At 39.2% G+C, this 288,358-nt stretch overlaps 5 protein-coding genes across 20 annotated transcripts; 3 read left to right on the forward strand and 2 right to left on the reverse strand.

Moving 5' to 3' along the window:
• Nucleotides 1–3,014: 3,014 nt before the first annotated feature.
• Nucleotides 3,015–10,266, reverse strand: RPS7 (ribosomal protein S7). The gene is made up of 7 exons (XM_075145120.1): nucleotides 10,062–10,266; nucleotides 9,364–9,445; nucleotides 8,960–9,031; nucleotides 7,236–7,379; nucleotides 5,608–5,672; nucleotides 3,766–3,916; nucleotides 3,015–3,130 (listed from the first exon to the last, which is right to left on the reverse strand). Exons 2-7 carry the CDS (start codon nucleotides 9,436–9,438, stop codon nucleotides 3,053–3,055), a joined length of 585 nt encoding a protein of 194 aa, XP_075001221.1. The 5' UTR covers nucleotides 9,439–9,445; nucleotides 10,062–10,266; the 3' UTR covers nucleotides 3,015–3,052.
• A 6,289-nt stretch (nucleotides 10,267–16,555) lies between these two features.
• On the forward strand, nucleotides 16,556–25,542 carry RNASEH1 (ribonuclease H1). 3 transcript variants are annotated; one of them, XM_075145136.1, is made up of 9 exons: nucleotides 16,556–16,721; nucleotides 16,805–16,929; nucleotides 17,512–17,706; nucleotides 18,296–18,395; nucleotides 18,870–18,924; nucleotides 20,063–20,147; nucleotides 20,605–20,649; nucleotides 22,834–22,958; nucleotides 25,078–25,542. In XM_075145136.1, exons 1-9 carry the CDS (start codon nucleotides 16,612–16,614, stop codon nucleotides 25,162–25,164), a joined length of 927 nt encoding a protein of 308 aa, XP_075001237.1. In that variant the 5' UTR covers nucleotides 16,556–16,611; the 3' UTR covers nucleotides 25,165–25,542. The 3 variants fall into 3 exon arrangements, with proteins under 3 accessions (XP_075001237.1, XP_075001238.1, XP_075001239.1); XM_075145137.1 differs by lacking the exon at nucleotides 20,605–20,649; XM_075145138.1 differs by lacking the exons at nucleotides 16,556–16,721; nucleotides 16,805–16,929 and adding an exon at nucleotides 17,042–17,230.
• Nucleotides 25,543–26,760: 1,218 nt separating this feature from the next.
• ADI1 (acireductone dioxygenase 1) lies at nucleotides 26,761–40,340 on the forward strand. Of its 2 annotated transcripts, none has more exons than XM_075145141.1 (4): nucleotides 26,761–28,171; nucleotides 28,657–28,776; nucleotides 31,203–31,382; nucleotides 35,883–40,340. In XM_075145141.1, exons 1-4 carry the CDS (start codon nucleotides 27,866–27,868, stop codon nucleotides 35,892–35,894), a joined length of 618 nt encoding a protein of 205 aa, XP_075001242.1. In that variant the 5' UTR covers nucleotides 26,761–27,865; the 3' UTR covers nucleotides 35,895–40,340. The 2 variants fall into 2 exon arrangements, with proteins under 2 accessions (XP_075001242.1, XP_075001241.1); XM_075145140.1 differs by lacking the exon at nucleotides 35,883–40,340 and adding an exon at nucleotides 33,129–34,628.
• A 3,323-nt stretch (nucleotides 40,341–43,663) lies between these two features.
• Nucleotides 43,664–101,471, reverse strand: TRAPPC12 (trafficking protein particle complex subunit 12). 4 transcript variants are annotated; one of them, XM_075145122.1, is made up of 12 exons: nucleotides 101,386–101,470; nucleotides 99,440–100,656; nucleotides 94,688–94,804; nucleotides 85,297–85,410; nucleotides 84,297–84,435; nucleotides 72,307–72,419; nucleotides 64,256–64,328; nucleotides 60,470–60,543; nucleotides 51,797–51,895; nucleotides 46,328–46,428; nucleotides 45,439–45,526; nucleotides 43,664–44,007 (listed from the first exon to the last, which is right to left on the reverse strand). In XM_075145122.1, exons 2-12 carry the CDS (start codon nucleotides 100,649–100,651, stop codon nucleotides 43,765–43,767), a joined length of 2,373 nt encoding a protein of 790 aa, XP_075001223.1. In that variant the 5' UTR covers nucleotides 100,652–100,656; nucleotides 101,386–101,470; the 3' UTR covers nucleotides 43,664–43,764. The 4 variants fall into 4 exon arrangements, with proteins under 4 accessions (XP_075001223.1, XP_075001227.1, XP_075001224.1 ...); XM_075145126.1 differs by lacking the exon at nucleotides 45,439–45,526; XM_075145123.1 differs by lacking the exons at nucleotides 45,439–45,526; nucleotides 46,328–46,428.
• A 5-nt stretch (nucleotides 101,472–101,476) lies between these two features.
• EIPR1 (EARP complex and GARP complex interacting protein 1) lies at nucleotides 101,477–198,374 on the forward strand. Of its 10 annotated transcripts, none has more exons than XM_075145128.1 (13): nucleotides 101,531–101,620; nucleotides 110,310–110,406; nucleotides 110,970–111,024; nucleotides 114,418–114,501; nucleotides 120,701–120,833; nucleotides 138,106–138,195; nucleotides 147,604–147,760; nucleotides 170,579–170,678; nucleotides 180,900–181,036; nucleotides 184,426–184,593; nucleotides 185,866–186,033; nucleotides 197,034–197,253; nucleotides 198,104–198,374. In XM_075145128.1, exons 2-12 carry the CDS (start codon nucleotides 110,402–110,404, stop codon nucleotides 197,206–197,208), a joined length of 1,272 nt encoding a protein of 423 aa, XP_075001229.1. In that variant the 5' UTR covers nucleotides 101,531–101,620; nucleotides 110,310–110,401; the 3' UTR covers nucleotides 197,209–197,253; nucleotides 198,104–198,374. The 10 variants fall into 10 exon arrangements, 9 of the variants coding, with proteins under 9 accessions (XP_075001231.1, XP_075001233.1, XP_075001229.1 ...); XM_075145129.1 differs by having other exon boundaries at nucleotides 198,186–198,374; XR_012672893.1 differs by having other exon boundaries at nucleotides 101,529–101,620; nucleotides 185,866–186,142; nucleotides 197,034–198,374.
• Nucleotides 198,375–288,358: the final 89,984 nt, after the last annotated feature.

Below are 288,358 nucleotides of genomic sequence, written 5' to 3' on the forward strand. Positions count from 1 at the left end.
TAACACATCTACACACCTTTTCAAAGGGAAATCAACAGGGAGCAGCTTTCCTCACAGACAAAAATACTTGAAGACATTTGTGAAAGGATTCATACGGAATAAACAATGAAAGCTCTAATATCAGGTGCAAGTCTCAAGAGCACCTAACAGATGTAAAGCCCTTGCTTCTTATTTTGGGCTACTACAGGAAAGAACTGGTCTTTTTATGCTCTTCAGTATGTGACTGTGTCTCCACATTGACACTACCCATGTACTACTGCTGCACGGACTCTTGGTGCAGAATGCCCCATCGCTTTTTTGCACAGACCAGATGATAAACTCCTGAGAAACCACGCATTCAGAGTTCAACTGCACCAGCGCATGAAAGGTACAGGACAAGTCTAGCATCATCTCATACGGAGTCTGTTTAGGTTAAGGTAACATTTGACACCAGTATTCCTGGAGCCTCATTAGCACTTGACCAGATGGCATCAACTGACTTTCCAGATTGCAGGCATTCACTTGATACGCTTGTCAAGGGACAGAGGGAATTGTCTGCCTCTATCACTGACACTAACACACAAGGGAGTCCGTGAATAAAGGTAAACCAGGACTAAAGTCTTTTGCAAAGCACACAGCTGGTATTTTTATGCCACAAAAATCCACCTTTACTTGCAGCTCAGTTGATGTAAGAACCATAAATGGCTTTGACAGCATTATCCTTTCACTCAAAGAATTTGCTTATGGGGCCATCATGGGCCTTTGCATTTCATATAGTTCAAAGGGCTTGCAACAAGAGCCAAGAAAAATCTATAGCCAGCTGGCAATGCCTGGGAACATTTGCAATCTTCACATTCAGTTTACTAGATTCCTCCTCCCCCGCTTGCCCCCTCCCAGTGCTTCAAAACTAGAAATGCTACTGACATTTTTATTACTATGAAGAGATCCAACCTGAGTTACATTTCACCATGAAACGGCAAATGCTGTCTACTGGAGCCTGCTCTCTGAGCATTACCTCTTCTTGCAGATGTTACAGAGCCCCAGCAGACTCACCAACCTCTAACTAAAGGTAGTTAACATCTGGTAAGTTTCCAAATACTCCCCAGACTACTGCTTCCAACTCACACCAGCAAGTATCTATTTGCACAGGCTACCATCTGTGATTGTTGCAGCAGGAAGCTTAGTAACATGTCCGACTTGAGACTAGAATTATTTTGGGGGAACTGGGGTGGTGGTGTTTCCAACCTGAATAATACCCATTTTAACAATGAAAACTTGAATTTTACAGTTCTGGCACTCCTTCTGCTGTAAGATCTTTTGTGATTACTCTCCACGCAAGCAGCCAGGATTTGGGGTTCTTATATACCTACAACTCCCCTCCTCTAATTCTAAGGGAAGTTGATGAATTCACTTCTGCTGAATAATCTAAGATGAACAATAAATAGTCGAGGAATAAACAAGGAATAAAGTTGTACTCCAGAGACAGAAGTTTGAAAAGGAGAGAGAAATAGGCCTGAAGGTAAGCCAACTTCTTCAAAGATACAGCCTGCTTTTTTGTACAAACATTCAAGCCTTGTCAGTAAGTAGCAGGAAATTAACTACTAATTGCAACAGGGCACATGCATTTTACTTGTTCTCTTTGCATTGTCTGCACCAAAAGTAACAGCATACTGCTATCTGTCCTGCCCTACTAAACAGAAGTTATGGCATGACTTAAAAAGCTTCACTTTTTCAATGCAAAAGCAATGAGAAACTTGCTTTAACCTTTTAGTTCTTCACAACTGAAGAAGAGGTATCAAATGGGAAGCAAACAAAACCACAGTAAATGGGAAAAGGAAGTAAAGGTGCAAGGACCCTCAATAAGTGGCACTTGTCCTCCATCTACGCTCAGGTAGGAAGATTCAAGTTATTAAGGGCTCCTGGTACACAGGCTGTGACCTACTTAGCTCTCCACCTGATACGTTGTCTCCATAATTACATGTCTTTTACTGTATTAAGCACTTACTCCTCAGTAACAGAATAGCCTGTTCAGTACAGTGAAGTACTAAATTCATATAAATTACTCGGAACATTTACATGCCCAACTCTATGCTCCCTCCTGAGCTGGAAAAAAAAGAGTTACTTGCTGAAAGTGTTTCTAAACATAGATAGCCAAGTCAAAAATCGAGTGTTTTCAGGACACTATCATGCAGCCTTTGGCTGCTGTGATATAGCTAGTCCTTCCCCACCTCTCCTCGTATCACCAAGCATGTACTGAACTAAGATAAAACACCATCTAAAAAACCCCAAATATTCCAGCAATCATTGCTTCACCCTGGCATACCTATCTCTGCCTTCAGTTATTAACCATGAGGAAGGTTACCCCAACACTGATATATAGACATACATACTGCTAATATATGGAGATACAAAAATCCATAATTTCTGAAAGCAAGATCAATGCCTAAAAAAACTAGTTTGTGTCCAGCAAGGTAGTCAAGCACTCAGAAGGGAAAATGTCTCCCCATTTCATGCTGATAAAGGTGAGAAACTGCAGGACCTGCTTTTAGGTAAGAACTGGTATGTAATTTTGCCACTTAAAGAGCAAGGAAGTTGCCTCAAATTTAAACCGTACCTCTCCCAATGTATTTCCCAAAAATTCAAACTCCTTTTTCAGATGTTATTGCTCCATGTTTCAGAGGTCACACCACCTGCTATGTAGACTTCTTCCAGTGTCAGGAACATATAGGTCTCCAACTGGTATTCTTGTGTGCACAACTCGGGAGTTCCACTACTCTACAGTAATTCTCCACATTCTCCCCAAAAGGTGAGTCCCAACATATTTCAGTTTATTTTTCTATGCAGACTCTGGACTCTTTTGTCCAGAGTTGTGCTGAGACAGCGCCAAGATCAACCTAAGAGGGCTTCCGTTAAAATGCTGGTGACTTAATACTTTGATACACAAACGTCACTCATCCAGACAGTAGAGAAGTCCCATGAACCCGTTAATCCCTACCTACGTTTATGGAATTCAAAATTTAAATGAAATTACTCTGTTATATGAACAGTTGTTTATTCAGCCATTTTTTGCACTTTACAGCTGGAATTCTGGAAATTCAAACACCACATCTTTGCCTGTGAGCTTCTTGTAGACACCAGAAAATGTTTCCACCTGTAAAGACAAACAATCTTGTTTATACACGCTGTAAGAAAGTAAAATCTATGTTAACATACTTTAGGTACTACACTATTTCCCTTCACTCTGAAGTGAACTCTCAGGCTGATTATTTTCTTCTAGATTAAGGTAGCTGAGTATTTACACAGAAGACATGTTTTCTGGAGAGTATTTGGAACCTCTTTCATTTGCAACCATAGGAGACCCAGAGAGTTGAGCTGTCCCCACAGAAAAAACCTAAGCAAAGTGATGGGGGACTTCAGGCTGTACCAAACACATCTGTTTGAGGTCAAAACTAAGTGCTTCACTTAAAACAAACAACCAAAACCAAACCAAAACGAACAAAAAAAAAACCAAACCAACCAAACAAAAAAAAAACCCCACAAAACAGTCTGTTCCCATGAGGGAACCAATATAGCTACTTTACAATCCAGGGGTTTGGGCAAATTCAGCTAGAGCTTTAGTTCAAAACTGTCTTGCCTCACCTTCAGCATCTTACTCCACATACAAACAGAAGCATCTCCATTGCCACAAGCCAAAAGGCAGTCTTTTGCTATCTCACATAAGCAGACTCTTAGCTACGTCAGAATGCCACCCCATCCTACATGAGAAAGTAAAGTTTTTTCATTTACCTTGTGTTCAACATTGTTCTGTTGTGCTTTGTCCAAATGGACTTTTATGAGCCTGCTGCCGTCCAGTTTTACGCGGATTCTCTTGCCCACGATTTCACTTGGGAAGACCAGGTCTTCAAGAATGGCATCGTGCACTGCAGTAAGCGTGCGGCTGAAATGCCACATTGGTATCATTAAAACATGTCCTCTTGCCAAATTATCCAGTTTGCCAAGGCTTAAACCTTTCACAGCATGCTTTAGCTGAAAATTCAGTGGTGGTGGTGGTGGGTTTTTTTTAATGCTGCAGTGTGACAATACCACACCTTTTCACAGGTCATGCAAAAATAAAAGCTAAATTCTACACTGAGTGCAGAAACTTAATGACTGCATGAGGGGAAAAGTCAGTTAGCCAGGTTTCTGACCTTTTAGATCACATGGTGCTTTGGAGCAACAGCCCTGAAATGTTCTTTTATTTCTACACATTTAAGGAAGATTTTATTTAATTCAGAACCAAGTTGTCCCATCAGCAATTTTGCCAGAGACACTCACTGGAAGAATTTAAGTGTGCAAGTATAAATAGAGTATGTTCATAGGAGATCTAGTTTTGAAAACACTGGTTTCTTCATCTGCCTGAACACCAATGTATTACAGGAAAAGTCTAGCTGGTAAGTTTAGTCCATGCTTAGAAGATTGTTTCATGTCTACATTTGTGTTCTTGAACTGTCTGGAAGTGAGCCAAAATGACAAAAATTAATCCAGGTTATTTTGTGTATGAGTCTAGATGACTACTAAGATTTCCAGCTTCCCTACCTGCGGTTTCAAGGCAGTATCTTTAGTAACTAAGACCCGTGTCTACAGCAACATTTCAAACTTGCAAAGATTGGGATAGCTAGGGGAGACAAACATCAATCACATTTCTATGCTTTGCAATATACATATCAGTTTTACACCCCTACTAGCCTGATCTAGTCTCAGGCTGAGAAAGGGACACCCTCCTTTCCCCGTGCTGAAAGTGGCAGCATGCTAATCACATACAGAGATGCCAAACTCTCTAGCCACTGTGCAATACTAGTTTTAATATAATACAGACAGAGTCCTCGAAAGGCAGGACTGCAGCTAGATGAGTACTATGAAACTGTACTTTTAAAATCCACACCTGAAGATTTCAAAATACAATACAGGTATAATACTGGGGCTGGGAGAAGTTACAGGAACATGCCACATGTCAAAGAGGACAAACTTTAAAAACATGGACTATATAATAATATAGTAAGATAGAGAACAGTATAGAAGAGGCACTGACATCCACATAGACATAGTAATATTGCATATCGAGCAATAAAGAGACTAGATGAGAGCAGAGAGGCCATTTAACACAAATGACTATACTACTGCTGTTAAATTCATACACAGAGGGACTACTCATACCTACACCCCTCCTCAGCCACTCTCTCCCTCATTGCATCCCTTCAGTGTGCCAGCCCTGCCTTCTGTACAGTCTAACATGTGATGTGGATGCTGCTCTTCCTACAGCTTAAAAAAAAAAAAATTCTTGTCAGCACACTGTGGTAACAGAGACAGCAGGTTGGGGTTTCTTAAATCAGTATTGCTGGCTAAAAGTTGGCTACAGCTGTAGCTGGAAATACAAATGGAGTTTTAAGAAATGCAACACAGTGCCCAAAGACAAGCTTTTTACTGTACTCTTTAGCAGTCAAATGGCAGATACTATTTCAAGCAGTAAGAGAAAGGACAAGACCACCCAATCACTCGAATGACTTCTCAAAAACTCAACTAAACATTACTTGACTGAACTACCAAGTTACAAAAGAAGACTCTCATATTGAATCAATATTATCTACTTACCTCCTGGGACGCTTTTGCTTGTTTTTTGTGCGGCTTTTTCTTGTTGGCTTGGGCAGAATCCTTCTCTGTTAAGGAAGAAAAAAAAAAAAAAGGCATTTCTCAGTATCTAGTGTTTACAATCAACTTTAAAAAAAAAAGCCCCACACACAAAACAAAACAAAAAACCAACACATGCACTACTTTTTTTTTTTCCCCACCAGAAATAGATGCATGAAACACTGAAAAGGGAGACTTAAGTACGCCCAAAGCTACACCAGCACCAGAACCTGATACTATTTGCAGAAGCTGAAGTATCGGTATTGCTTTATTTCTCATCTACTGACCTACTTGGTGCACTGAAATAAAAGGTAGTTTACTGTGTCATATTAGCAATCTGAAGACACTTCTTTGGGAACAGAAATCGTAAAGAATTTTACAATTTCTGTTAGATTGAACCTCTGGTGCAAAGCAGAGTAGTAAGCTATCTCAGTCCCACAGACAGCTACGTGACATCTGAGATCAAAACGCTAGTTTGAATAATGAGATGTATTACGCAATCCAGATCAAACCCTAACTTAATGTAATCTGTTCCAAAAGCAGTATCTAAAGGTATTTATACCAGCTTGGATCAGTACAACTTATTTTCTACTTCCCTATCTGCAAGGGTAGATGTTTTAAAACATTGAGTTTTAGATGCAGTTGTAGCCACCTGCAGTATTTTCTACCAACACATCATAGCTTCTCCACCACTGTATTCATGATGGGGTTACTGTAATCCAAACTGGGTTGCGTCATATTCAAAAGTAACAAAATTTCACCTACAGCAAAAGAACTGCACACATTCCCTTCTAAAATACGGACTACTAAACTGACAGGGAATTCTCAAGCACTTAGTTTAAGTGAGCCAGAGGCACTTCACTGAAAGAAGTCTTCTTGGCCACATAAAGATACAGGGTAATGTGCTCCGGCTCTTAAAAATACATTATGAAGAATTTTTGTTAAAAAGAGCTTCAATCTAACAAGTAACCATCCACTCTGCAGACAGATCTCCAGAGTTTGTCCACGCCTTAGTACTGCCCAGAGAACCCTCTAACACCTTTTCATGGCTTAGCTCCTTCCATAAATTCAGAATTTGAGTCAGTTTTTTTCTTCCTCTCCTCCTAACTTGAATTTTAAGTGCTTAGATTATGTAAGTGTAGTAAAGCTCCTACTAATATTTGCTCCCTTTTACTTTCAAGCTTTGCTTCTCAAACTTCTGAAGGAGTAAGAGAGGCCAGAACAAGAAAGTTATATCCTCCTCCAAAAAGCTTCACATCTCACCAAGTTTACATAGCCTTGGCTGCTAGCTGAAATCATTTTAGCTTACATCCACAGAAGGACATTCATTACATTTCCTGCTGGTACAAAAATATGCGTTATATCTTTGTTACCTTGCATGGACAAGACAAGAAGGGTTGTGCAGCATTGGAACAGGTTATCCAGAGAGGCTGTGGAATCTCCATCCTTGGATGTTTTCAAGACTCAGCTAGACAAAACCATGGCTGACCTGATCTAATGTTGGCAATAGTGCCACTTCATGCACGAGGCTAGACTGCATGACCTCCAGGCATCCCTTCAAATCAACATTTTTATGATTCTAAGTGTTTTACCTGAGCAATGAAAACCACATGCTTTCCACTGAATTTCTTCTCCAGCTCACGAACTAGCCGCACCTGAATCTTCTGGAAGGATTTCAGCTGAGGAACTGGTACAAAGATAATGATGGCTTTTCTGCCACCACCCACTTCAATTTCCTGAAACAGAAGTACAAAGTAAACATTATCCAGGGGTCGAGAAGCAATGTTTGGTTTGATCATGAATCCTCTAAACACAGATATTTGACAGTCTTGCTTACAACTTTGGAAAAAAAAAGAGCGTCAGAGAGCAGTACCTGTTTTAATGCACTTAAGAGAAAGCATTAAACAGAAAAACCTCTGTCAGAGCACTTGTTTTGCTGTAAAGGAGTGATTGGGCAATAAATCCCACCACTCCTTTCAGAGTCCCATCCTCTGAATAGCAAAGCTCATCCTTTCTGCAGGATGGGACTCAGATGCTAGAATTCTAACTATACTGAATGCTTATCACATCTGCAGTGCTACTTACATGCTGACACAAAGTTTAAAAAAATATTTGCCTCTAATGCAGACTCTAAACAAAGTTCACAATAAAAAAATCTCTTATTTTTGAGCTACTACTACGTGGAAATCATCCTATGCCCACCACTTGCCAAGGCCTGCATCACTACTCAAACAGAACATTTCCTTCCCCTCCAAACGCCAGCAGGTTTACATCACACCAACATGGATTACTTTTCCCCCAGTTTGTTTCTCCCGCAGTTGATCAAAACCGAAGATGTTTGTATAGTCTTACAAGGCGCTTCTCCCGTGAACCTAACCGCAGGGACATCCTCATTCTCCAACAGAACAGAAAGCTGAATTGTTTTTCACCAGCTACGTTCCCACATGAGCTAACTCAGACACCCACAAGAGATTTCTCACAAATAAAACCAAGTAGCTAAGTAAACAACAAAGACATTTTTAAAAACTCCTCATTGAGGACAGTACGCATTGCTGTACTTCAGCAGCAAAGCGGTTCTTCTGAAGGCCCCTGAACTCATATACCAAGCCAACTTCTGCATTCCCAGATTCTTTAACTTAACTCTAAGCAGTCATGCATCTCTGTCTGTATTGGTGGGCCTGAGCAAGAACCGGAAAGCAACCTACTTAAGTTTTTCGTTGCAGCAACCAGCTGAAGTTCCATCCAGCCTCCAAGGCTGACAAATTCTAACACTAATTTTCTTCTTCCTTTTCTTCCTTAAGGTTTCAGTTGCCTTTATAAACTAAAACTAAAATTTACAAACAGGCTAACCTACGTGATCAAGTCAGTCTATTACACCGATCCACATCCTATTTATTATTTGGTACATAAAAGAGGATTTACAACCAACCGATTTTACAAAGAGTATTACAGTTTACATTCCTGACAAAGATTCTGCAATCCTACATTGCCAGCCAATATCCACACAAAGTCAGTTTCAGACCTCAAGCCCAGTTTGCAGAGACAGAAAGTAGAACTACCATTTTTAAACGTTTATTTAACACACCAAACTGCTATTTGAGTTTTTACAACGACTTTCCAGACAAGTTCCTAAAAAAATGACTGCTACAAAATCCTATGTGTAAACAGCAAACACCACAACAGCATATAGCAAAACAATCACAGGCCGTAAGAAACAGCTAAAGACATCATTCACCTAGTACCTTAACGTTTGCAAAAATTAAACACACACAGAGCAAGTCACCAAGCAATTCTTTGAGGAGAAAGTCTAGCCTACCTTAGCTGCTGTGATGTTCAACTCCCGCAGCTGAGCCTTTAAGTCAGAGTTCATTTCCAACTCCAGCAGAGCCTAGGAAAGTGAAGTTGCAGAAGAATCCATTACATACAGTTCAATTCATAAGAACTCTTGAGACCAAAGTCTGTCCACAGTGCCAGAGAGCAGTTATATGCTTTTCACCACAGTCAGAATCAAAGATTTAACGTCCTGTAAGTCACGCTGACAGATGCAACAAGTTCAATTGGTGGGAACACAGGCTGACTGCCCCAGTTCCTAAGTAAAACTAGGAAAGAGTACACATGTAGACATCATCACCCTCGAAGTTTAAGCTCTAGACAACTGTCACAACACTGTCTCCACAACTTGCAGTCGGTTACCAAGCAGCGGAAGGAAAAGAGACGTACCTGGGATATACCAGACTCGAACTCATCTGGCTTCTCGCCATTAGGCTTCACAATCTTTGCGCTAGAGCTGAACATGGCCTTTCTGCAAAAGAACACCTCAGTGGTCACCAGGAACATGTCTTCTGCCACAAACACAGCAAGACTCTGCAATCCGGCTACTCAGCCACACGCTTCAAAGCGAAGCCAGAGCGCGCCCCACGGGCCACGCCAGCCCCAGCGCGTCGCTCCAGGGATGCCGACCACAACACGGGACAACCGTCCCGGGGAAGGAGGGGCCTGCTCCCCTCGGCGCCCCGCCTGTGCGCTACGGCGCCGGCAGCCGCGAGGCCCCAGGAGCCCCGGGGAGGCTGCCCGGCCGCTCACGGAGCCCCACGTGCCGCCGGGCGGGCAGTCCTTCCCGGCTGGCGGGGCTCCGCGCCCGGCTCCAGCCCCCTCCTCCCGCCCGGCGGCCTACTGCCCCGCCGCAGCGGCCTCCCTCGGGGCGCCGCCGGGGGAGGGCGGAGGAAAACCCCGCCGGCTCCCCTCCCCCAGCACCGGGCGCCCCGGCGACCATCGAGCCTCGGGCAGGCGGTAATCGGAGGCATCCCCACCGCGGGCCTGCCGCGGGGAGCGCCGCTCCGCGCCCGGCTCCGTATTGCGGCGGCGGCGGGGGAAAAGCCGTCGCCGCCACCGCGGCCCGCGCAGGGCCCGGCACCCACCTCTCTCCGCGCCGGCCTAGGAAAAGGGAGAGCTCTCGCGAGCGCGGCTCAGATCGCGGCCCGGGAAGACGCTCGCCCCGCCCACGCAGGGGTGAAGCCAGACCAGGAAGAAGGGCAGGACGGATACCCGCCTGCGCCGCCAGCCAACGGCGGCTTCCGCCAGAGCGAAGCCCCAGCGGACGCTTAGAGTCCTGGCGCGGCGCCCGCGGATGAAGTCATCACTAGCGGCTGGGCGCCGCGCCGCGGGGAGGGGGCAGAAGGCGCGGCGTCGCACATGCGCTTTAGAAACAGAGCGGGGGAGCGGGCGGGCTGTTTGCTCTCTTCCCGGTCTCGCCTCTCCGCGTTAATTTAGCGGCCGGGCGTTCACCGCGGCGTTCAGCCTTTCGAGGCAGAAGAGGGCTGCTGGAGCCGTCCTGGCGCGCGGCCAGCCCTGACCCGCGGGAGGGCATCGCGCCGGAGGGGCGGCAGGCAGCGGAGCGGGCGGCAGCCGGGCGGACGGGCAGTCGCGTCCCAGCTGACATCCGTGCCTGGGCTGGGTTCGTGTCCCTCTGCAAGCGTCACCTCCCGGTTGCTTCTGAGACGGTGTCGCAGCGATCAGAGTTACCTAACTGTCATTAGGCTAGGAATAACGCACTGTGCTGGTTTTGGCTGGGATGGAGTTAATTTTCTTCAGCATAGCTGGTATGGGGCTGTGTGTTGGATTTGTGCTGGGAACAGTGCTGGTAATACAGGGATGTTTCCGTTACCGCTGAGCAGTGCTTACACAGAGTCAAGGCCTTTTCTGCTCCTCACCCCACCCCACCAGTGAGTGGGCTGGGGGTGCACAAGGAGTTGGGAGGGGACACAGCTGGGACAGCTGACCCCAACTGACCAAAGGGATATTCCATACCATATGACGTCATGCTCAGCATATAAAGCTGGGGGAAGAAGAAGGAAGGGGGGGATGTTCGGAGTGATGGCGTTTGTCTTCCCAAGTCACCGTTACGCGTGATGGAGCCCTGCTTTCCTGGAGATGGCTGAACACTTGCCTGCCGATTGGAAGTAGTGAATGAATTCCGTGTTTTGCTTTGTTGCATGCACAGCTTTTGCTTTACTTATTAAACTGTCTTTATCTTAACCCACGAGTTTTCTCATTATTACTCTTAGGATTTTCTTCCCCATCCCACTTGGGAGGGAGTGAGCGAGCGGCTGTGTGGGGCTTAGTTGCCAGCTGGGGTTAAACCATGACACACACGAGTCTTCAGCTGTGTTCAGGTACTAACTCAAGGTATGGGAGTCCTGGACGCTACGCATTCTCTCGTCACTGGAAGCACTTTTTATTATATATTGTGTTATTATCTAACAAAGAAGGCACTATTAACACTTCAGCTGCACGCTGATTAAAAGAACAAGCTGCACTCTAGTTTCAAAAGAAGTGACTTGCATGTTGATGCAGGTGAAAGTGGCTGGCTGTGCATCTAAAGTGGAGCTAAAAACAAAAAATCCCCACCTTGACATTTCCCTGTTGGCTAATTTAGAGAGGTTCCCTGCTCAAGGGAAAGTCCCACTCAGGCAGGTGAGCAGCTCTTGGCACACACTGTCCAGAGAGGTTAGATGCAGGAATGCGGTTCAGAGCACTGCTTCTGTGCTCAGATGCCCTGAATAACCCTAAGAGCAGCACACCTTAGCTTTTAATACCACATTCACTATTACTATGTAATAATGTGTGTAAAGTCTGTTACTTAAAAAAAAAAAATCCAGTAGTGGAGTAATAAGCTCCCGTTGTAAACAAAAAACTGACAAGGACACTGCCACCCCCAACCTAAACAACCTTAGCATCTGCATAAGGCAGCCCGTCATGTTTTCTAACATTTGTGGGTTTTTTGCTAAATTTATGATAGCCAGAAAAGCAGATTGTTCAGTTCCCATTTTTCTCCCAAGTCACCCTTTCCTTGCATGAATTCAACGAATGGGAAAAACTGCCCAGCTCATATTGATGGCCAGGATTAGTATTTACAGAGATTTGAAATTATCTAAACAACAGTGATGAGGATCTGATTGAAGAGTAATAAAAGAAAGATAACAAGTAATCATCTCAGCAGTCCAGTAGTCCATATTCAGTTTATACTGTGAAATCCTTTACGAGAGGGAGAAAGAATAGGTGGTGTGCAGATGGATCAAAATTGGACTGTTGAGAGCGCTAATGAAGAAATAAAGATGCAATGTTATTATCTATAGCTTCCCATCTCCACGCTATTAGCGCTACTGAGTAGACCGGGATGCTACATAAGAGCTATGAGAGAAGAAGGTGTAGAGAGATGTTTCCTTTCTGACGCCGACTGTGCATTAGGGGAAGGATGTAGAGTGTTGAGATCTATGTGGGCTTTACCCAATTGATAATGCCTGGTATCCAAAGCACCTGACAGGTTTTCAAGAATCAGTGAGGACATGTGATCTTTAAAAGAAGTTATGTTATTACAAAGTAATATAATTAATAAGGTTATTACGCCGTGCAGACTCAGAATGGGCAGGGTGAAGAAGTGGAAAGAGTAAATTAGCCAGGTGTGTTACAAAAGTATCCCAACAGCAACAGGACGAGGTCTCATGATGCTATGAATAACATGATTTAATAGAATAAGTGGAAGAAACAGAGACAGAAGGTAAGACTTGTCAGGGTCATAGCTAATTCTAGAATCAGAAGCAAAACTGAGTCTATTACTAGTTCACTTCTCTGAAAGCGGCTTGTATAACCACACCAAAGTTTCAAAGCTCATGGGTAGGCTGTTCCTCTAAGGGTCAACTGAAAATTGCGATGATGCCAGGGGATTACTACTTTGCAGCTTCACTGACAGTTTTACACTGAAGTACAGGCAAGTTTTTTGCTCTGCAAGATCTCAATTCTGAGAATGAAGATAAAACACCTCCTTTTCCTGTCTTATATTTTTAATCAAGGTAATGGGATGGCAATATAACTTACACTTGCAGGATATGCTAGATAAAGTGACTACCTAGTCACCTACCTACCTAAAAGCTCAGTTTTAAATTGGAAACACTTGATCCAGGTCACATCAAATTTTGCTTTGAAAGCTTATGTGAGGAACCACATTATGGTTAAACATGTTTCAAGCTAAAATATTTATCAAAGAAGATGAAAATGCTTAGCTAATGTGTACATTACATGCATTAATGTGGGACAAAGTAATCAGCTAACATTTACAGTGAGTTTAAGTAAAAATGTTCTACAGACACATGCCCTTACTTAAGTGATGAGTGTATTTTTTATATCCATATATAAAGTCCTTTTTTTTCTGCAGACTGTCTGTTATAAATACAAAAATGGCTGCCAAGAAAATATGTTAATAAATTAATAAACAAGTTTTGGTTCTAGTGGGAGGGAAAAACACAGGACCCCTTATAAGCTGAATAAGGGGGACAGTAAGACGTGGCTGAATTTATAGTGCAATGTGTTGAGAGGAATGATTATTATCAGGCCATGGCTCAATGACATTCAACATAGTGCCACCATGTTTCCACCAAAACAGGGGGACTTGCTCTCCTCTCTTTTCCCTTAGCCGCTCATTCCCAATACCTTAGCTGTGGTAGCACAAGCGCTCGTGCAAGCTTTGATTTGGCAAAAATTGGCTAGATTTGTATATCTGATCATCTTATTCTACGGTGGCTACACAGGGTTACCGTGTGTAACTGTGGCATTGATTACAAGTGCTAAATCATTTATGAAACCTACTTGAATCCACAAGTATATTTACATTTACAATATCCACATATATATTTACATTATTCTGTATTCAGATGAGGAGAGCCTTTGTGACTGGACCCTTCAGCTTTGCAGGTGGGGACTAAATGGTTCAATTCTTGGTGAGTCTTCGCGCTCATTTCACAAAACTGTGAGTTACAGAGCCTGAAACGTCCTCTCTGCCCCAGGCTGACGGAAAAAACCCACAAATCCACTAGTGCTACCGCAACTAGAGAGCAATAACCATGAAGCAAACACAGGTATCGCTTAGCCTAGCGGTGCTAAATGCCACAGTAAAAATGCCAGCTGTCACATGAGGAAGGGGATCAAACTCTCCTGCCACTGCAGCACAACAGCAAGGAAAAATCAGCAATGGAGACACAGCGGTAAAGGTAAGGCAGGCTGATCATATGCAGCCTCAGTTTTACCAACTGGGAGAAAAAGCAATGGAAGTAATGTGTATGCTACTCAGTGGATTTCAAAAATCTCTTTTTTTTTTGGTTTGAATCTGAGCTTTGCATGTTGGTCATGACAGCAGGAGAGTTACTGTTCAGTCCTTGTATGTAAATTGGATGTATGAAGATGTTCAACCAGAGAATTAATGAGTGTAACAGAAGGTCTTTTCTTTCCCCATCACTTACTGCTCGTTGCTCCTTTAGTATGTGTTGCCGAAAGAAGACTACAAGTAATATAAATGTGTAAACCTGTAAGGAATAAGAAATCCATCTGCTATAGAAAACCATAATTAAAAGAAAAGCTAACTAACAGCAATAAAATAAAAATATCACAGGCAGGAACTAGTGAAAAGCCCGAGAGTCTCAGTGGAAACCTTTACAGAGATAATGTAAATAATCTTGATCTGAGAAAATCAGACATAAGCATTTTGTAAGAAAGAGTAATATGAAGTCTCGTGAATATGTTAGAAGAAGCAAGAAAAACGCAGTAATTATATTCTGATACAGCTCTGACCAAATTGTTTCTGTATTCCACCAAGGCCTGTCAAATGCATAAGCTCTTTGTTTTTTAGGTTTTTTTGAAGAGAGGTCTTTAAAGAGATCATCCAACTGATACGCACAGTAATGTTGAACCCATTTGCTGTTTTTGCAATGGAAGGCAAAATTAATGTCAGTGTTTCACATTCCTGGCATTTTACTAGGCCACCCTTGTAAATCTGAATACGACGCTCTACGGCTCTGGCGTCTTGAGGTAGGCTTTGTCGCAATACATGCGTATTAGAGCTTCAAGGGAAATCCAGCAGCTGAAAACACAGCAGCGTACGTATGTTGGGCTGTTCTGGAGGCAGTCGTACCCGTGCCCCCGTCTTCTGTACTTAGATCTCATCAGAAGCTCAGCTGAGGCCCATACCCATACCCAGACTGAATTCGGCCCATACCCAGACCTCCTGGCTTTGGTCTCCAAGTACATGACACTCCCGATCCGAGGGTACGTGACAGCAGGGTGCCGCTGGCAACAGTTTGAGCTTTAACCCCCTTGGATAAGGTGGTTCTGGTTCCTTCAGAGGCCATCACGGAAGGGGGCTCAGCTGGAACGCGCTTATCAGGAGCCCTTGATTTAAACAGCAGGATGAGAACCAGTTCAATGACCTTCTTCAGCTCTAGACTTTTCGACGTACCAAATATGTTGAGGCTTGTGCCATCGTCCCCTGACAATCCTTCCTCGGGTGCTTGTCACGCCAAGAAGGGCCGCCGGGGGCTGTGCAGCAGGCTGCAGGGTACGTTCGCTCCCGGCTGGGACACCACTCGTTTTAATGAATCGTTAGGGACCAAGCGGCGCCGGAGCTGATGCAGGGCCGGGACCGTTGTGCGGGCTGCCGGGCGAGAACCTCAGCTGAGGCACCGGTGAGATTTCATCTTGTCCTGGTTTTGGCTGGGATGGAGTTGATTTTCTTCCTATTAAGTGGTATAGTGCTGTGTTTTGGATGTAGTGTGAGAATAATGTTGATGACACACTGATGTTTTGGTTGTTGCTAGGTAATGTTTACGCTAGTCAAGGACTTTTCATCTTCCCATGCCCTGCCAGATGTGCAGGGGGCTGGGAGGGAGCGTGGCCAGGACGGCTGGCCCAGCTGGCCGATGGGCTATTCCATACCATATGACATCATGCTCAGCATATAAGGCTGGGGGAAGAAGAAGGAGGGGGGGCATTCGGGGTGGTGGCGTTTGTCTTCCCAGGTGACTGTTGCGCGTGGTGGAGCCCTGCTTTCCTGGGGATAGCTGGGCACCTGCCTGCCGATGGGGGGTGGTGGGTGGGTTCCTTGTTTTGCTTTGCTTGTGTGCGCGGCTTTTGCTTTGCCTATTGGGCTGTCTTTGTCTCAGCCCACGAGTTTTTCTCACTTTTGCCCTTCTGATTCTCTCCCCCATCCCACCCGGCGGGGGGGTGAGCGAGCGGCTGTGTGGTGTTTGGCTGCCGGCTGGGGTTAAACCACGACACATCCATCTTTTAATAACTGGGGCTTTCAGAACGAGGAGCTTGTGTAAACTGCTGTGCTCTCACACATCTCGTGCCCTCTCCTCAAACAGAACCTGGTTTAGGTGGATTTTAAAATACAATTATTACCGGAGGGAAACAAAACCAAACCCCGAGGCCTGGGCTCGTCCAGTAATTTTGGCCTCTCTCGCGGCCCGTAGGCAAGCCCTCAGCGCGCCCTCCCCTCCGTTACCTCTCTTGCCGCCACGCATGCGCAGGACGGGGCTGGCGGTGAGGGGGCGGGCGCAGGAGCGGCGGAGGCAGCGGCGGGGTGTGGTGGCCGGGGCGGGGGCCGCGGGGCGGGGGCGCGGATGGCGGCGGGGCTGCGCCATGTTGCGGTGGCTCGTGGCGGTGCTCAGTCACTCCTGTTTTGTCTCCAAGGGCGACAGCATGTTCTACGCGGTGCGCAAGGGCCGGCGGACCGGCGTCTACCGCACCTGGTAAGGGCCGCGGCCGGGGCCGCGGCGGGAACCGCCGGCGGGCCGGCCCCGGGCCAGCCTCACCTCCGCCCCCTGTGTTGCAGGGCGGAGTGTCAGGAGCAGGTGAACAAGTTCCCCTCCGCCAGCTTCAAGAAGTTCGCCACCGAGAAGGACGCCTGGGCCTTCGTGCGCGCCGGCCTTCCGGGGCAGCAGCAGCCCGAGCCGGCAGGTAGCTCGTCCTCCCCTCGCCTCGCACCTCACCTCCGTCCGGGCGGGAGGGGAGGGCGGCCCGCCGGGGAAGGGGGGGAGGGAGGCGGTGCCGCGCCGCGCCGCGCCGCGCCGCGCACTGGCACAGGCCGCCTGGCTTCTGCGTGGCGTCTGTGTAAACAGTGCGGCTTCGGGCTAAACGTGGGTAGCGGCTTCTGTTTATCCTCCGGTGGACGTCTCGTAGCTGGCGGAATGCCGCGGCGGTAAGGGCAGCGGTGGCCCTGCCCTCCGCACGCAGCGGTGGATGTGCCTGCGCAATGAAAGTATGTCTGTAGGTGCTCGGAGAACATTGCTTGTACCTCGTCCGTTTTAAGGGCTGTTACGTGTGTGTCCCCACTTCAGTTTGATCTAGGATCAAGAATGACTGGTGTATACTGTAGTATTTTTTGCATAATAGCTTGGGATGGTGTCAGTTAACAGACTAACATTGCTAATAGGTGATAAAAACTCTTGTCTTTAGAAGCAGTCGTTTCAAATGCAATTTGATTTCGTATATAGCTGAACTTTTCCTCTCCCTTCTTTTTTTTTTTTTTTTTTTTGATAGGGGCACACTGTCCTCCACTTGTAACACAGGAAAATGGTAGCCAGAGAGAGGAACCAGAAATAAACATCTTGTGTTGCAATACATGCAAAAGGCCATATGAACAGTCTACAAACGAAGAACACATTGCAAAGCGTGTAAAACACGATGAAGTATACTCAGCACCAACAGTCAGTGAAGATAAATTTTCATATATGGGTGAAGTCTTTCATTATTCCTGTAATTCTTTTCAGTTCTTTGCACTTTTTCATAAGTAACAAGTGTAATTAGAAAACTTTTAGGAAGGTTTGTGTATGGCAGCATCAGCGTAACATTGTTTCTTTTTTAAATGGAAATGTGAGCCATGATCTGTTTATTCACATTGTCTTTCAGTGTAATTTTAGTTGGCTTTAACTGGCATCAACATGTAGTTTAATCTGATTGTTACAGGTGTGATTTTATGTTGTCTGGATTACAGGCTATATTTAAATATACAGATGTAGCTGGGCAGTTTTAAAGTTGACTGAAGGAGGCAGGAACTGTAGTGAGGTAGTGAGAATATGGAACTTGGGGCAGAGGTGCTTCTTAAGGCTGACTAATTTGACACCAGTTGAGGGTGTGAAGCTGCAGTGGGATTTCTGGTATTCTGCACTACTGATTTACATGGCTTCTGTAGTTAACTTTTTGAAGGGCTCTCTGGGGAGGGAAGTTTTGGGGATTAATCTGCTGGCACACATTTCTTTTTGCTTAAAGAATTGACGTCCTTGAAGGAGTGCTTGAACTTCTGCTTTTGGTAATTCTTTTGTAGGTGACTTTGCAGTTGTTTATACAGATGGTTGTTGCTCAGGTAATGGACGTAATAGGGCACGTGCTGGAATCGGTGTCTACTGGGGACCAGGCCACCCTTTGTAAGTAGCTGGATGGATTTTTTTATTTTTTAAACATATTACTGTTTGTTTTGTGTGTAATGTACAATACCAGCCTCCTTTTGAATATGAAACCCTGCTGTTGAGACTTATAATGACAGTGCTATGAGACTAGAGAGTTACTGAGGGGAAAAGAGAAATCAGTTTCTCTGGGAGATAAGAATGTGGGGAAAATCAACTGGAAATAATATTTTTAGGGGCTGAAGCTATAATTCAAGTGATACAGAAAGTTTTAAAATACGTGTAGGTGTGCACAGAAGACAACAAATGCAGTTGCATATTGATGGCAATAGTGCAGGTTGTACTATGCAGGTGGAAGTTAGAGCTAGAATATCTATCCTCCTCCTTTATAAAAAGGAAAGTAGCTGTCTTGTACTTATTTCTCTAATGTGTAGTTATTATACACCATACTGAATATTTTGGTTAACTAATCTACTCTTCGTTCCTTGGACACAGAAATACCAGTGAAAGACTTCCTGGACGGCAGACTAATCAAAGAGCAGAAATACATGTAAGTAGTAAATACCCTAAAATGCTTCTGCACGTTAGACCGCAGTAACACACTCATGACTTTCAACTCTGGCCTTCAGAAACCAGTTACAGAACTGTGAGGGAAGTACACAAAATATGACTCGAAACAAATCGTTCTCTTCAAGTTTTATTGATCTTTGTTGGTTTTGAACAAGGTAACTCACCTTGAGAATTCCCAAATATCGTCAGGCCAAGCATTTCAAACAGCCTTGCATTAGGAAAGCCTAGTTCTCAAATCTGTGTAGTATCCTTTGCATTTTTAATGTGTATATATCAGACCTTGGGGTGAGGGCTGCTGACTAGCAGTTAAGAGGAGAATCAGCTTCTTATTGTAATAAGATCAGAGTATCGTATTCCTTAGATAAATATAACAAACAATTCTAGGCTCTTAGGAATAACTTCTGTTACTTCTGAAGTAAACTTCTGTTGGCAACAGCAGATTTAGTCTTCCCTTCTCGCCTCATCTTAATTCTGGTACTGTTGCTATCCTGCACTGTGTGTTTGGTGATGAACTGAAATGGGGAATTGATCTGCTTAAAAACTACAGGATGTTCATTTTAGTGAGGGACAAGCAGAGGTGATGGTGGTGTGCCAGGAGTCAAACTTGTCACTAAAGAGCTTTTCAGCTCTACATCCAGACCCAGCCACTTCTCCCTCTTATTATATTTCATAGCACCAAAAAAAAAAACAAAAAAACAAAAAAAACCCCCCAAAAACCCCCACCCTTTTAAGGGTTCCAGACTGTTGGAACTGGTATGAATCCTTCCTCCTCAAAGTTGTGGAGAAAATGCCTAAAACTTGGCATGTAGTTGATAGAGGCTTTGGTTAGAAAATTGGGCAGAGAGCTACTCCTTCAGTACAGAGTTGAACATAGAATGTTTTTGGGTTTTTTTGCCAGTGAAACTTAAGCGTCTCCCTGTTTGCCTGATTCATTAAGTGGTTGTCTGCATGCGTAATTCTGGGAACCTCTGCTCTAAAGCATGTTGATACTCACTGATGGAGAGATTACAGTAATATTCTTTGTAGTTCTGTTTTAGCATCAGGTACTTTGCTGGTATTTTAATTGCGTGTGTTCAAAATCCTGTTCTGAACTGTGGTTCTATTGAAATGTTCTTAAGGCAGCCTGCAAAGCAATAGAGCAAGCAAAGAGTCAAAACATCAAGAAATTAATTATCTACACTGATAGCAAGTTCACTATTAACGGTAAGTTAATGATTTTAACTTTGCCGATTCTTAAAGACACACTGCATGCTATTTCATTACATAAGGTCCACAGAAAATACTGAGTCCTGGGGAGAGGGATATAAGGAAGAGAATGCATAACTTATTTCAATACTCATGACTGCTTGGTGAAAAACTTCAGAATATTAAAGGGATCACCTGCTAGCTGCATGAAATACAAGCAGAGACAAACTGCCTGTTAAGTAAAGGCTGACAGGAGTAACTACAGGGGATTTTTGTCTTAAGGCATTCAGTATGACACAAAGTCTAGAAAAAAAATGTTGTCCATATATACTTTGTTAAGGATGTGCTCAGGAAAGTACTTGGAAGTTGGTGTAGTAACCATGTAGGTTTTTTGTTTTGTTTTGGTTGGATTGGAGAGGCTGTCTTAATACACACATGTGAAGTGCATTTAAGTCTCCTTGCTTTTTACATGTAGGCTACACTTCCAAGCTTTCAGGCTACACTAGAAGACTAGCCACAGGTAATATGTGCTCAGAGTATGTATTTAAAGTTTCATCTTCATCCAGTAAGACTTAATTTCTGAATAAAACTTCTTCCTCTTTCCCTGAGATCTTTAGATTTTACTTCGTGATAATTTGAAACTGCATAAGTATTTTTTTTTTTCTTTGTGTTTCACACTTTTACAAAGGGAGTACATGTATTTGCTGTTTCCAGATCACTTTGGAGGTTTTTTTTGGTTTTGTGTTTGTTTGTTTTTAATAACATTAAACAAAAACTTACTGGAACTTCTGATTGAAAATTAAATGTTGTGCTTTCACACTTTGGGGTTTTTTTGGGGGGAGGGGAGAGGGGAATGTGAGTATCTTGTTCTTAGCATAACTTCCTATACTTGAGTGCTAACACTGAAAGTAATTATCTGTTCCATTGCTTGTTATTAATGAAGAAAATAAATGGTGTGTATGTTAAAAATCTGTATATCTTTTCCTCCAAATAAGTCATTCTGCTTTCCAAAAGCACCCCCACCCCGATTTCTGGAAGTAGAGGAGTACAACAGAAGAGCATCAGTTTTTTCCTTTTTCAGGTGCTCATGTTTAGAAGTAAAGCAAAATTTACCTTGAAAAATTCTGATGTCACCTTGAGTATCAATACCCTAGAAAGGGCAAAAAACTACTGAGTAGGAACCTGCTATTTGAGGAAGGAGTTGCTGGAGCTATCACTTGCTGCTTGTTTTAAATTCTGTTAGATGCAAGCATGTGCATGAAAGAGGTTCTGTCCAGAAGTGAAAAGTGTCAAGGACTTTTGCTCTGTCCTCCTGATTCTAGTTCATAAGTTGAGGAAGGGACAGTAAATGTTAAGAAACAACTTAAAGGAATTTTCCATTGCTTCTCCCTAAGGATCATCTCATAAATCTCTATTTGAGTAGCTTATTTTCCCCAAAATATTTAGGTTAGCATTTCCTATAGGAGCAGAATGTGTATATGTGTGCGGGGGTTGTTTGTTTTGGGTTTTTGGTTGGTTGGTTTTTTTTTTCCCCTTGGTGTTGGTGGGTTTTTTAGTCTCTGCTAGGAGCATTCTGAAAAAGGGAAGAGTAAAAGGAAGAGTCTCCTCTTCAGGACTGGGTGTTGCGTGCTGATCAATAGAATCCAAGTGCATAATTTGTTGCAAGAAGCAAGTTGTTAGAAGCATCAAGGAGCAAAGAAACATCTTCGCAATTCTTTGCTTTGTGGGAGAAAAGTCTATACCATCTTGTCTGTGAAACTGGTGTTACAAAGGAGGAAAACTTGCTGTGTCGGATAAAATTCTGCTAAACTTAGGTGTGAGACTTAAGTATGAGGGAGGAAAACAAGAATCTTTAGGTGCAATGTCTTAGTCTCTTTGTTTTTGCCTGCAGTTTGCTCTTGCATTTTGGGTCACTGAGGTGCAGGTTCCACTCTTGTTTAATCAAAGTTATTATATAAATGTGTCTAGGAGTTATTTTTTAAAATACCAGAGAAGAAGGCTTGCGGTTAAGTACAAATGGATGTGGATTGGTTTTTAGGAGATTTTGTGTGCAAGATTAGCGATTCTCTATTTGGTTCAGGTCTGTTTGTCATGAAAGCAGGAAGGATGTCTTACATTGTCAAGACCAGCAAAGATATTTAAAAAAAAAAAAAAATCAATCAATCCTTATTTAAGGAGTAATATAGTAAATTTTCTGGCCAGCAAGGGATGGCCAGAATGTTCAGTCTTGTTCTGTAGAAATCTGCTTATGTGGTCCTTCTCTGAAGGATTGTGTTTAATGTGCAGAAGCCATAAGACAGGTGGCCATCTGTTTTTGCTCTATGCATCCTCAATTTAGTGTCTCCCCTCAATTTCTCAAAACAAGTTGTATATTTGTTCTAGCTTACTGTACCATCAAGCAAATCCTTAGCTTCAGTTTATTGAAGTTCATGTCGTAATTTTGTGTGTAATGCATATATAAGATTGTAGTCTTTAAATTAAATACCTGTTTGCGAAAACATGGTCAGGTAATTCAATTAATAATGGAAAAATAAAATCCTGAAAGATGGTAGGAGAGAACCAAACAAGAATATCTTCGATCTCCAATGTCTTTACCTGAGACTTTGTTACGGAGTTAATGTCTTGTTAAAAGGCTGTTTTGCTCCATCTTGATCCTTGCTGGCTTCTTTAATAGCATTTTTATGGTAATGCTCCCTTTGCATAGGTATTACGAGCTGGGTTGACAACTGGAAAACAAATGGCTGGAGAACAAGTTCAGGAGGAAGTGTAATAAATAAAGAAGATTTTGAAAGACTTGATAATCTATCAAAAGGCATAGAAATTCAGTGGGTAAGCATCTCATTTCTTATTCTTAATGACATCTTAAACATGCTTCTTGTAAAAACTTACAAGTATGACCATAACTGAGAATTTTATAGAGCATAATATTGTACATCCGTAAGTAAAACCATAATTTATTTAAAGCGAATAAGCAACATAACCTAGGCTCTTGGAACTGGTATTTCAGTTATTAAAATGCATGTTTATATTTGTTTTCTGTCTCTTGTTACTACTTAGAAAATGCCTGCAATAATTATTTTTAGTTTGTTAGTACTGTTAGTAGATGAAATTGCTGTTCTTGGAAATCTAAGCTTAAAACATAACTGTCTCTTTTTGAGTCATAGCTGAATTTCTGGGTTTGCTTTTCCAAACTCTTAAGATGCTGGTTCGTTGGTGTAACTCAATCACATGAGTGTCTTTAAACTGGGAAAACTAAGAACATATAACACCAAATAAACTAAATCTGATTTTCTGTACCTTAACTGTGTTTTTTCCAAGAAAACTGGGCACAGAAAGGTCTTTAAAATACCCATTTTTAAGTTTTAAATTGTTTCGCTTTCCAGTAAAGAAGTAAAACAACTATACAGGTATTCCTGGTAAAATGTATTTTTCTGTAACCTCTAACATCAGTGCTAAACATTGTATCTTCCCTTCCCTCCTTCTAAATTTTACTCTAATTGTGGTATAAGATTCTAGAAATAAATCTCTGTGCCATTGACTTCGTGGCTACTAATGGCATATTTATTGGGCTTCTGTCTTTACTCTACAGAAAACAGGATGACGTAGATCTTTAGTGTGCACTTTTTCTATGGGAAATCTATTGCAGATATTCTTCCATTCATGTTGTTCTGTGTTCCAAAGTCGGCGACTCCAATTTAAAGGCTGACTAGATTTTATGTAACTACTCCTATTGTCTATTGATGAAAAGAAAGTGTAAAAATTTAACACTAAGACCAAAGTTCAGTTGTCCTTAGAGTATTTTGCATAATTAAAAAAAAAAATTGTTGCTTTATGCACACTTCTTACACCTGAATCTCTTAAACTTGGGAGGATTTTTATTTCAGGAGGAGCAATGTATGCATACACTTTAGTACAGTCATCTGCCTGCTGAGGTGTGGGGTCCTCCACGGGCTGCACATATCTGCTCCACCGTTAGCCTCTGTGGGCTTCAGGGGGACAGCCTGCCTCACCATGGTCTTCACCACGGGCTGCAGGGGAATCTGCTCTGGTGCCTGGAGCATCTCCTCCCCCTCCTTCTTCACTGACCTTGGTGCCTGCAGAGTTGTTTCTCTCACATATTCTCACTCCTTTCTCCAGCTGCTGTGCAGCATTTTTACCCTTTCTTAAAAATGTTATCACAGAGGAACCACCAGCTTTGCTGATGGGCTCAGCTGTGTCCTGCAGTGGGTCCATTTTGGAGCCGACTGGAACTGACTCTCTCCAATGCAGGGACAGCCCCTGGTGTCTTCTCAGAGAGGCCACCCCATGTAAACCTAGTATCATCTCGCACACGCTTCATGCTTGTCCCCTCTCAGATCTTGTCAAATAGCAAGCTTGATTTTCTTCCTCTCCTTCCTCCCCCACACTCCTCCACCTTTACTTCTGACAAGGGTGGGCTTAGGGTTGAAAGTGTTTTCGGTTCCTAATTGAAGGATGGACAGTTAAGACATCTGAAAATTGAGAGATTCTTTTCATACCCTGTTTCTGTATCCTAAGGGAGTGCTGTAACCACCAAGGCTGTTAGTGGTATAGAGGTCCTTGACCTTCTGGGAAAAGATAAACTTGGTTTAAGCACTGAATGCAGATAGGTTTTTCTTTCTTCTCTGAAAGTGGGAATTTTGAGTTGGAGCTGTTGTCTGCATTTCTTAAAGGCTAGGTGAGGTGGTCCTTATCCAGTTCACTACTTCCCATAAGGATGATTTTCACAATTTGGCAAGACTTTCCTAGAGAAAGGGAGATTATGAACATTCCTGGGAAGAACACATAAGGACTAAATGTGAGGAGAGGGCCTCTAAGGAGGTGCTACTGTACTACAAATAAAAGGGTGTTGCGTGATCAAATTTCATGTATGTACTTTTTTTCTTGTATTTCTTGCGTATCTAATGCTCCCATACTTTTGTCCTAACAGATGCATATTCCCGGTCATGCTGGCTTCCAAGGAAATGAAGAAGCTGATAGACTAGCAAGAGAAGGAGCTAGTAAGCAAAAGTCCTGACGTACTGGGACTAGACACTGTTGTAGTGGGAGGAAAAGGACTAATATCACAGTGACAACTTGAACTGCTGTAATTGTTTCAGAGTTGAACTTTGAACTGTACTTCTTTCTGGCCTGAAGTGTTAAACATATACCAACTTCAAAAAAAACGTACTTTCTTCTATAGCATTTGTTTTACAATCGAGTCAATATTTAGTTGATCACATAGAGTGTTTGCTTTTTCTCCATCTTACTGAAGGGCCGCGGTCAGTGTTTTTAGCTGTCTTGTAGACTTCTGAATTCACCGTAAAGACAGAACTTCTGAAGAAGTAATATTAAATCTTTATCCTAAGTGTTCTGTATTTTCCTCTTAGTGAAATAAATTAATTTTTTGTACAGAGGTATGTATTAACAGCCCAAAATAGTTGGGGACGGGGAGACTTTGGGGTTCGTTGGTTTGGTAAGAGGTCAGTGACCTTAACACGGAGATGTCCGTTAACATGCTTTGGCATTCTGCTACTATCAATAACCATTCTACAGATGGGCTTGTAGTACTCGCCTGTGTCTCACGGTATCATCAGTTACAACATCTGTAGATTGCTTTATAATGTTACTTACTTTGCAAGGTAGCATGAACAAACTAAAAAGCCAGGTCACAAGAAAACTTGAAAAATGAATTTTTACTGTTCTCCTCTCTCTAGCTGCTTGATATCTAAGCTTTTTGTTTCTGGCTTCCTGTTTCCGTTAAGTAATTTTTTATGCATACTGGTTCTCATTAGCAGTGTTAGTTCCTCTTCAGTGTTGTCCTGAAGGTAGTAATTGGCCATTTTATCTGAAATGGAACTCGAAGATGATCAGCTTCTCCAGATTTTCCAGATGACAAGTGTTTGACTTCATTTTTTTCCTCTCAATGATGAGATTAATGGAATGGCTAATGTGCACTTGAATTGGAGAGTAATTACCAGTAATCAACATAGTTTTATTTTCTATGCATCTGTACCGGAAGAGCAAACAGGTTTGATATGTTATCTTTGTCAACTTCTTTGTAAGGTACCTTCATACCATTGAATAGTAGGGCTTAAGCTAGGAGTCACTGAATTTTTTTTTTGTATTTGTTAATTGCTATACAGAATGGTAGAGCTGCTGAAGCTTGATTTCTTAATAGTTCTCATGTATTATAATATCTTAACTGAGGCAACATATGAGCTCTTACGTATTCACATGAATTGTGATAGAATGAGGAAACTGGCTAGCTAGTAGTTAATAGATGAGTGAGGGTTTTTTATTTGTTTTCTCTCACGCAAAACTGCACAGTAAAGCTCATCTAGGGGTAAGGTAGTGCACTGATTAGATTTTCCCCTCTGCTTCTTTTGTATATATGCACACAGTTGTCCATCTGTTTGTTTATTTTAGAACTTTGACATGAAGAAAAACACCCCATCATCAATGATCAGATCTCTAGTTGAGGCAGAACAGTGTGACAAACAACGTACTGAAGAGGTGGCATCTAATAGTCTGCCTATCATACATCACTTAAACATGTAGATCCTATTTACTGTATGGAAATCTGTGTTTTTGAAGCAGCAGCTTTGGAAAAAAAGTGTAGATAATGGTGGGTAAATCATAACATCAGTGTAATACTGAATTTAAGCAACTTTACTGCCTGAATCTAATAGGTTGATTATAATAGGAAATAATTTTATGTTGATTTTATACCACTGTTTTATCATTCTTACTCTGGAAATTCAGAACAAAAGAAAGCTGAGAGGAAAGTTACAAGATTAAGGCTGATTAAAGGATGGAAAGCAAATAATACTTCTCAACAGGACTTAACAAGGGACTCAAGGACCCACAGAGGATGTTGCAGTTCAAGTCATTCTTTTCAGGGAACTGAAACTTCAGGAGGGTATTGGCATTTAGCAGCCATGACATCCAGTGGATAGGCATTGAACTTCTGGCTCGATTTGTATGTGCTTATAAAAATGTGGATGATACCAGCATTAGACCAGCTTACTTGTAATGTTATGGGACTTGCAATTAACTTTTATCCAGAATCGATAACCAGTAGTGCGTATACATTGAATAATATACATTAAAGGGATCTGGTAACATTTCTAAGAATCTGAGAAATAGCGGTTAAGGTAAGACATTTCTGGTAAGTATAAAACTCTCTTTTGGGGAAGAAAAACATTTAAGGAGGGATTGTTTCATTTTTAATTATTTCTCCGTCCTTACATCGTGTTTAGCTGGCTGTTGGTTTATTTACTGTATAGAATCATAGAACCCTATAGAATCGCAGAACCGTGGAGGCTGGAGGGAGTGCTGGAGTGCGCCTTGTCCACCCCAGTGCAAGCAGGTCACCCAGAGCAGGTCACTTGGGATGTATCTCCATAGATGGAGACAACATAAGCTTTCTGGGCAGCATGTCTTACCACTCTTCTTTTTTCTTTTTTTTCTTTTTTTTTTCCCCTAATTTATTTTTTGTTTCTCTGTACTGTGGGGTTGCAGTGCAGGTCTTTGAGGCTGAGACTTAGCAGTGAATTCAGTCAGAGCATCACTGCCAGGGCAGACTAGATGTAAACAACAGTTGCTGTTGAAGTCAGGCGTGGTGTGTGCTGTAACCAGCGCCTTACGCGAGAGGGCTTGTGCCCCTTACCCTGGCAGATCTCCTTCGGGGAGACCTCTCATCACCTGTGCCGTTGAGCCTAAAGCTGTACACTAAAATGAAAGCCGGGGCTGCTACACAGTACACCCTGTTCAGCGTATTTGGAGTTGCAAATCGTGCTGCTTTAAGGCGCTCCCCACAGGCTGGCAGTGCGGGGCCTCGGAGGCCCCGGCCTTTCCAGCCCCGCCGGGGCGGGCTGCTCCCGCCCAGCCCGGCCCAGCGGAGCGGAGCGCCCGGCGGCGGGATGGTGGAGGCCTGGTACATGGACGAGTCCCGGGAGGACCAGCGGGCGCCCCACCGCCTGCGGCCCAACCGCGCCGTCAGCCTGGAGCAGCTGCGCCGCCTCGGCGTCGCCTACCGCAAAGTAAACCGGGAGGGAGCCGCCACGGGCGGCCGGCGCTGCGGCGGGCCTAGCTGCTCGGCAGGGCCCGGCGCTGGCGGGGGCCGTGCGGGGCCTCGGAGGGCCTGGCGGCGGCGGCGTCTCAGGCCTGCCGCGGCACCCGCCGGGCCGGGGAGCCCTGAGGGGCTGTGGCAGACCGGGGGCGGCGCTGGGGCAGGGAGCGTGGCAGCCGGTACCGGCCATGTCCGTGCCTGCCGGCGCTGCCCAGCCCGGGGAGGGGAGGCAGCAGGAGGGGCCCAGGCGGTGTCTGTGCGGGAGTGGGCTGGGTGCAGGTAAACCTGCCGATGTTGGCACGTCTTGTGTACCTATGGCTACCTTAGCTACCCCCGGAACGACCTGTCCCTCCACTGACACTCCTGGCAACTCGGGTTTTTCCACGTTAGTGTCCTGAATTGCATCTTAAACAATTGTGTCTGAATGCTTTTTTTTTTCCCTTGCGTATTTTTTAGTTGGATGCTGATAACTATGAGACTGATCCATGTCTGAAAGAGATTCGGAGAGCAGAAAATTATTCTTGGATGGATATAGTAACCATACATAAAGACAAGCTTCCAAATTATGAGGAAAAGGTATGCGAGTCTGCTTTCAGTGAGGATTTGCACGCTGAGTCTACCGCTAGAGCTTGCAGCCGGCTTCCTAACACCTGCACACCCTGAGCAGGGGCGCAGAGATGAGGTTTCCAGGTGTAAAAATACATCCTATACTGAAGTCCTTGACATTAAAAAAGCAGTTTTGATATTATTTTAAAAATAGCATAGTCCTTTTGCTTCTGTAGGTTGCCTTCAAAGGTTTTAAGGATAGCTTCCATGATTGTGTCATTTCAAAACTGATTCCTACCAGCAGAGCACCACCAATGTCGACCTGTCCTCAGAGAGCCTCCCTGGGATGACGGCAGGTGGTTGCCAGCTGGGCATGGACTTTGAAGGCTGTAACATCCTAATGGCTGCTTGCAAAATACATCTTTTCAAAGTGAATGTTAACCTTACGGAATCGGAGGGATACATTCTCCGTACAAGATTTTTTTACCTTCGGAAACTGATACCTTGGCTATTTAATAACAGCTGAATGTGAATGGTGCCAGGCTCTCAGATGAGCCTCCCAGGAGGAGCTTTCTCCTCCTGGCCTCCAGGTGCTGGTGTGCTGCTCTGACCTGAGGACAGCAATCCAGTGGCGCTTCCATATTTTCATTAAATTGCCATTTACCATAGAATCATAGAATCATTAAGGTTGGAAAAGACCTCTAAGATCATCAAGTCCAACCGTCAACCCAACACACCATGTCCACTAAACCATGTCCCTAAGCGCCACATCTACACGTCTTTTAAATACTTCCAGGGATGGTGACTCCACCACTTCCCTGGGCAGCCTGTTCCAAGGCCTGACCACTCTTTCAGTAAAGAAATTTCTCCCAATGTCCAATCTAAACCTCCCTTGGCGCAACTTGAGGCCATTTCCTCTCGTCCTATCGCTAGTTACTTGGGAGAAGAGACCAACACCCACCTCGCTACAACCTCCTTTCAGGTAGTTGTAGCGCGTGATGAGGTCTCCCCTCAGCCTCCTCTTCTCCAGGCTAAACAACCCCAGTTCCCTCAGCCGCTCCTCACAAGACTTGTGCTCCAGGCCCTTCACCAGCTTCGTTGCCCTCCTCTGGACATGCTCCAGCACCTCCATGTCCTTCTTGTAGTGAGGGGCCCAAAACTGAACACAGGATTCGAGGTGCGGCCTCACCAGTGCCGAGTACAGGGACACGATCACCTCCCTGCTCCTGCTGGCCACACTATTTCTGATACAGGCCAGGATGCCGTTGGCCTTCCTGGCCACCTGGGCACACTGCCGGCTCATGTTCAGCCGGCTGTCAACCAGCACCCCCAGGGTCCTTTTCCTCTGGGCAGCTTTCCAGCCACTCTTCCCCAAGCCTGTAGCGTTGCCTGGGGTTGTTGTGGCCAAAGTGCAGGACGTGGCACTTGGCCTTGTTGAACCTCATACAGTTGGCCTTGGCCCATCGATCCAGCCTGTCCAGGTCCCTCTGCAGAGCCTTCCTACCCTCGAGCAGATATGTTTTAAGCCCATTGTGTTATACTGGTTTTAAATTGATGAGAAGGTGAATTAGTTAGTAACTCAGGTTGCCTGGGTAAGCTCTACCTGACACAAAGATGGGCTGTTATTGGCAGGGCATATGGACTTTTGCTCATTTTGCCATGCTGGATCAATACTGGCTCAGGGACACCTGCACTAGTGTGGCAAAACAGCATCCAGGCCTGAGCAGGTGATAGTACCTGGCATTGTACTGCTCTCTGTGCACTAATCCGCTTAGGTCCCTGTTAATTGAGCTTTTAAAGCATGTTTTGTTCTGTGCTGTGAAATGTACAAAGAATTCACCATTCCGGAAAAAACGAGAATGTTGCTGCTGCTGCCTGGGAGAGAGCCCAGAGCTGGGGCTCACTGTGTGGGGTCAGGTGTGACATGCTGTTTACATCAGATTGCTGTAAATTGCCCATGTTTGGCAATAACTGCATTTTCTCATACAGTTGTTGTAGCCTGTGGGGCTAATTCAACTCAACACCACTGTAAAAGAAGGGGGACAATCTGTAGCTCTGTTTTATTTTTTGCGTGTCAGGACAAAAAAGGCACAAAATGATCAAACTGAACAACCGCAAGTACCAAATCGTGTGGTGGGAAGCTTTACCCGCCTCTCTCTCAAATGGATATAAGCATTACTGTTATTCAGAGACTGGTCATGTACAGCTATAGCTGCTGTTTCTTGTCTGAGAAATTCCTGTCTTCCAAAGGAAATGTAGTAGCCTACTTAAATGTGTCCTGAGACAGGGTCTGGCTGGCTGGATTGGCCATTTTAACTATGTTGGTCTCATCTGTTAGTTAAATCACTGCACAGTTACGCTTTGAAAGCCTTTGTCTGCTCTGCCACATGTTTCTACCAGTTTTCTTTGCAGTTTTTGTGTGTTCAGTATTTTTAAGAGATACTTGCTATTCCTAGATAAAAACATTTTATGAAGAACATTTACACCTAGACGATGAAATTCGCTACATCTTAGATGGATCTGGCTATTTTGATGTTCGAGACAAGGATGACAAATGGATCCGGATTTCCATGGAAAAAGGAGACATGATAACCCTCCCTGCCGGCATATATCACCGATTTACACTGGATGAGAACGTATGTTGTTATAGTTTACTGTAAATTTTGATGACAAATCCATGCAAGTATATATCACATTAGTAACTACATGCCCTGAGACTTGCAGTTCATTAGCAAAGCATATTAAATATGAAGTAGGAATATGAAAAATACTAAATAATTCAGAGCATCTGAACCTTTCATCTCCAGGTCACAAATCCAGCTTCCTTCCGTGAGCTGTAACTGCAAGTCATTGCCATGTGATATCCGTAGCATATCTTATGTGACAGCGGTGTGAGAGCCAAGCCCTGCGGCTTCCTTCCCACAATTGCCCCTGCTGTCAGTTGAGGTGGAGATGGTGTAGATAGATCCTTCTGTGTTGCCTTGTTGTGTATCTTTGTGGGGATAGACAGAGCATATCTGTGTCCAGCATTGGCATTTTTCATGAGTGCTAAATTCACCTTCAGGGCAAGAAGGATTTAAGGGTCCAGAGCCACTACTTGCAGCTAGCATGTGCTAGACTGGATGCTGGCTTCACAGTAGGTGACCTGCTTTCGGAGCGTATTTTTGGCAACGGGATTGTGAGATTGGCACATGTAGTCCTATCTGTGCGCCTTTCCTGTGGGCTTTTATAAATATGTTTGTAATCTCAGCATTACCCCTGGAAAATGGGGAAATGTGTGCTGTCTCCGGTGTGGCAAAATCCCCTCTCTGGCGTAGTCACGAGAATGGTATAATTTTGAATCAGCTGTCCAGATAGCAGTTATCATATATATAAAAAAGGGATATGCTACTTTGGTGAAAAACCTGAATTTGCATGTCTGCATCTTGAGACCCACAGTGAATCAGCTACAATTGCTAGTTTAAGGCTTTTTCTTTACATAGACAAAATGTCAGGGGTTATGGGTTGAATCTGCAAGAAGTCTTAAATGTTTGTCCACTTCAGGAACTTTAGTCCAGAAGTGCCATCTTCAAAGTAAATTCTTTAGGTACTTCTAGAACCTTGCATTTTGCAGCTAAGTTCTTTAGGTACCTAACTTTATCCTTGATGTTGCTGAGCACCTGGGTGCAAGATAAGCACTTAGCAGTGTTTACAAAATAGGTAGGGTCTAAACCTGTAGTGTAATGGACAGAAGAGGAGAGGAGAGTTCCCCATAACTCAGTGGTTGGAGCACTTCTGCAGGATGTAAAATCCCGTTTTCTGCTGCCACAGCTGTACCTCGCACCTGGCATACTTCTGGTTAGCTGGTGGCAGGGGCTGTTCCTTTTCCTTTTGGAATCTGGGGACTTTTCACTTGGCATAGCATTTTTTTTGGCTAGTTTATGCACTCCCCATTCAGCTTTTATGGCTGTCACTTTGAAGCCTCTGGTATTCCTCAGTCATTGTGTAGCCATCTTGGGTATTCTGATCGCTGCTGTTTAACTAAGCAAGTAGGATTTAGACACTGCATTGCTCAGTATTGTGGATCCACTGCAAAATGATTTGCATAAGACAGGATTTTTTTGGTTTCTTTGAAACAGGGAGAAGCACTGTCTCTGCCCCGACCTGGAGGCGCTGGTTGTGACACAATATGTCACTGCATAGGTGCAAAATCTCCCACTGCAGTAGCTGGGAGCAGGAACAGCAGCATAGTGGTACAATTTTCTGGAGCACATGAAGCTTTCAGTCCATCTTGAAATGGTTTCAAAAATTGCTCCAGAACCGCAAATGAAACCATTAGCTTCAGAATTAAGATCCTATGGAAAGGAGCTCTTAAATCACTGTGACTTCCTGTTCTTTGACAGAATTATGTGAAGGCAATGAGGCTATTCGTTGGAGAACCCGTCTGGACAGCATACAACAGGCCAGCTGATGATTTTCCTGCTCGGAAACAGTATATGAAGTTTTTGGCTGAAGAAGCACAGTAATGGTGTCTGAGACCTGACAGGTGGAACAGTCTGAAGCCCTGTCAGAATAAATGTGACTGGTAGCTTTTCACTGATTACACTTCTTCTATTTACATATGCATTTAGAATCACAGAATCATAGAAAAATTTAGGTTGAAAGGTCATTTGGAGGTCATCTAGTCCAACCCCCTATGAAGTACCGTACCAGGTCAACTTCACAGCTAGACCAACTTCCTCAAGACCTTGAGGTTTGGAAGCCTCCTGTGGTGGAGGTTCCACAGCCTGTCTGGGTGCCCATTCCAGCACTTAGCTGCTCTTGTGGGCAAGCATTTATTCTTCATGGCCAAATCCCTGGTCGCAGCTTGCAATTGTTGTCTCTTGCCCTTTCATTGAGTGCCTGAGAAGAGTCTCACTCTGTCTTCTCCACAGTTCCTTCTGTAGTGGGAAACTGTACTTAGGTCTCCTCTCAGCCTTCTCTTCTCCAGGCTAGACAAAGCAGTGTCCTTAGCTGGGCTTTCTGCACCCCAAGTTGTTAAGGAAGTTGTTCAACACATTTTGCCCTAGTTTGACTGCTGAGGAATGTCATGTGTAACCACCTGACAGTTAGACTTGAACCGCTCATTGTTTTGGGCCTGATGGCCCAGAATTTTTTCACCCACCTTATAGTTCCTGTTCTCAGTCTGGCTACAAGGCTACTGTGGGACACGCTGTTGAAAGCCTTGCTGTGGTCAAGGTGAGTGACATCCGCTGTTTCCCCTCTGCCACAGATCCAGTCGTTGCCTCCTAGTTGGCAGTCAGGATGGTCAGGCAGAATGTGCCCCTGGTAAATTGGCGTTGACTGGTTGTTCCCTGTCACCTGGTAGTTCATGTGCCTGGAACGGCTTCCATAATGGCTTATTCTGTAATTTTCCTGGGGACTGAAGTGAGGCTGACCAGCCTGTAGTTCTCCAGATCCTCTTTCTCACCTTTTTGAAGGTGGCAGTATCATTTACCTTTTTCCGGTCAAAAAGGTTTTTCTGATCTCTGTGACCTTTCAAAGATGCCAGTAGCCTTGCAGTGACATTAGCTAGTTGCATTTACAGTTGCTCAGGAATCCATTTTCTAACCTTTTTTTCCTTGATATTTCTGGCAGGTAGAATTGGGAGAGGTGGGCTACATTAATATTCATTCTGCTCTGAATCCATGCTAATGAACTACGTAGGATTCTGGTTTTAATTAAAGAAAATAAACCCTGCTTCATTCTTGTCTAAAAATGTTCATAAGATAAATTTGCATAATCGGCATTTTAGCATGCACCTTTCCAGGTTCTGCCCTGGTACATAAAGCTGTGGTTTTCTCTCAGTAAAATGTAGCAATTTGCTCTTATGAGTTATTAATAAAATTACTTTGACTTGGGTATGTTTGGGGGTTTGTTTGTTTGTTTCTTGTGCTGACATTAAGGACACATTGCACAACTGTAATTGTTGATCAGCTTTTATTCCTTGTGCTGCTACTGACTTGTTCTAACACAGGACAAATCATTAACTCTGTGCCTCAGTTTCTTTAGCTGTGAGATGGAGAAGAGTAGACTTAGACATGCTGATCCAGTTTTCAGTAAATGCCTTGCGGTTATGCAGGACATGCAGCTCCTTAGCAATGGGCATCGAAGCATTTTGGTATGAATTTGCTCTTTATAATGACTAATTATATCAGCTAGGCAGATGTACTGCTTTCTCCAACTCTTAATGGACGAAGAGCAGGGCATGGGCTCCGCATTGATTGCAGCTTGTGTGCTGATTTCAGCTAGATAAAATGCAAACTCCCGTCTTACAGTTTCCTGAATAAACACAACTGTAGAAAGAAGATGAAAGTTGGGCTTACGTGAATTTTCCTAAGATAGCAGACGGTAGGTAATTGATCTTTCCCACTGTTCTTTCTTATGGGTATGTGACACAGCCCTTCTTCGGGAGGCAATAATGTTTTCCTCATTTTGTAGCAGCATTACTTTTACCCATTTCTAGGTGCTTTATTTCTTTAAAAGTGTTTCTGAAAACAAAGTTGCAATTTTGAAGTGAAACTGCACTAGCTTTTATCTTAAAAGTTGGAAAAGGTGAGTAAAAAAGGCGTGTATTTCCTGCCTTAGGGTCTTGGGTCGCAAGCGGGATGAGATACCAGTGGAGGCTCAATTTGTGGGCGGGGGTGCAGGCACAACCCGTGCTTGCAAAATGCAAGCACGCGGCACTCCATTCGGCCTGTACTGGCTTTTGTGCAGTGGTTGAAAAATCAGTGCTACTAACAAATGCAAAGTTTAACTATAGTTAGACACACACCATTGGGGAGGCTTGCATGGATGCTGTGCTGTGCCGTGTCATGTGTCTCACCGGTTCAGGGATTTGTGTGTCACTTGCCTGAAAGCAGCACTTGAGTGTCCTCTTGTACAGCACACTGGGGCATCCTGGTCCCAGTATAAACTTTGGGGATTTTTTGAAGTACAGCTGCAGGAATAAATGACAGTTACTGCCTGTGGCAAGTCTTATTTCTTTGACTTCTATGCCACAGAAAAGTGTGTTTCCAAATGTAAAGTAAAATGACTGCTTTCTTCTCAGGTATCAGTTCCTGGTATCCAATCTAATTCATCCTCCTTCTGTTTTTCTTTTTTTCTTTTTTTAACAGAAGTCAACATGAGACTGTTCATTCCTCCTATAGGGCTCACCATTTTGATCTCTCCCTCTGCAAAAGGAGCAGCGGAGGCAGCGGTGTGGGCTTTCAGGAACCCCATTTACAGCACAGCCATCCCATAACAGACTGGGGGAGTGACTGGGAAGAGAGAGCAGGTAACACACCCTCCTCAGGAGAGATTTACAGTTCAGAGGCAGTGATGAGGGATGGACAGTAAAGCGGCTGCCTGCAGCGATGGCTTTCAACAGCTCGCTGATGTAGGATGTGACCTGGGAAGCAGGACTGAACCACCTTGTTTTGTTGCCTCTCTGGAGGAATATATACATGCGGTACAGCTCCCATCTCCTGGCTGTCAAGAATAACACACGATCACACCGCTGACAATCGTTCATCATTTTCATAGCACAATGCATTCTGCTGCCGAGAGGTGGCGGGGGCTGTGGGGGTCTTACTGTCAATGCTTTTGAGTCCATGCCCTTTAGTGCTGTAGGTGTCTTTGAAAGGGTGAAAGCTTTGCTCTCCAAAAGTGTTTTTTGTCAGCCAGGAAAAAAGCAATTTGGGGCTGGTATAAAGATTCTACACCTGTGAAGAGATTGCATAGGAGATTACACTGGGAGGAAACAGCTGGGCAGAAAAAATGTTAATATTAATAGAAAGCACTCCAGAGAGTGGAGAGGAGGGAGGGAGAACATACTGTTCCTTCAGATGAAAAATGCAGTTTATTTTCATGGTGATTTTTTGTTTGTTTTTTTTTTTCTTCTTTTTTTTTTCCCCCCACATACCACATATCTAAAAGTGCAAAGTCAAATCGATTTTTAGTCCAAAAACATGAGTCTGTTTTACTGCAGCTAGTGGAAAATCTCAGTGCATTGATGTAGTATGAAAATTTATGTAAGTGGTTCCAGCAACATCGCATTGGCAACATTAACTCAGGCAAGGGGAATATTTCAACTCCTCCAAGATTAGAGTTTAAAAAAAAGGTAGGAGAAATGGTACTGAATTGAGGGGTTTGAAGGTAGCTTTTTTTGGTACCTACATATTATTTTCTGCTTTAATCCAAACTTTTCCAAACTGGTGTGTATCTCCGTTTCTCATGACCAGCTTGAGAGAGCAGTAGCCTTGTTTTCTGCAAGTAAACTATAAGAAAGCTGTGGATGGTCAGTGGGCTTTTTAATAAATCAGGTGGGCAACCAGATGGCTGCAAAATCTGTGATGCTGCCCTCCCTTGTTATGTGTCCTGGGGCAAATGTCCTTGGCTGGATATCTTAATGCAAAGTCATTTCAGATCCAGTTAGTAGTTAACTAGTGCCATCCACACCAGGCACTTAGGGGAGCCTACAAACGGGTGAAGGTAAATGCTGACGGTGAGGGGTGTCTCGCCCTGGGCTGCCAAGAGCAGGGGCTGTGCTGCTTCCCAGCAGCTGCAGGAGATGGTAGCTGCCTGTCCTGGTTGCTGAACTTGACAGGAATGAAATCTTTGTGCACTCAGAGCATCAGGTTCTACTGGCAGAAGAGGCACTCTCCTGCCTGGTTTCTGACTCCAGGATTTAGCTTGAACTAGGAACTTACAAGAAGGGACGGTTTCCTGACAAAGGCAATCATTTAATACCAGCCGGCAGATGCTACTGCACATAAAGACTGAGGTGGCAGCCGAGCACTGCTTTGAAGAATATCCTTAGTAGCCAAATCATGGATTTAGATATTGGCCAGACAGAGGCTGTGGACCTGACCTGTGCTGTGCTCGAAAATTACCTCATCTGTTTGGGTGTCTTCCCTGTGAAAACGATAGAAATTCTCAGGTTCCCTTCCCTCTCCCCAAAATAGGGTCACTGCCAGTTGGCTTCTATTTCCTGAAGCCAAATAAGCATATCAACTCCTTGGGGGATGAATTAGTGTTACAATTTAAATATTCCTGGCTCAAAGATCCAGATTTGATCCGATTTGCTGCATTTATCGTGACTTTACAGTTTGAGTCCCAAAAGTGTGTTTGCAATAATGTGCTCTGCTATACCTGCAATTTGAAAGATGTATTTTTTATGCGAATGAGTCACTAGCTTTCATTTTGTATTAATCGTATAAATACCCAGATAAGACAAGAAGCAAAATTACGAAAACCAAAATGCTTGGGGAAAGATTCAGCAGTGAAAGGGCTGTGGATCTCTTTCAGTGCTGGCTTCCCCCACTGCAGTTCTCTCTGGCATACCTGCGCTAATTTTGAAGAGTGCTCCTCTGTTTCATTGCCTTCTATGCTGCTTCTCAGGGTACCGATTAATAACTTGTGCCTGTCAATGAGCCGCATCGGCTCCTAGAAAATTGGGCTGGGTATGCTCCGTGCCTCTGTGGTGCTCCGGGATTGCCTTTGTTCGCGGACATGGCCCTGAGCAGCCAAGCCGAGCTCTAGGCTGTGGTTTCCCCTGTGATCGCAGGCATTTGACCCTGGAGAATTTGATTTGGGTCCACCCTCAGGCTTATTTTTTTTTCCAAATGATTCAGGCAACTTAAAGCTGACCCGCTGTTGGTGTGGAAGAGGGAAGCTGTTCTTGGTGATGCTGTAGCAAGGGGACACAAAGCGGTGGCTGGGTTACGCACAGGCTGCTACCGCAGTCCCGGGCTGGGCTGGGGCTCAATCCTGCTGCCTGCCACTGGAGTGTGTGCCAGCAACTGAAATACTTGCTCACACCCTCCACTGCAAGTAGTGGGGTTTTTTTATAAACAGCTCTAGTAATTCTATTCTGCAGCTTTTTATTCAGTAGTTTCAGTTTAGCGCTGACAGTTTTGACAATTTTTCAAAGCCAGAGAGGAACCTTCTCCCTCCCTTCTCTGCCTTAAGCAAGTAATATCCCATTTTTTCTCTCTTTGTGGGCAAATTACAAGCCATTGTTGCTGGCTTTCAGATGGATTCATTTTAATTACTCTCATACATAATAAACATCTGCAAATGACTGCACAAAGCTAGGACAGGATCAGGTGTTGATCCAGAACAGCTTGGATAAAGTGGCACCTGGGTCTTCCTCCCTATCCGCACCTTTCTGTCCCTCCATGACACCAGGATTGTGACCATCTCGCACACCCCTTGAAAATGAGAATCTCTAAATTTGTAATTCCCAAGCTGACTAGAAGAACTAAGCAGGAAAGCAGCTTTCCACTGTCGTTGCCTGCAAGTTAGTGCTGGAGCTTGTTTGCATTCAGCGCTACTGAGCTGCTAAAAACTCTGTGCGGGTTCTGTCAATGTAAAGTACTTCACTGGTAAAATACATTTTTCCCCCAATGTTTTATTAAGTGGGTAGAAGGCATGGTGGAAGGGTGTATGGCATCTTCCTTTGAGCTTGTATGATAGGTATGAGCTAATGGATAAAATCCACTTTGTTCTAACATCTTTAGTTTCCCTGGCCTTTGCTCAGGACAGTCCAGAGAGGCTGACTCTGGCTGCTGTGGTTGTACCTATTTGGAATAAATTTAATTCTATATTTGATGCTTCAGTCCTGTTTTCACACATTTCTTATTGCAAGTTGGAGCAGGGAGGGAATGTATGTTTCTCACTACAGTTAAATACGACTGGAGATGGGCGTACCATACATCTTGCAATCTTCTTTTGGACGGCTACAATGCATGCAGTTGATTAAGTGCATCAGCTGATACACAAATAGGACAGACATAACTTAGCTATGCATGCAGACTATACCCTGCTTATTCCCCTCTCCAATTTGATTTGCGAGACACCTGCAGCAAAGGCTTCAGAAAAGGATTGTCTCTCTACCACTTCTTAGACCACTGTAGTGCAGAAAACCTGGCAGCCTACCCAGGTGGGGTGGTTATTCCCAGCATATCTTGTGGTGAAAGCCTCAGGATGAAGATGAACCTGAAGAGGGTGTTTGCTGGCTTGGTGAGTTTTTCCACCGGATCAGTGAGCTCATCCAGCTTGTGCACGAGTGCTCTTGCTGACATGAAGGGTGGGGTAGGTGGAGGAACAATCATCCTTTCCAGTACACTGGCTGAAGTCCACTGTGGAGTCTCAGGCACGTCTGCACATCCTTCTGGGGAACATTTAACGAGTCCAGTCCAAAAACTGAGGCACCAGGAAAATGTAAATGACCAGCTGGTTAGGGGATGCCATTATCACCTGAACTGCAGTTAGGTACTAGAATAGCAGATAGATGCCTAAGTCCTTTTGAGGATCAGGGTCTCTGTGCATAATGCAATTATCTGAATGTCTGAAGTGCAGCTTCTTTGCTCCTCTTTTAGTAAGAGGGAATTTAAATGCAAAACTTCTGTTAAGACACATTAAGTTTTAAGACGAATACAACAATCAGCTCATTCAGGCTATACTTTCCACAGCTTTTCTCACTTAGCCAGATGACACATGCATGCTGTGTTTTAGAACTGAGCTCTGCCCTCATTTACACCAGGAACCCTCATTAAATTCAGCTGAATTCATTGAATTTAACAGGATTGGCTGGTGTAATTAATGTTTTGAGGGCAAATTTTGTCCTTAACTTTAATGCTTTAACACCATATACAGCATTCAGATGTGTAACTGGCTGAATATAGGAAAACACTTAACTCGTATATATGTTAAATCCAAACTGTAAAGTGACATTGACACTCTTTCTTGCATTTTATAAACTGTTAACAATTTGCATACATCCAGCAGTGGTAATATGCCTATGCATTTAAATTTTAATTATTCTGCAAGTCTACCAGGATGTCACTTGTTTAATGGCTCACTGAGCTTAGAGGTCACCCAGTCCAAGTCTCCTCTACTGGCATTTTTATCTGAGTAAAAGCTTCTACTAATAAGAACACAGCAAACATACTGCACTGAGACCTGTGTAGTAATACATATGAATTAGAAATTAGAGAAACTTGGAGAACAGGGGATTATGTTTTCAGAGTATTTTTTTTAATGGTTATTTGACTCTGACTGGGATCATAAATTTTTATTCTCTGCCGATCAGAACCCAGGCTGTCTTTTACATGTGCAGTGAGTATAAGGCACTACTGAATCAAGAAAGGAAGCATTTTACTGTAAAGATTGTAAAGAGGCAAGTGGCTTCAACATGCTAGATGATGGTGGATCATGCTACTTTCACTTAGGATTGGAAAAGACAGATCAACCTTCCTGACAGCATAGACTATAGTATAACAATATAACGTGACACCTGACCTTCAGCTAAATGCATGGGAATCTCTGTTAGAGGATATTAATTTACATATAATTGTAAAATTTTTTAACTGTAATTACAGAATTACAGAATGGTTTGGGCTGGAAGGGACCGTTGAAGAGCATCTAGTCCAACCCCCCTGCTGTGAGCAGGGACATCTTCTGCTAGATCAGGTTGCTCAAAGCCCCGTCCAACCTGACCTTGAACACTTCCAATGATGGGGCATCCACAGCTTTTCAGGGCAACCCATTCCAGTGTCTCACCACCCCCTCTGTACATAATTTCTTTCTTATGTCCAATCTAAATCTACCCTCTTTCAGTTTAAAACTGTTACCCCTCATCCTGTCACTACATGTCCTGGTAAATTGTTCAGTGTTCTCAAAGTCTTTGAGAACAACGGTGGTTACATACCAGGATTTCTTTCTATCTCCTAAGAAACCCGATGCCCAAGAAAAGTGACCTATGCTGGAGAAAACATACTACTGAAATTACTTATACCGAGTAGATGAGTAACATACTGGATCAGATTAATAGTTGTGACAAACTGAAAACTACACTGATTTCAACTCAGTTATGACGACGTAAACTGAGAATTTGTCCAATTACTGTTAAACCTTGTCTAAAATCATAGCAATATTTAGAACAAATGTAAAACCTCACAGAGAGTAATGCAAAAGTAACTACTTTTATTTCACTGTATTTTAATAGTCACTAAAGATATGTAAACGGTGCTCAAACCCAACTGAAACAGGTGGTGCTGAATCTTTCATTTTTGAGGTTAGCAGTGGTACCTTAGCACAAGTCTACCCAGGTGCTGCGCAGATCCAGCTGTGGAACCTAGAGGCCAAGCCAGAAACAAATACCAACTGATTTAATTTTTTTTCAGTTGATTGGTACATAACTAGCCATTGTTTCAGTGTACAAGTATGATCTGTAAAACATATATATTCTGTAAAAATGGAACAAATGCTCTCTTTGTATGAAAAAAGCTGTAGGCTTACATCTTTTGAGGTGACTGGTGATTTTTAGGCATCCTCATTTTTTTTGCATGTCTACCTTGCAGCAGTTTTCAAACAACCTGATTTTTGAGGACAACTGTTTGGCCCCTATACAGTTATCTCCAGTTGGACAAGCATAAAAATGAGTTATTACTTAAAAATACAAAAGTGGGGGTATTTAAAGGCGGTGAGAATTAAAGGATGGATGTGGTATAAAAAAATGTAACCAATACAGTTACAGAATTGTCCCATGGCAGTGATTTATGACAGGAAGCTATTCCAATTGCTAAACATTAAATCTCAAAACAAAAAAAGAAACAATAAACAGATGTATATATTGTATTCATGTACAAGGAATGGGAGTATCTGGATTGAATCTTTACAAGACAGATGGAGAAATGTGGGCAGAGACGTGAAATACACCGATACCACAGTGGTACTGTGATTCCAAAAACCTGTGTTCCAAGGGATGCCAAAATCGCTGTATGCTGATACTGTGGCATCAATAACTGCTTTGTGCCCTGCTCTGCATCACCCCATTTGCTTCCACTCTGTGTGGCCTAGCCCTTGGATACCTCTGCCTCAGTCTCTCCATCCTTTTCCCTGGGAAATACTTTCTACAGTGTTTTCACCTGTAATGGGAAAGGAGAGGAACTGAGCTGAAATGGGTTGTGTTTCCGTGCTGCCTAACTGGCAGTGCTCCTTTTCTACCCAGCAGAATGTCGATGCCTGTCTACACTGAGAGGAATCTACAGGCTCTAGGGTAGGCATGAGTAAGACAGCTGAAGTATCATAAGCGCTGAAATACACATGCCCAAGTTAAGCGGTTCTTAGGACAACCTCGTGGCACTTGCTGGTGACATCCAAGTAGAGATGTTGGCCAGAGAGTGGGAGAGAGGAAAAAAGTATTGAAGCAAGCATTACTTTGGGAATAGAGAAATCCTCCCACCCATAGCTTTCCAGAATCCAAATGCTTTAATGGTATCACAAAACCAAGGAAGTATAGGGAGATCATTTAGTATCATTCAGATGATATAGTTCCTCATACTGTGCGAAAATCGTACTGTGGGGGACTCCCTCACATACCGTCTGGACATGGTCCTGGGCAACCTGCTTTAGGTGGCCTGGCCTGATTGGGGTGTTGGACCAGATGATCTCCAGCGGTCCCTTCCAACCTCAACGATGCTGTGATTCTGGTGGTTATCAAGTGACCTCCTTTGAGAGCAGTGGACATACAAAGTATAATACTCAGTAGTTTGATGGGGGCAAAACGAGCCACACACAGTAGAAGCAAGTGAAGAGAAGTGCATTCAGAATTTCATTTCTATAATACACATACTGATATTCTGTCAGTATGTGTTAGCTGATGAAATGAGCTCATGTGATTTGCTCACTAATTACTGAAAAACTGTAACAGTCACCAAGACAATATAAGGTCAAATTCTCTTTTTCTTATAAAAAGAATCTGAGTAACTGACTGTCTATCATCTATACAGTACACCGTAATGAAGAATAACTAAACAGTAACAGACTTGTAGGGATGAAGCTGGCTCTAGGTCAGCACAAAGTCTTCACAATGATAGGATTGTTAGAGACCACAGATTTTGCCACTGAATATTCATAATTGAATAGATTTTATTTCACATTTACACATTAGCAAGAGTATATACAATTTAAAAAAATCAGCCTTGCTGGAAAAGATTAGTTGGAAATGATCTATCCTAACTTGAGACACTGAGTATTAAAGCTATCGCCCTCTTTGATAGCTACAGCCTCTAAAAGTGCCTGCTTCTTCTGCATACTGCGAGATGACTCCAGTTCATACATAGTTGTCAAGTTGAAGAGAACACTCTCATGTAGGTAGTGTTTAGGGTCCTGCTGAACCATTCCTTCCAACTGCCGGAGGGAATCCTTCAGTTTTCCCAGATAAAGAAGACAAACAGCGGCATTGTTATTAGCCTAGAGAAAAATATATTGTAAATAAATAAGTAAGCGCGCGCGCACGTGTATATATATGTATGTATGTATTTACAAGTAATGAGAGAGAAGGGAAAAAAGTCTAGCACCTGGGGTTACAACAGATTTACTATGTGCTAAGAATTACTAGTGTGTGTGTCTGTGTGCGTGGCGCGCGCAAGTAACTAAAATACATTATCAATCATACAATCCAATCCTTTTCTTCTTGTTATTCTCAAGATTTATCCCGTGCCAGTAGGACCTGCTGACTTCTAAAAGCTGATACTCTAAAAGATAGAGCCTAAACCGAAATGTAAATAATATAGGACATTAGTCAGTTAATTTTGAAAGTCAACTGAAACAGATTTCAGAAGCTATATGAGCCTCTGCATGCTGTCATTTCCATAGTTTTTTTTTTTTTAATGACTTCACTATACCTTCAGAAGTGTTCTTCTCTCTGGCTTACATATAGGAGATCCACATAAGCAAGAGGAAGAAATTATCTTATCATAAAGGCATCTACAGCTGACTTCAAGTACGTTCAGCAGATAGGGCAGCCTAAATACATCATAAATGATCAGGTTCCATTTTCTTTTCCACACAAAACAGGTTTTATGAGTTACTGAAAGATTCCAACAGTACAAAGTCATATAACATGTTTAGCAGCAGAAAGTTTCACACTTTCTGAAAACTGCAGATAAAGGAAGAACATAGACTTTTTAAAACAATTGTTTTTCTCTCCCCTCAGAAAACCTTACTGATCTCGTGCGATATATAATACATACTATTTTACAGCCTGCAAAATGATGCAATTCATGTGCTGCTTAAACTCAGTCCCCTCAGTCTTTAAATGGCCTTGGATCAGGCTGCTGGGGGTAAGCTGTCTCAGTTCTTAGGAACACTCTCATATGACCGTGCACTGAAAGCTGCCAAATGTACAAAACCCAAAAGTAAATAAACAGCTCTTCTTTGATCTCCTCTTGTGATGGAAATCCAAGGCTCTGATATGCAATGTGTTAAAAATGTCATGTTTACAATTACAATATCCCTTCAATGTTGTGTGAAATCAAGTTAATCTTACATATGTTGGCAGCTGCCATTTCTTTTTCTGACATGCATGTCTACACTAAAAACAGTGAATGCAAAAAAAAAGTGCATTTGCAAAGATCCCATAAAACATAATGTTTTGGAAAGTCTACATGCATGCCTAAGTATATTCATGCCCCTTCTGAACCAGTCTGAAGACTGGTTCTTCATTTCCCATCCCATTTTGTATCCTATCCTTATGTATGCTAAAAACCCTTTGGCACACATGCCACATCCAATTTTTCTATAAAGCTCTGAGTATACTCTGGGTACTAATTAAATCCACGCAAGAGGCATTACGAGAATAATTTAGGTGTGCATTATAAATGTAGCAATTTGGAGATTTACCACAGCATTTGATGAGTCAATCCTTAAAATTTCTGTGAAAAATCGATGAGCTTCTGCAAAATTATTCTGGCCAAGGTGGAGAAATGCTCTAGAAAGTAAGTGACATAGGAATGAGTTCTCCTCAAAAACCCAGGGTGATAATATATTTTAAAAAGAATGGACACCATTTTTTATTTTTCCTATTATAGATGTGAGAGTTTCTGCCATTTGCTCTTCATGGTGTAATTACAACCAGCAAGGAGACACTGATTTACAGACAAATGGAATGACAATTTGGATCATGTGGCTGTTATATATTCTGCCTACCAAAGCAACAGTCTTCATTGTGTTTTTATTAATTTAAACGCAGATACTCTCTTCCTGGAATTATTTCCCTTCATGAAATTAGCCATGCTATATAATTTTCAGAGCACTTTTGAATAGTATTTTCTAAATACATTAAGCCAATGTGCTAACCATTCCAACTGAGCCGCCCATCATGCAGCTCGATTTACTACAATGTATTCCAGCATTCTTTGAAACTACCAGGCGGTAGCTTTACTAGCAGATCTGACTGTAGGATAAGGGCCCAAAATAGCTTCTCCTCTCCTAAGAGTTATTTATGCAAATGTATATTGAAAAAGCAGAGTGAAAATATGCAACGCCTGGAAGAATGAGAAAAAGCTTTGTAAAATCAACTGAAGGATCACAATTTCAATCCAGGATAATATGACTGTACTGAGTAATACAGATCTCCTGGGTCTATATGCCATTCAGTCTCACTTATGACAGATGTAGTTACATAAAAGAGAGAAAGAGAATGGGATTGTCTCAAGGGTAGTTTAATGCTCACAATGCATACTTTGCAAAACTGTATTTTGAAGTTTCATTTAGCTATTAAATTATCTACCTGTTCATTAAAACCATAATTTGGCTCTGTAGTCCATCCAATTTGTGAGTCACTTTCTCAACGTCTTGAAAGTATTTTTCTGCAGTTTTTATGTCTCCAATCTAGACAATGAAATCATAAGAAAGTTACCACAATAAGAAGAAAAGAAGTCCACCCTGATTATATCTTTTACAAAGGATAAGAACATGAAAACATATCAAAGTCCATTATCTAATTAATTGGTACCAAGCTGACTGGGTAACGTCTGTTATCAAACAAGGTATTTGAAGAGCCATGTTAAGATCATGAAAAGAACCCCAAAAGCATGCGCAGTTTTATCTAAGGCAGCGTTTCTCAGCTGTGGGTTGTGGAGCATTCATGGACTATATGGCAGGGGTGGCCCACCTCCTCATTTGGCTCTTTTGTTGTAACTGACTCCAGAGTTTGTAAAATTAGCTGAAAATCAGAAAAGGTCAGAATTACTTCCAGTAAGACTGGGTGTTACTCTGCAGGAAGACAGACACTGCCCACAGGCAGAAGCTGTCAACAGGTGGGAGAACTGGAATACAGTAGCCTGGTAACTAGCATAGGACCTATATATGGTCAACCCACAGCTTATGGGTGATAGCCAGGGACCACAGGATGACTTCAGTGCATCAAACCGAAACGTGTCAGAAAACAACCCCAATGCAGTGGGTCACTGAGGTATCAGGGAGACAGTCTCTTTGCAGATTGAAAAATAGTGGTGAGTGAATTGTGCAGGCTGGAGGAATGAGGGATTTGAAAGCTGGCATAAAGAGGAACAGATTTTATGGGAGGGGGGACGGGGAAGGGGATTCCTAGAAAGGAAGGGGTATTTCACCTAAGGGTATGTCACATATATCGCTATCTGAGATGGAAATAAAGAAATTCTTTGAAGAAGGCCCTTTTGGTAAATAAGTTAGCAATGCACGTTTCATAGAAGCATACACTCATACTTTTGGTAAGGTTTCACAATATAGTGTCTAATTTTGGGCTGGAGGGATGGAAGGAGAAGAAAACTTACTATTGGGTAAAATAAATCTATCAAAGGGAGGGAAAACAAACTAGTTCAGGAGCCATAAAGCCATGGAAACCAGGCAGCCCTCAGGTGGGGAGCTTCAGAGGGCCCTCAAGAGATCACATTTTTGTTCAAGAACAGGACCAACATTACCGAAAATTTTTGTGACATGTGTTGAAGTCTCCTTACAGCTCTCAGATGGTGACTATTACACAGCCTCCCTAGGAAACTTATTCCAGAATTCTTACATACCCTTAGAATTACAAAATACACTCTAAGTCTATCTTGCCGCACTTTTTACCCCAACTGTTTGTCCTACCCATAGTGGTCAGGAAGAATAGTACAATTCCTCTTTTTTGACAGCCTTTTACATACTTGAAAATTTTTATTCCACTTTCTATGTTTCTTCTTCTAGAATAAGAATCAATTTTCAAGCAAATCAGTGTTCACCCCTTTCTCATAGATAATGCTTTCTGGATTCTCTGATCATTCTTGCTGTTCTTCTCCGAACTCTCTCCTGTCACTTCACATCCTCCCTGAGTGCTGATCTCCAACCGATCTCTTACCAGCAGTGAGAATGGAAGAATTACTTTATGTTTCACATGTGAATATGAAGTTTGCTTTTATGCCACAGTATTTTGGAAGTCCGATTTGTTTACCCATGTGTAGTTTGCTTACCCTTAGCCTAATTCCTTCCTACAGAACAGTAGCTCGTTAGTTGTTTCCCATTTTGTATTTGTGTATTATTCCCAGTCTTTGGTAATATCTTGCCTTTGCTGTTTGAATCACAGCCAATTTAACATTTCAGTTTCTCAACTTGACAAGATTATTTTGCATTCTGATCTTGCCGTTCATAGTGTCTGTACCACTCCCAGCTTGGTACATTTTACAAGCATGTTTCAAATTTCATTGTACAAGCACCTAACTGAAAAATAAAAACCCTGAAGGGATCCTTGTGGAAAAGATCATCTAGCAAGTCCTTCTAGTCTTCCAGTGAATGACTCTCCCAGTACACTTTTCAGACACAGCAAACATCCACTTTAAGGTTTCATCTAAATTTCTTCCCAATTTGCTTATGGGATTATCGTAGTGGCAGTATCCAAAGCCCTACTAACATCAGCTGTATAACTGGTACTGCTTTACCTCTAACCACAAGACCTCTCCCTTGACAACATAAAGAAATTACTATTCTTTACATTTAGGGGATGATTCAATTGCACTCAAAGATGCAACTGTCCATTTACCAAAGTATTTATGGAATACCTATTAATACTCCAGCTAATTAAATTTCTCCCAGATATTACATAACTGGACTCAAACAAAACAAACACTATTAATTCTAAAAACTTATACATTCAGTTATAATGACAAAGATACAATTTATTTCCATAAATAAAGGTGTAAACCACCAAGAAAATAGTTACTTTTAACTAAAGAATAATGTGGGCACAAGTGTAAATGAATCCGTCCTTGAATATTTTTAGCCTGGAAATTAGAAGGAAGCCCCTAACCACGAGAATAATCCATTTCTAAAGCAAACTACCAGTTTGCTCCATTGGGAGCTTGATGAGTCCAAATCTAATATGCTTTGAGATTAATCACACCTTATTTGTGATCATGAAGGATCTCATTTCTTAGTAGCATCTTGTATCTTCTCAGCAAACATGCCAAACTTAATTCTCATTTTTCCCACTGAGGGGAAACAGTTTACAATTTTTTTTTTGGCAGAACATTTAAAAGAAATAATTAGTTTTAATTAGTCATTAAAATGTTAAATATTTAAAGTGGTCTTCATCACTTAATTTTATTTATCTTAGTTCAGAAAACATGACTTCAGTATCTAATAATAATTAGCCCTTCGAATAAAAATGAAAATTCCTCTGTTAACCTCAAATAATCTTATCCTCTAACAAGGGGCCTCCAATATACTATGCGTTTAAGTTTGTTGTTTGTCTGGAAACCAAGATTATTTTTCTGAAGTACTCCTAGGATTTATTTATTGCTTTTAACTCTGTTTTGCAGCAATCTATTGCAAAGGGTAAGGTCAGGCAGCTTTCCACTTTCTAAATTCTTTAATGTAGTTATTTAAATGGCAATTTTGGATAGGTCAGCCAGCAAGCAGAGTCTATTAGCAACACACAATAATATTCTAGAGACTAAAATGTATTCATTGTTTCCCCATTTCATATGAATTTCTGTTTTACAGGTCAGGTGATTGCTGACAGAATTACAGTGCTTCTGAAAATTTCTCTGTGATAGCCTCTGTCTTTTCTTGCATTCTCCGTATCTCTCATCCTCATTTCCCACTTACGTGAAGGCAACAGTAAAGGCCGTACATCAGATCTAGGCCTCTTTATGCCCCCCTACATGTGAAGAAAAAGACGACATGGTATCTTAAACTAGTAAGCTCAATTTAATTAAGAAAAAAAAACAAACCGCCCCACACGAAGTAAGGTTTTATATGTTGAAAAAGGTTACCTTTTTTTTCTGTTTAACTCCTGAACTTACACTTTGTTCTACATTATTGGTTTGTTTCATATGTGTGATGTCTATTGTCAAACAGTATCTGTGACTGATAAGCAGCTAAAATCTGGCTCCCTTGTGCCTCTCTTGGATAATGTTCAAACAGTCTGAGGTTATTTGGGCACCACTAGCTGTTTTTGAGAAGCTGTGACATTTGAATATGAGAAAATTGCTTTCCCATTTTACCTGCAAGAGGTTTATTTTTTTCACAGAGTGCCTCATCAACAGTGTACACATACCGCACAGTGGTCTTTCCAAAATGATGGTGCCCAGCCCTGCAACATGTTTCTCTTTCTTTGATTTGATCTTCTTGGTTTTGTTTACCTGCACACTGATTATTTCTCTTAATACATCAAAATCTTGCATATATTGCAACAGTACCCTCCAGACAGAGCTGAAGATTTTGTCACAAAAAAAAAGACAACGTGCCAAACAATAAAAATTTACCTCCTTGAGGTGCTAAAAGAAAGGAAAACATTTGAATTTAGAAGCGATGGTTTTTATTAACTACTATCTAGGATCACATGAAAATATCAAGGGCTCCTCATACTCCCTTTTGCTACGTCCAGTTCTGACAGTAAAACCACTAAATACTACAGGCCTGTTGTCACAGCCAACGCTGCGGTGGCCAATGACCTCAGATGACTCTGCACGGAGCCTGCGAACACCGCTTTTGAAATTGGGTGGACGTAATTCTTTCCAAAGTTAGGAGATGCTTTCCTCCCGAGGCTGAAAATTTTTCTATAGCAAACCAAGCTACTGACAGACTGGAGAGTGTGACGCTAGGGCAGACACTCTTGTCAGCAAGGCAGTACCAGTAACGTACCCAGTCAGACCAGAACTATTAATAACTTGTATTTCCAATAGTATTATGCATATTTACAGTACCACTCTTTAATATACATAATTACTAGGTTGCCTATTTAGGTAATAATTAATGCACACAGCCAATATCATAAAATTGCTCTATAGTGATGGAGATCCACTTTAAATCAAAGACTTTTAAAGACAAACACGTCTACCGCACTGTGAAAACATGTTCCTGCTGAGAACCGAAAATCCGTAACTGAGTTTGAATGACATTCTATGATTTCAAGCAAACAATATTAATGATTTAATTATCTATCAAGAGTAAATTATTCCATTTCAATATAATTTTATAACACAAATGCCACAAATAAGATTGTTTGTAATCAGTTGACAACTCAAAATAGATTTATAATAAATAATAAAAGGAAGTAGATAAAAAAGGAAAAGTTTGAAATATCAGTATCAGAAATATGAAAGAACTGCAAAGAACTTGTGAGATACTAAAAATTAAAACAATCAGATACTATTATTTAGATGCATCATTTTCCGATAAACAAAAAAGTACTACTGTACTTACATCTTTTTTTACTTATTATGGTAAATATACATAGTTACATGGAAATCTATTATACTTGTGCAGTCCTGTTTTTTCTTTTAATGTGCCCTCCCCTGTCTTCTCAGGGATATAACCTGGACAAAAGAAGGAAACTCAAATTTTTTCTAGATGAAGATGGCAGTTATACAGTGTGACTGAGAGCTGCATGCAGTTTCAGGCAGTGAGAAATGAGATTTTTAGTGAAATTCTGGCTCATTGAAGTCAGTGGGAGCTTTAGCATTAGTTTTAGGGAAAGCAGAATGTTACTCTGATTAAATTATATAATTATGTAATTTTCTACAGCATGTTCTTTGTTCGCTAATGTACATGCATGTACTTTTAATATTATAGGTGCTTTATATTTCCTAACTTTATCTAATATCATGTGGTAGAAGTTTTTTTTGTTTTGACCGCAATTTGATACATGCCCTATACAAATAACTATATTTTTAAATGCAACAATTATTCACTACATAATTGTCAACAGCAACATTACCTAGCAGATTTAGAATAAAATGCATACCTGAAGGAAAATCCTTCCAATTCCACTCAACAGCTGAGGCTCTTGTTGTGGGTAATATTTGATGACGGTGTGATAAGCATCTACAGCAAGCACATAGTCCTAAGGGGTGAAAAGCACACGACCAGACATTTAAGGTCAGCATTCTTCAACCTTTATGTTGCCTTCTTTTCAAAGACATATTCAAACAGAATTAAAGTAATTGCAACTTGTCAGCAAGGCAGAATTTCTACCTATCACGGTAGGCACTAGGAGCTGACTATATTGGTGTTTTCTCAGTTACACTGGAACTGCATACAAACGCGATCTTCCTTTTTTTTTTTCCCCCCAACTGGATTATATTCTGCTTGTAGCTAAATGCCAAGAACAAAAAATCTGAACATTTACTCTTCAGCTTAGATTATGAGTTAGGATGAAAGTCAAAAGCCTTCTGTGTGACTGGGGTATACATACTAGAGAAGTGTCTCATGTTTCAAATATATGTATAATTTACATGGTTTAACAAACTACATTCCAAAGCTTTGGGAACTACTTGTGAGCATGCTCTTAACTTGTGAAAAAATATAATGTGTCAGAAGCTGCAATTCATGCACATTTTCAGATGACAAACTAGCACTACCGCCAAGGGAAACAAGACCTTTTCTATCCCTCCACCCTCCACCTTGTTCCCTTCTACCATACTGTGTAAAAGAAAAATGAGCAGTTAATCTAAATAGAAAACTGATTTGGGCTAAAAGTAAGTGAGGGGTGGGCTGGTTCTGAACTCCAGGAAGCTTTGCAAGTGACCCCGCACACACGCGCCTGCACAAAGACCATGCCGGCAAGTGGCAGCTCCAAGATCTAATTGCTCAAGATGCAGTACAACCATACCTCCAGCCAATGACCAGTTACAAAGGATTAAACAAAATGACGGTCCCATTTCCCCCAAGAGAGAAGTACCCATGTGACTGGTTACTGCAGTCCAGCTGCTTCATGGTTAAACCACAGTAATTCAATGACCTAGGCAGTAAATGACGTTTAGAGCCTGGCTACATGCCTTTGGCAGGCATACACAAGAAACTCTGCATGTGCTCTACGCTGACTGGAAGACACGTAGCAGGTGCATTCATGGGGCACAGGGCTGCACTAGCCTCAGCTACAGCTTCTTGGAGCAATCCAGAGCAGAGGCAGAGAAAGCCTGCATTTCCTTAGAGGAGCCAGACATACGCAAAGAGAGAAGACTCTCTGTGATGTACTAATTTGGTGACTCCTGACAGTCCTGCCCTTCAACTTAATAGAAGAATTTGTAGTGGGTGTTAGGAAGCATCTTTCAAAACTGCACAGACATCTTGGGATACTCTCTATCCTACCATTTTTCTTGGTCAAATTACAGCACTCATTTAACTTGTCCCTAATGTGATCACAGCTACTGGTAAAGGTACTTTTTCTTCATCTCCTGCTTAGTGTGAGGAGGCAATGTGCCCCAGGTATAATGAATTTCTTTTCCTGAGGTCGCACTTACAACGACTGAACCCTACTTGACCCGTGCACCAGGTCACCATTTGGAACATGCTAATTGTTTCATACACACAAAAAATCAAGAGAAGTCTTTGGAGTCTTGATTTGTATATTAATATTAGAAGCTGACTTAAACAGCCCAGGAGGCACTCTGCAGGACCTTTCTTTTGCAAACAACTTGCATATTGTGGATATAATGATTAATTCTGAACAGTTAATTATTAACATTTAGAGTTTATTCCAGTTCTAGTGTGCCATGCTTATTATTGATAATGGAAAGAGTTCAGAGCAAAGACAACAGGCCACATACACAAAAATATATTTATTTAAATTCTGCTTTATTTAGCACTTGGAAATCAAATATGATGAAATTTATGCTACCAAAATTTTTCATAAATTTATGACTTAGGAAAAACTCAGTTTTCACTGTAACAGCTCTCACTAAAGAAATTCATTGATCACGGAGTCCCACTGTGTTAGGCAGGCATAAAAAACTTGGAAGGGACCCCCTGAACCAGCTCCTCAGAGGAACCCCAGCCATGCTTGTATTAGCTATTAATACAAGTAAGAGCGTCATTTATAAATTCTGAAGGATTGTCTATGACTGAACTTTATCCCTTTAAGCATAAAATATGCTCATTGGAGAAATAATTTTATTATATCAAATTCTAGCTTTTGTGCTCAATGTCTTCCATTCTGTAGTCTAAAGCTGCCCCTTGCCCTGCGCTCAGTCTCATGCACGCTCTAAGGCTTAGGCTACACAACGAAGATGCGCAGCACAACCACGAGGGATGGGGGCTTTACAGTCACATCCCCAAACTGATGTACAAACAACTCCCAGGAGAGCATGCAGTTAAGCTGATAGAAAAATGCTTCTGTCAGCTTAGTTTACAGCTTAGCATGATTTGACTGCAGAAAAGGCTCGGCCAGAAGAAGCTGCACGAGGGGGCACTGTTTGCGCAATTATAACACCACAGGCTCCCTAGTGTAGGTAGTAGCCAGCCTTGGTAGGAATAAGCAGCCAAGTAATGTCTTGGAGGGCCACGCTGCGGGGGCTTCATGGACTTGGCCTAGACAGGCAAACCCACCCCCCTCCCCTTTTGCATTCCCTACCAAGTGACTGTACATCACCGTATGCGTTATGAATAGGAGTACATAAACATTCACACCTCCTAAAATGTGAGAGTAGAGGTGAAGCATTAAGAGTCTATGCACTGTATTCATGGATATGGCACCCTGTTTCCATATGATGGCACAGCTCATAGCATCTTGGTCCTGCTTGACCAACCTGATCTCCTTCTATGACCAGGTGACCCGCCTAGTGGATGAGGGAAAGGCAGTGGATGTGGTCTACCTGGACTTCAGTAAAGCCTTTGACACTGTCTCCCACAGCATTCTCCTAGAGAAGCTGGCGGCTCACGGCCTAGACAGGTACACTCTTTGCTGGGTAAAAAACTGGCTGGACGGCCGAGCCCAGAGAGTTGTGGTCAATGGAGTGAAATCCAGTTGGCGGCCGGTCACGAGCGGTGTTCCCCAGGGCTCAGTTTTGGAGCTGGTCCTGTTCAATATCTTTATCAATGATCAGGATGAGGGGATCGAGTGCTCCCTCAGTAAGTTTGCAGACGACACCAAGCTGGGCGGGAGTGTTGATCTGCTGGAGGGTAGGAAGGCTCTGCAGAGGGACCTGGACAGGCTGGATCGATGGGCCGAGGCCAACTGTATGAGGTTCAACAAGGCCAAGTGCCGGGTCCTGCACTTCGGCCACAACAACCCCAGGCAACGCTACAGGCTTGGGGAAGAGTGGCTGGAAAGCTGCCTGGAGGAAAAGGACCTGGGGGTGCTGATTGACAGCCGGCTGAACATGAGCCGGCAGTGTGACCAGGTGGCCAAGAAGGCCAACGGCATCCCGGCCTGTATCAGAAATAGTGTGGCCAGCAGGAGCAGGGAGGTGATCGTGCCCCTGTACTCGGCACTGGTGAGGCCGCACCTCGAATCCTGTGTTCAGTTTTGGGCCCCTCACTACAAGAAGGACATGGAGGTGCTGGAGCGTGTCCAGAGGAGGGCAACGAAGCTGGTGAAGGGCCTGGAGCACAAGCCTTATGAGGAGCGGCTGAGGGAACTGGGGTTGTTTAGCCTGGAGAAGAGGAGGCTGAGGGGAGACCTCATCGCGCTCTACAGCTACCTGAAAGGAGGTTGCGAGGTGGGTGTTGGTCTCTTCTGCCAAGTAACTAGCGACAGGACGAGAGCAAATGGCCTCAAGTTGCGCCAAGGGAGGTTTAGGCTGGACATTAGGAGAAATTTCTTTACTGAAAGAGTGGTCAGGCATTGGAACAGGCTGCCCAGGGAAGTGGTTGAGTCACCATCCCTGGAAGTATTTAAAAGACGTGTAGATGAGGTGCTTAGGGACATGGTGTAGTGGGTATGGTGGTGTTGGGTTGACAGTTGGACTCGATGATCTTAGAGGTCTTTTCCAACCTTAATAATTCTATGATTCTATGATCTGTGCTTATCGACCACGTGCCTCGCTGTACCTATCACAGGAATGGGACCCATTTCCTTCAGGCGATGACAAGACACTAAGTTATACATGTCCAAAGCCATCCCTGAGCATAGGCAAGGATGGCCCCAGGATGAAACTGTAAAACATTATCACAATATCGAGGCTCGCTTCTAAATACAACCTCATTTTGTGGTTACTCCAGGATTGCACAGTGAGTTTTATATGCATGTACTCTTCCCCCCACACTATCATGGAAGCAGCAGTAGATTTCTAGAGTATCCTACATGTGTTCACATGATCATGTAGAATGACACTATTCCATGGTAAGTTATAAAAACATCTTATGTCACAGTTCGTTCTGAAGGAGCATTTTGTAAAGGAGGTGAGATTTGATCTCATTTACTAAAGAGTTCGTTTTCATTCCCAGCTTTGCTAATGTGACATGGTACAAGAAAAATTGTCTGAGAGAATCATAGACACCGTCCCAGAGGAGCAAAGTCTTGGTTGATACAAGTTGTGGTTGTAAGGAGTAAGACATATTAGGTACTGCCAGTAAAAAACCCAACGACTACAGCTTGTGCTCTTAAAGACTTAAAGGTGGGGCTGATGTATTGTCATGATCTTTAATTTCTAAAGATTGCGAGCCTTCAGATTTTCCACACCTTCATAAAAAAATCCCAAAAGAAGCACTGAAGTTACACAGTTCAGGATATGAATGAGAATTGGCCTACTGTTTCATAATTCAAAATATCTTTTACTATGAAAATTTGGAGCTAACATTAAATATACTCGTCCAAAATACTTCTAGTAAGCTGTTGCATCTACTTGCACAAAAATGGCAAGTGGGGTTTGTTTTTCCTTTGATGCACTGCAATATAACTGTATTTCCCTTCGTAGTCACTGCATTATACGTTTTCATTTCCCTCCCCCACCACTTAAAATATTAATTATAAGATATTTAGAAATAAGCATAAATGACTATGATGTGTAGAATGCTGAGAGTAGGTTCAATAAACCATAGACTAAAAATCAGCTTTAGTCATACAAAGCGTATAGCTCATAAATACTGTATTTTGGGAAGAGAGGACAGGGATACCTTATCTTTCCTCTCTATCTAGTGCACTTGTGGAAGGGTTATGAAACCAGAGATTCACAGTGTTACGAATCCAAAGAGCAGTACTGCAGCACAGTTAGGCAAAAGACATGATGATTCATGCAGTCTTTCTCCTTTAAATCATAGAGGAACCAAAGTCCTTAGGCATCAGTCCCTTGCGTCATTAGTACAAGCTGTTACCTCCTTCTTTGTACAGTTTTAATTGTATTAGAACCAAATCAAAATCAATTCTAATGCTTTTGTTTTTACGAAGGGCAAGTTCTACAAAAGCTAAGACAACACTGAAAAAAATCCTAAAAGTGCAAAATGTGCCTTTAATTAGAGTGCATTTATGATATATATGGAAAGTACTTAAGTGTTTATTCCTCAGAGAGGTAAAAGTCTGGTAAGATAATGTCAAAAGTGATTTTAGCTCAGATGAAAAGAACTTAAAAAGTTTTCAAGACACTTCCATGGTGATTTAGTAAAATGACAGACGTTTTGCAATTAGATTGTTGAAATGAAGCAATGCACATCATCAGTTGCATTTTAAATGAATACTCCCTCAGGCTGCTATGTTCAAGGTACGCTTTCATAGTGACTTAAGCCCACAGTTCTTGTAAATGGAAGTCTACAGTGACACATGTTACGTGGTCTCCCCTTCCCTTCCTACTGTATTTCTACCTCCTCCCTTAAGTTGCCCCTTGTTCACATGAAACGCGAAAAGCCAATTCAGTTGATATGAATTGAGACCCACCATTTCTTTGGTTTTGTCAACTCGGTTAAGTCCAATAGTGGTGCACAGAAGGAAGCTAGAATACATTTAAGAAAGGTTGTACAAAAAAAAAAGGGGATGAACAGGAAAAGAGCATGTAGTAAGACTGCCTTAAACTAGGATCGAACTGGATCATCGGTCACACAGATAAAGGGACCCAGCAGGCAGAATTCAGTACCTAGGAAAGACGGTCCCAGGGTAAAGGAAACGTGTGATTAATTTCCTGTTCCACTACAGGTTTCCTGCGCAAGTCTGGGTGAATCACTTCTTCGCACCTAACTCACTACCTCCAAAACAATATACCCCTCCATCTCAATAATTTAATGAGATGTTTAGCTATGAAACTAATGAGGCCATATTTAAAAAGACAAAAAATCATTGTGCTACAGAAACAGAATTCCTTGAGTCAGATAAGTAATGCGGAAGAGAGATGACATGAAATAAACCTAATTAGAGCTGAGGATAATTGAAGTAGATTTAAATAGTTATAGGCCCAACATCTAATCAATGTCTTTTTTTTTATTTTCTAGAGTCAATCCTGACAAGATTTTTCCCAATTAAATACTAGTGAAGTTCTTTAGCCAAAGAGAGAGGTTAGTAAAAATAAGATAATAAATTTTTCTTTTTTTATACCAATGTCACATAGCTTTACTTTAATAAATGATTATTATTAATCTACTAATAGTACAAGCTATTCCATTCACCTAATAGTACTTGGGGATCAAATATGACCATATTGCAATATTGTAAATGTTCACTAGATGGCAATAAATGGCACTGACTTGGAGAATGAAATCAGTTTTTTTTTTTTAAATTACATACACTTGAAATACTTGAATAAAAATAAATGCAGTTTTTAAAGTATATTACACAACAGCAAAAAATTTATGAATATATGGAATTGTTCAATATAATTGTTCACAGAGAATTAAGAAAAGTGTATTTAAAAATGATTTGAAGAAATAGTTTCATACTGAATACTCTAGAAGGTAGAGAAGATTATAGCATTGCTGCATGTTAGAATGGTCTTAAAAATTATTAGATTTATAAATAACCAATATAATTCTCTCACAGAGGATCTGTCACATAAGCAGAAAAACTAACTTCATGTACTACTCTGGTTTTAACTGCAACATGACTATGTTTGAAAAATCTTTCTCAAAAACTCTCTACTCCTCCATATAGGGATATTTCTGAAAACCGAGAGACTCACAATTACTCCATAACCAATGCACTGAAATGCAAATTTCAGATGGAAGTAATTATGCATTAACATGCAGTTGTGGGTAATCTGGAAGTTACTGTGGAACAATAAATTTGTAACTCAACAGCTGTGAGATAGGCCCTAAATACAATTGGTCTTAAGAAGTATCTAAGCTGCAGTATTTCTGAAGTACCATTTTCAAAAAGGTGATAATCGGTATTCACAAATATATTTCTATTATTGGAAGAAAATAGCACTAACAAGACCAAATCAGAAGGTCAGAACTGTGCATGCATATGGATTTGTGTGTACACAAGAAGAAAAACACTGAAAGTGTTAAAAACAATTCACAGTCAAAAGTAAAGTGAACTTCTTGAAAAAACATATTACCAGCATTTTCTTATTTATATATTCTACTTTGTTTGAGATGGCAACTTGTGCTTTTCTCCACTTGCTTTTTGACAAAGAAAGTTCCTTAAAAACTGAACTTATGTCGAGTACCTACTTCAAAACACAAACGCTTACTAATTCTTAAAAATACCTCATGATTTAATGGACAATTATTTCTATTCAAGACAGAAATGTTCAGATCGCAATATCATTATGAATACAAATTTCTGTTTTCCCTAATTCTCATAAAAAGGATATTCCATTTCATGTAAAGTAGTATTTGGATAACTGGATCTTAACTAAAAAATGCATGCTTTTTGAGGTATTGTAATACTAAGAATGGAACCCCATTTGGGAAGTAGCTTAGTAAACATCAGAGGGTCAGCTTTGGCATGACCTTGGGCAATCAAAGAACAGGGAACCAGGAGTGCAAATCTTGGCCTCTGAAGAGTATACTGCTGGCAGCTCTGCTCTGAGGCTGTTGCTGCTAATTGATTTGTGAAGTACAGTTAAGCTCAGGATAACAGCAGTTTGTTGCAAGCTCAGAATGGCGATATCCCTGTTTCCCTGACCATGAAGTAAACGTCAGAAATTGTTTTATTTCTACTTCCTGAATACAAGAAGCTAAAACTGTCGCACCAAATGGAGTAGGATTGCTTAAAAAAGTAAGGGGGAAACAAGGGGGAAAAAACCCAACAGTGGAAGACAGTTATTTCTGCTTCTATTCCTTCCTCCTCCCCCCCTACCCACTAGTGAGGATTTAACTTGAAAGAAGGTATCTTACAATTGAGGATGTATTTAGATGTTCCGGATCTTCATTATATACAAAGGATACAACATTATTAATGCTCACAAATAGAGCAACATTCCTAGCGCGCAGTTTGAAAAAGACAGAGCACATAATTGCTTTTAATTACAGCATTTAGTTAAGTGTTTTGAAAAATTCAATTTAAAAATGCAAATTCTGTATTGTTATTGCATATTCTCCAGGATGATTTGGGGAGAAGTAAGTACAGATATGTTCCCAAAGAACATTACTGCAAATGGTTATCTATTAAATAAGACATTATTGAGTCTAATTAATTCTTCACTAAGCAAAACCTCCATGTACAGTCAGGTAGTCTTCCCTTATCTATGCACCAGTAATTCTCTTGCACTTTCTCTGACATTCTACTCTGGAATATACGGTACCTCTGCAGTTGCTGCCACCCACGTACCTTCATCATTAGCAGACAGTTTGCCATGGAGTACATCACCCGGCCCAGACGTGACCTCCACAGCTGAACAGAGGCTGCAAAATAAGAGCAGCTTGTGAATTTGCACAAATAAATTAGAGGTTCTTTCTTGCCATCAATTATTGGTCCTATGAATTACGATTTTGAAAGATCCCCCTCGTTAACACCACTGGGTTTTAGCCTAGAATTTTTCATTCTCAGCCATGCTGCACTATCAGACAGAAAATTCTGCATCTCTCCGAGGGAATTTATAAGCGGCTCTAGGGACCGTACACGATGCAACAACGCAGAGCAATAGACAGCCACACAGCTTTGAGCTCAAGCCAAATATTAAACGCTAGAAGAAGCCACGCATTTTCCAATATCAGAACAAAAGGTGCATAAAAAGATTCAAGTGATAATGAGCACCAGTTTTAAAACATGTAATCTACAGCATTAAATGTGATAAACTCAAAAATCAAACATCGCTAAAATGTCATTTCAGAGCCAAAACATGCAGGGTGAGAACTGTCTGAGTCTGGGACTGTTTGTGCTTGCCTCTGGCTTAGAGATATGCTGGAAAAATCTGCCAAGCCTGTCTGCTTTCCCCATGCTCCTGGAGCTTGCAGGCATTAAAAGCTGCAGCAGCAGATTTCTCTTTCTTGCTTTGCAGACAGACTCCTGACGTTGTAAGAGAATGGTTCACATAGATCCTTATTTTTCTCCTGTGATACCGTACCATAAATCAATGCTAGAAATATGCCTCTAATCCTCAAAAATAAACATTAGGAGTATTAATTTAGTACATTTGGAAAATAAATGTATCTCAGTCAATCAGCTGTCAAGGTCACTGTAACGATTTGAGAAAGGGGGAGGAAAGGGAGAAGAGGCTATTTCAATGAGATTGTGATAACTGAGACCACTTATTTATATCAGTAATGCAGTCTGATGAAAGCACGGCAGGTCACATAGATAATTCTTTCAGTGCACATAAATGCCATTACAAATAAGAAGAGAGCTTGGTGAAATGTCTACTCTCCTTCCTAAAAAGAAAAACTCCTTCAATCCTCTCCAACAACAAAACCAAACCAACAACCCATAAATATTCCCAAATTATCTTTGTCAAAAGAGGGGCATAATGTGGGATCCAAGACTGAACCCCGTATTTCACCCACCATATCTTAAAATCATTCATTACTCCTAGCTTTTGTTTTAGAAACTCCCCCTTGCCACACATCCCTACTGCTATTAATGGAGAGGATGATGTAAACCATGAGCAAATATTTTATGATACTTTCTGTATTTCTTTCTTTGTGGGTGTCTGTAAAACCTGGACATAATTAAATAACTCTCCTTTATTATTTCACTTATGTTAATCTCTCCTTTTCGCATGTCCTCATAGTTTGGTAACCATGTTCAGCTTTTTAGGACTTAGGTGACAACAAATTAGATGTTGATTCCTGCAGTAGAGACATCTAGGTTTCCTGTTAACAATCCAATAGCACCAGCTACGGTTCTCAAAAAGGACTGCAAAGCAGACAGACCAGATGTGTTCAGTTTGTGCTATAAGCTGAACAGGAACCTGATCGGGAAATTGCGTAGCCCTGTGGGATGAAGCTTCTTAGCACTGGCAGAAAGGAGTTAAAGAAAACCTGCAAAGCAGTAAACAAAACTGAAAAGCCAACAGCTGATCACTGTATGTTACTGAAATGCCTGAAACCCACTCTGCAGGTCCATGCAGCCATGCTTCCACTCTAAACATTTGTTTTTCCTTGTTATTTATCAAGGACTCCATACTCCACACTGCAACTTACAGAATGCCTTACCAGGCAAGTGGTGCAATGCTAAACCTCTCTGCCTGTTGAAAAACTGGCAAATGAGGTGCTCTGTTCCAGACTAGATGAGATGTACATGATAAGTCGATCGGTGTGGCACCTTCTTACACCAGCAATAAGGAATTACATGCTAAGCATAATCCCCATAATGAATTAAGCCTGTCTTCACATAAAGTTAATAAGGTTTGCTTCAGCTAGTCTCACATGAAGAAAACCAAACCCATTATCAGCCTCCTGCAGTTCCAAATGCAGAAAAAAAGCAGACAGGGAGCAGACCTGGCTGACCTCCACAGACAATAGCAGTCAACAGTCTCTGCAAAGGTCCCATAGGCTTTTTGGCAGTCTTAAACCTACAGGCAGCTGCACAGTAGACATGCGAAGATCTCTCCAAATTTTCAGCAGCCTTGTCCCTTGGTAACTACTAGCTGCTGCTTTTCTCACTATGCCTCCTCCTGAGCTCATCTCAGCTCTAAAGCAGCAGCAGAGAGGAAAAGCAAGAAGCCAGAAACTCACGAGTGAGGCAGTCTGCAGGACACAGGATTATGACACAGCTAGGAAAAAGTCCTTGTATCTTAAAGGGGAATCAGTGTCTTGGTTTTAAAGGGGTAAAAAGGAAAAGAATGTGTCGATAGTAAGGACAAAAATGAGGGTAGAAAGACAATAACAGGGGAAAGTAGGTAGGAGAACAGAGGCAAGAAGAAAAGTAGATACACGGAGAGAAGAACGGAAACTCCTGGAGCGCTGTGGATAAATCTTCAATATCAGATTATTTCTCTTTTTCCTAACCCTTTTGAGAAGAGTAGTAAATGTATTCATTTGACTATATTTGCAAATGCCTTTATGATATATGCTGCTCACATGTGTGTTCACTTTTTTAGGGCATACCTAGATGGTGTATTAAGTCAAGTACAATAACACATTAAAGCTGCTTCACATCCAGTCAATTTGAAGACCAGGCAGAAGAGTTCAGACAGGTGTACACCCTTCCATATAGACATTGTTTTAGGGAATTGTTTATAATAATTTTTTAACTCTGCTAACAACACTCCTCGGCCTCTTCCTATCTCAGAGGCAGACTTTTACTTCCCACAGGCTCTAGGTGAATGTTATCCTAGAAAGAGGTTGGTAAGATTTCCTCAGTCTATTAGCTAAAGCTGAAAGGTTTTTGTTTTCTTGGTATGATGTTTTTAACTTGCTAGGCACCATGAGTGGTTCATATAATCCATAAGAATGCCTAAAATGTCACCTCTTGTCCAATTCTTAAGTGCACTCAAATGACCTCATTAGTATAAATACCATTAAAAACCAACAAGATGCTTGGCAACTAATTTATCCTGATGGCCCTTATTTATGCAGTCATGTATCCTACACTACTGAAGTTAAACAACTAAGATAGAAGGAACAGGAAAAAAAACATAATTGCATATAAAATCATGCAAATGACGATATAAATTAATATCATCTAAATCTTATTCTAAAAAGTGACCTAGGTATTTCAGGAGTCTAAGTACCATGCAGCTACAGTGAGACTCAGCCACCTATGTAGCAGCATCCTAGGCCAGTGTAGCCTTTGTATGATGGCAGTTCGATCTAAAGAAATTTAGTGGATTTCATACATGAGGAGCCAGTCAGCCAAGGCTTAGGATGAAACATCCATCTAGCTGCAACAGCAATACACTTATATATTCATCACTAAAGGATAGCAGTCATGTTCTTTGTTTCTTCTAAGTAGGAAAAAAATTGATTTAGTGCATCAGTTTGATCAAGGGCAAAACTGTGAAATTAATTCCAGCAAATAAAAGTACAAGGTGTATGATTTCAGAGGCTGAGTAGGCTATGAGATTACAAAAATACTGGTTTAACAACTCTGGGGCAGTCTTGTGAAAACTTCTGACATACTTAGGCAAGCGATAAAAACACACTGCCTGTGAAAAAATGTTTAAAGAATACCTACCTTGTCTGTTCTCCTGTGTAATGTTAGTCATACTTCCATCTTCAGCTAAGCCTTGTTCCAAATTTTCTAATATCTGTAGTAAATTTTTTAAAGTAACCAACATGAGTTGAAACAGCACTATATATTAAATGCAAATTATCTACAATTGACAGTCTATATGAAAACCAGTTCAGGCAGGAATGCTTCACCTAGGTACAGTTCAAAATTACTGATTATTACCATAGCTAGATCAATTGGACAAAGCAAGAAAGCCATTGTACAGTAGAAGGATGTTGGAGTTCAGGTTTATGATACTTACAGAACATTAAATGTCAGCACACTCTCGGGACCTACACATTTTGTTAAGCAAAACATGAAATATGCTTCACCAGAGAATGAATGTTAATGACCACAAAGAAAGTCAAACTGATTTTTCATAGAAAGCCACTGCCTCTGGACTCCCCCACCCTAAGATTGGGCTCCGGTTTTATCCTTTTGTCCTTAATGAAGTATTCCTCTTAGTTCTTACTGCAATTTCCTTCTCAAAGTTTGGGGTTTATTGCTTCTTTTTTTTATTTATTATAGATTTTAAGTCATGTAAATTGTTGAGTGAATGAAACATTTGTTGTATTACTGGAAGAATGAAAATGTATAATTAATGAAGCTTGTGTCTTAAGCACTTCTAAAATATGTATGTAAGGTTGCGTCTGAAATGCAAGTCAACTTTTCTTTTTCTAATCCCATTACAGGTTCTCCAAATTTGTTTTCTTATTCCCACAGATTACCCTATTCTTCCTGTTATAGATTTGTAACTTTGGTCGTAGAACACTGCTTGAGATTTCCTTCAAAAAACCATTACGGCCACTTGCTCTTTAATCAGCTGCTGTGGTTAGCCAATTAGAGAAATACAAGGCGCTTCCTCTTCCGCGGGCTGAGTGCACTTCTGAACACAGAGCTCTCAGCTTCTGTCAGTATAAGAAGAATTATTTTTTTTCCTACACCAGCAAAGCATTTGAATTGTGCTCAGTGCTTTGTAAGCAAACACTTAAAACAACACAGCAAATCCTCCAAAGCAAAGACAGGTAGAATTAATCTGGCCTCAGACAGTATGCTGGTGCCTTCTACAGTCAATGAAGAGCAATCGGTTCCTCCAGGAAGCATGTTCATGCCACCTACTTTAGGCATCCTAAGGTGGAAGGAATTGCCCTAAGTACTGGGGCCGGTCCTGTTCAATATCTTTATCAATGATCTGGATGAGGGGATCGAGTGCTCCCTCAGTAAGTTTACAGACGACACCAAGCTGGGCGGGAGTGTTGATCTGCTGGAGGGTAGGAAGGCTCTGCAGAGGGACCTGGACAGGCTGGATCGATGGGCTGAGGCCAACTGTATGAGGTTCAACAAGGCCAAGTGCCGGGTCCTGCACTTCGGCCACAACAACCCCAGGCAACCCTACAGGCTTGGGGAAGAGTGGCTGGAAAGCTGCCTAGAGGAAAAGGACCTGGGGGTGCTGGTTGACAGCCGGCTAACATGAGCCGGCAGTGTGCCCAGGTGGCCAAGGCGGCCAACGGCATCCTGGCCTGTATCAGAAGTAGTGTGGCCAGCAGGAGTAAGGAGGTGATCGTGCCCCTGTACTCGGCGCTGGTGAGGCCGCACCTCGACTCCTGTGTTCAGTTTTGGGCCCCTCACTACAAGAAGGACATGGAGGTGCTGGAGCGCGTCCAGAGAAGGGCAACGAAGCTGGTGAAGGGCCTGGAGCACAAGCCTTATGAGGAGCGGCTGAGGGAACTGGGACTGTTTAGCCTGGAGAAGAGGAGGCTGAGGGGAGACCTCATCGCGCTCTACAACTACCTGAAAGGAGGCTGTAGCGAGGTGGGTGTTGGTCTCTTCTGCCAAGTAACAAAGCGATAGGACGAGAGGAAATGGCCTCAAGTTGCGCCAAGGGAGGTTTAGGCTGGACATTAGGAGAAATTTCTTTACTGAAAGAGTGGTCAGGCCTTGGAACAGGCTGCCCAGGGAATTGGTTGAGTCACCATCCCTGGAAGTATTTAAAAGACGTGTAGATGAGGCACTTAGGGACATGGTGTAGTGGGTATGGTGGTGTTGGGTTGATGGTTGGACTCGATGATCTTAGAGGTTTTTTCCAACCTTAATGATTCTATGATTCTATGATTCTATGTTAGATCGGATATTAGGAAAAATTTCTTTACTGAAAGACTGGTCAAGCCTTGGACAGGCTGCCCAGGGAAGTGGTTGAGTCACCATCCCTGGAAGTATTTAAAAAACGTGTAGATGTGGCGCTCAGGGACATGGTTTAGTGAGCATGGTGGTGTTGGGTTGCCGGTTGGACTGGATGATCTTAGCGGTCTTTTCCAACCTTTATGATTCTATGATTCTATTCTATGTGCTCCCTGGGCAGCCAGCACTCTCATGCTGCTCAGTGGGCCCGCAAAACTGACCAGATACCAATCTCTTTTCACAGACTAGAGTGAAGGCTTGAATTTAGGTGCCATAAATTTTGCTACAAGGAACTTAAGAGCAAGGAGAGACATATGATGAAATGACTGCAGTTACCACATGCCAGCTGAGCCAGGGTAATTTTCCTGATAAGAACTGTTAGCCCATGACAAATACAAGGTAATATGATTTAGTGTAAAACTTGCTCACAGAGGGCTAGGCTAAGTTGTCTAACCTCAAACTCTGAGAGGTTATGAGCATATACCAGTAGATACTGCAGCTTAGTTGACAGGTGGCAATTTATGAGACTGCAGTGGCATGCCTACGAGACTGAATCTCAATCCCACTTTTGAAAGCAGTGTGACCACTTAGCAATCCCTTAGAAACCAAAGTATCACATTTAAATGTTAAATGCCCAGTGTATAATGAGGCACCTTGTCAGAGGAAAAAACCAAACTGTTCTCTCCCAGAAACACCTTACCGTCTATTTTCTGTCCCGCCTAAAAAACATGATCTTTCTCTTCCCCTGGAAAACATCTAGTGATCACTTCTCATTCTCAATAAGGCTGAGTTCTTACTCTTGAAATGGTTTAAACACAAGGTGCCTTCATCAATGAGACATGCTGTCTTGTTTAAAAAGACAACGTGTTTGTTTGACAAAGCCCTTCTCTGAAAACATGTTCACTAACATTATCAAAAAAGAAAGAACTAGATATTAGCATACAATTAGAGTATTACATTAACTATTCTGTGACATTACTTGGGGATATCTAGCCATCACCTCAAGCTCAATGTAATTAAAACAGAACTCGGTGCTGATTTGAAGCTAATTGTTTTATTCCCTAGGTTTATCTCCTTTTGCCCTTCTTAAGTATAGGAACATCATCTGCAGTTTTTCAGTATTTGGGCACTTCCCCAGTTTTTCAAGAATTGTTTAATAATAACATTAATGATTCAGGTAGTTCCTCAGTGTAAGCTATCTGGGTTAGCTGACATGAAATGTTTAATTTTAGCAAATCCCCTCACCCCACTTTTCTACAGATGGTAAACTGTTTATTCTAGCAATATCACATGGGATAGCTCTAAACATCGTTTCCATTATAAAGAGAAATATGATTGAACACTTCCACCATTTACTTAAACATCAGTTTTACGTATGAACTATGCTTTTTCTTGTTTTGAATATTTATAAATGCACACTCATTAGTTTCACTGGCTAGTATTACTTCACTGAGTCTTCTGTTTCATTCCCTATCAATCGCCTGTATACTGTGATTACTAACCCTTGCATACCACCATTTGCATTCCTAGTTTCCTATCCTTACGTATCTCTCTTTACTACTTTATTTCTTCTTCCACAACTTTTCACCAGCATTAGCTTCTTACTCAAAATAACCTTTTTTGGTGCTTCTGGAATTGTGGCTTTTTGTGTACTCAGACTGGTGCAGGATCATCATCATTTCTACAAACTCATCAAACAAAGCATCAAGACAAATATCTCCTAGACTGAAGTAACGTATGAGAAACAGAATACCTATGTAACCCTACTAATTGAGCCAGAACTGGAACAAAAACCAAAACCAATCAGTAGCTAAGAGACTGAAAAGTTCATCAATTTGGAAGTAAAACAGAAGACCAGGAGATATGAGGAGCGTGTATGGAAGGGCCAAGGAGGAACATAACTACTCATGAAGGAGAGTGGTGGAACTATAGAGGGAGTGGCTGATGGACAAACGGCACAAAGTATTTTTGAAAAGTTTTGCAGAGGTAACACTTGCAGAGGCTTTTCTAGAAAGCAAAACTGTTAACCCACTTGCCACTGCTCCACCCACCTGATAGAAGAGCCCAGTACAGCTCTGCCACTTGAAGGATTAGGGTTAAAAAGCAAAATACGCTGCACTGTAAGATGTGTGCACTTCCAGGAGCTCTCCCTCAATCAGCTAGGAAGCTTAGGTACAAACAAGGGAGGAGTTTAGTTTAAGCCTGACTGTTGTTCTTCTCACATTTGGGTCTCCAGGTAGGTATTTATTAGCCTGTCCTGAATATTATTAGCACTAAAGTGATCACGCCTATGTTTTTAAATGAATACTTTAAAAGAACAAACACTTTTGTGATTTAAATTACTATTGTTACTTTTACCGCTTGGCTGTTTGGAGACCATTTATTTCAAGGCGGACTTATAAGGGCAACAACCCGTTGAGGCAATTCATGTTGGGAAGACCAGCAATAACACAGAGACAGTAACAATTTCACCAAATTCCTCACCCAACCTATAATAGGCATTTAGCACTACAGATTATTTCTTTCCCAAATGTTGTACCTATAGACAGAGATGTAAAATTTGCAGGAATACTGGAAAAGTTAAAAAAAAAACATTATTGCCTATACAGGGGAAACGAAAATCATGGTTTTGCACTCAAGCTCCTATCCTGCTTCAGGTACCAGAAATACGTAGGTAGAAGGGGACTAAAGACACCGAATTACCAAAATAGTGACAAAGCAAATATGGTTAGATTTTTAAGTAGAATGGATAATCCAAAGTTGACAAGTATCTGTAGAATGCATACAACAAAAAGGAAGAGGAAATTCAGCAGGTTAAAAGGAGGTATCAGACAGGAAAAAACACAGTTACATTAAGAAAGAGAAACAAAATAGGAAGACAAATTTTCTTATGATAAGAATGCATTAGCATTAGCCTGGAATAGCCTCCCAGGGGATGTGGCCTCAGCTCCATAGGCTAGCTCATTAAAAACTAGAAAACAACCTTGCGTTGCAGAGGGACAGACTAGGTGAGCTAATAGGTCTTTTCTCCTAGCTTTTATGACTCCAAGATCATCTCATTTACATAATGACTATTCGTACGCCCTTCTGTAAATACGGATGACCAAAGATTATTTTTCCGCTTTTTAAAATAGAGAAAAAAAACACTAGAGGCTCTTGGTTGAAAGCTCCCCAATTAATTCTGTTATAACCCAAATGGTTCCCAAGTGTCATATACAAATACTAAGACTAATGAGTGTACATCCTGTATGTCATCCTGTATGCCATTTTCTTGGTTATGCCATGGGTTTTCATAAGTATTATGCACTTTATTCTTGAACGTTCCAGGTGAGATCGAGATTATTAGACTAACAGCATTCTATACAAAAAATTAAAACATGTATCTAAATAATGTTTTTTGTCAGCCAACCCTGACTTCAAATGGTTAAATTATCGCCAATTTACAACTGTCTTTAAAAAACATATCTATATTTACAAACTGTCCTTTTTCACACTCTTGTTTTACAGTTGTCTTTGAATTGCTCCAAAAGACAAGGTATTTAATTGAACGCAAACAAATGAAGTAATCTGCAATGAGGTGTCTAGAATAATTAATCAGAAATATTCCCTTGAGAAGGATGGTATGTTTTATTTGTTCATTTGTAGTTTTCTGTGTACTGTACTTTAAAAAGGAACATCCATCAGCACAGACAATGGCCTGTCCGGGCTACTGTATCCTGGCTCTAGTGGAAGCTGTCAGAAGAAAAGGGAGATCATTCTCTTTCTGACCGCGATTGAACATACTAACCCAAGAGAAACTTTGCCAATTCAGACACAGAAAGGCAGAGTGAAAGAGAGGGCAATCTGCAAACCAGCAGCAAGTGCAGAGAATGGGGGACTCCTCAGAAGAGCTAGAAGATGCACAACCAGCCTCAGAGAAGCTTTCGCCAAGGGCACAAAGGATCACACAGGATTTGTAGTGACCTAAGCCACTAGAGGCTGATGGAGTGAGTAAACAGACTTGTTCTTCAATAAATTAACGGGCAGGGAAATATGTGTATTTTAACTTGTAAATCTCCTTTATTTCTATTTCATCTTCTCCAGCAGAAGTTTCCCTTATTTAAACAAATAATCAGCCTGGTTCATATTCAAACAAAATCTTGCATTATAGTTTAAAAGCTTCCTTGGTACACTGGGTATGCTTTAAGAATATCACTTTAAGGAACAGAATGCAGGCAGAGCCACCTCAAGGTTGTAGATGACTTAAAGGTCTTGTAAAGGAGGGGAGTTAATTTCCTTTTCTTTCATTCCTCTGTTGACCAATAATCTTTAATCTGTGGAGAATCATGGCTGATCACACTGTAACTGAGATACGGCCATTTCAGTAAAGTTAGCCAGATGGCTGATGAATGCCCTGCTCAGCAGTCACTTTCTCGTTCACATTCATACAATTTTCTCTCTCCGTTACAAGATAAAGGAACTTAGAAACTAGTTAAGTTTTTGGAATCAAGTGGCACCTTTATGACTGAAGGGAGACAACACTGCACTTAGTATCAGATCGCAGAAAAACAAGATATGAAACAGCTGATCTGCTGCAGACCGGGGAGGCAAATGTCAGCAGAAACACTGTGAAATCCTGCAACAGAGGAGTACGACATTTCCTAGAAGAAAAAAAATTGAGGAGGACTGTTTATGAAGGAAAAGGCTGGAGAGAACAGTCTGCCAGTAATACTATTAGATGAGATGGTCATGAACAGTTAAAAGCATTGATGAAGTGCTAAAAAGTAGCACTTCTTGGCCAAATTAGGTATATATCTCAACTGTTTCCAAATCAATTCTTTCCAAATCTGTAACAAATGCCACATTAATCTCTTCTTACCTAAACCTTTCATCTTTTTCCCTCATAATACAAAGAACTGGGTTTTTTTACTGTAGACATTTGGTTATCCTAGTCACTACTCTGCTAGAAGCAAATTGATTTTATATACATAAGGCCATTATAGCTATACAATTAGCAATTATCAAATCCTTTCACTTCTGTTATCCAAGTTACTTTCAGGAGTAAATATAGGAAACTTGCAAGGAATACTGAAAATAAAAATTAATCACATGTATTTATCACATATACAGTTCTGAACTTTCAAGTGTCACAGATAAAACAATAATGCTGCATTTCTTCTAGAGCTTACCACATTTTAACTGTTGCATGAGACTACTTGGGAAAGATTTCTGTTAAAAACATTTAAGGATGAATGCTTAGCAGTCAGGGTGTCGGATTTAGTGGATAAGGTTACTGCTCACACCACCATCACTCCAATTTCAGCACTGACAAATCCCGTATTATAATTTAGGCCATAATTTTGTATTGTAGCACTTGACAAAACAAAACAAAAACCCCAAAACAAACTCAGCAGGTTGCATTTATATTCCCAAATGACCATTGTTTCCAAAACCTGCTATTCAGACTCTTTCTGAAGGATCAAGACTATTTTTGAAGGATCAAGATCATTAACAACTGTGTTTTGAGCTAGCTGGACGCAGCTGAGTGAGGGAAGAAAGCTCTCCTACTTGCCCTTAAACACATCTGCTTACTGTCCTTCGTGTCTTGTCTGGTAAAAGCACGAAAGCAAGAGATCTATGTTGTCCACTGTTCTACTCATTTTAGTCAGAGCTACCTCAGAGGAGAGAAGGGTGTATCCTAAAATGGAAGAGGCACTTAATTACTTCTTTTAGTGAGTTCCTTATATGTATCAAGATGGAGTAAAAAGTGTCATCACTGAAACTTCATGTTCCTTATTAGGACAGTAAAATACATTTCTTAAACATTACGAAATGTTAGTGCATAGAGAAGCTGTTACCTTGGCGCAGACTATCTTCATACTATGCAGTCTGTCAAGTGATTCCTGAGGATTACCTAGGTACTGAGGAAGTTCGGCATGTAAAATCCGCATGGAGAAAGGAACCATGGAACCTAGAAACATAATTAATTTTATTAAAAATGTTTGCTATAATGATCAGTTTGTGATCTGCGTACATTACACAAGGTATTTCTCACTAGTGTATATAACAAAAAGTCCCTTTTACCTTCATATCCTTTTCTTCTCCTGATGAAAGATGTGAAAGATGAGAAAAAAGCAAACTTTTTCTCACCTATAACATGTAATGTATCGTAAAATGTTTTAAATTGGTAAACACATATGTAACCATAATCAAGAAGGCAAGAAAAAGGTGCACCTAATTCAAATTTTCAAAAACAAGTTGTGCACGGAAGTACAATGTTTCATTAAAGATTTTTATAAACTAATTAAAATGAAGGATTTTAAAAAAATGGAAGTTTACTCAAGTTGCAGCTACATTACTCCTAACGTTTAATAATTATGCATATTTTACAATCAATGTAGAAGAAATAATATGAAATTATTTGCCTTAAAAGCATGCTTGCAAAAAAGTTATATAACCAGAGCATGCAAAAACCATTTCTATGTAATCCTTTTCCAAATAAACAGAAAGTTGATATGAAGGGCTCCTATATTACAGAAAAAAAAAAAAAGAGAACAGAAAACCAACATGAGTTAAAAGAAATAAAAAATAAAAATGGTATAATGATGAACAAAAATAATAATACTATAATAGACACATTAAATCTAAAAATATATCAAGTTCTCTGGGAAATTAAAATATATTACGAAGTATTTTGTTTCTTTTTTCTATTAATATCCACAGGTTTGTGTAAAGGTCCAAGTCCATTATGCTAAGCAGAGACCATTCCATCGCTCTAAAGATGACTTTTAGCCCGAGTTTTACTTCATTAATATTAGCTCTTCCACAAAGAGTGACTAAATGACTCTATACTGAGAGACTGATTCTTCATTAAGATGGTGTATTTTGTGTATTTTCTGGTTTATTGAAAACATCAAAGAATAGGGAAAGAATTTTAAGCAACATTTGGGAAGAAACAGAAATTTCTTCCTTTTCATATTAGTTTACTTTCGTCTTTATTATTATTATTATTATTATTATTATTATTATTATTATTATAATATTTACCAAAGACCCAATATCCTCTAAGTTTATGAGCATCCTGGCTGACTTCAAGGGCAGTTTCAGGAGCTTTAGGGAATCCCAGTGTGTGTAACATCTTGCTTTCAGAAAACTGCATATCCTGATAGGCAGACAATAATATTGAACATAAACTAAATGCTATTTTTAAAATCAAATCAGAGCTAGCATAATGGGGAAATAGCCCTTGCAAAAGACCATGCTACAGTTCTAATATTTTAATATAATACATTTGCTTACTAAGACATATTGTAAGGTGATTTCCCTATCAAGTCAGCTCTTGCCTCATATTTTCTCAAAAATAGGACTCAGGTTTTTGCACCTGTTCTTAACAGGTTTGTATGTCAAAGAGGTAAATGCTATATACAATGAGTCATTGCCTCTAGACATTTTTTTAAAGGTTGACAAAATTTTAATCACAAAACTCACTAATTATGACCTTCAGAGTAAGCCACTTATATCAACATAAATTCTCTTTTGCCAATGCTAACTATTCCCCATGGCTTCCGTGACTGCTGTGTTCCCGTAACGGATGTACACAGTTTCATGAATCGTCATATGTGGAATAGAGATTAAGAAATAGAATTTCAAAAGCAGTTTTGTTTAAGAGAAGTGTAACAGGTTATTCAACCAGTAACAAAAGATGTGAAATATTTTATGTATGTATCCTGACTAGTACCTAGCATGACACAAGTGAAGATACACAGTCAGAGTGGGGGGGGTGAACAAGAAGGAAAAGGAAGGCGAAAATAATTTAAGAGTAAATTCCATGCCAGACTACCACAGAAAAATTGCTTTGTAGACACGTTGCAAACTTAAGAATCTGCACTGCAAACCTATGGAAGCAAACGTGACCTGCAGCTGGTCACCTCTCCGGTGACCAGGTTCTAACTCCACCACCCAACGGTAATCCTGCCAAAAAGAGCAGTACCTAAAACTAGCTAGTTTGGTACTGTTCTTTTGGAGAAAGTAGTCTTAATTTACTGCTAATACATGAACCATGCACCTACTGCTGCACTCAACAGGATTTCTGAGGCAAAGATAAAAAAAGGAAAAGTTTTGTTCATCAGTAAAGCTTTGGAAAATCTGAGATATAAAACAAAAGGAATCTAAAGTTTTAGCAACATTTTTGGCTAATGACTGTTCTAGCATTTTCAACTCTGAACAAGTTTGTACCATTACATTCTCTTGTAAAATGCAGCAAAAGGTCAACTCAATAAATACTCATACAGAAAACCTGAATTGGTAAGAGAACAGCTCAACATACACATAGACGGGTATTTAATGGAGCGCAGATGAAATGTCTCACGTTACCCATTTTTATAAAATGTATATAATGTTTTGTAAAACACTTTTTGGGATTGCATATTTTGTAAAGTATTGATCTTATCTATTGCTGAATGAAGCCACGCTATTATGATCCATGCAGGGGAAAGGAATAACCCATTACTAATCTACATCATCAGAAGTGGTGTCAGAGGATGTCAGAATGATGAATGTGACTCCAGGCCAACTTAGACTCCATAAGAATCTGATTTATTTCCTATCACAACTAAGACCTCAGTTGAAATAGGCATTCAGAACTATATTACTTCAAAATGTACTTTATTAATGTATTATTTCTCAACCACTTAGTATTTCCTTCATAGCATGTGACCAAAAAGCATTCCAGTGTGATCCTTGGTAGGTATGTCAAGTGTGATGACAGATCTCTCAAACAAAACCAGAAGGAAGCTGGCCCACAGTGTAAGGGTAGTCAGTGTAATGACTTTTCAAACCAGAATTTATATTACTATTTCACACAGGAGGATCTAAAACTCTAGCATGTTTCTTCTCTTTCTTTTTGAAACTCATGACATAACTAGTATCCTGCAAGAAATTTTACTGTAAGCATCCAGAGAATTTCTGTTACTTAATGCTTATTAAACAGGCTGCTAACTTCATTTAAAATCTCAAAAACCCAACCATTTCTGCCCTCTTTCTCAGTTTCCTTGTAATCCTTCTGAATAGCAGAAGATTTTTTTTTTTTTTTGAAGAAAGCACAAAACTGTTTGCGTGCTCTCACACAAGTGTGGTAACTGGGGAAAACAGAAGAGAAAAGAAATGAGCTTTTACCACTGGTAAGGCTGTCTTACCACTCCATGTAAACAGTATTTTGTAACTTCAAGTCAAATCAGATACGCAAATTGCTCATAAAAAACCTGCAGCACTTATCCAAGCTACTCATTCAAACATATTCCTTAAATACTCTATTTATAAAAAAGAAACTCTGAGATTTTTGGTGAAGTACATTTTCCCAGATATGTTCATAGAATCATAGAATCTGTTCCTGTCTGCAAGTAAGCTTCTTTTTAGTTAAATGATGAGAGGTAAGGATAATATATCTAATTCAGTTCCTACATTAATAAACTGATTTTCTGGTTAAAAAAAGTGACCATAAATTCATGTTAGATTTGGTACAGCTTTCAATGAGTGCTACTTATATAAAGTGCTAATATGATTTACATACACTTCTCAGGAAGAAATACATGGCAGTAATAGAAAATGCATGTGAAGAGATCTGTTCGCCAAAATAATTCTGTAACTCATGGTTAACAGTTGTGTAAAAACTGACAACAGCCCCCCCCCCCGCCAGAGTTCTCTATTACTGTATTGTCTCCAGTATCCAAAATCTGAATCTATAATTTTCTCAATCTAAGAAAATGGAAAAATCATCTTTGAACTTGTCTGAAATAAAAATGTCAAGAAAGAGCCTTAGAGAAGCAACAGCAAGTTACTACAAATCTTTTCACAGGGTGGATGGTTATGAACCTTTGTTCTCACAGGATTCAGCAAGGTGACCTGTGTGCATGCCATGGTGGAAGAGAACATTGTGAGCATAATGGGTTTCAAATGCAGCCCAGCAGAGCTTCATGGGGTGAACAGGAGATGAAAAAGCCAAAGGCAAACTGTAATTGATTCTTGTGAATCTTCATCAAAGCCACATCAGTTCACTGATAAAAAGGTAAAAAGCAAAAATTAAGAAAATCATAGAAAGTGCTGACTTGGAACAGTTAACTCTGAGCTCACTAAGAATTCTGGTCTAAAAAACAGGACGTGGAGTTGTTCTACGACATCATTAGATCATGTTGCATCAAGGCTCATAATTCAGCCTTCTTCTGCTAAAAGAACAACAGTGCGGAGGAGGAGCCCATTCTTGTTGTTAAAAAAATATACAACAGAAAAAGAAACTGGACACAAATCTACAAAAACACAGTTTCCATTCTGTCTTGCAAGACACAGAAATTGAGCCTTCTGATAAGCATTCCCTAACATTTTAATATGAAGATGGTGACAAATGAAAAAGAGTTGAGACCTAAAAAAGGTGTGTCTGAGATTTTAGAAAACACTGTAATTTTCATTTTACATTGTCTAGGTTAACAAGAAAACAACTGGGAAGAGGTAAATGACATTTGTTGATGACTCTAGTAGATCAATAATAATAGTGTTATGAAGGTCTGAAAGGCAGGTTGTAGAATTCAGAGTACAAAATTGAATTAAAAAGCAGATTAACAGCAGGGAAAAAAACTACACTTGCCTCAATAAACACAGTTACATTGGGGAAAAAACAAAAACAAGAAAGTAATTAATACTAAGCGGTAACAGAAATACATGTGCTTGTTAGATTAAGAATGACATTGTATTGTCTGAAAGTTTTCAGCTACTTGCTTACTGTTAGGCCACATATTTAAGGCACACAGCGTATCACACATTTCTTTGTAATAGGTTCCTATACAAGTGGGCATATATATTCTGTGATATCCCACTAGGGATAACAGAATTTTATATAAAATAAAATGGATCGTGGCATGTGCTACCTTTTGCAAAACTATTTGGAATTTTATGTCTTTTATGTCTTCTATTATTTTACTCAGTACTGAATTTAACAAGGCAACATGTCAAGGAAATATTCAAAACAAGCAGCATATCCTGTAATTAAAATGTTTACTTAAGAGCACAGGAGAATGGATTTTGCTCTCTACTTCATGCTTCAGATTTCTAAAGAAGTAATGCCCTCTTACACAGCAAAACCACATCAAAATAAGCCTAAACAATTTCAACAAAAGGCAATACCCTGCAGTTATTGCTATGTATTGAAATTTTATTTTTAAGTTAAATAAGTCTTCCTCTAGCTTGATGTTTTACAGTTGACCTCTGTTGCTCCTCTTCAAGGGTTTCATAATTTTATCTATAAAAAATTCATAATGGTTTAATTTCAAGACAATTCTTTTCTTAGCTATCACTTCTAAATACAGTAGAGAATTTTTTTCAAAGAATATGACTTTTGATTGTCACTTTGGCATGAATTAATCTCATTCATATATATATTATCAGCATACAAAAGGCAAAACTAAGAAGTGAAAAAAGGTCTGCTGAAAGGAAAATGGATACACCAAAAGCATGGGAACAGATGGAATAAATAGTAAGATCAGGTAGAATTTTCTAAGACCACAGATTTCAATTTCTATTTCTTTATGAACAGCTGCACATTTTCATAACTGTCATAACATAAACATCACCTCATGCCAATCAAATTCAAACTGTAGCCCTCATCTGCAACCCTTTTAGAGTAGAAAATTGAGGTTTCCAATGGCTAGCCATTTTATCTTCATATTTTCTTGTTGCAAAATCAGTAACCAGAAAAGCTTTCTGATCTGCCTTCTACAGCTCATTCAAGAAATCTTAAATACCAAAAGCAGCAGTAGGTCAAATTATCATCTACTGAAAGCATAAAGTGGGATCTTATGACAGTAAAAAAACAAAACAAAGCAACAAACCCTTCCTTCACTGAGTAAAAGAGAAATACAGAAAATTCAGTTTCATAAAGATATTCTGCTTCATACATATGTATACACACAGAGATGTATATCCATGAATGTATACGCACACACACACTTTTACATACTTCTACAACAGCATATTTGTACAATTTATAAGGGGATTTTTAAAAGTGATGATGTAGTAACTTTGAATCCTAGTCTCACTGACTGTCAATTAAAAAGTACACTGAAAAAATCCAGATTCAACAGACTAGTTACCAAGCTTTTGCTTACTACTTTCATTCCAGAGAGACTGAAGAGAGATAGGAGCCTACAAACCACTTAAAGAAAATGTTTTGAAAATTTTATTTGAAATTGCATGTTTTCATATGCGTCACAATTTAAGTGCACGTGACCCAAGAATACAGATATTCTGACTTAAGTTCTGGTTTTGAAAGGTTTCAAAAATACTTTTTGAGTAATCTGGAGTTGTTATTTGCACTGAAGCAAGGAAAACATAAGAGAAAGAATGCAGAAAAACCCTGCAACAATTGCTCTACCACAAAGGGATCACCATAAATCTTACCTACTGACAACTGTAGTAAGGCAGAATTTACAAATGAGTTACTTGCTCACTTTTAAGAAATACTATATAAAGCTGGTACTGTCCACAATGAGACTACATAGCCTTGGGAAAGAAAGCACAATTAAATATTTTAGCAGCACTCTACCCCCTTAAAGTTATACATACATTTCTTAACTAAAATATCTATATTATTTTAGCAAAATTTGCATTTGCAAGTCTGACTACTCTGAAAAGCCAACTGGAACCACAACACGCGAGTGGTATTTATTCAAGTCGTATTAGCTGATTTCATAGGTAGAAGGTGGCTCTGAAGCAACAGAACAGATAACGAATTTAAAGAGACAATAGAGAGATGTACATAGTACTGTACATAAACTAATAGGCAAACCAGTTCCTCTAGAGGCTTTAATATGTTTTTTACTGTCAACATGAGCTTGAATGAAGAAGTCTTCCGAGCAACTGCCAAGACTGAAGCAGTCTGACATGGGAGTGCAAGTTCAGGCACAGCAGTATTTGTGGTAACATATGAGAAAACCAATACCACATATAACAATGACTGGAGTCTTTTTTTTCTTCTGTTTTCCTGCAAAATTTATTAACAGATAGGAGTACTCTATATGCTACAATTTCTTTAGTCTGTGCATTTCTTCTTTTGTCCCTGTTTTTACCTCGATTACTTCTTTTTGCCTCCCCACCCACCATAATTATTTTTCTTTTTTCTCCACACCACTTCCCATTCTGCTACAGTTCTCCCACTAACCAAAAGTTGATGAGGATGAAAAAAAACCAGGCATTTCATTTATAGCATCATCCAAAACCATGCTGAGAAAAAACAAAAGGAAGCTTTAGCAAGGCTGCCTCCTACTAGCATAGACAAGTAGGAGAGAAGAGAAGAAGAAAGGAAGACAGTAAACTCAAAATGGCCAAATGTCACTGTAGAGGCATCACTATGTTTACTGTGAAAGCCTATAGGAGATAATTTCCCCAATACATGCCTGTCCTTCCTTATGGTATAGTCTGACATCCAGAAGCAGGACCAAGCTTCAGAGAGCAGGCAGACCTTGGAGCTGTACACAGTCCTCTGCACTACACACAGTCCAGGTGTCTGTGAAATGCCTTCTGCAGGTATTAGAGAAAAATTCTGGATGACTGTTTTCACAGTAAGCGCAGTGTCTCTGCGTCGACAGACATATGACAAGTTTCCTATTACATCTTCTGCTCTTTTATAAGCTTTTTAAATGTAATAATAATAATTTATTACATTTCACCTTAGACATCAGCACCGAAAACTTGTTTAAAACATGGGTTTGAACGACAGTTCTAGACTACGTATGATAGGATTCCTTTAAGGAGATCTGGATTTCAAAACTGAATAAAATAAACAAATTAAGAGCACTGCTTAAGTAAATAAGGACACATAGAAAATGAAATCTCACACAGCCAACTATTTTTTGTATCAATTTTTTCATATGTTTCTGCTAAAACTTCTAGCTACAGTGGATATTAGTAAAGTCAGAAAAGTAGTATAGACCTAGTGAAATATGCTAAAACAATAGTTGAGTGATGTCTAGACTCACACTACTTTGAGAGAAATATATGTATTTTATATATACATAATATATATTTTTTTTAAACTGTCGCTATCGATCTGAAAGTATCAGCCTATTGCAGCACATACTAGTGTATCCTTATGGTCACAACACAGCCACACCTTAAAAAAAAAATTGTGCTAGAATTAGTAACAGAGTTAATGGGAAGGTGTACAGTATGAAATCAGTTTCTAGAACACATACAACTAAATTTTTAAGAATATGTTCCTTATTTAGGCACTTTCCACCAGACAACAGAACACTGATTTCATGTTAGAGGAATACAGATGATGCTGTATCATCACAAGGAGAATGAAAAGGAGAAAGGAAAACAACACACCCCTATACATATAAACCTCTGGTCAGGGGAAGAGAAGTCCTATTTTTACCTGTGCACAGTTTTTTTTTTTCTTCGTAATTCAAAATAAATTCTTCTCAATTATTGTAGTTTTAGAACACTGATTTTGATAGCATTAACTTTTCTGTAACTTACTGGTCTATTTAGCAGAAACAAGACCAAATTATCTCATAAAAGAATGAAATAGCATTTTAATGTTCCATTTTAATTGTTGGCTCTCACTCTTTCAGAAACACATAGGCATTACCAATGGAAAGGATATCTCAGGTTAGCGAATCTATCATCTGAGACACTTGATGAAGTATCATGAGGAACACAGAAACAAACGATATGGATAGAAGTGGGTCAGACTGTGTAAATATAAAGACAAAACCCTAAAAAAAAAATATATCCTGAAATCCATTAGTCACGACAATGATCACAAAAATTCAGCCTTATATACCCCACAGAGTACAATGGAGATGTGCAGGAAGCAGTCTGGAACAGAGTGCCTGACCTAAGTACCTACCTATTACAAAACAAAACAATTATATATAAAATCAGACTTTTCAGCTTCTCTCCACAGATTAATTTAGAAGAAATAAACTCGTAACTGAAAAATTTTAACATTTTGTTAGAAAATGAGAATGGTTTGCTCTTTGCCCTGTATCAAACAGGAAAGATCAAAGAGTGACTTGACTAATTTCACTGGCTGATCCAAGGATCCCAGCACATTCCACCCCCCGGGATGGTGCACACCTACAGGCAATGGACATGATGGAAGAAAGAGACTTAGAAACCAGGAAGGGAAGATTTCAGAAAGATTAGATCTTACAGCCATGATGAAGACAACAGTAATGGGATCCATACACAGCATGGCTGCAAATGCTATACAAAATCTCAGGATGAAACAGAGATTAGTAGCATTGCTGAAAGGGAAAGAGCTTTGGGAGAGCTTCAGAGGAAAATTAAGAGGACCGTATTGGCCATGTTAAGTTAAATTAATGGAAAAATCATCTTCCACTCCTCATACATTTACTTGGAATTTAAATTCTTTGAGGTATATTACTCAAAGATTAATGGATGAGGGACTATGCTCACTGCTGTAAGAAGCTCAGGTATATAAAATTTCCTTACTTCAAGCATAGAAAACACAGAAAACTTTCTAATTTATTATATTTCTTATTATGAATATTTTGAATACAAAGAAATGATGCAAAATATTATATGTATTACAATTAATGTGTAAATTATTTATACCTATACTCTCATTTCCTAAATTGATTTTTAAGTGCTTACTCCATTTATATACCATGAATCAAAATTAAAATGTTGAAACAAAACTCTTCCTTTTATGCTTGTTACACCACAAAATAATATGTAAAATTACCAAACAGCAGTGGATTGTGGATTCATACTAATACATTTCAATCAAAGTATATGAATGATTTATATCTATTTTATTATTTAAATTATCTGGTTAACAATGCATGTATATCAGATTTCTTCATCCATAATCCAGCACTGCATAGTTTAATGCTAGCCAGAAGAGAATTGCTTGCTCTCTCCTACATCCCTCCAAATAGCATCCCCCTCTCTCCTCAAAACTACGTAAGTAAGGTTCGATAGCTGTTCCCACATCTTAATCACATTGTATTTATATGAGATATGCACAACCAGCAGGTCAGCTCCATCCAACCTTTATCTTATTTTCCTTACAGATGATCAGATTTCGGTCCTGGTTTGAATGTTCAACTGTTAAAAATGAACTGAGGCACATAAACACGAAATAGAGTATTCTCCTTAGGTTCACCTTTTTACCATAGGTACCTTCATACTTTGTATGAAATAGCTGCAGTGGTTGAGTGGTTGCTACAAAAACAGTTTGGATCCAAAGTTCAGTCACAGGACAGGTGTCTGCAACAGCTGGCCAGAGTGTCCAGAACTCTGTGGCACGAGGACTGAAATGCCTCAAATATTGACATGACCTGCAAGAATTCTTTTCTTAGGCAAAATAACTTATTTTTAATACTGAAAAAAGAGGTGGAAACATACATACGGCCTGGGCAAGACTACTTCTCCTGTGCAGCACTGCATCATGTGCAAAGCTGCCAAAATATAACCAGATCCAAAGAGCTGTCCATCCTGATGACCAAAACCTCTCTCTTAAAAATAACACGGTTCCTTCTCAGTGCATTGACTATATTCAAGGAAAAACATGAAATTTTTGCCTGTGATTGCCTGAAAGATGCTGAGTAAGGTCAGAGGGACTTGTTCATTGGTCTTGCTGGGTACAACTGATCCTTTGCATCACTAAACAGACGAAACAATCTTCTGCAAAAGATCCTGAACTTTGTTGACACCAACTTCCCTTCCTCAGGAACCTCAAAATCTCCATATCTTTTTAGCTTTCCTCATTGAGACTACCAGCATCTTATGTAAAGCGGACTATATTTTGTCAGAGAGTGGCGCTGCCTATTACAACTGTTACTTACAAGCCTTTTATTACACATTGTGGTTCAAGTATGAAAGCCAAAGAACAGTAAGATCACTCAACAGTGTACTTGCATTAGAGAGTTATTTATTTCTAAATAACAGATTTAGAAAAAATACAATTTCAAAATAGCCTGAACAGGAGTGAAATTGCTCTTAAAAATAGCAATTTTTCAAATCCAGACTCCTGGAGGACTAAAATATCCTGGGTAATGGAACTATTTGGTTAACCTAGGGGCTATTGGGAGCAGTGGGAAATACCGCATTTATAACTCAAGATAAACCGCTTATAAAGAACTGAGGCTGGTGGTGTCTGTTTTCCTCTTCAACAATGTGATACACAGTATATTACGAATTTTTATTTAGTTTCAATTACTAAGCAAATAATATTGCATTTAACCAGTATTTTTTTTATTACGGAATATTATCAAATTTGTTCTAATTTTTTTTTTTTTAAAATCCTAGAAACCAGGAAACCTACCTGCATATAATACCTGCATTAGGATGTGTGCATGGACATGCGAGTGTTAAAAATAGCATATTGATAGTATCTGGATGAACTTAAGAGGAAAAGCTTATAGATTTTGTTTCCACAAACTCTCTCATCACCTTTCACAGCCTGTTTCTGGCTAAAATGAACTATTAAAGTTTGGTTTTTTTTAATTTCAATACCCTAGAACTAAACTACTTTATTATATTTCTTGTTAAAAACATTCCTCTTTCAAATCAATGCTGTATCAGCATCATGAAATACATTGCCTACCTATATTGTGATGGAATAGTTTTACCCCTTATTGTTACTCCTTATCGCTGCCTCCATAATGCAAACAATACTTTAACATAGTAGTTAATCATGTTCTTCTGGGAGAAAAAAAAAAGAAATAATCCAAAATTCGCTAATGCTTTAGAATTAAAAAAAATTGAATCAATTGTTTTATAATGACTGGTAAAAAATAAAAAGCATTTCATAAAACAAGTATCTTACCTTTTCGTCCGGGGTATACATGAGGGTAATATTCATAATAAAGATCAGGCTGGTCTAAATTTCCAAATGGTTCAAATTCCATTTCTGCATTTTGGAATAGATTCAGTTTTACCAGCAGTGCTAGTCTCACAAACCACAGCTAAAAATTAATACATATTAAAAAAAAAGGTAAGGTCTGTTATTAGCTTCAATCACAAGCCACATCCAAATACAATTTCAACTTCCTAAGTTTTTCTGCTAAAGTTGAGTAAAAAGTTTCTATGTTATTTACTGAAAAGAATCAGGATTTATATTTACATGCTTTTTCACAGAATACTTTTCATAAGAGCATTAAAACAAAACACAGAGGACTGATTGTTTGTAAAGATATTGAGATTTTGAAGATGAAGTTTAAAAGCTAGCCTGCTTCAAAATTAGAACATCTCTCTTTAAATTGAGTTAGCATGTAAGAATTATCAATCTGATTTTTAATTGTTTTTCTAATTTTATGCAATTTTTAAAATCTGTTATGATTTTGGTGAAATTCCGTTAGCTTTATAGTTATTACGGCCAGAGGGCCAGAACCATGACTTGTCATCTGGTCATATTTTGTTCAGTAAAACCCTTGTAATGTTTCATGAACCTTTACTAATTTGGGTTCTTATTTTCTTATCAACATGAAACATACTTCTAACGTTTGACATCTTACTACAAAGTTCACAATCTAGATAGTGTCCATGAACTTTTACACAGTCTTCCAAGATAGCAAAACATATTCCTTTTTACTAGTGTGATTATCTTTAAAAACATACAATCAAGATAGAATTTTACTTAAAAAAAAAAAAATTGTTTTAAATGAAGACCTACTTTACATAAGCAAACAGGAAAAGTGACTTGCTACAATGCTTTAATAAGCTGAGTTTTTAGGTAACAATTAGGAAAAGAAGTTTGATCACATTAAAAAAAATGCCACTGTGAATATTGTTGGAAAAAAGTGACAAGGGTGTGTCTTTAAACATACCTGTAAAGAATCTGTTGTATGGCTAGTAGGTAGTCCACTTTTTTTATAGCCTTGACCATGTGCAGTTAGAAGCCGCCCACACAAGTCAACTGCTGCCCTCCAGTTTTTACTGCTCTGGGAAGAAGAAAAGAGTAAGGGGCAAAATCATAAAGTCCCTAAAATGCACAACTGCTTATTTTGCCTGAAGCAGTTACATGTATCCATCAGTAATAATGACAAGGTCAGGAGGGCTGGCCAGCGAGAAGCAGAATGTCGTTTGTCAAAGCTGCACATCTAATTAGGCAAAAAGTGAAATCAAGCATGAGAGAGAGTTAATATTATCAGATCACTAAAACAAAAGAATATACAACACCATATGGGATTCTAAACTTAAAAACTATATCATGTTTGCTAATACACCTAAATATACTATTACATTCACAATTTTGTTCTGTTCAAAAGCAGAAAAAAATTGCCAGCCATATTTCAATAATCACATCCAAAATACTCCACTGATGTAAAGTATTTAACGCCTATTCCTACCTCACCGACTTCAGTATTTCAGATTATAACCCCTAGTGCAGTTCATTTAATGAAAACAGTCTTTCCTAACATTGCCCAGAACACAGAATTCCTATCAATTAAGAACAAAGGACAAGGAACAACACAATGCATAAAATGATAAATTCAGAACAATAAAAATTGTTTCACCTATAAAATGTAAACGTTTGAATTTCCGTTGCATGGCTAACTTCAAAATATTCTTATATATATACTTTTATTCTTAAAACAAAATAATTCCTAGTTAGACAAGTCAAACTGTCTTGTCACACTGTTGTCCTATTAATGCTTCTGCCTTGCATATGCTAATGCAGCCACGTAAATACCTAACGCTACCAAAAACTTAAGACACAGACTAATGCTTCACAGGTTTTAAGCTATCATACTTTTCTACCATACAAAAGAGTTTTTCAAGAGACATGTATCCAGCAGGTCATTATAAAACAAATACATCTTGTTCCTGAAAGTAATCTTTTTTCAAATAGTTTCTTAAATACATAAAAAAATAATAAATGTAATAGAAAACTGGCATGTTGTCTGGTGACATGTAAAGGAATAGAATATATTTATATCGGTGCTTGCAAAGTTCAAGTACTCACCTTGAATTGGTATTTTATTAAATTCTCTCCAATTAAAACATGTCAATACAGCAAACAGTTACGCAGAAAAACTACTAGTAACAGCTGAAGCGCTTTCATACTCTCTGGCCCGTTTTGCAGCCATATAGTTCAAGGGGCCACTATAGAGATCACCATGCACTGACCACCTCATCTCTCGCCCCTGCATTGTCAAATCCCAGACAGATAAAAATTTGAGTTCCACCGGAAATCCAGAAGTCAGCTGATAGCAAGACCACGAAGCGACATAGCAGCTTCTGAGACGTCTACGCTTTTATGGAAGAGCAGGAATTGATAATGCATTTATAACATCCTTCAACATATATCTGTATCAACTTAGAAAAGCAGAAAGACACTGATGTGGATTACCTGAAATTTATTCCTCTTCTGCAGAGACAAATTAATTTCTTATTATCCTTAGAACAGAAGAAGACACAGACTCTAAAACTGTTCAGCTTTTCTTCCCAAGTAAGAGTTAGGATCCAAAAATAATAATGGAACATTTATGACAAACTTAGGTGTTACAATTTTTAAAATTCTGTTTCAGGCACGGACAAGAAATACTTTTTCTTTATAGAACAAGACAGGAGAAGCAAGTCTGACCACCATCGTAAAAACAGTCTTTGCTGGAAAATGAAACATAATATTCACCATGATTTCAAAATTAGAGTTGCCTGCTGGTCATGGAGCATAATTCTCTGTGTAAGCTTAATAGAAGGCTGCTGTCAGTATAACTTAATTTGAAATTAGTAGAACACATTGTTGTCTCTGGCAAATTGTACCAGACTTACAGTTGCCAGAGTTGCCAGCCCACCAGAAATCTTTATCCAGTTATTTCAAACAGCCCTCAAAACCTTGCAGGTCAGTCACTTTCACATTTCCTGTGGCCTATAGCCACACAGTCCTTACAACCCAGGTCCCTTGCTCCTGAAAGAAATAGGGATGAATTTTGTTTGTAAGTCATAAGTAGAGGCTCAAAGCAAATATGGATACTACAGCTTCAGATATAGCATCAAAAATACTGAAGAATATTCTCAAAGAGTAAAAAAATTATTCTATGATGATCAGGACATAATTCTCCAGCAGCAATTGTGTGAAAACATTATTTTCTCCTAGAGAAAATACCATCAACTAAATATTATAGCCAAATTGTTCACTAATACAGTATCAGCCTGGCGGAAGAGAACTTCTCTCCACACATGACACGAGCAAATCTTTTTTTCACAAAAAATATGGACCTGTTGTTCTTTTAATGAAAGCCACCAGCTTGTATGATTTCTGTGCTTTTTACACACTACTAGTCCAGATGTCTAACTTGTGAAGGGATTTTTTGGGTCCATATAACATAAACAAAAATTAAAAAAAGAAACACAAAACATTTCAGTACTGACTGCTGTACACATACCAAAGCTAGGACAAGCAGATTAGCCACGCAATAGACAATGCGACTGCATTATTCCTTGCAGAACCTCTCTCTTCTTTGCAAAATCAGAAGAGGTCCTTGGGGACATTTACATAGAGATGGGGGAATTGCACAGTAAAATAGGTTTCAAATAAAAAGGATTTATTTTTTTCTTTAAGACAGACAGAACTAGCCCAATAATTTTTTATCTTTTCATTGAACTTCTTAAGTTGTCTGAGATTTGAATAAAATGACTCTAGGTTCAAATAAAAAAAGTAGACAGTAGTGCCAGGATTTTGTCAGGCTATTGCCCCGTAGAGGTAGGAACTAGAAGTTTTATGGAGCTTGAGGTGACAGACTTGTGTGTTACAGAGCGCTCCCCCCTCCCCCTGCCCTTTTTTTTTTCTCTCCTTAATGAGAGCTTACCTTGCACACAAATCTGACATGCCTTTTTTGGAACAAATACAGTATGTTTATTATCTTACTGCATCTTTTGATCACACCTCCAACCTAACCAAATACTGTATCTGCAGCTTTAAGAGATAAAAATAACAGTGTAACTCTCAACTCTTCCTTTTACTGACTTACATTCCACCATTTTCAAAATAAGAACCCAACTAAGGCTATCATGATCCCCTTTTATTAAAAGCACTAAAAGGAAACAGCCTAAAAACCAGCTGAAATGGAGTCAAAAATATGAGTTATAAATTCTGATAAATACACATCTAAAGATCTGGTAACGCTTCTAGTCCATTTGGTCAAAGTTAAAAGTAACTAAGATATTCTGTACATCCCAATGCCTTCAATAAGCCCATTTTCTACAAAGAGGGATGAAGGAATAGGATGCAGGGTAGAAAATCATTCCAGTGACTAAAACTAGAATGTTATTGGTTCAAATACAAGAATAGCACTGAAGATGTTATATTTTTTAGATTGAGAAATGAGGAAAACTTCCAAGTAAGTAAAATGACCCAATAAAAGTCAAAACTGTAGTCTGTCTGGAAGAATATTTTTTACATTTGTTCCTTTTCTAATAAAGTGTCACAAGAATTTTAATTATCAGAGTTTTCATTATATCTGAAAGACTGTGTTTTCATTCTATTACGCAGATATTCTCTGATCTGGACTGAAAAAAATACTACTGAATAGCTGAATACCACTGTCTCACATGCATAACTGTTCCTTGGAAGTCTCCTTGTGCAGATCAATTTTCCTTGATCTTTTAATTACGGTTGAACAAAGATTTTAGACATATGATTGCAGAAGTGTTCATATTTCTCCTTTGTATACAATACTGTACATCGTTTTCCTGAATGAAAGCAGTGAAGCTCAGGTGATGCAACAAATATGGCTAATACCCAGGTAGAATTCTTCTGTCAAGCAGAGAGTCATGTAGATTGGACATCTACAGAAAACATGTTCAATGAAAAGGGAACTCACCTCATACACAAAGAGAATTTATAACATTATTCAGTCTCCCAGGAAAATAATTTTGACTCAGAGATAAGTCAGTGAAATTTTATCCAATAAACTGATGCTTTTTAGTATAGAAATGCAACCTCCCCCACAAGCCCCCAATTACTGTTTGTCCCATCTTCTCTCAAATCAGCTACAAAAATGCTAGAAGTTGCTCACTGATTTAGAAATAAAGGAACACAGCCCTCCCCATATCTTTAAGGATAATTTCTAACTTATTAAAGTGAGTATGTATGCCATACCACTGTATCCAAGTTTGTTATATTTGAAAATATACGTAAGAGCACAACATCGATCACGTGCAAAAGTAACAGTATATGATTTTTTTTTTAAATAGACTCAAAGGGAGTCATTAACTCTACATGTAACACCATTAAAGTGATTAAAATGTCCTCCTCCACTAGCTGACATTCTTCTCCCCTGTAAATTACATTGGTAGAGCACTTTCACATCAGTTAAGAAAATGTAGTTAGTAACCCCTTCCTGGTCTAGTAGCTTGAAGAAATGATTGCATACTTAGAGCAAACTTTGTGTATTTATAGTGGCAAGATACAGTAGTTGTTTTTTAGGTATGACAACTATCAAAGACATAATTTTCCTATGGCTGCAAACACCTTAAAACTCAAAATATCAGAAAGGTCTCTAGTAAGAAATACTGTGCTATTTGTTCAAATGAGGGTAAACAATTAACCTAAAATATGGAATAACAGGAACTAACATAATTGCAGTTTGCACCTTGTATGTATAATTTTTATTTGCTGCTGTAAAACAAAGCAATGCTGTGAAGACAAGCTCTTGCTTACATTTATTTGCTCTAGAGGTAAATGCATGTTCCTATACCAGATTAATAAAACTTTTCAGAAACTGAAAACTCAGATGTTCTGTCTTCAGTTGAAAAATAGCCACACTTAGCCTCTACAGATGTGTAACTCTATTTACAAGTTATCACCTCAATGATAAGCACATAGATTTATAGAATTACTTTGCTGGACTGCTCCAGCACTCCTATATCTCTTAAAAGCCTCAAAGTTGTAAAACTAGTTCAACTGCACAACCTCCCCACCATTACCCTACCAGTAAAGCATTTCCAATTCATTGTTACCCATTCCACAGCAGAAATTTAAAATGTGAAAGTACAGTTGTTCAATAAACCAACTATCCATCTTTGGGTTACTGGTACAAATCTCACTCAAATCAACTAGAGACCAAATTCATGCTGAACAAACAATTTTGTTAGCTTTAACACTCTGAGTTCAGTTCCTGGTGAACAACTATTTGTCTGAGAAATGACACTGCTGTCGGTGGTCTCATCAGAAAAGGTACACCTTTGGAAGTTCAGCTTACTAGCTTCTTGATAACATTTATTTTCTGGAAACTAACTGTAGGAAACTTTTGCAGACTGTTTGCACTATGATCCCCCAAAAAGGACTTCAGTCTCTGACATTCTTTGCTGCAAGCACTAAGTTCATCTTACCCACAGAACTGTCTTTTAACTTGTACAAGTAAATGCTTTTTACTGGAACCTTTATAAGGAAGGTGAGAAGTTACTACTCAAGGATGTACACCAGAATCTATAAAAATTAAGATATTCTTTTGTGACCCTGGTGAACAGAGCTGGTATCTGCATTTGCAGATGTAATCTAGGAAGTATTGCCAATATATGTAAGGACCACATCATTAAACAGGGATCGGATGATTTACGATATCAGAATAATAAAAAAGGTAAAACACAATCATTAACATGGAAAGTTATGTAACTTATAATATAACGCATTGAGTTCTAGACAGTGATAATAAAAAGATGTCAGCTTCAATTGGAAGAGATTCTGAGAAGCGCTCCTAGGATGATTACGAAGACATCCATGATGAGATGACTGTAAGAGTTATTTCTGCCTTTAAAAAGAAAATCTGAGAAGTGGAAATATCACTGCTGTCTACCCCTATAAAGTATCAGGAGAGAGAAAGCAAATATTGAGAAGAGAAAATGACTTAAAAAGCAAAATGAGATCATGTCATGGTTTAACCCCAGCTGGCAAGTAAGCACCGCACAGCCGCTCGCTCACTTTCCCCCTGTCCCCAGTGGGATGGGGGAGAGAATTGGAGGGTAAAAGTGAGAACTCTTATGGGTTGAGATAAGAACAGTTTAATAATTTAAATAAAATATAATAAATAATATAATAAATAATAATGTAATATATAATATTATATAAATTTTATTATAGAATAATCTATTATATATTATTGTTGTAGTAGTAGTAGTAGTAATGAAAAAGAAAATAACAAAAAGAGAGAGATAAAATTCAGGAAAAGCAGGTGATGCAACCACTCACCACCTGCCAACCATCGCGCACCCAGCCCCCGAGCTGCAATCGCTGCCCCTCAGCTAACTCACCCCAGCTTATATACTGGGCATGACCTTATATGGTATGGAATATCCCTTTGGCCAGTTTGGGCAAGCTGTCCTGGCTATGCTCCCTCCCAGCTTCTTGAGCACCTCCTTGCTGGCAGAGCATGGGAAGCTGAAAAGCCCTTGACTTTGTATAAACACTGCTCAGAAACAACTAAAACATCAGTGTGTTACCACATTATTCTCATGCTAAATCCAAAACACAGCACTATCCCAGCTACTAGGAAGAAAATTTACTCTATCCTAGCTGAAACCAGGACAGAACAAAACACTTAAACTATTGTAAACAACTTTATCTTTGATTAGAAAAAAGATTTTGAGAGAGGATTGATTAGAATTCCTTCGATCAACCACTACAGGAATGAAGTTCTAGAAGAGCCTTTGAAAATAGTAGCAATGTATCTGTATTTGTTAAAACAGCCAAATAAGCTAACAGAAGCAATTGTGTGGTAGAATAGAGGAGCTCCAGAATTGCAGCTGAAGACCTATGGTATGAAGATTTGGGATACTGATGAGCCATTTAGCGTGCTTTTCCCATTCATACAGGATTAAAGCAGTAACCAGATACAAATGAAGCATTTTTCTCTGGAGCAGTCAGGCTTGGAATACTGCTTTTTTTTTTTTTCCCCCCTTTCCTTCCCTTCCCATAATAAGATGGAGTTGACCCAAGATCATCTGAGAATTTTAACCTAACAAATTTCTTCATAACAGGACTTAACATTCACTTCTGGTTTCAGCTGCCACTGGTGCCTTCCTACAGGATGTGATAGTTCTTGAGACTTTTAGATGGAATCACAGATTTACACATCTAAATTTAGATATGATCAGTAAGTGTACTGATGAGATCTCTTTTGACTTAAGAGTTCAGACATCAGCTCATATGAAAACACCTAAATAACAGGTATCAGTCTGAAGCTGAAGTCTATCCTAATTCTATGCCTTTCTCTTCTGTACTGTGGACCCCTTTGAAATAGACTCTTTTACGTGGCTGTCCATTGCTGCAAGGGATTGAATTGGGTGACTGAAATGATCTCATTAATTCTAATTAATTAATTAATTAGTTCACATGGATACCAAACAAACAGCTAAAGAAAAAAATCTTAACTTTATGGAAACTGCATAGCAATATTCCTAACTTTCACCAGTTTTTATCCAGATGTTAATGAAAATATTCCCTGTAAGTGGCTCTTTCCATGAAAAGATATACTCACTGAACATATTTGGTCAGGAATTCACTCAAAGAAAGTAAAATTGGTGGTTGGTAACAGAGCACTATTATATGTCATTCTGACGTGCTGTGTATGTAAAATGCACACATCTTTTTAATTAAAATCATCAAGCATGGGATTTTAACGTTTCTAAGTCTGAAATACCTTTTACCTTTAAGACTGTTGCCGATCAGAAATAAATTTTCCACATTAAGAATTTCAGAAAAAACAGCAATGCTTGCAAGGAAAAAAAAAAACCAACCAAACTAATTCTTATCATAAAAAGAAACAGAGTTCTGCAAACAAAACTGAGAAATAGTTATATTGCATACTCAAGAATAACCAACAGCTAATGATTGGAAGCCTTGAAAACTGAAGAACATCCCGATTTCTGGCTGAATGGCTGCAATTTTACCAAAACTAAGACAAGTTTTTTAAGAAAAAAAAAAAATCTGCTACAGGTAGCAAAAAATCTGACAGCTGCAGATTGCCTCCTTACCCTCCCTGCTTTGATCCTAAAAGCATTAACACTGCTTTTCTGGAGCTTAAGAGCACACTCAAAGCTAAAACAGTATCAGCAGCAGCACGGTATTAAAGGTACAAGATGGTCTGCATCTTGTCCATTTTGCATGGACACAGCTACTAAGCCAAATAGAAAAAGATTTCCCATACGTCAAAACTCCTCTTCTGGAAGAGGGAAAGGAAGTGCGGAAAAAGGCTTTTCCTACAAAGCACTGATGGAGACAAGATTTCTTAATAAGATTTCTTTTTTACCCCTACAAACTCAAGTTAAGCAAAACATTGAGACGAATAGAAAAATATCTATCTCCAGGATGGAGATCATAATCTGTTTTTTCAGGTTTAACTTCAAAAATTACCTTTGAATTCCTTTAACAACACTTGAGGAGACCAACTAGAGTTTTCCTAACATGACAAAAGGTCTCTTCTGGAGCTTTACATGTAATGTAACACAATTAAATTAAAAGACGTTAAATACTAAATACAGACTGTCCTAACACTTAGAATTCCTCACTGCTTTTCCTCAGTAATTTTTCATCCATTATTTCAAAAATAAAATAAGCCTAAAATATTTTGACATTTCAACAAATTAAGTAAGGCTCAGTCATGTAATAGTAATGAGTTTCATAGAGGAGCACAATAGTTGAAAGAAGACGACAAGATTCACAAGGCTGCTAGATGCAACTATTTCCAGGTCCGAAATATTTACATTAAGGAAAGGATTTTAACTTAGAGAAAATTAAGCTTTCATTTGGAATTAATTTAGTTTCGTTTTCCTGCACTGAAATAAAAAATTAAAGCATTGAAATTATCACATCAGCTTTGCTTACCATTTACAACAACTGGTATGTCTTAACTTTTGTAAAACACTAAGGTGAAAACATAAATAATACATATGCAGATAAACAAAAAAGCCACTAAAATCTGTTTTGCAACCATTTACATTACATGAAAATTAACAGCTGATAAAATTCACAGTAACTTAAAATAACCTTTTTTCTAACTTTTGCACATAAAAAAAAATGTTTACTACGTCATTTAAAGCCCAATATTTAAAACCCAGTGTCATTCCCACTAAAAACTACTGGACCTTGGCTAGTACCTTTGCAGAATCATGAACAGACAGGGTTTTTTTCATTTCTCCTCACAGTCAGTGGCTCCCAAATATCTTGAAGGAAGCATGATATTTAACATATATTGAATTATGAAGATTGTTACTTACAATTAGCTGTTTCAAGCCTACAAATGACTGTTCTACAGAGTTCGCGTTTAAAACTTGTCTCTTCACTGCAGCTTGCTCCCCCAAGAAGCGAAGCATTAAGTCTTTTACTGCATCTCCCTTGGTGTTCGTGGAATAGAAAAAGAAGAAACATAATAAGACATTTTTAAACATTATTTTAGCAAAATAAAATGTTGAATTAAAGCTGAGCAACATAGTTTTTTCCCTTTGAGAAATGCTTGTTTTCCAGTACTTTTTGTGTGAAATGAATATAAATGCATATATATTTACAGCATTTTAATGAAAACTTCTAGATTTACTCCACATTATTTGCTATATTCTTTTTTTCAATGTTTAGGTTTCCATTAGCATAGTAACATTCAGGCTTATTTGCTTCTCATATTATTATCATTCAAAGATCTTACAAAATACTCTTCAAAGATCTTACAAAACACAGTAAGTTTTATGGGTTTTTATAATGGACATTAATGTTGAAAGGCGCAATCTACTGACCGAAGATAAACATGCACGTGATCAGGTAGCCTTAAGTATCGACTCAACATAAACTTTGAGAGATCATAACAACAAGTAAACAGCAACCCTTCAACGAGTATTCTTAATTCCAAAAGAATTAACTGCAGGAATCAGTCAGAGAAATTGGGTTATCTGAGCTCAGTAATTTGAAGACTTGAGACTAGTTGAGACATAGACATTTGAAACAGATTTCTAAAGTTAGACAAGATTAATTCTACATTTTACGGCATGGAGCAGCTAAGACGAAGAGTGTCCAAATCCAGGTTCTATTTGTAACTTTGCTACAATAAACTGAGTAACTCTGTACCGAGTTATTGAGGCACCCTCTGTGCCTCAATTTCCCCTTCTAATCTTTGATCAGCTATCGATTTCTGTGCCTTCCCGTCTGTTGGCTGACATCCTTGTGGTTCTGTGTACTCAAGATCTTCAAAAGGTAATAAAGAAATCCAAGCTTAACATCAAGCAGCTACTGAAAAACTGTGAAACACACACTGACAGATATTGAAAACTGTGCTACTACTGTCTGCACACCCTTCAGGTACCACGCGTGCCAATACAGAGCGCAGGACAGGATGCAGGGGAGGGTCCTCGTTGCTGGGACTGTACACATTACTGTATGCAAGAGAATCACCTATGGTGTCAGAAGTCATCATGTGCCAAAAGCAGGTACAGAAATTATTTCTGTAAGATTTTTGCCAATCTTATGTTTTTATGCATTTGTAATCTAGAAGAGCAAACATCTGAAAAGAAGGAAAATTATCAGCAATATATTGACAATATAGTTATATTTTTGTTTTTAAACAGAAAGCAATTTATAACCCACATTCAGCCTTGTAAAGATCTGTCTGGTTCACCATACTGTCGGTGAATAGCAGATGTTCACAGACACAGCATAAAAAACAGAATAAGCTCATACTGGTCTTTCCCGACTTAAAGCAGCCAGAACTTTACGGTCCACCTGTGCCAGGGGACATATTTGCCTACCATTTTTAAACACTCACTGATAGACATACCTCCCATGACATTTGTCTTGCTCATTTTTCGGTCTGTTTTTCTCAACAAAAGTACATCTGAGGGCAATGAATTCTACAACTTAAGAACAGTTACATGGGCTGCAGAACAGTAACTCTCTTTGTAATGCTTATTACTCAACAGTTCCTTTGCTATAAAACCCAGCAAATCATAATCCTCTATTTACTTAATTCTTTCATGATTTTTCGATCATTATTGCTCTTGTAAGTTAAGAGTTCTCTTCCTTTTAGCTACCACTCACAAGAGAGAACCTCTGCACTCGTCACCATCCCTCCTCTCTCTCCGACTTGTTTTAATTTCATTGTATCTTTTCAGATCTGTGTTAACTAGAATAGTAGGCAATATTTAAAATGTTAAAGCAGAAAGTGACTATGCAAAAATGTAAGCATACAAAGGAATGTTTGCAAAAATCCCTCTAAAGGAATATGAAAACATTCACTTGAAGAACTGAGGCAGGAAGTTGCTAGCACGGAGAGCAGAAAGCAAGCCACAAAGCCTTTTGCCTAAAAAAAGGTGAGCTGCATAAAACACAGTAAAGCTTAGCTATGATAAAGATAATTGGTATTAACCGTCTGCACTTTCCCCATGGACAGTGATGGGAAATATGTTTGTGTTTTCTGTCTAGTTTCCTGAGGAATGAGACTGCAACTACTGTTGCACTACATGGAAAATTTTTACCTCTAATGCTGTCACCTATCCTATGAATAAACCAGATTTCCATCTTTCGGACAGAAGAGTCTGAAGGATTAAGAAAAGATAGTGTGTGCAAAATGACATAAATACAAAAGAATTTTTAATCCCCCCCAACAGTACTTTGGAGGAGGAAACATTACAAAAGAATGTAATGAAACAAAGGACACCATGACAGCAGACAATAACTGATGAAGAAAGGCATAATGGAAAGAGCATAAAAAGCAGTACTCCAACTTGTTCCTGCACTCAGAAAGTACAGGTTCAGATAATCTATACCATATGCAACATAAGATAGTTTAAAAAATGTTTCTTGAATGATCAGCAAAAAGTAGCACGCAGCTGAAATCGAGGACATCGAGTATTTTTCTTGGTGTGGGTGATTTACCCACTTAACTTTTAAGACAACACACTTGTAACAAGAACAAACACTCTCTGAGTGAGCAGGGGAAAAAAAAGTACTGAGCTCTTCAGTATAGGTCATACAAAATTTCAGTACTTCCCTGAAGCACACTTACAGCTCACTGTAAATGCACTTTTCAACCAACTTCTTTGTCAACTGCATGCAGCCTGGTTTAACATTTTGCATTAACATTCAGCATTAGCAAACTATTCATACCAAAGCTTTAATGAACATTGTTGGAAGCTCATTTAACATTGAAAACATGCCTCCCACAATGTTTCAGTTGACATTTCAAGTACTTTACAATTATAGTTTCAGTTAAATACACAATTTGCACTACTAGAAGTGTATGGAACAATGATACCAAACTAGGGGATGTCAGGTCAGTCAAGGCGCACACTCAGGCCACTGAAAAGCAGTAAGTGGAAGTGAGGAAAGTTGTATAAATACAAAGCACTTCAAAACTTGTCCCTGATGACATGCCTGTGTGACTGCTTATAAATTATAACCAATGAAGAAAGCAGCAGGAATCCCCTTTAATTCCACTGATGATTTTACATCAGGTCTTACTGTAGAAACACATTACAGGCCACATTGCCATAACATCTTATTTTCAATAATGTACTAAATGGCAGATCTGCTATATGCATGTGCCCAGATTCAGGGAATCATCAGCACAAAGTAACCTTTAATCCTTGACTGGACTGAGGAAGGTGAGAGAGAACGCTTGTAAAAAAGGAGGCCCGCAATAAGGAGGACCTCATCCTTGGGGCCTGCGGAAGGGATCATTCCTGCTGTCCATTCCATTAGCTGTCAGGAGAGAAATACTACACGCTCTAGAATTACTCATCAAGGTCTAAGGGATTTTTTGGGGAAGATGGGAAGGACCCTTCCATTTTTTTGGAACAAGTGGAGGAGGAGTAGCTTCCTATTACAGTGTTTTCTTTCACGCTAATTACTGGGCTCTGTGACAACAAACAAATGTTTTAAGATAAGGCTAACCCAAGAAGTAGCAGCCACATGGCATATGTCTAAAACTGGTCATTTGTTGCTTGTTACAGAAACCTAAGATTTGTCAGATAATTCCGCTACAAATCTGGACGTGATTCACTCCAGAAAATTTTCTGATAGTTCCTGCAGACTGGGAAGTTACTGCAGACTGCTCTCCGCCTGTATTTGACTATTGACTGATCATCTTTGTTAGGCTACAATTAAGGATTAAAGTACTCAAAACCTCAACACCATCTTTCTACACAACAATTCTATTATCCAGATACATAGCTATGAAAGAGTAGGATTAGCCTATATCGAGAAAAAAATTCCATTACGATAGTTTGCCTTGGCTGAGCAGCCAGGGTAAAATTGCTTCAAGAGAAATACTGAATAGATCCGAGTGCAATTTCTCAAATTCTGAAAAAACATTTCATGCCTTCTCACTAGTTGGGAACTGTGATAGAAGAGAAGGAAATCGGTTTCCACTACTATGTTTTTCCCTTCATAATCTCATCTGGAGTTTTCCCTTTAATTTTGGGGTTAACCCTTCCCAGTAGCTTGCTCCAGTACTCAATCTTTCCTACAGGTTATACCTTTCCACTGCTTAGGGAAGATACAAATGATGTGATTTCAGTCAGTGTTAACATTATTGAGAGCACTGTGAACATCACTGAAAAATGTTATTTCCCACTTGGTTGCAACAGTGAATTCCACAAGAAAACAAAGCTGTCTGCTTTCAGACTTTGTAGTACAGCACAATGATTTTGTATATATTCCAAATGCGAGCATTACCTTACTAACTAGGAGGACAAGAAGCAAACTACTTAAAAATATAACCAGCTTTGGATTCTACGGAAACTGTCAACACTGGTTTTCAACATACCCAACAGATTTCACTATGAATAAATCAGATCTGGTTTTAGCCCCTTCATGAGGGGTATGAGTAGGCAGTGACATTAAATTTTCTAGCAAGTATTGAAGTAATACACACAAGGTGACCATCAGCAACAATATGAAGCACTATGATACACAGATTATTGGACAGCTCTTACACAATATTTCTAAAGATAATCATACACTAAGATACAATAATAGACTCTTACCTGGATATTATCAAATTTTAATCCAGGCATGGTGAGATTCTCTTTATCTATGAACACGGTGCTGTATTGTTGTGTGGCAACTGAAATTAGAACATTTCTGGTTTCCTCACTAGGAAGCCATGCATCATTTCTTCTATCTAGTTCACTCATATTTAAGGCTGTGGCAAATGGGTCATCACTGCCAGCAAAAACAGCTTGGATTTGTGAGAAGGGCTTGGGGGATTGAGTTATTTCTAGAGATGATGGAGGACCACCTGCTTCAGGTCTGCCATTTCGCACAGAGAAAGTAGGGTTAGATGAAGTACAAGAATTGTCTCCACCATTAGCAAGAGAGGACATTTGTTCTGGAACTGAAGAGCTTGCATTGGGATTACTAACAGAAATAAAACTGGATGTGGTAAATGAATCAAAAAAATCAGAAGCTAAAGTATTAGTGTTAATGGTATCGCCAAAGAATTTGCTTAGACTAGGACTTGGTTGAACCACCTGTGGATTAGACTTCACTGGAGTTTCAATTATACTACTAAAACTGGGAGATTTTACCATCTGAGGCTCAAAACCATCAGGTAGGAACAACTGTGGCTGGGTATTAACACTGTTTGCTTGGCTGAAGATGGTACACACAGGAATAGGCTCAGCCTCAGAAGATGGTTTGCTAGTACTGGGTGATGATATCTGATCCTCAGGTTTGCTTTCATCAATATTATTTGGTTTTGTTTCAACAGGCACGTTGTTTCCCAACTTTGGTTCCTCCTTCACTGCTTCCTGAATTGATTCTTCCTTTAAAGATGCCTGATCATCTGTTCCAATCTCAGAAATGTCTTTCGGTGTTTCTTCATGTTCAGTTTCACTCTCGTTACTTATAAACTCTTCTTTATCCACTTCTGCTTGTGTTTTTTTATTATCTTTAGCTTCCATTTGTTCTACAATCTCCTGGAGACAACCAAGTTCACCTGTGTCATCTTCACTGTTGTTTGGAGAATCTGAAATAATGACACTCTCCATCATTTGTTCATTAAGTTTATCTACAAAATGATTTGAATCTTCTGATACAGTTACGTTTCCTTCAGACTCAAATTCATCTCCACCAAGATCAATGGTTTCTTCATGAAAGAGAATTTCTTCCTGAGTTTTCTGTTGAACTATGCCTCCGCTGTCATCTTCATCTGAGGTGCCCTTCACATCTTTAGTATTACTTTCATTATTCTCCATGGTAGCTGAAAAGGGAAAAATCCCCACCAAAACAAGTATTAGTTTTATTACTCAGGTATTGCTCAGGTGCCACCCTGAAACTCCTAAGTATCATAGAAATACTGAAATTCTCGCTTTAAAAACATAGTAATTTCACTACTTGACATCTTCCACGTAACAGCTACCCACAGAATAAATTAATTCTGAAAAAGGCTTTCTCTTTATCCTTTTTGCAAATCGCAAAAATATTGGGATTAAAGAGTAAATGCCTCCCACTAAACACAGACAAAACGGTATTTGCTTTTCTGCTCGCAAAGACTAGCTCGGTCCCCGTTTAAGAAAAGGAAAGGGTGGGTTCGATCGCAACGCAGTCACGCTGTCACCAGCGCAGGCTGCCGAGCCGGGGGCCGGCCGCGCAGAAGAAGCGCCCGGCGGCAGCCGCGCAGGGTGCGGAGCGGCAGCGCTGCTTCCGTGCCCCCCGCGGCCCCAGCCGCCGCCCGCCCCGCAGCCGCGGCCCCGGGCTCCCGGGATCGGCCCTGCCTCCAGCGCCACCGCGGGGTCCCTCCAGCCCTGACCGCCGCGCTGCGAGGGTGGGCGCGGCCTCCCCCACAGCCTCCGCCCGGCGCAGCCCGGGGGGGGGCCCGCCGCCCTCCTTCGGGGCCGCAGCCGCAAGGCTGCCTCAGCACCCGCCCACCCGCGCGACCCTCGGCCGGCGCAAGAGCCGCGCAGCACGCCCTCGCCTCCCGTCGCCTCACCTCCGCGCCGCGACGGCGACAACCCCCCTCCGCCACCGCGCCAAGCGCCGCTCCCCACCGCGCCTGCGCCGCTAGCCAGGCCGGGCGGCAGTGCGCATGCGCAAACGCACCTCCCGGAAGCGGTGAGCAACGGGCAGCGCCGAGGGCCAGAAAGGGCGGCGGGCAGCGGGGTGTGCTGTGCTGCGGGGCCGCGATGGAGGACGATGCGCCGGTGATTTACGGGCTGGAGTTCCAGGTGGGCGCTGCGGGAGACTGAAGGAGAGCTGGCAGGTGTCGGTCCTACCTCCGGGAAGGCGGTGGCTGCGGGGCCGAGTGTGTGTGGTGGGGCAGGGGAGCTCCGGGAGGGGCTGTGGGGCCCGCTCACGGGGAGACCGGCGTCCCCTCAGCCGGTACCGGTGGCACCACTGGCTTTTGGCGGTCCTTGGCACGTGCCCGACGCGTTGGGGTTTTTAAAGGTGGCTGAGCACGGGGCAGGAGTCGGTCCCGGCTCCAAAACTCGCCGTTTCCAGGGCAGGTGCGGTGGTGCGGGTGCAGGGGCCGAGGGCAGGGGTTGTTTCCCTCATGGTCGTGCGCAGCCTGGCTGGTGGGGCTCCTGCTCTGTCACTGGTCCCTGGCCCACCCCCGGAGAAGTCTTTGTCTTGCTTTGGGGCGGTAGGAAAATACCGGCAGTCTCAAAGAGATTCTTGTAGTTGTTTCTTCCTTTTCAGAAATTAAAAAAAAAAAAAAAAAAGCTTTTGTGAGGGGAAAGCATGAAACTGTTTCTGATAAGTTGCAAATTTTAGTTGGTTATATCCAACTGTAAAGCTACGTGATGTTTGTGGGATCTCTCGCTGTGGGTTCCGCGTCTGTGCACTTGTCCCATAGGACAAAGCTGTCCATCTGTTGGTGCTTATGGCTGTAAGGAAATGGGACTGTTGTTGGACTGTCTGACTTAGGAACTTACTGATCATCTTCACAGAGGAGCACAGGTCTCGCATTTAATAAAGTTTCTACAAGTTCTGGGAAAATAAACAGCTAGGTAGCTGGGTGGGTGAGAGGGACCCTAATTTATGGTTCTTCCCCACAATAAGGGTTTTACTCAGCTGTTACGTGTTCTCTTTGGCAACAGCTGGCTTATCATCATTGCCATTATAGCAGTAATAGGCAATTCACAGAGCAATGTTTTCGTTCTACAGCGGATGTAGAAATAGAAATATGTACACATGCACTTTTTTTTTCTGGCACCTTTACCAAAGTGCTCGTGGAAAATAATATATGTAAAGTAATATTTGGGTGTCCTGCCTACTCAGTTGTGTGCTCTGTAATCCTGACTATACCAATGGATCTCCTTAGCAAATTGTATATTTGTTTGGTTTTCCTCTTGTATAGGAGCTAGTGTGTAGTATTCAACTGTACTAAATGTTAAATCTACTGAAGTCTGATAATATGCTATCATTTTGTGATTGGCTAGAGATGGCTGTAACTCCTACTGCAAAATTAATAAAACTTAAACTTATACTTAAATCTTTTTTGCAGAATAGAATATATATCCTGTACTTAATAAAATTCATAGCTTCTTTCTAGTAGGTCATATATAATATGTCTTTCAGAAATTTTGGAAAGCTAACCTGTGTGTTGTCTGGGACCCCCATGGACTTGTGCCCCCCCACCTCCCCAAATCATACATCTCCCTCCTATGGACCTCTTTTCTTCTGCAAAGTATATAATAGGGCTATCTGGTGGGAGGATAAAGCAAAAGGGCTAAGAGAGTGGCTGCAATCGAAGGAAATTACAGTTAATACAGATCATTTAGAGAGAAGGTGAGGAAGGAAAAGATGAAGGTTCTATTTCTGATCTCCATTAACTGCTAGTGTGGCTTTAAAACAAAGCGTATCTCTGTGCTTTCTGAAAAAGGCTCTGATGGAGAGACTTAAACCTAAAACTGGCATGTTTTTTCCAACTTGCATCTCCAGGTCTAATAAGAAAGACTATTATTCTTTTTAGGCCTGTTTTTTTCTGTGTTGCTAGATAATCATGGCTAGCTGCATCATCACAACTACAGGTTCTTTCCAGTGGTGTCAGAAGCACTGTGACTGAAAGCATCTTTTCAGACGAATTTTTCATCCCTGTTTAAAGAATTTTGTTGTTGTTTCTTATGTTTGGTTGGTGGTTTTTTTTTTTGTTATTTCCAAGCTTTACTTCAGCTCTATGACAAGCTTATTCAAAGTTGAGATTTTAAATTATGAAGTATTAAAAAGAAGGAGGGATCTTCTTACTCTTGTTATGAATAAAAATTATGTCACAAAACCATGACATCTAGAAGCTACAAGAGGGATTGCAGACTAAGCAGCTACATGTGGCTCCAGCAATCAATAAAAATCTGTCTTTGGCCACTGCCAGAGAAAATGTAGTTGTGCAGATATGCTTTTCATCTGATCCAATGCGGCCAGGTTCATAAGAAAATAAAACTGATTGCTCCTACGGTGCTATCTGTCAACAAACTTTAAACTATTTTTGCATGATTTATGTTCATTTTTGTGTGTAAAATGTGTTTTGATGTATCGGCATAGGTAAGGTAACTGTGAACAAACACACATTTCTTTTTTGAATCCAGTTTTCATCGAAAAAAGTCTTAGCGGACCAGGGAAGTCTTACTTAGAAGAACCACATTACTCACAGTTCTGACACTGAGAATGGACTGAGAAATGGAGAATGGAAATTAAAGATACAAATCCTGAGCCCGTATACAACTGTGTATAATTACTTAGCATGTGTAACTACTGTGCAAAAAGTTTTACCAAATAACAGTGAGAATAGTTTTTGGTTTTGTGGTTGACTTTTTTTTTTTTTCCTGGGGTGGAGGGGGAAGCTAAACATCTAACAGCAAAACAAGATAAAAACTAGTGATGAATTCAGTGTTATGTATCTTTAGTTAAATTTTTGACCTAATTAGTTCCCCCTGACTTACTAGACGGCTGCAACTCCTTCTTTTTGTGCTGTTTATAACATTTATATAACCCAAAAAATATTGTTCCCCAGCATGGGTTTTTTGTCTCTTCAGTGTGTCTGTGAGCTATATGAACATTGTACATACAAAGTAACAGTGAGTTTTAGGGTGTGTGAATCTTTTTGTGACTTTTTTTTTTTAAAGACAATATCCCACCGTAGTTGCTCCGATCATCCAACTGTAGTGAAAATGAGAAAATTACAGAGGAATGGGTGGTGAGTGAAAATGTGAGATGCTGGCTTGAATTGAGGACCGAGTGGTGTGATTGTGGATCATGATGATGAATACGGGACAACAGCAGTAGCTGCAGAACATTTCAATATGGAAAGGTTGGCCTTCTAAAAGGAACCTTGGTAGACTTCACCAATATCCTGAATTATGAGAATGTGGTAAATAGGGTCTCAAGGGTATTGCTAAGTGCTATTTTTTGTCAGTGAAATTATATGCTGCTTGCTTGTCCAGTGTAAGGTTCACCTATGTTTACTGTCTAACCTGGAGTACCCGGTATGTTTACCCTGTGTTGAATAGGCTTCCTCTTCGGGGATTTTCCCCATCCTATTCTTTGAGTGTTTAAACAGTGATGTTTTGAGTAGGTGTATAAGCACTACTGAAAGTCTCAAAATACTGTATTTGCCTTAGTTTAAGGTTGACTGGATGATGCTTATACCCCTGGAACTGAGCTGTGTGGAGGGGTGCTTTCCTGGATAGGTATTCGGCTCAGTTGCAATTCCAAATGTGGTTCTTGGGGGAACAGCCTACATCTCGCTTGTTTAAAAGTGTCCAGAAACTAGCCAGCATCATGAGGGGAGGGAGAAGGAACATTGCTTGTGCCAAAGTGTGATAATTATGGAGCATGTGTTTGTCACGTTTAATGGATTTTGGGGATACCACAATACCAAGCTGAATTTCGGCATGCCAGATACTCCTATTGCATGTTGCATGTCAAAAGTACATAGACTTGCAAGGGAGAAGCATAACGAGCAGGCGGGAAGGACGGTAGAAAGCCTGCTGGCTGACCACAGGGCAACTCCAGCTGCACCCTGAGATGGGGTCTGGCTGAAGCAGGCTTAAAAAAAGTGCACTACTGCTTTGTCAGAGTTTGTGTGCTGCATTGTGGTCCTGTCGTGCTTCTTGAATAAGCAATACTTGGCCCATATTGTATTGTCAGTTAGTTGTTAACAGGTTTTATGAATCTGAGCAGAGACTATTGATTTTTAGAACTTTCTTGTCTGTTTGCAGGAGTAAGGTGAAACTTAATTTCCCTAAAGCCAAATGTGACTTCTTAGAATAAGAATCTTAAAGCAGTGCAAAATACCAACTGAAATAGATTGGTCACAGATCTCTTACAATGTATGTATGTGTATAATATCAGTATGTATTAAGAATAGCTCAAGTCACGTGCCTTTGATGGAGTGGAAGGCAGGTGTAGATTTAGTAGAAGGAGAAGGGGGACTTTCTAGGAAGGTGTGTGTCACTTGTGCAGAATCCAGGGAAACCTGTGCTGCCTCTCAGGCTTTGCTGTGCTCCCAGTATGTGAGGGGAGCAGGTGCGGAGCCTATAGCTCCTATTGGCAGTGGAGTTCTCTTCCCTGGGAGAGCTTTTGTGGTCTCTTGTGGGATGGTAGAGAATGGCCTTAACAGAATGTAGATAATTTTGATGTAGCTTTGGCAATGTCTTTGGAGGATTTATTTTGAAAATGGAATCAGTTCAAGAAACTGCATGCTAATGTCTTAGTGAAATTCCTAGTTTTTGTCTCAGTCCTCTTTCTTTTTTAAGATTACTTGCCTCATAAGTGCCAATCCTGTATATTTTAATCTAGGCTGAGTGTGTATTCTCTCACTTGTTTTCCTATCAGCCTCACTCTTCAGGACCCTTCTTGAGGGCAGCATTTCAGGGGCAGCATTGGTAGAACTTGTTGTGGAACTTCAATATAACATACTGTTAGGTTTAAAGTTTTAGTAGGGGGAAAAAAGTAGGTAAGTGGCAAAACTGTCTTAACTAATCCCCCAAAGATCTTCATAATGCATGAAGTGGATCAGGTGGAAACTACTTTTTTTAGGACCCTCAAGCAATTAGCAGGATCTTGGTAATATTAGATATGGTACAGGCTAATGACAATATAAAGATACAGTTATGTGAACTTGAAGGAACTATTAAAAGATGATTGTTACCATTATAGTTCATGATAAATGAACAGTGATTGTGTGAAAGCGGGATTTCTAAGGATGATTGTGCTATGTAAGGCTTTGTGTGAGGGTTGCTTTTGTTGCTGTGAGAGTTTACAGAATCTGTCAGCCTTTCGAATAGGGTCAGTGCACTAAATACGTCAGTGGTGGGAATTCTTGTGTTGCGAAAGACTTGGAGAAAGCAGCTGTCTGAGAGCGCTAAAGGTCATGTGTGCTGCCAGCCTCTTCACTGATAGAGCCACTGCAGCTTACCACAGTCGATGATAGACTGTCTCCTACTGTGGTGGGGAAACAAGGCTGTCCTACCTAGGTAAAGTCAAAGTGTACCTACTTGAAAATTGAAATTATGCCAGAAGGCAGAAATAATACTTATGACATTATCAGCCTAGGGTTTCTCGGGGCAGGGGGGGAACTTGTATCTTGTCTCCAGAATGAGGCATCAGCAAAGCCAGCCCTCTCCCCCTTCCCTTCTCTGCTCCTACTCTCCCAAGTAGCAGTGTATTATTTCTGGTTTTGATCATAAGCAGATGGTCAAATAACTTTAAATTCAGATTTGGGGACTGCAAGCCAAATACTGTGTCATTTACATTTTGTACTGCTTGTTAGTACAGATTGATTGTATGAATTTCAAATGATACATGGGCTGCAGAAATTCTTTTGATTGTATTACACTTAATGCAAATATTCAAATGTTGGGGTCAGTGTATGTTTTCTTGTTTGCTGATACCAAACCAGTGCAATGCATCAGCAAGACAAAATATGTGTTGAAGTAGTACTGGACCTTTTTTCTTTGCCCATTAATGCCCTAAATAGTAACAGTCTAATTAAAAAGGTAATTTTGTGTATTTGGCTGGTATTTCAAAAGGCGTGGGGAAGGGGAAGTTTCAGGAGAACTTATGAACAGCGTAGAGATTCAGTGCATTACGGTTCCATAAAGCACTTACTTTAAACCAACCTTCTTATCTTTTTGAGGTTTGTCATTGTGTTCCTCTGGATCATCTCTTGCTGTTGTCAAGGACCCTTCTCTCTGCAGGCTCTGTTCTATTTCTTTCTCTCAGAGGTTTTTATTATTTTGCAGGTGCCCTAAATTGTCATGGTAAGGTCATCACACTGAGCTTGGTGTAGTGATGGACATGATGCCCAGCCTCCAGTTAGTCTTTTCTGCATTCTGGCACAATGACTGCTGTTTCTTCTGCTTTATCTTTATGCTGCTGTTTGTCATGCTTGTATTCTAGGTTTTTGCATGCCCTTTGCATTGCATAAATAAATGTCTATTTTTGCAGTGAATTTGCAGTTAAGTCTTTGTCCTCCTTTTCCTTTACATGTGATGCATTTCAGGACCTGTTTCTAAGACAAGGGAGCAACTAGCTTATGTGGTGTCAAAGCTGTGTCTTAATTCAGTGTGTGCCTGTTATTCTTTTGACCATAATTACTATGTACGCAGTAGGATCTGTTAAGCATGTGTGCCTGAGAGGAATAACATTTCAGGGACTGGGTTTCTTCTGATGAGTATATCTGTGAGTTTTTTGTGGTTTTGGTTGGGTTTTTTTGTTTGGGTGGTTTTTTTTTTTTTTGAGTAGGATTTTGCTCAAGTCTTTGCTCAAGCCTGCCTTTGTTTCCTTAGAGTTTGTGGCAGTTTTTTTCTTGGGTTAACTTTTCCCTGATGTGTAGCTGTACCTGTTTCACCATCATTGGATAAAAAAATTTGGTCATATTCCTTGTTATTTTTCTTTCTTGTCTCATGGAAACCAGACTACATAGTTGGTTACCTAACCTATGAACTTCTGGGAACATCCTGCTAGCTTCCTGAGAGTCAGGTTTTGTCGGGTTTCTTGTTTTCTTTGCCTACGTGATAATACGTGATGTTAATTAATATGTCTCAGCTTTTTGCTTTCGGTCTCAAACATGTTTTGCTATATCTTCATCAGGCAATTTGGTGGCCTCCTGCATATTAACAGGATCTCTGTCCTTTGCCCACAGTGTGCTCACCAAAACCTGATTCACAAAGGTGCATGACTGGTTCCAAACTTTCAGTCCTTTCTTCCATGAATCATTTTCACAGGTGTTCTTATAAACTGGTAGCCAGTTTATGATAGGTGATACGCTATTCCTTTCATTTTTATTTGCCCACAAATTGGCAATATTAATCTGGCCTTATTTCAGATGGATGTAGCAAGGCTTTCTTCATATTGGTGTAAATTTGGTCTTCTAAAAATATATTGGAATAAGTCTCTAGAGCCTTCATGTGAACTCTTTCAAACTCTTCAGTAATTCCTTCTTGATATCAATATCAACCCTTTTTATTTTTTTTTTAAACTCATTTTATATTACTTTTTCTCTTCCCAGATGAGTATCCTTTCTACACCTTGTCAGGGAGATGTATCTACACCTTTGTCTTTGATAAGGGCAATGCAGTCTAGCATGAGTCTGTTAATTGCCAATTTTATTTATAGGCTTACTAGATATCAGAATCTCCAGCAGTTTTGGGATCTGATACTCTCTTTTCTGTTGTGGATTAGCAAATTACTCAATTCTGTGGCACAGATTCAACTAAGAGCATAAAGGGATGTTAAGCTTTCAATAGTGGAGTTACCTCTCTGAAGTAAACATCAGGGTTATGTCAGTACTGTTTCTGCTCAAACCACTGTAGTCAAACAAGTGCACTGTAGAAGTAAGGTGTACTTATCCAGTGGGTGCATAACTGACTGTGTTGGAGATAGAGACAGAAATCTGTTATTATGTCAGCTCCTGTCAAAAGGAGCTATCAGCTCTGCTGATGAAAATAATTGTGCAAATTGCGTCACCAGCTCAGATTACTTTGCAAGAGTTTCATAGGATCGCAAACTAATGTGAGTTTGAAGGGATCTCTGGAGGTCATCTATTTCAACCCCCTTCTCAAAGTAGATTCAATAGATGAGGTTGTTTAGAGGCCTTGTCCAGCTGAGTTTTGATTATTTTCATGGTTGATGAATTCCACAATATTTGTGAGCATCCTGCTCCAGTGTTTGACTACCCTCACTGTGAATTTTTTTCCTAATGCCTAGTCTGAATTTTCCTACAGTATGTAGGAAATGTATGTTCACTGCCTCTCATCACATTGCTATGTGCCTCAAAGAAGAGTCTTTTTCTATACCCTCCCTTTAGATAGTTTAAACTAATCCACTGATTTTTTTGTTTGTTTGTTTGTTTTTGTTGTTTCTTTTTTCAAGTACACAAAGGACTCCCCCATGTTTCACTTTAATGGGTGAGGGTTAGAATGATAACTGATTGGGAAAGGGCAGTAACTGCTACTGAAGCAGTTAAAGTAGTCTGCAAAGATCCAATTTTGGGACAAAAAATACCCCAAACCCCTAGATTTCACGTCAGTGAAGGAAATTTAAGCCCAGAATGTCTAACCTCACAAGCGATGCAGTCTAAGAATGAGTGTGGACACCTAAGCAGCAGTGCATAGTCATGTTTCCATATGTCTAATTAATCCCTCAATGCGTATAGTAAAGGAAGGACTTGTCTTCTGGCAAGGGGTAGGCGATGTTTGCTTTCTAGTTACATGTGCACTAGCTACAGTTTCCATGATAGGAGTAGGAGCAGGATTAAAAGTTTTCTATATCATTCATTGTTTACATATTTGCTTATGGGGAGGTGGTGTGAAATCTTAAATCTGAGATATTTCGTCTCCAGTGGGAAATGCTAACACAGGATTTCGATCATGTATAAAACTAAAAAAAAAATTGTTTTTTTGTTTTCTTTTCTAGTAAAACCTCCTACACTCAGCTTTAAGTGATTCATTACCACCCCCACCCCTCTCTTCGATCTCTGTTCCTTCAAGGTAGTGGTGGTCTTCACTATGGGGTTAGTTTTACTCTCTTTCTGCTGTGGTAGAAGTATAGCATGTTCAAAGTTCATGCACAATTTGTGGTTCTGCTACTAAAAGCATGGGAACTGTACTGTCTTGGGAACAGATGATGCATTATGAAAGCTTTTTTAATTTTTATTTTTGCATGCATGCATATGGTTATTCATCTGCAGGTATGTAATTTATGGTGCTCTAAAGTACTTCAGGATGCAATAAATGAAGATGCCAGTTTATCACGTTTGCTTGACTAGATTCTGTCTCCCTGACCCATATTGAAATTCAGTGTGACCATCACTATAGGCTATTCAGTTTTGTATTTCTGTTTAAGTATGAATTCACACCTTCTTTTAAAAAGTTTAAAAAAAAGAGTATTTGAGTTTTAACTGTACTATAGCAGGCCACAATGGTCTCTTAAAAAAAAAAAAGTCATCTCTTTTGAATATGGCATGTGGAACCTAGTATTTCTCGTTAACACATTAAATAATGTATTTAAGTATTTGAGTACCTGCGATATTCCTTACACTGGAGTCCTAAGGTATTTTTTTCCTCTCCTTTCTAGCTCAGCCTTAATTTTTCTCCAAATGGATTTTGTCACCTTGAAAGATTTCGTGTGGGTAAGAGTGTCTAGTCCTATGATATTTAGAGTACTAGTCAGGAATGCCTTTGGAGCATGGTGATGCTGTTTCCTGCATCTCTGCAACGGTTGCTCAGCCATAGAGATTTTTTTTTTCCCCCCTGAAAACATGGGGATGAATTGATAATTGTTACATTCCTTTGGTTTTATGTTCTATGATTGTGTGCAACCCTTAATTTAGTGGAATAGATGAGAATTAGGGAGGCTACAGACTACTATGCAGAATAAATACATAGACTTTGAAAAGCCTCTAAGGGAGGGATGGTTTGTTCAGATTACTTGGCAGACTTGTATGGCATTGAGAAGTCTTTGGTGTTTACTTTCCAAAGGCAGGATATCCTTTGTGTTAGCTGAGTGGAATTTTGACTGTATATATATAAACTTCCTTCTAGACTGTTAAAATATTTGGTCAATCACAATCAAGTTGCCTCCGTATCACCCCTGTTTTCTACATCTTTACCTGCTTTAAACCATGCACATTTCCTCATAGAACTGTTGGTGAGTATGGAATTTGGACATGTAACCAAAACGTTCTTTGTGGTTCATGATGTTTTCATCTTTGCTTGCTAGTAATTTTTTCCTAGTCTTAGGCCTTCTTTAAAAATGAAATGATCTAATTACATATGTTGTTGCATTGTCTAGAAGCATCAGTTAAGTGGGGCTTTGCTGTGACAGTGTGTGTAAGGACAACTTGTTTTCTCACTGTTTGCATCTTTCAGATGTGTGTTCTGGCTATTTTCTATGCATCACGGCAATTTTTTTAGTAAATAAGACTTTAATATCTTAGGTAGTAAACTCTTTTCGGGGTTATATGCAGTTTAGTGTTCTATGGATGCTGACTTTTTATAAAAATAATAAGCTCTATTTGTTTAGATTAATTGATATTCATTATACTATGGTTTTTGTTTATTTTCTATCTAGTAGCTGCAGTCATGAGGCAGGATGCTTTTGTGAAAGATATTATTTGCAACCTGTTCTGACAGGTTACAGTACAAGATGACAAACTTAAGGCACTCTTCTTGATCTTGACAGCACTCCAAATTCAGTTATCTTGTTCATCACAAGGGTTACTCAGTGTCTTCATCATCTGTTGAAATAACTTCTGTTTCTCTAAAAGTAACTCAAAGTAGATAAAATTAGACATATCTTTGTGCAGGAGACAACTGAAAGTCCATTGTACTGTTATTTCTATTATGAATCAGATCTTCCTGATTTATGAATGCTTGATGAGTTTGAACCTTGTATTCTATGGATGTTGTAGTCTTTTATGACAGAGAATAAACAACAGTGGGTTTCTTGTTGTGAAATGTGCTTAAATATTTTTCTCAGGCCTTTGATTTTCTTTTTTCTGCAAAATGGGAAATAATTTTAAAATATTTTGAAGAAAGGATAGAGAAGCTGATGATGTAAATGTCACCATGTATTGACATAATTTTATTTTGGGCACTTTGTGTCTAATCTGATGCATTTTAGAAAGCACCATGATAAGACCTACTCGAAAGGCTTTAAAGGGGGTGAAAACCCCCTTTATACCTTTATTTTATTGAAGATCCTGGAGGTTTCTTCTTCTGTTTGACTTATAGAAACAACAGAAGATTGCTTGATTGAAAGAGATACATAGCTGCTGGCTTATTTCTAGTGTTTTCTTCAAAATAATTGAAAACAGATCTGAAATGAAAAGGAGTTCTTGCCAAAGATCTGCAAATATAAATTCCATTCAAGACAAAACAAAAGCTTTTCTGCAATCTTCTTGGTGAATGTTAGTTGTTTCTGTCAATCAGAAACACTGTCTAGGCTTGTAGGTAAGCGCTGCATAAATAGGAGAGTACAAACAAATCGGTACGGATTCGTACTGATCTCTCATCTGCATTTGAGTATGTTTTGAACACAAACCACTTACTGAATCATGTTCTCTATGCTTTTTTTTCTATATAAATGTTACGCTACTAGCCTGTACTTACTAAGCTTATTGCATTTTTTAACTTTTCATGCTCAATCTTAAGCAAAATATTACACTGCCTAAATCACACGTTTCAGATGCAAGATAGAAGTATCTGCTCTGTAGGAGTTACGGGCTTATTCTGAAAAATGAGTTGGTTCTTATTGTTACTGCCAGACAAGGGCTTGGATTGCTTTGCCTTATTTAAGAAAAATCAAATCTCTTAAAGTTGCTATTCTAGAATTAAATTGTTCTAAATTTATATATATGATATAATGTATTTCAAATATTCCCTTCCAAGCTTCTAGGCATCTTTGTGATATTAATTTAAAAATAAATTTTGAACAGGACTATATTGAAGCTAAATGTTCCTGAATCCAGAATGTAACCATTAGCTAGCTGCACGAGGGGATAGCAGTAGGAAGGGCCATTCAACAGTTACCTGAATCCTTCTAAAGTATTTGCTTGCAATACAGGCTTTAGTATCTGAAGAGATCTGAAGTATTGTATGCCAAATTGGATGTGAATTGTAAAGGTTTGTTTTTCTGTTTCGACAAAAAAATTCATATTGAGCAATATTATTAGGGTATCTTTTACATGGAAAGTAGTGGATATTCCTCACAATTTACTTACGGTTGCTAAACGTGCCTTTGAGTGTTAGTTTACCTCCCATTTACTCAAGATTAGCTACGAGAGTCTCTACTAATAACTAGTGCAAACTAGCAATTGTAGTTTTAGTTCAAGCTATGCTTTATTTCTCAGTGTCTCCTATGACCCTTAACTGTTTTGTTTTGCTTCTTCCAAGACTATGGTTGGTGCAAGTTGAAAAAGCAAGGCAGAGAGTCTAGCATTCTCATTAACAATAATACAACAAAATAATAAGATTATGACAAAATTTCGATAGGTAAATAACAAATTATTTTTCCTATCATTCAGACAATTTTTATCTCTAGTGGCCTGGAGTGGAAAAGAAGGGATTTGGTTTTTAACTTTCTTCTAAACTTGGTGGTTAATGGTGAGAAAAAGAATTCATTTTTATGCAGGCATCTTCGGTCTGAATGGTTTGAAAACTTCTGAGAGAACAGTCTGTTTCTTGGGTGTTGTAGCTAATGTATTTAAGAATTGTCCACTCTGGATTTTTTTCAGTTGATAAAGGAGAATTAGTTTAGAAGAACTGTTATGATATTTAATATTAATCATTGTTATAATGAAGGCCAGATAATGTATTTAGCACCTGTATGTTCCATGCACCTCAAAGATGTGAGAAACTGCACAAAAAATGTAGTAACCAAAATAGACATAAAGGGCAGGAAAGTCTCCAGATTGTAAAAATGTGATGCTTAAAATGATAATTGATATGTAAGCTTCAAGATTTTTGCTGAAATTAAGGTATTGTATTAATTGGGCTTTTCTAATGCCTTTCTTCCTCTCTAGGCACGAGCTTTAACACCTCAGACAGCAGAAACGGATGCAATAAGATTCTTGGTTGGAACACAGTCTCTTAGATATGATAATCAGGTAATTTTTCTGTCAAATGTCAGTTGTAATTTTTTTCCTCTTTTTTTTTAACATTCTTCCAATATCATTCCTCCTCCTTTCTCCCCCCTGTTGAATTTGAACGTTAAGTGATAGTCAAGTTGAAGACTTTTGTGAGTAGAATGTAAAGATACTGGTAAGAAATGTAGGTGAATGAAAGCTGTGTGTATTTTCTGAAAATTAAATTACTCTTCTAAATTGTATGACTAAATCAGATTGGTTTAGTAAAGGAACTGCCATATTTTTGTTAATTTGAATCTATAGATTCTCTGGAGCTATCTTTAAACCACAGAAGAGAGGCAAAGTAAAACAAAAGTCTTTAAGCCTTGATTGCCTCTAATGGTACTCCTGGTACATGCACAGTTCTGTGCATGTGAAGCTTCATAAACTGTGTATTTCATTATTAATTATTGTCCTTTCTAATCATAAGTTTAACAAAAATTTAAACGAAAATTTGAGTGACTTTCATGGCTCAATTTCTATTGGGCTGTTTCTTCTGCAGTTAAGAGTACAATACTTCTAATTGTACAGCAATTTTAATTTTTGTGACTAAATTTCAGTAAATGCCTTCATATTGAAAGAAGATCTTGAGGCCAGAAGAATTAGAAACCTGTGCAGGTGGCCAAGCTTTGGTAGTAGGGGAGCTGCAGTGGTGGCCTCTGTGAGAAGGGGCCGGGGTTGCCCGTGCCGGACATGGCTGGTTGCAGTGAATCCACCGCAGCACACAGCTGAGCCAGTCAGCGTGGTGGCACCTCTTTGAAAACACTTAAGAAAGGGGAGGAAATGCTGGATGGAAAGAGCAGAAGGGAACAAAGACTGAGAAACAGTGGAGGAAACGGCAGAGGTAAGACCAAGATCAGGAGGAGCAGAAGGTGCTCCATAGTGGAGCAGATATCCACTGCAGCCTGTGGAGCACCTGTGCCGGAGCAGGTGGATGTTCCTGAAAGAACCATGGCCCATGAAGACCCCACGTTGGAACAGAGGAAAAGAGTGAGATGGAAAGAGCATCAGAGAGAAAACGCTATGTACTGACCATAACCACCACTGCCCCACGCCCCCCTGTACCGCTTGAAGGGGGTTAGAGGAGTCTGGAGTGAAGTTAAGCTTGGGAAAGGGGGGAGAGAGGGTACTGATTTAAGGTTTGTCTTTTTCTTTCCCACTACCCAAATTACTAATTACATTTTTATTTTAATGGGCAATAAATGGATTAATTTACCCAAGTCAAGTCTGTTTTGCCCGCAACAGTAATTAGTAAGCTATCTCCCTGTCTTTAGCTTGGCCCATGAGCTTCTCATTTCTATTCTTCCTATTTTCTCCCCTGTCCTGCTTGGGGCGAGCAAGTGGCTGGGTGGGAGTCTGGCTGTTAGCCAAGGCTGACATCCACCACAGAAGCTCCTAGAATGGAGACAGTCACCCACTTTTCTGAAACTGGTCTGTAATGGACTGTACAAAATGAACTTGGAACCATAGCTCTGGGAGATGTGAGCTGTCAATTTCCAGGTTTTAAGTTTGTTACTCGATGATAATACTGGATGAGGCTCAAGGAAAAAAATACTCAAAGGCATAAGGGGGATGGAATATTCAGGTTTTTTACATTTCAGGTAATACTTGTGAGACCAATAACAAAAGAAGTGGTAGGACAAACTTAGTTAAAAATAAATACGCAAAATTATGGTTTTGATTGTGCTGTCTCAGATGGTCTTCAGACATTTGGTTATAATGTGATTTTCTACTGTGGTTTCTACGTGGTTTTTTACTTCTTAGTTCCACAAAATTGTAGTTGGAGAACGATTCTCACTTATCAGTTGATATCCAGCAGATCTTCAGTAATTTAAATGTTCTGATTTAGATAAGTTGAGTGGGCGTATACTACGTATTTTAGAAATATCTCTATATACACATAGTTCAACTTTATTGAGTATACTTTTCTTTTTCCAATGAATAACATCAATAATGGTAATGCAGGACACTTCCTAGGTTATTAACAAATGTTTGGGGGTTATTGGTCTTTAGCTGTGCCTCAGGCCATCAGCTCCTCTCAGCTAGTTACTAATCCCCAAGAAGTGCCTTAGGCCTCAAGTCATTATTGCTTAATTCAGCACTAGGTTCTCTAGATTTGCTTAAAAACTTCTTTAGTTACCTAACCTAACTTACGAGCTGGCTTGCAACTTCTAGTGCTTGGCCAAGTGCTGCACAGTGAGAGGTTTCTTAGGCAGCACCATCATGCACAGAATATTTCTTCCCTTCTGGTCATGGACAGGTGTAGTGCAAATAAAAAAGCAGCAGTTGTACAGCTGGCATGGTAACTCCTGCCTCATTGAGGTTTATTGCTGTATGAAGCAATTTAGGCATTCATAGGAGATCTGGTGAGAATATTTTGCTACTAACACTGGTATTTCAAAGCAAAGGAAAATGTTTATCAGATTTTATATTCTGTCAATATTTGAGATTAACACAATATATAACTAATACTTTGAGTATTACACACTTAAGTGTGTAGTACTTGGCATTTGGTCCTCATAACTTGCTGGAAATTGTTTAAGTAGTTCTTTTTGATGCAAGATCTGTGTTCTACACAGTGTAGTTCTAGAACTTTTGTCCTCAGTACTTTCATTGTTGCTAAACTCTGGCTTTTTATATTGTTCTTAGCATTTACTGTATGCTTTGGAAGCATATAAAGGAAGTATACATCACTTACTCTTTTCTGACCACTCTTATTCTCAGAAGTCTCTGAGTTATTTTCAGTCTTGTGTTTTAGAACCTAAAATACTTATGTTCATGGGTTACCTTAATGCATGGCGTTACATAGTCAGAAAGCAGGGCATTGGCCAAACTAGAACAGTTCCCCAGTCTCCAGCCTCTTCTGCCCATCAGTGCCTGATGAAAGAAAATCAATTACAGAGATTGCATAATGGAAGAAAAAAAGATATTTTGTATTGAAATTGGTTAGTTTCAGTCTCTCTTCCTTAGTAATTTCCTTAGCAATTAGTAATTCCTCCAGATTTTGAGGAGAACTAATTAATTATTTGTTCTCATTCAAATCTCACTACTTTCTCCTCAATACTTAGACTTGTGTTCAGTGGGAATTTTTCCCAGTGTAATTAGAGCGGATTAGTAACTCATTTGGGTAGTTACCGGTAATAAAACCAGTCACTTCTCAGAGGTGTTTTCCACAAGGATCATGTTCCACAAGAGCTATGATTACACGTATCATTAACCATTACACTACAGTCATATTGAAAGTTCTCTGTGTGGTCTTAGCTTACTTACACTTACTGTTTTCTATATCCTCACCTATGGTGTCCATATGCTGCAGTAACTAATCCATGGTAAAGTTCATTTCTACACTCCATCAAGAAAAGTTAGAAAGATCATCATTCAAGAACTGAAGGATAACTCCCCATAGAACTGAAGTTTGTTCGTTCCGTCAGACAGTTGTTATAGGTGAATATTTCCTTCTGCAAAATTTTGTCTTCATGTCATCACACTGGTACAGTATTTGGTACTAGTACATTTTCTATGAAAATTCTTTTGTCCTTAGTATTTAGCAAAGTCACTATTCCTTATGATAAATACAACTTATTGTGTATTCAAATCAGCATGATTAAGAAGATCATTAGCAGAAAAACATTGGAGGAACTTTTGCAGTTCTTTCTGTTAAGCTGATCAACCTTTTCTGGTAGACTGTGTTGTTTGGCATAGCTGTGAAAGATGTAATTTTTCAACTCAAAAGGGTATAAACAATACTCTTGCATAAGAATTAAATTTCATATTTCCTAAAAGTCTCAGTCTGGACCTTTAATCGGTTAGCTGTGTATTCCAGCAGAGTTTCTAGCTATCCATGATGTCAGCTGAAGCAGAAACGTAACAGCAGAGGATAAATTGGTTATTTATGCCTTCAAAGGGCTTCAGATGGGGTAAAGAGCATTCCTTTAGTTTATGTGCTGAGTGACCCTCTTACCTGCTTAGTGTGGGTAGAGAATGTGTAGTAAATGGGATTTAGATTTGTGGTTCACTTTCAGGGTCTTGGGTTGAGCTGCCAAAGGCGATTCCAGGGAGTCCAATGGAAGGTTGCCTTCCCCCACTGTTCTTTTGGGTTTTTTTGGTTTTTTTTGTTTTGGTTTGGTTTTTTTTTGGAGATAGCAATGCACATTTAGCAGATGTGATTGTGCTTACATGGGAAACTAAAATAACTTTTAATTTTTAAGCTACAAGAGATCTTCATATATTTCACACTCTTTCTCTGTTAAATACCTGATGCAGTAAATTTCAGAGATCCCCTTCTCTCTGTTGTGCTAAAGCCAATTATCAGTATTTTGTTGTGTAAAAATAACAACAGGAGTTACTCTTCTTTCCATGAGTCTGTTGAAAATGTTTTACCTTAGAGTTGTGAATATGTTGCTATTCTTTACCTTCCAGTTCTGTGCTTGTAAAGTAGCTGTTTGACTTGTCAACAGTTTGAGTTGTAAGTTTATTCAAAACATCAAAATGTATCCGATTAGAGCCGCATAGAAGGCTGAATAGATGATGTCTTTCAATTTTTATTTAAAAAGAAACCAAAAAAACCAAGGGATGAAGTTAAACTGATCTTTAATGATTAAATGAGCAAGAGTTTTCTGTATGGACAGGTCTTGAATTGGGATACAGGGGATAGATCAGAGGGGATGTACAGAAAGCCAAAATAAAGTGAAACGATAAGCCTAAGTGACGTTACTCTGGAGAGTTTTGAAAGGCAGGTGGGTTGCTCTTTAATTTGCACAGGAAGATGGTTATGCGGTTGGGTGGAGTAGATGGATAGTGTCCTGATTCCTGAGATGGGTAGTGTCCTGATTCTTGGGTAGAAGCCTTCTAGGTTCAGGGCAACAAATGAAGTCTGAAAGGACAACGTACTAATCAACGCAGAGGTGCTTATATGCCTTGGATGAGAGTGGAAGAACAATACGGGGGATGAGGGTCCAGCATTATATTTGAAGGAGGAGTTGCTGATGACAGTGTTTGGAAGAGAAGGAAGAAGGTAGCATGTAAACTCAGCCCTTTAAAAAAAATAATGTGTAATATTGCCAATTTAAACTAAGTTGAGACCTATTTAGCAGCTTCTGTATTTTAAGGAAATTTTCTGTAATACTGTGTAGCTAAGATTTTTGCAGTGATTCAGTAGTTAATTCAGTAGACTGAATTCGATCATTATGATAGGATGTCTCTTGGGTTGTTTTTCTCTTCATTGTTCACCCAACTTTTCTAATGAATTTTTAATGAGGATACAGTTCTCTAAAAATTGTGGGTCTTCTACAATTTATTTGTTCGCTGTTGAGCTTAGTGGAATTAGTCCCATGAGTGAAGTTACTTGTGTATGTTGTGCCAGGCTAGAATCTTTCTCAATTTCTTCTATTTCTGAGGCAACTATAGAAAAACAACTAACTAAAAATAGGGCAGAAAAACATAATAACATAAACCTATTTTAAAAACAAAAACAAAAAAAAACCCGAAAAACAACAAAAAAAAACACCCCAAAACCTGCAACAAACAAAAATCAAAATCACAAAAAGCAAACCTAGCTGTATGTCTTTTAAAAGTCTTATCTATATATTTAAACAGTATTGGTTTTCTTCATCTTTCAGTTCAAGTTTTATTTTTCCATATAGTATAAAAAATATTACAGATTTATATATTGTACAGATACATGATTGCTGAAGTGAACTCTCAAAAGGTTTCATACTGAGTTTACAGTATTTGTTTCAAATGAGAATCCTTTGCCCCTCTCCGCTTCTTTCTTCATAGAATGTTTGAATTTGATTATTTGGATACAGAATTGGTGCAGACATTTAAATTAAGGATTGTAATGTTGTTATTTCTGTTTATTGCTATAAAAAGTGTTGAATTGCAATACAAGTGGCTTATTTACTATTAGCCATAAAATGAAAAATCACCTTCAAGCTTTAACTTGCAAAATTGAGAAGAATAAACATGGTATTTCCTCAAAACAGGGAAACTGTTTGTGTTTTTCTAGAAAATTATATCCTGCATCAAATCAATGATATACTAAATTGTTAGTATAACAATTAATTAAAATAGATATCAGTTATAAAATTCTCATTAAATTGTTCTGTGCAGTCATCGTGTATAATTAAGACCCACAGGAAAACATTTGAAACCCTAATGTTCTCTTTTATTGTATTTGCAGATTCACATCATAGATTTTGATGATGAAAATAACATTATAAACAAAAATGTTCTTCTTCATCAAGTGGGTGAAATTTGGCACATTAGTACCAGTCCTGCAGATAAAGGTGTACTCGCAACCTGTTACAATAAAAGTAAGTCCTTTCTAACCGTGTTAAACTTGTTTAAGTGTCTTGGTGTTTTTGAATGTGCAAAGATTGAACATCTAGCTGTGTGTAAACACTTTAAATTGGAGTTATCAACATAGGCTTTTTTCAAAAAATCTGCTGTACCTTTACCTATACCTCATTTGTCTCATATCTGTAGGTCATCTTGTTCAGATCTACTTTTGCATTCACGTCAAGGAAAAAAGCAAAATAAAAGTATTGCTTGCCTGATTAATGCAAAGTATGGCAAATAAAATATATTCCTGTTATTTTAGGCTTCATTCTTTTTATTGTTTTATATATTTGTTTTTGAAGGTGGAAGTAAATGTCTTTCAAAATAGCATCAAGCTCTATTTAAAATTGCAGGTGAAGTTTGTATATAATGTCATATGTTTAATGCAGATATGCCCACAGAGAACTATAAATTCTTATCTAAATATCTCATCAGAAACAGTAGGAATGCTCCTTGTGTAACCTAACACTAAGTGCACAGCTGTTGAGATTAAGGATCTCTGTGCATTTCCTAGGTGAGGCAGGTGTGAAGATTTTTCTGTCATGAGGCTTGAAAAATCCACTTGCATCACTTGGGGAAAGGAGTACTTTTTCTCTCGGACAAGCAAGAAATCTGTGCTGTCAATTGGAATAAATATTATTTCATCTAGTAAATATTAGTCCATTCTTTCATGGAAATACAGTCCAAGAATATAGGAATAAGGTAGTGAGTTTCAGACTTTGTGCATCTGTGGACAGCTGTAGAGATGTGAATTCCTGCTGCTTGACCTTGTGGCTATGTTAGAGAGAAGGTTCCAGGATTGCTCTGTTCTCCTGGTTCTTTTGGATTGAAATAAAAGTGCTAAAATTTGAATTTCTTTCACAAATCTTATGTGAGTCTTTTAAAGACAATTACAGAAGATAAGTAATGAAGAGCTTTTTCTAAACTGAAAATAATTGTGGGTATTTTGACTAAAAGAGAACACTGAAATGGTATTGGCCTGTTCTTTGATTACTTTTTACTTTCTGGTTGACTTACTGGACACAACTTCCTCACCTCGCCAGTGATCCAGGGAGAAAATGAGAAAGTGGTAATCAGGCCTGAAATTCTAGTCGTCTTAGTAATTTTCTGGCTAGTTTCAGAGCAGAATCTGAGAAAGTTCTCTGAAATCTCCTTTAAAGAAAAACCAAAGCAAGTTTCTAAGTTTCTTTCTCTAGCCTTTCTGAGTTGATTGCTTCTTTTTTTCCTTAAAGAATATTGTGCTGGATGGAATAGTGTGAAACATTTTAAAGAATTTACCTCTTTTTCCCTACATAACTGAACAGCCAAGGGATATGAGATAGCCTATCAAGTCCAGTATTTCACGTATGTAATGTACCATTTAATGTTAACCAGTCTTAATTTATTAAATTTGTATCTATATTTGAGCTCAAGAGTTGTTCTAGAAAGTATGGTGAAAACAAATGATTTTTATACTCTTTTCTCAAAAAGGTCTATATTTAAGTTTTATGTTCCTTATAGCAATTCCTTATAGCAATTCCTTATAGCAATTCCTTATAGCAATTCCTTATAGCAATTCCTTATAGCAATGTGCATATTAACTGAAAATCCTCTTTGGGAGAGAGCGTACTGAGATTGCTAGAGTTGAGCTTCTATCCGAACACTCTAAATTTCAGTGAGACTTCTGATTTCCATTATTGGACCTATTAATTCATATACATGTTTTGTATTCTAGCTTCTTTGTGTTCTAGGTTTAGTTTACTTTACCCAGTTTCCGAACATTAAGCTTTGTTGTTTGTACTTCATGCATCTTCATTTAGAATCATCAGCCATAAACTTTCTGCAGAAAACAAGATCTGATTCTTAAATGATTATTGATGACTAAATAGCAATGTATAGAACAGAAAGCACACAGCATAGGGCTTAAATAATAAGGAATACGGGGTTTAGCAGACAACTTATTTAAAATAGTAATGCAACCAAATTAAGCAATTGAAACCTTTAAAAGGCTTTTATGTATTGCATTTGTTTTGTTATTTTAAAAAGACTCTTAACTATTTTCCTTGTTGAAGTACCAGTCAAATGAGATGATGCTTTCAGGAAGTCATAAGTATTGTGACCATCTCTTGTGTCTGAGCCCAGTATTTCTGGCAAATCTTGACTGTTGTTGAAACTGGGAGATTGAAGAAATGTGATGTGTGTCCATTATTAATAGCTATTTTTTAAAGTTGCTTAAATAAGTGGTGAAATATGGCACTGAAGAAAAGTGGAATCGTGTACATTTTGCATTTCATAGCTCATTGAAGTAAGCTAATGGAATAAGGTGAAGCACTCATGAAAAAGCTTTGAAATTTCCTCTTTTATATTGGGAGAGAGATTGAGTTTTCTTTTACTTTCTCACACTTATAGATAGTTAGCATAACCAAGGCATCAATAAGGTCTTATGTTACTTCATGAAAAAAAGATGTAGTAGGTGCAAATAGAATAGCACTTTTTCACAGCTCTCCTGTTCTTTGTTTTTTGTCTAAGAGGAAAAGTATGCCTTTCATATAGGAAGTTTGGTGAGTATAATAATGGTTGAACTGAAAGAGTAATACTGTGTACCTACTTTGAAGAGAGATTTTGAGTCTTGATTAACTTTTTAAAAACATTTTGCAGCTCGTGATACAGAAAAATATTGATTCCTGAATAATTTGTTTGTTTTAGTGTTTCAGTCATCTGGACTTGCAGTTCTTCAGACAGCAGATTAATTCTTTTTCTAGAGCTGAGTTATGCAAGATACAAGATTTCTTTTTAAACATGCTTTGCCCAGATTTTAGCTGCTCTTCCTCTTTTTTAATCATACCATATTTTTAAAATGCAGTGCAAAATCTTTCTGCAGTATCCAGTTGTTATCATCCCCTGTAATATTATGGAGATGTTCGAACTCTTTTTTTTTTTTACTTAATTAACTACTTGATATTTAATACTACTGCTTCAAAACATCACAGACAACACTAGCAGTCTTGCTGTATGTTTTGAAATACAAGGGATCTGATGTTATTTGCTTCTCTTTTCACTTGTAGGGATAAAACTTAGCAAAATAGTGTAATACGCAAAGCTTTTTGTTAATTTCTGCTGAGTGCTAAGAATTGCATGGGGGAAACCGATACTCGTATTCAGCTGGTAACATTAGGTTATTTGTGGGGTCAAGAATCAAATGGAAAGTTGTAAGCTCTCTGTGTGTTTGAGAAGGATGCTGATATAATAATGTTTGGAAGTTTTTACTGTTCTGGTTGAGAGAGGCCTTGAATTGATGTAATGGGGCTCTTAAAAGCTGAAAGGTCCTCTTGGATGGTGAAGTTCCTATGTTTGTTTTTTCTGTTCTCTTTTTCTTTTTTTTTTTTTTCTTCAAAGAAGGCATTTTAGCTACTTCTAAGCATGATGGTGGTGGGATTTTAGAGATCTGAAGCTTTTTTTGTGTATGTGGATATCTATACATGTTTTTTTTTTTTTTTTCTCCCCTGATGTATATACAGCATCTGCTTCCGAACTCATAGTTATGAGGCTTTTTTCCCCTGAATCACACAGGTAGGAAACCTCCTTCAAAAGGAGTGACACTAAAATAGAAATAATCTGCCCCTGTCACTCTCTGGGGGTTTTACAAATTTTTTTTTTTTCTTTTTTTTCCCCTGCTTCGTGGATATGTGAAATCTTTTTACTTGTCCTTAACACATATAACACATGAAAAAGGCATAAGGAGGTAGAACTTCAAATGTAGATTATTACTTTACTCTTCACTAGGTGTGCCAATAATAATAATAATGTGAAAAACCTTGACATAATAGCTAGGCTTCCGTGTCAGTGAAAATTAATTTCCTTGTTGTCCATTAGATTTTTTTTTTTTAAGTGCTGACTTCTGATAAATTCAGGGGTAAACTTGAAAGTGACAACAATTCAGTCATCATTTTGACATGAGCTTTTATTTTTGAGAAACTCTAGGCAAGATCTGTCGAAAGTGCCAAATACAACATATTTCAACAATTGGAGACAAACTGTCCACTCTTACTTTTGGCAGACATGTAAGATAAGAATTACTGCCCTTTTACGTAAAGCCCATCGGAATATTTACTATTTACTGGCATATTGATTCTGCAAGCTCTTTAAATTCTTATGCTTTCAAGAAAAGTAACTTCCTTAAAAAGTAAAATAAGGTGGCTTAGATAACTTTCTTGTTCTGAAGAAGTCGTAGAGAAATTTAAATCCTTGCTGAATGTGCAGTTTGGGAACTATGTTTTCTAAACAATTAATAAAGTTAATTTAAATGCTGCTCTGTGTTCTTTTGTTCAAGATACTTTACTAGGGTATTGTTATATAAGTAGGTTGAAAAAGGAAAAAGTGTTCCTTTCTCTCAAGTCAAAACCCAAAAAAACTCATTTTCTTGTTAGCATCAGTATTTACTACTTTGATTTCTAATTTTGACATTGCATCATTAATAAAGCCTTGTATCTTTTTATTCTGGATAGTGGTATTAACTAGAATACTACCAGTTCCAATAGCATTGGAACAAATACGTCTTTAGATATTAACCAGAAATTCATTTTCTAGGCCATTTTGTCTTAATATAAAGACAAAACTGTGCTACTATATCTCCACCCCTCCCCATGCACACACATTAAAAATACTGTTTTAGAAAAATCCTGTAATTGCAAGGGGAAAACTTATTCTACTCAGTTTCTGCCTCGATTATAGTGGTCCCCCCTCCCACCAATGATGGATGTATCACTCAGGGAATTTTACCTATTACTACTGATGTTATAGGAAGATTATTTTATTATCAAGTGATAGGCTTACTATTTATGTGTAATCTTGCCTAACTTTCAGCAGAGATCAGAAATTGACTTCTGATAAATTCAGAAGTATAGTATAGTACTTGCCTATATTACACATTTCTAACGTACTCAGCCATATTGTATGCTAGAAATGTGTTAAGACCATTCCTGTGTAACTTGCACTGCTAATAAACAAGATGTGTAGTTGGTTGATCTAGTAATTGATCAGAGGTGATGTTTTTCTGCCTTTTGTCATTTGCCACCTTTGCCATTAAAAATTGCTTGTCTCGTATTCAAATGGTAGTCCAGATGCAGCCAAAGCATGATAAAACATTAAAATCAATTTAGTAACAGGTAATGTTTTTTAAGTTTATTTTTGCATTTCTGTTTTAATAAATAAATATGATTTCCTAGGGTTTTTAAACAAACTTTATAGGGGTGGAGGGGGAGATAACAGCATAGCAACCTGTGAATCTAGTGGCTTTCCTATGTTTTAGAAACATAATTGGATCCTTCAGATCCATGATTTAAAATAAATAACACATGACACATAAGCTACCTACTTTAGGCAGTTATTACACTGAAAGGTAACTTCTTTTTTTTTTTTGCAAATGTGTTTGGCAGCTATTTGGTATTATGAGCATTGTAAGAATTAAGAATGCTGTATTTTATCCCAGATTTCTGGGATACTGAAGGGAGAAAAGTGCATAAATGTGTGAAGAAGCTAGGTATAAGAGGAGAAAAAAGGATTAAAATATTAATATCTTGGGGATTGGGTAAGAATGCTTTGTAAAATTAATACTTGAGATATCTAGATGAATTTATGCATTGTTAGTCAGTTTTGTGACATACTGATGCATCATTTTTCCCCTCTATTGTGGCAAGTCAACTGAATTAAAATAGGGTGTGGTTTTTTTTCTTGAACAGGATAAGATTGCTACTGACAGCTTTAAAGTAGGTAAGAATTAAGGGGAAAAATGAGTTTGGTAGTCTTCTAGCTTTAGAAGTTAAATTAGATCGTTAAAGTTCAGTATGATACAGATTAGGTTTCCAAAAAAAAGCTAAAAGGATGAATTTTGAGAGAAGGGTACAATGTAAAGAGGGGTTTGGGTGATAATAAAGGTGGCAATAAGCTAGAGTGCTACAGTTGCATTTTAATTGGCTAATGCTTAATCTCTGAAAAGTTGCACGGGCTTATTTGCCTCTGATATTTATTAATATCTTAAAGTTATGTTCAACAAAGCAGAAATCAAATAATTTGCTTCACAGTGACCCAGAAATAAAAAGGAAAATGATGTATTTAGTGGCAAATCCCTGTCAGAACAATTCTAGGAACTTTACACCTTCCTTCCTTTTTTGCTGTTCTGACTAGCTGTAGACAATTGACTATTCATTTTTTAATTTCTTTAAAATGTGACAGGAGTGACACTTTTAAAAACGTGAATAAGAAAAGTGACAAAGTAATTAAGGAGATTATAGCATCTTAGTAGAAATGCACGTTGAAATATTAGAAAAGAATAATGATGGGGTGGGGTGAGGGTCAAGAATGTACCCTCCAAGTAATGATATAAACCAATGAGAATACTGGTACACTAAATATAATAATAAGTTTAAAAATGAAGATAAATTAGTCTTCAAATGTGCCAAGAAATTGGTAGCCATCCAAGAGCTCTATTCACCTGCTAAGGGGAAAGTCATTTCACATGTGTATCACTATTTAAAGTTTGAAAGAAGCCTTGCCTTTACTGTTCAAAAGAGCATCCTAGCCTACACTAGGATAAATGTTTCGTTGTGATGAGGTGAAATGCCAAAAACCTGTAGATCACACCAGAGCAGAGTCGCTTGGGAACCAGAGCAATGAAAACCTGACAAAGCCCTAGATGCCACTGGAGTACGTCCGGTATGTGGTCTCGGTATTGCTGAAGTTTCAGACTATAGGAAGGGAAATAGGAAAGCTATTTGAATGGACTTCCGGGGCAGGGAGAAATACCAACGGACTAGAGTGTGTCTAATACAATTTTGTATGTAAAGTAGGTGATGAAAGCCTCAGATATGGGGTTGGCTGAAAAAACGGGATCCCTGGGTTAAGATGAAGCTAACTTCATCTTAACCCAGGGAATACTTGGAAATATGTTGATTCCTGAATGATGCCCTCTTTGTCAGTCCAGTTTATTCTACACTGTCATCAGATGTTTGAAAAATGTACCAATTAGATGGATGCGCAAGGGTGGGTACAGGTTGTATGTGGGTTTTGTGAGTGTGTGTGTCTTGCATATGCTTTGTTTCATATAGAACTTCATTTTAATCTGCTCTCCTGTTTATACATTCTTCCCCTTCTGTCACCTGCCATTTTAGGATACTGTTAAAATGGAGGTGGACTATTTCCTAAGGACTTAGAAAGTGCTGTAGAAAGTAAATGTCAGCTACATCATTAAAGGAAAAGGGAATGCAGAGGAATTTTTCTGTAGGCCATTTGAAGAGTTTTGCAGCCGTGCCAGTTTTGCCAGCAATGGATGGTTCCTTCCTGAATGGCTTGGGTGCCGTCTCTGCACAGCAGAATATTTGGTAAAGGGGGTGAATGCTCATGATGGTGTGTTTGGGGAAAACTACCTTTCTAAAAGAATAATTTTGATAAATATAAAGGGAACTCTTAGTGCAATTGTTTCTACTTATATTGAGGTTTTGCAAAGAATAAACTTTAGTTATATCCTATAAGCTAGAATAAAAACTCAGATTTATGCAGAGCAATGCATAAATCCATTGCTCTGTTCTCATCTACTTAGAATGTCAGTGAGAAACTAGTGGTTTGTTTAAATTTTGATACTATGTAATGGCTAGTTACTTGGGTAGTTACTGCCTTCTGATATATGTTCTACAGATGCCTGGAAGAGATGGTAAAACTGTTTGAGAAGTCAAGGAGGTAAGGCAAACTGGTGGGTTTACATGAAGTGATGGGAACACATAGGGGAGGAAATAAAGAAATGATCCAGCCTAAGAGTTCCGCATTGGTGGAAAATACAGTTTGCCGGCTGAACCTCTTAATTGGATCTAGGTAGCTATCTCCATTACTGTAAAGTGAGTCTTGAGGAATGATTAAAAGCAGCTACTTTGGTGTTTCTCCTGCACGCAGGTGAAGGATATATTTTGGGGTACAAAAGTAGATGACCATATCTCAGGAGCATACTGTAGGCAATACCAACTGTCACACTTCTGATAGGAAAATGCTTGCTGAAAGACAAGGTGAAGGAGTGAAGGAAATAATAAAATTGGAGAAATAAGGAAATCCTGAAGGAAGGACATCTCAAAAGTAAATAAGGGATATGTCACTTAAAGGACAACTGTATGGCTGCAACCATTTGTGAGAAAGCAAGAAGGTACAAAGTGATATGCAGCCTTTGGTCAATCTATTCTGTGGAAGGCTGCAGAAATGTTAGCGAAGATATGGCCCTTAGGTGTTAGCATTTTGTAGTTTTCTGTACCATTTAGTGTCTGTCAGTGGAAAAATCTATTATTGTGACTAAATATCTGCCTGTTCTGTTTTTCTTGATTAGTGGTTTCTATTTTGCATTTTCTTTCCTTTTTACCTATGGCAACTCCCTCTGCTTTCCTGAGACCTTATGTTGTTCTCCTTTCCATGCTATCTACTGAAATGATCAGTGAAATAATTTGTTGATTCTGAAATTGTTGAGTCTGACTTTTAGCTTTGATGCTGTTATAAGACGAACAGCAGTCTGGAGACTTCAACTTCTCCTTTTACTGTTTCAAACTGTGCTGTCAAACTAAACAAGATGTTTATGCTGATTGTTTATGCAATTGTGAATTGGGTTGCAAGAGCTTTTTTTCATCCACAAGAGTACCTTTACATAATTGAAAACTTGAAAATTAGAATGTGACATAATGGGCCACAAAAAATAACAGCATTAAAGTCTGATGTTTGGAATGATTTACTTTAATGATGTCAAGCAGGGTGGGAGCAGGTGTGGAAAGTGTGTGTGCATGAGCTATATCAACACTGAAAATTATTTAAGAACAAAACAACCCTTACCTGCTAGGTTGTGAGGGGTAAAACCTGCTGACTGTAAGAATCTTAACATTGAATAATCAGTTTTTGATATCAGACAGCTGGCTGCTCTTCGTTTTACTGATTGCATCAGTATTGCTATAATGATAACTTTTGCTGGAAGCTGTAACCCGTAGAGTAAAATAAATAGTCTCAGGATACTAGACTGAGATTGTATATATAGACTGATATACATTCCAGTAACTTGAACAAAGCCATGGCAGCATTGACCTAGGGACTGACTTGCAATAATGCACACTGTTGCATAGGATGCTTCCTGTGCAGTTTTGCTGTGGGCCACCCAGGTCTTTCAGGCAATGATGCCCAGAGGTAATCCAAGAACATTATGAGCAGTTTGAGTTTAGCCTCCTTCTTTCAACTTACTCTGTAAAAAAAATTGAGCTTAGCTGTGCTAGCTGGCCTCAGGGCTGGAGAACTGTACCTGACTCTATTTTAAGTGAATTGCCAAAAAATAAAATATCTGTCATGGTTCTCTATTGCAGGTTGTTATAAAATACAGAAATGGTTTGTTTTGGAGACTGTGTTGCAGGGAAACATGCAAGTATTTCAGAAATTAGACAAAAGTCATGATAAAGATATGTAAGAAATAAATTAAGGTATGAAGATATGGTCAAGAATTTCTGTTCTGCAGATCTCAATGGTATAGTGGTTCTGTTGTGCAGTTTATTCCACAAAATTGAGAGAAATAATTTTAGAGATAATTTGGTCCTTCTAGAGAAGAGGGTATTTTGGAACAGAGTTGTCCTTTTTGTATAGCATTATACAGTGCGTAGTGCTATGAGGTGGTTGTGTTGTGACTAGGATTGCTAGGCATTGTGCAGGTATGTCTTAAAGAATGCTGATGAATTAAAAAGAAAGCTTCACACTTCTCAATTTGAAGTCAATGTTTAATTACTGGGTATTAGGTGCACACATTCATTGAGGCAAGATATTTGTCTAACAATAATAATTGTCTAATTATCTTGGAGGTCTTGCTTCTGAAAAAGGTACTTTTTTCAAGCTGCTTTGAGATGCCAGATTCTGAATTAGATGGTGGACCAGAGCTCTGTGCCAGCATGGTCATTTCTGAGTTTATAGAAAGGTTCCAAGTAATCTGAGGTTTAAGAAATGTTCATGCCTTGACCAATTAAAGGGGAGTAATTTGAACTCTTAAATATAAATGTCAATAAATTATATAGAATATACTGAAGAATTGTTTTGGGAGTTGCTTGTGATTCTTTTACCCACACTTTTCATAATTGAATGATCTTCCGCACAACTTTGAGAGAAATTGTTCTGTTCTTTTCTTTTCTTTTTTTTTAAAAAAAAAAAAACCAAACAGCTGACATCTCTTGTTCTTGATGACATTGAGACCATAGGCAGTCCTGAGGAAAGATGCTGGTGTCATGTCCTGTCTGGTACTTCTGGTACACTGTCATCCCTGAAGTGTGTGAACTCAGTCTTATCAATGACAATTAAAAAATGACAGCTATTTTGAAGGAAGGCAGTTTTTCACAGAATGCTTTATCCAGTGCTGCTTGGGGAAGAACGCTCATTGGTTACTCCTCTTAAGGTTTTTTTCTTAAAAATTCCTGTGGGAACAGAGGATGAAAGACATTGTGTACAAGTACACATGGAAATACAGGGACAAAAAGATGTGAATTTGTGTTCTCGATAGATTTGGTTTTTTTTAAGCTGACAGTCACAGATCTTTAAAACATTAGGAAGAATACTTGCCACCATGTTCTTTGGGTATCTTTTGTAGTAGTTCATGAAGGAATTACTTAAATCATGTATAAAGAAAAGCATTAGCAGGAAAATCAGCCCTAAAATGTTGAAATGTCCATTAATATCTGACTCCTGTCAATTGCTGCTGGAAATGCACCATCAGGTGAAGGCAAAACGAACATTTAAATAGTTTAACTTGTATGTTCTACCTGAAACTATGCTTATTGCTGTACTAATACGACTAACATAACTGTCTGGTTGCAGAGTACAGACAAATTTAAAATTGTTTTATCCTAATGGTATATCAACATATCTTACCAAGCATTTGCCTAGGACTTTTATTCCTAGCTTTCCCTGTCTTGTATTTGTAATATTTGTTCTAGCTGTATTTGTTATCATTTACTGATAAAAAGTAATACCTTTTGAAACATTTTTATTTCTGAATTTGCATAAGATCAGTTTATTCCTATGGAGCTCTAGAAGTGTATTAAAAGTTTTATTTATTACATTCTTATTACCAATTTTAGCAGTTTAAACAACCAAAAAGCATTACTGATTTTAAATTCTGTTTTCTGACTTGTGAAATAAAATTGCTTACAGCCAAGAAAATGGCTTCCCAAGAAGGCATAAGCCCTGATTCTCTAAGGCCTAGGGTTTTGATAAATTCAACACTGTGAATAACAGTTCTTTCAAACTTGGTGCATCTTGGTTATATTCCAGTTTCGCAGATGTGAAGCAAATTACTTCAGCTATTTTGAAATTTTTAAAAAAAAATATGAAGTAGGCAAGCTATATGATAATTTTTAATTCATTTGTACTTTGAGCAGTATACATGCATGCTTACTGAAATGAAAATTTATTACATACTATTGCAGATTCTTAGGCAGACTTGCTACATTAATAAGCATCTGTTGTACTGATGGTATTGGTACATGCCATTGTATCTGTTCTGACTCGTATTTGTTGCTAATGAAACTAGAGATTGCTTTCAAAGGAGTGAAATGTGATTGCAGTCCGTCAATTGCAGAACTGTTTAAAATCTAAAACAGCTGTCAGTGAAGGTCTCTCTTGTATATTTATAAATGCAAAAATTTTGAAAATCAGTTTGTGAAAGGAAAAGGAGGGTCATCAGTGTTTGTGGGGTTTTATTTTTCTTCCATTCCCTTCATAAAAGCAAGCAAACCAAATCCTATTATTTGCTCATATCCTTTAAACGTTTCATCCTCTTAAATCAGATCTTCTTGTCTTGATGACTAGATAACCAGTGAAACTGGCATCCCAGGATGCGTGTGCTGATGAAGGAAGGGCTATTGATCAGTTTGTTTTCAGACTTCCATTTTTATTGAGCAGCTATTTAGCTTCAAAGACTAAGAAAAACTTGGAGGAAAAACTTTTAAATAAAGTACACTTTTCCATAAAAATTTGCACTTTACAGTGCATGGGCAATATTCTCCATCTCGTGCTCCTCCATAATAATGGGATTATTTGTAGTTCACCTGAATGTAGTAATAAGATTACTTGAACTGTTGGGAAAAGTAAGAATGTCTTTGGTGCTGTAAATTAATCCATGTGTGTGTTTCATTCCCTGTCTGTGCTTGCTTTTGTTTTGAAATATGGCTCATTTAAGAATTGGTGATCATAAAACCTAGTACTAATTCCCATCCATTTCTGCTTTGGGGGTTAAGAGAAGCAGATGAAGGGCTGCTGAGATATCATTTCTACTTATCTCCAAAATAGATCAGGAGGAAAGGGAACCTAGTTATCCTGATTTGATTTTTCAGGATAACCTTTGCTTGTATAGAATCAAAAATTTTCTTGGACATAACTATCAGTTCTAGTGGAAAACCTACAGAGGTGGGGGAAAAAAAAGGAATGACACAAGCATCTCTTGTTTGGTAGTGTGAACTATTTTTGGTATGGAGAGGATTGGTGAGATGCAGCAAGGCATTTTACCTTCATACTGCTATTTCTGTGAAAGTTAACTTAAAGTATGTAAGAACCACCTTTACCTTTTCCTTCCAAATGGAATAGTGCCAACCTGTTGATCAGACCAATGATTGGTTCATCTGTACCAGTATCGTGCCTCCTACAGCAGCAACAGGAGATCCTATGTAGAACAGCATAGACTGGTTTATAGACAGGTCTCTAATCCCTTTTTGAACTAGTTGAGACTGCCTTCTGCCCCAAGCTTTTGTAACATCAATTTTCAGTCCGCTATTCACTGGCCAAACTCCCCACCCTTTCTTTTTAAACTTATCTTGTACTATTTCAGTGAGAGCCACATAGTTCTAAGATTGCAAGATTTGGCCTATAACAGCAATTCTTTCACCTTGCCACTGCTTTTCTCTTTCTGTAAACTTAGGTCATGTTCTTCCCAAGGTGTTTTCCTTCCAAATGAAATAGTCCCAATCTGGTGAACATCTAATAAGACAGTTGTTCCATTGTCTTCATTTATGTTGCCCTTCTCCAACTCTGCTATGCCCTTCTTTAGATGCAAACACCAGAATTGCACTCTAGATTTGAGATTAGGGCATATAAAGTTTTTATGGGGCTGTGGAACTAATTTATTCTTAGTGCCCTTTGTAAGTATGCCCAATGTTTGCTGGCTTCTGTAGCTACTGCTGCACATTACGTCAAGAGAACTGTCAGTCTTGACACAAAGACCTTTTTTCTGAGTTATAACTACCACTTCTGAGTGCAGAATCATGTCGGCATGGCTTATATTATTTTTCTCTACATGTATTAACTAACTTTTGTATACAGAGAAGCTCATCTGTCACTTTTTTGACCACCGAGTTTTCTGGGGTCCTTCAGTTGTTCTCACCTTTGGCATGGCATGGAATTACCTGAAAGTGTCAACTCCTGTAAGACTAGGAGTTGACACTGTGACACTAACACTATTTGGGGAGCTCACGGTGGAAGGCCTCTTCAGTTTTTAACTTTAGCCTTTCAGATAAATCCTTGGTTTAAATCCATGGAATAAAGCTAGATGAATTCCTCTCACTAGGAGGAGGAAGAATGAAATTTGAAAGCAAAATCTCTATCAAGTGTAACAACATTGAGATTTTTTTAAGTCAGGTTGTTACCACTGCACAAAAATAGATTCTATGTGTAAAGTGAGTGACTAACGAAAGCAACACTCTTAAAAGTTGGTTAAAAACCTTTCCTAGACCATTTAGAAATTAAATACTTGAAAAATAATGTTCTGTGTTGCTGTCGTCTTGTGTGTTTATGCTTGCCCCTGCTTCTCTTAAGAATTCAGTTTCTTATTCAAATCCATTGAAATATGTGTGGAAACCGATTTATTTTCCCAGTGCAAACGTGTTTTTCAACTCCTACAAGAACAGGTTCTGCACTTCCATTACGTGCAGGGACATACAAAGCCACCAGAGGGCAAAAGAAAGTGCAGATGGAGAAGGCTGTTACCTGCAACTTTACACATGCAGGCAGGCACGTGTGCAAACATGTCTTGTGTTTCTGTTTTCTTTTTCCAAATAAGATAGGTGCCACTGTGCAGCAGTTATGAAGACTCAATATAAATGGCTTGGGTTTGTAGATCCAGAATATACAGACATACAACACAAAACTGCTGTTTAATTTTGATGAAAAGGAAAATAAAGTTTGCATTTAAAATCCATTAATTCAAAACATTAAATCTGCTATGAGTTATGACTGGCTGGTGCATTGCACTTATCACACGGTAAACTTGTGTATCAAAAAAAACTTCCTGCAGAGAAAATTCATCAGTAAGGGTATTGGAAATAATGCTGTTGGTGATGCTCTCAGCTGCTTAGCATTGAAGACAGCAGGTGACACTGACTTCACTGGGTTCACTTTCCTTTGCTGTAGTGAAAACACTCCATTTAGGGAAATCATTGGCACAGCCATGTGATATGCTACAGTCATTAAAATGGGGAGGGAAGTTGAATGCATCTCTAAATATTCTTCAGTGCTCTTCTCAGCAGGACTGGCAAGATGTACTGAAGAAAGTTTATTCCCATAGTTTGAGGGAAGAGGTAAATGTGCTTGCTGTTCTCCTAGTGTTCTTTGTAGTTTGTACCTGTTGTTTTTCTAGGAAATCTAGCTGTTATATGTAACTTGCAGTGTTCCTTTCTAAGTACTCTTCAGTAAGGTTTTAAGTTAAATGGTTGACTATCTGATCCAGATGATGGAAAACCACTACAGAAGTGGTGAAGGGCTTGAGAAATTGTTCCATGTTAATTGCTGTTCAAGTTTGAAGGCCTCTATGCATAGATGTATATTGAGTTCAGTCCAAATGACAGGTAACATAGCTGTATTATCTTAGTCTACACTACAATCTTATTCGTATGCAAGACTGCTGTAGGAGTCAAGCTCAGTAGTGTCTCAGCCAGTGTGTAAGAGCAGATAGGGAAAAGTGTAAGAACTGGGGGAGCGTATATAATTAACTTGAAGCATAAATGCTTGTTATCCCTTGATTTAGGATTTCATCTTTATTTGACAACCGTAATCAGGATAATTGTAACGTTTGTGCTATGAAGCAAAATAGAACTAATGTCAGAAAGAAGAGGGAGGAGAGAAAATGTCTGAAATTGAAGTATTACAGAGTGGTCATGATATTGAAAAGAGTGCTTCTAAAATACAGAAAGTGGATAAAATGCTTCTGAATTAGGACTGTCGCTGGGAGAGAATCTGTTGAATTATCAGGCTGCTCTATCCTTCAGCGTTAGAAGGTTTCATTCTCCTCTCCCCCCCCCCCTTTTTTTTTGAGATTAGAACAAGAAAACCCGTTTTTCTTCTCCAGTTTCAAATAGTGTTTTAACTCAAAATTTTCAAATATTGAACTGAATTAGCATAATAAACTCAAAGAAATTGTGTTCTTTCTCCATCTCCAGTCAGTGCTATTGTTGCACTAAATAACGTCTCGCAGATACACATAAGACCTTATAGTACGTGTTTAGGCATTCTTGTCCAACTAGCTTGTTAAATAAGTGAAATTTGGAAACTTGCTTTTCTCTGGTTTGTATTAGACTTCAGAATTATTCACAAATCACGCAAGTGAAACCAAGAATACTGTGCAAGTTCCTTCCAGTAAACATTAAGACATTTTGCTACTTCAGATTTTTCGCATGCATTTTCTGTGGCCCTCTTTCTACCATGGAAAGATAGCCTGCTTTAGCTTCCCCATATCCCATCTTTCTTGGAAAGCTGGAGAGGCTGAAGGAGAGTCATTTGCTTGATAGACTCTTAAGAGAATGCTAAAGGCTTTTTTTTTATTATTTTTTTTTTATTATTTTTTCTTCTCCTGCTGACTTATATCAACACCACAATTCAAGTCTTAACCATGTCTTAAATATTTAGCCAATTGATAATTTTTTGACAAAGTAACAAATCTGGAGTTCAGTCTAATCCTCTGATAACACTAAATCTGTAGTGTATTCTATTCTCTACAGTGCTTATGTGAAAACATGTTAAAATGTTTTGAAGACTATTATAATTTGAGTTTTTTTTCCCGTAATTTTTAGGTGATAGTGTAAAACCTTAATTCTCTCAACTTGTGTGAGTGTTTTTTAAAAGGAAACTGTTCTCCAGCTAGTCAGCCCCCAGTGTGTACTGGAGCATGAGGTTATTCCTCTCCAGGTGCAAGACCTTGCGTTTCACTTTGAACTTCATGAGGTTTCTGTTGGTCCATTTCTCCAGTCTGTTGCAGTCCATCTGAGGCTCCCTGAGGTCATTAATGAAAATGGCAGACAGTATTGGCCCCACTGTCAGAACCTGGGATACACCTCATGCCACTGATCGCAACCCTTTGGGAATGGCAGTTCAGCCACTCTTCAACCCCCCATGTTGTCCACTTATATGTAGCGTGTACTTCATCAGCTTGTCTGTGAGGATGTTATGGGAGACTGAACCAAAGGCTTGTTAAAGTGAAGATAAACAACATCAACTACTCTCCCCATGTTTACCGAACCTTTATTTTCAATTTAATTTTCCTTGCAGAATGCAGTCATATTGGTCAGGAATGATGTCCCCTTCATAAATCCGTGCTGAGTACTCCCAGTCACCTTATGTTTGGAAATGTTTTCTAGGTTCACTTGATCTATGACCTTCCTAGGGACTGAGAGGAGGATGTAGATGGCTTCTTGTCCATCTTAAAGATAGGAATGACATTTACTTTCTTAAAGTCCTCAGGAGCCTCTCCCCATCACTATGACCTTTCAAAGATAATTGAAAGTGGCCTCATAATTACATTGGCCAGCTTTCTCAGCTCTTGTGGGTGCATCCACCCAGGTCCCATTTGTTTAAATACTCCCTAACTTGATGTTTCTCGATGGAGGGTGAGTCTTTATTGCTCCAGACTTTCCCACTGGTCTTGGGGACCTGGGATCCCTGAATACCAAGGGTAGTAAAAACCAGACAGAAGAAAACATTCAGTACTTTGGACTTTTCTGTGTTCTCTGCCATCGGGTCCCTTGCCCCATTCAACAATGGGCCCACACTTTCTCTGGTCTTCCCTTTGCCACTGATATATCTTCTTGTTGACCATTGTCTCTTGCCATATTCAACTCCAGATGAGCTTTGGCTTCCTCATCACGTTCCTGTGTGATGAGATACTGTTTCTATAGTCCTCCCAAGTCACCTGTCCCTTCGTTCACCTCTTGTACAGTTTCTTTTTATGTTTTAGTTTAGCCAGGAACTCCTTGTTCACCTATGCAAGCCTCCTGCCACTCTGTTTCACTTCCTACTCATCTGGATGGACCATTCTTGAGCTTGGAGGAGGTAAATCTTGAAAATCAACCCACTCCCCTGGATCCCTTTTTCTCTTCAGGATTTTCTTCCATGGGATTCTTCGAAGCTGATCCCTGATGAGGCCAAAGTGCTCTTCTTAAGCCCAGGGTGATGTGTGGTTCTGCTATTTGCCTTGTTCCTTCATGTCAGAGAATAAGATGAACTCCTCCATCTCATAGTCTTTGTAGCCCGGGCTTCTCTCAACCTTCACTTAGTGCATTGCTGTCATCTAGCCCTACTTAACTGACAGCTGCCATGACTTTGTTGGTGATGGAAGCGAGTGCCTCCATGAGACTCCTGCTTTCTCTTTGCGCTTTTTTTCTGTGTAAAAGTATCAATGTTGATAATAGTGTTCAGCTTCACTAGCCTTAGTGATGATGGAAACCAACATGTAAATATGGTTCATTGGTTTTTATTGATGTATTGTGCTGCTCTCCTCAGCACAGGGTTAAATCTCACAATGTTTTTTATGTGGCCAGCTGATACTTGCTGCTTGTATGGCCCCCACTGTTGCAGTTATGGTGTACTGGTGGTAACAATAGCAGGAAGATTATCGCAAGCAAACAAAAGCATGCAGTTAGTGCTAATTTCTCTATTCTTCTCTACTCTGTTAAAATACCTAGAGAGATATATCTGAGGTATCAAACAAGCCATAAGTCATTGTTGTGAGACTTTCGAGATCTGGTCACATGAAGTGTCAGAAAGAAAGCATGCCTGTTTGTGCTGCTGAGCAGCTTTTACAGTGTTGCAGCCAAATTCTGTCTGAAGAGCAAAGTTCAGCTCATCAGTATAGTGGTGGTTGCAGTTCTTCACTTGGGCTGTCCCCATATGGCAGAGTTCCAGACATGCAGTCCGTAAATTTTGAGCTCCCTCGAATAGATATATATCTGCAGAGCATATCCCCCAAAAAAGGTATGTGCTGGAACATTGTCTCAAATCATCTCTGGATATCATAAGAAACACCAGACTATAAAAAAGTGCAATTTATGCCATCTCCAATTTTTCAGCCTGCAGACTGCCTGCTTTCGGCAGATTCTGTCTCCCATTTCCATACAAAACAGACGGGGTTTACCTGTCTCCATGTCATACCCCACGCCTTCACACACTCTTAGATCATTCTCTCTGCATTACTGTTCAGCATGTGAGTTTTTTAAAACCTCCTTAGACATCTGTATATACAATGCAAACATAGGAGCCGTTGTCTAGAGACCTAAGCCTTATCTGTGTTGTATTGGTGTGCAGTAAATGTGAATTTATGGTCACCTGTTACCTGCATGCTAACAAGAAAGCTGCTGTTTACGCAGTGCTTTCCACATGTTGGAGGAATGAGACAACAGCTAAGTATGGAAGATGTCCTGTGTATGAATATGTCTCGACTGTTGCAGTACCTGTTTTTCCACTAATTATTTCTACTTTCAGCTCCACTTGAAAACGTACTTCTATTAGGATACAGAGTGAGCTGCTGTGTTATGTTTCTGCCCTGTTTCCGTGTTTGTTTTTCAAAAATCAAAGGCTGTCTTTTGGTAGCTAAAAAGTGCATCTAAGTGATGGAAAGAAAAATTAAACTGCTTACAACTCTTTATTCCTACATATATCTCATCCCATGTATTTCAGAAAAATGTAAAATGAAAGACTACACAAAAGCACAAAAGATTAAATTCTTGTGTTGGTTTTCCCCCTCTTCTTTTGCCTGTGAAGGACATGATGTCGAATAAATGGAATACAGTTTATCTTTTTATGAATTGACTAAAAAGACTACAAGGCTATTCTTTTAAAAAGGATGAGTACTTGAATCATTTTGGGGTTTATTTCTTAGTTTATTAAACTAGGAGAAGGATGTTTACATTCATTAATAAGGAAGAGTGGTAACTGTTTGTCAATGGTAAGAAGGAGGCTTCTGAACACTAGCTGCTTGTTCCTGTCATACCGAGAGCATTAATGGGCGCCAGCTGGGCTGTAGCTATAGCAGCTTCACCACTTCAGCCTTGCACAGCAAGAGCTGCTGTGGCAATGCTGCAGAAGGGCCTCCTGTGCAGATTTAGGAAGTATACACTTCAGTTGTTGTTCCCTGGGCAACAGAATAACTGCAGCCAGCTGGCTTTGCACCACCTGAGCTGATCAAAGAGCAAACCCTGTCAGGCACTGATACTTCAGCTCCTCCAGCTTCAGTGTGAATGTCTGCAGGCAGTGATGTAGGAAGCATTGTCATTCGGGTTTCAAGGTTAAACACAGGGGAATGAAGTAGAATGACAGTAGAAAGTAAAATGAAAACATCATTCCTGTAGATACTACCATCTGATGTGTATAGCTATTGATTATAGAAAATTAATTTTAAAATACTGAATTACTAACATACATATAAAATGTGTTTTGAAATGATTCAAAACGAGAACAGGAGACTAGCAATAACTGGCTTGAATATATTCCTTTGGGAGAAGGAAAAACAATAAAAGGTGATTTATCATATGTGTTTAGTTAAGAAAGACAATAAGGAATGACTGAACACAAAGATTAAAATGCTTTGTAAAATGATATAATTAGGGAGGACTGAGCATGTTGGCTCATGTGGACCTCTATAATTGGGATCAAAATCCACTTGAGTCTGTTGGATGAGGGTGGGAGGGCAGATGGTAGTATTTCTTGTATGTCCATTTAACTCTATTCTTACACTTTTTCCTTTATATTATGGCACCACCTACTTATCGCTTTGCTTAAGAGGGGGTTTAACTTCTTAAAATCCTGTTTTAAGCTTTGTTGTCAAATAATGAAGATTGATACTGTTTTTAATCACTCCTCTTAAAGTAAGTTTCTCCTTTATTTTTTCTAATGTCTCTATTTACTGCCTGTAAAAGATACTGACTTCACTTTTAGAGAAATGACTCCAGTGGGTGAACTGGTGTCAGGCAGAATGTGGATAAGTGATAGTACTTACTGACTTATCAAGTTCTGGGTGTGCCTTCAATCCACACCTGAAAGAGGAAGGCAAACGGAGCTGATGGGTTTCTGCATGTACTCAGACCTCTTCTTTGCTGAAGCTGCAGAGTATTGATTAGCATCCACACTTCTGACGAAGTTCTTCTTTCTTTTTTTATATTCCATATATTCATTTTGGTTTTCTATTTCATATTTGTTTTAGTAATACTTGACTGATGGAAGTGTCTCCAAAGTAGTTTTTGGTGGTTTTTTGTTTTTGTTTTTTGTTAGAACTCAAACCATCAAGCTTTTAAGTAGAATACTTTCTTTCTCTAGTTTCCTTCCAAAAACACATAGTTGGGGAGGGAGAATTTCAGTCAAGGGATTCAGTGTGAGAAAACAATGAAATTACTGGGTTGTTTTCAATTTGAAAATCACTTGCAGCTCCAACATAACAAGTATGGCTTTTTGTTCTCAATAATGTAAAATCAAATAGAGATCTAAGTGAGAACACTTACTCTCTGCAGTGACAAACTAGACCACGTCTTTCTTGTGCATCGATTCTGATTTATTGTATTGGTCATCCCGATATCAATTGGTTTCTTAGTATGTTTACTGGGGTTGCATGTTATATCCTTTTTAAAGCTGTTATTTATTAAAGAGAATAAACTGTGTCTTTCAAGAAGTCTGTATAAACAGATTTTTATGACACCTGATGTTCAGTTGAATTCTTTGTAGTTTTGCAGTCTGTGGCATTTTCTGAAGGAATCTTTATAATAATTCTGAATGGCTTAAAAATTTTAGGTTCTCTCTAAATCTGGAGATGTGAAAGAGCTCACTTCTTTCATTATGTAAGTCTTTAACTGTAAGAATTGCTGAAGCAAAATCAAGGGTTGTGTGAAGTGCACAGACAAACCCTTCTGGCTTAAAAATCTGCAAATTCATTAAAATTTGTAATTTTCCACAAGGGCAGGAATGACTTTCAGTATCCTGAACAAATGTATTGCATCTGGAATCAGCAGTTTGTGTTCTTATATCCACATTTTTCTTCTTGCATCTAGTTCTGAAATGATGGTATAGTTGTTAAGGAATGTATGCTAGCTACTGCATTTCAGCAGCAACAGTACAGTGACTTGATCTGTTGTGTGTGACATAACACTGTAAAGGAGTAACGAGTACTTGTACTTAATGTTACATACGTGTTTCTTTTCAAACTCTCATTAATAACTTCCTGTTATGTTTACCTTTCAGGTAGATTTTTTTTCTCCCCAGATTTATTTCTTTTTCAGTGGCTATAACTGTAAGTTGGAGCAACTCTCCAAGGGGAACAGTGTTTGGAAGAAGATAAATGGGATGTTTCACCTGTCCACAACTTCTACTTTTTTTCTGTGTTGAAACAGCTGGTAGTGGAAAGCTGAAAATTGTCACGGAAATAGCCCTCATTGAGAAGCCCTTTTGAGTGCTGCAGTGAAAATTGGTATTGATTTGACCAAGTTGTGACCCTTTGCAAATTGCATGCTCTGCATGCAGAGGGTTTTCTCACTTGCTCGACTTGTAAAGTAGGCATCTAAAGACGGCCTCGTGCTCTGTAGCCATGGCTATCTCTCTTAGGCTTTGGCTGAACTTGCCAAAGTTTGTTTCCTGTGGTTGGTTACTGCACCCTCATTGCTGCCAGCATCATGTGTAGTTGCTTCTTAACTCAGTGTTGTCAAAATGTGGGATTATTTGCTTATTCCTTGAATTCTGGTTTGCTTGTTTCTAAGCCTGGATCATTTCAACAGAAACAGGTAGATGAAACTGTGTACAGTCACTCTAGCAGATGGTATCCTCTGCCCAGGAGATAGTATTGATGAACTTGGAGAAACAGTGCTTAACAGGGGGTTGTTGCAGTTAGAACAGTACATCTAGCTCCATCCTTAGCTATACCTAGCAAAAGGTATACTAAAGATGCACGATGAATTAGACAAGGGATTTCTCTTGAATGAGGAGGAACAAATGTGACAAAGATAAAACAGTTCATTGTCTTAATTCTTGGACCATTCTATGTGAATAATGCTTTAGGAATACAGTGGGATTCCCTTCTGCAAACATTTCACTTGTTCTCTATGAAAGTGTAACTTACAGGTTCACAAGTTCAATAGTGCTTAGTTAAACCCACTAACGTTTTTCTTAATACGCTCAGTGATAAGACTACAACAGAAACTAGCTTAACCTTATCCATTCTCTTCTGCATTGGTGCTGTTACATAAAGAAAAATTCTGGTTTCAATATGAGGTAGGGATGGAAAAATGGTTTCCAACTATGTAAACAGCTTCAAGGAAGGTGTAGAAGCATGACTTAAATAGACACTATGTGTTTTGCTTGTTTTTCTTTCATTTAGAGAATAACTGGCATTGTCATTTAAATACTACATTCTTATTAGTCTCTTAACATTTTTAAGAAGTAATACAAGAGGTTGTAGATAAAAACACTCTCATTTTGTATGTATATATGCAGTAGGGTGATGTGAAGATAGTAAAAGAGGGAAAAATCTGGAGTTTCTCTTTGCCTCTAGGTATTCTAGGTAAGCTATGGCACTACAGAGGTGGTAGTGAAATTACTTAGTAATACCGGGTTTTTAAATTTTAATATGATCACTTGGGAAATAAGGCTATATGGGTAATTCCACAAATACTGTATACTGTAGCGAGCTTGTCATACAGCCATGAGAAGCTTGTTGTAGGACTTGGATTTCTATGCAATGAGAGTTATCTTGTGTTTATGGGTTCCTGTAGGTTTGTTGCTAATGTTTTTTTGATTAAGAGGAATCATGACCCACAAAAAAGCTCCACTTCCTCTGTCATAACGGAGTGACACTTTCACTCAGCACTAGTGTTTGCCCTTTCTTTTACCAGGGAGAAAATGGTATCTTTTTTAAAGTTCCTTATATAAAGGGAAATTAAGCCTTGCTTAAGGCCAGCCATATCTAAAATTACTTCTATGGGAGGCCGTGGCAATTCCATTTTGGTTTCACACATCTGGGAATTAATAAAGTGTCAGAACTGTAGATAAGTACATAAAAAGTGCAAGGAGAAATTAATAGTGCTCTGAATGAAGTCTCTGCTCTACAGATTTCAGCCATGTATCTAATTCCAGAATTTGTTCAAAGTTTAAAATTAGAATCTGAGGATTTGCAATGCACATACAGTTTTTCATGATGGATTGTCATTCAGCAGCTGGAAAGCAATCTGTCATTTTCCACAAGCATCTTCAAACCCAGCTAAAAGCAGAGGATAATGTCTATGCCGAGTGTTGAGGGGTTTTGTGTGTATTGGCTTTTAGCATTGTGCCTTTCTGATGCACCATGAATTTTATCCTTCACCACTAGTCCTGATGAAGTGAAACAGGCATGGAATGGCACAGAATTCTGCATGTGAAATTCTGCACCAACCTGCACTTCAGACCCTTTTACTGTTACCAGTTGTTTACAGGAATATCTATGTTATAAGAGGAAGCGGAGGTAATAAGCTTATGATGGTAATGTGACAGAAACTTTTAGTAAATACCAAAATTAATGTAATCAATGTAGTCATGAGAAGGAAGTAAAATTTTTCTATTTATACTGAAAAGAAGTGACAGCTACATCACTGAGTCTTTCTTAATGTTAATTAAAAATAGATAGGTTTTTTTATTTCTATTTCTGTAAACATGGACAGAAGAAAATAACAACTAATTGCACTATTTGAGAAAGAAGGAATGACTACTGTGCTGTTGGGATCCCTAGTAAGTTTGATAGGTATCATTAATTTTAGAATTGTATTTTAAAGATACGTGCTAATATACAAGTCTTAGAGCAATAATTGCCTAATATACTGCATAATAACAGCCATTAATACAAAAATTTACTGTGGTGAAATTACATTTCAAAAAAATAAGCTTCTCTTGCGTTCTGGAAGAGCAAATGGTATCTGATACACATCATATCATCAGAGCAGCTGAACAGCTTTCCAGAGAGGACACTATATGCTGGGCTCCAAGGAATGGCATAGATAGGTCTGCAAAATGTGGAAATCTGATAAACTTGTTTTCACTGCTCAAGCAAACCTCTTCTGCCTGGAGTATCAAGGTACATTTCAATCTTACTCCTTAGCAGCATCTGTAGTAATAATTTGAAAACAAATATAAAATCTATGTAGAATTGCTGCACACATTAAAAATTCAAGCAGATTAATTTCATTGGTGGCTTTTGACAATTTTCAAAACAGCAAAGAGTTATAGGAGCCTGGGTCATATCAAGTTTCAGGGGGATTTATATATATATATGGTTTGGGGTTTTTTTTTCTTTCTTTCTTCTTTGACCTCCTTCAATATTCAAACCAGTGCTTGTTTTGGGGTTTTCAGTCTGGAAATCTGATTATACAAGAAACTAAATATTTTTAAAAAGCTGTTTTTTAAAAAAGTTATTCATAGGAAAACACATCAGAATTTCAAAATGTTCCAGTTTTAAGAAGTTAAAGGCTGTCTTATTTCAAGGCTGTCTTAAGACTCATGGTGCTGTGCTGAGAGGAAAGATGGTTTGAGAAACATGTAGTTTGTTTTCCATGATTTGTTTTTGTGGTTCTCTGCATTGATCTTGATGATAGTGGAAAAGCTAACGCTTTATATGCATGGTGCAAGATCTTTCAGTAATTATAATCTACCAGGAACTTCTCTGTGGTGTTCTTTAATGTTCTGTCACATATTGAGTATCGAGGCGAAGCATTCGATACATCTCACCTTCTTGAACTATATTGCACTTCCAGTTTAGGTTACTTATTATTTGTATGGTGTACAATGCATGCTGTGCATTGATTTGCCCTTTGCTAAAGAAAGGTAGCCATCTGCTGCCGCTTCCTCCTCTTCGTTCAGTGGCACATGGATTTAGAGTACAGGATTTGCCTCAAATGATTTGGAAATAGCTGTTTAGTTAGCATGCACTACAATTAGTAAAAGTTCAATTATGTGTTAATAAATAAGGCATTATCCGTCATCTTTAGATGTACTGTTTTCAACTTCTATACGCCAGATTACTGTAGAACAGTTAAGTGCATCATACGTATATTTTATATTTAGTACAATCTATCAAATAACCAGTGCTTATGTGTTCTGAATTCTGTGCTTGAATTTAAAGTCCTCTTCCTACCTCTGTCTGCTCCTCACAGAAATGGCCTTTTTCTCTTATTGGTTTGACCTAACTACCTATTGTTTTTATTTCATATGGCTACCTTTTAAACATGCTTTTTAAGCATTTTGGGCTTATTTACTATGTATCACTATGTATCAATTGCTTTTTGTCCTATTCTCTGTTGTTTGGGTGCCTTTTTTGCCAGATTGGCAACCTTTATAATAGAGACTTTTTCCCCCCTTCTTAATGTCATTTTAGCCTAAGAAGGCCTTTTTCGGAGTTACCATCCTTCTTCTTGAAAACATTTTCATTACAATTGTTCCTGTTTTCCTTTCCACTGATGTAAGTTGGTCATGTCTGCTCATGACTCTGTAGTCAGACACTCTGCACTAAAATCACCTAAAATGTACTTGGAGACAGAACTGTGAGAAAGAGGCATGCGAAATGACCTCAGAACAGAAAACATGTCGTTCATTGCTGCTTATCCTCTGGACTTCTCGTTTAAGACACCCTCCAGCAGGTATTCGCTCCCCCTCCTTTCCCTAACATCACTGTGGCTGGTTTCTTTGTCCTGCTGTAGTGGATCATACTGACCTATTTGTCTTCTGTGAACCCTGGACCAGCGACTGGAACAACGTGAACATATGCAATGCTGCTCTGGTCTCCTCCCATTTTGCACCGCTACAAATTGCTATATTGGGTGATGGGCAATGCCATGTGTACATAGACCATATGGTATTTTCTCTTCAATCTACAGTTGGCTTGTTCATCATGCATTGTAATATTTTTTTATATACGTCTAAGTTCAGTTTGTCTTTTGGAAGCTGCTTTTATTTGCTAGAATTAGAGGAGTGTACTTACATGGAAAACTTAATTTTGCAATAAACAGTTACTGGTATTAAAGGATATGACATAATGCTATAGATTCAGCTGAAGATAGCCTTTAGAAGGAAAATGTTAAAACGATGTCTAAATCCTTTATTGTTAAGGAGTCGAGCAATGTAACTTGTGGGTCGTTTTCATTAACGTCAATATGGGGAATGAAGCTTGGAAACCTTGCCTCCCAAAGAGTTATGTTTTCATGAGCACTGAATTTTGCCTTTAAATAGGGAGAAGCACATTAAATGCGCCCTAATTATGAGTTTTGCAGCAACTTGACTGCTAACTTGAGGTCTGTGTCTGTTTCCACATTCTGCATTCTTTGAATTCATCTTGGTATAATATTTTTAAATATTTTAAACAGCAGATGTGCATTGCTTATAGATTTGTGTAAATGTTGATGCACTGTATACAAAATATGTCTCCCATACAATGATCTGTTGACATTATTCTCTGTTGCTTAGCTTCAGACAGTAAAGTCATGACATGTGCTGCTGTTTGGAGGATGCCGAAGGAATTGGAATCAGGCAGTCATGAATCCCCTGATGATTCATCAAGCAACACTCAAACCCTGGAGCTCCTCTGTCACCTTGACAACACAGCCCATGGCAATATGGCCTGGTAGGATTCTGCATATTTTATACTCCTAGAAAAAGCCTAAAGGGTAGACCTGTGCTGTTAGTTTTGTGCAGATTTATATTGTAGAAGCTATGCTATACACTTTAAAACTATTCCATCTTTAAAAAAAAAAAAAGGTACAAATTGGATTTTTAGTCCCAGATGTTGCATAGATTAAAAACATTCATTATAGTCCTGCAAACACATATGGAGTAACAGCCTGTGTACTGTTTTAATGTGTTTCTCCCCACCTGCCCCCATCTAAAACCTTTGTTGCACAAAGGTATAATACTTAGCATTTCAATCTTTTTATGGAATATAAATTTGATGTTGCACTTCGGTCTTTGTTTTTCGGTCTTCACTCAACTGATTTGGCATAAGTGCAAGTAATATATTGTTTGTTAAGGATAAGAATTCATTATATTATATGGAGCCTGTTTAACTACTCTTTTCTGTTGCCTAAGAAAAGACAAGGAGGGTATTACAGAGGTTTGTTTCCCTTTCCTTTCTGTTATGTAAAAGAAAGTTAAATTTGTCAGTTGTGTATTTGCAAGTTCTTTGCTTTATGGGTATATATATGACATGTTCCCACTGCTTCCTGAACAGATGCAGGGCGAAGAAATGTTAATACACTCAGTCCATATTTTACCAGCTACAGTGTTGTTTGACATAATTTTGGGACCACCTGACCATCTTCCACTGGCAGGAAAAGTTGAAACCATAAGAATATGGTCTGCTGTAGTCCCAGGAATGTCTGTCTGTCAGGAAAAATATGGAGTAGGAGGTGATCATGCAAGTTGTACAGTCCCTTTCACAGTTATCAGAGAATTTTAAGAAAAAAATATGGAATAACACGGCAGGTTTTTGTAAATAAAATGTGACAACTCTGAACTGAAACCGAAAAAGGATAATGCAACATCAGTGTCGGATATTGCTGTAAGTGTCTTACATGAGAGTGGAAAGGGCCTCTTTGGTTTCTGTATTCAGACATCTGCTGTGTAAGGTATCCATCATAATCTCATTATACTTAAATATATTCTAGTAGGAGTAATTTTAAATTATATCAAAAGGGAACAATACTTACAATCACTCTCAGTTTCTTTTCAAAATCTGGCCACATAAAAATTTCTATTCATTAGCTAGCTAGTAAAAAAAAAAAGTAGACTTTAGAAGTGATAGTTAACTCAGTTGATTTTTAATTATCTCGTACATTGTACCGTAAGTTTTAAACATCTATTTCTAGCCACTGATTTCTAGTCTGAGCCTTGTAGATTAAATTTCAACTAAAAAAAAAAGTAAACAGAAGGTAATATTTATTAGGTGGTTCTTGGATAAGATTGGACATACCAGTGTATTCAAAAGTGTGTTGTCTAGGCTACTTTTTTCTAAAATCTCAGCTTCCTGAATGTTAAATTTCTTCGTAGTAGTATCTTTTAATTCTTTGCTACTCATTTTCATATGAATACCTCTCTTTATAACTCTTTGATTATATTAAACAATTCCCTTTTTATTATTGAAACCTTTTGATAATTAGTTTCCAATATAGTTGGGGATATTATTTTTTGTTTGTTTTAAGCTTCACCTTTCGCCCCTAAAGATTTGTACGTTTTGTCTTTGAATTTTCCATAATCTGTTTCTATCTGTTGCTGGGATGCCATAACTCTGTGTGGTAGCCTGATCACCAGAGGAGGAATAGGGGGCATATCACTGCTTTATATAAGGGTGTGAATTTATATGAATGCCAAAAATCATTTTTTTCCTCTTCTATAGCTTGTAGCAAGTTCATGTGCAATTATCTGTCTCCTGTTTTCTGACTTTGTTCAATACTAGTGCTCACAAATGTCTTCTACCATTTAATACCCATTATCTATGTATGTTTGTATATATATGCGTAAAGATTTGAAAATGTCCTGTGTTACAGAGAGATAAAAGGTACAAACGGAATACTTGGCATTAGTACCCCTCACATCATCTCAGGCAAGCATAGCTGAGTTAGAGGATCTTGTTCTAGAGCAGGCTTTTCTATTCCTGCCTCAATCATAGTGGAAAGAGCTCACATAAACGAGTAAAATAAACATTTTATGCCAAATATGTGTCACTTAACAGGCCATGTCCCACTGAGTGGTATCTTGACTATGAATAGCAACTCAAATATTCTTTTCTATTACATATTTCAGATGTTTAGAAAAATATGAAACTACTTGAGACACTTACGGTAGAATTGTTGTTAGAACCAACCATAAGTCAGAAAAGCAATTTTCCTCAATGCAAAGTGTAAATACTTTTCAAACTTCAATGTGAGACCAACATTCTGGTGTACACAATTGCTTTGTATGAGATCAGCTGTGGTCTGGCATCATACACTCGCAGTAAGAAAGGCAATGCTTATTCTGGCTCTGTCATTTGCCTTGCTATTAGACCATACTCCTGTACATTTTACTCACAAAACAGGCTGAGCACTGAACCCGGGGGTTCAATGTGACCACATGTACTTTAAGAAGGTTGTTTATTCCACAGAGCACAGTAGAGCAATGTACCACAAGCGCTACCCTCGTTAAGAGTGGAAAAATTTTTGGGTTTTGGGGGGTTTTTTTTGTTTTTTTTTTTTTTTAAAGTTAACTTTGAAAATGTTTACTTAGAATGCATGCTTAAAATAATAATAACACAGAAGGGTAAAAAAAAAAACTGGGTTTTCATCACATCTTCATATGCTGGGCAGAGAAACATAGCTCACGGGAAGGTATTTTGTGTGTCTCAGCATCCATAGCACACATGCTTCACAATATTCATGGATCTGGGTTGCATATCGTAAGTAATTGAGATTTGCCTATAATTAAAAGGAAAAAAAAAAGCAAAACTGTCTTGAAAATGCAACTGGTTATGTACTCTAGCATCACTGCCTGCCTCAGAGCTTTACTTGCTCGTACTTTTGTTCATATTTTCCCTGCTTTGCTTTATTTCTTATCTTCTTCTCATTAAGGTTTATCATCTTGCATTGTTTTTCTTTTCCATTAAGAAAGCCTTATAGTTGAAAAACTACCTCACAGTTTTTTCTGTTTCTAGTATTATGTACTAGGGAACACAAGGGGGGATTTTTTTTTTCCAGGTCTGGTATCTCAGATATTGGTTTTGCTCAATTGTTTACTGGCATTAAGAAGAACTAATCCTGTGTTTCGTTACCTTTACTCATCTCCTTTATGGAATTCTGTGCTCAAATGTCTCTGAAACATGTTATTAAAAACTAGCAGGGACATACTTAATATTAGTTCTCTTCTGTGAACCAAGACCAAAAGAGCATTTCCAATTGACTGTGACTAAAATTCTAAACTTCCATCATCTGTGTCTGAACACTGTGCCCCTCCTGCTCAAGATCTTCTGAAATAATTTTATAGTCTTGACAAAACCTTTGACAAAAATCTGATCTCCAGGCATTACAGGCAAGTGAAAAAGAAACATGCTTTTCTACAGTTCTATTTTATCTGGATTGCAGGAGTTACTGTGTTTAAAAATTAAGCATAACTATTTGCTTTCAGTTACTGAGATTTTTTTACTGCCTCTAAGCTTTGAAACTGGGACCCACCAGAATTTTTGCTCAAACTCTGTATGGCATAGAGTTTAGAAAATTAAACATGTGCTTAAATTAGGCAAACAAATAGGCCTATTAATTGCTCTGTTTGATTTAAGCCTAAGACTTTTTTCATCCTCTACCTACTGTTCCTCATGTGAGCCAAAATGCAAAGATTTCAAGTGCAAAATTCCCAAGTGAATTAATTCCAGAGTGAAAAACTCAAGATGCATGGGGATTTGTGTGTTTAAAAAAAAAAAAAAGGCCTTTTCCATAAATTCATTTTGTAGGTAAATGCATGTATTCATAATCATAGGTATGTTGCTCTATGCAATGTTTTAAGATTCAGTAATTAAAGGAACTTGCCATTGGATATGTGGCAAGAAGTAGTCCAAGGTACAGTCTGGATAGGAGAGGCCAAGGAAACAGGACAGCAATTAATGCTTTGATTACTCCTCTGAGTGCAGCTTGGAGGAATCCCTGAAAATGCGTCTGTTAAAATCTTGAAGACATATGTTTTAAGAGTAACCTACTGTTCTACTTCTTCCTCAGTTTTACTACAGACTTTTTTGATAGTAGACTTGACAGGATAGTCCTCAGAGGAGGAGGATACTACAGGCCATGAGAGAAAGTGTAATCTGCGAGATCTTGAATTCGGAACTCAGCAGGGACTTCTTTCTTTTGTCAGAAGTAAAGGTGCAAAGCTGGGGTTTATCCCCTGACATCTGCTGGAAGCAGGCTTGCCTATATCTGCTTAACATCCTGCTTTTTGCTTTCCAAATTTGGCAGGTATAAAAGGGTAAATGCTGCTCAGTAGCAAGGTATGTGCTTCAAAAGAGAGGAGGAACAAGTGAACTAGGTTGGATGGTGGTCCATGGACTAAATTTGGAATAAGATAAAGGCAAAATAAATAAGGGGAAAGTGTTAGATGGACAACGTAGGTACAACTGTAAAGGGAAAATGAATGGAGATTACAGAGACAAGAAAAGTGGGAGCTCAGTTGTGGGAGGCCTGAAAGATGAGGAATGAAGAATTCATGTTTTATATAGAAAACAATAGTCAGCTGCTAAAAAAAGTTGGAAAGGGATGAATATGTTAGGAATAATGATAGATTACTTCATTAAGCTCCTCTACTTACTGAAGTTGAATTTTTTTTAGTATATCCCACTCAATCAATCCTAAATATGGACTTGCAAATATTACCACATCTAAGAGAAATTGGAGAGGAAGACAAATAATAGTTTGTTTTTTTTTTTTAAGTTGCAGATGTTTCAAGAACTCGGGGATGTTTATCACTAAAATATTAAACTAGAATTTTGAATTCACAAAGGAGAAAATAACTATAAATGAGGTATAAATGAGACTTTTTTTTCCTATTACTTACATTTTATTTGGTATTTCATCTAAGGTCTCCAAATAGAGTACTGACAAGTACCATCTTTTCTTTGGCTGTGTGATTACACAGTATGGAGCAACCTCGTTAAGGTCTGCTTTCTACAAAAGTACAAATTTGCTATAACAGTCCTTTCAACTTGAATGGAAGTTTGCTTTATTTAAGATACATAAGATACTATACATAACATATTATTGCTTCAATTTCATCATGTCATTGCATTAATGAACACAGTCACCTGATGAAAGTTAAGCACGTTTGTAATTGATGCCATGAAGACGAGAAAGTGCATTCTGGAATTGAGGTCCAGAAGTGTTTTACTTATTCTTTTTGGCCTTTAAAATAGTATTGAAAAAAAACCCCAAACACCCCAAAACATTGTCTCAAGGGAGAAAGCCAAGAAGTAAGAGAACCTGAAACTCAAAAGTGAAAATGGTGTTTTTAATAGTTCTGACACTTTCACATTGCATTCAGATAACACTTCATGTTTTCTGTCCTGATGTTGGTAACGTTAATTCTTGTGTAGTACCCCTCTGTTAGGCATCAGGATATACATGTTAAAATTCTGCCTTAGTGTTTCATTTAAAAAAAAAAAAAAGTTCAAAACAATTTAATGGTCCATAATGAATTTAAACCTGAAAGTAACACTTCTTTTAGGAGGATCATATGGTCTTGAATATATGGTATATTAACTGTTATATATGCTTTACAGCAAAGGCACGTAATAAATGCAATCATAACTTTTTTGGTATGAAAACCTTATATTATTTTAACACTTCATATGTCCCAGTACCAGAAATAAAATTGTGAGGAAGGAGATGCCTCTGATGTTTGTATAGAGGTTCGAGAGCATCAGGAGTGCCAATTGCATGGGCTGAGGTATAAACTGAACTCCAGAAGTTTTTAGGTTTTTTGTAACAGCTGCCCAGCTGATACTAATTGTTTGTGTCATAGGCCTTTCAAGTTCTTTACATAATGCTCAAAATTTCGGAGCTATCGGGAGACACATATCAGTGAAGATGATTAATTACAGACAGATTCAAAAAATTATCAGCATTTAAGAATAATTTTTCCACACCTGGTTTGTTCCATGCATTTACATTCTCCATCAGCCACCTGTGATGATATTACAAAGATGAAGTATAGAGAAAGTTTTTTGGGAAAACTTACTACACGGCAAGTGTTTTCACTGGCAATGTAAGTTACAGCTCTCTTTCAGTACTGTCACTCTCCCCTTTGTATTCTGATCCTTTCTAAAATGGTAAAAATTTTAACTTTAAGTTCTACTTCTCTCCTCTCTCCCTTCTTCCTTAATTCTGTGTGATATCCTGAATTCTTTACAAGATTTTGCTCTCTTTTGCTCTCTTTGAATCTTTGATTATCCTTTATTGTAAATAAATCCATGTATTGTATATAAATCCAAACATTCTATCATTTGTTGTCTCTTTCTCACATTTTCTCTCTCATTTTCTCCTTTTATCATCCTCTAAAATGTGTCCGGAACAAGTAGAGTAATTTATAACACTCATGTCTCTCATTCCCTTAAATGTTTTTGGTAATTTTGAATGGTTAGTATTGTGCAAGTTTAAAACTTTAAGCTATTCAATGTAATCACATATGCTAGGGAATAATTGCGATTCGTTAATTGGATAGTGAAATAATAAGTGTGTTATGTGCCGAGTTTATTATGTTAATTTTAGATCAGAATTTATTGACTCTAGTCGTGTAAAGCTGAGAGAAACTTAATTAAAGTAAAATTTGACATTGAAGCAAATACTAAGGGAAAAATATGCTGTATGTCATGTATGTGAACTTGCTCTATGTATTCAGTGAACTTGCTCTATGTATTCAGTTAACTTATGAGCACTTCTGATAATTTCAACAGATTTCATATGCTTAAAATGAAAATTAGTTTTGTTGAAGTCTTTGCAGTTGTTTGTGTTTACCATGCATTTGTAAATCATGATACAGAAAGCAGATAGAAATTGTGTTACTCTACAAGTAAAAAATGTCAGGTTTGTAGAGTACTATTTCACTTCTCCTTCCCAACTTGAAAGTAGTTTTTCGTTTCAGTTCTCACCATGCTGTCATATTCCCTAGTTTTACTGCCAAATTAGTTGAGATTTTTCCCCACTGAAAGAAAACTGAGCTATTTTTAAGAGGGTTTTTTTCCTATTTATAATGCCACTTTAGCTATTCTTAGCACTAAAAAAACTAGGGTTGCAGTCTGCCCCAACTGATTTTGCAGGTTAAATAGATAACAGCTGGTTTTATTTTCAGTTTTTATTGAATTGCTTAAACGGTTGGTGGGAAATGTTAAAAAAAATGATGTTGCAGAACTGTGGAAAAAATTAGTTACGCAGTAGAATTTTAAATGTTCATGAGGAACTAGCTTTGAACAGATGTCCCTGTTTTCTTGGTCTCAGACTCCAGTTTGCTCTCCAAAAGCCCATTAAGCATTTACTATTTAGAATATTTGTTCCTCAAGTAGAACTCTTTCCTAGCACAATATTTTGGGATGAATATAGATGAAGTGCTGACACTTGCTTACATGGCAGTTAAAAATTCAGGGCTTTGAAATATCTTGAATGTCTATTGGATGAAAAAATTGATCCTTGTACATTTGTAATTAAGTGCATCTATTTGGTAAAATGTATGTATTCATTCAGGACGAGAGGAAATGGCCTCAAGTTGCACCAAGGGAGGTTTAGATTGGACATTAGGAGAAATTTCTTTACTGAAAGAGTGGTCAGGCCTTGGAACAGGGAAGTGGTTGAGTCACCATCCCTGGAAGTATTTAAAAGACGTGTAGATGAGGTGCTTAGGGATATGGTGTAGTGGACATGGTGGTGTTGGGTTGACGGTTGGACTCGATGATCTTAAGTGTCTTTTCCAACCTTTATGATTCTATTAAGGGGTACCCTGCAGCCTCAAACAGTCCATCCAGCCCAGTGTTCAGTCCCAGGCCGTGGTGATGGAGAGGTTATTTAGTGAGACCACACTAACTAGAGTCCCATCACTTCTTGCAGTCTCAAATTTCCCCAGTATTCACAGTCGCTGGATTAGGGGTGTTAGAGGTTACATCTGTGCCAGGTCTGTGTAAACCTTTATCATTCTTGGCTTACTGTTCGTTTGAACAGGAGGAGTAGTGATTTTTCTCAACTATCAATGCAGATCCTAGGCAATCATAATTTTCTTCTTAGGCACATGTTTCAAATCATTGGAGAAATGTACTCGGATGAATATTCTGTTTTGTTGGGTTTTTCCCGCCTGGCCAACCATGCAGATGGCCTGTTTGTTACAAACAGAAATAAATTAGCAAGGATATACTATATCCATGTTGCCGTCTTTTGAAAAATCCCGTATGAAAATACTCAAATTCTGTCCCCTCCTAAAAGTAGATGTGTGTTTCTTCTGAAATGAGTCTGCAGAGATTGCTTTTGCCCACTCCAGCTGCTTCACAAATAAGCTTGTTTCAGCCTTTAATCTTGACATTAGTACATGGAAAAAACTATTGATATTGTGTGGCCTCCAGAGGCTGGGCAGGACTTCTACCTGACAGCTCCCTATGTGCTTTCCTGCCAGGCATTTGCACTACTAAAAAGTTTTTCCTAGCTTGACCACCTTACTGATCTTTGACAGACAAGCTGGTTATATATTGCTTTCATGGCATGTCACATATCCATAAGATTAATTTGGGGTTTTTTTAAGCCCTGTTCAAGCAACAGAATGGAAATTGTGTCCACGGCAGCAGCTGCTCCAGGAGCAGTATTTTGTAGAAAGAGAGAGATTATGTGACTTCTGTCCATCTGCTTTGGAAAAGAACCCTAGCTTTACACACAGATTCCCTGTGCCCCACCCGATTTCATTAAGAAACTCATATACGTGCTTGGGGGTTCTCTTCTTCTACGTGTGCTGTTCATTGTATATAGCAGTTAACTCTGGGTGACAGTAATCTATCATCAGTGTTTGCGTATGTGAAATGTGTTACTCCTCCTTACTTTGAAGCTTTTTCTCTGTTGGTGTTAAGAAAGAAGGTGTAAACAACTTTTAATACTCATGTAGATCTTTAAACTGTACATACTTTTTCAAACAGTTCTTGTTTGACTCTTTGGCCATATTTCTTGTCCAAAATATGTTGTCAGTCGATTCTTGTTCATATTAATAAGTAGGTTTCAGCTCCTCAGTGATGTGTTCCTAAGACTATTAAAAAGACTTGTCTGTGTAATAGTATGTGCAAATCCTCCAAGCAGATGCACAGCTTTATGCTTAGTAAAGTGCTTTTTCTGGCATGGGCTATAGAGTTCAACAGGCACCATAAACTATGCTGCCAAAACACTGTATTCCTACAGTAATTTAACTACATATACTCTATACCTTTTGCTATTGTAGATATGTCACCAAAAAAACCCTACAGCTATAATGTGTTCTGCTATCTCTGCACATGTATCTCACATGGACTTGTTCTAAAGCATTTGCAAAAAGAAAAAAAGAACTTCCAAAATGTTTTAAAATAGCCATTGAGTTCTCAGATATTTCAGCCATCAATAACAGTAGGATAATTAAAATACTACTGTCAAATATTCATCGTGGTAATGTGACAGAAACTTAACAAAACTTTTGCAAGAGCTGTGCTATATGTAGACATGTATTTAGCACTTGAGCTATATGGGAAGGCATGGATGAAACATAATGAAGTTAAAAGCATTTTGCCTATTTGCCTTAGAGTATTATTTGTGCGTGTTTCTGCCATAATATTTAAGTATTCTTGTTGTAAATAATCCAATATTCATTACTTTGAGGAAATACTAACTTTCTTAACCTGTTGTATTCTTTAGACTGTATTTGATGTTTCATAGAATGTCAGAAACAATGCATAACCCTTTTTAATTAAACCCACCCCTAGAAAAGCTCTTTTCTCTCATCCAAAGGAGAATAAAACAGCCTTCATTTAAAAAAAAAAAAAAAAAAAAAAAAGAGTGTCCTGGTTCCAGCTGGGACAGGGTTAACTTTCTTCCCAGTAGCTTGGGGGGTGTGCTGTGTTTTGGGTTCGTTGATGGCCCATTGATGCTTTGGCTGTTGCTGGGTGATGCTTGCACCGGGAGGGGGGAGAACAGCCGGGGTGGTGGACCCAGCTGGCCAATGGGGTATTCTATACCATGTGACATCATGCTCAGTATAAAAACCAGGTGTGGGGGGGGGCTCGCCCCCCGTTCGTGACACGCGGTCGGTGAGCGGTTGTGTTGTGCATTGCCTGCTTTGTGTATTCTGTTATTGTTGTTGTTCTCATTGTTATTATTACTGTTCTACTTAGTTTTATTTCAATTATTAAACTGTTTTGATCTCAACCCGGGAGCTTTCCTACTTGTGCCCTCCCGATTCTCTCCCCCATCCCACCGGGGGGTGGTGATCGAGCGGCTGCGTGGTGTTTATTTTTGCTGGCTGGGGTTAAACCACGACAGTCCTTTTTGGCGCCCAACGTGGGGCACGAAGGGTTGAGATAACGACAGATTATTTAGAGCATATTAAGGAATTTATATCTGGTAACATATTCGTTTGTTCTGCACCATGCTCTTGTTTTTACTGTACCTGTTAAAAATTGGAGTTGGGTTTTGTAGTCTGTTGTGCTCTGCCGTGATTAATGATGTTTTGCCTGGGAGATTTGTTACTAAAACACTGGCATTGGGGGTTATTTGGTATTTGGGATTCGTAATGAAGCCGTTTCTGCATTTCGGGTACCACCTCATGGAGACCATTAGCAATTATACCTTTTCCTCCGAGAGATTTTTTTTGGAGGAAATAGAGAATGGCACCCTCGCTACCTTTCTCTATGATGTCATCTCCTTTGTTAAAATAACTTGCCAGTACCTTGAACATCCCTGGGTAGTTAAGATACATGTATTGGTACTCCTTGGGAATATTGTTGCGGTTTTATCCAAGGTTAGTAAGCAATTTAAGAATGTCATCCAGAGATCTGCCCCAAGGCTGGATAGTTATGAGTGGCAGGGTGAGTGGGATAGCATGGGCAAATGCCTAGGACGATGGGCACCCCCAGTGTTCTGGAACTTTACCCCTGAACAAGTGCAGAACCCTGAAAAATTAGTAGAATATTTGGAAAAAGTATGCTGTCACCCTGGCCATTCTAGGGAGACGCAAATCACTACAATGTGCTGGGGCCTGGCCCACGCCTACCGAGCCCTGTTTAACACCACTCAGAACCCCCAAGGGGAAGGAAACGTCTCTGCAGCTGATGACAAAGCAACAGGCCCTGCGGCTACCCCACCCCCCACGGCAAGCACAGCGGCTCCCTCACCCCCCAGGGCAGGCACGGCAGCTACTCCGCCCCTTGCGATAGAGAACCAACCCATGCCGTTATCAGTCGCCCCTATACAAAAAAGAAAATGCACAAGAAAATCAGCTCGTCTAGTAAGGGATGAAGATGAACCAGGGCCATCACGAGAACAGGAGGAGGAGGAGGCAGAACCCGTAAATGAGAAGGTGACCACGTGATCCCTATCTCTGGGTGAGCTGCGAGATATGCGAAAAGACTTCAGCCGTCGTCCAGGCGAGCACATTGTCACCTGGCTGCTCCGATGCTGGGATAAACGGGGCCAGTAGCCTGGAATTAGAAGGTAGGGAAGCCAAGCAGCTGGGATCCCTTTCTAGGGAAGGGGGCATTGACAAAGCCATTGGACAAGGGGCACAAGTCCTCAGCCTCTGGAGGCGACTCCTGTCAGGTGTGAAGGAAAGGTATCCCTTCAAGGAAGATGTTATATGCCACCCAGGCAAGTGGACCACCATGGAGAGAGGTATCCAGTACCTGAGAGAATTAGCTGTGCTGGAAGTGATTTATGATGACCTGAACAACGAGCAGTTATCCAAAGACCCAGATGAAGTCAAATGCACCCGACCCATGTGACAGAAGTTTGTACGGAGCGCACCAGCGTCACTTGCAAACTCATTGGCAATAATGACCTGGAGAGATGGAGAGGAACAAACAGTGGATGAACTGGCTGGCCAACTCCGGCAATATGAAGAAAGTCTCTCTTCCTCCCTACGGGCCTGTCTCTCTGCTGTGGAGAAACTGTCTCAGGAGGTCCAGCAACTCAAAGAGGATATGTCCTGCTCCCCCCCTGCACGGGCCAGCGTCTCAGCCATTAGGAGCAAGCGTCCCTCTGCTCAAGAGAGGAGACATTGTGGGTACACACCCCGGGGCACCCTGTGGTTTTACCTGCGTGACCACGGAGAGGACATGAGGAAGTCGGATGGAAAACCTACCTCAGTCCTACAGGCACGGGTACATGAGTTGCAAGGGAAAACAACCACAAAAGGGGGTTCTTCCAGGAAAACTGCTGCCCCAGTCTCCAGTGAGTTCCCCAGACAGAGTAGAAGGACTGATTCCACTTCCGACCTTAACAAAGGGACTTCTGACTCATACTTACAAGAAGTGGATAGCGAATATGATGACCAGGACTAGAGGGGCCCTGCCTCCAGCCAGGTGGAGGAAAGGAACAACCGGGTTTACTGGACTGTGTGGATTCAATGGCCTGGCACATCAGATCCACAAGAATATAAGGCTCTTGTAGACACCGGTGCACAGTGTACCCTGATGCCATCAGGCTATAAAGGGGCAGAACCCATTTGTATTTGTATTTCTGGAGTGACAGGGGGATCCCAAGAGTTAACTGTGTTGGAGGCCGAAGTGAGCCTGACCGGGAATGAGTGGCAGAAGCACCCCATTGTGACTGGCCCAGAAGCTCCGTGCATCCTTGGCATAGACTACCTCAGGAGAGGGTATTTCAAGGACCCAAAAGGGTATCGGTGGGCTTTTGGTATAGCTGCCCTGGAGACGGAGGAAATTAAACAGCTGTCCACCTTGCCCGGTCTCTCGGAGGATCCTTCTGTTGTGGGGTTGTTGAAGGTCCAAGAACAACAGGTACCAATTGCTACCACAACAGTGCACCGGCGGCAATACCGCACCAACCGAGACTCCCTGATCCCCATCCATGAGCTGATTCGTCGACTGGAGAGCCAAGGAGTGATCAGTAAGACTCGCTCACCCTTCAACAGTTCCATATGGCCAGTGCGAAAGTCCAATGGAGAGTGGAGGCTAACAGTAGACTACCGTGGCCTGAACGAAGTCACGCCGCCACTGAGTGCTGCCGTGTCGGACATGCTGGAACTTCAATACGAACTGGAGTCAAAGGCAGCCACGTGGTACGCCACCATTGATATCGCTAATGCCTTCTTCTCCATCCCTTTGGCGGCAGAGTGCAGGCCACAGTTTGCTTTCACTTGGAGGGACGTCCAGTACACCTGGAACCGACTGCCCCAGGGGTGGAAACACAGCCCTACCATTTGCCATGGACTGATCCACACCGCACTGGAACAGGGTGAGGCTCCAGAACACCTGCAATACATTGATGACATCATCGTGTGGGGCAACACAGCAGAGGAAGTTTTCAAGAAAGGGGAGAGAATAGTCCAAATCCTTCTGAAGGCCGGCTTTGCAATAAAACGAAGTAAGGTCAAGGGACCTGCACAGGAGATCCAGTTTTTAGGAATAAAATGGCAAGATGGACGTCGTCAGATCCCAACAGATGTGATCAATAAAATAACAGCCATGTCTCCACCAACTAACAAAAAGGAAACGCAAGCTTTCTTAGGCGTTGTGGGCTTTTGGAGAATGCATATTCCAAATTGCAGTCAGATCGTAAGCCCTCTCTATCACGTGACCAGGAAGAAGAACGACTTCAGATGGGGCCCTGAGCAACAACAAGCCTTTGAACAAATTAAACAGGAGATAGTTCATGCAGTAGCGCTTGGGCCAGTCCGGGCAGGACAAGATGTGAAGAATGTGCTCTACACCGCAGCCGGGGAGAATGGCCCTACCTGGAGCCTCTGGCAGAAAGCACCAGGGGAGACTCGAGGTCGACCCTTAGGGTTCTGGAGTCGGGGATACAGAGGATCCGAGGCCCGCTACACTCCAACTGAGAAGGAGATATTGGCAGCATATGAAGGGGTTCAAGCTGCTTCGGAAGTGGTTGGCACTGAAGCACAGCTCCTCCTGACACCCCGACTGCCGGTGCTGGGCTGGATGTTCAAAGGGAGGGTCCCCTCTACACATCACGCAACTGATGCTACGTGGAGTAAGTGGGTCGCGTTGATCACACAACGGGCCCGAATAGGAAACCCCAGTCGCCCGGGAATCTTGGAGGTGATCACGAACTGGCCAGAAGGCAAAGATTTTGGAATATTCCCAGAGGAGGAGGTGATGCGTGCTGAAGAGGCCCCACCATATAACAAACTACCAGAAAGCGAGAAGCAATATGCCCTGTTCACTGATGGGTCCTGTCGCCTTGTGGGAAAACATCGGAGATGGAAGGCTGCGGTATGGAGTCCTATACGCCAAGTTGCAGAAACTGCTGAAGGAGAAGGTGAATCGAGCCAGTTTGCAGAGGTGAAAGCCATCCAGCTGGCCTTGGGCATTGCCGAACGAGAAAAATGGCCAGTACTTTATCTCTATACTGACTCATGGATGGTGGCAAATGCCCTGTGGGGATGGTTGCAGCAGTGGAAGCAGAACAACTGGCAGCGCAGAGGTAAACCCATCTGGGCTGCTGCACTGTGGCAAGATATTGCTGCCTGGGTAGAGAACCTGACTGTAAAAGTACGTCACGTAGATGCTCACGTACCCAAGAGTCGGGCCAGTGAAGAGCACCAAAACAACCAGCAGGTGGATCAGGCTGCCAAGATCGAAGTAGCTCAGGTAGATCTGGACTGGCAACATAAGGGTGAATTATTTATAGCTCGGTGGGCCCATGACACTTCAGGCCACCAAGGGAGAGATGCAACATATAGATGGGCTCGTGATCGAGGGGTGGACTTGACCATGGACACTATTGCACAGGTTATCCACGAATGTGAAACATGCGCTGCAATCAAACAGGCCAAGCGAGTAAAGCCTCTTTGGTATGGAGGACGATGGTTGAAGTATAAATATGGGGAGGCTTGGCAGATTGATTATATCACGCTCCCACAAGCCCGACAGGGCAAGCGCTATGTGCTCACCATGGCAGAAGTAACAACAGGATGGCTGGAAACATACCCTGTGCCCCATGCCACCGCCCGGAACACCATTCTGGGCCTTGAAAAACAAGTCCTATGGCGACACGGCACCCCAGAAAGAGTTGAGTCAGACAACGGGACTCACTTCCGAAATACTCTCATAGACACCTGGGCCAAAGAGCACGGCATTGAGTGGGTCTGTCACATCCCCTACCATGCACCAGCCTCCGGAAAAATTGAACGATACAACGGGCTGTTAAAGACAACACTGAGGGCAATGGGTGGTGGGACATTCAAGCATTGGGACACACATTTAGCAAAGGCCACCTGGGTAGTCAACACTAGGGGATCTGTCACTCGAGCTGACCCTGCCCAATCCAAACCCTTACGTACTGTAGAGGGGGATAAAGTCCCTGTCGTGCATATGAGGAATATGCTGGGGAAGACAGTCTGGGTTGCTCCTGCCTCTGACAAGGGAAAACCCATCCGTGGGATTGCTTTTGCTCAAGGACCTGGGTGCACTTGGTGGGTGATGAGAAAGGATGGGGAAGTCCGGTGTGTACCTCAAGGGGATTTAATTTTGGGTGAAAATAGCCAATGAACTGAATTGTACGATGTTAGTTATTACATAGTACTGTATGTCATCACTTCTATGGTTACCATATGCCATATTAACAGTATTACAGTAAGAATCACCCAGATTAATGTAGGATGAACTCCGATGAAACTGAGCAAGGTGCAACAATGATAGAACCGGACGAGTGCCCAGAACTGGCCTCTGCATGCAAGAGCCCAACACCACACACCATCTCTCCTGCCCTGCAAGACTGTTATGACAGGTGGAACCCAAAGTCATGGACTAAATGAACTCAACGGACGTTTTAGAGGGATGGCCCATGGACTAAGGGAATGATATCTCTGTGTGTGTATATATCAAAAGGCAGGGAAAAGTAGCGGTGACTAATTGGAATGTATGGGAAAATGTGAGACCTGGGCATGATGTAGATGGTATAGAATAAGGGGTGGATATTGTCCTGGTTCCAGCTGGGACAGGGTTAACTTTCTTCCCAGTAGCCTGGGGGGTGTGCTGTGTTTTGGGTTCGGTGTGAAAGGAGCGTTGATGGCCCATTGATGCTTTGGCTGTTGCTGGGTGATGCTTGCACCGGGAGGGGGGAGCACAGCCGGGGTGGTGGACCCAGCTGGCCAATGGGGTATTCTATACCATGTGACATCATGCTCAGTATAAAAACCAGGTGTGTGGGGGGGCTCGCCCCCGTTCGTGACACGCGGTCGGTGAGCGGTTGTGTTGTGCATTGCCTGCTTTGTGTATTCTGTTATTGTTGTTGTTCTCATTGTTATTATTACTGTTCTACTTAGTTTTATTTCAATTATTAAACTGTTTTGATCTCAACCCGGGAGCTTTCCTACTTGTGCCCTCCCGATTCTCTCCCCCATCCCACCGGGGGGGGTGTGGGGTGTGGGGTGTGATCGAGCGGCTGCGTGGTGTTTATTTTTGCTGGCTGGGGTTAAACCACGACCGAGAGAGAGAGAGATCTGTTGTCACATGAGGCCTTCTATAGACAGCTAGAAGTAGCCTTATATTTACAGGGCCTGGTCCTCGTGGGGGACATTAATCACACCAGTATCTGCTGGAGGGACAACAGCAGGGCATAAGCAATCCAGGGAGTTCCTGGAGAGCATCGATAACAACTTTCTGACCTGAATGACAGAGGAGCCAATGAAGAGAGATGCTCTGCTGGACCTTATAAAGAAGGAAGAGCTGGTTGTGGATGGGAAGATCAAAGGCAGCCTTAGCTGCAATGACCATGAGACGTTGGGGTTCAGGATCCTGTGAGGAGGGAGCAGGGCAAAAACCAAGCTCTCAACCCTTGACTTCAGGAGAGCAGGCTTTGGCTTCTTCCGGTATCTGCTTGAATAAGTCCCATGTGATGGGGCCCTAGAGGGAAGAGGGGTCCAAGAAAGCGGTTTAATATTCAGGAATCACCTCCTTTAGGCTCAAGAACAGTCTATCCCAACAAGCATTAAGTTGACCAAAAATCCAGGATATCTAGTAATACGCTGGATATGCTAGTTAGAGGCAGACCTTAAAGGAGAAGACAGTGTCCTAAAAAAATCTGGTATACCTTTTATACCTTTAAAGTAGAACTTTTTCTGGAAAGATGAATTAATATTCCTCATCTGTCTGAAATGAATACATGTGGCAACAAACAGGCAAAATTAGCCTCATAATATCATCAATCAACTGTAAGGACTTGTCTCCAATACCAAATGAACTTGGAGAACCTCCATGACCTTGATAAGGCCATGCTACAAAACTATTTTGTAGCATGGATTCCAATTGGTGCTACCCATGGGTTTTTTTACTCTGTGGGATTTTCAGATGGACTATCTCGCTGAATACAGAAGAAAGAATCGGCTTCACCCACAAGTCGATGGGAAGGAATTTAGATTTCTCAAGTTACTGCAATCTGAAGAACTGTAGGTTACACTTGTAAGAACACTCACCACATGCTCTACAAGAACTATCCATGTATGGAACTTGTGTGTTTTATTGCTTCAAAAATAAACACAGTAGAGCATAGTTGACCAATGTCTTAAGTCTGAAAATGGTTAGTCACAGCTTCCGTTCTATAAAGTAGGTCTTGCTACTTACTGTTTCACCCATTTGGTTGTGTAGCTTGTTCGTGTTTTGCATCCACCAGTAATTACTCTGATTGTGCTGCGAGTATATACAGAATGTAGGTGAGTTGGTTAAACTACAGACTGGGGATGTTGATTCCCATCTAAAATGATTCATTACTTGAAATGTTACCAGTGATAGTTTTTGTCAGTTTACTTCATATGTAGAGTCTGTATAATCAATTTGCATGATTTTGCTTTGCTGTTTTAAGCATTATTAATATGTAAGGCCATGGCCAACTGGACAGAAGACTGAGATTGTTAATGAACTATGGAGGTGTTCACCTGTTGGTCATCACTTTAAACCATGAATAACTCAATAGGAATTTAATAGTTGTTTCTACAAAATGGAATTTAGGAACTCCTACTCAAAATCAATGAGTCCTATATCTTGCTTTCATGTAACAAATTCATTAGCATGCTTTCTGTTAGATTGTGAACTCCTAGGATTCAGACCGTCTTTGTTATGTTTATATGTACATAAATACCTTTTCAGTGATGAAATTGATTAGATCCATGAAACAAGAATCACAATTCTGTTTCTCTTTTTCTCAACTTGTTTAGTTACAGCTGCAGTAGACAAGGAGATGCGGTGAAGTAAATACAAATATTGAGGATAACCCTTTATTATTTTGCATTCTACTTTATGATTTTTTCGAAAAGACTTTGAGGTTGCGAACACTGTAGTATGATAATTTAAGGAAAAAAAATTAAAAACGTTTAGAGGCAAGTGCTTTTTCTATGTCACCTCTTCGTTGGGATACTGTTGTATTCATTTGTACAACAGTGATTTTTCTGAACGTAAAAATAATTTAAGAGCCAGAATAAAGCCCAGGTATCTCCGGGGTTCTTGTGCAAAATAATCTTTAACTTAATTTCTCATTCTTCTCGGCAGCCTCTTAGCCAAAAAGGGACCTTAAATAAATTCATCTTATCTGAACTTTCACTTTTTTTAGGAAGCTATGGTTCTTGGTTTACTGAGTCTTGAGGAGTTGGACACCAAAATATATCTCAGTGGCTGAGAATTTTGAGACATAGCATAAATTACATGTACTTCCAGCAGCATGGACTTCAATACACTACAAAATACCCAGAACTGTTTTCATTCAGAAATGTGGCCACTTTGTAGAGCACTTGGGTAAGGAGTAAGAATTGTGGGTTCCAGGCTGTCCTCAGTCTGATCTCCTTACTCTTAGAATAATGTCCTAATCGCCAGATTAGTAGAGTCGCCTTTGATTTGAATCATTCCACTGCAAAGAAGGCAGGATATTTGGGTTCATAATACATGAATTTTTCTGATGAGCTACATTGAGGCTGCAGGATATTCTGCTGAGTTACTAAATGTTTGGATATATTTTCCATTTTGCAGTGCATGAGAATTTTCAGTCTAGCAAAGTTTTTCCACTTACAGAAATAAATGGTTGTCGCTTCTATAATTATGGTGAAGCAGTAGTTAATGCTTGCTTTGTCGAACACATTGTGGCTGACTGCAGTTCACATCTATGAAAGTGTTTGCATATTGCTTTATTCTTGTTTAGTCTATAATGGAGAACTTCAAATGAACAATTCAAAAATGCTCAGTTCATTAATAAATGATGGTGTTAACTATCTTTTCAGCTTAAGACACAGATAATAGTCTTTCATTTGAGTGAATATTTTAAATTGTCATAGGAAAATGTTCTCTGTAGGGTTTAAATTTTTTTTTTACCAAAACCTACTAGCTAGAAGCTAATTTGAAGCATCAAGAGTCAGATGATAACAAAATAGGGTAAAAGACAACAAATATAACTGCTTGTCTGCTGTTTATAGATTATCTAAAGAGCAGCCCTGAAGTTGACACTCAGTTTCTGAGTGGCAGCTGTGAATTTGACAATTAACTTGTCCGTTTCCAAAAACTGTAAGCATCAGCATGCTCAGGAAAATGGTATTGCCTGGTTTATCTGTTTTCCTTTTTAAAGATTATCACCACCTCTGTTGTGTTTGAAAATTGCTCTAAATGAAAACTTAAGTTTTTCTAAAATTTATATCTTCGAAAGCTAGGTTTTTTTCACTCAGCAGTATTTTTTTTTCCCCCTTCTCCATGGTATTTCATGTTTAACATTCAGTCAAGACTGTAGAATATAGCTGAATGTGTTACAAAGAGTGATATGAGTAACCTTCGCTTAGATTATAAAATCTGAATGATCACTACAACCACACCCATAAAACAATGAACTTTCATAAAAGACAAATTAAATAGAAGGAAAATGGGCATCTCACAAGGACAGAGTGAATGTGGAGAGACCTTTTCATTCCAAGGTATGTCAGCTGGGTTATAATTGGCTTTAATTAGCACACTGTATTCAGCTATAAAAATTCTTTACCTTGAAGCTCAGTGACACTCAAAGATGTGAAATTTCTTCCTACCTTTGAAAATATCAAAGAAAGTGCTTCCAATCTAGCTTTTTTACAACTGGAAGTTCAGTGATCAGCGCAGGAAAGGGGCAAATACATCAACAGGCATAAAGAATATTGATCTCTGGCTGGAATTAACTTAAAGAGTGAGTTGGTCAAACCAGATTTCATTGTCTATAATTAAAAATATAACTACATGTATCAACACCAAATGCCAATTATACTTTCAGCAATATATAAGAAAAATTATGAACTTAAAATAAATAAATGTGATGAGAATCAGCTTGAAGATTTCTTAGTTACCCATTCAATTGTGTGATGATTCTGAGGTCTTTTAATTTCACTTTGGAAAACTGGATTGTGGAAGGTTAGCTGTGATCACATGCAGGTTATAGTGCATTGATTTTTTTATCTTGTTACATGCATCCATAAAATGTTTTCATCTCTGTGAAGGATTTAATTGATATATCTGTGCAGCAGAACTATATGAAATTCTGAAATACCCATGCCAGAGCCAGTTGGTTACTTCTCATTATTATGGGAAAATGATGGTTGAATGTGTAATTGAAACTGCTTCATAATTTTTATTATCAACACTCATTTTCAGTTGCTTATAAGTTTTTCCAAGTGGTACCATACAACTTTAACAAGAAACACTTTTGAAAATAAAATTGGCAGTACTACAGACAAACCAGACTAATTTAAAGCAAATCATGGAATCATTCTAGTTCCATGTCCTTGTTAAAACATGTTTAAAAACATGGTGGTAGCTTAATGTGCTAAATGAAATTATTTTGTCCTAATACAAGAGAGCTCATTACAAATGAACTTTTATCAGTAGTAAATTTTCATGGATTGACAACATAACAAGGATGCAGGTCATGGTTCCAGCAGAAGATAGATGCAGAAGCTAGTCCTTTCTTTGATCTGCTCTGTTGCCTTAGGGAAAAGTTCAGTGGTTGAAGAGTCAGCCAACACACCCTTTTAGTTATAGTTCCAGCTTTTTCATCTACTTAGTGTTAATTTTCTTTTTTGGCATAGTTCTATTTTCTCTGCATAGTCTGGCTTCTCTATAACAACAAACAGGTGCAGTCATCTGTCTGTATATCTAATGCTTGTTTTGCTAAAAGCGCAGAGTAAAAAGCAATGAAAGTGTTCACAGAAGAAGCAAGAGGATTTTGAGAGCAAGGTATCAGCTGAGAATAACTGAGATTGTGTTTCACTTATGGTGAGAAAAAATTACACTGTGTCACTTCTTTCTGTTATCTGCAGATATCTATTTTCTTTTCCTTGTGTTTTATACCATAAGATTAGATGGAGTTCCGTGGCTTAGATCTGAGGCCAGCCAGATCATACCCACTGTCTTAAGAAGGTAGGAGTAATGCAAAATTGGGGATAAAATAAGAGCATGCATAGTGTGCAGCATCGAGTTAGAAAGGTAGCTAGTGGCTGCATAATGTTGGGCCCGCTTGCCCAAGGCTGCATCTACTCGTGCAACCTTCTTTTATCTCTTCAATCCAGATACTGCATTGATTCATGCAAAAAGCTAAACAGAGGAGAAAACTTATGTCTAGTGATGGGCTCTTGACAAACCTCAAGAGGCACTTCTTCATATATGCACTGAGGATGAGAACAGCATATCAAATGCCTTTGAATAACTTCAGTTTTTGTCTGGAGATGAGAAGTTGTTTATCCATGTAACTATTGATACTAAAGTTGTGATCTGTGATAGCCTTCAGCTATATTGTGTCACTATAAGATGAGTCGGAGGTTGCACAACTTTCTTTTAGAAGTGTTGGGTATGGAAGCCTATACTCATCAAATGATAAGTATTATTCTTTTAACCTTACTTAAATTTATTAGGGCTATAGTGCGTATACTTAGCTGTGCTGCCCATACTGACTGGCTTGAATATGCTGCTTCTCATAGGCAGAACTGGAGATGGGGACTGATTTCTTGCATTCCTTCATGTATAGCACGAAACTGGTGAATCACAGGTAAAAAGTATATGTTGATTGAGTCATGATGACAGCTGCTGAACTGGAAGAGGTTTGCATCAAAGCTCTGAGGCTTATGATTTTTGGTGCATCTTCAAAAAGGATGCACAATGTTACATATGAAGAACTTTGAAGTTTCAAGCTAAAGTGTTCGAAAGTGAGTGTACATCAAGGTATCTGTTTTTTCTGTGTACGTATGCAGAATGACTGCTACAATGACATATTCGCTGTATGTTTTACATGATCGCTGTATGAGTCAATACACAGAATGGACAACACATGGAGTAAGGATTTAGAGAATCTCTTTTTACAGTTAGGCTAGCATCTAGGGAAGCTGGATGGCATTCCTTTTTCTGACAGATTTGGACGGGATGTCAAAGGGCACTCAAAAGAAAAAGAAAAGGATACGCATGTTAGCACTGACTAAAAGATTCCATAAGCAAGCCTAAACTTGGTATCACATAGCTTTTAAGTAACTGATGCTGCAATAATATTCATCTAGTATGTGTAAAAATTGCTAGATGGCTAGTTAATGGCAGATTTTACGCTTAAAATACAGGATGGATTTCAGCTGAAGGAAACCGTGAGGAATATGGTTTAATATGTTTTGGAGTAGATTAGATCCACAGAGTTAAAATGGCTTTCTAGTGCAAATTCTGATTGGTTTTAATATTAGATTGGTTTTTTTGTTTTCTGTTTTACAGTGTTATGTGGGAACCAATGGGAGACGGTAAAAAGATTATTTCGCTGGCTGATAATAACATATTATTGTGGGATTTGCAGGAAAGTTCAGCCAAAGCTGTGGTAAGAAATTTTTTTTTCAACAAAGCATTATGTACTTGAATATAGTACAAACAACAACATTGCCTAGCCTAGAATTTGCTAATCTTTTAACTACTCAGAAATACCTTTTGCCTTTAATGTGGGTGGGGGAAATGAATACTCTATCAGTTGTCTTGAGCACGGATGTTTAAGGGTAAGCAGCTCGGGATTTTTGTATCTGTTGCTAGTGGTTAAATATTTTACTTTTTCTAGAGTTGCCCTTACTTTCCTACTGGTTTTACAGTGAATAATCTAAAATAAAGCAATGGTAATTTAATAAATGTGTATGAGAGAAAAATTAGTGATTGGTAAAGCCAAAGGTTATTGAATTCAGATAATAGTATATTAACTCATGTTGATTAATACCACGCAGCCCTCTATTTAATTTACAACCCTTCTTGTATGTATAAGCATAATATAAATTTCTGTATTTGCTGTGCACTGCTTTGAGTTCTCAGTATTAATTTAATCTAGTACCATACTGTCTATTCAGATTATTTCACTCATTGTTAAAATGATCTTAATCGGGAACATATATGAAAAGGTGTAATTGGCATAGATTTCTGATTATGCTACCTCTTCTAGATAAACAAAAAAGTCTGTTTATTTTATATATAATGACATAGATTGTATGTAGAAAACTTTGAATGTTTCTGTATAGTCATTTAAGTCAGCATCCTTAAAAATGGAAACTGATTGTGTCAAGGACATTATTATTCTGTTGTCACTTCTTGAACTAACTCCTCAGTTTGACTTGTTCAGGGTTAATTTCTTTTCTTGGATGCTACAGAATAAGATTTTTCAACTGGCAGTTGCTTAAAGAGTCAAGACATTGCGTCCATAAGCTCTTCCCTGGTGTACCATCTGACTGTGTACAAATAGATGAAGTCTTGAGTTGTTATTATTTTGCTAGATTTTGCATAGTATCAATGTAATGTAATATAGTTTAATCCTTTATGTTAATAATTAAGCCCTTTGAGTTCCTTCACTAGATGAGGAAACTTCAGCTTTTTTTTTCACCTGGAACTTCAATCAATGTTATATTACCTTCCAAGACTTCTTCAAAGTAGTGTTTGTTTTTATCAAATTGATGTTGAGAGTTTCTGAAGGCTAGCCTCCAGGAGCTTGTCTGTAGCATTGTATCCACTGGATTTGCATTACTCCTACATTAGTCAGTATTTCTTTTCTAATGCCTGCATAACACACAGACTTTTTTGGAATGCCTTCTTTAAACCTGTTGAAATACTACTTTTGGGAGTGGTGCTGCTTCCGTGCTGTAGCTCTTCATGTCTCTTTGAAGTGCTGGGACTACTAGACTACTTAGCGTTTTCCCTTTCTCCTTTCTCTCTTTGGGCAGCTTTGTCCTCTCTTACTAAAGTTCTTTTGAATGTTAATTAGGTTTTTCACTGTCCCAACCACTTTCTCATAACTGTCTCAAATTTCTTCCTAATCTCTCTGAAATATGATTTCCTTTGGGATGCTGTCTAGTGTGTTACCAGTCTCTCTATAAGTATGTGTGGGAATCTTGTAATGAATGCCGAAATCTTTTTTTTTATTCTCATTTTATTTGGCTTGGGATTTATTTACTAAAATTTTGCATGTTGTGTCTTCCTTTTACTATTCCTTTCCTCAAAACTAACCTCTTCACTCTGTCACACAAATATTTGTGAATGTAACTATGATTTCCATTTTCTTTCCTTCCATTGCTAGAATTGGGATCTGTATAATTTGATGATAGGACTAGACTCTTCACCAAACTATCTAATTTTAGCATGATTTTGGAAATTTCTGTCCTCAAAGCAACATTCAGCTTGCTGATCCCTTCAGTATTTCAATTAGTGTTCCTTACCTAGAATATCTGTTATTCTGTTATTTTTATGCCTGTACTGCATCGAATATTGATGGCAAAATAAGACTCCGGAAGGCAAAGTAAGTGATAAAGGAACTAAGGGGATATAACCTGTGACATTTGTTACATGCTTATATTTGATAAAAGGAAACAAGAAAAAACAAAAGTGAAATTCTGCATCAAAAAACCTGCTTCATCTAATGAAGCTAAGACTATGAAAGTAGCTATATCAACCCTTGACTGACATCTTCAGAGAGGAGCATTTTGAAATGGGAGCAATGAGGAAAAAAAAGAAATGTTTCATTACTGAGATGGCTTTCTGTTTAAAAAAAACAAGCAAAAACAAACAAAAAAATTAACACTCCACCCCATCCTTTGCTGCTGTAGTATTTAGAATGAGAGAGAGAAATCTGTGAGAACAAGTTGGTTAGAAGACAGATAGCATTGTTAGGGGTAGGGAATAAATATGTTTTCCATTTGGTTGTCACCATGTACAACAAGAGTTTGTAGGCCAATGTTGGTGAAATAGTGATTTCTTTCTGTGTATATCCTGTTTATAAGGGATTGTTGAATGCAAAATATGTTGTAACCCTAAAAAGCAATGATTTGTATTTTAATGCTTTTTGGTCAGAGTGTAAAAACACACTTTTCTGGAATATTAATAAAAAGAGCTTTTTTGGCCTGGGCCTTGAAAACAGGTGTAGAACAGGTACAGCGAAAAAATCAACTCTCACCAGCATTAAAAAGGGGGCATGTATTTTTCAAAAAAAAAAAAAAAGTTTTCTGAAGAGAGACCATGGAAACCGTTCACGGTTCCTTTGGAGGTTATAGCTGATTATATGAGGCGTCAGTTGGTGCTATGTAGAAAATTCGTGCCAGGAAGTCCACATTTGCTTTATATGCAGATACACAGGGAGATTATTTAAATGATAAGAAACATTGTGTTTATTGTTCATTAGGACAAAAGGTTGTCCATTTTTGGCACTCATTAGCCACGTGATGTCTTATCATCTAACATGCTATTTGGTTCTAGCAGACGGTGGCAAAGCAGTACGTAGCTAGTAAACTTATTTATTCTGTAGGGACTGCTGAGGGGTAAAAGGTCTTTACAAAATATTCCCATTGCTGTAGACTTATAAGTGAAATAACCATGTACACATGCGTGTGTGTGTACATTATTATAACTGAATAAATCAATAGTCTAGGATTAAGATAATAAAAATGTCCGTGTGTTTGAGTTTTTTCCCTTTTTGTCAAAAACATGATGGTGTTCAAGTTGAATGACGATGACATCATTAACTAAAAGTAGGATCTAGTCCACTGTATCTGTATCAGGTAATAGAAGTAAGGAGGTATACATTATAGTAGTGCAGCACTGGTCTTTCTTTTTGGATAGGTATGAATTATAGACAATATTAATTTTAATGGCAAGAGGTAAACCCAGTGCTACTCTTTATGGATTTTTCATTTTTGTGAAAAAGTTCATCTAAAACTCAGGTGTAGTGTTGGTGAAAAACTGAAAATATATGTGTCTTTAAAATTTTGCATAGGCCAAAATTTCTGCTTGCCTACACTGATCAAAACTTTAGTCTTTTATTGGGTGGATCTCCTCTCTCTGCCTGTTACAAGTCGCATTGTTTAATTAGAATTAGCCTGAAGAATTTTAGGATTCCTGATATTTTCAGAGCTGCTTTGTAATACAATTACTGGTGTGTTCATTCTCTGAATTATCTGCTCAACCTTTTTATAGGAAACATTTACTAACCATAACTTACTATACAGTTCTGTGGACTTGGGTTTTTTTTTCCCTTTCAACATTTTTTGCTAACTTTTTTCTTCATTACAGTGTTTAATACAGGAATATTTGCCTGTATTTGCATTAAGACAAGCTTTTCCTGTCCTTTTGATCACTCTCTTTATTATTGTTTTGAGGACATTACCTTCTGGGGTGAAACTAATCTTATGCTCACTGCATCATTACCTTTTGCAATTAAATTAGCTATTCTTTGCCATTTATAATCATTAGCTGAACCCAAGAGAAGCCCAGCCACTCCACAAGGTCTGGGTAGATTCTGCTGAAAAGATGACACTTAATATTTCTGTATACAGACTTTAGGTCAGATGTCACCAAATCACTAGAACTCTTCCTTGGCTAAATGCAGTATGTTTGGAATGACAGATGAGTGCAACAGAATGAAATGGAGATGTTAAAATATAGATATTTTTCTCTTTGCCTTAGGTTTTCACAAAGGGGAGGAGTAGAGGTGTGAGTAGAGGAGTAGAGATTCCTTTTAGATTCCTTGTCCCTTCTGGATTCTTTAGTAGCATTTAACGTATAGGTGATCTTAATTCAGAACAACAGAAAATATCTAGCAGTGGCATTCCAGGCAAGAAGGAAGATCTTGAGGGGAAGATTTCACAGTCTATCTGGATAAAAAAAAAGTATCCAAATACAGGAGGATGTTAGAAATAAGCATGAGATGTTTTCTTGGCAAGATAGCTGCTCTTCAAGACAGGAAATACATTGTGGACTTTAGTGGAGAACTTTGTAGTGTGTCCCATAATTGCTGCAACTAGAATAAACATAGATTAATTAAAGGAGGGCAAAAAAATATCTGAAGAAAAATGAAAGGGAAATTACTGGATCAGAAAGAGGATAGAAGACCAGCTCTTAAAGAGTTGATGTTGGGATCAATTTTGTTTAATGGTCTCCCTAACGATAGCATAGAAGTAGGAGTGAAATGATGAAAATTGCTGATGACAGAAGCTTGGAACGCATCATCAGTATATAGGAGTAACAATATATTTCAGAGGATGAACTAGCTGCTCTTGATGTTTAGTTTAATTTTTGTAGTATAAAGCAGAAAACTTCTATTTAAGGAATAAAAATATTTTCTTGCTGTGAGGTAGAAACTCAGCACTTAAAAATATGTAGATTCTGTTACTTACCTATTCTGAGAATGACTCTGAGCTGCCAGTATGATGAGGCTATTTGAAAAGGCAAATGATTGTAAGATGGTTCAGGAGAAAAGGACGGTTATGAAATGACTATGTGGTGTGGTTGCCTGCAATGGGAGGAATTGAACTCAGTGAATTTAAAGTCCTCATCAATATTTCTGTTTCTGTCAATAACAAGCCAGAACAACACTCATCCCTTAGTCTCAAAATAGTCTTTCAATGGCTTTGTTACTGTGGTTTATTACAAGGACTTCTCCTTGAGGCTGTCTTGAGATCTCCACACAACCTCCAGCATGCACAGAATTGTGGCCCATTTGCAGTTGATGAGTGTATGGTTAAAAAACAAAAAAAATAACGTTGTGTGTGATTTATCTCAATGAGTTTAGTAATCACTACCATGAGTTAACTTCTTTCAGTTTATACTTTTTAGAAATTCTAAATATTTATGGACTTAATTGTTTTAAGATGTCTTCGCTACCCCATCTTCACTGAGGAGACAGTAAAGATCAAATGAGCATGTGCAGCATAAGGCTCTGAATATTTCATAAATGGAATAATGGCTTTTTTAGTGGTCTTGTCTAGAATGCACTTGAACATTCATCAGATTTTCAGTCTTACAACCTTTCGGGTAAGACCCGAGAGTTCCTTAGTGTTCACTTTTTTGTGATTTGTTCTGTTTAAAACACAGCTGTAGGGGTAAGAAAACTGAAGTTATTAAGTAAACATTTATTTTTTTTAAAAAAGCATTTAGAAGTCAAAAGGCATGTTTTCTCATTTATCAAGTAAAAGATTTCTGGTTTTTAATCTTTCAAATAATTTCTAAGTGTTTAAAAAAAAAAAAAACACCCCTTAATATATTTCATGTACTTCAAATTGTAACGGCCATTTTTGTCAAGAAGGGAAAACAAAGTCATTTCCTTAAAGAAAATGCAAGATATCAATGTATTGATAAATATTTAGTAGATTGCTGCAGTTGATAAGCCTTTACATAGAAATTTGCATCTTTTGCTCTCCCCATATAATGACTGATAATCCCGTTTTTTCAAATGAGAAAATTCTGAAACTAAGATACTAATCTGTGTGCTACTATTACACACTCTACCAAGCAGATTGATTTTAATTAGCAGAAAAGAAAACTTCATATTTTTAACATTTTTATGCTAGCCTTTATTTTCTTACAAGAACATTGCTTGAGTGTCACTGGTAACCATTTACACATAGTAAGAAGTGTAGCATTTACTTTAATGTGGTACTTTTTTGTTATCCAGAAAGATGTTTTATGAATTTCTAATCAAATTAGAGCATTAGAATATTCTTTATTTTCTAAATATTTTGTTCTTGGAGATGTTTTCTAATGGTTTTTGTCAGTCTGTTTGAGGGGAAACAACTGACCTTCCAAACACATGACATAATTATTGATTTTTAGTCATTCTACCTAACAAAAAAAAAAAAAACCAAACCAAATTGTGCATATAAAAACTTATTTATTAGAGGGAGATAGTGTAGTGAGGGAACAGAACTACATGTTTCCAGTTACCATTTCATCGAGAAGTTTATAGAACTTTAGAACTGGTCCTCTTGCATTGTTTTTCATAATATGTTGGGAGAGTTGAAAATTTCAGTCCCCTCAGCCACCCTCAGAAAAAAAGTTGATAAATTCTGTCATTTGTCTGCTTCGTGTTGCTCAGTTCTAAGAATGGTTATGCTGATCCATACCCGAGTTCATCCAGCCCCGGTATTCTGCTTGAAACAGTGGCCGTAGCAGACTCTAAGGAAAAGTTCAATGGAACAAATGTATTGGATATTTTGCCCTTAACACTCAGACAGTCTTCTATTCTTTTCAATCCAAGGATTTTTCTGAGCCTGGTTGGGGTTGTCTACTTAGTGTAACCCTCAATAAGATCTTTCTTCCAAGTACTTTCCTATTCTGTTCTTGGACATAAGTAAGCTTTATACATTCAAGTGTCTTTTGTCAAGGAGTCCATTGGGTGGAGAACCACTTTCTTCTGTTTACTGTTGAATCTGACTTCAGGTTTCATTCAATGGTCCAGTCCATAGCTCTTTTTTGGAAGAGGGCATGAACAATTCGTTCACTGTCTTCATGCTGCCTGTGATTTTTCTAGATAATTTCTGTACCCTCTAGAGGTTAATATATGTTGGTTTTTTGTTTTTTTTTAAGGATACTGCCTATCCTTTCCTCTTTCCAAATCAGTCCTTATGAGATCAAAATTTGAAGCAGAAAGAGACATCTCAGTCCTTACTGAGGTTTTGATAAAAATAAGTTGGAGTAATTGATGTTTTCATTTGAATACACAGAAATCAGTCCTTCAAAGCTAGGATAGACTTTTTCATATTCAGATACTTTGCTTTTGTAAAACCCCTTCCTTCACAGAGGATAACATATACAGTTCTCTTCCGATCATATTGTATTGCTTAATTTTTTTCAGAACCTTTTATTTTGATTTCAAATCATTGCTCTCATGCAATTATAGTATAATATCATACTGCCCTTTTATTATTGTTCTTGTGTCACCAGCTTTAGGCACTGACCCACTTAAGCACTTATGAACAGTGTTAAATCCATCCACATTCTGATAACCATTTTACACTGTTCAAGATTTCATTTTGTCCAGACTTTTTTCTAAAGTCAATGTGTGGTCCTTGCACAATGCAAGAACAATAGCTAATTATGTTGTCTAAAAGTAGACATTGGATCTTACTCACTTCCTTTTTTTTCTTTTTTTCTTCCTTACTGTAACTCACATTTTGTGTTTATAAAATATTGCCATGAATTGTTTTCCTTCAGTATCCAGTGGGGCCCTCAGAGCTGTATGTCTTCATCTTCTGGGCAGCACAAATCCAAATCCTCATGTGAGATTAATGTCTTAAAATATGCCTTTGTCATGTTTTCCTTCTGTAGTCAGCTTTTCTGCCTTTAAAGAAGTGGAGGGAGGAGTTCAAGATAAAAAGAAAGCTTGCCTACTTGTCCGAATATTTAGGTATGAATTAAAACTAAAGCTAAGGTTTTTTTTTGAACCTGCATTTGTGATTCTGAACTACCAGCTTTGTTTCCTTTAAGCTCGTTTCTTGGATTTCCAGGAACAGGACTTGCAGACTTCCTTCTCTTACATAAGGATTCCTTCTTATGAATGAACATTTCCCTCCCTTACCTCTTAGGTGTCCTTTAAATCCATGCAGTTCCTTTCAGGCTCATAGAAGACATGCAAAAGAACATTGAACAAAAACTTAGTCAGTAACTTCTGGGATTTCATTTTATTAACAGAAGTCTACCATGAGTTGATTGGGAACTTGGCTGTGTACGTAGATGGACATCCATACGAGGAAAGATGTAATTTAATTCCTGCAAGTACTTAAGAATTGCTTGGGAAGGCAAGGATGACTTGGCTAATCTAACATGTATGTGATATTTTCATATGTGTTGTTAAGAAATAGCGCAGGATGTGTGTGCTCGCCTCACCCCTAAACTTCTGGCTGAAAAGAAAAAGATTTTGATCTTTTTATAATAGTTTATATGATAAAAGTTGAAATAAAGACTTAAAAAAAAAAATTAAAAATGGCTAGAATGCTGGAGAAAGTATTTATCTACTGCTGACAAAGACCACCTGCCCCGAGTCTTATTTTGGGTATGTGATGCTGTCTGTCTCAAGAACAGATTTTGGAAATACCTGATAAGAGATACTCTTTTTGTTGGTACTCTTACTGTCAGTGTTAACATTTGCTTCTCTCTTCTCCCCCCAGTCTGAGCGTTGTTTGGCCAAGACTGCTTACTAAATAAACTTAGTTTAATTTTTGAAATAACCCACTCAAGCTCTGCATATTCTCTTGTGCCTGGAATCTAGTATATATCAAAAAATAAACAGTGCAGTTTATTATACTGTGTCCAGTGTCCTATGCAGTATTTTTCTTTATATTAATAACCTGCAAGTTGTAGAAAGGCTTTCAGACAGTATTTGTACTTGAGGAAGAATGGTTCTAGAGAAGTAGGTTTGGCCTACAGTGTTGTATCACTCAACACATAAGCAATATATAACCTTGCATGCTGGGAATTTTACATTCTTTAAAAAAAAAAAATTGAAAAATTTTTGGGAGACAACACATCTTAGGTAGCATAGACTTCAGTGATGGTAGAGTTGTAATTTCTAGATTGGTAATCTGAAGGCGAAATAAATAGGATGTTCTTGATGGAACTGTAATAGTAAAAAGTTAGTAAAATACAGAAATGGACATTAGTATCATATACAAATAAATTTAAGCAGTCTTGTATTGACAGCATATTTTTCTGTTGATATCTGTTAAAGTTTATGTAAGCAGTATGTATGTTTTAGTCTTTTTCATCCATCAAAGTGTAATATTTCCGCTGAGAAATCTTCTATTTAATAGAATATTTTATGATGTGTTAGGATTTAGGTAAAGGAGAAAAGTGATCTGACGAGATCCAGCACAGTAATCTACTTTTGTGAAATCCATCTTTATGAAACATTTTGAAATGTGAACATAGTGCACAAGATGACCAAATAAGTCTGCTATCTGTTTAGCCGCTTGAAATTTGTATAAATCTTATATCTGATTAAAATGCAAGTATTTTGGTTTTCCTCCCCCCTCCTTTAGATATTAAACAATCAGTTTCAGTAAGTGATTAGAAGTATAAGTAATTTGTAGTGTTTGCAGCTTCATTTTTCCCCATGCTTACATGGAATTGGAGGATAATTTGCTGTACAACTTCAAAGAGAAAGTCGATTACTTTTTGTCTTCTTTTCATTAACTATGGAGATGCAGAGCTGTCTGCTCAATGACATGCAAGCCTGATTTTCGAACTGAAACCTTTAATTCTCACAGGTTGTAGATCTAGTACCTGCTATTATTTTAATAGGCATGTATGTGATGATATGGGCACTGGGGCCTTGACTTTATTTTTAAAAGCTACTATACGTTTGTCGAAGGGTCTTTGACACTATAATTCTGTTCCTGCAGATAGAATTTGGCATTTTGACATGAAAAAACAGTCTTGTAGGACTGTTCATGAAACGAAATGGCTGTGTTTATTTGTCTGAGGCAGCTACAAATTTGTGCAATATGCCCTTATTGTCTATCTACTGTTTCAACAAATGATCTGAAACTGTTTATTTTAGTTTATAAAGTAGAACAGTACATCTGATATTTCTGAATACATTACACTGCATAAGCCTTTGTAAAAATTACTTTGTGAGATACAAAATCAGCTCTAGCTTTTAATTTTTTCTGTTTTTTATCCTAGGATTTTGGTAGCCTGTTATACTTGGAACAATGGGCTATTGTGCGGTTTTTGTCTTCAGTGGAACTAATTTCATTTTAGCTTTACATTTAGAAACATTGCCAGCTTTGTTTCATTATTTTAGCTCGCTAGTTCTGCAGCCTTGGAAGGGAAAGGACAATTAAAATTTACTTCTGGAAGATGGAGTCCACACCACAATTGTACACAGATTGCAACAGCCAATGATACCACTGTTCGAGGATGGGATACACGAAGCATGAGGTAATGAGAAATTGCAGTCTTGTTCTCTAAAAAAGACAATCTCCTTTGGAGATGGATTTTTCATTGCTCCTAACATAATTTAAAAAAAATTTTTTTTAAAGATTAGAAATGTGGCAAAGCTATCACTTATAAAAGGAATGGTTGGGCTTACGTAGTTGATATATTTACAATTTGGTAAAGGGGTTTCTCTGTTTTTCCCCTCAGCTTCAATTCTAACTTGTATATTGAGTTTTACTGAACTATGTACTAGTCTCAAGATGATTTGTTCAATACATAGGCATTACTTGAATGAAGCTGTTCTGTAATTCAACCTGAAAATGATTTAACATCAGTCCTGACTATACTATGAACTGTCTTCATAGCATACTATTTAAAGGTAACTTTAATCTCTGAAGGTAATTCACAGGGTAAGTTCACACTTCACTTTTCCAATTTTAACAAATAGTATACTATATTAAAGACTGTAGCATGCTAGTTATATGAAACTACTGAATCTATCAAAATCAAAACCAAATCAATTAAGGCTTTGAATATACTTAATAAGGTGTTTTCCCCCTGCTCCGTTGTGATTTTGATAAGCAAAGGAGTGATGTTGTGCACATCTGTTGCCATGACTACTAAAGCCTGTGCAAGCTTTTTTAAGATATGCTTTATCCCCTTAGCACATAGTAATTTATCACTTAACCGAGAAGACTGATGTCTTGTAATAACTTTTGTTGCCTTAAAGGGGGATGACTTTAAATTTAGTTCTATGGTTCCTGCCATCTCAGGGGTGTAGCAATAAATCCCCATGTTTGCCAACCTTGTGTGTTTTTGCCAAAAAGGTTTATTTAATTTAATAAACAAAAGCTAAAAATACCAATATAATAATTAAGTCACTTCCTGTACGCTTGTCATCAGGTTTGAAAGTCCTGTTCTTTGCCCTGTAAAAGGATATATAAAAATCTAACTTCATATATGTGTATACTTTCATTTATGAAGACTCCTTTAAATGAAGCATACAAGAGAGGAAAGAAAGGTCAAAGGAGAAAGGTGGTTGGTTTTTTTTAAGTTGCTTTTTTGTGATGTTTTTGTAATTACCCTATTCTTAACATATAGCATGCAGACCTTAAGATTAAAGCTTGTGTTTCTAAGTAGAAAATGTTAAATACTGTGAAGTCTGCTTCATGCTCTGTCTCATTAAAAAAAGCATCTCTACTTTGCATTAAGTGAATACTCTGGGTAGCTTTTATGAAGGATAGATAGTCCAGATATTAACAAGATCGGGTAGCTTGGTTAACAAAAGCAAACCCACAATTCTAATTACTTTAAGTGAAGCTCAGATTAGATAGTCCTTGAACCAACTTACTAGTGCTAGGCTATGCTAAAGAGCTGTTTGCAGTGCACTTGAAAAATATGTGCAAGAATAAGTCTCATCTACGATTACACTGTAATATATCTAGAATGATGTGAATATTTGATAATGGCTGGTTAGGCTAGAGATAGGAATTTAAAGTCAGGGCAGTATAAACTGTGGCAGTATAAGAAGTAAAAAATGAGAGGAGAAAAAAAAATCAAGGACAGAAAACTGTTATAGCAGCAAAGAATAAGAGAGGAGAGATACTAAAGAAGTAGCTAAAATACCTTCTTCTGCGGAGTGTGATTATGGTAGCTGTAAGATAGAGGGAGTGAATGATTTTGGACATAGCAAACAAAGAAGATGCGGGGGGAAGAGGTTGGCGGGAAGACTCCTAGACTAGGCTAGGAAGCACTCTTAATCAGAGAAGAGCTTGTGAAGCAGAGGAGACAGACACTAGGCTGAATGGATTTAGAGAATTGAATCAGGAAAATTCAGACTCCAAGAATAAATTCTAAAAAATGTGGAAGAAAAAGAATATGAGAAGGTGGAGCCAGTAGCTGGAGAAAATGTTCATGTAGCCTTAATGTTATGATGTAAGTGGGAAATTCAATGTAGGTATTATTGCTGTAGGTAGGATGATAGGATGAAAGAAAAGAATATTCATATTTGGGAAGGAAAGGAATCAAGTGGTGGGAATAATAGTTAAGTTGGACTAAAGGCTTTCATGGTAAGCACTACTCAGTGGACAGTGGTATTTCTTTTTAAGCCCTTACATGTTCATGAGCAATGCAAGAAGTGCAAGAAAGAAGTGAAAGGTGCAATAAAGGAGGAAAGAAGTGTTTTATTGCTGCAAGCATGCTTGAGATTTAAAAATTTTCCCATGAAGATGTTTCAAGAAATTAAGAGGAAATGTTGAATTCAGATCCCAGAATACCTGGTAGAAAGGCATACTTGAGTGATATCCTTAATCTCTCGAACTCTGAGCAGAGTGTTGAAGTTTGGTATCTAGGTGATATCCTCTATCCCAAGTGACTGCCATAGCTGTCAGGATAGACCTTAGTATAGGTCTGGTATATTTTGAATCTCTCCTTATGGAGCTATTTTGCTTTGTATTCGTAGTTAGGTATTAACAGCAAGACACTTCTCTATCAGGTCTTCAGAGGAGAACAAATATACAACGCAGGAAATACAAAGTTTTGGTCAGTCTTTTCTGAAGAGAAACAGTTTTCATTTAAAAAAAAAGAAAAAAGCTCACAAAGTGTTGACAAGTTCTAGTGAAGATTGTAGGAGACTGTTAAATCTAAGCAGAACTTTGGTAGATGGTGGCTTTGAGAATGGACATGGGAACAAGTACAGCCTTTTCATAAAACTGGTAATGCAATAGTGGAAACAAACGAAAAAACAGCCCTCAGTTTAAGAGGTGAGGTACGGAGACAAACTGATGGAATGTGATGTTTTGAATAAGGATGCTAGGTTGTTAGCAATACTACAAATGTTTTCTGAAGTCGTCCACGTGCATAAGTATGAGCATGGCTGAGTAGTTTAAGAGCCACAGGTAAATTAATGATAAATGCCGGAGCTCAAGAAGGTAGGTTTAAAATAGAGCAATAATAAAAAGCGGTTGTTCATAACTCTTGCCTCCCTTGCATCTCAGGTTTTCATATAGGGAGAACTAGATGTCATAAATACAGAATTGGTATAACTACTCAGGGGTAGAGAAGCTCTTATCTGAAAATATTGTGGTTTAGTAGCAGACATGTCATAACAGTTGTTAGAGAGCTGTGCTAGAATCATCTGGAACTAGTTTCCTTTTAGCTCCAGATGATCCTAATGCACCGAAGCTTTGCTCTTTCCTTGTTTGCAAGCTGAGAAATCTATACAAATCACTGTTGTTAACAGCTGGGATTTCCCTAAACTATGCACTAGCAATGGGAACTCTAGGTCTGTGGGTGCTAAGGGGATTATGCAAGTTTCCAGGGAAACAGATTTCTGTCAGTGCAGTGCAGTTAGCTTTTTATAGACCATTTAATTTTTTTAATGTGTTTTACAGACAGATATATTGCATAGAAAATGCACATGGACAGCTGGTACGAGACCTAGACTTTAATCCCAATAAACAGTACTACCTGGCTAGCTGTGGAGATGACTGCAAGGTGAAATTCTGGGACACAAGAAATATCACTGAACCGGTGAAGACACTAGAAGAGCATTCCCACTGGTAGAACAAATTATCTGCATGCTGTTTTGTGGGTGGATGGCTTATGTAATTTATTCAGCTAATTATTTTACTGTTTAGGAACAACGCAAACTAACTATGTTCGTGCTATTGTGAATAATCATTTTTCTGCATGGAGGAAAGGTTTCAACATGTGAATGTTCCTTGTGTGATTGTAAATTAAGAGGTTAGACAATGTTAGTCTAATTGGCAAGAAACTGTTGTTAACATTGATGAAAGATAGGGTACACCTTTGAGAAGCACAGTGCAGAACTTGGCTTGTAGGGGCCAGCTGGGACACAGGTGTGCCTTCCCAAATTGAGCCTGATCTGCTGCACCTGATGTGCAGAAGAGCCCTTGAGCTGTGTTGGTTACAGCAGCTGCCATCTATCCTTCTGTTGTCGAACAGTGGAAATGCTCAATAATTCAGCCCCATTTTTTTGATGCTCTTCACAGCCCATAAGCCAAAATATGCAAGTGAGTAATTTTATTCTCTGAGATAATATTTAGAGCCCGTATCTACCACTCTGGCCTGTGGCTGGAGCAAGGAGAGAACCTTGTCTGACTTTGGTGGTTAAGAAAAGATGAGCGGTTCATATTTTGTAAAGGTTCCTATTTTATAAAATTTGCATTGGAGTAATTCTTGCAAAATAAATCTCGACCCTGAAGCTACTTTGAGGGGAATGAAGATGTGAATTAACAGAAGCAGCATTTATAGTTTTTTTTTTTCCCAGAAAATTAAAAGAAAAAAAATAAAACAAGAACCATAAGACAGCTGGTATTAACTTGTTATGTAAAATGTAAAAATTGAAGAGAAATATAATCCTACTTTTGTTTTAGGGTCTATTTTAAACTTTACTGTAAGAATGTTGTGAGATTTTTGTTTAACATGTTATTTCTAATCTGTGTTTTGCTTTGGGGAAATTTTTATATTTAGAACTTAAATATTTATCTGACTTACTAAACAATGAATTGGCATGTACCCTCAAGGAATGATACCACTGAATGGTGTGTTTTGTTCTTTGGATTTTTTTTTCAAGACTTATTTGTTGAATTTTAAAGACACCTCACAGAAAACAGATGACATGGAAGCTTAAAAGCCAAATGAAGATGGCAAAAAACAGTCTTTGGAATGAGGCATGTCACTTCTATGTGCACTTACAACATTTAAGTCAAAGATCAATTTTTAGTGCTGTTTTTGAAAAAAAAATCATTTAACATTGATGTGCTACCTGCCAAGAATAACCTCTTCTTCTTTCTGATTTCATTTTTTAGGGTCTGGAATGTCAGATACAATCATTCTCATGATCAGCTGATCCTTACAGGCAGCAGTGATAGCAGAGTTATCCTGTCTAATATGGTATCCATTTCTTCTGAACCATTTGGGCATATGGTAGATGATGATGAACTAAGTGACCAAGAGGACCAGCATCAAGAAGAGAAGTATGAAGTTTCCTGAGTTTTATGCAGATGCTTATAGTTTGTCTTTTCACTGTAATGGTTAACATGCTATTTTTTTGCTGACTAGGATTTTTGTATACAGGCCTTTCAGGTAAGTAGTTCTAATTCCTACTTCATTCTTCTTTACTCAGAGTCTTGGGTGGAATCCACTCTTAAAATCTGATTGTCACGGTCACTGTATGTTCACTGGTAGGAAGGGGATGGTGATGTTGAGGACCAGTGCTGAAGTCCACTGGATCAGTGAAAAGATTCACTTTAAGGGAGCTCTGGATCAAGTCAAGCACGTACAATGATCTGGGTTAAGTGAGAGTTGAAAATCTGCTTTTTGTATTTTCTATGTATGTGTTCTAAACTTTAGGAGACGTTACCAGTCTAATGGTGAGCTTCTGCACAGGCAGAAGAAAGGAAGTATAAATACATTAATTTTTGTAAATTTTGCTCTTAATATTGCTGATTGCTCTAGAAACCAATAACTCATTAGACCTACTTCAAGCAAAACATAAATTTGTTTTTGACTCTCTTAGTAGAGAATAATGCATGTTATTGCAAGCATTTGTAAACACCATTCCACTTGGGTGTGTGAGGAATCATGTATTTTGCATGTGAATTTTGGAGGGATGGGGTTTTTAGTAAAGAGTTAACTGAAATGCCAAAATAATCATTTTTCATCCTCCATTTTTGTCTGCTCTCAACTTTTTCATTGTGCAAGATGCGATGCTTGTTTTCCTCTCTGTACTTTTTTAGGAATATATACATATGTATACAGGGAATTCTGTAGATCTCGTGTGGGCTGAGGCTTTCTAATTTTGCAACAAGCTTACATGGTGATCTTCAGCAAACTCTTCCTTTACAAAATGAAGATAATGATACTGAAACTCATGTGTAAAATATTTTGAGACCAACAGGCTTTCGTCTATATTTTTCTGTTCTTTGCAGCTGTGAATATCCATGTTCTACATGTCTGCACTGAGCAGTTTTTTTGTTATGTTTGTTAATTTATTTTAATACGCAAAGCTGTCTGCAATGAAATAGGCAGATTAGCTCCTGAACTATCTTTTTAAATGAAGAATAGTCAGATGGGATGAGGAACGAGGAAATTACAGAAAAGATCCCCCAGTTACTCATCTGTGTTTGCTAGATGTTTCAGTTAAAATTCTGAATAAAGTTTAGGTTATTTCTCTAGTTGCAGTTTTAAGGTTGCTCTTGCACCTTTATTTTATTAATAAGATGTAGTTTTGCTCCAGATAGTTTTGACATTTTGGCTTCACATAAAGGACTTGGAAGCCATTTTTTTTTATATTAAATAAGGAAGCTATCCCATATATAGAATTGGTTAATTTTAAATGTACAAAATGTTTCTAGAAGCAATAGCTGATGAAAGTGCCTGGAAAATCAAGGGATCAAATTAAGTACCTAAAAAGTTGCTCACATCAACAGTACATACTTACTTTCTAAAACGTAAGTAAACTACACCATTTTAAATATTTGGTTCCTTACCTTTGGCTGAGGATTGCAGTTTATTCTATTCTGGATGGAAGATAAATAGCATTAATGGAAGTGAGAAAGAGACTACAGTTTCCTATGTGTATATGGTGGGAATGTATTAATATAAATAACATTGCAAGTAAATAGTGTTCTGACAGATGTTGTATAGTAGGTTATCTGGAGTTCTGAATTTCTGTTGATTTAGACAGTATAGGTTGCTTCATTAAAACACACGTGATTGTTTCTAGAAGAGAAATTTTTGAAACCAAGAATATGCAAAGCATATACACAACAAATATAACACATCTTTTCCTTTGGCTATGGGATGGATGGAAACCACATCATGAATGACTTGGATAGTAATGATGTATAGCCTTTGCCTATTCCCAGAGGCTACAAGAGTATCAATCCTGCCTTTGCTTTATAAATATATGCTTTTCAGCTGCTTTCTGTTTGCTATAAAACCTGGGAAAGCACATTAGTTTTTGTAACATTTGCTTGCTATTGTGAGAGTCTTGTTTTGGTTTTGGTTGGGTTGGGTTTTTTTTGCCCCCCTCCTTGTTATGAGTTGAGCTGGAGGGATGTTTGCCAGATGAATGTCTGTTTAGCTCTAAGCGCACCAGTGAACCAGGGCATAACAGCTGTTGGGAATACTTCTTGTAGTCAACCTCTAGTGCCAAGTATTTAGGCTTTAGTACCCGTTTCCCTCCTGGAGACCTCTTTGAAGAGTCTGTTGCACCATTCCATGGGTACTGTCTCTTCTGTAAAACATGGGGTTTTATTGTATGGTTTGGTCGGGTGTGAGGTGTGTGTGTCTTCTTTGCTTGGGTATGTTCTAGACTTTCAAGAAAGTGTTATGTTCTCATGGGGTTCATTTTTATCCTATTTTGGAGGACATCTGGTTTGCTATTAAATAGCACACAAATCTTGAAAAAGAAAATGTCTTTTTCGGGTGTATCTTGAAATACACCAGGAAGAGCAGGTGTCTGTACAACTAGTATCTCCAGTCAGTCACCTTCAGACTGAGTGACCAAATCTCTCTCAAAAGAAGGTTGAAATATCAAGTGGAAATAAGAAAAAAGGCTCTTTCCACATGGGCTACCTATTTTTCACGTTCTGAATAAAATAACTTGGAAAAATACTCCTTGGATTAAATATAAAAATGAAGAGTATGTATCAGTTGTATCTTCAATTTTTTTTTTTTCTATTTAGCAAAAAATCCCCAGATTTTAAAAATGTTGACTTGTAATGCTATTCTGTACAGCTAAGACTTCTGAGATCTTTGACTCATGTTAATTTTTAATACATTTTTGACTAAACTTTCTGATTTTTATTGTATTTCTTGGCTGGAGACAAAACCAAGTAATCTGTCAGTTTAACCCTTCATTGTTCAACCATGTAGAACTATGCATGAGTCTACCCACTTGTTTATTCTTGCCAGATTTTCTGTAGTAAATGTCTAGTTTTTAAGGCTCACAACTGAAAAATAATTATTTGGAGATAACTTTTTTCGTAAGAAAAGAATACAGGTTCATTGAGTAAAGAATAGACAACAAACCAAAAGTTGCTGTATTCTGTTCTTACTAAGGAATTATTTTTTGAGGTTTCTCCTTTGGGTGTTTGTCCATGTATGTGTTGACATCTTGGGAGTATATATGCTCCCATCTTGGAGAACAGAACACGTCTGCATAAGCAATATAACTAGGACTATTGCATGAGGCTCTGTCTCTTGTCGCAGTCGAGTGACCTTCAGTTCCTCTTAAGTACTGATTCAGATCAGAGCAACTAGTTTGCTGGCTCTTCCCTACTTTTTAACTGCTATTGTTGTTTCTCTTATTAATTATAAAAATGTAAGAACAGCCTCCCTGTATCATATCAAAGATCTTCCTAGCCTGTATCATGTCTCTGATAGTGGCCAAGAGGAAAGATTATCAAAAACAGGAAAAGGAGAGGATACTTCCCCTGGGTATGCTTCTAGCCCTGGACTATTTGCAGCTCGGGGACTTTTACTGCCTTCTGAATCATCTTTGGAGACTTATGATTCTTCCCTTTAGGATTTTCTTTTGCCATCAGCCATATTCTTGAGTTTATCTCTTCTCACTAACTTTTTGTTAGTTCCAAAAACATGCTAGCTGTGCTTGTGCTGCCTTTGTGAAATGTGTCTAGGAGAAATATGCCAACTGCGTTTGTTTTCTTGCACTGAATAAGGAAAGGCTTCAGCGCTTTCTGTTCGGGAAGCCCAGAGCCTCATTGAAAGTAGGTAGTCTAAAAAGAGAATCAAGCTGTCCACAGAGAGGAGGTATAGGCATGTGGCCAGAGGAGAGCTATAGTGTATTCTGGTCAAGTCCCTAGTCTGGATAATTTAATGCACAGATCAAATATGGCAAAAAATTAGTCGAGAAATGGAGAATGAAATGCTCTACTCCTAGCTTAATTTCTAGCACCTTGATCCAGAGATAGAAAAAAGTGTACAAAACAAATGAAAACAGAACAGATGAGCTGAGTATTTGGGGTGCATTTAGCTTTCATCCCCAAAACAAAGCTGGTGTGCCTGGATAAGAACATAGGGAGTGCTTTGAATGCCTCAGTTTGAACAAAACGTTTAAAATACAGTGTCATTTCACATCTATGGATGCAACCGATTAAGGCAGGCTTCTCCTTGGCTTCTTTCTTTAATGGTTTTGCACTTTGGTGTTGCAAGGACTTCCTCCCTGCAACACTGAAGCTGCCTTAATTCCAAAGCTCCTGAAGGTGTCCATCAGTTCTCTTTTAGACATCTGCAGAGCACTGAGAACTGTCTTCTTCCAAAGGGAGGTGGTGACTGTCTTATATTCTTTCTTCATTCTTTGGTCATCCAGTATTCTTATGTTAGTGGGTGAGTCTATATTTGGTTGTATTAAACCAGTCTGACAGTCATTTTAATTCTACATTGCTATTTCTAGCAATAAACAAAAACTACCAGGTTCTTGCAGCTTAGTGTGACCATTTTTACTCATCAATCAGGATTGCTTTTCTTTAGTTATTGCAACATATTTATTTGCCTTATTGGTTTGAATTTTAAACTCTGTAGGCCTCTGTTTGGTATACTGATGATACACGGCATGAGAAGACCATCTGCTACTTTAGGAGTACCAACAGCAAGGTACATGCTGCATTTTCAGCAGTGTTTTCATTCTTCATAACTTCTGTAGCCAGAACTTTGTGACAAGGCTCAATTCATAATGGAGGGTTTGCTTTTTAAGAGAAAAAGCTTTTTCTGTATCCGTATCAATGAAAAGGTTTATATGGTCAATAGTATATACATCAGTCCTGAAAAGGAAGCCATCCTTAAACTTTAATTTTGCAGAATGAGCTACTAGCTGTCTTTCGGGCTTACAGGCTTAAGACGTCTGCTGTGTTTTCACTGGCAGAACTGATTACTAAGGTCAGTATGCTGCCTTCTCCCTTAAGCTACATTTCTTGATGGTATGGTGTAAGCTTATCCTTATCTTTGTTATCTATTGAAGATTGTACCAGAAGTTCACATTAGGAAATACATTTTTTTAGTGTTTTTCCTGAAGTCTTACGTTTCCATCTTTTTCACCATAGATGTTAGCTTTTGATACAAACAGAACAAGATCTAACACAAGCACTTCTCACCATTTTGCGTTTAAACTGAGAGACGTGAAAGATTGGTCTTTCCAGTACAGAGAATCTCATTGAGATAGTGAAGTTTTTATATGAGGTTTTAAGTGTAGGAACATCTTCAGCAATTGGAATGGACCAGAGAGAAAATGGTAGCTGGCCTCTCTGTAGAAAGAGATTTCCTTCAAAATTCCATCTAAAGGAGGTTGTGATTTCTACTTTTTGTGATAGAAATATGGTTTGGAGCCTTTTGAATGGTAAGTCATGTGGTTTCACGATAATACATATGAACTGTGTGATCTAACATAACACTTTTGTATACACATCCATGACTTGAGGAGAGTGAATTGTCAGCACTGATATTTTGAAAAGTATTTGCCAAACGTCCATGATAAGGCAGGCTTTCAGGGTATTTTCACACAGGTGACAATAGTGTTAATTTTGATGATATTTTGCTTGTGGTATTTATGTCTTGGAGAAATCTGGAAATCATAGGATTATGCTATGGAATCAACCAAGAGATTCAATTAATTAAAACAGCTTTCTGTTTTGGGGAATGACAGTATTCAGGACTTGACTTGGTTGGGTGTATAAGAAGCTGGGCCAAATTTAGAGCAGCAGCACTTTCCAATTCCTAGACTATTTTGCTTTAAAAACATGTGTTTTTTCCATACTATTTCTTCCTTTAACCTCCATCAGCAGATATACCCTCCTTAATTTATTTTGTGTATTAGGAGAGCTATGAAACCTGTTATATTAAAATATGCATTTCCTGGTTTTAAAGGTGCCATTTTCCTGTAGAAGCAGTTCAGAAGGCTGTTTTTTTGAGTAAAAAAAAAAATATAATGCTTACAATAGTATGAATGGCCAATTACTATATAAAAAAATTGTGTTCCAATATAAACATCCTTGAATTCTGTCTTCCTTAACAGAGTAGAAAAAGGAAGTAGTGTGTTGTCTAAGCTTACCAGAAGCAAAACTTCACAGTTGCTAAGTTTTCTCCTACAGTGAAAGGGAAAGGGCATCCACGGGCCTTGTTCTAGAATCCAATGGCATGCTTTTCAGGATTCATTTTGGATGCTGCAGTACATGTTGCTGCTCTGTTGAATCACATCTATTCATAGTAATTTTCAGATTAAAGAGGGTTTAATTTTGACTGTGATACGGAATCAATGATTTTTGGTGACTCTGAAAAACATATTTTATTGAACATTGTGGTGATAAAACAGAATCGCAAGCACTGCAAACTTAAGTGGTTGTTAGCATGAGAAGTAATTGGAAATAACAGCTGTCTACATGAAAACAATTATCCAAGGCTTAACAGGCTTCTCTCTCAAGTCTGTAACACAATTAACCTCAAAGTTATCTAGTAAAATGAAAGCTCATCTCCTTTAATGGGAGAAGCTGGTAGGGGTCGTGCTATGTGAATAACACTACAAAGAGAAAGCAATCTAGTTTCAGCTCTGTGTGGCACAGGTCTTAAATTTATGCAGGATGTAGGTAGAGATTACACGTTTCTTACTATGAGATCTTGATGACATAAGAGTTTGATGCCTTGTCAGTTGATGCAATGCAAGAACATATATAAGGAGAGAAAAAGGTATTTTAGTCTGGCCAGAAGAAGTCTTTAAAATGGTACAGGAAAATGAGAAACTAGAGGAACTTTTTAAGGGGCAGGGAGATTTAGGATAAGGAAGAAAATAGCTTACTAAGCTTGCCAGGCATAACAAGTGATTACCAAATATGCTTATCAAATATAGTCTAGTCAGACTGCTCTATCAAGGGATCAATAGGCCAAACACCTACACCTGTGGTACACTAAACTAGATATAGCATAGCAACTGCATTTTTAGACCCATAACCTGCAGCTTTTATGTAAAAACAGAAATCTCTGTGTTTTGGCAACAACCTGAATTACACGTATTAAAGTAGCATAGAGGAGAGTTTGTTTCATATCCACCTCTGTACAGGTACTCTTCCTGTTTCTGAACTTCTCTAACTAGGAAGAAATTTAAGGTCCTGAACTCTCCTGTCTGTTCCAAACCCTGTCAAAGATCTGCTGACTTTATCCCGGTATCCAGTCCACTTTGAATGCCTTCCTCTTCTGTGCCTGGTGTCATGCATCTAACCTAAGAAGGCAAATAACCTGGGCATTGTCATCAGGGCAATGGAGTTGGTAACTATGAAATGGAAAGTTTCCGAGATAAGAATAATGCACATGAAAGTATAGCAGTATTCATTTAATCATTGCTACATTATGAATAAAGTATGAGGAAAAAATGCACACGTCGGTGCTATGATATGTTAGGCTCTGAAATTACATACTGTATGTTAAGGAGAAATAAAATTGTAGCAACTGATAAAAACAGGAGGATAATTAAAATGTGTAAATAGATGTCCTGGTTTCGGCTGGGATAGGGTTAAATTTCTTCCTAGTGCTGTGTTTTGGATTTAGTACAAGGAGAATGTTGATAACACACTGATGTTTTCAGTTGTTGCTAAGTGCCCTCCTAGTCCAAGGACAGCTCCCGTGCCTACTGACTGAGCTAGGTACACAAGATGGGAGGGAACATAATCAGGACAGCCAGCCCAGCTGGCCAATGGGGTATTCCATACCATGTGACGTCATGCTCAGTATATGAAGGGTAGGCGTGATCCAGGAAGTACCGATCGCTACTTGGTTATCGGTCAGCGCGGGTGGTGAGCAATTGCATTGTGCATCACTCATTTTGTATATTCTATCATTATTTATTATCATTATTCTCCCTTTTCTGTTCTATTAAACTGTCTTTATCTCAACCCACGAGTTTTTCTCACTCTTACCCTTCCGATTCTCTCCCCGTCCCATTGGGGGGGCGGGGGGAGTGAGTGAGCGGCTGCGTGGTATTTGGCTGCCTGCCAGGTTAAACCACGACAATAGACAAAACCATCTTTAGATAAATACAAGTTGATTTGTATGTGTTCCGCTATTATGTGCTGTGACCAAAATAATCTTCTTTCATAGACTCTGTTTATATTTTTTTTTTTTAAAGGTATTTGTTACCTTGCTTAAATAAGTGTCAGTGTCATAGCTGTTAAGTCTATCACTTCTTGCATTAACCAAATTATATTTAATATCTGGGGCGTTAGGAGAGTCTGAGCTGATTATTTAATAAATAAAAATGTGTAAAAGCTGTGTAAAAATTCATTAAGGGTAAATAGATTGTTGTGGGACTCAGAAACTGAACAATTGTAAGTATCCTAGATTCATATAGATTCAAAAATAGTATCCTCAGCCTATTCTTGGATTACCAAAAAAAGCATGCACGTAGCTGAAACACAGACAAATCTGAGGCGTTTTTCTGGAAGTCTCTTAGCATAAGGTAAGGTGATCTGTCTTCAAGAGATTCCTGTTGTGAGAGGAAAAAACCCACCACAAACAACCTTGCTCTTTCTGTTTTTTTTTAATTATTTTGAACAATCTTTCTTATACATGAAATAAATTGTCCTCTTTATTCTACTAGCAGAATCCTTCTGGGCTCATTACCCACTACATAATTTAAAGGCTAATCTGTTTTCATTCATAGTGTTTGTAAAGGATGCTCATGGACAGTTTCTTCTGGATCTTTTGTATTGTTCCTGAGACACGTGTCATTCTGAGATTATTTTTTTTCTCCATCCTGATTATCTTGTATAGTATTTAGATCTTTTACACCAAATGATCATTTCCATAAGGATTTTCTCAGATTCTTGGTAACTGTCTCAAGGCTATGCCATTCTTATGCACAAATAGTCTATATATAACGTTATCATAGATCTACGCTATTTTAAATTAAAAAAAAACACTGAAAACTGAACTCATGTGGCCTGAAGAACCACATGGAATAGCATGCTGTCTTTTTCTGGGAAGGCACAAAATTACTTTCATAGCCAAGAAGAAATTCAGTGTTTAGACAATAATAAAAGACAGTTAATTGTAGTTGTAAGTGGAAATGCCAAACAGAAGTTCATCTACAGGCTTCTTTCCTGAACACTCATTCCCCTATGACTTCTGTAAATTAAATTATATGAACTGTGTTATTTAAATGAAACACTGAAACAACTCTGAGCATACAGAAAATAGTATAATCTAGAAGCTTATTTGTCCTTGTTTATCCAACCCTTGGTTAACTGAGACTCCTGGTTAACTGAAAGTCGGTCGAGTCCCCTGACAGCCATGTGCACTGTGCATTACTCCCCTGCTTACCCGGAGAGACATTTGAAACCTTCAGAATAATGGAGTTGTGGGTAAGTGGGTGAGCACCGTGTGAAGCACATTGCCGTCTGGGGACATGACCAACTTTCACTTAACCAGGCATGTCAGTTAGCAGGAAGTTAGAAAAACACATTGCAGGAGATGAAGTGCCTCTGTGTGTGTGTGTGTGTTTATTAGCTCTCTGCTGTTAGATGGTTTGTGTCAAAGTACATATTCAGGAGAACTGCAAAACAAGCCTGCTCTTTGCAATTAACCAGGGGCTGTGTGTTATTTGTGCTATGACCTTTTTTTGTTAGTTGACCTTAAACGTAGCATAAGTAAATTATAGAAGTCCTTGAAACTAAATATCTGAAGCTATTCTGCAGTATCAGACTGCTTTTGGTTTATTCATTAAATTAAATTGAATTTTAATTGCGATGTTAGATTCACAGCTGGCTAGGCTGGCTAGGTGGAGCAGCGATACCCTGCAAGCGATTCAAATGTGATACCATATAGGCTTTGTGATCGTAGAGACGCCTGCTTTCAGAGAGCAGCAGTAAAGGGCAAAGACGGCCAATAACAACACTTCCTTTCTGTAGTAGCAGCATCTGTTTAAATGATTGAGTGGCATTCACAAGGCTCTTTGGCTTTGCTTTCTGTTAGGAGGATTGCAGCTGTAATACAAGGCTGTTTCTGGGAGGCAGGGGGATGCTTCTGAAAGGCTGACTGATTCCTGTCAGACAGAGGTGATCCTCTGTGGGTGAAGAAGCTCTAAGGTCATCCTCTGAAAACTCACCTACCCTCTAGCTACAGAATAATGTGCTGTGGTTTTAGTGTGAGAGGCTCTGTGAGTGGAGGGAAGAAGGGCTGTTCTCAGCTAGCAGAGCACAATCGATGACTCTTGGGTGGTTTGGAATTCAGAGAATTGCCTGAATCTGTTCTTAAATATTTGCAATGCAAAAGAGAACCTGTCTGTGTCTCGCGATGTAGGTGACCAGGAGCTTGGGTGTTGCAGTGAGAAGTGAGGTATACAATAATAGATGAGAATCCAGTGTTGTTATGACTCTAGGAATGGGAGATAAAAATTACAGTGTTCAGAGTGGTGCCTCCATCTCCCTTCCATTACTCTGGAGAGAATGGGTCCAGGATGGCAGCACAGGAGAGACTGCGATGTTAAGGACCGCAACTTCTTACCTACCTAGTCGTCTCTAATAAGATTATATATTATTTTAAGAATTCAGTTAATAACAGAGGGGGAAAGGAAGGGATGGAGCATGGTGAGAGAAAAGGTGTTGATAAAAATGTGTGTTTAAGTGCATTTAGATCATACCCTGTAGTTTAACTTGCTTTAGAGAGAGAGATGCTTAGTGTAGGTTCTGAGAGACTTGGAAAGGCACTGAAGTTGAGAATAACAGGTACGTTGTCCCTGCAAACGGGGTCTTTAAGATTGACTTGACTCTGCTGTGCTATCTAAAACATAGGTACATGCAGATACCCGGTATAAAATATTTCCTTAGAGCCTACTACTGCATTCTTGTACTTTAAATGGGAGGTTGCATATCTAGATGCCCATGACACTTAATATTGCCTTTTAAATCAAGTGTGTTCACAGTTCCTTACTATTTTCTTTTTTTTTTTTTCCTCTTTTCTTTGATTTTAGGATTAAAGAACCCCTTCAGGACAGTGTAATAGCTACCTATGAAGAACATGAAGATAGTGTATATGCAGTTGAATGGTCCTCAGCAGACCCGTGGCTATTTGCCTCTTTAAGTTATGATGGGAGACTTGTTATTAACAGGGTTCCCAGAGCTCTTAAATATCACATACTGTTATAATTTGTTTGGATGATGGTGGAGTTGTTATCTTGATGTACACAATTGGTAGGTATTGTTTAGATGTTTTTCAAGATCTATTTTTGTTGAGTATAAATGTTAAAATTTTGTTTAAAAAGTCTGTACTAATATAGACACTTCTTATTTGTTTTTTGTATTTGCCTTGGAAAACTATGATGCATTTCTGAAGGCTGTGCTAGTTAGATTGATTTTTTTTTTTTTTTTTTTTTTTTGAGGGGTTAATCACTTTGTGTAATAAAGTTTCTGGAGATATTGGGTACTTCCCATACTATTGCTTTATTACTTCAGCTTTATGCAAATGTAAGGGATTACAGAGGTGTTATTGTGCTGATGTAAAACTGGGACAATGTAGGGTGCATGTAGCAGAAGCAATCTACTTGTTTACAAGAATAATCTCTTATCTTTCTGATATAAGCAGCCTTCTGCTCTTAGCTAGGGCCACATTCTGCTAACTAGTCTGGTTATTCTTCAGTGTTTATAGATACAGTTGGGAATGGTCTTAAAAGGCTTTCTTAATTCAGTCTAATTTTTAAACAGTTTTTCTTCCATTTTGCATATCCTAAGAAGAAATGTTAATGGTGAAGGTGAAACCTTCAAAATATATTTTTCATTTAAGCCTTATGGTAGTATCAACAAATTACCATCCTTTAATTTGCAAACTAAATGCAATTTTGAGCTATGTGTTATTATTGGAAACAATATTAGTCTTTACTCTTATATTCTCATGTAATGTATTATCCCATGTTTATAGAACTTAGTTCTACTGTCGTATATTTTGAGGGACTCTGGAGCTATACCATTCTTAACCTGAAAAATCTCTTTAATATTTGTAAGCAGTCTCTCTTTCTTATCTTTTTGGCTCTGTGCCATTCTGCAGTACACTGACATGATGTAGCAGGCTTTCAACTAAGCACAAAACATCCTTTGCTATATCCTACTCTTTGCAATACCTGACCTAGGCATTGGTGACTCTCCTGTTACAAATGCTGAGAACAGGCAGATGCCGCCCTGCAGGAGAATGCAAAGAAAACTTGAGATGTAGATGGAAGACATGGTGAAACATGCCTGTATGTACTGACACCCCCCTTCCCTTTGCATAGCTTGTTGTTATGAAAATTCTGCTGCTGTTCTTTGTGCACTCAGACTAACCGCACCAGTAATTACTCCTTGTTGCCTTTTCATCACTATTATTTCCCATTAACTTCAGAACTTGGGTATGTGCGATGGTGTTGGTTGTGGTAGTATTGTGAAAGACCACTCTGAAGAAATGGCAAGAACATGGGATGGAAAGATCAATACCAGCCTCTTCCCGTGATTCCTCCCGTTGCTATGGCAACTGTTGGTGTTAGTGTTGAGGGACAGCCTGCTGCTCACCTCTACTTGTCCTTACCCACTCTTGGATCGAAACATGTCCAAATGTGATTTGTTAGTGTATACACAGCTGCTTCTGTGAGAACATGCTTTGAGAGTGTGACTGACTGAAACATCCAGAAAAGATGAAAGTTGAATTCTATTTCTGGCTTTCTTAAAGAGCTTGTTTGAAAGAATTCATAGGAGTGAAGTAATCTAATTAAATCATCTGTACTGTTGTTGTATTTGTGTTATGCTGCTGCCTATCTGCTCCAGAGTGAATGCTTCACTGGAAATCCTGATGGTCTGATTTTCTGCATTAAGATTTTAAACTTACGCTATTTCAAATTGTCTCAATCTGTAATTAAGCATGAGCTATTCACCTGTATACTGTAAGAAAAATAACGTTTCCAAATAACATTCAGTTGTCTGAATATCAAAATCCTTGGTTGGGCTGCAGCTTTATATGTGGAGCTTTCAATCTTCAGACACAACACCTTGTTGGTGTCCCACCTCCCCACACTCCCCGTCCTCCCCCCCCCCCCAAAAAAAAAAAAAAAAAAACCCCACAGTATATCTTTAGTATGCAGCAGAACTCTCTAAAACTTTCTTCACATTAGCAATAAAGGTCTAATGAAACTTTATTGTCTGTTAATGTATATGGCTTTGTCGTGGTTTAACCCCAGCTGGCAACTAAGCCCAGCACAGCCGCTCGCTCATTCCCCCCAGGTGGGGGAGAGAATCGGAAAGGTAAAAGTGAGAAAGCTCCTGGGTTGAGATAAAAACAGTTTAATAGGTAAAGCAAAAGCCACGTGTGCAAGCAAAGCAAAACAAGGAATTCATTCAGTGCTTCCCATCAGCAGACAGGTATTCAGCCATCTCCAGGAAAGCAGGGCTCCATCATGCGTAACGGTGACTTGGGAAGACAAACGCCATCACTCCGAACGTCCCCCACTTCCTCCTTCTTCCCCCAGCTTTATATGCTGGTGGGGTGGTGTGAGACACAGAAAAGGCCTTGACTCTGTGCAAGCGCTGCTCAGCAATAACAAAAACATCCCTGTGTTATCAACACTGTTTTCAGCACAAATCCAAAACATAGCCCCATACTAGCTACTGTGAAGAAAATCAACTCTATCCCAGCCAAAACCAGCACAGGCTTGCAGTGTGAAGGTGACGGGAAATTACGTAACAGTATGTGGGATTTGATTTGATTTCTAACGTCATAAATGCAGGACAGATTTCAGACTAATTTTGATGTGGCTGTATTTCCTTTAATATTGTAAGTTTATACAAGGTGGAAAGCTCTGTAAGCAAATAATAACAAGAAATATTTTCTTTTGTTTTAGTTTTGTTAAATGTGTATAATATCACTCAATAGGGAAGAAGAGAGAGGCTGAACACTGGGAAGGAAGGGAGTAGCAGGTCGAATTCGAATGAAATGCGTTACAGTAGAATCGAGAGAGCAGGAAGGGTCAAGTTTTAATCATTTTCATCTGTCTGTAAAGTGGGATCTGAGCTACATGTACAGCACTGGCAGCGATATGGAAGTGACCTTCAGAAAGGGAAGACTTTTGACAGGGTTTCATCCCAGGCTGTTAGAGAAAGCAAAATGCTGTAGGATAAGAGGAAGGGTTCAAAGATGGTTAAATAAGTGATTAAAAGATAGGAAATAGGAAGCAGGAATAAGTCATCACATTTCATGGAAAAAAGAAATTACCAATGAAGTCTTGCAAGGATCTGTGCCTAGGCCTGTGCTTTACAATATACTCATGACCTTTTTGGAAAAAGGGCTGCATAGAAATATGGCAAAGTTGACAGATGCTGTTCAGAGTAGTAAAGAGGACTGACTGAAGAATTATGGAAGGGCCTTTCCTCACGGAGTTGGCTGGATGATAAAATGGTAGATGAAATTCAGTGCAGGAAATCTGAAGTAATGGATATGGGAGAAAACAGTCATTTTACATAACTACTGGGGACCACCAGTGTATGGCTATTACTACTTGGAAGTAAGATTTTAGTGTTTTCACAGATCTTTAAAAATGTCAGCTTAAAAAATAAATATAAATTAAAATACAAATTTTAATTAAAATGTTGGGAATTACTAGAAAGCAAATAGAGAAGAAAATAAAGCATTGTCAATCCATTAAATAATAGATGTTTATAAATCTGTGGTGTATATGCATCTTGTATACTGTGGATAGTTCTGGTTTCTTCCATCTGAAACCCAATGTAGTAAAACTGGTAAAGATTTTAGAGGAGGGTGACAGGAATGATAAATAGCATGCAACACCTGTATGAGGATAACTAAATAGACTGAAAGGCAGGTGGTTGAGAGGGAATGATAAAAGTCCATAAAATCACAAGTGGCAGAGGGAGAGGATGAATAGGGAGTGATTGTTCAGTGTTTCTCCGGATACCAGAACTAGAGGTTATTAAATGGAATCTGCAGGTGGTGGCTCAAAGCATACAAAATGAGGTGGTCTCCACAGGCGTGCAGGTGAGCTATGGCACTCCTCTTTAACAACCGCTTCCCCCTGGGGGGCGGGGGGGGAATATCTCATTAATGTTAAAGTTTACATGACTTGAAAGTAACTACCAGTATTTGAAAGATGAATCCATTAAAGGCTGCTAAATATAAAGGCAGCATCTCTGGTTTAAAAACCCTTTTGAACTGTGAATCACTGGACACTAAAAAGAGTACTGGCAGAGAATCCCTCTGTGCTTGTCCAGTCTTTGTTTACCTCCCTGCACATGTGCTATTTGCCAGTAAGGGTAGAAAATAGAAGTTAAAAATAATAACTTATTCTCTAAAGCTTTGTCTCTAGTGCTGAGACAGCACGTTGCTCCTGCATGTTTCTCTCTCACAACTGTTTACTTTGGTCGTAAGTTGTATTTTAGGGGATTTCAGAAAGTTGGATTTCCTACAGAATCTCAGTATTATTTCTGGAAACTACCTTGTTGCAAAACACTCCTTGGCAGTGAGACTGTGGAGGCAAGCTGATTTGTGTACAGCGAGGAGTCCATCACTGCTTCGGAAATTCAAATCATGGTCTAACTGATCTCACAGCACTGGGTTCTTTCAATGTCTCATGGAGAATGCTGCTTATACAGTCATATATCAGCATTGGTAAGCACGTAATTGTTGTGTTTTCAAACAAACACCTCTTAAATGATTTTTCTTTCTTTGCAAACTGTGTCCAGGTAAGAAGCTTTAATAGGTTTTGGTTTTGAAAAAGTGAATTTTGGTATTCTTTAAAAATGTCAGATTGTCAATTTTGCCATCTAAAAACTTATTTTATTCCAGATTTGGTGCTGAAAATCCTTTCTTTGTTACCAATCCAATATATGTGTCTGGTCTGGAATTACAAAAATGCTTGAGATGTGGTATTTTTATTCCACAGGAAGTGAATTATTGAAGGAGAAAAGAATTGATAATATTTTTTAAAAGGTTTTGAGCATGATCTAAATGAAACTGATTAAAGTCAATACAAGTCTTGGCCATTTAATGAGAAGCTTGAAATAACAATCTGTTTCACTTGAACTAAAAATGGTGCTAACTTCAAATTAAAAAAAAAAAAAAAACCACCAACAAAAAACACCACCGAACACCGAAAAGCAAAACCCCTCAGTACTGACCTGAACTTTGCCTGTGGTGTCAGCACTAAAATTAGCCTGACCTGTACTGAAGCCCATGAAGTTAATGAACTGCTTGTCAACATTAGAACTAACGAGGAACATGTATTGGGTGGCATGGGTAGACTTGATGTTTGCTCTAGACTAATTCATACCTTTTTGTTTCACAAAGGTGAGTGGAAATAAGAAGCCATATGATCTGGGTTATGCTTAACACTAAAATTAGTTGAAAACAGTGCTTTGTAAAGAATTGAGCTGCCTGACCATTGTATTTTCCAACAGACAACAGAAAACATTAGTTCTGTATTGGCCTCTTCATTCAATTCCAAAATCTTACAGCCTGGTACCTCTTGCAGTATTTGAGAGTGAAATTCTGCAGCTTGTTTAAGATGGCCTTCAACAATATCGTCTGACTATAGTCTGACATGGTAAGACACCGTGCCTTTGACATAACTGAAACAATGAAAAGTAGGTAACGATAACGATTAAGATCAGTATTTGGATACAAGCTCATAATGCTATAGAGCTGCTATTTGGCTTCACAGAGGATGTCGAAGGTTTTGGTTTTTTTTTGTTTTTCTAGGGGCTATGAAGAAAGTGCTTAAAACTTTGTTGTGGAGCCTGTCGTATGAATGCCATTCTGAGGCTGCAGAAAGCCTATGATTTCTGGAATAGAGCAAGTGAGGTGACTGAGAGAAAAGTGCCAGTCAGTTTTTAGAGAAGCCTGGCCTTCCCATAAAAGGATCTGCTGGGTGTGAAGCCATGATACTCTCCAGAACAATTTGCACATTGCTCCTGCTCATTCTACCTGCCACTTTGGTCAGTGAGGAACTGGCGAAGTGAGAAGAAAATGACACACAGAGATTTGGAGAAAAAGACAAAGCAGAAGAAAAAGTAAAAGGAAGACAGGCAAATACAGAGTGAAAAGTGAATTGAAAAAGGCAAGATCGGAGAAAGAAGTAGGAAAGACAGAAGAAATTGGCAGTAAATGAAGTAAAGAGAAAGATACGGGGATAAGGAGTGAAAAAATGGAGAATTTGTGTTTGCTTGTTTTAGCTATGATACTAAAGATCCTTAAAATCTTCCCTGTTACTCTCCCTGTGTTAACCGATTTAAGTGCTAGAGAATTGCTGCTTTACATTGCAGCATTTTAGTTCTGATACTGGAGATGGTTCATGCAGGAAAGTTGCTGTTAAGTTTGGCATAAAGAACCATGTTCTTCTTGATCTGTAAGTTATTAGTCCTAACTCATAGGTTTTAAGGGGTTAGGATTTTCAGCTGGTCATTATTCTTTGTCAGAGATCAGGTTGCAACTGCATGTGTGAGCAGTTGTAGTCCATTTCAGTGCAAAATTATCAGATTGGGTAATCAACCCAAGGGAGCAGTACCCTGAGAGGCAGGAAGAAAATTTCAGTTGGGCTGTTTCTTGAGTCATACTAGTTAGATCTGCAAAAGCATCTGTTTGTGACAGACACTGTTTATCCCCCTGTTTATGACTTCAGGGGAGTGTCCTACTGAGAACAACTCAAGATATTGGATGTGATTAATAAAGTAGCTGAGCCACATCCTCCCTTCCACACTGACTTACCTTACAGCAAAAGAATTTTGAGCTGTTCTTGAGAAAATACCCCCTGTTTTGATGCTACAGCTTTTGGTGCTACAGCAGCCCCAAAACTTCATAAAGGGGTTTTAGTGCTCCAGCACAGAAGATAGCTTTGGGGAGAAAGAGATGAGTGAGTCTTACTAAATTGAGGAGCCAAGCTCCCTGTGTGGAGATGCATGGCGAATATGTGGGTTGCTGTTGCCCTGGAGCTATAGCAACAGCTGCCAAGCAGCTGGGCTGAGCAGGGAGGACCTCTAATGTACCTTCTCAGCAAATTGTCCATTTATTCTGACGCTGCCCTGAGTTCGGGATTTTGGCAGGAGAAACCATGGAAAAGCTTTTAAACAGAATGAATTTAGAAGAGTATGGGAAACCTTGGAAAACCCAAAGATACCACATACTAATCAGCAAGTCTAGATGAGCTGAATCCTGGGGTGGTAATAGACTTGGCAGACGAATTCTCTGAACCACTGCCAGTTTCTAAAAATTTGCAGAGAACTGAGAAGACAAGAAAGCCTAGAAAATAGCAGAAATGGTATTGATACTTGGAGCTATGTGGAACAGCAGTGCACGGAGTTGGATAAGGAAACGTGTTTCAGAGTGAGGAAATTTTAGCCAAATTATGAATGTTTTATTTGTTGGTTTTTTTTTTTACTTGGTTTTTTTTATAAACACCAGTCAAAATACTAGCAAATATCAGAAACAATATGATCGCATCCATGCAACAAAGTGTGGATTATCCATTATGTTACACAGAATAGCCAGAATTATAATCCGAATGTTTGTATGATTTCCCTTACACCTCTCTGTTTTCCAAAGAGAATGGGTGGAACGTCGTATATAATGATAAATTTAACTTGTCTTCAAACACACATGAAAGAACGAACAAACAAACATATTCTCTTAGTTTCTTATAGTGGGAAAGAGTTTCAGCTAAAGTAAGTAATGAACCATCCTTTGACTCTGTGCCTGGAAATTGGGGTGCGGTTGGGGTTGGGGGGGGAGAGAGAATACCTGGAACTTGACTTTATAGAGATTGTGGACAAGAATGATCTGTTTTCCAGCATGCAGCTGAAGGGTGCTCTTTAGGGAGCTCCTGTGCATCCCTAAAGAGTGGTATATGAAACTTTTAAAAATAAATTTGTCCCCAAGTACTTTCAGCCATGTCTCAATATACACATATTAGTATTTTAAGCAGAAGTTACCTATCTAAAACTGCTTCCAAAAAAGGATTATGCTACTCAGGATAGTGATATGCCAGCACAAACAGGAAAGCATCTTCTTGAAATTAAGAATGTTTCCTTATCCTTAGGACAGTGGCTGCATAACACTTTTATTTGCAACTACAAAAGAGTTAGGCTTGGGTGCATACATGTCTGCTGATAGCAGCTGGTAGGTAGATGGAGCCATAGATACTTTGATGCTGTTGCTTTTTTTCTGTAAGTCAATCTGGGTCAAACGGGAGAAATCTGGTAGATATATTATTATTGGAAAGTCTGTTAGGAAAAGCACAAATGAAAGCTTCATGATAATGCGAGCTGTTTAATCCTTCGCAAAGCAAATACCAGAGAGCTTCAACAACTGTTCTGACCATCCTGTCAGATCTGAGTGACAGTTACTTGGATTCAGTTTCCTAGATAGATGCTTATTTCTGATCTGTGTTTTAATCATCTATTTTCAGTGTTAATGCTGTTTGAGTATCTTCAATTATTCTCTATTGTTTGAATGACTTGGATAAATGCTGTACAATTTTCTGTTGCAGTTCATAGGCACTTCTTGTAAGACAGAGGGAAAAGCTGCTTTTGTTTTTAAAACTCTTCATGCTGCTGTATTGAGAGGTATTCTGGTTTCTGTTCCTGTGTCCTATACCTCAAGGCTCAAATCACAATTTAAATTCTACAGGTTTTGGACTGGTCATTGCTGAGGGCTGAGAAGAACTGTAGATGAAGGCTGAGAATGACTGACGTGTTCATAATCATCAGAAAACAGAGTCAGATGGAGAGAATGAGGGAGTAGTTGTTGCAGTGCTCCCTCCCTCACTGCTTGTGCAGAAAGACATAGGCTGCGGGGAGGAAGCTACCTGAGGTTATTAAGATTAATACTGCTAGAAATTCCAATCAACTCACACAAGGCTGCTCCTCAAGGCTGTCAGATGCCTACTGCTTTGTCTGATTCAGGCGGGGCTGCATCAATTTCAAATTTCCCAACAGAGATTGCTTTGATTTATGAGTTTAGAGGCTGATAAATGTGGTTAGTTGAAGTGTTCATAAAATAATTGAATCAGAATAATTTCAGTCAGCTGTGCTCAATTTATTTTCTCTGATAACCACAGGAGGGTGCAATTTTGGATTGGGAGCTTCATCTCAAGGATTCCTATCACAGGAAAGACATTGTGGAACCTGGAATAAGAGCAACTTAATTTTGCTGCCAGGCCTGTATGACAGCCTTATGAGCTGACTTAAGATCCATCAGAACTGGAGAGTAAGTACCTCAAGGTCTTCTGGTATTGCTGTTGTGGTTTAACCCCACACGGCAACTGAGCACCACACAGCTGCTCGCTCACCCTCCCCCCGCCCCGGTGAGATAGGGAAGAGAATCGGAAGAGCAATAGTAAGAAAACTCATGGGTTGAGGTAAGAACAGTTTAATACTTGAAATAAAAAAAAAATAAAAATAATAATAATAATAAATATTGTAAGGAAAAGTAAAACAAAGAGAGAGAGAGAGAAAGAGGAGCAAAACCCAGGAAGAAACAAGTGATGCGACCACTCACCACCCGCCGACTGACACCCAGCCAGTCCCTGAGCAGCGATCGCTGCGCCCTGGCCAACTCACCCCAGCTTGTATACTGAGCATGACATCATATAGTATGGAGTATCCTTTTGGCCAGTTTGGGTTAGTTGTCTTGGCTATGCTTTCTCCCAGCTTCTTGTTCACCTCCTTGCTGGCAGAGTATGGGAAGCTGAAAAGTCCTTGACTTAGTTGTTGCTGAGCAGTGTTTATACTAAAACATCAGTGTGTTACCACATTATTCTCACGCTAAATCCAAAACACAGCACTATCCCAGCTACTAGGAATAAAATTGACTCTATCCCAGCTGAAACCAGGACAATTGCCCATGACAGAGGCTGAGGCAGTTCTGGTTTATGCATTGTGGGATAATGTCTGCTGGGAAGGATAATGAGAGTTTTACTATTTAGTGTTTGAAAACCACTTTACTGTTCAGTTGCAGGGGGTGTTTTTCTTTACATTTTTTTGTAGCAAATTATTTTCAGATGACAAATTTTATGAATATTTCACTTCTGGGTTTTGTGAATTTTTCTGGAGTGGCGATCAGCATCAATTCTGTCCTTACAGCGAGGGGAGCTCCTGTGCATCCCTAAAGAGTGGTATATGAAACTTTTAAAAATAAATTTGTCCCTACAGGTTTATCATTCATCTGCTGTAACTTTCCTACATAGCCAGAAAAGAATGACGTTGTGGGTGGATACTGCGAGAAAGAGTACTGAATGGGAAGGGCACTGTAAAAGAGGAAGGTGAGCAGGTTACTGTGTTGTGATGACTGGCTGAGGTCGGCAGAGAATGGGAAAGCCTAGCAAGCAGAGCTGGGGAGCAAGTGTGTTGCAGACAAATATCTTCCTGTTGTCATGAATAAGATATTTATAATAATCTGAGAGCTGCAAGCAGGGGAGGGTATGTGGGAAAAGGCAGTGGCTTCTGTCTGTCTCTGTGTTAGTCAGTTCAGGTATCTTTTGAAATGTGCAAAGAGACTCTGCAAGCAGGATACAGGAGACAATTTAACAAGCTACTGGGTCTAGCACTAGTGTATTCCCCATGTCTGGTAAGACACCTGAAGTGAATTTTGCTGGCCAGGAAGGTGTCTGTAGACTGGGAAAGGGTTGTTCTCTGTGCTGCTTGGAACAGATCCTCTGTTGCAGAGCTGCCATCTTCCAGCTCCATTTGTCCCTTTAGGATTTTATACCTTTGCATTTTGGTGTCTTTTCCCTATTGAATCCTTGAGCTGCTAATGTTCCCCACCACAACAGTATTACCTCTGTCTGCGATTTTATGTTTATCGTGTGTGGCTTTTCCCGATAGACTTTCATACATCCTTTTCTCGCAACTCATCAGCTTTCTCAGAAGTCATAACCAAAGCCGGGCAGCATGCCATAGATGACAAAGGGTTGCCGAGAGAGCAGCTTTCCCAAGAGTCCTAATCTGTGTAAGATAAAAATGGACAGGTTTATTTTATGGTGAGCCAGGAATGTAGGCTGCCACTAGAGATACATGTTACCCCAAATGGTTTGTATCATCATGGATATATGGACGATCATATGACATAACCTGGCCTGCGTCTGAACTATTCTCTGGTCGCCCATGGCTGAAGAGCTATGGGGTAGGTCCTTTCCCCGTGTGGTGAGGAACAGCCCTATGCTTGCACAGGAAGAAAAAAAATATCCCTCTGAGCTATTATTCTCAAAGTTCCCTTGCCTTGGAAGTCAAACACTTTAGGATTTTTCATAAACTTCAAGTTTATTTTCATTTTTTTTTTTTATTCTGCCTATGATCTTCAGGTTGGGGGGGGATCAGAATATGGGGAAAACAGTAGGATTTGGGGGTGAGGTATTCTGACTGCATAGAAAGATTTGTGACTCTAAGGTAAAGTGGTATGTGCTTTAGAGCCCATTATGGCAATCTGTATGGTGGAGTAGATCAGACTTAGGTGTTTCAGACACACTGAGTAGCTGTATTGAAGATGAAGCTGGTGCAGTCTATTTGTATTGGAAAATAAGTGATATTCTGAATAACGAAGTCCTGCTAAAATTCAACTACCCAAGTTTGGTGACTCTTCCTTGAGTACATGTTAATTCCTGGAATTAATTAATGATGATTCTTCTGTCTCTAATGGTGGTTCCTTTTGTCTCCAGATAATTTGGTACCATCCCTACCTGCTGTAACTTATTTCTGTAGATCGTATAAATGCCTGTTTTGTATAGTTTAAAGAATGTCCTATGGGGTGCAGGATCTCTTAGTGACGTACTCAGTATTGTGGCAGCACTATCCTATCCAGAAGTGCAGTAGAAGTAAGTTAACTTAAGAGAAAAATGTTTGCTAAGGTTTTACCTACCTCCTTTTTTCACTGCTCAGCAGTTAGGAAGATGCTTCCATGAATAACTCTTACTGAATCTCCTTGCTGAGATCTCCTTTCCATGAATGGTGGGGAGGACATTGTGAAGAATCTGCTGCTTGGTCAGGATGTGGATGTAAACCACAAAACATTTTCCAAATCAAATTTAGATTTGGGGCTTAGCATAAAATTACCGCACAAAGTAACTACACTCTGTGCTGAAAATGTTAATAGAAAAAGTCAGGATTACAGTAATGCATTCTGTGTGGTCTTTGGTGAGTAGAGAACAGCAGAAGGGCATGTGGCAGGACTGTCTCACTTGTGGTTTTGCTTCTACTGCTGTGAAAAGCATTTTCAATACTTGCATAATTTAGAGCATGACATTATGATTTTCAAAGCTTCAAATCGGAGTAAAGCATTTACATAATCTAATTAAATCATGTAAATGTTTTATGATAATATTCAAGTAAGTGTAAAACCTGTTCTGCAGATGCATCCCATTCTTAGGCCATTGGGGAAACCAAATTTACACATGCAGATGTATGTTTCTAACCCTGCATGCTCTGGGAGGTCAACAGGGTACTTACTGAATGCTCTGTTCTTAGTATAACCTCCGAAGCCTGCTTCACAGAGCATCATCTTTCCAAGAAGCTTGAAGGTAAGCTGGTACCGGAGGGAAAGGCAAAGCAGATTTAAAAGGCTACTTGCAACCTCTTATAAGTTGAATGAAAGCGATGCTACTGCAGTATGTAATAAATTGCTTCCATTTCAGTGAACATTAAAATAATCCCATGGTGACCCTCTTAGCAGCAGCCCTGCCACATGTAGTATCAGATCTCACAAAGCATGCATCGTACTTGGATGGAAGCTACCAGGGGAAGCCCCACAAATCCTCCTGGTGACTGTTGGGTTTGTTTTTGCCTCTGGCTGCACTAACTCACAAAACATTCAAAGCATTTGGCCAGCATCCATGATGAGATGCTGTATTGTAGTGAGATTATTTAAATAACATTTTCTATCAGCACATTCTCACTAAGCTGTCTTCAACAGTATTTCTTAGTGAATCCCGTCTTTGCTAGGCCATACTACTGCAATGAGCAAGTGAATTGAATCCTGATTTTTCCAAATGTAGCCAAGCTAATGCTAAGCTAGTACTAACAAGATTCTTTCAGAAAGTACAGCATTGCTTTGCTAAAATGAATTCGTGTAATTGGCAGAGGTAGGTTCTTCAAGATCAGGTCCCTATCTGTTTTAAATAAGCTTATTGCCATTGACTTTTATCAGTGCCATACTGATTAACTGATGACAGAAATGTGTGTGTACACACTGCCAGGTGTTCTGTGCTTTCACAGTAATTACAATGGTTAGGAAGCACTTGGACATTATCTGTGCCAGGCTGCTGATGCAGCCCGTGTGCATAGGACTGACTGCACACACGGTCTTGACCTGGTTTGTGCGTACACCGTGACTGTGGTAAGCCCAGCAGCTCTGAGTTTTATCTGAAAATGTGGATGTTTTAAGGGAAGCCTCATCTAATATACCTCTAAATCTGGGGATTTTATTATTTACTGTCACAGTACATAATAATATCCAAAGTTTGTAAATTAGTTTGGAGCTCAGTGGTATGGAAAGCTCTGAAAATATGAAAGTCATTGCTAAAGTAGCTCACAGAAAGGTGAAATATATCAGTAGTGAATTAAGTCTTCCCTAATTAGACATAGAAATCTAATTACTTTGCAAATTTTTCATCTAATTTTTAAGGGAGTGAAGCTAGTGTAAATTTAAAATGGAAGCCGAGATGTTCAGCACGTAGTGTTAACTGCCAAGGAGAACAACACGGTGACCTTATTTGCAGCTGCACATGCATCATGTGTAGGAATGCCTGTCGTAGCTATAATGATTTAACGTCAGGGCAGGCCAATATTTCTTGGTTCTTCCTCCGCAGTGTAGGCAGTTTCCTTTATAGGTGGAATGGGAAGCTGTAGGTGTTTCTGGTGAAAAATGGTAATACTAGAGAGGTGCCCTTTACTACAAATCCAGCACCGTTCGCTTTAGTTCACCTCCTGAAAAAGAATTTGCAAAGTCACAGCTTGAGGAATGAAGTCACAGCTGGGTGAAGTTTAAGTTTTGGCACGGTTGGATTCTGCTTTTTTGGATTACTCAGCTGTTGATTATACAATGTTTAAGCATTAGTAGGTGACATTGGGGAAGTTTAAAGCTGCTGAATTTTTTTTTTTAAGGTGCCAAGACTATTTCATTGCAGAAAAGAATGCTTTTAGTTTAAAACCTGCAATATTTTGGTCATAGTAGATGCTTTACCTTTAGACATGAAAACTCGTAGAGCTAAGTTTAACTCCAAACACTAAGACATTTACCTTAGTACAGCTATTCATACTTAAGGCATTTTGTAAAAGTACAAGTATTAACTGCCACTAAATATCCTGTGTGAATTGCTGCTAATAGTTCCATAATAAAATCTCTTTCAATTACCTTTCAATACTGTATCGACTTTGAGCCTGATATATCACCTATTTAAACTGTACGAAAGGATCTCAGGTGGCAGTCTTTAAAAACGTGTGAGCACTTACCCATCAGGCCTTGTAAGCACCTGATCCACAAGCATCCATGGTCACTGAATCACTTCTGAAGTCCACAGCTACTTTGTTTAAACTCTTCATGGTTTATATTCCTATCACTGCTCACTGGAGGCATCCACACTTCAACAGGAGGTTGTCAGCTTTTTTTAATTGCTAAAAATTGTAATTTAGGTTGCAGATTGGTGGTTTGTAAATTCTTATTTCCAAATTATTGTAATTTTTGAGAAGAATTTGATCTGGAAAGTTTGGGAAAAGGTAGAATAAATGGAGGAACAGATAAGACAAACTTTAATCCTCTCTACACACATACAGAAAACTTTTTCAACCTTAGCAGTATCCCCAGATGTATATTAACTATCTCTGCAACTATGAGATGCAGCTCATAAAATAGAATTATTCTAAGAGAAATAAATGCTGAGGAGTAAAATGAACAATGAGGAATCTTTCTCCGTTCCTCACAATGCATCCAGTGAAAATACAAGGTAACAAGTTTAAAACAAAAAATACTTTTTCTCATAGCAGATAATTTTCATGGTGGAACTCACCACTAGTGGAGTGAAAACCAAAGGAAGAAAGGAATTAAAAAAGGCTTAGGCATGTTCATGGACAATAGTTTCAAGGGTGGCTATCATAGCAGCTAGTCCCCACACAACTTTTGCCTCCAAAGTCTTTACTCTGGATTGCTGGCAACTGAACAGGTGATACTGCTGAACTGGCCATGTTCTTTCATACTCTTGAAGCATTTCTGCTGGCCTGTCATGGAGGTGGGGTATGGGTTAGATGTCTTTGATATGATGTAGTACAGCGATTCTCTGTCTTCCCTAGGAGTGCAATCTGATCTCCATAAATAACCATTTCCTTACTTAGAGCTATGCTCTTCTCCACATTTTCAATAATATTTTTTGAGAGACTTATTAAATGTGTGTGCATGTGTGTATTTGGATCATGAATCTATATAACCCTGTCCGGGGCATGTATAAAAACTACCACCACCATATAAGTACAACCACGGGAAGGTGAGCCTGATACAAAGCTCATTGATGATGACGAAAACTTTGCTGTGGCTGCAGTAGTTGTTACGTTAGTTACAATATTTGTAAAATAGTTATGTCTCTTCTACCAAGGTGTACAAGCTGAGGTTTGCACTTGTAGAGTTGAAGAATCCATGAAACTAAGTAGGCTTATGTTTAATTCTTTGGAGAATCATCATTAACATTGTCTGTTTAAATAGAAAAGAATACCTAACAAAATATTAGAATCAGAATGGTTTGGGTTGGAAGGGACCTTTAAAGGTCATCTAGTCCAACCCCCCTGCCATGGGCAGGGACATCTTCAGCTAGATCAAGTTGCTCAGAGCCCCATCCAACCTGACCTTGAATGTTTCCAGGGATGGGGCATCTATCGCCTCTCTGGGCAACCTGTTCCAGTGTCTCACCACCCTCATTGTAAAAAATTTCTTCCTTATATCTAGTCTAAATCTACCCTCTTTTAGTTTAAAACCATTCCCCCTTGTCCTGTTGCAATAGGCCCTGCTAAAAAGTTTGTCCCCATCTTTCTTATAAGCCCCCTTTAAGTACTGAAAGGCCGCAGTAAGGTCTCCCCGGAGCCTTCTCTTCTCCAGGCTGAACAACCCCAACTGTCTCAGCCTTTCTTCACAGGAGAGGCGTTCCATCCCCCTGATCATCTTTGCGGCCCTCCTCTGGACCCGCTCCAACAGGTCCATGTCTTTCTTGTGCTGAGGGCTCCAGAGCTGGATGCAATACTCCAGGTAATATTAATAGCAAGAGAGAGACTACTTAATTTTTTCCTGTACTTCTGCATGTTTCATAACAAAAATCTTAACGTTGTTTCACCAAAATTTAGAAAATTATTCTTAAATATCCTATACACCAAAAGGCAATCTTTTTCAGTATTCAGTTTCTTTGTTGACTTCAGTGTCTCTGACTGTGTGTACCTGCGACTGCTTAAGAGAGTGAACAAGCCACATGGAAATATTACAAGAAAGTTGAATATCATAGCAGTAGTTGACAACTCTCAAAAATTTCTGGAGGAGAGCATAAATTGATTTGTATCAAAAAATTTCTGTGATTCTTCAGCTCTGGTTTGTTGCCACCAATCATTTTTAACCATGACAATTCCAAAATGTAAAAAGATCTAACTCGATCACATTATTGGCATAGTCTGTATTTGCCTTTGTACATTGTTCCCAGCATAAGAGAGCCTGGTTACAAACAAAAAAGTAGTTCTGCCTCGCTGAGACTGGCAAAGGTCATTCAGTATTTTTTCTGAAGTTTTTGATACATTCGTTAATGCAACCTTAACATGTTCACGACAACTTTTTAGCATGTTCACTACTTTTCCTTTTGCTGCTATCTTTTAAGATGGTTTTACAAATGCCATAGTTAGTGTCACTGACAGCATACTTAACACGAATAAAACACGAAAAAAGAGGGCATGGTCTAATCTTCAACAAACCCCGAGTCTAACATGACTCTTCTCTTGTCCTTGATCAAACTGATTGGCATGTTATTCTAGTCGACCATAGCTTAAAATAACTGTGTATTTTTCTTCTATCTTGGGAATGCTCTGGGTCCTGTTAATCTTGGTATTCTGAATATAGAATCTGTTTTGTCCTCTACAACTACAGTGTCTGTACACATAACATGATTAATTTTATTTGCATAATATCGAACTGTAACAGAGAGAAAGGAGGATCCCTGTTGTAATAACAGGAAACAAAGGCACAAGGTGGCTTAAGTGATTTACTCAGGTAAATCAAACAGAAGATGTCTGTGGATGTGCCTGAAAATGTACCCCAGGGTCTTGAGATTCTGTCCAGAAATTCAGTTTTTTGGGTCATCTTTTTTAGTGTTATAGAAACATTACATTCTGTTGATATTTATTAATAGCATCGTGATTCAGGGGAACACCTGTTGGTACAATTTTATGTTAGATAAATGTATAATTGGAAGAGAGTAGTTAGGTGGTTAGTGCCCAGATGTTACTTTTAAATGTCTGACTGAATCAGTTCAGCAGCCAAGATCATGTCCGCAAGAACATCCTTACCAAAGCACAATGTCTATTTAGAGATGGAAACAAGATGTCTTGTGTGCTCCATAGCTGGTTGTAGGTCATGGAGCTGCTTGCCGTGCTCTATGATCACAGTCCCATCAGTTTTTCTTTCACCCTTGGAGAACACAAAGATCAGCTGAAATGAACAGAAGAACAGCAATGCATTATAAGAATAAAACCTCTGTGCTGTAATTCAGAATTAAATAGTCTTTCATGATCTACTCTTGCAAAGTATGGTCAGTTACTGCTCCACTGTGATGGCATGTGATCTTAAATGTTGGGAAGGGAGTTTAATTAAAAAAAAAAAAAAGACTTCAATCTTTCCATCTGGCAATGGAAAAAAATTAATTTTGTTTAATTTTTAATCAGACAGCCTGAGACAACCACTGAGCACCACTTGACAATTAGAATACTAATGAACTGCACACTGGGTTAGCCTCTTTTTAAAGGACAGCAAACAATGCACTCAGAGTTGAGGGATTCTATTTCGTTCCAGTCAAATCGTCACATATTTACCTTCTCACTTTGTAAGAATTCAGGAAATATTTGCCTTGTCGTCGTCTTTAAAAATCCCACCCCATGGTTAATTATTTTTCAAATGCAAAAAGCACAGAAAGTGGTAAGTGGTTTTCTTGAAAGCATTCTTCAAAAATATATAAACAATGTAAAACATTAATCTTCACTGTTTGGGGCACCTTCAGTGCCTTAAGCGTTTTCTTTTTGTTTGTTTGTTTGTTTTCATTCTTCCTCTAGCATATTTGCAACTTTCTACCATTCTGCAGCAGTTTGAAGTCTTTGGTTTTCATGCTTTCTATAAATTAGATATTGTAGTTATTGCTCTATAGCACACAATTTCACAAAAGATAGTCAGGTTGAAGGAGGAAATAAATTGCCCATGCCTAAAGTGTTTATTTCTTATAACCTTTATAAGCAGCTATCTATAGCAAGGCTGAATATAGTAGGAAATGCTTAATGAATTCAGATGAGTTCTGAAACATAAATTAAGTAGCCTAACCATCCATAGTAGCCATGTCATACCAGCCTCACTGTGAAATGGATATTTTACTGCCCCCTCTATGTCACATTGTCAAGCAGAATGATATAATTATACCATAGCTGGGATGAAGGATTCACACTAGCTCGCATTAGACGCTCTATTCCAGTCCCAGACTTTAAAAGTTCATGGAGGCTGTAGCTGACTACTGGGATGACATCCTTGTGGATGTAGTCCTTTTGTCAGCTCTTCCAGCATGCAGCTGCTGAAATCTGAACCCTGGCACTTCCCTGGGCACATTAGGTGTGGAGGCCATGTCTAGAGCAGATGTTTGCTGAGGGTGGCAAAACAGCTTAAAGGGGCTGACAGCTTTGAGTAGTCCAGGGCCGCAGAAAGCCAGGCTTGCTGCATCTCCTCTCGGTAGCAGAAGCTGAGTTGAGGCAAGGCTGTTACCACTAAGAGGAGGGAGGCCGATGTTACCCGAAGTAGAGTCATTGGCCTGCACCCCTCGTCCTTCCAGTGGGAAGCAGAGCAGCAAGCCTGACTCTTGAGGGCTTTCAGTCCTCTTTTCAATTAGCTCTTCCTTCTCCCCTCCTTCTCTCCTCACAGCAGGAGCCATCAGTAACCAGCACCTTGGGCTTGGGAGGCAAAACTCCGTTCTTCCTACACAGCTGACCTCTGCAGATTCCCGATTTACCCTGATCCATGTACTCACTGCCCTGCGTTTGCAGTATTGCTCCCACTCTACCCCAATCTACTCCTGCTGTGAAGGCGTTGCTGTTGGAGGCAGAGCCAAGTCTACAGCAGGGAGTACCGTTTCCCTAACTGGTTCTAAAGGACACCAGCTAGGGAGGGAAGTACAAAACAAGCTGACGTGTCCCTCCTTAGATGTGAGTTATGCTATAGCTGTTGAGAAAGAGGCATGCCTGAACTTTTAATGACGTGAGTAAACCGTGGTTCCAATACCCAGCAAACAAGCTGAAGCCCAGATCATCCAAGACAAACTGGGATGTACCAAGCCAACAACTCTCGGTCTTAAAGGAGAGGTTTGCTCACCACTTGTGAATTTGCTTATGAGACAAAGCATAAGAAAGTTTTCTGTTAAAAAAGGGCTGCTTAAATTTGATTTCGTGGCAAGATTGTTTCAATCTTGCCTCTATTTTGCAAAAAGAGCATGTGGGAGAATTCTGATCCATATCATCATTCTGATATTTTTTCCATAATACTGTGCTGAACTAAAAAAATTTAGTAAATGAAAGCAAGAGTTTTGATTTTTCAGGTTTTCTGTAAAACCTAAAATTTAGAACTTTCAAAATTGAATGACCGTTGAAATCAAACCTCAAAATCAGATTTGTTGAAACAACACAGGTCAATTTCTGTCATGCCAGGATGTAAAAACAACCTGGCTTATATTTGTCTGCATATTGTACCTCCGTTAAAAAAAAATAACCTACATTTAAGAGTTTATATTGTCTTATATATGCATTCCTCATGTCAAGGGGTTGAATTTCTGTTAGGATTTCTCCTTGCACAACTCCCAGTTCTGGGGGCTATCATTGGTTTTCCCGTTTCTTTGGAATGCACAAAAAAGTCTGTCTTTGCAGACTGGGAGAGTTCATAGGAAGTACTTTTTCTGTAGATGGTGGTTTTATATTTCAAGAGAAGATGCGTTTTTTACAGTTGGTTTGATGTAGAATCCAGGCTGTGTGGTAAAATACAGATATATCAGTAGAAGCCCTTTTTCTTTGGATGCCCATAAAAACTTTCTTACTTTGATTAGATAAATAATGTTACCATTGTATTTTCATATTCTTTAATTTTTTTGCCCCAGCTGACATTACTTCAGGAATAGAAAGTTATGAGAGCAGTCATTGTACAGTAACATTGTTATGTGCAGCTAGGTAAATTCTCGTGCAATGAGGAATAGCCATCGTTTTCTTTCAGTTGCATATACTAAACAATTGAAAGAAAAAACTAACAATTAACACAGGAAAGACAGAATATTACCTAAATATTACAAGCACTCTTTTGGAATATAGAAGCATTTGGCCATATATTGGAAATAAAACTCAACTGCCAGCACGAGTAAATGAAGACGACTGTGTTCAAAGAAGTATTTAATATGTACCTAAGATGTAATATGAAACTAAGATATTTAAGTGAGGAATCTTTCTAAGATCTTGCCTGGGATGTGAACTACCCAGCGGTGAATGTGGGAGGTAATGAGTATGGAAGAAGAAATTCTGAGAAGAATCTGGAGAATACCTAGAAGGTGTGGCAGTCCATGGATGAATGCAGAGGTTTTCATTGTGAACTGGGGTTAGATGAGCAGGAAGCCGTGCATTTTAAATAATAAAAGCTTATAAACAGAAACTCACTGGAATGAGGATAATTCATATTCTCTTCAGTATCTTAGTTTTGCTCCTGCAAAAGTCACTATGTGTGATCTAGTACATGATAAAGATGGAGTCAGGGCTGAAGAGGTGGAAAAGGTAGAGATGTGGTGTCACATTGAGGAGTTACTTTCTCATGCAAAGGCAATGTTCCAGCTCGCTCCTGTATGAGGTAGGTGCTCCTCCTGGGCAGGGACATGAGGTGGGAGCTGCTGGTTTTTTTGGAAATCTGCTGAGCAGCTAGGTTTTGCCTCTGTGTGAGGCAGAGGCTCCTGCTAGTGTTAAAGTGCAACTATTTGCCAGAGGCAGTGAAAAAATAACATTGGTAGTAAAGAGTGGACCGTATGGGATATGGGCCCGTGCTGCATTACTGAGAGGCACGGAGCTCCCTGCCCATTAGACAGCACTCAGGCTTCAGAGCACTGGTTGCTTGTTTGTCAATGTGTAATTCTCAGTAGTGAATGAGTAGACGCTGAATTTACATTAGAAAGTGTGGGAATTCAGAATGATCTCCCTTGATGCTGGTAGTCTAAGCAGGCACTCTGGCTTCCTTTGTTTTTTTAGTGAAGGTGTAATAATATATTGAGGTACCACACTGGGCAAAGCAAGACAAAGTAGTAATATTTCCTTATATAGCAAGCTGAGACTCTCTTCAGCTAGGTAATAGAGACTTTTCCCCTTTTCCTTCCCCAACCTCTGCTCTCTTGACCATCAAAGTTACAGTGAAAGCAATTGCACGTTTATTACTGCTCTGACCACTCTGCTGCTCCATGGTGATTTGTACTACTCTGTCATCGTCATCTATTTTTCAGCCTTGCTGCAGTGTATGTATGTGAAAGCTACCTGGCATGTCTGACAGTGCAGGAGAAGCCAAAGGTCTTGCGGTTTACAGGTGGCATTTTTTATGGCTCCTGTATAGTGAGTTTAGTCCCTGTACTTAATCATCTGAGGCATGTTAAACCAGGAATATTGGTGAGGCATTTTTTTATTATATTTTAAATGTCTTGAAAATAATTTTTAAAAACTTTTAACTTCTTTTTTAAATCACCATAAATCAATCTTGATGCTAAGATGAGTTGTTTAATATAGAAGCATCAGTTTTAGATGGGAAAGCAAGGCAGTAGTCACTGTTCACAATTCTTTGTTAATGCATCCAGATCTCTTAGCAAGCAGTACATTTTGCTAAAGACTGCAGCTTTTCATAGGAAGGTATATATTTGAAGTGCTCATCAGAAGACACTAGAAAAGAGAACTTTTTATTTCTTAAAATGTACTAATCGGAGAAAGTGGAACAAAATAGTACAGCTCAGTGTTTTGTACTAACAGTGAGTAGTATTAATCAAAAGTCAAATTCAGTTGCCTGACTCTAGTTATAAGACAGTCCTCTGAATGTGATTCCCTTTCTTGGGAAAAAGGGATAAATGTACTTACGGACAAAATCAAGTATGTATTTAAGTTACTCGTTATCGTAATGTAAGTGATACTTTTCCTCATAGGCATTCTTAAAGTGATCTGTAAAGTAATTTCATCCCCTCCTGAAGGGTTATCTATTATTGGTGGTCTCCTGTTTATGCAAATATATTAAAATTTGCCTATGAGGCAATGTTCTTTGTCAGTTGAAATACAGTTCTTTCAGGGAGATAATATATTGTGAGAATTTAACTGTAGAAAAAATAAACCCAGTATCTGTTGTCAAAATCATGCAGGCTGCTTTTGCTGAGCAAATTTGTGGTGTTTATGAGGACAAGCTTAAGTGAATCAAATCCATACATGGAAGTAAAGGTTTCTCCAGAAGTCCAAAGCTGACCTTGACTGGAATATGACTGATTTTATCCAAGAGAAAATGAACAAAATGAGAGAAAGACTTTTTATAACCAGGTCTCTCTAATACCCACTTTACGGCATCAATCAGATTATCTTCTAAACTGAATAAACAAACTTGCTCTACTGAGCAGCACAATATACTCATAAGTTCGTTCAAATACATCCAACTAAGAAAGAGAGAGAAGTTATACCACCAAATAAATATTATATAAATAATATAAACGTAAGCATAATATCACATCTCCTAATCACATCTCTAAATGTGATGTTGAGTGACATTATAGCTAGTAGTTTCAAGACTGAACCAATATTCTTTTGATATTGTATTGGTTTAAGTTACTTTGCTTATTCCACAGATATGTTTTAACGTGCAGATTAGGAATGACTGTTTTGGAACAGTCAGGAGAACGATGAATGTGTAAATAACTAACATCTGGAAAATGCACTTAGATGCCACTGTCATGAGCACATAAAAATATCTGGCTAGACAAAAAAGACTTGATTAGCAAACTCAAAACATCCACCAGCTTCTTTTGAGAAAAGCTCCATGATGCTATTGGAAAATGAGAGAGAGTGATTCTTCATTGTTTGGAAAAATGAGCCAGGTCCCTTCATTGAGTGAAACTGCAAGTTTCAGGCAAGTCGAGCACATTTTCAATGCAATCAGGTCTTGCATCCACAGACACATGCACAGAAATGTAGCTGCTATCTTTCCAGTGACTGAGACAGCAATGTTAATAGGTTCCAAGCACAGACAAGCACTATCTGTTTCCAGGAAAAGAGCACAGTAATTGGAAACAATTAGGAGAGTGTACACTGAATACAAAATAAGTTGAATAGTTAGATTGCTTGTGCTGTTTGATCAGTTTAATATTGCTGTGAGACCTGGAGAGAGCATATTCAGCCCAGCAAAATTCTCCTTGGCTGCTTGGGAGTTAGAGCTACCTCGCTTGACATCTTTAGTTTGCTTCCTTCTTCTGACCCTGAATGCAGCCAGGGATATTAGAAGGAGTCAATGTGGGGAGATTTGCAAGCTGGCTCCTTTCCTGTTATCCCAGTGTGAATATATAACATCTTTCCCTCTCCGCCCTGTTTTTCACCAGACATAGGATGTTTGAGGAACTGAGGTTACCTCTGTCCTATGATCAGAATCCAGTAAATCAACTGAACTTAAAGACATCCATTCCTTGGTCTCAGAGGGAAGCTCAGAGAAGACCTCCATTGATTTCAGTGTTAGGAATTTCAATTAACAGCGTTTAAGTCCAAAAATAGATTTAAATAGGAGACAGGGATTTAAAAGAAAATCTCTAGTTCTGTAAACAGGCATGCTTAATAAACAAAAATTATTATGGAAAAGCTGTATAGCTACATTTTGGAATTACTCAACATTTTAGAGTACACCTCTTATTCAAAAAGGCCTCATACAGCACTGTTTCTAGACTTGTTTAGCTCAATAGGTATTTTTTTTGCCATTTGCAATTGTGCCAGATTTATATAGCTATGGGAAAGAGTGTATGCTTTTGTTTCATTACAATTCTGGTAGCAGTTAAATGGCAATTTTACTCTGGAAAATGACTAGGAGAAATAGTTTCCTGGTCATTTATTAACTGTTTATAAACCACTCTACGATCACATCATCTTTGTTATTCCTAACACGTCTGTATCAAAGGCTGATTTCCAGATTATTTTGTGGGGCTAGGGATAATTGAGAAAGAAACCTTGCAGTATGAAAACATAGCCATCCATCATAGTTGGATGAGATTTTTGTTTTTTTTTTTTGTAGTTATTATCTTAAGAATTTTCAGGATTGTCAGTAATACATAACATTCACTGAAGCTAACAGTTATTGTGAATGAAAAATTTTTTGAGACCAAAGGTGTGTTATAACCACTTCTCTATTTAAATAAGTTGAATAAGAGATTTTTTAATTATGACTTTGACTATGTACAAAAGCCCAGTTGTCCTCTGTTTTAAACCAAAATGGAGAATAAGCAGAGAGAATTCAGTTGTCATCAGCAAAACATAAAGCAAAAAACTTGGTGCCTAATGATATGGTTTTCAGAAGGCAGCTTGCTACTCAGACCAGTGGTGGGAGGAAAAACTACTATGAGAATATCTGTGTGTTTGTGACAGAGCATGTTCTAATCTGATACATAAGGAAAATGTCGAGTAGCGATTCTTTTACCTTAGGACTCTCATGCTATTCAGCAGGCACTTTTGGTGATGGGTGAATAATTGAGTGTAATTATTTTGGGAACCTCTGTCTGGAGGTTAGATTCCACCTGTCATGCTCTGTAACTCACTCTTTCCCTTCCTTTCTATTAAAATTATTTTGAGCTGCCATGGTATTGCTTGCTTGTGATGTACTCAGTATGGATGCCACCATACAGAACAGTGTGCCAAACCTCAACCAAATTCATTTAATTGGACATTTACCACGAATTTTTGAGGAGAGAAGTCTTGAGGCTTAACAAGGAATGGTATTGTATCTCCCTGATACATGGAAAATATTTCAGAACAATTTTAATGAAATAAGGAAGCTTTGCTGGAGCATCTTATCTTTGTCTACAAACTCCTTTGGCTTTGATACATTCCAAGGATTGAAGTTAAGAGTTTCTCTGTTGAGTCTGTTCAGTTCTTAGTTTGTGTTTTTACTTGTAAAGTGAATAAGCATCTATATATTTATAAGCTACGCTACTATGGCTTTCAGAAAACATTGCAGTTGATTAAAACATTGGGCAGAACAGGTTTTTCTGACTCCAATTCACCAGCATCCAGAGGTTATGAACCTCAGCTTATTAGGGCTATATTAATGATGCGATTAATGGTATAGTACTTCTTCCTTCCAATTTTGCACTGGAGGTTGACTTCCATAGCAACAGGTCATCATCAGGGAAAATTCTGGGGTAAAGTTTATTAATGATTCCCATCTTAAGGCTGGAAACTCTGAATCATATTGGAGATTCACATTTAGCAGTTAGAACTGAACCCTTACTAGAAAACACATTTATTAGAAAGGGAAAAATGGACGGGGCATAAGTTTCATTCTGCTAAAAGAGCAAAATTGAAATATGTCTCTCTTCTCTATATTTGGATTTTGGGGTGGATTTCCCCACCCCCAACTTTTGCTTTCAAAGATGCAAACAGTGCTTGCCAGTATTTGGGACTACCACATCTATAAACCCACTCTTCTAGAACGAAAAATGTTGAATCAGTGTCCATAGTACCACAGGTTGTGTTTATACAGAGGAAATGTACATTTCTTAGAGAAGACGGAAGTTTATTGTTTTGGAGAACTGCCTTGGAAGAGACTTGGAGAAGCCGTCCTTGTGCCCCAAGTAGGATCAGATTGTCATTTCTATTTTGTAGATCATCAGTGATAGAAAACCCACAGCTTCCCTTGACAATCTATTCCAGTGCTTCATTATTTTTCTCAATGGAATGGTTTTCCTAAAGTCTATCCTGGATCTTTCTGGTTGGCATTTGAGCCCATTACTATTTGTTCTGTCCATCACTGGTGTGGAGAACAGATTATTTTCTTCCTTTTTTTCCTATTTGGTGACTCAGGTTTTCCAGCTCTGATAGTTCTTGTTGCTCGTTTTTTGAATGTCCCCTGTTTGTTCGCATCTTCCTTGAATATCTAAAACCATTGTGCAGTATTATGCTTGTGATTCGTGGATTGGAAATAGCCCGTAGGTGACAAGCCCCTCCCCCCCCTTTTTTTTTTATTTTTAAAATTTTTTAACAGAACTGTTACTAGCTTTTCCTTATCTTGTATTTGTGACTGAGTAATCACTGTTTCTCCAGCTTGTTAAAACCTATTTGAATCCTTCTGCAGTCCTCCAAGATACTTGCAATCCCTCTAACTGTCAGGAATACTTTCTTCTATCTACCATCTAGGTTGTTAAGAGAAATGCTGAAAAGGACTGGACCCTGGACAGACCCTTTGGAGCACCGCTCAATACATCTTTGTATTTGACAGTGAAACATTGGTCCTCCATGGGTACAGTTATCTAATTTCTGTTTTCAAATTTCATCATGTCTTACTGAAGTCAAGATGTATGACAATTACTCCTCTTCTACTAAAAAGGCCTATTAGCCACACACAGAAAGAAATCAGATTGTTCTGTCAGTTTGTTCTTAACAAATCTATATTGATTGCTACTTATGCCTGTGTTTTCATATAGCTGCACACAATGGTTTGTTTTATCCAGAAATGTTCTCGAATCTGAAGTTCAGCTTGAGTTGTCTGTGGTTTCTCAGCTCCTCTTTCCTCCTGTTCTAAGCACGGGCAATACGCTTGCCCTTTCACCCTGTCGTGGTTTAACCCCAGCCGGCCACTGAGCACCACGCAGCCACTTGCTCACCCCCCTGCCGGGTGGGATGGGGGAGAGAATCAGAAGGGTAAAAGTGAGAAAAACTCGTGGATTGAGATAAAGACAGTTTAATAGGGAAAGCAAAAGCCGCGCACGCAAGCAAAGCAAAACCAGGAATTCATTCCCTACTTCCCATCGGCAGACAGGTGTTCAGCCATCGCCAGGAAAGCAGGGCTCCATCACGCGTAACGGTGACTTGAGAAGACAAACGCCATCACTCCGAACGCCCCCCTCTCCTTCTTCTTCACCCAGCCTTATATGCTGAGCGTGACGTCATATGGTATGGAATAGCCCATCGGCCAGCTGGGCCAGCCGTCCTGGCCACGCTCCCTCCCAGCCCCCTGCACATCTGGCAGGGCATGGGAAGATGAAAAGTCCTTGACTAGCGTAAACAATACCTAGCAACAACCAAAACAGTGTGTCATCAACATTATTCTCATACTACATCCAAAACACAGCACTATACCTGTTAATAGGAAGAAAATCAACTCCATCCCAGCCAAAACCAGGACACACCCGTCTTCCATGAGACATCACAGAGCTGCTACTGCACAGAGTTCTCATGTCGGTTCAACTATTTTTTATATATCTCAGCTGATGTTTGTCAAGCCAACGAAATTTGAAATTGTAATTAATAATCTCTGTTCTCAGTTGAGCTCTGACTGTTGTTGCTACTAATTCTGCTTGACACCAATAGATCTCCTTCATGAAGACTAATGCAAAAAGTCATTAAACCCTCTGGCTTTCTCTGCATCATCTCTACATTATCTCTGAATAGTTGGCTAATGTAGTCTTTCTAGTTGTAAAGGCTGATATCGGCTTTATTTATTTGTTTACAGCTTGCTGCATAGATACTTTATGTTGTGTTTAATAGCTTGCATGGTTCCCTTCTTGTGGCTGCCTGAATTTGGAATTGTATGGAAATCTCTGGAGAGGGAGGTTGCTTCTTTCCCGAGAGCGTGCTCAGGGGTGACACGTTTCTGGAAGGTAGACTGTGGCAGCTAGGTTTTGAAACAGAACAAATGAGGAGAGCGAGAGACTTATGAGACGGGCAGGTAATAGGCACACAGGGGCCAGGAGGAGGCTGGGGTATTTATTCACCTAGAAAGGGCGTAGTGGCTGCTGGATGAGAACAAGACTGAAGAGGAAAAACACAGTCGGTAAGGATGTGGTAGGGAGAAAGAAGCTTCATTTTCAAAGCTTTTTATATCTTTCTTATTTGACCGGTCTGAGACTTTCCTATTTAAAAAAAAATTACATTGTCCTACTTCATGTTTAGATATTGCAAACACTTTGGTGTTTTGGAGCACTCACTTTAAGGGCAGGTTATGGGCAGATCCACTTCAGAAGTGTGCCTGACCTAGTCTCTGCTCAGCTGTGATCATAGGGCTCCTTTGTTTCTTATGGTCATGTTTTGTGTCTTGACCTTTTTGCTTGTGCTCCAGCTGCTTGTGCCATTCTTTTATGCTCCTCTTTAGTGATCTGACCTAGTTGGTAAGCTTCTTTCCTGCGTTTCAGGTCAATGAGGAGATTTAGCAAGGCTAGTCTGTTACAACACTTCCGTTCTTTTGCATGGAGATGGGCAGAATTTGTGTCCTCAATATTAGTTCTCTCCAGTGCTGCCAACTCTATTTTGCTATTTTTTTGTGCATTAAGAACAGCAATGATGCCTGATTTCAAGGATGAAAGGTGAGATACGTCCGTAGGGTTCAGTCCCAACTTTCTCCAGGATAGAGTACTTCCTCTTAATCTCATGGCTTCTGGTTGTAACATTGTGTGGCCTTAGATAATACTAGCAACCAGCTTCTTCCCTGTGCAATTGCCAGGTTATTCTTTACTACTAGCTCCTGTAGTAACACGACAGCTTGGCTAGCTGTCCAAGGGGTTTGTTATAGCGGCCTTTGCATCTTCTGGCATCCTCCTGATCACAGATGTATCTCTGACCATATCCTTTAGCTCTTCTTCTTGCTTCGTAAAAGTTTATACTGGCAGGCATCCCTGAATCAGACATCTCCTTCCCAGCCTTCGCTGGAACACAAGTGTAGGTGTCTCTTCTGTCAGGTGCAGTTCAGGACTATGGCCAAGGTATTCAGATTCCTAACTGGGCATGGCTCACAGCTGCAGGTAGACACAGAACAAACAGATGGCTATGGTGGTACTGTTTGTCCTTGTTGGTCTTCTGTGTATTACAACCTTTATCGACTGTTCTTTATATCCCCTCAGGAATTTCTTCTATTTATTGCACAAACACATCAGGCTATGGAAAGTAGTAGTAAGTTAGTGTTAGTTGCAAACTAGTGAATTTCCCATCCTCTCTACCTCTAAACACACAGCCCTTTTATACTGAACCCTACCTGTTTGTATTTTCAAGAAGAAAGAAACTGGAATAGAAGATAAGATCTGACTGTATCAGTGAAGAAGGACATAAAAGAGAAGACTCCTCTTTAAAATGATGTATTATTAGACTATTATGTTCTGAATGTATAACCTCGGAAGAGAACTGCCAGGCATAGGAGAACGTATTTAGACCTAGAACTGGATTATGTGATAAGGAACTTTACCTTAATTACCTATTAAAAGACACTCAAGCGACACTGAAAAGGCTTTTACTGTGCAAACTCTCTTCTTGTTGAAAACACTTTGGCTTCACTGTTGTGAAGAAGTGCAAGATTATTTGGTAAATTACCAAGGATTTAGAGTGTACTCAAGATAATCTGAAGCAAATTTGGAAAAATAAGATAACATATTCTACACTGTGATGTTTTTAAAAAAATTTATTAGTAGTGTAACTTGTTGCAGGAAGTTATTGAAACAGGTCAAAAGTGTATTACATTGTTTTAAGAATAATGGGAACATTTGTATTGGATAAATTCCTTTTCTTGTGTCAGGACACAAACAACTAAAATGTATATTTACAATGTATACGTTTGTTGTCTCCTTCTCTGAATGTCTGATGCTAGCTCATGTCTAAGACAGAATATTTAATTAGATGAACCTTAGTTGTCATCTGGAATGACAGTCTGTACATTTTGGTTGATATTTCTACAAATGTGTAGAGGAATTGGAAATTACAGAAGTTTTGTCCCAATCTAAAATTTTACACAAATTTGGTTTTCTGGCTGTTTTTTTCCTTTCATAAAAGATAGCTGTTCATGTGAAAATCAAAGAAAGAAATTAGCAGGAGTGAACAGAAGTCAGCAAAGCTGAACATTTTCATGGTAAATTTTTATGTGGCTATGAAAATGATGGATTTCATGGATTATTTTCTTTACTGTAGGAACAGTACTAATTGTAGTTTGCCATCAGTGTTAAACTAGGATTTTGAATTTAGCCTGTGGCAGTATAACAAGAACTTATGCCAACTTGCAGCGCTGTGCAGCTGCTGAAAACCCCCGCTCTAGCAGTAGCCTTGAAGATGTATGAATGCAGAGCTTCAGCTCTGTCAATCTTCTTTGAAAAACATTGGAGCAGATTCTACTCTAATGTGTGCCAGCATAAACCTAGAATTACTTCCGTGATGACTGTTGAACAGTTTTCATCAATGCGAGTGAAATAGTGGTTTTGTTCATTGAAACGGGCATGGATTTATGGGCAAGGGAAGGACTAAGAAGGCTAAGCTGTCCAATTAGCATCAGACAGCCTGGCATACATACTCCCTTTAGATTGGGGCTGTATCTGTCCCTGAGTGGCAGTACCCAGTGTAGCAAGACTGTAGTAAAGCAGAGGGTATAAGTACACCAAAATAAGAAGGTCTTCACTTACATTGGTAGATGCAGACATTTGTGCAACACCTGTGCTGCCTTTGTCGTTTTTTCAAAAGCACCAAAGTAAATTAAGAAACAAGCCTAACGAAAATATTTTTTTTTATGGAGCTTCACCCTAGAAATTGCTTAGGAACATTTTCAAAGTCTATTCTAAGTCACTATCATTCAGTTTTCCATTAAATTGTTGATATAAAACATTTCAGTGGTAATATAAGTTGATAAGCATAAGGCACCAAACATATCCCTGCTGTAATTCCACTGAGGAAAACTGAAATTAAGTAATAACAAGGACTAATAGTCTAAGGAGATTTTAAGGGTGCACTTGGGGATGCCTCTACCTGTATCATTGGTGAATTTAACCCTCAAAATTATTTTCAGGATAGACAAGGAAGATGTGCATATTAGTTATGAATAGTTTGGCCTTATAATGTACTCATTGTTCAGGAATTAAAGCCACAACAGCCATGTTTCTTCCTTCTACCTCTCAATAACGAAGGGACTGCATAGGGCTCTTAGATGGGGTTTATGTTTCTCTGCCACCTTCGGAGCTGTGTAAATGGGAGGGATGGAGAACCTTATTCCAGTGAGAAGTTACTGGTTCCTCCCTGGCCAGTAACTGTAATAGGATTTCTGTCATCCAATTTAGTCTGTCTGAAAGCCAGCTTCTAGACTGAAGTAGTAATTTCTACCTTCTGTAGTCATCAGAGAGTAATGGACAACTGGAAAAAGCAAGTTATCCCATCTATCTTAGGGTGTTGATGAATCATGCTGTGAAAGTACTTGTTCCTCTCCAGTGATACTAGAGGAAACTTAGGCAATGATCTCAGCCCATTAAAAATGGGTGAAAAGAGTCTTACTGTAATGGGGAGCTGCTAGTAATCAAGCAATTAGTCCCACCTGCCTATATGCAGGAGTACACTGATCCCAGTATTGCTTTGCGTATTTCTCTTAAATGACTCAAAAGGATGTGTGACTCTAGATCTAAAAGCAGTGCTTTGATATTAGGTATTAGTGTAACGAGAATGACTTCCCTCTTCAGAGATCTCTGTCTTTGGTACCTGTTGTGATATGCTTCCCAGAAGGGAGCTCTAGAGGTCATCTAGCCTAACCTCCTGCCCATTTTTTCTTATCTTTTTCTTTCTGTCCTATGACAGTAAATCAGCTTCTGTTGAGTTCCCATTTTGGAATTACCCTCTGAGCTGATCGCAAACTCCTGAAGGATAAAATTCCAGTAGTTTCGACTGTGCACCTTTGGGGTGTCATGTAGCAGTGTTTGAGGGATGCCCTCCAAAGGCACAGCCAGCCAAGCATGTTTTGCTTTCTTGGGAAAGAATGCTTTTCATTATGTTTTTAATTTAATTTTGGATTTAAACATCTCTGTAAAATGTATAAAGGTACAGGGCAGAGCTGTAAGTTTTCTCTGTTTAGTTTCTATTTCCAAGCAAGGTGGTTATCTTGGAGACCAATGACAGGCCAAAAAAAAAAAAAGGAAAAAGCCAAAAGCAATACTTCAAATGTGTCCGTTGGATAAGACAGATGGCAATAACAGAGAACTTAGATTTTCAACGTATTCCTTCAACCTATTTTATTTTATTCTTTAAAAGGCAACGCTGTAGTTTCAGATACTCAACTAAATCTGGGGAGACAAATATAATATTTCCTGCAAAGCTGAGAAAATACATATTCTGGAATCAGTTCTTTGTCATCTCCAGGTGAAAAAGAAAAGTTGTTTCTTGCTATGCAGTCTTATGGTTTGCAGGTACTAATTGTGAGTATCTGTGGCATTCTGTGATTTAGCTTGCAATTCCAGCAAGTTTGATTCAAGGAGACTTTGCCATTTGAGCTTTAGTCAGTTGAAACGCAGACTCTAGATTTTTTTGATAGTAGGAGAATTCCTGACTTTCAACCTGGTTTGAGAACTGCTGATTCTCAGGCATTCTTACAGACTCTTCTGAGAGTCCCGAGTACTCTACATTTCTCAGGATTAAATTTTGCATGGGTGTCTACTGTGATTTTTTTTTTTCCCCTTGATATTAAGGCTACCCTATTCTGCCTCTGCTGCAGCACATTATAAATTGCTTTCGTATAACCTGTGTTTCCAACTGAGGTGCAGATACTTTGGATTCAAGAACAGCCCTGTAGAGATGAAACTTTCCTAAGAATTTTTATTTCTATTAAAGCTTACAATGTTAATATTTTTAGTAAGGCTTTTCAACTTATGGTACAGAAGGTATGCTTTCCTGAGTAGATGAGACATGTTATCTCTCTGCGGGAATCCTTCTTGTGTCATAGCCAAAAACGGCAGTTTAAAATCTTCTCTTCGGACTTCATTACATTAGGCAGAACCTTGCAGTGCGAAAACCTAGATGTTTTAATGCATTAAAAAAATACTTTGTTGTATACACCTAGCCAAATTAATTATTCAGTAAAATGTTTGTGGTGAAGCAGCAGTTAATAGAAGAGTGGCAGATGTCATACACAGAAGTGTCCATTTTGCTATGGTGCTTTATGGTCTGTTGTGACAGCTAAATGAAGCAGCTCAACAGCTGCCAGCACGTTAATGTTTTGGATTAAACAGACACACTTGGAAGAACTTTCCTCTGATTTTTAAGATGTAATGACTTTGAAGGCAGCCGTGCTTCTTTGTAGATGAATTTTGAAGTGTTTTGTAAGCGATACCCAGACAAAACAGGGAATAACATTGGATGGTAAAGTAGACCAGCATGGTTTAGTTTCTTTGGAGCTGTGTAACTCTGAAACTCAGTGGGGCTTAGAAATTCCTACTCAGTCTAAACACCAGAAACAGAGGAGATTTAAAGAAGAGTTGCAATGAGGTAGATACTCTTCTTTCTTTGCTTTACAGTCTTTAATAAGCATAGAGAAATAAGCATTAAAAAAGAGAAGCTTTTAACTTGTGAAAAGTGAGGAAACATATCAATCAAAAAAGCTGGACACATATAAACATAAAACCAATATAGCTTGTGTCCATTTCTGTTAAATTCAATCCAGAAGACTCAGGGCTGAATGCATGATCATTTTGAAATATTTCTGTTTTGGTTTTTTGTTGATCGGTGATTGCTTTGTAATGTAGTCAGTTGATTCCCCAAGAAATCTGTTTTGCCTGAGGGTTTTCTTGATTGCCTTCCTGACCTCAACCATTTTGAAGTCATAGTGCCTGATGTGGGTGTAATATATGGACAGATTCTGCTGTGTGTAACTGGCCAGTCCTTGATCGTTTTCAAGTAGCTTATCCATTTCATAGGATCTGAGAGGGCATCCTTTATTGTTATGAAAAATACAACTAGTGGGATTCTCTTTAGCATGATACTTTTCATGCTTGGCTGTCAAATTAAGTAGGGGCATATCCTTCAGCACCCAAGCTGCTGGAGAACAGTGAGATAAATTATCATCATAGTTTTCTCCTCTCCACCTCGAGTTCCTGCTGCTTTTTTCTCTGAGTGTCTGCTTCTGACTGTTGCTGGCTGGCTTGTGGCACAAAATGAGAAACACATAGGACACCTGAGGTCTAGACCATTCACCCAGGCTTGCAGGAACAATTTACCATCATCAGAGCATCTTAAAAGTTGGAAAGAATCATTTGTGGTGGCATCTGAGGAACCGCAAGGGAGCTGCATCTTTAACTGTATCTGTGGATGGAGCAACGACCACTTATTTCCTGACACTCCCTGCCATTCCCAGTATCTAATTTTTAAAGAGTGCAAGCATGAGCAATTACTGAATGTCTTATCCTCCTCCTCTGTCCTCATTTGTTCAGCAAAGAGAGTGGAAGCTCAGTGAGCTCCTTTGAGAAACGCACCAGGACCATGGAAGACTGGAGAGGGGTCTTGCCTGGGAACTCTACCAAAAAAGTAATTTTTTTAACTTTTTCTACATTAACCCTGGGAGCTTTATTACATAGCTTTCTTTAGGAAAGGTAAAACCAGCAACAGATAGGTAAACTCACTTTTTTAATCTTTCTTTTTTTTAAAAAAAGCAAATGCAGGGATGACAAGCAATGATATAAATATTACAAACATTTGTATGAAGTAAGTGGAAGTAAAGTGTAATGCTGATGGAAAATGAAGGTTGCTGCAACTTAAGCATAGAAACCTACAGACTTTTGTTGATTGGGTTTTTCATTTGGTCACTATTTCATCAGAATCTTGGGGTCAAAATTGTGTGGCAGCCATCCCACATTCAGTCCGGAGAGGTCAGAGGGGAGCTCTTAATAGCCATTGCTTCAGAGCCCCGTGGGAACAACCCTGGCAGACTCGTTTTCTGAAGTCTGCTGAGGCCATTGAATGGTGGTAGTATGGCGATGAAAGGAAAATGTCTTTGCGTTTCTCTATATTCACTTCTTTTCGCTCCTGAATTATTGCAGTACTCTTACCAATTAGCAGGCAGGCCATGATGCCTTGCTCGGTGAGCTTTCAGCATGCCTCTCTCTTCTCTCCTCTTTCTCAGACCAGAGGTGCCCCTCCCAGTTCTCACACATCTGTCCTTCCTTCTTTGGTCTGACCAGGTGTGGCTGTTCTTAAATCATAAGAGCGCTTTTCAATAGTATGGAGAAGATGGAAAAGAAGCAGATCAAAACCCAAGGTGGACACTCTGACTGCAGATAAGTCAAATAATGTAGCTTTCAGGACAGTGCAGCATCAGAAGGGCTAGAAAACTGTCTGTACGTGTTCACTGTAGGATATTCTTGGTTCTCTGGTGAGCCGCTAATTTCAGAAGAGTGTAAGGCAGCCTGGTCAGCCCTAGTCATCTGCAAGCAGTTGAAATATCAACTGGAGTTACATGGCAAAGGTACATTAGCATGAAGTTTATTAATCTAGCACTCAGGGACATCATAATGCTTCCTAGAAGGAATTCAGAGTATGTGCTATCTTCTTCTGTTGTATTAAGAATAGAGTCAGATCAACATAGGACACTTCAACTAAATAGCTAGATAACAGGGTAGTTGGTTGGTTTGTTTGTTTGTTTTTGTGGGGGGCGGGAGAGTGTTTTTTGGTGATGTTTTGGTTTGTGGGTTTTATTACATTTTCTTAGCAAGTTTGGATATTCACAGCCATAAGTAAAGTTGGTAAAATATGTGGAGGACCAGAACATCTAAAAATCAGATCCTTAATCTGTTGTCATGACTGTCAAGACTTCTGAACTGGTTTTGATGCCACAGTAGGATAACAAGTGCATGGCCATTAGTTACTTTTGGGCTTGGAAGCAGCTCTGATTACAATAATTTTTCACTAGCTTCTCTTTCATGCTCACCCTTAAATTCTTGTTTAAGCAAGAGCCTGGCATGTAGATATTTTAATTTATATTTTCGAAACCTCCAAAAATCTCTTGCTTACAGCTGCTTTTTTCAACTCAATAAGCAGATTTCCCCTGGAAAATACTTTGTTGCCCTTACTTTTCACCCGTATAACAAATAAATAAGCTTTAATTACTGTTTTTGTAGGGATTGAGTCTCTTTCAGGTTTTGATTTCTAATTTGAAATTGGGTGAATAAAATAAATGCAATCTCTATGTCAATAGAAGGCAAAGGAAGATTAAAAAGTAAGGCGCTACTTCTATTACAACAATAGAATAAAAAGTGGAATAATGAACTGTAAATGTATCTAATTACATAATGCATTTGTGTAATTGTCTAGTAGGAGTATGCTAATGAATCAATTATTTTTAATTGTAGGATGCTTGATTGTTTCAGAAATATAATTGATTGTAATCAAGAATCAATTAAATGTTGGTAGTAATTGTATTTACCAAATTTAATATATTATTATAGTTTAGAAACGTTTTCAAAAAAGGAAGTATTAAAGGACCATACTAGTGTTATGTGTTCATACCATTGGGCTAATGGGGTGGCGCTTACTGTAATAGTGTACAATAAAAAAGAAACATTTATTTTCTTCTCATCTTTGTTTCCGATCTCATCTGGTCTGTGAGGATAAACAAGGCTTTTAGACTTGCTCAGTAGTCATAACTCTTAGCTTGCTGTATGAAGTAGGCTTTGATAGAAACCAAGTGTCCCCGTGTGAGACTCTTTCAAAGGTGTGAAACTTGCAGTCCTGACCACATCATAAAAAAAGTGCTCAGCACAGCAGGGTGGTGGTGTGCAAGGAATTCATACCAGCCTGCCTTCCCCAAATGCCCTGGCAAGCAGTCAGCCCTAGATGTGCTTTCTCTTCTGAACTATTTTTGGGTTGTAGTATGTCATGTGGAACTGTTAGCTTTTACCCCAAACTAGTTATTGTTCTTCTTGCAAATAAAACTTTAATTAATAATTTTAACTCAAAGAAACTTCATGTACCTTATGTACACAGAAGAGGTGTTCAGTCTGCCTTCCCATGACTCTGAGGGCTATACAATACGAAGGACAAGCAACTAAATGCAGTTGGTATGACTCTAAATGGATAATGAGCTGACCAGGTAAATGAAGAGGGCTCTGTTTTCACATAGACCTCTTGATATCATACGCAGGTGTTTTGTTAATGCTGAACCTTTTTTGGCCTTTGTAGAAAGGGCCAATTTTGAGGCTTATTACTGTGGATGGGAGAGTGGATTGCCTATTAATTGCATAAAGTACAGACCATACGTACAGTTCATGTTTCCATGGGTTTACGGGCCCTGATCAACATACTTGACCAGCTTGTGTGCCCAGGGAAGACTGAAATCTGCACTAAAGAGTGGGTAAAGCACAGAGCTCCCCACTAAGGGAAGCTGTTTAAGGACCTGTGATCTACTACTACAGTTCCATGAGAAGAAGCATTTTTTGGAAAGTGTGGAAAATATATAGATAGTAAATATAGAGAGTGCCATCTACTGACGTGTAAGGGGAGAATATGTATGTGGCATTGTCCAGAAATATGCCAACTCAATAAAGTTGTTGTTGTGCTCCAGATGGCTTCCTGACTGTAGATGCAAGCACGAGTCTAGTCTGGGCTTGTCTTTCCCCCGTAGCACCGTAAAGGGATCAGTCAAGCTGCTTGATGTAATCTTGGTGTTTCTAAAAACTTGTCCTTGTAACCAAAAGCCCAAGATTGATGTGCAAAATTTCAATGGGAAGGAGGGTTTTTTTAATTATTATTTTTTAATCAAGTTGGGGAAAATCTAAACTTGTTATTTTCTGGAGCTTTTTGGCCTGGTGTCACTGGAAACCTGATCTAACCTGTGCCTTGTCCTTAGGTCTTTTGCTAGATGGGCTGTGGAAGAGCTGCAGAAGAAGTGGGAAGCTGGGTCACCTCCCCCTTGTTTTTTTTCCTTAGGAAATTGAGTGTTGAATTCTCATTTTACTACAGAAAAGTGCTCTATCAGAAAATACCTGACTGTTACTATAAATTGCTCCTTACTTTGACAAAGAGAAGTTATCAGAATTGTTTTCCTGCCTGTGGGGCTAATTATTTGAGTAGGGAGTTTCTGAACTTGAGGATGAAGAGAATAATTGACCTTTTTTTTTTTATTTCTAGCACTGTTTTCTAAACACAAAGGGTGTGTGTGGAAAAGAGAGCACAGTAAAGGAAAAGGAAATTTTAGGGTTCCCCCCCATCTCTGAAAACACCAACTTACTGCTCAGAAAAGGTTAAAAAGACAAATCAAATGTTAGGAAATATTAGGTGAGGAGTGAAGAGCAAAACAAAGAACCTCATTATTCCACTGTATAAATCTGTGCATCATATCTGGAATGCTGCATATGCAGCTTTGGTCTCTCTGCTTCAAAAGAAATGTTACACAAACTAGAGATGGGTAACAAAGATGATCAGGAGTTAAGGAGCTGCTACTGCACTTGAGAAGGTCCTACAAAAAACACAGAAGGGAGGAAATGGTTATTCTCCACTACTCACACTAGAAGAATTGAGAGGCAACCAAATTTAAAAAAAATGTTACTGTGCACAGATGAAATTGTGGAACTTGGTGCCATAGTGTGATCTGAGAGCCAAAATAATGGGATCCATGAAGAATTCATGAAGAGTACTTTGGCTGTTAAAAGTTGCCACAAACTTTGACTCGGAAAGCCTTTTCCCTTCTAACTTGGGGCAATCAACACTGCATGTCCAGGAAGGATCACTTTATTCTCATCCCATTTCTTATATTTTCCCCTAATTATGGCTTACTGGACCTTGCAGGAAATAGATTATTAAACCGGGTGGGGTTTTAGTCTAACCCAAAGCCGCAGGAGCCAGAAGAAAAGACCTCACCTTTTACCCTGTGTCTGCAGAGTCATGCCCTATTTTCTGTCTGCTCTGTTTGTGGTCCAAAGAGCTGAATAATTTTTGCACGGATGCCACTGGGTGGCATTTGGGATAACTGGTAGGCTCTGCTCAGGGTAGCCTTCAGGAAGGGACAGAGGTGTGCCCATAACAGGATTCCTGACTCCCCTTTGTATCACTTTAGGTGCCTAAAGTAACTAGGGACTGCAGTGCCAATCTTTCAGATTCCCAAGGCATTTATTGGCTCTATCCCTTAACTACGAACCAAAGACAATACTCGTCAGTTCATCTGTAAATATCTCTTGAGGCTACTTGTCAAAAGAATTTCTTCTGGCTTTTCAAACTCAAGTGAACTGTTTTGATTATAAGATAATATAACATAAACATGTTACTAATCATGTGAACGTGTTTTTATGTAAGTATGCTACATCATTTCCATTAGATGTTTGAAGCGGAAAATAATGTACAAAAATTGCAAACTTCTGCAGGTGGAACTCCTCTAGGTGTCCTCGGTTTCTTCCCAAGTACCTGCCTACCTTTCAGACATGGTACGCCAGCTCCCACATTTCCATAAAAGCTTTGATCATCAAAGCAATTTTCCTTCATCATTTTAACCATATAATTTGTCTCACGTTGAATGTCACCATTGGCCCACATCAACAAATAACCTTCAAAGGATTAAGTAACTCTTTCCTTCTCCTTTGTTGTTTACTTTCCTTCAGTAATTCTTTACCATTGAGGTGATGCCAAAGGGCCCTGATTGAGGAACAATATATATGTGCCATCTTCAAGTATACAAAATAAAATAAGACAAAACCAGAAAAAGGTCTTCCTTCCAGTCAGCTAGCAAACCTAGCAATCATGCCAGCTTCCTAAATTGGTTGCCAGTTACGTTCTGTAATGTCTTTGCTTCCTGTAACATAAAAATGCTTGTCACGAACCTTGTTAGTAGGGTTCCTCCTGTGGTCTTAACACCCACATTTAATTTCTGGGATCGTTCTTTTGAATTTTTATCCTGCTTGCATGCAAGCTGGTGTCAGAATGTCTGTTGAGGATGATTTCACTGAAGGAGGCTGTCTGGAAGGGTATTAATGTCCTGATGCAGCTGAGTCTTGTGACCTTGCACCTGGAGATGGGAATGTTGCACCGATATCCTTTGGGGTTTTTTGTTTGTTAAGTGACAGTGCATGTCTACTGTGAAGAAATGTTCTTAAGCAAATTTAATTCTGTGTGATTGAAATCATTTGCTGGGGAATGGCAGTTGGATTAGAAATCTTAGTCCTTGCAGTGCTATGGTGCTACACCACTAGTCCAGGAGGTCACACTTTGGCAAACACAGAGCTCATGCATTTCTTTCAGTGATAATACTGTCAACTCCAATTTACAGAAGTCTGGTTTAATGCAGAGCTTACCAATAATTTGTAGTGATCAGAAGATCAATGAGATTTAGTGTTCGCGTTCTGAATGAACAAGTGAGAGTTAGGTGGCCTCTTGGGGGCTCCTTTCTCATCTTTGGCTGGAACAGCTCAGAGTCCTCAAAGTTGAAGCTGTAATTCATTGGTGTAATTTTAATTTTAGGATGTAAAAACCCAATCACTTGATGTTTTTAAAGTTAGCAACTCATGAAAGCTAAATCAGGGTGCTGTGTCAGTGATGGAATTTTATCCCCTTGTTTTTTAGCCGTACAAATGTAAGCAAACCCTGGCTAATGGCCTCTGTTGTTAGCAGCAGCGTGCTCTGACACAGCGGTGCGGTTGTGTAGCAATCTTTCTTAAGGGCTTTCTTTCCCCCATGGGGTGACCTCTTTCTTGGCTCATTGAGATAAATTCTCCAAGATTCTTGACCTGATCTGACGGAGGCGGAAAGTGAACGGCAGTTTTAAAATGGGTAGTCTCCACATGAGCGCTGCGTCTAGCACATATTGTGCCTTTAAAAATGAAACAAATAAATGCCTTGCCTGCACCCAAAACCCAGCCATGGCTTTAGCATCTTATGGCATAGAGGTATTTCATGCAACCTGTTGAATTAAAGGGATTTTTTTTTCCCCTCCTCATATCTAATTTTTATGTATATAACACTGAACTTGTCCAAAAAAGACTAACTCAAAGCAGCAAGGCATTAAGAATAAATTGCTGAGAGCTCCAGTGAGAAACGTGTCATGTGAAATCATGGAGGAAAAAGAGCCAGCAGCTATTACTGTGTTACTAGGAGAAAAACCCTTTCACAATGAAACACAAGGATAAGACAGAGGAAAACATATTTTAGCTCTCGTAAGCTCTAGAGTTCCTTTTTTTTTTTTTTTTTTTTTAAATAAACCTGAAATCTGTTCTCTTATGTTGTCATCTACTGCAGCCCTCTCAGAAGGAAATCGTTGAGATCTGAGATTGCACACTTGATATAAAACCACTTTTGATTTAGAGGGGGAAAAAGAAGGGTATTAGAGAGAAAATAAAGAGTTTGTCTGGCAAGAAATGTAAATTACCTGTAGTACTTGTTGCTAGTTGTAGTCTTGTAGATTGGTCACTGTATATAAAATTTCTCCACTAAATTACAAGATCAGTCTGGATTTTGGCATATTTGCAAATGTTTATTATGTTTATCTTTCACACACATCAAATAGATGTATGTTAATGTATGTGGTTTTAAAAGAAGTCATACATCAACTGCAATTTTTGGTGTAAGAGTGATACAAAGACATTCTTATCCTTAAGGTTTTCTACTCAAGGGTAGTTAAGAAAGCCAAAACAACTTCATAGTTAAAATTAGCAAATTTATAAGATTTAGGGGTTTGTCAAGAATGGACAAGTTATTTTTGCTGGACACAAATGACACTGGGTATAGAATAGTTACAGTAAATTTGGTAGGGTATTGCTCGGAATCCCATATCTCCTAAACTCTAATGAGAACAGTCTCTGGATATGTGGATTTTATTAATATTTCTGAACTGAATCATGTAGGCATGAGTTATTTGAAGTAGCATTGCAATTTTTCCATAGCTACTTAATACCTGCTCAGGAAGAACTGTTCAGATTCTGCTCTCGCTGCTGGAGGAAGTTGGCACGTTAATCCACTTTGCTTACTTTGCAGTTATTTAAATTTATTATTTTGGAGAGGATTTTTTCAGAACCTTGGCCTCAAATTGCTAAAGCGCAGCTCTGGAGGAGCTTTTATCATTGTTTCATCTGTATAGAAAGTGATAGTATAAAGGATTCTTTTGCTTCCATGTTGCATTTTAAGATTCAGGTGGCAAATGGCCTGAGCAGAGCAGGATTGTCTCAGACAAAGAGGCCGGGGTACATAGCTTGCCTATTGAGGGCTCTCTGCTTTCAGTATTTCCAAGTCTTTTCCTGTCCCTGCCTTTTGTTGTGCTGACTGTTTTCAAGTGCATAACTGCTCCCAGTAGCCTGTAATTGCAAGGTCAGTCTAAGGTGAAGCTGTGCCTTGTTTAGGGAAAGACATGAACCGTCTGTTTAGGCCATATGTTGTTGCCTTGTCCTTTTCTTGAAACCTTTGGGTAGCTCAGCATGTTACGTATAACGATTAGGAGCACCAAAATCTTTCAGAGTACATGATTGGGGCCAGCTTAGCTTCAGTGTAATTGGCAGCTTTGTGGAGTCTGTGCCTGAGTCTTAGATGGGCATAGCAAGAAAGCTATTCTGATCTGATATTTGATTTTGAGAGTGAACTACTCCATATTCCATTTTTCTTGCTATCTTGTGCACTTTTATTGCAGAGAATGGAACCCACCAGGTATTTATTTTTCTCATTTGTTTACAAAAGCATCACTTTTCCCATATCTATGGATGTGACTGCTCTATATCAGCCAGCAGCTAGTGTTTTAAAAAATTATTATTTTTTTTTTTAAGAATTGAGGCTTTCTTTGCCACGAATGCAAAAACAAGAAAAGGGGTCAAACTATGTAAGGACGCTGCTTTTACAAGCAGCTTGCTTATGGCCTTCCATTGATGTTCAGTCTAGACGTTTGCTCTAGCTATTAATTTGGTTAGAAACACTTAAGGACATGGGTCTATTATTTCCTCACTGAAAAAAAGCACAGGCTAAAGCTTTGTTTTAAAACCGATTATGGTTGCTAAGTAACATCTTCCCTAAATTGAGCGTCTTCCTCAACAACTAATCCCAAAGTCTTAAAAAGTGAGAAATTAAAGACGTGATAAATCTTACTCTGTCCATATGATTAACAGACATTTTGATTTAAACGTTGGTCCCACTGTTGTCGGAGGAGAAAGCTTCCACTGGCTCAATGACATGAGTATTTCTCCGCTGATTCTCATCCAGAGTAGAGAAATTTGTAGTATAACATACCTATTTGGCAAATTCTGTTCTTTTTATTGAACTAACTACTAGAATTTTCCACATTTCCTCCACTTTATCACATCTGCAGTGGTTTTTTGTTTTGTTTTGTTTTAGCGGCAGATGAAGAAATACTTAAACATGGGAATGAAATTGGATATTGTCATTAAATCAAAAGGAGAATGTTTCAGGCTCAGCTAATGATGGCTGTTTCCATCAGTGCATACGTTCTGTTTCCCCAGTGGGTTATGTTAGTTACATGGGTGTAACGCAGCTCTGCTTTTTCTTGCAATGCTCACAGGACAGGAAAGCAGGTTTAGGTTTCAGGTTGAGGACTAGAAGCACATCCTTCTGCTTCACAGCTGGTGCTTAATACTGTAAGTCACGGCACTTCTTGGTCAAGTCAATAAATCTCTTGCAGTGCAGAGATGCCCAGGGTAACAACGGCTGAGTTAGTACCAGAAATGGAATTGGAATAGGCATGTCAGTGTGGCTCTGCACCTGAGCTACTGAGCTCTGCCGGAGGAGGTTTATTAGCTCCAGTGAAGTGCTGCACTAAGGCTTTTGGACCAGGGTTAGTTCACCTGTGTGATGCTGTGCTGAACAGAGTAAGTAAATGAGCGTGGTCAGGCACTTGCTTGGTTGTTCAAGCACTATCCACCCACATTGTAGACATGCCTTCCAGTAATTTTATTGATGAACTTCTTGGTTATGCCATATGTGTCTATCTATTTCTTTCTCCTTGGAAGGTTTCAAAGCTGTTGACAGCTTACAGAAGTTGGTAAATATTATTGCAGTTGAAACTACTTTTATGTTTTTCTGGAAAAGTTTGGGGAGATGATTAGACCTTGCAAACTGACTTAGAATGTGAATTTCTCACTAAAATATGTAGGAACCCAGTTTCTCAAGTCTCTCAACATGGTTAAATTTCTTCTCTGGTTTTCAAATGTAATTATAAGAACAGTACTGATGCCGGCATACACTAGATGATTAGTTTGTGTCTTTGCAATTAACCAGACAATACAGCAAAGTTAATATTTTAAGCATACTGTTTCCCAAGCACTTCGTGCTTCAGACATCTGGGCCTGGTGCACTGAGGGTTTTTTTGCCTTTGATATTGAGCTTTTGTGTTTGGCCTCCATACGTTGTCCATTCTGTCCTCCCTGTGCTGTGCTTTTAGAGGTGCTCGGCTCTTTTCCGCTCATGCTTGAACCGCTGTGAAGTCCCGTCTCAGGCTGGAGACTGGCCAGTTAGCGCAGGTGTCGTTAACGGGAAGTCTGTGCAGAGCTGCGTTCTCAGCTGAAGAGCTCCTGGTTCTTCTGCAGTTGCCAGAAATAGGGGAATAGGTAACCTATGTTTTAGTGGAAGGCTCCAAGTGTGAGAATCCCCCTCCACACCCCTCCCCAAAAAAGGCATAGTACCCAGAACATCTCCAGACTCAGGAGAATGGGAAGCTCATGCAACTGCATTGTAAAACAGGGACTATTAAGTTATCTTCCTCTCCCTTCGGATTTAAGTCAGTGAAGGTTGTTTTGTCCTTGTCTGTCTAAATGTGAACTCCTTACAGGCAGCTTGTTTTTTAAAATGAGGAAAAAACCCTGTAAAACCAAATCCTCTCTGTCTTCTGCTTAGTCAAAGTGATGAACTGACAGAATCCTGTCTGGTAGGGTAACCTGTGTTGTTTCTTCGCAGAGGTTTATTTTTTTTTGTGTTAGGATCTATTTAAAGCATTTTCGTGCGTTGTGACCATTTAGCCAAGTGATTCAGATTGTTTGTAGGCTGGCAGTAACCAGCTCCCTCATTACTCACTGCTCCATGAATCTTTGTCAAATAAAACACTTAACCGCCAAAGATTTTCTATTCTCATTCATCAAAAATATCCTCAGATCATCAATTAAATATATTGATGAGAATTAGACCAAAAATGATCTTTGAAGAACCTCACTGTTTAGTTGCCCAATTCATTAATATTTTCCCAGTCACTTTATGTTCAGATGTGCTGGTAAAGTAGTTTTTAATACCTTTAGTAGGTGTTCCTACTTCCATATACTGCCATTTTTAAAATGGTAAGATTTTAAAATCAAGATGTCATGTAGTACTAAGATTTTTTTTTTTTTTAAAATCTGAGTACTTTATCAACAGGAATGTTTTAAACATCCAAACTTGTATCCTATCAAAAAAAGTTAGTGATTCATTTGACAAGACCTAGTTACCGTGGAACTTGTTGACTGAAATTGTTTTATTTTCTTAGCATTTATTTCTTTGTTGATGGTCTCTATTTTTGAATGATCTATTTAGATACCTTAGAAGCCGTATCAGGTTACGTAGACTCTAAATCCTTATCAACACCACCCCCCTCTCTTTTTTACTTTTTAAAAATCTTCTAACTATGGAACCAAATTTACATTTCTGTAATCATGTAGAAATAATCTGTTTTTTCAAAAGATTTATCAACAATTTAATAAAATTTGGGAAAGTTCTGAATCTTTTGAAAAATAATAAATTGTACTGTCATTATTTTTCCTTTCTCTCATTATTTCTATATATGTGGCTTTTATGTTTCATCACTCCTTTTGGGGCATCTAGTAATGTATGTGTAATTTGTTCCCAGTTTTTACTAATACTTCTCTAATACTTCTGTGCTCCCAAAATACAGTTACGGTGATAGCTGCTTAAAGTTTTGGGAAGCTGGCCCTTATAAAAGTTCTTACTGTATTCTTTAGTGTTTGATGTACCATATGCTGCCTGAAGGAAGTAAATGCAACATAATTGTTTTTTCAATTCATCCACTAACTTTTAAAGTCAGTTTTTAACTCTTGTCAGTGAAGCTCAGTAGTGTTACCTCTGTTGGGTGCTGAGCATGCTCACAAACAAATTATTGTGCAAATATCAGATGTTTTCCAATTTCCAAATGTTCTTATATTGATGTTCAATGTAAGAATACTTTTTTCACCTCTTGCACATTCAAGGAAAATTTTGCCTGTTTTCTAGTGATACTTGCTATTTGGAAGGAGTGGAGTGGTTGACCTCCAGTATCCCATCTTTGGTTTTGTGAGTCAGAGTCTTCAAAGTCTGCTGGAAAGATGGTGTAGACGCAGTGACGTACCATGTTGCTGGTAAACTTCACTTCCAGTGTCTTAGTATTATGATCCATGCCACTGGTTTCAGTAATATTTCCACTACTTTGGTTTTTCCTCTCTATATGAATATCTTCAATTCCTCTTGCCGGTTACTTACCAGATAGTATTCACTGATGGGCATTTTTTTATTTTTTTAAAGTATGTTCTTTGAAAGGTTTGGTGTGATTGGATTTATGTTGTGAGATTAGCTTACACAACAGAGTGTTTGTGCCATAATTATTCTATTGAATGAAAAACCTTTCTGGCTACCCAGTCATGTTTATTACTTTGGAGAGTGAGATTTTACAAAGATGGGGCCAACTGAAGCATAAAACTCCCTCTATCACAATAGACCTTTCAGTACTTCACAAACCAAAACCTACCTCTCCAACAATTTAGCTCACCCACGGCTAGCCTTACAGGTTTAGCAAATTCCTTCTTCTCTAGGGAAAAGGGGCCTTTATAATATGACTTTCCAGATATTCCCCTCCTTCAACAACCCTAAGGACTTCCAGGATCAGTGGAACACGGGTTGGTAAGGCATCAGAGGTACCAAAGGAGGTTACTGCCAGAGGAATCGCTCTTTATCATCTTTACTCTTTCACTTCTGGAAGGCAGAAAACTGTCCTGCTTGTAAAATGTCCTGATTGTTCAGATGCTCTGTGAATGTTATCTCCACAAGAAGGCTTTCATAACCTTGCGGTAAGTCTGTGCATTTTGAGCTGGACGGTAGTTCATTTCTTTCTTCCGGCTGGTTTTTCCTTCTCTTCAGATGCCTCATTCAGCGTCTTGACTTACCTTAGGTCCATCTGTGAAGATACACTTTCAGGCCTCCTTCTTGGTCTATTAATGACAGCTTGCAAATTGACATTGCAACTGGGTACTTTAATGAAATACGTAATTTTAAGGCACATCTTCAGTCTTTTGCAAACTACAGTTGCAACACTGTCTACCAGTTTACGTTGTCACCAACAATATGAACATTAGAACACCTCGACCAATTTTAAAATTATGGAAGTAATAAATATCTTCATTTTTTCCAAACACATTTCTCACAAATGAATGATTTGTCTGTACAAGTCAAATTGCACTTATTTCTGCATGATTTCAGAATTACCCTGAGAAAATATAATTTTATAAGATAGACAAAAAGTGAAAAACTTTACAAGAAGAAATAGATTCTCAGATATCTATTATAATGTGTTTTGTTACCTTAGACTTGCTATCTAGATATCTGGTGAATTTAAAACAAACTGCTAAGTAATTTCAGTAGGGGTTTTCCCATTATTTTCTCAGATTTGTGCTTTCCTTTCTTTTCTACTGTCACTGACCTTTAAACATCCACTTTTTATGTTTTGATCAAAGCCAGAAAGATCATTGGTTTTATTTGAAAAGAACTAGTACAACATGAATCTCTCTTCTCTTTTTACGATATACTTATTTGTGATCTACTGTAATAATTTACAAAGATGCTTATGAGAATCTGTACTCATGGGCATAAAACTGTCTAAACAGAAATTCCTGGTTATGTGAGAAAAGAACTTTCTTCCACTTAAATTAAGTGCAATGTTGAAATGAAACATTAGTACAAAGACATTTAAAGGTATTGTGCTTTAGATATCTAGTTATTGTGATATTATGGTAATAATAAAACATTTTAATAGGTCATCAAACTTATAAAGAAAAGGATTGATTAAGTTAGGGAACCTATACAGAAAATTAAGGCTATTTAAAGTATTCATGACACAGACCCCTGAAAATAAGACGTGCCTTATTAAGAAGAAGCTGTGTTGCTAGGAGACAGTAACCACAGTGTCAGAATAACATGTTTTTATTTCATGTAGGAAATGCTGGTTAATACACCTAGTTAGATAATGAGCAAGGATAGCTATGTGATGTAAAAGATTGGGTGAAATGCTTCATTTGTGAGATGGGAAGCCATTAAAAAGTGCAAGTCTTTAAAGTCTACCTTAGTGTAGTGTGCCACAAGAACAGGCTGGAGACCAAGATCTGTTTGGAGCTTGACTGGAAGTAGGAAGACACCCTGCTCCAAAGCACTCAGATGAAGTAATTCCAGTTGATAAATCAAATAAGAGTAAATAAAGATAATAAACAGCTTTAAAAAATCAGATGTTTATACAGCTGCTTAATCTTGCCGTTACAGAATCAAGTTAAGCATGGGAAAGAACAGCATGGCTCATAATGCCATATAATAAACTATCTGAAAGCAAAGTTTCTAAAACCATCAGGACTTTGGAGAGACACGAAGGAGGATCTGTGTCACCAGGAATGCAGTACTGTATTCTAGGAGGTGCCAGGAAAGCTTTGGGAAGACCACAGCTAAAGAAATACCAAAACAGCAGATTCTTTGTCGAAACAATTTCATGACTAATGTCTACGAGTTGCCTTAACTAGGGAAACTCTGAAATAAGTATCTAAATATATGGATTGAAAGAATTTGATCTGGAAAGCACGATCCACATCACTAATGTGTGGTTATAAAAGCTTGGCACAGGGGCTGTCTTCCAACAAGGCACATCATACAGCTCACAAAGCTCAACTTTGATTGTGTATGTATTCTCCGCGGTGCTCCAGCTTTCCCAGTTTTGCTAGGTTTTGGGACTCCTTAAAAGCCATGATGACTGCTCTCAGCTGGACTCCAGGCAGATACAGCAGACTTGTGCCTCTAATCCACTCCCCCACTCCCCTTGGTATCGGGGCTTTGAGCTGGTAGGTATATACTTGTATATGCAGGAGGAGATATTTTTTAACAGCAGCGTCCTGTCACTCTCCCAAACATCTTTTCTACATCTTTTTTGAATGAAAGCAGTCTACAAGCTGGACGTAGCCCCTAGGCTGCCGGTTCAGGCACACTGAAGTTCTCTTTAATTGTTCTTTCTTTGTTTCTTTCAAACTTTACTTTGATTAAAATGAAACATTTAAAAATGTGAATCCGCATTTTAAGAAATATGGCCTTGCTAAGTCATTACTTTAATTATTTAAATAGTGCTGATTTCTTATTGTATCAAAACTTACCAGGACATCTGTGACAAGTTGTGCTTGATTGCTATCAGTGGCTGACACAATGGCTCCTTCCCTTACAAATAAGGGAATGTGGGTGAACAGCATAAAAATGCTTTCAGATATTTACTTGCATTCAAAGTTTGTATGTCCTCCCTGCCTCTGGAAAATGCTTTTGTGAAAGGCTTTGCTGGCAGAAACAGCAAATGTTAAATACATGTAAGTTTTTTATCTCTTCCAAATGTAAAATTATGCTAGTATGTTTAACCCTTTAGGCAACAGAAGAAAAAAAGAACCTGAAATTTGCGGCCAATGAAAAGTTATAAAAGTGCCCATTTTGAATGTAAACAAATTTTTTCAACTTGCTCCGGATCAAACTATATGGGTCCAGGCCTGGTTTACAGAAATTGCTCAATGAATAATGAATACATTTGTGATTTATATGAAAACATAAAAATTGTAAGCTGCTGCTAGTTAATTCACACAGGGGGGAAAACAACAAAATACAAAGCTTAATTAATTTGAATAATTTATTCCTCTATAAAGTCAGCCATTTAACTTGAAATACACTTCCATCCCACTCCCCAGAGGCTACAGCCCAAATTAAGGAGTAGCCAGAGGGGACATGCACGTTTTGCACACGATGACAACATCTCTAAAAGATAGACCTGGGAAAAATTCTAGTTTGACAGGATTTCCACCTGAGGACTACACTTGAGCACGTCCTGCACTTTCTCTCTGGACACTGCTAGTAGCAAAAACTGAGGAACTCGCCCGTTGTTTGGTGAAGCCTTTGGAAACCTTCTTTACGATTACAGTATGTTTCAGACGATGCCTCAGAATGGTTTCTTGCTAGAAGATTTTTTTTTTTTTTTTTTAAGGAAATCCACCTTTTGACCTAAGTCCAATTAATCTCTAGAGCTGTTTATAGGCCTAGCAGTAGCAGATAACGGTAACAGATAAGAAAAGTGCCCTTCACTTCTATACATGTTCTTAGAGAAGCTCTTGTCCACCCAGAAGCCAATCACAGATTTCCCTATCCTTAAAATTCAGATATGTATATAATTCATACTGAAACAAGGAAATAATTGCAAGTTGTAAATTCAGACGCTTTCTTACATAGGTTTGAAATCATGCCACGATACTATTGCCTTGGCCTGTTCCCATTAAGAGTTACCTCATGTACAAAGTTTTCTATGTCTTTTCAGCCCATTTTGCAAAGAATACACAGGAGTTTCCTGAGCAGAGCAGGAAAAAACAGGCAGCAAGTTTCCTATCCGAGTCTGCTTTGCTGCAGTCCTGTGCTCACGTGCTTTCTGCTCTTCTTTTCAAATGGTCCCTTGTTAATCTCCACGTTTTCTTCTTCTGTCCTCAAATTGCTGTAATCTAAGGAACGTCTAGGGCTCTCCATTTGCAGACTGTTTTCATGGTCACGTAGCATAGCTTCTGCTCAGACCTCACCATGCCTGTTTGTACCTGAACCATCAGTTCAGGTTCACGTTCCTCTCCATATTCTCTCACAAATGGGAATATTTGTTCTTTCCATTGTTTCAGACATCATTAAATATGAGGGAGTGTAGTTACGACCCTTCTCTGGTGCTCTTGCTGACAGGGTGGTTAGGGGTGTTTCAGAAATGTTCATCCATCATTAGCTCTTCCGGGACAAGAATGGCGTGGGGGTCTGTGTTCCCTAACATGTATATAGGGCCTTCAATCAGTATTAAGACTATATTGTACTGAAAGAGCAGTTATACTTGGCAAATAATTTAAGCCGGGTTTGGGAAATAAATCCTTTGATGAATCAAACAGTATATTTTTATTTCACTAGGGTTTTTAAAAAAATCTGTATGTTGGCTGTGCTTTTCACCAAAAACCTAGGTACATAATGCAGGAACTGAGAATGGATGAATTAGAAGACCAGAAGACACTGTGTGTAAGTGGAATAGATAAGCAATGAAAATGTATTTTGAAAAGAAACAACTAACTGAAAAAGCAGATGTATAGGTGCTGCTGGTTTTTTGAAGGTGGTTTCTTTATTATAAATCAACAATTTTTATTAAATTTTTGTATTCACTGTTGCTTAACCTAGATGTATAGTTATGAAAAATAAAAAATAGTGACCTAAATATGTTGTCCTATATTTCTCTTTTCTGCTGACATCAAGTTCATTTTGTAGCGTAGTACCTGTTTTTTCATAGTGTCACTGCCAAATGACATCAAAATTACAAATACAGAACTAGATTAAAAGAACATGATTAAGATTGCAAAGTCAGGAAAAATCATAATTAAGGTTGCCTGTGCAGTTTTAACTCAGTTCCTGTGTGTACATCCATGCTGATAAGAGTGTTTAATTAGATAGTCATGGCCACTTTTTTTTTCATAGGACGCTTTCCCAGTCAGTGAGCACCACCAGTGCCGAATGTGTGTAAAGTAGCTATTCAAAACTCTCTTTCTCCCTGTTATACGTTCCCAGGACTCACTCATTGCTGGCTAGCCAAATCTTGTTATGGAGAGAGAATTATTAATTCCATTGGGTCTCTTCCATGGTGTTTATCACTGTTGTATTTCATGTGTCTTTCAAATAAGAATGAATATATTTTCACATGTGAGAAGTTGGTACTGTTATCTTTCTATAAAGGGGAATAGAGATAAATTGTTGTCATTGAAGAAAATTTGCTAATTTTGAGCTTCCAATTTGTGGTTTCTACAACTTGGTATTTGAGTCAACTACAGTACTACTAAAGCCCACTGACTTCTGTGCAGCTCTTCCTTCGGACAGCTTCTCTTGCTGTCTGGGGTTAGCAATGAAGACACAGAGAGACAAGGTCTCTGCTCTCTGAACTGGACTTGAGATGTCCCATACTGGCCCAGAACTGTGATTACTGAGGAAACCTAAATCCAAAAGGGACTTTTGATATTCTGAGCCTTTAATTCTCTGTAACGTAAGTAGCATAGATGCTTTCTGAAGGTGACGGATACCATCTTTCAAATGGGAGGAATAGTTGCATCTCCTTTTCTATGCATATATTGGCTAAAATTCCCATCCACACTGAGACATGGTCTCTTATTTTTCTTCTTCCTGAGAGTTTGCAAACCTATCTGATACCTCAGGGATTATCTCTACCCTACCAGGAGATTATATTGGAGATGGAACATCTTACTGACTCCTGTTAAAATGGTTACATTTTTATGGATAAATATTTTTGTTTGGTGTTTTTTTTTTTTTTTTTCCTTTAAACTGTATTAAATGGTGGAAGGGAAGATGGAATATGATTCTTTCACTTAAATATGAGAATATTCATGTGCTGACAGAGAGTATTTCACTGTGTCGTAGCTGCTGTATAACAGAAGTTCCTTAACTGGAACAAAATATCTGACCAATACTCTTGACTGAATCACCCCATGCCCCATCTTCCTCAGCCCCACAGAAGAACTCAACTCCAAGACCAAATACCCAAGTATGGGCAGATAAAAGCAGCATGAAGCAGAAATAAAACAATGAAATTTAAGATGGTTTTATTAAAGCCACAAACACCTGAAAATATAATTTTATGATGGAACATTTTGGTGAAAGTTTGTCTGTCTCCTGTTTTAAGTTATCCTTATTTAAAATGCTGCAGCCAAACTGAGAAGTGAAGGGAAAGTTTCTGAATGTTTTCCTTATTGGAGTTATTTAAATTATTTCATTATAAGAGTGATGAAATTTTTAGTATTAGTTTTCTTTGTGTACATTCTTCCCTCCTTAAACAACAGGAATCTTAGCATAAGTTCACAGTAGCTGTGAACAAGTTTGCAAATAAAGGATTTATTTTATGTTAAATGTAATTTTGAAATAATAGGAGTTTGATTCTCATTTTATTTTTTTTTATATATTTTGAAAAACTAAGAACTTATAATTTAAATTGTTTATGAAAACTGTAAGAGCAGATAACATTAGAAAGAAGGAAGGAAAAAAGAAAATATAATTCACCAATTATAGTTTTCGTGGAACTTTCATTGATGTTATTGACGGGAACCTTTAGAAGTTCAATCAGGACAAATGTGAAGTCCTGTACCTGGAAAGGAAGAACCTCTTGTAATAGCACAGGCTGGGGACTGCCTGGCTGGGGAACAGCTCTGGTGAAGAGACCTGAGGGTCTTGGTGGTCCACAAGCTGAAACAAACTTTAATGAAAGCGAAGTTGCAGGATTCATTTCCTTGGTATTGCTGCACCAGTGAATGTTTAGCACAGTTTTATATGTGGCAGCATTTAGGACTTAGAGCTCTGCAATGAAAGAAAGATGAAAAGAAGGTCCTAGCTGATGACCATTTTTTGCAAACATGGCCTACAAGCTTTGAGTAAAGCTTTCTGCAGCTTTGGTAATTGTAAACTTGAGCTTGGGCTGACAGGCACTTCCATGAACTGAATTGTCAAAAGAACAGATTCCCATGGGATGGTGTCATGGTTTAATCTGGCAGCCAAACACCACGCAGCCGCTCACTCACTCCCCCCGCCCCCACAGTGGGACAGGGAGAGAATCGGAAGGGTAGGAGTGAGAAAAACTCGTGGGTTGAACAGAAAAGGGAAAATAATAATGATAATGATAGAATATACAAAATGAGTGATGCACAATGCAATTGCTCACCACCCGCGCTGACCGAGAACCAAGTAGCGATCGGTACTTCCTGGATCACGCCTACCCTTCATATACTGAGCATGACGTCACATGGTATGGAATACCCCATTAGCCAGCTGGGCTGGCTGTCCTGATTATGTTCCCTCCCATCCTGTGTACCTAGCTCAGTCAGTAGGCACGGGAGCTGTCCTTGGACTAGGAGGGCACTTAGCAACAACTGAAAACATCAGTGTGTTATCAACATTCTCCTCATACTAAATCCAAAGCACAGCACTAGGAAGAAATTTAACCCTATCCCAGCCAAAACCAGGACAGATAGCCAGTAAGTTTGGTCATTTTTTCCATGTATCACATCTGTGAGCCTGTCTGGTAAAGGAAAAAAACCCACAAACCAGTTTTCAGAGTGCAGAACTTCTAAAATCTGAATCAGGTCTGAATCAGAAGAATATCAGTAAAAATATTTCAGAGCGATAATTCAATTCTAGGGTTTTGTGTAGTTTAATCCAGTATCTGGCTGTCATGTCCTAATAAAATAGCACCTGAGTATTTAATTTCTCTAGCCTCACTCAATCATATATGCTTTATTCTTCAAAAGGATAGTTCAGAAGACATGACCAATGAAAACAGCAAGGTTTACTATACATGGTTTACTGGTCTGGGCATAATGTGGTGCAGGCAATTAGCCTGACAGTTTCTCTGCTTATGCTGGTTTGTGTCCAGCCAGGTAGGTGCATGTACAAGGGTTGCTTCTACGAGTCTGTGTCTATCATCTGCAGAGCTGTGCCTGCAATTACCATATCTGACAAAGAATAAGCTGTGATTATAATATATGCGACATGGGAAGTCTTGAAATAAGCTTTTTTCTCGGTGATTGGCAGGAGGGGCCGAGTGGCTTTAGCATAGAGAACTGAAGTGTATTTCTGAACTGGTTTCACCTTTATTTCACAGAAACCAGAAGGGTAATCATTTAATAATTTCATAAGAGTGTTATCAAGATCTAGAGAAGAATGCTGTTCATTTGAATTTGGAAGAGAATCCAAGTGACTGCTTTGCATCAGTAAACTTCAGAGTGCTCTAGTAATTCGTCATGCTCAACAGGAAGAAAACTAAATTGAAGGAAGTGGGTGTATAGTGCTCTTAGCAGAGTCTTGGATTTAGCTGAACTTTACTGTTCAGTGCACTGGCTTGCGTGACATTAAGAAGACAAGAAAGGTCAGTCAAATGGCAACATCAAAAAGGTTCTTAAATTCCAAGGATGGCTCTTGACTTTGGCCAGGCTGGTGAATCCTTAGTTAATTATCATGGTATACCAGTAGGTAAGCACTCTGCTCTAGATGCAAAACTATGTTCTTTTGATTTTCAAATAACGTGCAGTGGTATAGCAACATTCCCGAATTCCCACCACAATGAAACAGGAAATAGATTTGCAAATGTGTTACTTGACACTTTTAACAGATTCTAAAAGATGGAGGCTTTGATTTGTGTAAAGCTGTTTATGGTACTATTTAATATTTGACCACTACGTTGATGCTATTATAACTATGAATATAATATTTCACCCTGGCACTAGGGCCAGCAGGTCAGTAGTTGCTCAGGAAAGGAAAGATGTTATACCTATGCCAAGTAGGAGCTCTACTTTTTGAAGTTCTGCGTGTCCCAAATGGGGTTGCAACTTGGTAGATAAGGGAGCTGTAATCGAAACCTTGAAAGTGCAGAAATGAAGGATTGTTTGAATCGCTTACGTTTGACCAACAAGTTTTTTTAATCTCAGTGGACCTCCTGCATAGACTTGTAGCCACTTTGGCATGCATTTATTCACTATACCCAACTCTTTTTCACACGAACGGTGTTGAAAATTGTAGTAAGGCTGGCAAGCTTCCAGAGTTAGCAAACCATTGTAGAAGCACCTTCACTCTTTTGAAGAGCAAACAGTAAAGAATGAATGAGTCTTTCTCAAATGTCTAGAGATGGAAATTAGCCCTGATCATTTATGGATGGATGTTAGCAGAATACTGGCATAAATTAAAAATACCAATAAAATACTGTTTGAGTGATTTAATCGAAAACATCAAGGCCAGCTAGTTCAAGAAAGAAAATGAAAAGGAATAATTCCAGAGATGACTGCTGGTTTAACCTGTTGCAATTAATACACTTCAGTGCCCTTGATATGCCTCCAATTGATGAATGCAATGGTAATGACTACTGAATCCATCAAAAATAAACATATTCATTGTGCCTGGCTTTTCAATTTAGAACAACCAGAACAGAAAGTTAAACCATTGGGCTAACTTGAGGCACCTCACCACTGCAGTAGATAGCATTCTCATTTCTTGCATAACGTATGTCTATATGCAATTAGCAAGAGGAAGCTGGAGTGAATGGAGAAGACCGACAGAGATGATTGAGTGCTTGTGGGTAAGGATGAGGGGGAAGGCCAACGAGGCAGTTATCACGCTGGGAGTCTGTTATAGACCACCTAGCCAGGATGAAGAGGCAGATGAAGCATGCTACAAGAGGCTGGCAGAAGTTTCACAATCGCTAGCCCTTGTTCTCGTGGGGGACTTCAACTTTCTGGACGTCTGGTGGAAATACCACATGGCAGAGAGGAAACAGTCGAGGAGGTTCCTGGAGTGTGTGGAGGATAACTTCCTGATGCAGCTGGTAAGCGAGCCTACCAGGGGAGGTGCCTCGCTTGACCTGCTGTTCACAAACGGAGAAGGACTGGTGGGAGATGTGGTGATCGGAGGCCGGCTTGGGCTTAGTGACCATCAAATGATAGAATTCTCCATTCTTGGTGAAGTAAAGAGGGGAGGCAGCAAAACTGCTACCATGGACTTCCGGAGGGCAGACCTTGGCCTGCTCAGGACACAGGTCGAGAGAGTCCCTTGGGAGACAGTCCTGAAGGGCAAAGGGGTACAGGAAGGCTGGACGTTCTTCAAGAAGGAAGTCTTAAAGGCTCAGGAGCGGGCTGTCCCCATGTGCTGTAAGCAGAACGGGCGGGGAAGACGACCAGCCTGGCTGAATGGGGAGCTCTGGCTGGGACTCAGGAAAAAAAGGAAAGTTTATCCCCTTTGGAAGAAGGGGCAGGCAACTCAAGAAGAGTACAGGGATCTCGTTAGGTCGTGCAGAGAGGAAATTAGAAAGGTGAAAGCCCAGCTAGAACGCAATCTGGCCACTGTCGTAAGAGACAACAAAATGTTTTCACAAATATATTAATGACAAAAAGAAGGCCAAGGAGAATTTCCGTCTTTTATTGGATGCGGGGGGGGCGGGGGGGCATTGCCACTGAGGATGAGGATAAGGCTGAGGTACTTAACGCCTTCTTTGCCTTGGTCTTTAATAGTCAGAGCAGTTATCCTCAGGGTACTCAGACTCCTGAGCTGGAAGACAGGGACGGCGAGCAGGATAAACCCCCCATAATGCAAGAGGAAGCAGTTAACGACCTGCTACGCCACCTGGACACTCACAAGTCTATGGGGCCGGATGGGATCCGCCCGAGGGTACTGAGGGAGCTGGCGGAGGAGCTTGCTAAGCCACTCTCCATCATTTACAAGCAGTCCTGGTTAACTGGGGAGGCCCTGGACGACTGGAGGCTCGCCAATGTGACGCCCATCTACAAGAAGGGCCAGAAGGAGGATCCAGGGAACTATGGACCAGTCAGCCTGACCTCAGTGCCAGGGAAGATTATGGAGCAGTTCATCCTGAGGGTGCTCACAAGCCATGTGTGGGACAACCAGCGCATCATGAACCCAGCGAGGATGGGTTCATGGAAGGCAGGTCCTGCTTGACCAACCTTATCTCCTTCTGTGACCAGGTGACCCGCCTAGTGGATGAGGGAAAGGCTGTGGATGTGGTCTACCTGGACTTCAGTAAAGCCTTTGACACTGTCTCCCTTAGCATTCTCCTAGAGAAGCTGGCAGCTCATGGCCTAGACAGGTACACTCCTTGCTGGGTAAAAAACTGGCTGGACGGCCGAGCCCAGAGAGTTGTGGTGAACGGAGTTAAATCCAGTTGGCAGCCGGTCACGAGCGGTGTTCCCCAGGGCTCAGTACTGGGGCCGGTCCTGTTCAATATCTTTATCAACGATCTGGGTGAGGGGATCGAGTGCTCCCTCAGTAAGTTTGCAGACGACACCAAGTTGAACGGGAGTGTTGATCTGCTGGAGGGTAGGAAGGCTCTGCAGAGGGACCTGGACAGGCTGGATCGATGGGCCGAGGCCAACTGTATGAGGTTCAACAAGGCCAAGTGCCGGGTCCTGCACTTGGGTCACAACAACCCCAGGCAACGCTACAGGCTTGGGAAAGAGTGGCTGGAAAGCTGCCTGGAGGAAAAGGACCTGGGGGTGCTGGTCGACAGCCGGCTGAACATGAGCCGGCAGTGTGCCCAGGTGGCCAAGAAGACCAATGGCATCCTGGCCTGTATCAGAAATAGTGTGGCCAGCAGGAGGTGATTGTGCCCCTGTACTTGGCACTGGTGAGGCCGTGCCTCGACTCCTGTGTTCAGTTTTGGGCCCCTCACTACAAGAAGGACATGGAGGTGCTGGAGCATGTCCAGAGAAGGGCAACGAAGCTGGTGAAGGGCCTGGAGCACAAGTCTTATGAGGAGCGGCTGAGGGAACTGGGACTGTTTAGCCTGGAGAAGAGGAGGCTGAGGGGAGACCTCATTGCGCTCTACAACTACCTGAAAGGAGGTTGTAGCGAGGTGGGTGTTGGTCTCTTCTCCCAAGTAACTAGCGATAGGTCGAGAGGAAATGGCCTCAAGTTGCGCCAAGGGAGGTTTAGGCTGGACATTAGGAGAAATTTCTTGACTGAAAGAGTGATCAGGCCTTGGAAGAGGCTGCCCAGGGAAGTGGTGGAGTCACCATCCCTGGAAGTATTTAAAGGACGTGTAGATGAGGCCCTTAGGGACATGGTTTAGTGGGCATGGTGGTGTTGCGTTGACAGTTGGACTCGATGATCTTAGAGGTCTTTTCCAACCTTAATGATACTATGATTCTATGATGAAAACCACCACTTAACAAAGAGTTTTCCCTAAGTTCATAAGAGATATTTATGCATCAGTTCATTTTCCAGGCTAAGCACATTGAAGATGGATTTTGCAAATATGGGTGTGTGACCACTGAGATAAACTGTTTTGTGCATCAATACGAATTTATTGATTTTAGACAGTGCACCATGAGCATTACATTTGTTTCCCCAAGATAGAAAGCCAAGTTACTTGTTGGAACTACTTTTTGGATTCTGTTGAGCAGCAGCTTCCTCTGGATTGTAGCACTTCAAACAGCTGAATGGACAGGTCCTGACAAGACTAGTCAGTGCCCTTTAGAAATTGTGTGTGAACACTAGGCTTAATTTTTGTTATGCAGTAGACTGATAAGTTTCAGTGCCTGTAGATCACCTGTGAATAGATACCACTGTGTATGCAAACCACATCTTAAAGATGATATCCCAGTGCTTCAGATATTGAATCAATAGCAGTTTCCCTACTGACATCAACTGTGGTATAAATACATAATGATAATAACAGCATTAAAATAACTGTTCTAATGAAAATTATAAAAATGTGAAAGAAAGCTAGATATTGAATAGACTATTTCGGTTGGAAGGGACCTACAATGATTGTCTAGTCCAACTGCCTGACCACTTCAGGCCTGACTGAAAGTTGAAGCATGTTATCAGGGGCATTGTCCAAATGCCTCTTAAACACTGGCAGGTGTGGGGCATCGACCACCTCTCTGTGGTCGATATGCAATACAGAATAAGTAAGAAGCTCTTATAACTAACTGCACCGAAGAAATGCACCTCAATCACATGGTTCCATTTTCTAAGGAAAGGCTCTGTAAAACATAACTTTAACTACTTTGCTGTAGTCAGTATTTATAACATAGTCGCTGTTTTTTATTTGCTGTGAAAGATACTTTTATGTAGTTATTTTTTGGGGGGGAAGACCCCTTTTTGTCTATATGTCATTCAAACCATCTTAATTTTAAGTTATAATGGGCAAATTCCCAACTTTCTAGTATTCTCTGTTAGAAGCCAATCCCAAGCCTGTCATCGTGATGGTAAAGAACAGAGTCTTTGGAGAGGCAGCATCTCATTTGCAGTGAATTCCTGGATGGTTTTTCTTAAATTGGCTCTTCCCCAGGAGTAGCTTAAATGTGGTTATTCATTTAAATAGTTTACTACTGGGAAAACAAAGCTCTATAAAGTACAAGATCTCATTTGCAAAGGGGGTCCTGGGAAATGAAAGTGGATATACACGTGCCATGTGTTGCAGCCTCCATCTTCTGCTTTTCCTGCTGTTAGGAAATAATTTGAGAATTACTTAAAATAGGAGCAATATACACAATGGCTGAACAAAAGGCTCAGATCTGTCTCCACAGCAGAGCCCTAAGTGGTAGCCTTCAGCAATAGTTCCTGTAGTCCACAGAAGAAAAGAAGCGAGTGGTTATTGGGAGGAAGAGCACAGCCTCCTCCCAGGAGGGATGTCACAGACCGAGGGAGGGCTCGGCTGTGGCGTGCAGGAGCCTCTGGCCACGACTGCGCTAGTAAGAGGGATGAGCCTAGGACCATTCTTTGGTCATGAGATCATCTGGCACGTAACAGCTCATATCCATGCTGATTTAAAAAAAAAAAAAAAGAAAAAGGAAGCGCTCTCTTGTGCTCTGAAACTGCCTCAGAAATGTCTTTGGAAATTATTTCTGGCTGATGCTAAGTCTTGAGTCATGCCAATGCCCAAAGTATGTCAAGGATTGGTCTGACAACAACAGAAGTTATTGACTTCCAGTGCAACTTCTGTTTTCAGAGATCCCTTGGAATTATATAACGGAAGGGGTTTTTCACTTAATTTAGGGACAGAATAAACTTAGTCCTTGGGTCATTCATGCTTATTAAAAGAGCCTAAACACGAGTGATAAAAGCTCTAGGGAAACAATGCTTCTTTCATACATCCAAAATTTCTTCACTTGGAATAGTTTCTTGGATGACAGTATGGAGAATATTTTTCAGGAAATACACTTTAAAACTGGCACGAGCACAATGAATCACCCTGAAAATTACGGCCATCCTACTAATGATACTCCAGCACTGGCCCTTTTTATCTAATGTTTCCTTGAAACATCAGAAAACGTTTTAAACACCATCAGAAAGTCCCATAATGTGATGATATTTGTCGGAATGGAACCCGATATCATCTGTAATTTTAGTTTTATTGTTCAACAGAATTAAAAAAAAAAGTTTCAGAAATAATTGCCTACGCTTTTTCTTTTAGATTTTACCCAATGCTCTGTTCAGGCCCTTGTGCAGTCCATGTTTGGATGAAGAAAGAGAGTCTAAAAGACTTCAGAGACATTTCTAAAAGTGTTTACATTAACTACAGAGGGTAGAAAAGAAAAAAGGGGATCTTTAAATTTGAATTTGATTCTCTTCTATACTGTAGTATCTACAGATTGGAAACCGGCTTTAACAGTTAATGGTATATGCTTTTCTTGGCATACTATTAGTGTTAAAATTTAATATCATGTAGGGGATCATTGGTGCTATTATACATAAATGAAGAAGACAAAACTCCTTTTCAGGTAAAGTACATAATTTCAAAATATGCATATTTCTCCTATATATTCCTCATTTTTTTCTGTCATCTGTTTTATCAGAAACACAGAAACTAGCTACAATCCCCAAAGGAAGGAATTAAATTTAAGAATGCAGATACCACTCCTAGGTTTTTCAAATTCTCTGAAAAATTGTGATTTAGATTTTCTAAATGGAGTCAAAGTTGTTATACTCAAGACATGATTTTTATTTATTTTTAAGGGGGTAACTAGGAGAAGTGAGCTGAAGTTTCATATACTTTATAAAAACAGCATTTTGTGATGTTGATGTTTGTCTTCTTCCCTCAACAATGGTTTCTATTAGTGTCTTGTACAATTATGTCTGTTTGATTATTAACAGTTTCATAAAAATATATTCTTTTACTCTTTTTCTATTTTGTTCTGTTTGGGAAGAAGATTTCTTTCTAAAAAGATAAAGAGCCCAGTTGCCTGAATGTAATTGTATTCTCAGTTTACTTTAAGCAGAGATTTTAGTTGACCTAAAGTAAAAAATGTTGTTTTTTTGCTGTAAGCCAAGTGAACAGAAGCTGTGCTTTCCCATTTTTTTCCCTGACTTTATTCCCTAATTGTTATTCCTTATTACAAGGTGTCTGCCATTATTTTATTTATTTATTTTGCAGCAGGCTCCTTTTATCATACACTTGTTCTAACTGGTAGTAAACCCTTAATGCCACAACGACCAATGGAAAATCACCGTGTCTGACACTACGAGACAAAAGAAGCAGGAGGGATCTGTGAAAAACGCCTGCAAGAAGCGAAGCACAGTGTGGATGGAGATGATTCACGTCTCTGCAGTGATTCTTCAGTAAAAGGTAGCAGAGCAGAACCAAAGACCATTTTCACTCATCTTGAATTCATTCCACCTGATCTCTAAAGTATTTCCCTGCTACCCACTGGAGCTTTGAAACAGGCTGCATGTCTGAATACTGCTTCTTTTTTCTTTTTTTTTTTTTTTTTTAATTCCCAGAAAAGTGAGATTAAAAAAGGCAGCTAACAGAGGGAGAAGCTGCAGGCAAGTAATGCAGAAAAGAAACCCATTTGGCCATCTGTCCGTCCATCCATTTAAACTTTCACAGACTTTTGTGCAATCTGATTTAGAATAAAAAGTTTTTCAAAAACATGTAATGATCTTAAGTTCCTGAGCCACTTAAATGCTTTTGAAAATGTTGCTAGACATTGATGCATCCATATTTAGACAAAGAAATGCTTTCTATTTAACAAAGCTGCTGGTAATTTTTTTAAAATCTATTTTAATGGCTATTTTAGTTGCTTCCTTGAAAAATGAGCATTTTTTTTTCTTTTTTGCAAGTATTTTAATATTTGATTCAGTAACTTAGGGCTACCTTATTCCTGTTCAAGTCTATGAAAATCTGCTGGTTGCTTTTAATAGAGCAGAATCAAACCTGAATTGCCCTTCATCCTGCCCCAAGCAGAATTGCCTTTCATCCTGCAAACCTACATGCACATGCTTATGTGACTTGCTCACAGACTCAAAGTAAGTAAATTTAAGCTTGCACAGATAAAATGAAATTGGGCTGGGAGTGACCTCCCACAGTGGACTGCTGTGTTGCCTTCTAGCACAGAAAACCACAACTATCTTACGAGTTGATTTTCTTTGGGTTTAAACCAGTGATAGGGCTTACCCTTTTAGTATTACTGAAAAGACACTCTGAATTTTCCTGACTTCATGGTTGAAACTTTTTCTGGCATTCCAGCTCATGTTTGCAGGAGAAGAGACTTAGGATCCAAGTCTGAGTGCTTTCTGATTGACTTCAGCTGAAACTGGGAAAAATCAACAAAGATTTTGCCACTATTGAGGTATAGGACCTGGATCCCTCACACATGCAAGTTTAAATTTAATTTCATTGGGGAGCAGATTACCTTGTTAAATTCTTTGGGGAGGTGCCTGCATTTTTCCTAGCTGCTCAAGCTCCATGCATGTTACCTAGAGTGTCGCAGCTGAAACTTTCAAGAGTTCACCACCCAAGTCCCCTCTCTTCCTTACGGGAACTGTTTGCTGCTGCTCACTTTTGCAACTGAATTTTGGATCCTTCTAGAAAATGAATTTTTCTAAGACTTCTGGCCATGTCGAAGTAATGCCATTGTTACTTGTGCACTGTCACGCTATGTAATTTTTATTATATGATTTAGGCTAATTACGCTGTTGAAAGTTTAAAAGGGAGTTGCTAAGGCCGAGGGATCTGAATCTTTGCTAAAGAAGCTGTAATTTAGTACCCGGAAAGTGATAGACAATTAGGGCTGGCAATTGTAATGCCACAGGAAAGTAAAGAATGGCCCATTTCCTCTTGCACAAACAGGACATAAACTTTTTATGCTAAGTACTCTGTTTTGCAGACACATACAAGAGCTTTTGTGCTTGCATCTTAAAAGAATAAGCCCTCCGATATAATATATATTATGCTCATTGATGCTATCTATTGTAAGGTTTTTACTATAGAAGTGCTTTTGCCTTGCCAGGGTTAGACAAATATCGCATCAACCTTTTTATTTTGCTACCATCACTGGTGTTCCAGGTCCTAATAGCTAGAGGTAGGTTTCACCACGTCAGGGTAATTGCAGAGAATATAGCGCTCAGCCTGCCCTGTCCAGATCTGCAATTACAGCTCAGGGTGCGAGACAAAGGAAGAAGAGAGAGAAAATGTGTGTGTGTGCGCGTGCGTGTGTGTGCACGTGTGGGCAGTTTTAACAGACGGGAATTAGCTGGCTCAGAGGTTTGGTTATTGAATACAGAGAATTTCAGCTCTGGTCTCTTGTCTGAATCAGTCAGATCCACAATATCCAAAAGTGGTTATCAGCTGATGATTGTTTGATTGCCTGTGAAGTAATTAGTTCAAATTGGGCTCCCCCGGCGAAACCCACCTGGTGTTTGTACGCCCTTTCCAGGTGCCCCTGGGCCAGCTGAAGAAGTCGATGCCTCCGTCAGCCCCCAGCTCCTTGTAACCATCCCTTTGCTGAAGTGAGGGCCACCTCTCCCACAGGCCTGCTGCCCAGTTGCTGGTGTAATTGCTTCCAAACCCATCTCGGTCAAAACGAGCCAAATAACCTTAAGAAGTTGAAATAATTAGTCTCAGCTACCCTGGCTGGTTTTGCCTGGGAAGGCTGGGAGGTGTTACACAAGCCCTTCTGCCAGCAGGCTGGAAGAGCCGGCGAGCAGCAGCAGCAGGACAGGCGGATGGGGCTGGGATCAGTAACCTCTACAGGCAGCACAGCTGCATCTGGGAGGGGACTGAAGGGAATCTGCAAATACTAAGTTGCTTTCTTCACTCTTGTGACAGCTCCAAACCCATTCCCAGGGACTACATCAGAGGAAGAAATCATCCACTTGGCCTTACTCATCATCTTCTGATTTTTCTATTGTGGATACCAGTCAGTTAATGACTGTGGCTTAACCTATTGAGACTAAACCTTGGTCCCGTCACAAGAACAAAATAATCATTGCTTTCTGTGAAATCAGAGGTTAGTTCTTAAATTACGAGAGAGTTTGTAAGTCTTGGATCTACAACAATGCAAAAGTGCTCAGTGAAGCAAATATAAATACTTGTCCTGGATGAGCCTGATAAACAACTCCTCCTGTGGCCGTTCCTTCCACCTGATCAAAGCGAGTGGGATGGGTTGTGGGAACTGCTGGTTGCTGCCAGTCCTGCAGCCAGGATGCCTGACCTGGGTGTAAAAGGGCTGTGAATCCAGTAATTTTGACAAGCGCTGAATTCACCGTTAAATATTTAAAAGGAGAGAGAGAGAACCAGAGATTTTCTTTTGGTGCAAACATTTCTCAGGTTTTAGTTTTGCACTGCTATTGTATTATAAATCATTTACTGTAGTAATGGGATGAGCTTAAATTTCTGTGGGAGGGAGCAGCAGCTAACCGAGGGACAGGTATGAGGTGTGGCCCTGAGGTTTTCATTTCTGGAGCCACTTTCTCAACATGAGCTGCGGATAACCGTATAATGGAAGTTGTCACCTTTTGGCCTCTGCACCTCTAAGCCTCAAATAATGGCCAAAAATGTGAAGTCATTCAAATTAGAAGTTTTACATCTGTCAAGCTATAAATACATAGAAGAGAAGATCTGTTATTCAGTCATGTTAAAAAGAAGTTGAAAAGCCTCTGAAGTGGAGCATGGTCGCCATTATATAAAAATACGTTTTTAAAGAGCATACTCTTATTTTAATAAAATCCTCAGTTTAATCTTCATTTTTTCCTGCCTCTTATTATTTGGAGAGTAGCATGTTAACTCCACTAAAATCAACCCAGTTACAATACTCTGTGTGTGTGTGCGTGTGTGCATGTGTGTGTTTTACACGTATCTCCCCCAGTCTGATCACCTGCTGACAAGCTGGTTACCTCCAATGATCTGTTTAGTCATCTGGCTCCCATTATTTCAAGGTTTAATTTATTTTTCTGACACTAACTGGCAATGTGAGTATGAAATGTTTCCTACTGGGCGTCTCCTCTCTGTGATAGCGTTGGGCTGCAGCTGGCCCGGCTTGGGAGATGCAGGAGTGAGGGTAGCTGCCCGGGGTGGCACCGTGGCGTTGTCTGCACTTCTGGAAGGAGCATCAAACCCAGAATAGTGCTGGTTAAGCTAATGAGTCCTACGAAGAGTGACATACCTTTGTGTGTCAGATACCCCATACAGGTCTGAAAAAGTGAACTAGGGTATTTCTGCACAGCTTTTTAATGGGCAGTTGGAGCAATTTACGCACAACATGGAGGGATGGGTTTGCTGATGTTTGTTATAGTTGAAACTGTTGTCCTCTCAAAACATTACTTGGCACCGGTCCAGCAACCCCACCCCACCTGATCCAACTAGTTTACATTTAAAATTTTGTGTAAAAGCATGGCCAGACACAGTTATTCTGGCTGCAGCAGGGCTGGATCAAGCAGTTCCTATCCAGCCCACCCTTTGCTGCTCATTTCTTCTCCTGGTACCAAAGGGTAGCTGTCACGGCTCTCTGGGCTTTATTGTTTGTCTGAGAAGTTTCCAAGGAGTGTGAGAGATGATCCTACCTAAAAAACCCTTAAGCTAGGAATTGTGGACAGAAGTCAGGAAAGGAGCAAAATCTGAATTATAGCCAGAGCTGATGATTCTGTCACGATGAGCATTTGCCAAAATTTGGAGATGTTGCTGTGTCAGTATACTTTCTGAAGAAATGTTGTAGGACAATACCATCTGTCCAGGATCTGCAGAGTTCTTTATTGATTTACTAAAGTCAGCATTATTAAGGTTTTATTTTCAAGTATTTATTTAAAAATGTATTTACTGTGAGAGTTCACAATGCTATATGCTTATTTATTTGTTTATTTCTGTTGACTATGACTAGATAAAAGCATGGACCAACACTTACCAGGGCTGATCTATAATGTGGTGTTATTTTAGCACAAATGCTTACTGTTCAGAACCTGCATAAGATCAGCCATGACAGCTGATGGTTTAAAATTTATGATGCATCATGTTGCCAATATGATTTCCGCTCCAAAAACATACAAACTCTACTTTAGTCTCCTTGTCTTTACACATACAATTTTAAGTAAAGAGAGAACAACTCTGGGCTCTTCTGACAATTTTATATATTATTGCATCATATAATGTGGATTATATACAGCAGAGAGAGCTGAAAAGTACAGTTTCCCTGCAGACTCGGCCCTGACAGATTTGCAGTCTGCTGGATCCTGCAGAGAATTGAGGATATGCATTACAATGCGTTGTCTCCTGCAGGATGCTGTGAACTTCCAAGTTGTTTTCACTGTGTAATTGCTACAGTTTTTAAAGTCAGGTAATAGCAGTGGAAGACTAAGTGATAGATACAAAAAATATAATTTATGAGCAGTGTTTTCACATTTAGTGTAATACACATAGTAAATCAGATCATTGTCTAGTTTGCTAATACCTGGCACATTGTACTGCGGTGTAAAACTAGAGCAGAGCACTTACCACATCTGGAGTGTTATTACTTAATTGAATGCATATCACGTGCCAAAAAAAGCAGACATAATATATATAAGGACAAAAGTGGAAGAGGGTGACATTATGGAGAAAGGCACAATGCTTTTTGCTTTGACAGCAGATGATGAAGTGTCCACAATCCATATATTTCAACCCTTGTCATTCACCTATTTCATGCCAGCAATGGTATTTATTAATTTATCTTCAGCATTAAAAAGATTAATATTATAACTTGCAAATAATATAGCCAGATGCAGAATTATATATTCAAAATCAGTGGTGGGTTTATCGCAACAGTGCACTAAAAAAATCATGCCTCAAGGTTTAAAACCAAAACTAGTAATGAAGTAAAGAAATTGTTAGTTAGTGTGCTGGTGTCAGATTTGTCAGGACGAAGCCACGCAATTTCGTAAGTTTAACCCCTCCCCCGCAAACTTTACCTGAGCTAGCTATTCGTAATTTGATATTTACTATTTAATGAGCTTGGATTTAAGCAAATACAAGGCTTGCCACAGACATTTATTTCCCTGTTTATGTTTATCCTCAGGAAAGTATAAACTGATGTATTATGCAAATGGCATCATTTTTGGTAAGCCCACCAGCTTCCTTCATCCACACTGACTTGTCTGTGCGTTTCCACGTTGACACCTTCAGTTTGAATATCCCTCTAATCCTTTATTTATTGATTTATAGCCGTCTCATCAAGAAAACGCTTCCTTACAGCTTATTTCTTTTCTGTTGGCTACAAGATGTTGGTAAAAAACAACCTCTTCCCGAGGCAGCTCTGGACTTACTGCGCTTGGGTTCACAGCTGGCTCTTGGCATGAGTAAAGGACTTGCTCTTGCGCGCTCTCAGTGCTGTGAGACAAACTCAGGTTTTCAATAACCTCACTTTCATGAGAATCTGAGCCAAACCATCCCTGTCATGTGGAGTGACCAAGCCAAGCAAATTTCAATGTTTCAATATTCAAAGAAACAAGTGCGGTAAAGGGGCAAAAGAGGTAGTGATGACTAGAGCACACTCCCAGAAAACAAATACGTCTAAACTGAATGTGAAGAAAGCAGACCTTTGAAGTCGCAGGGTGTGATTGCTGTAAGCCATTAGCTTGACTTCCCACCTCCCATCCCTGGTTGTCTTTTCATACGGCTCTATGAAATCCAAGCAAGGGCTTTTCATTTATGTACCTCTTTGTAAACTCCCTAACGCAATTTTAGGAAGTGGAAAAAATAGTACAATAATATTAAGACAGTATAAATAGTAGTTTTTGCATCATTCTTCTTTTTTTTAGAAGCAAGCACTGATTTGTCCTTATGCTTATTTTCTTATCTGAAGAAGATAATAAGATAATAAAAATAATAATAAAATAGTAAAAAATCAGGGCTTCTGACTTAAGAAGCCCTCACTCCAGAAGCTTCTGGAAAGCAGATGTAAATGTCCATTAACCATATACACAACAGAAGGGGCTGGGCCTAAATTATTAATGTGGTGTGATCAGTGGGAGGGGGATAAGCAAAGCACAGACAACAGTTGCTGCTGTAGGATGGTGCTGAGCTTGTCACTGGCCCTGGTGTGAAGAAATACTACACGGAGGGGTTGCAGGCGAGCCTGTGCATGAGTTTGAGGACGATGTATTTATTGTGAATGTTTATAATTACTCTGATAATAGATTGTCATGTTCAGTGCAGAGAACAAAGAGCAACTCTCATCTCTCCTTCCCTTGAATATCAAGTCACCTTATCCTGTGATGTACAAGGCAAAGTAATTGCATCTCAAATGTGTGGTGCATTTTTGTTTAGAAGGTTAGCACAAAATTGATTTATGAAACAATTTTCCCTGTTTATGTCAGAGAGGCCATTTTCTGGTGAATAATTAGATGTGGGTTTCTCCTGTATGGTGACATACACTTCTGTGAAGCTAGATACAGTTGCTGTTTTTCATTACATAAAACTCAGAGGAAATCCTGTCTAGTCACTCATGAGAAATTTTTTTCCTGTGACATCATTTTAAAGATTGATTCTAGTTGATTTTGGAAGAGTAATTTTTTGAACTGTGTTTACCTGTGCTCACCGTGACGTGCAGTAAACAATGATCTCGTGCTGCTCTGGAGATTACTTCCCCCTTTTCATCTCAAAATCAATTACTTGTTAATCCAAGATCAACACGTATGAGAATACCTGCACTGCATAACTGGAAAATTGTCTTCCTGGTCTTCAAACTACCACCTGGGCTTTTGGTTTGGTAGCGGACAGCTCAGGCCAAAAATATTCTCCTGACCTAGTGCCTTTATTTTATCATAGTCATCTATCAGAGGTAGCCACGGTTTATGCACGCTGATTGGGATTTTTTTCATCCTTTTACGTAGATTTTTAGGTCATTTTTCAAACGTTGGTACCTAAAGTTATGTACATAAATTATTACTTGTTTTTTCTGGGTATCCATTTTAATCATGTAAATACTGGATTAGATTCAGATGTCCAGTAGATTTAATCTCCTAAATTTGAAATAGTGCTCTGCCTTTTATTAGACATTGAATTGAACTGAATTTTTTTTAGGAAGTTATAGGGTTTCCAATGAGTTTCCTTAAAATATATTTCAAATCTCATCAAGTTTATACAAGAAAAGCTGAGCCTTAAATGAGCTATTTACTTTTTATAGCCTTATATTTAATCTGGGAATACAGCAGGCAAAACCTTATAGAATATATTTGGTATGTTATTGGCATATTAACACCAAAATTTTAAAAAATAGTATATTTATGAATTTGTTAGATTAACTGGATCTCCTTTAAATGTACTATATAAGAAAAGAGTTATAATTCATTGAATAAGCTGATGCTGGGAAAAATCAGACCCCATTTTTAAAAAAATGTGGTGTTTATACAAATCCAGGATCATTGCTTCAAAGAGGTTTCTTTTAAATTTGTAGATATTTTAACTTTACTTCCTCCCTTCCTTAGTGCGGACTGAAAATGTACATTTTTTTCAGGGAAAATGATACTCCATTCCTGATTAAATTTCAACTCTAATTTCAGAATTTGGCTTTCATGTTACTGGAAGTAATCTTGACAGTGCTTTAACACAACTGAAACTCATTTTATCTGTGATGATTTGTTTACTGTTTGTTGGGACAGCAATGAAAGCACATTTTTCTTCCTACTTAAATGTTTTAAGTGCGCTTTGTCTCTTTTTTTTTTCTGAATGCTTGTAAATAAAGGGCATGCCTTTAACACTTGAAGAACTTGTATTTTTTTGCAAGCTTTATGTTAGGATTCTTTGGAAGAGAGGAAGAGGAGATTTTTGTCCAGAATATTTTGAGTAGTAATACCATGGATTCTTTTCAGCTGGTTTTATAATTACACAGTGTCTCTGGTAAAAACACTGTATGTATCGGGTTAAATGCCTAGAAGTATATTTCTCAGTTGTTGTGGTCTATTAGGCAGAATCTTGTATTGGAATTATGAAAAATATAGCTTTTCCAAACGTATGGAGGGGAGGGAAGTATGTCGAGTCTGATGAGTATACGGAATATTGACAGAAAATTCTGCTATTGATATGAGGGTGTCTGTAAACACAGAACACACCCAGAGTAACGCAGAGCCAGCTCCGTAACAGGATGGGCAGTTTAAAACTCTTCAGGCAGATGATTTCTGACAAGGCGGTCCAGAATTTAAACTTCCGTGACCTTCTACCAAACCTTAGATAACAAAGGCAGATTAGAAATAGTACTAACTGCGGTCATAAAAATCATCCACCCAGACTGAAATCTTCCTTAAAATAGAAGTTACAGCCTTCTTGGGAGGATCATTCCTAAAGATTAACAGAGCATTCACTACTTGTGGGAAAAAAATGGGCCTAAAATTGGAAGGCGTCGTTTTATAAAGCAGACATGGCAGGACAGAGACAGCGAGTCGTGGCAAAGGGAAGCGAGGCCACCCCTAGCATCTCAGAGGAAGTAATTAAGATGAACTTAGTGTGGGGGAAAAAATCACCCTCTTGACATGAACATTACTAAGAGACCAGCAGGTCCCCACACTGGCTGGCTCTGGTGAGTGGAGGCTAGACAGACGCAGAACTCTGATTGTATTGATCTGGGTAATAAAAAATTTAAAAAGAATAAGAAAAAGATCCTTTTTTTGTAGGAGCAAAAATGAGCTAGGAAACTGATTGCAGCATAGCCTGGTAACTTATTGATCACTGTTCAGGGCAGCTGGAAGTGGAATAAAGGATATAGGGAGGGAAAGGCCAGCAGCCACCCCATAAACAAATGGATGAACTCTGGCTAGCATACAGGAAAACCAGGATCCAGTTGCATAACCTCTTGATCATGCTATGTGGCAGAAATTTAAATGAGAAGCAGGGACAGGAGACTTACCAGTTTGTAAAGCTTGTAGTTATGCAAATTCCAGGACAGTCTTTCATTACAAGTTTCTCCTCGCTCTGTCTTAAGTGGTCGGCCAGCCATTGTCCACTGCAATTTTTCACACGTGTTGACATAGAAAACCATGTTGATAAGTAGGTGGTTGAGATCCATATATTTGTGGTGCCATTGACAGACGTATATTATAGCATACAGAGAATTGATTATTTATTCATACATAGAATAGTTCCCAATGGACTAGATGTTTTACAACCTACATGAAAATTAGGCTCATTGAGATCAAAATATAAATGTTATAACTCATGTGGGAAGGTTTGGAGAGGGAAGAAAGTGTAACTTTCTCATATATTTGCTCATTAAAAAGTGTATTTCCATAACAAATGAAATACCAATAATGCCATGCTGTCCTCAGTTTCGGTGTTATTAATAAACCGATAGGCATGGCAGCAGACTGACTTTAGCAAAGAGAATTGAAGGAGCCTTGTGGATTGCTCTAGGGGATGTTCTAGGTGCTTTTGTGTCTGGGCTTACTCTGCTGGAGGATGCCGAGTAGAATATGTATTCCACTCCATTACACTTCCTACCACTGCATGCTACAACTAGCATACATTTCTGATGTTGTTTAGAAATTTATATTGAAAATGGCCCTAATTTGCTAACCCAGTAACCTGCAGTATTGTTCACAAACCAGGAACATCTTACAGGTTACTTAGCTAAATCGCTGCTTCTGCCTTTTCATTCCTAAATAACAGCAGTCCAGTGAATGACAACTCGTACAACCAATGCATAAGTGCCTTCATTTAATACCCTTAAAATGTAATACCACTTGACATATGATTTAAAATACAGTGAAAAGATTGTTATCTTTTCATATACATGAAAACAAATTTCAGCTTTGCAAGTACTCTGGGCCTGCTGTAGAAACACTGTAATAAAAGAGGTGACCATCTCCTAATGTTTTTAGACTGATAATGACGTATAATACTCCAAAATAGGAGCAATCCATCTTTTAAGAATCTGAGCAACAATTATTTCCAGTTGTCTGCAACTACATAAATATATGAGAAAAATATTGACATATTAAATGTTGGTGACGAATAATAATCTGTCTTTATCTTTAATGCAGTATCTTTAGTAGTATCAGTTCTTCGTATTTTCTATGAAGCATTTGGTTCAATGCAGGCTCAACTTCTTGTGTTTTCAATCCCTCTAGTTTCAATACACCTAGTCTAATTTTTGTACAAGCGTTTGGACTGAGATGTATTCACATTCCTTACGTATGTCCTACAACATTCATTTGCCAGATTCATAGTCTGCAGGGGGTTCTGCTGCAACCTTAATGAGAGAAAGAACCTGTCCCAAAACTATTTGACATAGTGGTTTAATATACTCTACATTTTTCTGAGGACAATAAGAAGATTTTGAGGAAATTTCAAGTGTCTTCCTCATCCTTCTATTGAATGACAATCAAATGTATCTGTAAAGAAGAAACAAGTTCTGGAGTTGTGGTATTAAATTCCCTGTTCCATCTTTGGACATACTCAAAAGCTGTCTGGACGTGGTCCTGGGCAGCCAGCTCTAGGTGACCCTTTGTGAGTGGGAGGCGTTGGACCACGTGACCTCCAGAGGTCCCTTCCAACCTCAACCAGTCTATGATCCTATAATTACTTTGATGAAAGAAATTAAGATGTGTGTGGATATACGTTTCACAAGAACCTGTCTTATCTTCATTCATCAAATATGGTTATTTGAGATTCTCATCACTACAGAACACGATTGTGAGGGAAACATGGATTTTTCTTCTAACATGCATACCAGCCAGAGCTTTGTATTTTTCTGAGCTTTCAGCTGTAACTACATATTGAAGGTGTACATTTTATTACAGCTGACATTCTTATGGATTTCTGCACTTACAGGATACCGTTTTTTGACCTCTTTCTACAGTTTGACTTCTTGGATTTCTCATATGTTACTCCATCCTTTAGAAGAGATTTCTATTTCTGAACCACATTTCAATTGTGTCCTGGCTTACTCTGCTGGAGGATGCAGCACTCCATTACACTTCCTACCACTGTGTGCTACAACCAGCATACATTTCTGGTGTTGTTTAGAAATTTACATTGAAAATGGCCCCAATTGCCCTTCTTGTAGCTTCCGTCTTAGTTTCAGCCTTCTCCATCCGTGAATATTCAAATTTTGTGACCTTTTCCTGTCATGCTTTGAGTAGTATCTGAATTCCTTGAAGGGAGGCAGAATTTTGTCATGGACTTCCCGTGGGACTGGCATTTTGCTCCCTCTCTCAATATTACTCGGTTGCTCTAACACTGTCTGTGAGTGCAATATACTAACGATAAAGCAAAATTGTTTTTCATTCTGCAAAGCAACAGTAATACTTTAAGGCATCCAGTTCAAAGTTTTTTTACTCATTGACATCTTCATAGATTTTCAAGGATAAATGAGTAAAAACAAAATAGGAAAAGCCCATAGTATCAATGAACTCTTCATAGGCTTTCATACCATGATTGTTGCTTTTTGATTAAAACAGTAACGTCATGACTCATAGCACCTCCCCTACACACACACGTTTGCTTAAAAATATTATATGTGCTAGGAACACCTGAAATTGCTATATTTAGAAAATAAAACTCCTTCCTATCTTTTTAAGTGTAGAACATCATTCTTTGCTTAACCTGCTGCTTATTTCCACATATGTATTCAGTTGGACCACAGTTACTTGACTGTAGTGATGAAAGTTATCCATATATCTGAATAAGTTTATGGCCTAAGTTAAGTGTTTCTTTTTTCTTTTTCCTGCAGGGAATAAAATTCTTAACATAGGTGAGAGAACAGTTTACAAAAGCTTTTATACAAAGTTTCATATACAAAAGAGTGAATGAAGGAAAGCACTTGGGTTTTTTCCCCTCCAGTCTTCTCACTTAAATCTAGGTTTATCTGCATATAAATATATAGAACATTTTCTGTAATTGCTCTCCTAGCACAGCAGATGACTTGTCAGTAGATAATAATATACTTAACATTTAAATAATTCTCTCACACATACTATTAGAAAGCATTTTACAAATACAGTCCTAGTAATGACCACTTTACAGCTAGAGAAAGAAGAGAAATATTAATTGATTTGTTAAGAGCCAAGCAATGGATAAAAGCAGGATCAAACATAGGACACTAGGATAAAATTTTTATGTGCTTTATGTCAACAAGAAGTTTGCCGTTCATTTTTATGGAACAACGATTTTATCCAAAGTGTCCTACCTTCTTATCTATTGGACAGCATAGCCTAGCACTCATTGCATTTACCTGCACTTGAGATAATTGACCTGACATAGGGTGTTAATTCTTAATACGATATTTCGATTTAAATTTTTATTCTAGTATGGACTGCTGTGCACATGGATGGGATCCCTCTCACTTCAACTATCTGCAATTAGAAATTTAAGCTTCAGCTAGTTTTCTGAGCTTATTTTGTTGTCAGTGAAGAAAAGAGATGCAACTCCAGAATATGCTTCATTCCACCTATCTGAAGACAAAGATGAACTATCAGTTTAAGCTGGCCCTGATGCCAGAAGAAGCAGTCCTGGAGTCTTCCTCCCTCTTCACATATTCATCACAAAGCGCGAGATGCACTGTGTGGTGAGTGGATCTGAGTTAAAACTATCCTGGGGGAAAAGGGATAGTTTTCAGCCAGGTCAGCTCCCTGAAACGATTTACCACACAGTTGTACAAATATTGGTATCAGCACAAGAGACAAATCTGTGCAGGACTGGGAATAAGGAGGTGTGAGTAAAAGTAGTGCAGGACTGCTTCCTTTCCCTGTAGCACCAGGTTGAAGGATCTATTGAATTCTAGTCAAGCCACCTGTGCTTGTTTTGGCTGGGATAGAGTTAATTTTCTTCACAGCAGCTAGTATGGGGCTGTGTTTTGGATTTGTGCTGGAAACAGTGCTGATCATACAGGGATGTTTCCGTTACCGCTGAGCAGTGCTTACACAGAGTCAAGGCCTTTTCTGCTTCTCACCCCACCCCACCAGCGAGTGGGCTGGGGGTGCACAGGGAGTTGGGAGGGGACACAGCTGGGACAGCTGACCCCAACTGACCAAAGGGATATTCCATACCATATGATGTCATGCTCAGCATATAAAGCTGGGGGAAGAAGAAGGAAGGGGGGACGTTCAGAATGATGTTGTTTGTCTTCCCAAGTAACCGTTATGCGTGATGGAGCCCTGCTTTCTTGGAGATGGCTGAACACCTGCCTGCCGATGGGAAGCAGTGAATGAATTCCTTGTTTTGCTTGCTTGTGTGGCTTTTTCTTTACCTATTAAACTGTCTTTATTTCAGCCCATGAGTTTTCTCACTTTTACTCTTCTGATTCTTTCCCCCCATCCCACTGTAGAGGGAGTGAGCGAGCAGCTGTGTGGTGCTTAGGTGCCAGCTGGGGTTAAACCATGACACCACCTACCATATTAAGCAAGATTAATCTCAGCTAGAGTTTATGTGCAATCAGCGTTATCTGGCATTAACCTTATCAGCTGAAGTTTAGTGTGATATCAGTACAACAATGAGGCTTTTTTAAACTCCATCTCCATGAAGGAATCTGACATGGTTAAATAACAATTAGAGAAATACTGTTGTTGGAAGTGGAAATGCTGAGTTCTCTGTTTATTTGTAACATCTTACACATGAAGAGGTTGTTTGCTTCCAGACATTCTAATTATTAAAGTTTTAAGAAATATAAAATTGAAAAAGACTGAACAGGTTCACCCTATCTTCTGATTTTATATTTGATCTAGTTACAATTCTCTTAGATACTTATTTATTTTAGTGAGAAGGCAAGCCCAAAAGGATTAAACAGTGCCTGCAACTTTGTTTTTGTGCAAAAGTCAATTATGGCTGGCTAAATATCCCTGAGGTAAACATGTGTGAGGTTGATAATGTGGTTAGAATAGCAACAGCAGTTGTAAAGGAGACACTGGTGTTCACGGAGTTAACACATTCCATATTGCTATCGTGCAAAAAATTACAGACACTTCCAGTCAGGGAGCATCAATCAATTTTTGTTAACTTTCAGGATTTTTTCTTCCTGATGGAGCTAATATTACATCTAAATATTATGTGTGCTGCATCTGTAAATTTCATTCCATTTGCTTAAGGAATCCTTCTGTATGAAAGATGTGATTTGAAAAACTATGTTATTTACATGGTGCCACTGGATTGATTGTAGAATGTGTCAAATTCTGCCATCCTTAATGAGGAAAATATTGACTAATGGCTTAAGTAAATATTATCTGAATTCAATGGATGTTTAAGTCTTTTGTATTAAGTATTCAGAGGAGCAGAAACTGGTTCATAGCTTTTCCTCCTATGAGTGCACTTAACCAGCCATGCTCACACTTAGTATTTCCTTCTATATTTTGCCAATCAAAATGATGCAGCTTCAACAGACAGTGCTACAAACATCATATATCATGACATTATGCAACCCCGTAGTAGAAGAATTCACCTGGGAATTGCAAGTTCCTCAGAATTAGAGAAAGGAACTGAAAGTATGTTCCCACAGGTTAGCTGAGTGCTTTAACCACTGACACTGGATGAAGGGAGGCAGAAGCTGCAATACAACTGTCTTCCAACTGTATTTTGGAGAAAAGGCTGATTTTACTCCAGGAGAAGGTGAAGGAATCATGACATGCGGTCAGGGAGAGAAAGAATAGCATTCCTTCATCCCTAGAGAGTGGTGGGGCTTAGCACACCTCTGCAGCATCAGCTAGCTTGAAGTGACTCCTGACTAGGACATTGGCCCAACAAATCCCAGCGTGGGATCCAGGCTCTTTCCATGCATTATTTAGGAGCCTAATGCCAAACTTCGGTCTATGAGTTTCCATGAGCGATAGGGGACCTAAGGCCTTTGCCCCTCCAGTCTTCTCAATGTATTTTGTTGCCTGGTCTATAAAATGGCAATAGTTTTATCTCTTGGGCCGTGGGAATAGAAGATTGCAAGACACTCAACTATTGATGTGAGCCATGGTTAGAATAACCAAATATTGACAGATAGCAAAAAGGTGAAGAAGAAACTTGAATTTTAAAATATTCGTGGATGTATTATGGGATTCGTGGATGGGATTATACCCATTCTGTGGAAATAGCTAGCCAGGAAAAGAACCAGTAAAAGTAACAGGGATAGATAATTTTACAACAGATACCATTTTTATTTCTTGGCAATCTATGAAATACCATCCTTCAGGAAATAACCTGATTGCCACAGGGTAGGAGAGGATTCACTCCCTCTGTCGTCTTAAGGTATTTTGCATTTATTTATCAGACTGTTGTGTGTTCTAGGTGGTAATTTTCCTGGATCTTCCATTTGCTTTCCTCTCCCCTCTGCCCTTCCAGAAAGGTTATGGTAAACAAAAAGGAAACTGGTAACCTATATAAAAAGATATTTGGTCTTACCGCCTAACAGTCCAAGTTACCCATTCAAAAATAAAATGCAAAATAGCAACAAAAATTTAAAGGTACAAATCTTTTAAGTTATTCAGGTGCAAAATACCTGCAAAAATATTTCAATGATAAGTAGGAACTGAAGTGCTTTTGAGGATCTAGGCTATAGAGTTTCATTTTCCACTAAATTATGCTATTGTACTTCTACTGGCATTAGAATATTTTCCCTATTTAATGGAGTACAAAAGCCCAATGTATCAATTTTCCTCTAGGCTGGCATTATTCCTGTTATGGTGGAATATATTTATACCTATTGATTCAAAGCTGTTTCAGTTCCATGACCAAAACATGATGAGTACGGGACAATGAATATCAAAGTACTCTCAACAGGTTTTGAGATATAAGAGCACAGACACTTCCTGTGAAGAGTTGAAATCCCCATCAGCAGAAGAAAGTTGAATGTGTTGGACTCTGAAATAAATTATAAAGGTGGAATAAAACAATCTTATAGCATTATGAAAGATTTCATTTGGAGAGCGCAGAATCAAGAACACAAATTTTGGAAAACTCTAGAAGTCTTTGCAATCTTAATATGACCCCTTTCAACGTATGTAATGTGGAAGTGTCTTTAATTACAAGATGTCATGTAATTTTTGTCATAGTCCCTGCCTAATTTAACACCCTGAATGGTTGGTACTCACAAAATGAGTAGTAATTTGATATTTACTTTAGTTTTCTTTGTTTGAGACATGGCCCTTTTGTTTCCTTTGCAAGATTCAAACCTAATCCTGAATGTAGAAATACTGACCTTGTCAGTGTAGAAATACTTTCTATGGTACTCTTGCCTGGTGTCCTACTGCTTCTTAGCTGTTTATTAATTTAACTTCAGTGTGTTCATGTGTTAAAGGATGTCATTATCCCTGTTTTTCAGATGGAAGAACTAAAGTAAAGAAAGACTATTGTCAATATGCCCAAACATGCTTAAAACAAGGTAAGAGGTGTTTTTCTTCATAATTTGTATTCATAATACAATTTCATAATTTGTTTTCATAATTTGTGTGAGCTGGTAGCAAAGATCTCATGGACTATAAGGAGTAACCCTGAGTACTTACCTTATCTATAAAACAGATTCCATGGACCATGTGGGGGCCATAAAATGAGGAGCACACAATCACCTAGGAGAAGTCTGATTTAAGGGACCTCTGTAATTGTACACTGACAGTGTAAAACAGACACTCCATAGCAGAAGTAAGGGTAAAACTTAACTCTTCAAGGTAATGCATGCAGAATTATGTTTCTTTCTTTGCACTCCCATGTCACACTCATTACACAGATTTCGGCTTCTATAGTGAGCGATGTCAATGGGAATCTGATTCACCTCACAGCCCTCTGAACTGGGAGAGGCCTGGCATTGAACGAAGTGGAGGTGCCACTGGTGGGAAAAAAGTGTTCAATTTTTTTTTATGTGAAATTCTTTATAATTCTTTGTAATATAACAATGTAATATCATGTGTTTTAAAAAAATGTGTGTAAAAAAGCATAGTTCATGTGGAATTGCTTTACCTGAAGCAGGCAAGATGAGCAGTGTCACAGCGAGAAGACAGCATGCAGATGGCACTAACAGACTCTTGCCACGTGACTGGGGCTGGTAGGAGAGGATCTTCAGTGGGCTTCATAGATAGTTGTTAATAGTAGGACAATGCTTGTAACTCTTCTAACTTGGTTATTTCAGGCTGCCCTTACCTTTCTTTAGCCACTCTGTCCGTGACATTAAAATGAAAACCCAGGTGTCATCCCACACCAGCTCTGCCTAAAATATCACATATCAGGCTTGATAATACCTTTATTTCATGTGCTAATATTTTCATGATATGAAATTCAATAGACTAAAAAGATCATACTTGGATTGTGCGTTTAAGTACTTTCAATACAAATCCCTAAATAAAAAACAACATAAACTGAAAAGAATTCCAATATCTTGTCTTTTCCTCTGTTTAATTATGTACGTTATAAAATTGAGCATTTTTTGTAAAAACTCTCTCTTGTCAGTGAAAATACTGCACCTTTTCCATTTTGGCAAGTGTTCATTCAGGGTGTTCAAAGTGATCTGTGCGTAGTTTAACTCCTTTTGAGAAGTTAATGCTGAGCTACACTCATAACAGGTGTTCCAGATCTCTCATATTATTTGATATGGATATAAAAACATATTGCATTTTCTGCCCTTATATGCTAGGAGAACTGATAGCAGCTGATAAATATGCAGATATTAAATGCAATTCCTTTAATTCTGTTAGAAGCACAAAGAAAGACTTCTGATTTTCATGCAAGTAAATGTAATAAGGATGTCTTTTTTTTTCCTCCCCCAAATGTCAGTGCCTCTAACATACCATAAGGGATGAACTGCTGTTTCAACAGCCTATGGGGTTGCTTCTAATAGCGGCTGCAAAGGATCTGAATGACCTTGTACTTTTGAGCCAGTCTGGTGCTATTAGCATGTGATTTTGCTGAGAAACTCCTAAAGAGGCAGTTACATTGTCTGTCACTGCAAGCACAACAGCTCTATAAGAATATCAAAAGATAATATAAAACCAAGACAAGCAGTACTTGCAATATCATTGCATCAAAACTACAGAGATTTTTACACTTTATTGATACCATAAGGTTTCAAACACACAACAGGTTTTTTGGGCTTTCTTTCATTCAAAATAGCAGCACATGTGTGAATGTTGAGCTACACTCATAGCAGGTGTTCCAGGTCTCCTTGAGGACACACAGTATTGGTGTCCATCCTTTTTCAGTTTGTGGTCCCCTTAAATCACTGGCCTATTAGCTATAGAGGAGTACATAGAAAAGTAAGGAAAAAATAAGGATCTCAATTTCATCCCTAAAATGTGGAACAGTTCTTGAAATCCTGAAGTTGCCAAGGGGCAGAGGATGTAATTTCTCACCCAGGTACACTAATGGTAGGTTCCTGATGACTCATTACTCGTCATGCATCAGAAGCAGCAGTGACTTAAAGAATGAAGGTTTTCAGAAAAACAGGGAAGCTGGGTAATGCACTTCTCAGAGAGGAGTTTTAGGCACAACAAAACTGGAGCTGGAGTTTTATTGCTATTTGCTTCCACATTAAAAAAAGAAAATTAAAAAAAACACTAAATCCTAAATAATCAGAAAGATTTAATATAATGGGTGTGAATTTTGTTAAGGAGCAGACTGTGAAAGGCATAAACTCACATGAGATTCTATTCTATAAAATAATAATTTGGGATTGTCCCCCTTTTTGCGATGCATCTGTTACTGACAGGAGCAGGAGCCCAGAGCAGAAGGGACCATTCCCTGACCAAATTGGAGAAGTATGTAATGTTTCAAGTGGTCATTGGCATTATAAGGCAGTGGTTCCCAATTAATTTGGATATATCTCATTAAAAAAAAAAAACCAAAAATCCATATATCTAAGTTAAAGCAAAAAACCTTGTACAGCTGTCTGCAAATTTTGGCTCTGTTCAGCTCAGTTTTCTTTTGGATTTGATGTTCATTCTGCATACTCTCAGAACTGAGCTCTGGCACTGGCTAAATTCCTGTTTCAGTTAACACGTATGCATGCCTGCGTAGAAGGTCTTACCTTGTACCCATCCAAACAATATTTGAATGCCCTTCTGAGACTGTGGTGGGAATTTCTCCTTCCAAAATCATTCTTCTTTATAACAGCTGAAGCAAAGGACTTATTTTTTTGATTTTTAAAGTCCTTTGCACAAAAGCATTTACTGTTTTGTGTAGGGAAAAATATAAACCAAAAAAGCTAGAACAATCAATCACCTCACCTTTTATACATATATAAGCTGGACTTTCCGTTTGCTTTCTATTTGCAAGTGGGAACACATTTAAGCTGCTATGCAAGCGCAGAAGTGCCTTTTGGAAAGTCGGCAAAGGCATTCCTATTATCAATTGCACCCTGGGCTTCCAGGATTCCTGTATTATTAAAGCCTACCGAATGTGATCCTACAGGGTGCCGCTACTTTTGCCTTGATCTAGCAATGCACTTAAGCATATTGGTGGGATCTATTCACAAATAGTACTTATATGCCAACGCGCTAGGCTTTCTATAATTATGAGCTGCAACTGACAGGGTGACAGAGCAATGTGAAGAAGCAGTTAGAACCGAGGATCACCCCAGCAGTAAGGAATAGAAACCTTCAGGTTTTTTTTTTTAAAACAATCTGAGAGTTGTTTCGAAGATTGCACTTACAAGACAGTCCAAAATCTGAAAGGATGAGGAACAGCTCTCGTGAAAGGAAATGAATATTTAAGTGGAATTTGCTTATTTATTTTTCAATGTTAATGGCTTTCAATTTTCTGTTATTGTAGACTGCTTTACTAAGTTGGATCAAGTAGTTTGCATAGGAAGGTAAGGGTCATTCTCCTCCTTTTACATTGGTACAGTGAGCTGAGATGACTTGACCAAGCTCTTATGAGATGGCTTAACAGATCACAGCATAGCCAGGCTTTGAATCCTAAAGAAAGGCAAGTGAATAATAGTTCTTGTGTGACAAACACACTATGAAAGAAAGGAGCGTTCAGTGATGCATTTTATAGGGGACACAAACTAATGAACGTTTGTTAAATGATACTGCAGATAGGATGGTTCTTGAGCAGAGCATAGGTACCTGGGTAAATTTAATGTTTTAGAAGACATATAGGTTATAAATATACATACTTATACATTACCATACTATATATATAGTAATATATACTACATATAGTAACAAATATGTTACTATTTATACGCAATCATATATATATATATAGTGTTTAGATTCTGTGGAAATCCTCAATGAGGCAGCCTGGGTAGGAGTTCACAAGATGTCTGTGCCTACCTCCGATTTGAAGAACTTAAATTTTTTTGAGGAACTTGATTTTAGTTAATTATGTTAGAAAAGTTTACTAACCACTTGTAAAGCAATCACTTATATTTAGCTAAGTAATTCTGATATCAAAAACAGTGTTATAGAATATTGCTTGAAGACTGCTTTAGTGCTTTATAATTGGCAGATGTTCTTAATTCTCCAGCACACCAGCCAACCCCAGTGGATTTTTAGGGTGAAAAAACCGTTGGGGTTGCAATATCTATGCTAATCATTTCTGTAATGACACGGACAAGAATCTAAAAAGCAGCAGTTAATTTACCTTTCTGTTCCTCCTGTGAATAGAGCTGGTCATTCATTTTTAAAATTCTTTTAAAAAATGGAAATGCTGGTTTTTATCTCAATCAAAATTAAAAATATTTCGACTTGTGAGTGAGAAAAGAAGTGGTGAGTGGGACTGACTTGGTCTGTAGGTCAAATTAGTAATGCACATCAGTTAAAACAAGTGTCCTAACCATGCACCTGCTGCTATGGCTTCCTTCATTATCTTCTACCAAAGCTGTTCTGTTCTGTGTAAATAAATATATATTAGACTTCAGAGAGAGAGACTGAATCAGGCAGAGAAAGGAGGAAGGTGTAGATATGTCACATGCTATGTGAATACCTTCCACTTGGGCTGAATACTCAAAATCCCAAGCCCCAAACTCAAACCCCTTTTTTGAATACTCAAAAGTAAAAGAAGAAAAACATGTGCTCCAAACCTCAGGGAGCAGAATTTGTTAGGCTGTGCACTGTGGCAGTGACAAAAAAAGGGGAGGGAGAGAAGAAATAAGAATGGCACCAGGAAAAGGGAGACAACCGCTAAGAAAGACAAAGCAAAACAGCACGAACAGCGAGGCAAAGGGCGGGGAGGAATTTTGTAGAGCATTATTGAAGGATGGATTTTTTTCTGTCTCTTCTTCACACTGTGGTCCCCTGTGTCTCCCTCCTCCCTCTCTTGTGATGTGTTTTCATCATGATGTGGCAACTAGAGAGGGATCTTTCTATACCAGTTTACTTTTTTGGCATGTTTAGCACAAGAAGTACTCCTATATCTTCTTCTGGTTAACTTGATAAACTAATTAGTGCTTGTTCAGTTATACTGAACTCCATGCTTGTTGGTTTGTGGTTACATACTATCAAACCCTAACACCTGACAGAAAGCAAGGACATGGATTGAAGCAACTTTATTTCTGATCTACCTGTCATTTTTGGGTCCAACTCTTAACATTTCTATTCCATTAATATTGTAGTTTCTGGACTGAATGAATATGAAATCTAATCTGTGCTCTCCAGAGGAAATCACTGTAACACTTGAACATGTTACTGTTGAAGAGATTTGGGTCAAATATTGATTTTTTCCAGTATGCCAGTATCAATCAGTGTATTTTAATTTAATTCAAAATACAAGGAACCAAGAGTTCATGGAAACTAGAGTTATACTGAGATGGACTCATTTTCTGAGGGCTGCTATCTCTCGGTCTGCTGACACAGTGAACAGCAGAGATAATTCAGTACTTTAAGGAACAGCTAGGCTGGTGGGTTGAGATAGTCTGTATTTATACTCATTCTGATAAAACTGAGAAGCAATCTGTTAAGTGAAGTCTCTCCAGAGGAGCCTGGGCAAGGTGGTCTTCAGTGAGTAGTGTTAAAGCCTGAGGGACTGGGTTGGGGTGGTAGAACTGGTGGAGGGAACTGATTTAGTAGTGTATTATTATGGTGCACATTAAAACAAGGGTATATGTCAGAGATGCCTAATCTAGAATATCTCTAGCAGTGAACCTTAGAAAATAGACCAGCCATGACAAACTCCAGTTGTAAATAGAGAACGAAAGCAAGTCGTGTTGCTGAATGTGTATTCCTACCCAGACATTTAATACTCCAGTAGAACTATGGGATTCACAGAAGTGATGGACTCCTCCGGACATGGAGCTGAATTCCAGATGATTTCTGTATATTTACTACTGGGATTTCTGGATAGTAGAGGGAGAAGGTTAAAGAGATGTGAGAATAGATTTCATTGATTAGCTCATGGGGGAGAAATTAGGAAATATGGCCCAAAATTGTAGATACACAAGTTTGAAGGTTTTGAGCCATTATCTAAGATACAATGGTTTGGTCTGAAAGAGGTGAAAGGAACTTCTATATTGGTTCACATATCTCCTGTGAACTTGTATATTTGTTGTTTCTGTAATTGAAGCAGATTTTCTAGGGTCTAATGTTGTGTGCAGAGTCCAACCCTCAGCGCAAGGATTCTAATAATCCTGGCAGCAGATTGATTTTCAATAACTAGAGTTCAGATTATGAAATCCCTTCTTTTGCTAACAAACACCTGCTCCTGCAGACAGATTCATTGAGACTAGTGGAATTACTTGAGAGAGTGTTCACTAATCTCAGTGAGACTTCCACAGTCTTGGTCCACTTTGAGTAGTTAGATTTAATTGTGTTTGAAAAGGAATGGAGCCAAAACAAAGTACAGGGGGGAAGAAATCTCAGTGGTTCCTATGGATATGCCTTCATAGTAGGTGAAATCCACATTCTTATCTGAGGTTTACCCCAAATCCCCCCCTGCTATTCACATCCCCTTAAATTCTTGCCTGCCTGTCCATTGAATATTGACATATTTGCTCAGACAAAGCTATAGGATAAAATCTGTGCTGTGCTTTAAGAATGGTTGTAGCCCATCTACTTTGCAGTGAGCGTGTAAGTGAAACTCACTGTTTCCCCAATTATATTCTATACCTGTGAATTCCGACCTTTTTCCTTCCTTCTGCACCAGAAACTACATGCATATGGGTTTGCATATGGTTACCATTTAAATCCTCATTTCAGATGCTCTGCCTCATATCTGACCAGCAGGATCTGTCTCGGCCCAGAAATAAATAAACAAAAACCCAACTGTTTGAGGTTGGTGATTGCTGACCAGAGCACTCTTAAGTCAGTCATGATGATACTCATACGTAAAGAATGTGAATGACTGCCCACCTCTGAAGGAAAGACAAAAATTGATCTGTGCAGTAGGCACACATAAACACATCTTGAAATATTTTATCTATGCCATCTAATTTAGAAAGCTGAGTTGGAAGCCTGAGTTCCCAAGTGGAACATCCAGAAGGAGAGAAGCAGCAAATGAGCCAGAGGGGGGGCGGGGAAAGAGTTGAAAGGGAGGACAGGGCAGAGCTGAAAGAGGAGGAGAGGCTAAGGGGTATCAGGGAGTGCGAGAGGGAGATAGATTGGTGGAGCCGCACCCTACCGTCCCTGAGGCAAGGGCAGCACATGGAGGCTCCACAAGAAGCGGAGGATCCCCTGCCCTCTTGCCACCAGGCAGAAGGAGGGGACTCAAGCGACGGGGGGGGGAATGGACACAGGTCCCTGCTCGAGGCGCCAGGCGAACCCCCGCCCGGCCTCCCCCACCTCAACCTTCCCAGTTGCCCTTACAGAACAGATACAGGGCTCTGGAACTTGAGGGCCAGACAAACAAGGACGCAGATGAAGGCCCATCCAGGGGGTTGCCCGAGGCAAGGCAGCCAGCCCCACACATTACGACTGCCTCCGCTAAGAAAAAAAAGGAGGGTAATTGTCATTGGTGATTCCCTTCTGAGGGGGACCGAGGGCCCAATTTGCCGGCCAGACCCATCCCACAGGGAAGTCTGCTGCCTCCCTGGGGCCCAGGTTAAGGACGTTACTGGGAAGCTCCCTGGTCTCGTGCAGGCCTCCGATCACTACCCGCTACTGGTTATACAGGCTGGCAGTGAGGAGGTTGCAGAGAGAAGTCCCGAAGGGATCAAAAGGGACTTCAGGGCACTGGGGCGACTGGTGGGAGGATCGGGAGCACAGGTAGTGTTTTCCTCGATCCCTTCAGTGGCAGGGAGGGATACTGAAGGGAACAGGAAAACTCATCGGATCAACACGTGGCTTAGGGGCTGGTGCCATCGGCAGAATTTTGGCTTCTTTGACCACGGGGAGGTTTACACGGCACCGGGCCTGCTGGGGACAGACGGAGTTCAGCTGTCTCACAGGGGGAAAAGGATTCTCGCGTATGAGTTGGCGGGGCTCATTGAGAGGGCTTTAAACTAGGTTCAAAGGGGGAAGGGGATATACAGAAGAGTCTAGGGGCGGCACGCCAGCGTCGGGGGCGAAATCGGCAGCCCAGCTCAAGTGCATCTACACCAATGCACGCAGCATGGGCGGCAAACAGGAGGAGCTGGAAGCCATTGTGCAGCGGGGTAGCTATGACTTAGTTGCCATCACAGAAACATGGTGGGATGAATCTCACGATTGGAGTGCTGCAATGGATGGCTATAAGCTCTTCAGAAGGGACAGGCAAGGAAGGAGAGGCGATGGGGTAGCCCTGTATGTCAGGGAGTGCTTCGACTGTCTAGAGCTCAATGATAGTGATGATGAGGTCGAGTGCTTGTGGGTAAGGATGAGGGGGAAGGCCAACAAGGCAGATATCCTGCTGGGGGTCTGTTATAGACCACCTAGCCAGGACGAGGAGGCAGACGAAATATTCTACCAGAGGCTGGCAGAAGTTTCACAGTCGCTAGCCCTTGTTCTCGTGGGGGACTTCAACTTTCCGGACGTCTGCTGGAAATACCACACGGCAAAGAGGAAACAGTCGAGGAGGTTCCTGGAGTGTGTGGAAGATAACTTCCTGACGCAGCTGGTAAGCGAGCCTACCAGGGGAGGTGTCTCACTTAACCTGCTGTTCACAGAGAAGGACTGGTGGGAGATGTGGTGATTGGAGGCTGGCTTGGGCTTAGTGACCATGAAATAGTAGAATACTCAATACTTAGTGAAGTAAGGAGGGAGGCCAGCAAAACCGCTACCATGGACTTCCAGAGGATGGACTTTGGCCTGCTCAGGACACTGGTCGAGAGGGTCCCTTGGAAGACAGTCCTGAAGGGCAAAGGAGTCGAGGAAGGCTGGATGTTCTTCAGGAAGGAAGTTTTAAAAGCGCAGGAGCAGGCTGTCCCCATGTGCCGTAAGAAGAATGGGAGGGGAAGACGACAGGCCTGGCTGAATGGGGAGCTCTGGCTGGGACTCAGGAAAAAAAGGAGTTTATCCCCTTTGGAAGAAGGGGCAGGCAACTGTAGAAGAGTACAGGGATCTCGTTAGGTCGTGCAGAGTGGAAATTAGAAAGACAAAAGCCCAGCTAGAACTCAACCTGGCCACTGTGGTGAGAGACAAAAAAAATGCTTTTACAAGTATATTAATGACAAAAGGAGAGCCAAGAAGAATCTCCATCCTCTATTGGATGCGGGGGGGTGGAGGGAATGTTGCCACCAAGGACGAGGATGAGGCTGAGGTACTTAACACCTTCTTTGCCTTGGTCTTTAATAGTCAGAGTAGTTATCCTCAGGGTACTCAGCCCCCTGAGCTGGAAGACAGGGATGGCGAGCAGGATAAACCCCCCATAATGCAAGACGAAGAGGTTAACGACCTGCTATGCCACCTGAACGCTCACAAGTCTATGGGGCCGGATGGGATCCACCCGAGGGTACTGAGGGAGCTGGTGGAGGAGCTTGCCAAGCCACTCTCCATCATTTACAAGCAGTCCTGGTTAACAGGGGAGGTCCTGGACGACTGGAGGCTCACCAATGTGACGCCCATCTACAAGAAGGGCCAGAAGGAGGATCCGGGGAACTACAGGCCGGTCAGCCTGACCTCAGTGCCAGGGAAGATTATGGAGCGGTTCGTCTTGAGGGCACTCACGAGCCATGTCCGGGACAACCAGGGCATCAGGCCCAGCCAGCACGGGTTCATGGAAGGCAGGTCCTGCTTGACCAACCTGCTCTCCTTCTATGACCAGGTGACCCGCCTAGTGGATGAGGGAAAGGCTGTGGATGTGGTCTACCTGGACTTCAGTAAAGCCTTTGACACTGTCTCCCACAGCATTCTCCTAGAGAAGCTGGCAGCTCACGGCTTAGACAGGTACACTCCTTGCTGGGTAAAAAACTGGCTGGACGGCCGAGCCCAGAGAGTTGTGGTCAACGGAGTTAAATCCAGTTGGCAGCCGGTCACAAGCGGTGTTCCCCAGGGCTCAGTTTTGGAGCTGGTCCTGTTCAATATCTTTATCAACAATCTGGATGAGGGGATCGAGTGCTCCCTCAGTAAGTTTTCAGATGACACCAAGTTCGGTGGGAGTGTTGATCTGCTGGAGGGTAGGAAGGCTCTGCAGAGGGACCTGGACAGGCTGGATTGATGGGCTGAGGCCAACTGTATGAGGTTCAACAAGGCCAAGTGCCAGGTCCTGCACTTCGGCCACAACAACCCCAGGCAACGCTACAGGCTTGGGGAAGAGTGGCTGGAAAGCTGCCTGGAGGAAAAGGACCTGGGGGTGCTGGTTGACAGCCGGCTGAACATGAGCCGGCAGTGTGCTCAGGTGGCCAAGAAGGCCAACGGCATCCTGGCCTGTATCAGAAATAGTGTGGCCAGCAGGAGTAGGGAGGTGATTGTGCCCCTGTACTCGGCACTGGTGAGGCCGCACCTCGAATCCTGTGTTCAGTTTTGGGCCCCTCACTCCAAGAAGGACATGGAGGTGCTGGAACGTGTTCAGAGAAGGGCAATGAAGCTGGTGAAGGACCTGGAGCACAAGTCTTATGAGGAGCGGCTGAGGGAACTGGGACTGTTTAGCCTGGAGAAGAGGAGGCTGAGGGGAGACGTCATTGCGCTCTACAACTACCTGAAAGGAGGTTATAGCGAGGTGGGTGTTGGTCTCTTCTGCCAAGTAACTAGCGACAGGACAAGAGGAAATGGCCTCAAGTTGCGCCAAGGGAGGTTTAGGCTGGACATTAGGAGAAATTTCTTGACTGAAAGAGTGGTCAGGCCTTGGAACAGGCTGCCCAGGGAAGTGGTTGAGTCACCATCCCTGGAAGTATTTAAAAGACGTGTAGATGAGGCCCTTAGGGACATGGTGTAGTGGGCATGGTGGTGTTGGGTTGGTGGTTGGACTCGATGATCTTAGAGGTCTTTTCCAACCTTAATGATTCTATGATTCTATGATTGTATGATTCTATGATTGTATGAAAAAATACTTCATGATTAAAGGTAATTGTTGCAGCTTACTTTAACACAGTATTTCATAAAGAAGTGTTTTGAGTTGTCCTCTGGACCCTCCACTGGTCTTGTACAGGAGGTCAAGATTCCTAATTCAGAGGTGTAGGGACCTGGGCAAAATTTGGCACTGTGCATCCTGCCAAGGGCTTCAAGACACCTCTGAAAAGGCCAGCACGCTTTTCAGTAGCAACCCCTTATCTGTTGAGTCACGACCCTGATGTGGTTCTTGCAGCACAAATTTATCTGCGACTCCAAGGAGATTTCTTTCCTCCCCACTGACTTCCTACTGATCACTGACTCTTGTGGTCTTGCTGTCTTGTAATAATGAAAACTAGAGCAAAGTGTCCTTTCAGTGCATGCACCCAGGTCTAGAGTTATTGCTTTATTCACTGCAACTGATTCTATGATTCTATGATTCTGTGAACTTCATTCACTGCAACTTCACATAGACCTGTCCTGCTCTTTTATCCTGATATTTTTGCTTTTGTTCTGTGTACTCTCAATGCAAAGCCCAGTGTCATGCAAATGCCTGTATTTAGTGAGAGCACACAAATGTATATGGATGGTAAAGAGGCTTCAGTTTATTTCAGGACAGAAGAAATAGGGCTTGGTGTAAATTCTGAAAACCACAGCAATGGGCAAGTCTGGCAAATGAGCATCTACCAAGAGTTTGCACAATCTTTCCTTACTGTTCCATGTACCCTCATCCACAAACTTCGGGGCTGCTCTCTCTTTCAGATGAAGATCTGGGGTCAACACT

The sequence above is a fragment of the Calonectris borealis genome, chromosome 3, assembly GCF_964195595.1.
Source record: "Calonectris borealis chromosome 3, bCalBor7.hap1.2, whole genome shotgun sequence".
In the NCBI taxonomy this organism is placed as follows: domain Eukaryota; kingdom Metazoa; phylum Chordata; class Aves; order Procellariiformes; family Procellariidae; genus Calonectris; species Calonectris borealis.

Bases quoted from the DNA above. Each gene is read 5' to 3' on its own strand.
- ADI1 (XM_075145140.1), top strand. From the start codon at position 27,866: ATGAAAGCCGGGGCTGCTACACAGTACACCCTGTTCAGCGTATTTGGA. The intron at 28,172-28,656 runs GTAAACCGGGAG...CGTATTTTTTAG, and splicing joins TCGGCGTCGCCTACCGCAAA to TTGGATGCTGATAACTATGA. The intron at 31,383-33,128 runs GTATGTTGTTAT...GTTCTTTGACAG, and splicing joins GATTTACACTGGATGAGAAC to AATTATGTGAAGGCAATGAG.
- EIPR1 (XM_075145127.1), top strand. The intron at 120,834-138,105 runs GTAAGTCCTTTC...GTTTTAGTTTAG, and splicing joins CGCAACCTGTTACAATAAAA to CCAGGAACTCCTTGTTCACC. The intron at 138,196-147,603 runs GTAAATCTTGAA...TCTGTTGCTTAG, and splicing joins CATTCTTGAGCTTGGAGGAG to CTTCAGACAGTAAAGTCATG.
- RNASEH1 (XM_075145136.1), top strand. From the start codon at position 16,612: ATGTTGCGGTGGCTCGTGGCGGTGCTCAGTCACTCCTGTTTTGTCTCC. The intron at 16,930-17,511 runs GTAGCTCGTCCT...TTTTTTTGATAG, and splicing joins GCAGCAGCCCGAGCCGGCAG to GGGCACACTGTCCTCCACTT. The intron at 20,650-22,833 runs GTAATATGTGCT...CCCTTTGCATAG, and splicing joins CACTAGAAGACTAGCCACAG to GTATTACGAGCTGGGTTGAC.
- RPS7 (XM_075145120.1), bottom strand. From the start codon at position 9,438: ATGTTCAGCTCTAGCGCAAAGATTGTGAAGCCTAATGGCGAGAAGCCA. The intron at 7,380-8,959 runs GTAGGCTAGACT...CTTCTGTTTCAG, and splicing joins TGAACATCACAGCAGCTAAG to GAAATTGAAGTGGGTGGTGG. The intron at 3,131-3,765 runs GTAAATGAAAAA...TTGTCTTTACAG, and splicing joins AGAACAATGTTGAACACAAG to GTGGAAACATTTTCTGGTGT.
- TRAPPC12 (XM_075145122.1), bottom strand. From the start codon at position 100,651: ATGGAGAATAATGAAAGTAATACTAAAGATGTGAAGGGCACCTCAGAT. The intron at 64,329-72,306 runs GTAACAGCTTCT...AATTTACTACAG, and splicing joins TGAAGATAGTCTGCGCCAAG to ATATTAGAAAATTTGGAACA. The intron at 44,008-45,438 runs GTAAATCTCCAA...ATTTTTCTCTAG, and splicing joins TTGACTCATCAAATGCTGTG to GCTAATAACAATGCCGCTGT.